General features: G+C 44.6%; 7 protein-coding genes, 1 long non-coding RNA gene, 1 other non-coding gene and 1 pseudogene across 22 annotated transcripts; 7 read left to right on the plus strand and 3 right to left on the minus strand.

The window, feature by feature from the left end:
- The first annotated feature begins 15,584 nt into the window (after positions 1 to 15,584).
- TMED10 (transmembrane p24 trafficking protein 10) lies at positions 15,585 to 64,214 on the plus strand. The gene is made up of 5 exons (XM_003924560.4): positions 15,585 to 15,884; positions 41,336 to 41,447; positions 46,688 to 46,761; positions 60,191 to 60,317; positions 60,757 to 64,214. Exons 1-5 carry the CDS (start codon positions 15,660 to 15,662, stop codon positions 60,876 to 60,878), a joined length of 660 nt encoding a protein of 219 aa, XP_003924609.1. The 5' UTR covers positions 15,585 to 15,659; the 3' UTR covers positions 60,879 to 64,214.
- A 5,802-nt stretch (positions 64,215 to 70,016) lies between these two features.
- On the plus strand, positions 70,017 to 120,190 carry NEK9 (NIMA related kinase 9). Its single transcript, XM_003924559.4, has 22 exons — positions 70,017 to 70,393; positions 73,266 to 73,443; positions 76,253 to 76,308; positions 76,851 to 76,921; positions 78,778 to 78,883; positions 81,028 to 81,159; positions 85,912 to 86,022; positions 86,816 to 86,880; positions 90,348 to 90,398; positions 90,844 to 91,036; positions 92,875 to 93,019; positions 93,650 to 93,850; positions 94,037 to 94,083; positions 97,545 to 97,700; positions 99,400 to 99,508; positions 100,009 to 100,170; positions 103,569 to 103,739; positions 106,166 to 106,225; positions 110,543 to 110,763; positions 113,426 to 113,587; positions 115,133 to 115,345; positions 117,654 to 120,190. Exons 1-22 carry the CDS (start codon positions 70,175 to 70,177, stop codon positions 117,774 to 117,776), a joined length of 2,952 nt encoding a protein of 983 aa, XP_003924608.1. The 5' UTR covers positions 70,017 to 70,174; the 3' UTR covers positions 117,777 to 120,190.
- ZC2HC1C (zinc finger C2HC-type containing 1C) lies at positions 89,100 to 133,310 on the minus strand. Of its 5 annotated transcripts, none has more exons than XM_074392970.1 (3): positions 131,008 to 133,310; positions 125,057 to 125,140; positions 89,100 to 91,826 (listed from the first exon to the last, which is right to left on the minus strand). In XM_074392970.1, the coding sequence occupies exons 1-3, from the start codon at positions 132,340 to 132,342 to the stop codon at positions 91,683 to 91,685; spliced, it is 1,563 nt and encodes a 520-aa protein (XP_074249071.1). In that variant the 5' UTR covers positions 132,343 to 133,310; the 3' UTR covers positions 89,100 to 91,682. The 5 variants fall into 5 exon arrangements, with proteins under 5 accessions (XP_074249071.1, XP_074249070.1, XP_003924603.3 ...); XM_074392969.1 differs by lacking the exon at positions 89,100 to 91,826 and having other exon boundaries at positions 115,247 to 125,140; positions 131,008 to 132,361; positions 133,231 to 133,308; XM_003924554.4 differs by lacking the exon at positions 89,100 to 91,826 and having other exon boundaries at positions 115,247 to 125,140; positions 131,008 to 132,361; positions 133,167 to 133,308.
- On the plus strand, positions 94,090 to 97,369 carry LOC104650807 (solute carrier family 25 member 3-like; annotated as a pseudogene).
- A 63-nt stretch (positions 133,311 to 133,373) lies between the features above and the next one.
- ACYP1 (acylphosphatase 1) lies at positions 133,374 to 151,156 on the plus strand. Of its 4 annotated transcripts, none has more exons than XM_003924557.4 (3): positions 133,374 to 133,702; positions 142,388 to 142,479; positions 150,753 to 151,156. In XM_003924557.4, the coding sequence occupies exons 1-3, from the start codon at positions 133,540 to 133,542 to the stop codon at positions 150,966 to 150,968; spliced, it is 471 nt and encodes a 156-aa protein (XP_003924606.1). In that variant the 5' UTR covers positions 133,374 to 133,539; the 3' UTR covers positions 150,969 to 151,156. The 4 variants fall into 4 exon arrangements, with proteins under 4 accessions (XP_003924606.1, XP_010333600.1, XP_003924605.1 ...); XM_010335298.3 differs by lacking the exon at positions 133,374 to 133,702 and adding an exon at positions 141,971 to 141,989; XM_003924556.3 differs by lacking the exon at positions 133,374 to 133,702 and adding an exon at positions 141,975 to 142,050.
- A 1,830-nt stretch (positions 151,157 to 152,986) lies between these two features.
- On the plus strand, positions 152,987 to 189,148 carry MLH3 (mutL homolog 3). 6 transcript variants are annotated; one of them, XM_039469339.2, is made up of 14 exons: positions 152,987 to 153,077; positions 154,489 to 154,592; positions 154,766 to 158,117; positions 162,288 to 162,386; positions 163,392 to 163,477; positions 164,719 to 164,823; positions 165,995 to 166,067; positions 171,778 to 171,849; positions 173,069 to 173,180; positions 174,563 to 174,722; positions 183,048 to 183,071; positions 183,174 to 183,252; positions 187,295 to 187,446; positions 188,728 to 189,148. In XM_039469339.2, exons 3-14 carry the CDS (start codon positions 154,829 to 154,831, stop codon positions 188,845 to 188,847), a joined length of 4,371 nt encoding a protein of 1,456 aa, XP_039325273.1. In that variant the 5' UTR covers positions 152,987 to 153,077; positions 154,489 to 154,592; positions 154,766 to 154,828; the 3' UTR covers positions 188,848 to 189,148. The 6 variants fall into 6 exon arrangements, with proteins under 6 accessions (XP_039325273.1, XP_074249066.1, XP_074249067.1 ...); XM_039469340.2 differs by having other exon boundaries at positions 152,999 to 153,018; XM_039469338.2 differs by lacking the exon at positions 154,489 to 154,592 and having other exon boundaries at positions 152,994 to 153,077.
- Positions 184,867 to 184,973, minus strand: LOC120364094 (U6 spliceosomal RNA). The gene has a single exon (XR_005579447.1). It is a non-coding gene; the product is annotated as a U6 spliceosomal RNA (small nuclear RNA).
- Positions 189,149 to 197,711: 8,563 nt separating the features above from the next.
- EIF2B2 (eukaryotic translation initiation factor 2B subunit beta) lies at positions 197,712 to 205,705 on the minus strand. The gene is made up of 8 exons (XM_003924553.3): positions 205,462 to 205,705; positions 205,220 to 205,340; positions 204,915 to 205,063; positions 203,504 to 203,667; positions 201,515 to 201,610; positions 200,775 to 200,912; positions 199,787 to 199,853; positions 197,712 to 198,270 (listed from the first exon to the last, which is right to left on the minus strand). The coding sequence occupies exons 1-8, from the start codon at positions 205,622 to 205,624 to the stop codon at positions 198,113 to 198,115; spliced, it is 1,056 nt and encodes a 351-aa protein (XP_003924602.1). The 5' UTR covers positions 205,625 to 205,705; the 3' UTR covers positions 197,712 to 198,112.
- Positions 205,706 to 205,850: 145 nt separating this feature from the next.
- LOC141583500 (uncharacterized) lies at positions 205,851 to 209,210 on the plus strand. The gene is made up of 2 exons (XR_012516126.1): positions 205,851 to 206,094; positions 206,226 to 209,210. It is a non-coding gene; the product is annotated as an uncharacterized LOC141583500 (long non-coding RNA).
- Positions 209,211 to 252,046: 42,836 nt separating this feature from the next.
- PGF (placental growth factor) lies at positions 252,047 to 266,021 on the plus strand. 2 transcript variants are annotated; one of them, XM_010335294.3, is made up of 7 exons: positions 252,047 to 252,209; positions 253,424 to 253,466; positions 257,688 to 257,884; positions 258,638 to 258,714; positions 260,804 to 260,833; positions 260,938 to 261,000; positions 264,807 to 266,021. In XM_010335294.3, exons 1-7 carry the CDS (start codon positions 252,135 to 252,137, stop codon positions 264,832 to 264,834), a joined length of 513 nt encoding a protein of 170 aa, XP_010333596.1. In that variant the 5' UTR covers positions 252,047 to 252,134; the 3' UTR covers positions 264,835 to 266,021. The 2 variants fall into 2 exon arrangements, with proteins under 2 accessions (XP_010333596.1, XP_010333597.1); XM_010335295.3 differs by lacking the exon at positions 260,938 to 261,000.
- The last annotated feature ends 19,152 nt before the right edge of the window (positions 266,022 to 285,173 follow it).

The raw sequence follows: 285,173 nt of genomic DNA on the forward strand, positions 1-285,173 counted from the left end.
TTTGAAAAAGCTTCATAGGAAGATGGAGGAGAAATATGGTGTGATTCTACATGGAAGAGGACATTTTCTTAGAAGGCCCAGGCCAAGAATGCAACAGAAAAGCATAGTTTGAAGGAATCAGGTAAAACTTTTTTTTTTTTGAGATGGAGACTTGCTCTGTCATCCAGGCTGGAGTACAGTGGTGTGATCCCAGCTCACTGCAACCTCCACCTCCTGGGATCAAGCGATTCTCCCGTCTCAGCCTCCCGAGTAGCTGGGACCACAGGTGCACACCACCACAGTTAGCTAATTTTTGTATTTATAGGCGAGAAGGGTTTTCACCATGTTGGCCAGGCTGGTCTCGAACTCCTGACCTCAAGTCATCAGCCTGCCTCAGCCTCCCAAAGTGCTGGGATTACAGGTGTGAGCCACCACACCTGGCCCAGCAAAGATGGAATTTGATGTAAGGCAGCTGTGTGATGGGAGGTTTAGAGAGTTGGTTCAAGGAGATGGTGGGCCTGATGACCATACAGGGAATGTCTTTGGGGTCATAGAAATGCAGAATAGCTGTAAAGGCGGGGCCCAAGCTGATATTTCACATCCCTGCCTCGCCCTTCACTGGCTATAGGACTTTGAGCAAGTTACTTAACCTTTCTGACCCTCAATTGCCCTATAAATGAAACGGGAGGTAATAATATTACATGCCTTATACCCTTGTTGTAAGAATGAAATGAGATAAAGCATGAACTGAGTTTGGCACAGTACCTGGTAGAGAGAAAGGTCCAATCAACATCAGTAATAATTAATGATGGTGGAAAGATCAGGGTATGTTCCTGGAAGAGAGGGATCTAGAAATATAGTGAACAATAATAATAATAATAGTTAAAAAAAATAAGCCATTGCTAGCCTGTTCTGTTTCATGACAGCTTACATTTACTAAGTGCATACCATGTGATAGACACTGGTTTTTTTTGTTTGTTTGTTTGTTTTGAGACGGAGTTTTGCTCTTGTTGCCCAGGCTGGAGTGCAACAGCGCAACCTTGGCTCATCACAACCTCCACCTCCTGGGTTCAAGTGATTCTCCTGCCTCAGCCTCCCGAGTAGCTGGGACTACAGGCTTGCGCCACCATGCCCAGCTAAGTTTGTATTTTTAGTAGAGATGGGGTTTCTCCATATTGGTCAGGCTGGTCTTGAACTCCTGATCTGAGGTGATTGCCCACCTCAGACTCCCAAAGTGCTGAGATTACAGGCGTGAGCCACTGTGTCTGGCAATAGACACTGCTCTAAGAAGCTGGACAGGGTGGAAATTACCCCAGCACTGTAATGCTAGCACTTGGGAGGCGGAGGCAGGAGAATTACTTGAGCCCAGGTATTTGAGACCTGCCTGAACAACACAATGAGACCTCGTCTCTACAGAAAATTTTTAAAATTAGCCAGGTATGGTGATGTGCAGCTGCTTGGGAGGCTGGGGATCTCTTGAGCCTGGCAAGTTGAATCTATAGTGAGCTATGACCACACCACTGCACTCCAGCCTGGATACCCAATACCTTGTCTCAAAAAAAAAAAAAGAAAAAAAAGGACACTTCTAAGCATTTTACATGCTTTATTTCAGTTAGTCATCCTCATAAACTTATGACGTAGGCACTATAATTTTCTTCATGTACATGAGGAAGCAGAGCTGCAGGGAGTCCAGGTGACCATCCTGAAGTCATATAGTTCATGGATGGCAGAGCTTGGATTTGGTTGTGTCTTAGTCCATTTTGTGTTACTATAACAAAATGCCACAGATTGGCTAATTCATGATGAATAGAAATTTATTTGACTTACAATTACGGAATATGGGAAGGCCAAGAGCATGGCCCCAGCATCTAGCAAGGGCCTTCATGCTGCATCATCTCATGGTGGAAGGCAGAAGGGCAAGAGAGGGTGATAGCAAAAGACAAAGAGGGCCAAATTCTTTTTTTTTTTTTTTTTTTTTTTGAGACGGAGTTTAGCTTTTGTTACCCAGGCTGGAGTAAAATGGCACGATCTCGGCTCACCGCAACCTCCGCCTCCTGGGTTCAGACAATTCTCCTGCCTCAGCCTCCTGAGTAACTGGGATTACAGGCACGCGCCACCATGCCCAGTTAATTTATTTATTTATTTATTTATTTGGTATTTTTAGTAGAAACGGGGTTTCACCATGTTGACCAGGATGGTCTCGATCTCTTGACCTCGTGATCCACCCGCCTCGGCCTCCCAAAGTGCTGGGATTACAGGTGTGAGCCACCGCGCCTGGCCAAATTCATTTTTATAATGGCCCACTCTCACCATACCAACCTTACTCCTATGATAATGACATTGATCTGCTCATGAGGGCAGAGCCCTGATGACCTAATCACCTCTTAACAGTCCCATCTTTTAACACCATCATCACAGTGCCAACTACATTTCAACATGAGTTTTGGAGGGGACATTCAAATCGTAGCATTCTACCCCGGCCACACAAAACTCATGTCCTTCTTACATACAAGATGCATTCATTCGATCCCAATTGACCCAAAAGTCTTAACTCATTCTAGCATCAACTCAAAAGTCCCAAGTTTCATTTGAATTAGATAGGGATGAGACTCAAGGCATAATTCATCCCAAGGCAAATTCCTCTCCAGTTGAGAGGCTGTGAAGGGAACAAGTTTATGCATTTCTAAAATACAATAGTGAGTAGGCATAGGATAGACATTCCCATTCCAAAAGGGAGAGATAAGAAATGTGTAAGGTCCCAAGCAAATCCAAGACCCAACAGGGAAAACAGCATTAAGTCTTTCTTCTTTCTCTCTCTCTTTTAGAGACAGAGTCTTACTCTGTCATCCAGGCTGGACTGCAGTGGCAAAATCATGGCTCACTGCAGCCTCGACCTACCAGGCTCAAGCAATCCTACCACTCAGTCTCCTGAGTAGCTGAGACTACAGGCATGCAACAGCACACCTAGCTAATTTTTTTTTTTTTTTTTTTTTTTGGTAGAGGTAGGGTCTCTCTATGTTGCCCAGGCTGGTCTCCAACTCCTGGGCTTAAGTGATCCTCCCACCTCAGCCTCCCAAAGTGCTGGAATTACAGGCATGAGCCATTGCACCTGGCCACAATATTAAGTCTTAAAGTTCCAGAATAATCTTCCTTGACTCCATGTCTCACCCTTCTAGGCACACTGGGGTGGGGATTGGGCCCTGTGGCTTAACTGGGCTCAGTTCAACCAGCAGTTATCATGGGTTGGAGTCACATGCTTGTAGCTCTCCCAGGATGCTGCTGCAAGTTGGTAGCTCTACAGTTCTGGGGTCTCAGAAGTGGTCCCATTCGCATGGCTCTACTAGGCATTGCCCTACTGGGGATGCTGGGGCAGCTCTGACCCCACATTTTTGCTCAGCACTGTCCTAGTATGAGGTCTCTGTGGGCTCTCTGTAGAATGCATTTTTTTTTTTTTTTGGCAAAAGAGTCTTTGCAGGGGTAATTAAATTAAGAATCTTGAGATCATCCGGGATTCTCTGGATGGATCCTAAATCCAATGAAAATTATCCTTATGAGACATACAGAGAACAGACACAGAGGAAGACCATGTGAAGACAGAGCAGAGATTACAAGGATGCAGCCACAAGCCAAGGAATGCCTGGAACCAACAAAGAGGCAAGGAAGGATTCTCCCTTAGGACCTTCAGAAGGACTGCATCCCTGCCAACACCTTGATTTCAGACCTCTGGCTTCTGGAACTGTGAGAGAATATATTTTCTGTTGTTTTCAGCCACGCACTCTGTGTTCATTTGTTACAGCAACGGAGGAAACAAATACAGTCTTTCATCTTAGTCCCAAAAGTGGCTCTGGGGAGGTCTTTGCAACTAGACTCTGACCTACAGAGGTCAGAGCCTGCAGACACTTGAGCTGTGCTTGCCAAATCCCCAGCTGGGACCCCAGACCCTGAAGGAGGTTGGTAAAGCACAGCTGTTAGTGATGTAGTATCATCGTCCTTGTGAACTTGATGCTTCTTCAGTTCTCTTTGGATGCAGATTTGGAAGAAGTCAAAGAAAGGCTCTGTTCTCCATTTCTGGCTTCACATTTTAAAAAGAAGGAAGTCAACACCTAGAAAGGGTACCAATCAGCCCAAGATCACCCCAGCAAGAGGGTGGCAAAGGCAAAGCCTCTGTCCAGAGCACACTCCAGTGGAATGCCCAGTCTGTATCGTTAAGGTCTGGTTGTGATCATGATGTAAAAATGTTACTGTAATTTTACTGCAGAAAAAAGTTGGTTGCCTCTAACGACTTTGCTTGGTGGTCAGTCTTGTTGTCCCTGACCAACATGTGTGTAGTGGCTTTTCACCTCTGGCTTAGAAATGAAGATGGTTCTCTTCCCCATGGTTGAGTCTTCTGCTTTAGGGATACAAGTTGAGCATCCGAAATGCAGAAGTTGGCCATCTGTAGAACTGACAGCATCGGTTGCGGTTTTGAAACACCAAATGTTGGAAAAGTGCATCTTTAGAAAGGTGATTAATACTTCCTTTGTCCATGTGCCACGATGACTTTCTGCAAGGGAGAAGGAAAAGGCTCCCCCATGTGCCTGTGCAGAGAGCTTCCTCCTCTTCTGAACTCCTAGCTTCCCATTCCTCTGTCTGCTGAAACTTGAGCTGGTAGCACGTGGCCAGCAGAGGAATGAACCTTGTCCTCAAGCTGGTACTGCAGGTACTCTACTCACCAGAGGACAAATTCATATAATGTTCTAGGTGAAAGGGTGGCAGTGCTTCAGCAGGGGAAACAGGGATGTAAATCAAACTGAGCAATATTTATTGAGAGCATGCTACTTGAAAGACATTGAAAGGTTAGGTGCTGAGGCCGGGTGCAGTGGCTCACACCTGTAATCCCAGCAATTTGGGAGGCTGAGGCAGGTGGATCATGAGGTCAGGAGTTCAAGACCAGCTTGACCAACATAGTGAAACCCTGTTTCTACTAAAAATACAAAAATTAGCTTGGCATAGTGGCAGGCACCTGTAATCCCAGCTCCCTGGAAGGCTGAGGCAGTAGAATAGTTGGAACCTGGGAGGCGGAGGTTGCAGTGAGCCAAGATGGAGCCATTTTACTACAGCCTGAACAGCAAGAGTAAAATTCTGTCTAAAAAAAATAGAAGAGGAAAGGATAGGTGCTGAGATAGGAATGAGAAAGCATTAATTTGGTTTTCAACAATGGATATACATCGGATCACAGGGGAATTTTTTAAAAATGCTGATGCCTAGGTTATATCCCATATCAATTACATCAGAATGTCTGGGAGTGGAAGGCAGGCATTAATATTTTTTAGGGTTTTTGTGTTTTTTGTTTGTTTGTTTGTTTGTTTGTTTTTCTTGGAGACAAGGCCTCACTTTGTCGCCCAGGCTGGAGTGCAGTGGTGCAATCTCAGCTTACTGCATCCTCTGCCTTCTGAGTTCAAGCCATTCTCCTGCCTTAGCCTCCCAAGTAGCTGGGGTCACAGGCGCATGCCACTTCACCGACTAATTTTGGTATTTTCAGTACAGACAGGGTTTCGCCATATTGGTCAGGCTGGTCTGGAACTCCTGACCTCAGGTGATCCACCCCCCTCAGCCTCCCAAAGTGCTGGGATGACAGGCATGAGCCACTCGTTCCACCAGCATCGGTATTTTCTAAAGATCCCCACGTGATTCCAATGTGCAGCAAAGTTGGGGAACCATGTGCCATACTTAGATGCTTTGTTTTAATTCATCTAAGTTGGTAGTTTTTAAAACTGCTCAGGTGATACTGGTATGCAGGGACTATTCATTCCAGTAGATAATAAAAATAATGTATGCCAGGCACGGTGGCTCATGCCTGTAATCCCAGCATTTTGGGAGGCCGAGGCGGGTGGATCACCTGAGGTCAGAAGTTTGAGACCAGCCTGGCCACATGGTGAAACCCTGTCTCTACTAAAAATATGAAAGTTAGCCAGGTATGGTGGCAGGTGCCTGTAATCCCAGACACTTGGGAGGCTGAGGCAGGAGAATCACTTGAACTGGGGAGGCAGAGGTCACAGTGAGCTGAGATTGCACCATTGCACTTCAGCCTGGGCAACAAGGGTGAAACTTTCGCAAAAAGAAAAAGAAAATGCCGTTGTACAGGCCACATCAAGATGCCTGCTGGTACTCTTTTTCCATCTATATGATCCATCTCTCTCACAGAATGGAGTTTTGTTGAAAGATAATGACTTTTGGCAGACTTTAAAGCCAAACAGTGATGCTGGATGCCAGATACTGACCACTTAACGGCCTGGAGAGGAAAACCATAACTTTCTCAGAACCAGGAATGAAGACCTATAAGGGCATAGTTTTCCATTCTAGGCCACAGAGCTTTACGGTTTCAGAGCACTTTTGAAGTAATCCCAGGCCCTCTGAGAATCTGCACGTACTCAGGCTTCAGGCATGGTTGTGTCCAGGTGCAGAACGTAGCTGGTGTTTGGAGATGGATGCATTTTGACTCTCCATTAATCCTTCTTTGGAGGCCTCTGCTCTGGGGCTATTTCTCAAAGCTCTGAGCAACTTTCCCATTTCTTTCTCAATATTTTTTCCCCTTCATTTGTCGGTCTACAGACATAAGGTAAACCAGGGCCCCTGCAGTTCCCATTGGACCTCCCTTACCCCACCTCTTTCTCCCATAGAGTCTCATCTTTACAATTCTATTTTTCTTTTTGTCTCTTGGTTCCTCCACTCAGACTAGTTCAGTGGATGTCTTTTTCTCCATTCCTTCCTTGGGATACTGTGTTCCTGACCTCTAGGACTTCATCTCTCTGCACCAGAACCTGGGGCCAATTCTCCATAAGCAAGCAGTGCTTATGGGGCAGAGGGGATGCCTCTCTTCTTTTAATCCTGTTTTTTTCAACTTTGTTTGTTTTTAAGGAATATGAGTAGTGGTGATGGTTCATGTAATGATTCTTATATTTTCTTTCTTTCTTTCTTTCTTTTTAAATAAAGACGGGGTTTCACCATGTTGGTCAGGCTGGTCTTGAACTCCTGACCTCAGGTGATCTGCTCACCTTGGCCTCCAAAGTGCTTGGATTGCAGGCGTGAGCCACCACACCCAGCCGATTCTTATATTTTCTGAACTTCTTCTTTGAACATATAACTAACTTCATCTTATAAATTTTGCCTGCATCATCTCTAAAATTCTACCTAATAAATGCTGTTGTTGCCGGGAGCAGTGGCTCACACCTGTAATCCTAGCACTTTGGGAGTCCGAGGTGGGTGGATCACCTGAGGTCAGAAGTTCAAGACCAGCCTGGCTATCATGGAGAAACCCCATCTTTAAAATAAATAAATAAATAAATAAACAAACAAACAAACAAATAAATACTGTTGTTGTTGTTAAATCTAGCTCACTTATGTCAATCACTAGAAGAACTTTGGTCCTGGCAATCAGACTGACAGGTTATATGATAGCACCTAAGACAGATTTCTAATTGTTTTACTTAACAAAGTCCTATAGACAACATTGATAAAGGCGAGAAGCAGGTGAGGGGTTATTTAAAAAAAAAACTTTCTCAACCTGTGTTTTTCCTCTGTTCTTACAGGAACATGAAAATCAACACATAAAAAGTTTGTGTGTGTGTGTGTGTGTTTTTTTTTTTTTTTTTTTTTTTTTGAGACAGAGTCTCCTTCTGTTACCCAGGCTGGAGTACAGTGGTATGATCTTGGCTCACTGCAACCTCCACCTCCTGGGTTTAAGCAATTCTTCTGCCTCAGCTTCTTGAATAGTTGGGATTACAGGCACCAACCACCATGCCTGGCTAACTTTTGTATTTTTAGTAGGGAAGGGGTTTCACCACGTTGGCCAGGCTGGTCTCGAACTCCTGACCTCAAGTGATCTGCCCACCTCAGCCTCCCAAAGTGCGGGGATTACAGGCGTGAGTCACCGTGACCTGACCAGAAGAAGACTTTAGAGTTTAAATGTGTGAAACCTTTTCCTCACACACCAAGCAGCAGGGCATCCTCTGATTCAACTGCAACACCATCTATCTGGAGATAGCATCAGATCCTACAGGATGAGGGCTCTGTCCCCAAAACTTCCCCCAATCCTGCCCCCAACCAGACCAAAGTCCAGGCCTTCAGAACTTCTAAACAATGGGTTTTAAGTGGGGTTCCCACAACCCCCTCTTTGAGTTTGATAAATTTGCTGGAGAGGCTCATAGAACTCAGGAAACAACTTACGTTTGTTGTCTTATTATAAAGGATATTACAAAGGATATAGATAGAGATGTGTAGGGAGAGCTATAGGGGAAGGAGCAGGAAGCTTCCATGCCCTCCCTGGGTGCTCCACCTTCTAGGAGCCTCCATGTATTCAGCTACCTGGAAGCTCCCAAAACCAGTCCTCTCGGGCTTTTCTGGAAACTTTGTGAAGGCAGCATTCCTTCCCTCAGGGAATAGGGAAGGACCTTCTCTGGGGAAGGTATTAAGACTCACAATCAGAAAGGTGGAGGAAAATTAGAGTCCTGCCTTAGGGCAGGTGAAAGGAGAGCAGAAGAAGGTCAGCAAGATTCTATGACCTAAGGCCGGCCCCTGAGGCCTGACATACCCAACATTACAACAAAAGCTGTAACAAGGGCTACCAGAGTTATGAGCCAGAAACCTTGGAGAAAAAACAAACGGATACCACAGGGGTTCACCTTTCCCACCTAGGGAATCTGGAAAAGAAGATAAATCCTGTTTTTTAGAGGGAGTTTCAGGTTTTGCTATTGTTGTCCAGGCTGAAGTGCAATGATGCGATCTTGGCTTACTGCAGCCCCCACCTCCTGGGTTCAAGTGATTCTTGGGCCTCAGCCTCCCAAGTAGCTGAGAATACAGGTGTCCACCACCACGCCTGGCTAATTTTTTGTATTTTTAATAGAGATGAGGATTCACCATGTTGGCCAGGCTGATCTCGAACCCCTGACCTCAGGTGATCCACATGCCTTGGCCTCCCAAAGTGCCATGATTACAGGCATGAGCCACCATGCCCAACTGATAAATCTTTTTTTTTTTTTTTTCCAAGCAAAATGAGTTTAGGGGAGAGGCTAGTGGGTTACAAGTTTCAGTATTAACTACTGACATCTTCATGGATGTTCTAGAAACTTTAAATTCACATATAAAACCACAAATGTCATATTAGAACTATAAGTGAGGGTAGAGAAAGACTGCCCAAGAATTTAAAACTTCTCAGTACAGTGGAAACGAAATCATAAATACCAAGTTTTATCAAATGTAATGACAAAAACTCGTCTGCAGTTAGGAACTCTGATTTCTATTTTCGGCACTAACACTGACTCATTGTATGACTTGAGGCAAGTCACTAAACATTTTCAGACCTCAGCTTCTCCATATTAAAAAAATGGCAATTAAAATACTGTACCTACCAGATAGAGGAACTAGCATTTATGGAGCAACTGCTCTATGTTCATCTTGTGCTAGGAGCTTTATATTATGTTGTATTTCATTCATTCAACAAGCATTTGTTGAGCACCGACTAGGGACAGGATATTGTACTTGATCTCAGGGAAAGATCAGGTAAAAATCAAAGCCTTTGCTCTTCTAGGCTTAAATTCCAATGGGATAGGATGATAATAAACAAGAAAGATATGTGCAAGATACTTTCAAACAGTGACAAGAGCTACACAGATAATAAAACCGGGGCCTGGTACAGTGGCTCACACCTGTAATCACAGCACTTTGAGAGGCAGAGGCAGGAGCACTGATGGAGCTCAGAAATCTGAGACCAGCCTGGGCAACATATTGAGACCTCATCTCTACTAAAAAAAAAAATTAGCCAGGTGTGGTGGCGTGTGCCTGTAGTCCCCACTACTAGGGAGGCTGAGGTGGGAGAATCACTTGAGCCAGAGAGATGGAGGCTAAACTGAGCTATGATGGTGCCATTGCACTCCAGCCTGGGTGACAGAGCAAGACCCTGTCTCTAAAAAAAAAAAAAAAAAAAAAAGAGCCAGGTGAGGTGGCTCATACCTGTAAGCCCAGCCCTTTGGGAGGCCAAGGTGAGCAGATAACTTGAGGTTAGGAACTCAAGACCAGCCTGGCCAACATGGTGAAACCCCATCTCTACTAAAAACAGAAAAATTATCCAGGCACAGTGGCACGTGCCTATAATCCCAGCTACTCTGGAGGCTGAGGCAGGAGAATCACTTGAACCTGGGAGGCAGAGGTTGCAGTGACCCAAGACTGTGCCACTGCACTCTGGCCTGGGCAACAGAGGGAGTCTCTATCTCAAAAAAAAAAAAAAAAAAAAAGGCAAAAAAGACAATAAAACCATATAATATACCAGAAAGTAACCCAGGGGCAGGGTTACTGATGTAGGGTGGTGACATTCAGTTGGGACCTAAATGATGAGGAGCACTCAGCAGAGTCTATGAAACAACAGCTGAGAAGGAGAGCTCCAGGTAGGCAGCAAGGTCTGAGGCTCTGATGCATGTAGAAGCTTACACTGTTTGGAAGGCCAGATAAGACATTCATGGGTAGGATGAGCACAGAGAGGCAGGCACGAGCCAGAGCACAGTGGCCTTCAGCCTTCAGGTTGTGGCTGGGTGTTTGGATTTTAATCTAGTTGATCTGCTTTGCTTTAAAAAACAAAAAAAATTGCCGGACCTGGTAGCTCACGCCTGTAATCCCAGCACTCTGAGATGCTGAGGCTGGGGTGATCACAAGATCAGGATTTCAAGACCAGCCTGGCCAACTGGGGAAACTTCATCTCTGTAGTCCCCACTACTAGGGAGGCTGAGGTGGGAGAATCACTTGAGCCAGAGAGATTTTTGTATTTTTAGTAAAAATAAAAAAATTAGCCACACGTGGTGGCTCCCACCTGTAGTCCCAGCTACTTGGGAGGCTAAGGCAGGCGAATCTCTTGAACCCAGCAAGGCAGAGGTTGCAGTTAGCCAAGATGGCACCACTCGCACTCCAGCCTGGGCGACAGAGGGAGACTCAAAAAATAAATCTCAAAAAATAAACATCTCAAAAAAATAAAAATAAAATTGCCGGGCACAGTGGCTCACGCCTATAATCCCAGCACTTTGGGAGGCTGAGGCAGGTAGATCACGAGGTCAAGAGATCAAGACCATCCTGGTCAACATGGCGAAACCCCATCTCTACTAAAAATACAAAAATTAGCTAGGCATGGTGGCACACGCCTGTAGTCACAGCTACTCATGAGGCTGAGGCAAGAGAATTGCTTGAACCCAGGAGGCGGAGGTTGCGGTGAGCTGAGATCGCGCCATTGCACTCCAGCCTGGGTAACAAGAGTGAAACTCTGTCTCAAAAAAAAAAAAAATTATACTGGGTATATTAATGAGAATTATTATTGTCAGACAATAATAAAAGCAAAGATAACCTTAAGGAGTCTTGTTTTCTTAACTGAGAGAAACAAACTCTTTCTGTGAAAGGTCAGATAGCAAATATTTCAGGCTTGCAGGTCACTTGAGCTCTCTGTCACACATTCTTCTCTACTTTCTCCTCCTCCCAAAAAATGTAAAAGCCATTCTTAGCTCTTGTGCAATGGAAAAACAGGAGGTTGCATGCCAGCTTGGCCTGCCTAGCTAGGCAGCGGCTTTATGGATCCCTAGCTTATAGACAAGTAGACACTGACCAGCATACATTCTAGGACCCAACCCAGAACTGATGGGACTTCTTGATGAACTGACTCTATCTGGGGAGAAGGTAAGTTAAAGAGGAAATAAGAATGGTCTCATTGACTAGGCAGAAGGTGGTGCCATTTACTGAGATGAGGAAGAAGGAGATCCGGGAACAGGGTGGTGGAAGAGGGGAGAAGGGAAATCAAGAGTTAAGTATGAATTACCTATTAGTCATTCAAGTGGAAGATGTCAAGGAGGCAGCTCAATATAGACTCTGGAGTTTATGAGAGAGGTCAGGAGATCCACATTTGGGATAGGTCTACAGATACATTTAAAGTCATGGGGTTGGGCTGGGCGCAGTGGCTCAGGCCTGTAATCCCAGCACTTTGGGATGCCAAGGCGGGTGGATCACCTGAGGTCAGGAGTTTGAGACAGCCTGACCAATATGGTGAAACCCCATCTCTACTCAAAATACAAAAATTGGGCCAGGCACCATGGCTCACGCCTGTAATTCCAGCACTTTTTTTTTTTTTCTTTTTTTTGAGACAGAGTTTCGCTCTTGTTGCCCGGGCTAGAGTGCAATGGCACCATCTCAGAACACCACAACCTCTGCCTCCTAAGTTAAAGCAATTCTCCCGCCTCAGTCTCCTGAGTTGCTAGGATTACAGGTGCATACCACCATGCCCAGCTAATCTTGTATCTTTTTCTTTTTTCCTTAAAATTTTTTTTTTTCCACAGGCAATTTGAGACCATAATTTTGTACTTTTAGGTCAGATGGGGTTTCTTCATGTTGGTCAGGCTGGTCTCGAACTCCTGACCTCAGGTGATCCACCCACCTCGGCCTCTCAAAGTGCTGGGATTGGCCGGGCATAGTGGCTCACGCCTGTAATCTTAGCACTTTGGGAGGCTGAGGCAGGTGTATCACTTGAACCCAGGAGATTGAGACCAGCCCAGGCGACATGGTGAAACCCCCACTCTACAAAAAATAGAAAACTAGCCAAGCACAGTGGCAAGCAACTGTAGTCCCAGCTACTTGAGAAGCTAAGGCAGGAGAATTGCTTGAATCCGAGAGGTGGAGGTTGCAGCGAGCTTAGATCAAGCCACTGCACTCCAACCTAGTGACAGGAGTGAAACAATTGTCAAAGAAAGAAAGAATTTTTTTTTTTTTTTTTTTTTTTTTTTTTTTTTTTTTTTTTTGGAGACAGGGTTTCACTCTTTTTGCCCAGCCTGGAGTGTGACGGCATGATCTCAGCTTACTGCAACCTCCACCTCCTGTGTCCAAGCAATTCTCCTGCCTCAGCCTCCTGAGTAGCTACGATTACAGCTGTGCGCCAACATCCCCAGCCATTTTTGTATTTTTAGTAGAGATGAGGTTTCTCCATGTTGGTCAGGCTGGTCTAGAACTCCCAACCTCAGATGATCTGCCTGCCTCAGCCTCCCAAGGCATTGGGATTACAGGCGTGAGCCACCGCGTCTGGCTAAAAGAAAGAAAATTTTAAAAAGAAAGGACTTGGCTTGGCACAGTGGCTCATGCTTCTATTCCCAGAACTTTGGGAGGCTGAGGCGGGTGGATCAGGAAGTCAGGAGTTCAAGATCAGCCTGACCAACATGCTGAAATCCCATCTCTACTAAAAATACAAAAATTAGCTGGGCATGGTGGCATGGGCCTGCAATCTCAGCTACTCAGGAGACTGAGGCAGGAGAATCACTTGAACCTGGGAGGCAGAGGTTGCAGTGAGCAGAGATCATGTCACTGCACTCCAGCCTGGGCAACACAGCAAAACTCCATCTCAAAAAAAAAAAAAAAAAAAAAAAAAAAAGAACTTGAGAGCTATAAATATTACAGAAGAGTAATTGCTTTGCATCTCAGTTTCTTCATCTGTAAAATAAGGAATAACAGTACCTTCCTGAGGAAAGCTCAGGCCCCCAGACTGCTTTTGTCACTTTTAAGCTATAGGATTTGGGGTACTGACCAAGATTCTCTCCTTGACCAAACTCTATCCAGGCCGTTCTGATCTGTCTTCTCAACTAGGCTCTGACTTTCAGACTTCCACGACTCGTCATCGTCCAGTTTTAGCAAGAATCCTGCTAAGTTAGTTTAGCCAGAATCTCCCCCTACTCCCAAATTTTCTCTAAGTAATTTTCCATCCACTAACCCTGATTATTGACTGACTGTAAATCCCTACTTTTTCTTGTATTTGGAATTGAGCCCGATCTCTCCCCTACTCCTACAAAACCCCATTGTTGTAGGCCCCTGTATTATGTATCTTGGCAGGCCCCCTTAAATAAAAGTTTGCCTTACAGTTCTTTAACAAGTGTTGAAGTATTTTATCTTTAACATTATTGGCCTCTCAGAACCTCAGTTTCCTCATCTGTAAAATGAACACATTGCCCAGATTATTTTACAGGGGTTTTTTAAATGTCAAAGGAGATCATTATATGTGAAAATATTTTAAATTGCATTATCTATTATGTAAACCTAAGACGGAAATTTAACAAAAACACAGTTTTTCATGGGTTGCAGATATCTTGCTATTGGTCAGCAGAGCCTCAGGAATGCAAGTAGACAGTGAATTAGATAACTGCTTATACTGATTCCCTGCCTTAGCAGGGAAAAGACCAATGCAAATGATCAGGATGTACTGTGTGCACTAGCAATCTTATCTTAGATCAGGGATACAATAATCAAACTAAATGTTCCTAAGTGGACACCTCATAAAATAATTACTGTATGGCATTTGTCAAAACTTTAAATGCTTTACAGCCCCTTTGTTTGTTCTTGTTTTGTTTGTGGGATTTCATTTCTAGGAAAATAATTCAATGGACTAAATTTTTTTAAAAATCATGTATATTATTAAGGGCAGACAGTCCATCTTCTGGATATCTCTGAAGATGCTCATTAAACATTAATCAAAGTAGGTAATGATCCCCAACATGGGCTACTCTGTCTTCCTTATTATTTTCCGCACTTGATCTTAGCCAAAAGGCCGAGAATCGATTCCATGTTTATTTTCATATATCTTTCATCTCTGATTACTTGATAGCATCCCAATAATAATTTGTTAAATCAATAAACGTGTGGATATACATGTATAGTATAGTGTCTGGCATACAGTAGGTACTCCATTGAATGAATGCATGAATTATTACCATGTCAATTTGCTTGTCTATTTGAAAATATTAATAGTTAATTTGATCCCTAAAGGATTTGTGCACTTACAATACACACATACTCACTTTCCCTGACAACACTTATTTGGTCAACCCTCAATTATGTTGATCTGAGACTGGACCGAAACATGTGGTTTTATTCAATTTAAATACCAAATTCAAATTTGGTTTGAATGTAGTCTGCCATAGAAGACGTTAAACGTTTGCAAAAAAAAAAAAAAATTACCCTGCACATTGAGGAAGCCAGACAGTCACTCCAGCCCAAATACCCTGCTGGGGACATGAACTGGAGATCTTGCACGACACACATTCATCAGGTGACCTCTACGACTTCTTGTCTAAGGTACTGGTCCACACTCGCTAATAGCCAAGTTGAAATCTTTCCTCGAAATATTCTTCTCTAGTGCCTCAATGCCCCAGTTGTCATCAAGGTGTCAAAGGCGCTGCGGTTGCCCGGTCCCCGGAGACAGAGCCTCATTCCCCGCCCCCGCGCCTGGGCGGCCAGTGGGTGGGCCCAGCGAAGGGCCTTGTGGCTGTTTCCTATTGGGCCTTGGTTGCTATGGAGTCACTCGCCCTGAAACTCGTGGGTACATCTTCCGGAAGTTAAAGGATAATTACTTCCAGGGCTGCCCATACTTGCCATGGCCGACTCGGTAGTCATTAACTTTAATAAAAATAAAACTTTTGCAATAGTATTCTAGCAAAGCTTCTTAAACCCCTAAACTTGCGGTTTTGACATGGTGCCTATCCTTTCTTCCCTTTTCAAAAGATTCACTATAGATTCTTTCACGATTTGCCAGACTCCGAAATGGCGCGGACGGCATCAGTAGGTCAGAGGCGAGTCACGTGCGTCCTCCCGGTTCCGGCGCGGTAGAGGCCTGAGGTGGTGAGAGAGTCTCCAGCACCATGTCTGGTTTGTCTGGCCCACCAGCCCGGCGTGGCCCTTGTCCGCTGGCGTTGCTGCTTTTGTTCCTACTCGGCCCCAGCTTGGTCCTCGCCATCTCCTTCCATCTGCCCATTAACTCTCGCAAGTGCCTCCGTGAGGAGATCCACAAGGACCTGCTAGTGACGGGCGCGTATGAGATCTCCGACCAGTCTGGGGGCGCAGGCGGCCTGCGCAGCCACCTCAAGGTGCGGCACTGGGTGACTTGGGGCCGGGAGGGAAGACGGCAGGCGAAGGCGCGGGGAGGCCCGGGGTGTGGGGTGTCGGGCTGGAGGAGGCCTGGAAGTTGTTCTCGCCTGCCGGTGGAGCCCCCGCCCCCTCCGCCCGCTGGTTGCCATTCGCGGGGCGGGGCTGAGCACCCACGCCAGGGAGCGCAGAGAAGGGCTGCGAGGCCTTGGCGGATGTGGTGGCACCTGAGCGGAGGCGGTTGTTGTCAGAATCCTGTACCAGTTTTGGTCCCAAATACCTTGAACCGTCACTTGGTTCTCCAAAGAAGTCTTGGGTTGTTGAATGTTTATAGAGCTTGGCGTCCTAAGATACCGCGATACCTGCAGGAACGTAATGGGGACAAAGCTAACTGTGATGAATAAAATAATGTTATTTATTGAGCATCTGCTGTGTCAGTTCCTGTGCTACTTTGCATATATTACCATTTGGTTCAGGCACTACCCTATGAAGTAGGTAGGTACTGTTAGCCCCATCTTACAAATGAGGAATCAGAGAGGTGGGATAAACTAGTAAGTGTCACAGATGGACTTGATTCTTATTTAGTTTGGTAGTGAAGTATGTTGAGGGAAAAACGCTGCAACCTTCTTCTCTCCTCGTTTTAAATTTGTGATTTCTGTAGTTGATTAAAGTCGATGATTGGTTACAAAATAGTCTCAGTCTCTAATCCTTTTTCTTTGGTATGCCAGAATCTGTACTTGGCTGCTTTTATGTAAATATCAACTGTGCTCTTGCATGGTGACAACTACTATCGTAATGCCAGTTTGGTCCCATTTTGGAGCTAAGAATAGTCTGGCCTGGTCTTTGAGACATTAGTGTAATTTAATATCCGTCAGTATTTGGTTGCATTTTAGGTAATGTTACTCATTCACAATAAGCAAAGCGTCTTTTTTTTTTTTTCTTTGTATAGGGCTTTTCTTATATTAAATAGAAACATATTTATTTATTTATTTATTTATTTATTTTAGAGACGGAGTTTCGTTCTTGTTATCCAGGCTGGAGTGCAATGGCGCGATCTCGGCTCACCGCAACCTCCATCTCCTGGGTTCAAGCAATTCTCCTGCCTCGGCCTCCCGAGTAGCTGGGACTACAGGCGTGCGCCACCATGTCCAGCTAATTTTTGTATTTTTAGTAGAGACGGGATTTCACCATGTTGACCAGTATGGTCTCAATCTCTTGACCTCGTGATCCACCCGTCTGGGCCCCCCAAAGTGCTGGGATTATAGGCCTGAGCCACTGCGCCTGGCCACATTTTTATTTTTTAATATAGTTTCAGATGTAATAAGACCATAACATATGTTAAAATAGTGGAACCCAGTAGGGTGATAATACATGTAATTTATTTCTACTTTATTTAGGAGAGAGAAACTATTTTCTAGGCAGTTACTCTGTGACTCTGTTGTTCTCTTTGGGTTCCAAACTTCAGTTTACTTAGGAAAATCATGATGGCATAATTTTAGAAGCTTAAATACAGTGTTTCCAGGGTGGGAGATCATGCTTCCTACTCTTCAGAGGATGTTAATGGAATCGTAATTTCACCAGTGAAAGAGACCTTGCTCTCATCTCCAGTGTTGCTGTCTGATTTGTTCTTATATTTTAAAGCCCTTCAGTGGCTCACTGTTGCTTGTTGACAGTTTGAATTTCTCAACATGCCCTGTTGTGCTCTTCATGATCTGCTCCTGAGCTATACATATGGTCACTTCCCACTTTGCATTCTACCTGGAGCCACCCTGAACAGTACCCTGAACTCACTTATTTTCTGAACTGCTTTTGTTTATGTTTTGTCTTACTTATTAGACTATTAGTATCCTCAGGGTAGGAACTATTCTCAGGTTCATCCTTTCTAGAATGCCAAACCTGTTACCTTGCTTCTAATAAGTTCTCAATAAATAACAGGAACCGTAGTTTAGCATGGCCTTATGGGAATTACATTGACTCTAGGGCTGCTGAAGGGACCACAACAGCAGGACTTTAGGCTGGTCACCATGGCTCACGCCTGTAATTCTGACACTTTGGGAGGTCAGATCACATGAGGTAAGGAGTTCGAGACCAGCCTGGCTAACAGAGTGAAACCCTGTCTCTACTAAAAATACAAAAATTAGCTGGACATGGTGGCACGTGCCTGTAATCCCAACCACGCCGGAGGCTGAGCCAGGAGAATCGCTTGAACCCAGGAGGTGGAGGCTGCAGTGAGCTGAGACTACACCACTGCACTCCAGCCTGGGTGACAGAACAAGACTCCATCTCAAAAAAAACAAAACAGCAGGATCTACACCCTGCATTTTGCCATCACTCAGTTGCTCTCTTGTGTCTGCTCTGTTCTTTCGCTACTAACCAGCTTAGTGAAAGTACAGGGGTCCTAAACCCAAATGTCAAATAGGTAATATAATTGAAGGAATTGGACCAGGGGTGTGTGTGTATGTGTTTTATTTTTATATACATACACACACACACACACACACACACACACACACACACACATATGTATTTTGTTGCACTTTAGGTTCTGGGGTACATGTGCAGAACATGCAGGATTGTTGCATAGGTACCTACATGGCAATGTGGTTTGCTGCCTCCATCCCCCTGTGGACCAGGTGTTTTTTAAAAGCAGCAGTGATGATAAATGGAATAATTGGATGTAGTGGAAATTGTTAATTAGAGGTGACCAATACTCAGTTCTTGATGAGACTTGCCATGCAAGCATGTAGGCTTTTTTTTTTTTTTTTACCACATCTGATTTTTTTTTTTTTTGGAGATGGGAGTCTTACTCTGCCACCCAGACTAGAGTGCAATGGCACGATCACAGCTCACTGCAGCCTCAACCTCCCCAGGGCCCAGGTGATCCTCCTACCTCTGCCTCCTGAGTATCTGGGACTATAGGCACATGCCACCATGACCAGCTAGTTTTCATATTTTTTTTTTGTAGAGACAGGGTTTTGCCACGTTACCCAAGCTGGTCTCGAACTCCTGGGCTCAAGTGATCTGCCCACCGTGGCCTCACAAAGTGCTAGGATTACAGGCATGAACCACTGCACCCAGCCCGCATCTGATTTTTCAAATGAAATAGGAACGCCAGATTTTGAAGTGAAAGGTCCTGATTTTTATTTTTTTATTTTATTTTATTTATTTTTTGAGATGGAGTTTTGCTCTTGTTGCCCAGGCTGGAGTGCAATGGTGCGATCTCCACTCACTGTAGCCTCTACCTCTTGGCTTCAAGTGATTCTTCTGCCTCAGCCTCCCAGGTAGCTGGGATTACAGGTGCCCACCACCACCATGCTCAGCTAATTTTGTATTTTTTAGTAGAGATGGGGTTTCTCCATGTTGGCCAGACTGATCTCAAACTCCCAACCTCAGGTGATCCACCCACTTTGGCCTCCCAAAGCGTTGGGATTACAGGCATGAGCCACCATGCCTGGCCAGCTCCTGATTTTAAATTTCACCAACCAGCTTTCAGTGCTGTCTATAGAGCCTCAGAAATTCTGGCCCACCAGAGAACCGTGGATCTCATCGTCCTCACCGCTGCTTTGCCACTCCATTCCCCTCAATAAAATGATTTGGCCCCCTAAAAATTAAATAAAATAAATTTCACCAACCAATTCAAATTGGTTTTGGCATTGATTTGTTTTCAGTGTTATGAAGAATAGTATAGTGAGTTCATCTTTATACCCATTACTCAGATTCAGCAATTAACAGGATCTTTCCACACGTGTCTTAACTGCTTTCACCATATCATTTCATGCTAAATTGTATTAAAGTAAATCACAGATCTCATGATATTTCAGTCCTGCATACTTCAGCATACATCCCTTTTTTTTTTTTTTTTTTTTTTTTGAGATGGAGTTTAGCTCTTGTTACTCAGGCTGGAGTGCAATGGCGCAATCTTGGCTCACCGCAACCTCTGCCTCCTGGGTTCAGGCAATTCTCCTGCCTCAGCCTCCTAAGTAGCTGGGATTACAGGCACGCGCCACCATGCCCAGCTAATTTTTTGTATTTTTAGTAGAGACGGGGTTTCACTATGTTGACCAGGATGGTCTCGATCTCTCGACCTCGTGATCCACCCGCCTCAGCCTCCCAAAGTGCTGGGATTACAGGCTTGAGCCACCGTGCCCAGCCTATATCTCTTTATTTTTATTTATTTTTTTGAGACAGACTCTTGCTCTCGCCCAGGCTAGAGTGCAGTGGTGCGATCTTGGCCCACTGCAACTCCACCTCCCAGGTTCAAGTGATTCTTCTGCTTCAGCCTCCCAAGTAGCTGGGACTACAGGTGCGCAGCACCACGCTGAGCTAATTTTTGTTATTTTTAGTAGGGATGAGTTTCACTGTATTGGTCAGGCTGGTCTTGAACTCCTGACCTCAAGTGATCCACCCGCCTCAATCTTTCAAAGTACTGGACTTACAGGCATGAGGCACCATGCCCGGCCTGCATCTCTTTAAAAATATAAACATAACCACAATGTTACGTGGCTATAATCACACCTCACAAAATGAATAGTGGTTTCTTAATACCCAGTCCATATTCTGATGACCCCACTTGTCTCAAAAATGTCTTTTGAAAGTTAATTTGTTGTCTCTCTCAAGTGTCTAATCTAAAGCAGTCTCCTCTTCCTTGCGCCTCCTTTTTTTTTTTTTTTTTTTTTGAGATGGAATCTTACTCTGCTGCCCAGCCAGGTTGGAGTGCAATGGTGCGTTCTTGGCTCAATGCAACCTCCGCCTCCTGGGTTCAGATAATTCTCCTGCCTCAGTCTTCCAAGTAGCTGGGACTACAGGCGTCTGCCACCACTCCCGGCTAACTTTTGTGTTTTTAGTAGAGACGGGGTTTCACCATGTTGGTCAGGCTGGTCTCGAACTCCTGACCTTCTGATCTGCCTATCTCAGCCTCCCAAAGTGCTGGGATTACAGGCATGAGCCACTGTGCCTGACCCCTCTCACCTTTTTTTTTTTTTTGAGACGGAGTTTCACTCTTGTTACCCAGGCTGGAGTACAATGGCACAATCTTGGCTCACTGCAACCTCCGCCTCCTGTGTTCAGACAATTCTCCTGCCTCAGCCTCCTGAGTAGCTGGGATTACAGGCACGCACCACCATGCCCAGCTTATGTTTTGTATTTTTAGGAGAGACGGGGTTTCGCCATGTTGACCAGGATGGTCTCGATCTCTTGACCTCGTGATCCACCCGCCTCGGCCTCCCAAAGTGCTGGGATTACAGGCTTGAGCCACTGCGCCCGGCCTCCCTCTCACCTTTTTTTATGCATGCAGTTGAATTGTTGGAGTCAATTGCTCTTAAAAGAATATCCAACATTTTGGATTTGTCTGTTTGCTTCTTAGAGGTGTCTTTTAACGAGTTCTTCCCCTGTATTTTGTAAAAGGAATCAGCTGTAAAGGTGTAACCAGATTCAGGTTTATCTTTTTGTCAAGGGTATCACTGCAGGAACACAGTACTTTTTGTACCCCATATTGCTGCTGCTAAGATTGATCAGTGGATTAAGGTGTGTCTTAGTGTCTTGCTGCTGTAACAAATTACCACAGATTTACAGCTTAAAACAACAGGGATTTGTCTTACTCGTTCTGAAGGTCAGAAGTCCTAAAATCAGGGTTGGCAGAGCCGTGTTTTTTCTGGAAACTCATTGTGACTGAGGTGAGGATCCATGTTCTTGCCGTTTCTAGCTTCTTGAGGTCACTTCTATTTGGCTCACATCTCCTCCTCCATCTTTAAGACCAGGATGGGCATGGTGGCTCATGCCTGTAATCCCAGCACTTTGGGAGGCCTAGGTGGGTGAATCACTGAAGATTAGGAGTTTGAGACCAGCCTGACCAACATGGTGAAACCCTGTCTTCACCAAACATACAAAAATTCGCTGGCATTGTGGTGCACACCTGTAGTCCCAGCTACTCGGGAGACTGAGGCAGGAAAATCTCTTGAACCTGGGAGGCAGAGGTTCAGTAGCATAGTATCTTCAACTCTGTCTTCCTCTCCTTCCCTTTGCCATCCTCCACTTTGTTCCTCACCACCCTCTCTCCCTCTGTCCTTCTCTCCCCTGCTGCCATCTCATCCTCATACTACCTGCCTCCCTCGTTCCCTTATAAGGACCCTTGTGACAGTCTTCTCCACCTCAAGACTCTTAATCTGATTTAATCACATCTGCACAATCCCTTTTGCTATGTGAGGTAACACATTCATGGGTTCTAGGGATTAGGATGTGGACATCTTTGTGTGGGGGAAGCATTTTTCTCTCTACCTGGGTAGTAGTAGCCTGAAGACTTCATTGTAAAGGTTCCCATTAATCTTTCACTTAGGAATTTACTGATGACCACTGTGTGAATTTATTATTTCATTAAGGTTATGAAATGATTTTCTAATTCTGTTACTCCTTCCATATTAGCTGAAATAATTCTTTTTTTTTATTTTTTGAGACAGAGTTTCACTCTTGTTACCCAGGCTGCAGTGCAATGGCACGATCTCGGCTCACCGCAACCTCCGCCTCCTGGGTTCAGGCAATTCTCCTGCCTCAGCCTCCTGAGTAGCTGGGATTACAGGCACGCACTACCATGCCCAGCTCATTTTTTTTTTTTTTTTTTTTTTTTTTAGTAGAGATGGGGTTTCATTATGTTGACCAGGATGGTCTCCATCTGTTGACCTCGTGATCCACCCGCCTCAGCCTCCCAAAGTGCTGGGATTACAGGCGTGAGCCACCGCTCCTGGCCTGAAATTATTCTTAAGGAATTAATCAATTAATATCATCTAATTACCCTAAAATGTATCATTCATGTAGGCAGGATACATGCAGAATTGATTTCTTCTAATTGATAATTTTTAGAGTAAAGAATTGTTGCCCTTGTCATTTTCAGTGTTGTCCAAGAGTTTTGGGGGTTTTTTTAAGAAGTATTTTACTGAACTCTTTGTGTTTGTTTCAACTTTTAGAGTCATTGTGTTTTTAGGCAGTTGTTTCCATTCTTTATGCTCATTTTGTCCCTTTGGTTCCTTCATATTGGCACCGGCATTTTTTCAACATGATCCTGTTAGGCTTTGATAGCATCCTTGTTTTCTGGCGCAACAAAGTATTTTAGCCTTATCTTGTATATATCTATCCCCTGACTTCAGAACAACTGTTTCTCTACGGAATTCTGGTTCCTTTTTGTGGGGATTGGTATTGGGAGACCACAAGCCATATGTCATTTTTGAAAATGTGATATACCGTGGAAGCCACAGAACACATCTGTGAGCTGATTCAGCCCTATAACAGCTTTCAGTCTTTTTCAGTGTCTGTTCACTTCGTTCCACTTTGTCTTATATTTTGACAACTGCTTCAGGGATTCCCTCTGTGCATCATTTTAGCTATTGAGGTGCAACTCCTGAGTGCCAGAGCTCCTTTTCATATGCTGGGCCACATTGAGGTCTCAGATCAGCCAATGGCTTGTCTTCTCTTTGGTCACATGTCCACCCCTGGTTCAGGCAGCTGTGGTTTGATTTGAATTATGAGAAGAACTGGAGAGACTGGTGCAAAACCTGGTCACCTGAGCTTAGCATTTGGCAGTTGTGCTGAATGAGGCAGTCTTTTTTTTTGAAATGAAGTTTCTCTCTTTTTGCCCAGGCTAGAGTGCAATGGCTTGATCGTGGCTCACCACAACCTCCACCTCCCAGGTTCAAGTGATTCTTCTGCCTCAGCCTCCCGAGTAGCTGGGATTATAGGCACACACCACCATGCCTGGGCCAATTTTTGTATTTTTAGTAGAGATGAGGTTTCACCATATTGGCCAGGCTGGTCTCAAACTCTTGATCTCAGGTGATCTGCCTGCCTCAGCCTCGAAGCAGTCTTTCTTATAAGGGTCTGTGTGAATGTACTGCCTCAGTTAATCTGTCTGATTCACTTTCTTCCTGTCTAGGAACATCTTAGTATCCAGTGAATGCACCTATGTTATTTTACACCTCTCTGTGTTGCAGTTTTGTGTTTACCCATTTCCTGGGATAAACTATAAGCTGCTTGAACAGAGACGAGGTTTCATTCATCATTGCAATGCTTGCCTAATATAGGGCCTGGCACATGGTAGGACTTTATTCTAAGGAATTAGTGAGCAGATGAACAAACACTGTCCTTGCCTCATCTCTGATCTTTCCCTCTTCCATTCTCTTTATTTTCTTCCTTTTACTCTGACTCGAGCTATACTGAACACCTTACAGTTCTTTGAATATAATGTTCTCTTAACCTGGATCAGTCTTTGCCTTGCTGTGTCCCCTGTGTGCCCCATTGGCTTATAACTTTTTTCCCCCCTCATCAAAAGCTGTATGAAAAGATACTATAGCACATACACCATTACATCCTGTTGTACATGGCGCTTTTCGTACAGTGCAATGTTTACTTTGTGAACTCTTCAATGCCTTACTCATCTTTTTGTCTTCAATTTAATGTACACGTTGTTGTACAACTGAGTTAAACATCTTAGTCTTCTTGAGAAGCCTGGTGGTATAGTAGAAAGAGACTAGATTGGCTGGGCGCAGTGGCTCACACCTGTAATGCCAGCACTTTGGGAGGCTGAGATGGATGGATCACAAGGTCAGGAGTTCAAGACCAGTATGGTGAAACCCCATCTCTACTAAAAATACAAAAGTTAGCTAGGTGTGGTGGTACACACCTATAATCCCAGCTACTCAGGAGACTGAGGCGGGAGAATCTCTTTAACCTGGGAGACAGAGGTTGCAGTGAGCTGAGATCACACTGTTGTACTGACTGCATCTCAAAAAAAAAAAAAAAAAAAAAAAAGACTATATCTGAAGTAAGGTAGATTTGGTTCAGATCCCACCAGCTCCACCACCTAAAGAGTATGTGGGTCTTGCGGGGATTACTTAACCCTTCTCCTCTGGTCCCCTTTCTGTAATATGGGAATTGTAGAGCTCATATACTTGAAGGCCTAATTGAGATGGGTAAGGTTTTTATTGTGTACGGCCCATTATGATGCTCCATAGATGTTAGTACTCTTTTCTTTCCTTTGTATCGAACAAAAATCTAATTGCTCCTCAGAGTCCCACATGCTATGTCATTGAAATAAGTAGATATGGAGTATTGTAATGAGAGGACTTACAAGTAGTTTGTGATTCTTTCATTCATTCAGCAAATATTTATTTGATACTTAGTATGTATCAGACCTGGCTGAGAATATGAGGATAAATGGGGTACAAGGTCCTTGAGCTCTTGTGGGTAACAAAGGCAAAAAAACAAGTTAAAAGAATAGAATTTCAGGTAGTGATAAGCACTATAATTAAAGTTCAGGCACCAGGGAGTAGTGGGTGACTAATGAGTTAAAGAGTGCTTGAGTGGTCAGGAGAGGCCTTTCTGAACAGAGAGAGAGAGAGAGAGAAATGGATTGAAATGATGGGTGATGCTCTACTGCAAAGATTTCTGCTTCAGGCTTATGTTGAGATGTATGCTGTTTTAAGCTTTCCAAATTGAGTCTGTTTCATACTCCCCTACTAATTTCACAAAGCGAGGCTAAATCAAGCTAACTAGTGTCAGATATGAAGACTTTGCTGTACATAATTGGAGCAGGAAGTATCAACTCATCATTCATAGTGAATATAGAATTTTCCCCCATTACTTCAGGTCCATAATAAAAGCCTGTTGTGGGGACTCAGAATCTTAGCTCTCTTGATTTGAATTGAAAACCACATTTATTTTATTTTATTTTACTTTTGAGACACAACTTTGCTCTTTTTGCCCAGGCTGGAGTGCAATGGTGTGATCTCAGCTCACTACAACCTCCGTCTCCTGGGTTCAAGCGATTCTCCTGCCTCAGCCTCCTGAGTAACTGGGATTACAAGCATGTGTCACCATGGCCAGCTAATTTCGTATTTTTAGTAGAGACGGTGTTTCTCCGTGTTGGTCAGGTTGGTCTGGAACTCCCGACCTCAGGTGATCCGCCCGCCTCAGCTTCCCAAAGTGCTGGGAATACAGGCGTGAGCCACCACATTTTTATGAATACTAAATGATGCCATAATAGTTTACTAGGATTCGGTACTATTTATTATTTAGAATCCTTCTTAATAGTGAAAATCTGGGGATGAGTTAATTTTAGGAGATAAGAGGAGTTGTTTTCTGAGGATGATTTATACTTTGGAAATAAATTACAGAAGGGGGAAAAGCCAATTATGAGGAATTGTCATAATCATCACCAGAAAGGAAAGAAAAGCCTGATGGTAATAATTTAAGTCATTTATAACACCTTTTTACCTTCTTCCAAATAATCTAATCAGTCTGACATTTTTTTAAATTGTCATTTTCAAGGGTGCTGATGCTAATTAACAATTCATTTGGTGAAATGAGATTTTCTAAAATTTGGGTATTTATTATTTTGCCCTGGCTGGAGTACAGTGGCATGATCATAGTTCGCTGCAACCTTGAACTCCTGGCCTCAAGTGATCCTCCCACCTCCACCTCCCAAAGCACTGAGATTACAGGCGTGAGCCACCACATCTGGCTGAAAATCTGGATCTTATACCCAGTTATGATTTTAATCCTTCCCAACTAGCTTATGGATAAGAAAGCCAAACAGATCCCCTAAAGAGTTCAGCCTTCAGTCATAGGCCTACCACAACTTAAGCCTAAAAATTATGAAGAAGTAATTTGGCAGTTGAGAAACCATTGACTTATAACTTCTTTTTTCCCCTCACAAAAAGTGTTATGAAAAGATACTATAGGCCAGGCATGATGAGAGAGAGAAGAAGGAAGAGGTTGGAGAGAAGGGATGGGAGGAGAAACAGAGAGTGGCAGAAGGGAGAAGAGGTCGGGGGAGGACGGAAGGAAAAGATGCTATATATGCTATAGTTTTCAGATTATTTTGTTTGGAATTACTGTATTTCAGCTTTTTTATTACTGGTATCTGTATGAGGTCTGTTCTGTGCTGACAAGGAGAAAGAATAGGATGCTTTGGCTAGGCGTGGTGGCTCACACCTATAATCCCAGCACTTTGGGAGGCTGAGGCAGGTGGATCACAAAATCAGGAGATCCAGGCCATCTTGGCCAACCTGGTGAAATCCTGTCTCTGCTAAACATACAAAAATTAGGCTGGTGTGGTGATATGCACCTATAGTCTTAGCTACTCAGGAGACCGAGGCAGGAGAGTCACTTGAACCCAGGAGGCAGAGGTTGCAGTGAGCGAGATCATGCCACTGCACTCCAGCCTGGGCAACAGAGCAAGACTGTGTCTCAGAAAAAAAAAAAAAAAAAATAGGATACTTGTTGCTCATTCATCAAAACAAGCCATACTTTTTATCAATAACTATCTCATGAACCCTTACTTAGGCCAGACTCAGACTTTTTCTGTAGGAAAAAATATAGCCCTTTCAGTGTGAATTTAATGTGATTATTCTCCGCCGGGTTAGAAACAGGTCAATAAATAGATTGTTCAGTACAGAAGGCTAATTGGTACATTAACATTTAATAATATAAATTAATTTTTTTTTATTATGTACAAAATTTCTAGCTTTTGTGTTTCCTTCTCCATAAAAATTAAAGGATACATTACTCCATTTAAATCTATCTTACTCATTATAACAGTTGTCTGCAGCCTTCCCTGTTTTAAACTGATCTAGAGAAGGGGGCTGCTTCCAGTTTGAAATTGCTATACTCTGTCTTTATGATGACTTTTGAAGACTGAGTCTGGTTTCTAGGAAAGTGGAACAAATATATAAAGGTTACCTAGTGGGAGTGCAGTACCTTCTATGCTGTTTCTTGTGTGAATTGCTGACTGGTAGTTTGAACCTGAGCCATTGCCCCCATATGCATACGCAGCCTGGCAGCCTGGACAGTAGAGCCCTCTGTGAAACCAGCCAGCTGGCTGCAAACCAGAACTTGGGCTCCCAAACAAGTCTCCGACTTGAGGGAGGTTGATGTCATCTGCTTTATCCTGTGCTCCCAACCTCATTGTTCAACACAAACTGTGGGAAATCAAGGGACTAGTTGTTAAGAAAGAACAAGGCTTTGTTTGTGCCTATAATAAAAGGGTCATGCTGGAGGTTTTTACCGTAAATAACTTTGGAACAGTATGAAAAAAAACATTTGATCTGGCTTCACCCCCGCAGTAGTATTGTTAGGGCAGCAACTGGTCTTTCCTTCTCATTCCCCTCCTTTCCTCCCTTTCTCCCCTTTTCTTCCCGCCCCTCCTCCCCCAAGTGAAGCATGACGTATTGCCTATGTTAAGTTAATGTAGCAAATGCTGATAGAAGCAGGAAGAGAGCATCTATCCATTATGCCAGTGCCTGGAAATTTTCTATTTCTGGTTTTCAGCATTTCTAGAAAAAGCTTCCCAGCCTCCTTGATCATATTTTAGCTTAAGCAATACTTCTGTAGTATGCTATACCATCAGTGAATTGTGCTAGAAATTTGAAAGAATTTAGTGTTGCCAAATGCTGCCTTTCTAAGTTTGACTTTGTTCTGGGTAAAATCTAGATGTGATCCTTTGATTTCAGGAATATGCTTGATAGGCTTTGTACATGCTTTTGTTTAAAAGATAAGCTGACATTCATTGTATGCCCATTAAATATAGCACCTAGGCCACCAGAGTTCATATTTTTCATTTTTGAGATACAGTGGTCCCTTTTTTTTTTTTTTTTTTTTGAGGTAGAGTTTTGCTCTTGTTACCCAGGCTAGAGTGCAAATGGCATGATCTCGGCTCACCACAACCTCTGCCTCCCAGGTTCAAGTGATTTTCCTGCCTCATCCTCCCAAGTAGCTGGGATTGCAGGCATGCATCACAATGCCCGGCTAATTTTGTATTTTTAGTAGAGATGGGGTTTCACCATGTTGGTCAGGCTGATCTCGAACTGCCGACCTCAGGTGATCTGCCCATCTCAGGTGATCCGCTTACCTCAGCCTCCCAAAGTGCTAGGATTACAGGGGTGAGCCACTGCACCCGGCCCAGTGGTCCCTTTTGAAAGTGTTTCTGATACTGTTTTTCTATCTAAAACCATACTGTCTTTAATGAGTTGGTGTTCTTTCTGCCTTTTTATATTTTACGGGATTAGGCCCTTTGGCTCAGTATTTACTTGTGAATTCTTATGAAGTAAAGCATGGAGATAATTATATATGCAACCTCCATCTTCTCTTTCTTTCCTTCATATCTAATGCTGGATTCTTCATGTAGTTTATTCCTTATTAAGTTAAAAACCACATATAGGAAAAGCTGGCACCATCTTGGATTTCTCACTGTCTCTATCAGCTAAAAGGATCAAACATCTGCTTTGTTAGGCATTTTATATCCTTTTATTTTCTAATTCTTGCTGCTGCTTCCTTGAGAGTGTACCTGACTATCCCTCTCTCTCTGTTTCCATGCAATAACCATTTGAGCCCTAATCATCCCTGGGTTTAGTGAACATAGCGCAATTTATCTATTTTGCCATCCATTAGTACTGTTAGGTTAGAAAATATGGTTAATGGGCCGAACGTGGTGGCTCATGCCTGTAATCCTAGCACTTTAGGAGGCTGAGGCAGATGGATTGCCAGAACTCAGGAGTTTGAGATCAGCCAGGCCAACATGATGAAACCCTACCTCTTCTAAAACTACAAACACACACACATATAAAAGATGGTCATGGTGGCATACACCTGTAGTCCTAGCTATTCTGGAGGCTGAGGCATGAGAATTGCTTGAACCCAGGAGGCAGAGGTTGCAGGGAGCCAAGATGATACCACTTCACTCCAGCCTTTATGACAGAGTAAAACTCTGTCTCAAAAAAAAAAAAGGAAAGAAAATATGGTTAATGACCTAAATATTTATGGAGTTCTGAATTATCACCAACAAACAGATACAACAATAATATAACACCTATTGAATGCCTGCTATGTGACCAACACTGTTCCAGGCAGTTTACCTGTGTAACATTTAATCCTCACAGTAGCTGGGCATAGTGGTGTGTCCCTGTAATCCCAGCTACTCGGGAGGCTGACACAAGAGGATCTCTTGAGCCCAGGAGTTCATGACCAGCCTGGGCAGCACAGTGATACCCTATCTTAAAAAAAAAAAAAAAAAAAATCTTCACGATAACCTTAGGAAGTATGTACAACTGTTGTCCTTATTTTACAAATGAGGTAGAGGAGTTAAAGAACATGCCCAAGTCTTCACAGCTGGTAAGCAGCATACCTGTGATTTGAGCATGGACCAGAAAGTCTGACTCTAGAACCTTCCGTCTTCAAGGTACTATGTTGTACTGTCTCTCAGAGAGAGAAAAAGCTAGATATTCCTGTTTCCGTTTATTGTTATCCAGTATATAGAGCTACTGCAAAGGACATGCTGCTTCTTAATTTCTGAGTTATGAACAAGGTTAATGGTTATCTTTAATATGTACACATTGTATACTCAGTTTATACCACAGACTGATCATAAACCCGAAGAAGAGTGTAGGTAGGAGGCTCTTTGAAGCAAGTTGCATCTTCAGATTTTCACCAGCTGCACCAAAACTACAAGCTGAGTGACCTCTCCTGCTCCCAGAAAAGAATATGTTTTTGCTTTTTTAAAAAGTGAAACGGCTGGGCGCAGTGGTTCACACCTGTAATCCCAGCACTTTGGGAGGCCGGGGGGGTGGTGGATCACCTGAGGTCGGGAGTTCGAGACCAGCCTGGCCAACATGGTGAAACCCCAACTCTACTGAAAATACAAAAATTAGCTGGGCATGGTGGTATGTGCCTGTAATCCCAGCTACTCAGGAGGCTGAGGCAGGAGAATGGCTGGAACCTGGGAGGCGGAGGCTGCACTGAGCCGAGATCATGCCACTGCACTCCAGCCTGGGCAAAAGAGTGAGACCCTGTCTCAAAAAAAAGAAGTGAAGCAAGGGGAACATAGACTGGTGGGATATGGAGCTGACTCAGCAAATGAAAGTTATATGTGACCTGTGCCAGTGGGAAGACAAGAGACTAGCTGCCATCTCTGGATCGTATGTCATTTTACATGAGTAGGTATAGACTTGTCCAAATGAGGTATTTGCATAGACTTCATAAAAAGTAAAAAGTATATGAAAATGCTTGTTTGCTTGCTTGGCTCTGAGTAAACTAAATTTCTTGAGAATTTAGAAGCGGGTGTGTGTATGTACATACAGGTTGAGAATCTTATCTGAAGTGCATGGGGCCTGAAGTGTCTCAGATTTGGGTGTTTTTGGATTTTGGAAGATTTGCACATATATCTTGGAGATAAGGCCCAAGCCTAAATATGAAATTCCTTTGTTACATATATACTTTATGTATTTTATACAGTATCTTTAATAATTTTGTGCGTAAAACAAAGTTTTGACTTAGACCCATCACATGCAGTCAGGTGATCCTCCTGCCTCAGCTTCCTGATTAGCTAGGACCACAGGCATGCACCACCACACCTAACTAATTTTTTAAAAAATTATTTGTAGAGGCAGGGTCTTCCTGTGTTGCCCTGGCCGGTCTTGAATTCCTGGATTCAAGTGATCCTCCTGCTTCAGCCTCCCAAAGTGCTGGGATTACAAGGTGTGAGCCACCGAGCCTGGCAGACCTTGTGAGTTTTGAGGACCCTGGGCAAGTATTTTGTAGGATGCCCTCTGTTGGGCATTTGTCAGATGCTTTTCTCATAAGCTGAGGTTATGGGTTTTGAAGAGGAAGACGACAGAGATAAAGTGTCATTTTTTTTTCTTGTCAAAACCGTGATTCACTTGTAAACTGTCATTTTCATCACTTCACATCACCATGATCTGTCACTGTTGATACTGCCCTTGATCATTTGGATGAATTAGTGTTTGTCAGGTTTCTTCACAATACAGTTATTCCTCTCTTTCCTTTTTTTCACCCTTAATGATGTTTTCATCAGTCTACTACAGAGTTACTCTTTTTTCTCCCTTTCCATACTGTGTTCTTTAGAAGGAAGACACTTTATGTAGCCCACACTGAAGGAGTGGGGAGTTACGCTTCATCCTCCTTACGGGTGCCTACATAAATCACTTGAGAATCTTCACGGAAGATTTGTCTGTCTTCCTCATTTATTTACTTAATCATTTATATGTAAATGTAGATTTATGGATATTTATTGTGTACTTTGGATTATAAACTATATTTGGTTGCCCTAACTGTTTCAGCGTTAGCTATTGGGAGCTCTTTTGATCGGCTCCTGTGTCCCTTTGACACACCCCCATTCTTGTATTTTTTGGATTTTGGTTTTTGTTTGTTTGCTTATTTGTTTGTTTTGAGACAGAGCCTTTCTCTGTTGCCCAGGTTGGAGTGCAGCAGTGCAATCTCTTCACTGCAACCCCTGCCTCCCGGATTCAAGTGATTCTCATGCCTCAGCCTCCCAAGTAGCTGGAATTACAGGTGGGTGCCACCTTGCCCAGCTAATTTTTGTATATTTAGTAGAGATGGGGTTTCTCCATGTTGGCCAGGCTAGTCTCAAACTCCTGACCTTAAATGATACCCCCGCTTTGACCTCTGGTTTTTGTTTTTGAGCACCTTCTTACTTCTGCACTATAAGATGCTCCAGACTCACTTTGTACATTTCCTTTGTCAGTCTTAGGATCATCTCTCCAAGGAGCCCTGGTTGCTTTTATTGGTGAAGGGAATTTGGTCTGGGTGGATAGTGTTATCTTTAAGGCAGCTTTTTCTGGTACTTTTTTTTTTTAAATGCAGTTGTGGTGCCAAGTGGCCAAAAGTAGTCCCATTCTTCCTGCAACTTTAGAGTAAGGCTAGAATTCTTTGAGCATGAGTGGTAGTGCATAGGGGCAGAGCAGAGAACCAGGTCTCAACTCTGCGTTAGGTCAGGTCATTCATTATTAGGGAGGGTCACTAAAAGCAATCATTTGAACTGTACTTCTATCTTTAGCAAGACCATGGTGGAGGCTGGATGCGGTGGCTCACGCCTGTAATCCTAATACTTTGGGAGGCCAAGGTGGGTGGATCACCTGAAGTCAGGAGTTCAAGACCAGCCTGGCCATCATAGAGAAACCCCATCTTAAAAAAAAAAAAAAAAAGACCATGGTTGAAAATGGAGAGTCTGTTAGTTACAGTCCTTTCACGAGGACCTTCCTGATAAATTGTTGTTCGTGGTTACTTCCAGGAAAATTGTCCCTGAGATAAATTTGTGCGCTTTCATCAGAAAACAAATGATGTCTCTTTTAGTCTTTTAATTTTGGCTTCCAGAAAACTTAGAACCAAATTTATTATGCAAATAAAATTTGCTCAATTCAGGTTTTTGAATAAGACTTGTTTCTTCCTTTCTTTCTGTCCTTTCTTTTCTTTCTCTCTCTTTCTCCTTTCTTTCCTTCCTTCCTTTCTTCCTTTCTTTCTCTTTCCTTCTTAAAAAAAGAAAAAAAAAAAAGACTTGTTTCTTCCATCAGGTGAACTCTATTCCATTTTATTTTTAATTGCCTTACTGCCCTAAGTTGCTTACACATCCTTTTGAAGTGTTATCTTGAATGTTTGGTAAAGGAATGAGAGCAGGCTTCAGTAGCAGGACCTGCTGTAAAATCTTTTTCCAGCCACTGCCTAGCATGGTCCAAGAAAATAAAATACTAAATGAGTTTATCTTCCCAGTTACCTGTCTTCTCACTTCTCACAGGTTCAGTGTGAGTATTCACATACTCTTGACGTTGCCTACTCTGCATATACAATTAACAGTTATTTTCCTACCCTTTTTTTTTTTTTTTGAAATGGAGTCTAGCTTTGTTACCCAGGCTGGAATACAGTGGTACAATCTCAGCTTACCACAACCTTCACCTCCCAGGTTCAAGTGATTCTCTTGCCTCAGGCTTCTGAGCAGCTGGAATTACAGGTGCCTGCCATCATCCCCAGCAAATTTTTTATTTTTGGCAGAGATGGGGTTTTGCCATGTTGGTCAGGCTGGGCTCAAACTCCTGACCTCAAGTAATCCACCCGCCTCAGCCTCCCTAAGTGCTGGGGTGACAGGCGTGAGCCACCATGCCTGTCCTCCCTGCTTTTTAAATTACGAACTTTGGTGTGCCTTTCTTCAGAAGGCAATATCTAGAAACAAATCTTTATTAATTTCCATTTCTTGATGTCACATGGGGAAATATTATAGCTTGGTATTACCTTTGTTTAATTAAAGAACATTATGATTAGTATTATAAATACTTTTATTGTTAGAAGGGAAGAAAAGAATCCTTTTAAGGTTTTGCTATTATAGTAGGTAAAAGCAGTTATTGATTCACCAAGGTGGTTCTGTAGGACAATTTAAGAAGAAAAAAAACCTCTCAATTCATGAGAAACCAGATGATCTTTAAGGTGATCTGTAATTAGAACATTTTTAATTAAAGGAAATTAAACTATCATTTCAGCCTATTAGACTTTGCTGGCTCTGGTTAGTCATTGAGCTTGTCCCAGTTTCCTGTTCCCTAATTTTAGCTCCTTGTTTTATGTAATTATGTTGAGGTTGGGGGGTATGATTTTTTTTTTCTTTAAGACTAATGTCTTGGCTCCTAAATAACTACAAAGTTATATGAACTAGATAGGAAACCTACTGATTTTCAGAAAAATTCTGAGATGCTTTAGAATGCCCAAACAGTCCATATGAGTTAGCCTCACCTGAAATTCAGTTGTCAGGTTGCCTGCCTGGATTTCCAAATAGCCAAATACATTCCCTCATATGGTTGTATCATCTGAAGGTTATAGGGAGTGTAGACATGTGGAGGCCCTGGGGGAACTTCTAGCATCATCACACACTATTTCTGGAAGGTAAATTTCTTGTTGATAAAAGGTGCAGGCTGCAGTGGTGGGCCGTTTGCCTTCAGCCTCTTGAAATTTGAGGTTTTGCCTTAGAATGAGTCTTTAATAATCTTCAGATGTCATAGAGAGAAGACACAATACAAATGGTTCTTCTACGATTGGAGTTCCTTAGTACAACATGGTGGAGAACAATTTAAATAGTATTTACTCCTTCAGAGTACCAGTTGGAGATGTGATTTTCCTGGAGTTTTTCAGAAAAACATAGCAAATTGGGCCGGGCGCGGTGGCTCATGCCTGTAATCCCAGCACTTTGGGAGGCCGAGGTGGATGGATCACAAGGTCAAGAGATCGAGACCATCCTGGTCAACATAGTGAAACCCCGTCTCTACTAAAAATACAAAAAATTAGCTGGACACGGTGGCATGTGCCTGTAATCCCAGCTACTCAGGAGGCTGAGGCAGGAGAATTGCCTGAACCCAGGAGGCGGAGGTTGCGGTGAGCCGAGATCGCGCCATTGCACTCCAGCCTGGGTAACAAGAGCGAAACTCCATCTCAAAAAAGAAAAAAGAAAAACATAGCAAATTTCTTTTCTTTTTCTTTTCTTTCTTTCTTTTTTTTTTTTTTTTTTTGAGACGGAGTTTTGCTCTTTTTGCCCAGGGCTGAAGTGCAGTGGCGCAATCTTGACTCACCACAACCTCTGCCTCTTCGGCTCAAGCAATTTTCCTGCCTCAACCTTCCGAGTAGCTGGGATTACAGGCATGCTCCACCACACCTGGCTAATTTTGTATTTTTAGTAGAGATGGAGGTTTCACCATGTTGGTCGGGCCAGTCTTGAACTCCTGACCTCAAGTAATCCACCTGCCTCAGCCTCCCAAAGTGCTGGGATTACAGGCATGAGCCACTGTGCCTGGCCAACATAGCAGATTTCTTAATTCATTTTGTAAGGTACTTTTAGCAATGCTGTAATATGAATTTTATGACCTGCATTTAAGTTTCTTTATGATGTAGAGAGACTCCTCTTCTTAAATTAAAAGAAAAAAAAAGTTTTTGAAGGACACTGTTAATATCTTGGAGGAAAAGAAACAGATCTGTTCTTCCAGGAAATAAGGTGGTTCGGCAAATGTGTGCCAAATCCCACAAGCCCTGTTAAATTGAGTTGTTTGTCCTAGGCCAATGACTTAGTCTCTTTCCTTGCCTTAGCATGGAGATGATTAAATATATGATGACTCTTTTCAGTACTTTAACCTTGATGCTTATCATAGAAGTGGGTACCTGTGTGGCTCAACTGATTCTGAAGAAAGGAAGAGAGGTACCACACTGGTGACTACACATTACTTAGTGATTTGGTTAGTTCGCAGACCTTTTTGACTTATATGTGTGTATCCAAGGTTCTAAAGTACTTTTTGGCTGGGCATGGTGACTCATACCTGTAATCCCAGCGTTTGGGAGACTGAGGTGGGAGGATCACTTGAGCTGAGGAGTTCGAGATCAGCCTGGGCAACATAGGGAGACTCTGTCTCTACAAAAAATAAGACAATTAGTCGGATATGGTGGTGCTTACCTGTAGTCTCAGCTAATTGGAAAACTGAGGCAGGAGGGTGGCTTGAGCCTATGAGGTTGAGGCTGCAGTGAGCTATGATTATATAACTGCACTCCAGCCTGGGCAACTGCTTGAGCCCATGAGGTCGAGGCTGCAATGATCTAGTATTTACTACATGATTGTGCCACTGTACTCCAGCCTGGATGACAGAGTGAGGCCCTGTCTCAAAAAAAAAAAAAAGTAAAATAGTCTTTTTTTATGCTGCGTCTTTCAGTTTATGATTCAGAAAAAGTATCACATGAACAAGAGGCCTTTAGGAATCTTCAAGGCTAAATTTCCCTCAAAGATTGTTTAGCTGTTGCTAACTTCAAGGTCTTTACCTTGTGGCTGCCTGCTGATCTCTCTAAGGTGGAGAATGCAGACTGATCAGCGAGCGCTGTGTTACACTTGAGAGGATTCTTAACTCTGATTTGCACTGATGGAAAGATTCTAAAGATTCTTTTAGTCTTTCTTGGCCTCTATATATTCCACTTCATTCAGACATTCCTTTTGGGGAAAAGCAGCACGGGATGTGGAAAGAGTGAGTTTTAGACATTTCTCAAATCCACATAACACTATTTATTTCTATTTTTCATTATTTATTTATTATTATTATTTTTTGAGACAGTTTCGCTCTTGTCACCCAGGCTGGAGTACAATGGTGTGATCTCGGCTCACTGCAACCTCTGCCTCCCAGGTTCAAGTGATTCTCCTGCCTCAGCCTCCCACGTAGCTGAGATTATGGGCACGCGCCACCACGCCCAGCTAATTTTTGTATTTTTAGTAGAGATGGGGTTTCACTATGTTGGCCAGGCTGGTCTTGAATGCCTGATCTCAGGTGATCCACCCACCTTGGCCTCCCAAAATGGTGGGATTACAGGTGTAAGCCACCGTGCCTGGCTACTTACTGAGACATGTTCTTACTCTGTTGCCCAGGCTGGTGTGCAGTGGCATAATCATGACTCACTGCAGTCTCGACCTCAGGCTCAAGTAGTCCTCCCATCTCAGCTTCCTGGGTAGCTGGGACCACAGGTGCATGTTGGCTGCACCTAGCTAGTTTTATTTTTTGTACAGACGAGATCCCACTATATTACCCAGGCTGGTGTCAAACTCCCAGGCTCAAGTGATCCTCCTACTCTGGCTTTCCAGAGTGCTGGTATTACAAGTGTGAGCCACCATGCCTGGCCAACACTATTAACCGTGATAATGGACAAGTTACTAAGTTTTCTCATTAGTAAAATAGCGATAACAAGACCAGTTTCCATGGAGTTGTTAAGAAGATTAAAGATTATGTTTGCAAAGTGTATAGCATGATTCTTTAATACTTTTATCTTTCCAGACCACTCAGCTGCAGAACCCTAAGCTCTGATCAGTTCATGCATGTGCCTTTTCTTTGCTTCTGCATCCTGGCTACTAGGTTTTAACCACTAGAAATTTGTGGTTCATTATCTTAGCTGAGATCTCAGTGCCATCTAGCAGTCATTCTATGTGATGTTAGTCAGTTTTCTTTCTGTCCTCTGCAGAGGGCAAAATTGTTGGCCCAGAAAAACTTGGTTTTGTTTTGTTTTCCTTGAGATCGTTTTTCAAATGTTGGGATTGGTTGTAAAGATTTAAAAATTAGGAGATTTCAAATAAAAGTTAAAATGTCCAGCTTCTCTTGAAAAACTGGATGATCTGAAAACCGGAGTGCCATGGTAGTCATTGGCTTTTCCTATGACACAGGCCGTCTTTTCTAGTTTGCCATGTATGACTTGTGTTGGTCCAGTAGACCCAGTATGTTTCTTTCTATGATCTCTGTGGGCATTTACTTTTTGTTTTTGTCTTGTAGATTCTACCTCCTTAAAATCCCTCAAACTCTTCAGTTAATGTGTTATTAAAAATTTTTTTAATTAAATAAAATTATTTTAATACAATTTAAAATTATTTGAATTACATAAAATCTGTTCCTTTCTCTCTATACTGAAGGCCCTCCTCCTTTCTTACCTGGAGTACTGGAATAGTGTTTCAACCCACCTCCTTATCTCTAGGGTTCTGTCTCTCTGGTCTGTCTTCATAGTACAGGTGGCTTCACCTTAGAGAGGTACTGGCCAGATCGTGAACTAGAATAGCACACCTCTACTATGTGCTATTCTAGTTCACGATCTGGCCAGTACCTCTCCAGGCACTCAACCTCTCTGGGCCTCAGTTTCCTCCAGTGGAACATGGGGGAAATAATTCTTGCCAGTAGAGTTATAGTGAGGATTAAATTTAAAATCCTTATAAAATAGTGATACAGTATTTGACACTTAGTATGTTCAGTAAATACTAGCTGTTAGTAATATGATAATGCCATATTTTCATTTATGTTTTTCTGGACCCAGACCTTCATTCATATTTGCTGTCTCTTCTACCCTGAATGTCTTTACCTGTCTTCTCCTTGACTGAAATTCATCCTTTAGGATGCAGTTTATGTGTTACCTGCTCCTAGATACACTCCCTGACCCTCCATAATCCCATGGCAGCTGTGCATCTGGTAGCATGCTTGGCACATTGCAGTGAAGCTCTCTCTCTCTTAGCTTTATTGAGGTATAATTGACAAATTAAAATTGTTTATATTCGAGATATGTAATGTAATGTTTTGGTATACATATACATTGTAAAGTGTTTACCACCATCAAGCTAATTAATACATTTTATCACCCCCATACAAATGTCTAACAAATACCTTAAAAGTTCCTCAGTATCACTAACCATCAGGGAAATGCAAATCAAAATCACAATGAAGGCGTCTCATTTCTTACCACTCTCCTCTTCATTTAGACTCATAAGCCCTTTGAAGACAGGAATTATCTTACTCATACTTGTATCCCCAGTGACCAGCAATGGTCTAGGTATCGTAAATGCTTGACAAATTAGGCCAGGTGTGGTGGCTCATGCCTGTAATCCCAGCCCTTTGGGAGGCTGAGGCAGGCAGGTCACTCGAGGTCAGGAGTTTGAGACCAGGTGCTTGGCCACCATGGTGAAACTCCATATCTAATAAAAACATAAAAATTAGCTGGGTGTGGTGTTGTACCCCTATAGTCCTTGCTACTCAGGAGGCTGGGGCAGAAGAATTGCTTGAACTTGGAAGGTGGAGAGAGGAGCAGAGATTCGCCACTGCACTCCAGCCTAGGTGACACAGCAAGACTTAATCTCAAAAAAAAATTTTTTTTTGACAAATTAATAAATGGTGCTGGATGGCACCATTTATTAGTCAATATTAATATTAATATTGACTAATATTAACTACTGTTATGATTAGGGAATTTAGAAGATGTGCCATAAAGCTAAAAGTTAATCTGTCATTTCAGATTTATGTAGTGGTGAAAACTTTTCTTTAGTTATTATGAGTTTTTTCTAAAATGAAATAGCTTTATTATTATTTTTTACCGTTAAGCGATACGTGCCTTTTTTTTTTTTTTTTTTTTTTTTTTTTTTTTTTTTTTTTTTTTTTTTTTTTTTTTTTTTGAGACAGAGTCTTTCTCTGTTGCCCAGGTTGGAGTGCAGTAGTGCAGTATCGGCTCCCTGCAACTCCACCTCCCAGGTTCAAGCAATTCTCCTGCCTCAGCCTCCCAGGTAGCTGGGATTACAAGCACCTGCCACCATGCCCGGCTAATTTTTTTTTTTTTTTTTTTTTTTTTGTAGTTTTAGTAGAGATGGGGTTTCACCATGTTGACCAGGCTGCTCTCAAACTCCTTACCTCAGGCAATCCACCCACCTCAGCTTCCCAAAGTGCTGGGATTACAGGCATAAGCCACCACGCCTGGCTGAGCCACCACATCTGGCTACATGCCTTTTTAAAAAATGGGGAAAAAAATTAAAAGTATAACAAAGTCTCACTCCTTGGAAATAACTACTGTTATAAAGTGCTTTTAAATGTATAAGCTTAAATGTGTGCTACTTAATTTTCCTGCTTAAAGTTTCCCCTTAAAAGAATTATGTTTTAACAAATAGCATTAAGACATCCAATTTAATATAATTAAGCCACTATTTTTGTGTTCCACATTGCAAAGTAGCTTCCAGTCTTAAGTGACGAAATGTGCCTTCTACTAAGACAGTCATGTGCTCTAGAAAAGAAGGCTGAGATCCAGGCTGTTAAATTACCATGGAATTCCCTTGCTTTGTATGTGGGCATTTGCTTACCAATGTATGCCCTTTCTTCTGTGCTGGTAGGCCATTCTCTGGTAATAGAGCAGCTTTAGCAGAAGCACTAACGCTAAGGATGTAGAGGAAAGGAGTAATCATTTATAGAAGCCAAGGATATCTCTTTTTTTTTTTTTTAGGAGAAATTTCTTCTTTTTTTTTGTTTGTTTCTTGAGACAGGGTCTTGCTCTTCCCAGTAGCTGGGACTAGAGGTGTGCATCACCACACCTGGCTAATTTTTGTATTTTTTGTGTAGATGGGGTTTTGCCATGTTGCCTAGGCTGGTCTCTAACTCTTGAGCTCAAGCGATCCTCCTGCCTTAGCCTTCCAAAATGTTGGGACTGCAGGCGTGAGCCACCACGCCTGGCCAGGAAGTTCTGGTTTGTTTTCTGTGTTTTGCTTCCACTCTACCTAACCATTGACATAATTAACATGAAATTTGCAGGAATAGCTCTCCTGGCTTTTCTTCTTTAGGCATTCCTTTTTTTTCTGCTGTCCTTGTATCATATGTCCTAATTTTATTCTCCACCCACAACCCTTCCCTATCAAATTTGTTTTTATAGAAGAAATGTGTTTTTATATATCTTTGTCACTCTTGTATAATCTTCTGATAATTGTCTACTTTCATTTTTGTGACATGTCCCTCTACAGGGAATGATACTAGTCTGCATTCTATAAAGTGAGTTTTTGCAAATAAATCCAATGTATATAACTTGGAGCATTGACTAGATTAACTTTTTGGTATGGTAAGACATCCTATAGCAGCAACAGATTTTAGCCCACAATGTGATTTGAATGAGTATTTGAATGAATGAAATTTGCTTTATTTGGATTTAATCTTCTAATCCAGTTTTTGTCTTTCGTGTTGGTCAGAACATAGTCATCATAATGACTATCAATTGTCTTTCATCGATAGTGTCTCTGTCTCCCCAGTTTCTGTGAATTCTCTTCCTGAGTGTTATTTGCTGCCTATGCCTATTCTTACTACTTATCTTATTTTAGATCACAGATTCTGCTGGCCATATTCTCTACTCCAAAGAGGATGCAACCAAGGGGAAATTTGCCTTTACCACTGAAGATTATGACATGTTTGAAGTGTGTTTTGAGAGCAAGGGTGAGTAACCAGAGTGTTTCCCTGGATTAAAAATCTTCTCCAACTCTAGTGCTCCTTATTACAGTCAGCACTTAATATCTAGTTTCCTTTGTATGTTTATTCTGATTTGGACACCTGTTACCTTGCAGTCTTTGGAGCACCTTTTAAAAGGTCGAGCACCTTTTAAAAGGTCATCTAAGTGGAATAAAAGATTGAATAGGTGGAACAAGAGAATTTTTAGGGCAGTAAAAATATTCTGAGGCCGGGCGCGGTGGCTCAAGCCTGTAATCCCAGCACTTTGGGAGGCCGAGGCGGGTGGATCACGAGACGAGGTCAAGAGATCGAGACCATCCTGGTCAACATGGTGAAACCCCGTCTCTACTAAAAATACAAAAAATTAGCTGGGCATGGTGGCGCATGCCTGTAATCCCAGCTACTGAGGAGGCTGAGGCAGGAGAATTGCCTGAACCCAGGAGGCGGAGGTTGCAGTGAGCCGAGATCGTGCCATTGCACTCCAGCCTGGGTAACAAGAGCGAAACTCCGTCTCAAAAAAAAAAATATTCTGTATGGTACTGTAATAGTAGATTCATGTCATTATATGTTTGTCCAAACATTACATTTGGAATGTACACCAAGAGTGAATCCTAATATAAACTATGGGCTTTCGTTGATAATTATGTGTCCATGTAGGTTCATCATTTGTAACAAATGTACCACTCTGGTGAGAGATGATGATAATGGGGGAGGCTATGCATGTGTAAGGGGAGGGGGGATATGGGAAATCTTTGTACCTTCCTCTCAGTTTTGTTGTGAACCTAAAACTGCTCTAACAAAATGAAGTCAAAAAAAAAAAAAAAAGAAAGCTGGGCACAGTGGCTCACACCTATAATCCTAGCACTTTGGGAGGCCAAGGCGGGCATATCACTGAAGGTTAGGAGTTTCAGACCAGCCTGGCCAACATGGTGAAACCCTGTCTCTACTAAAAATACAAAATTAGCTGGGTGTGATGGCTCATGCCTGTAATCCCAGCTACTCGGGAGGCTGAGGCAGGAGAATCACTTAAACCCAGAAGGTGGAAGTTGCAGTGAGCAAGATTTTGCCACTACACTCCTGCCTGGGCAACAGAGTGAAACTGTGTCTCAAAAAAATAAACAACAGCAATAGCAAAAAACAAAACTGGCTGAGCATGGTGACTCATGCCTGTAACCCCATGCACTTTGGGAGGCCAAGGCAGGCAGATTACCTGAGGTCAGGAGTTCAAGACTAGGCTGGCCAACATGGTGAAACCCCATCTCTACTAAAAATACAAAAAATTAGCTGGGTGTGGTGGCACATGCCCGTAATCCCAGCTAGGATTACGGCTGAGGCAGGAGAAGTGCCTGACAGTTCTCTGTGCAAAAGACTATATAGACTTGACTCTGACCATTCTGAGAAATAGTTGTTAGGTGATTTTGTTGTGCATATATCAAGTATACTTACCCAAGCCTAGATGGTATAGCCTACTCGGCAATATACCCACCTCGGCTATATTGCTTCTAGGCTACAAACCTGTACAGCATGTGACTGTACTGAATGCTGTAGGCCATTGGAACACAATGGTACTTGTGTATCTAAACATAGCAAAGATTTAGTGAAAATACAGTATTATAATAATCTTATGGGACCACCTTCATATATGCAGTTCATCCTTCACTGAACTGTCTTTGAGCAGTGCATGACTGTCCTGTGCTGTGACAAACAGGGAGGTAGTTGGAAGCCTGTAAGTAAGAAGACAGCCTGATCATTTGGACCAGGTGGGGCTGAGAACTGCTTGGGTTTCACAACTTTTTCAATGAGGAAGGAAAAGCAAAAATTTGTATTACATCTTCTGTGGGCAATGTCATAATCAGGATTACACATCGGATTTGGGAGAACAGAACACTCTGGATACCACGTTTTGTTTGGAGATTTGTTGTTTTCATGCTCAGAAGACATCCAGTGACTTGTCTTACTTTGTTCTCAATCTTACCCTGTGCAGTCTTATTTATATTTCTCTTGCTTTCAAATTAATCTTTCCAGTCTATCCAAAATTTTTTTTTTTTGGGGGGGTTTTTTTGTTTTTTTTTTTGAGACAGAGTTTCACTCTTGTTACCCAGGCTGGAGTGCAATGGCACGATCTCAGCTCACTGCAACCTCCGCCTCCTGGGTTCAGGCAATTCTCCTGTCTCAGTCTCCCGAGTAGCTGGGACTACAATTTTTTTTGCATTTTTAGTAGAGACGGGGTTTCACCATGTTAACCAGGATGGTCTCGATTTCTTGACCTCGCGATCCACCCGCCTCGGCCTCTCAAAGTGCAGGGATTACAGGCATGAGCCACCGTGCCCGGTCCCCAAAAGATTTCTTTTTAAAAATTTATTTTAACCCAGCAATATTCTTGGATTTTTAAAAAAATATTCTATTTTATTTTATTTTATTGAGACAGAGTTGCTCTGTCACCCAAGATTAAGTGCAGTGGCACTATCTTGGCTCACTGCAACCTCCACCTCCCAGGTTCAAGCAATTCTCCTGCCTCAGCCTCCTGAGTAGCTGGGATAATAGGTGTGTGCTGCCACGTCCGTCTTACTTTTTTTGTATTTTTAGTAGAGATGGGGTTTCACCATGTTGATCAGGCTGGTCTGGAACGCCTGACCTTGTGATCCGCCCACCTCAGCATCCCAAAGTGTTGGGGATTACAGGTGTGAGCCACCACACCTAGCCAACTTTTGTATTTTTAGTAGAGATGGGTTTCGCCATGTTGGCATGGCTGGTCTCAAACTCCTGACCTCAAGTGATCCACCTGCCTCAGCCTCCCAAAGTGCTGGGATTACAGGTATGAGCCACTGTGCCCAGTCCAAAAGAAGTTCTTTACTGTCTTTCAAACATGCCACACTCCGATTTTAATTTCTGAGCCTTTGCTCATGCTTTGCCATCTGCCTAGAGTACTTTGCCTAAGCCCTGCCTTTAGGTGTTCCTTCTTTAGTGAAGTCTGTCCACAACTACTGTCTTCCCTCCTCTTACCTTTGCTCCATATTGGGATTGTCTGAACCAATTCCTTTGGCTTAAAATTTTACATTGCTTTGAATTTTCATCATAGCTGTTTTGTATATGTGTCTTAAATCCCAATTGAATTATTTAAAGGCAGGGATTGTATCCTGGCTTAGTCCATGTTGTGCTGCTGTAACAGAACATCACAGACTGAGTAATTTATAAACAGTAGAAATTTATTTGGTTTATGGTTCTGGAGCCCGGAAAGTCCAAGATCAAGGGGCCACATCTGGTGAGGGAGGGTCTTCTTGCTGTGTCACAATAACATGGCAGAAGGTATCACATGGCGAGACAATGCACAGGAGAGCAAGAGGAGGCTGAACTCACTTTTATAACAAACCTACTCTTATGATAATGACATTAATTGATTGATGAGGGCAGAGTCCTCATGACTTAATCAGTTCTTTTTTTGAGATGCAGTCTCGCTTGTCACCCAGGCTGGAGTGCAGTGGTGAAATCTTGGCTCTCTGCAGCCTCCACCTTCTGAGTTTGAACCATTCTCCTGCCTCAGCCTCCTGAGTAGCTGGGACTACAGGCACCCACCACCATGGCTGGCTAATTTTTGTATTTTTGGTAAAGACAGGGTTTTACCATGTTGGCCAGGATGGTCTCAATCTCCTAACCTCATGATCTGTCCGCCTCGGCCTCCCAGAGTACTGGGATTACAGGCGTGAGCCACCACACTGGGCCCGACCTAATCAGTTCTTAAAGGTCCTACCTCTTGTTCAGGCACAGTGGCTCAGGCCTGTAATCCCAGCACTTGGGGAGGCTGAGGCAGGAGGACCACTTGAGCCCAGGAGTTCCAGACCAGCCTGGAAAATATAGCAAGACCCTGTCTCTACAAAAAATATAAAAATTAGCTGGGTGTGGTGACTCACGCCTGTAGTCCCAGCTACACGAGAGGCTAAAGCAGGAAGATCACTTGAGCCCAGGAGTTCAAGGCTACAGTGAGCCATGATGATGCCACTGCATTCTAGCTTGGAGGACAGAGCAAGAACCTGTCTCAAAAAAAAATTTTTTAATAAGTATATAAAATTAAAGGTTCTACCTCTCAACACTCTTGCATTGGGGATTAAGTTTCCAACACATGGACTTTGAGAAGGATGCATTTAAGCTGTATCCTATCCCTTTAAAATCTCTAGCACAGTTCTAGTACTTAGTGAGTTATCAATGAGTAGTTACTGAGTTGACTTCAGTTCATTTCCGAAAACTTCCAGTGCCTCTCAGGCATCAGAGGGTACAGTACCATTCATTGTGGCTTATGGTCTCAGGAACCCCAGTGCTTAAGTGGCACTATGCTTCCTAAAACTTCTAATTTCATGCAGGTAATTTTAAATTTTATAACTAGGTGAATTCCAGGGCATGGGGCTGAACAGTTTTCTGGAGCTCTTTGGATCTTTTCCTTTCTCATACTTGATGATTTAAGATTAGAATGCCTCTTCGATCCAGCTGAATCAGATTGACTTTTCTAACATGAACTCTATTATAAGAATCATCCCTAAGATTTGAACTCTTATTGTAAAGTTTGTTTTCCCCTTGAGCTGTTGTAACTCTTTTAAGGGCTTAGTGGGAATAGCTCTATAACATTTTATTCATCTGCTGAAATAAGGGATACATTGATCACAATGTTTGAGTGGAATATTAGATAAAACTTGTGCTCTTTTCAGTGCTCAGATTTATATTAAGTAAATCCAAGCTTAGCACATATCCAATAATCCTAATTCATCATGGCCTTTCCTCAAAATTTGACAGGGCAACCTTTTCAGATATGGAAATAGGCATTTTCAGCCCAAGTTAGTGCCCACTATCTCTTGATTTATATGCCAATCAATTTCACACAGTTTTGATTTTTGAGTTTTATTTCTCAATTCAATAAGCCTGTGTGTTTTCTCTTCTGCTGTTCTGTTCCTCTGTAGCAGTTGCAGTATCTTGTGTCCTTGCCTGCTCAGAGATGTTTGCCAGCAGCATGTTCTTCTTGCTTTCCGGCACCCCACACAGATAGAGGCTTTGTCTGGAATGTTTGTGATTTTAGCCAGAGCCAGGAATTTTCTGCAACTGAGCAGGGGGAGGAGTTGTGGCTGTTTCCCTCTATTGAGTGGGTAGGGGTTCAGGGGAGGGAGGGAGGGCGGATGGGTGGGTGGGTAATTTCCCGGAATTTTAAGTATTCCACACAATGAATCCTTTTATTTCTTTCTCAGGAACAGGGCGGATACCTGACCAACTCGTGATCCTAGACATGAAGCATGGAGTGGAGGCAAAAAATTACGAAGAGGTATGTCCTACAGTAACAGCCAGAAGAGGCAGCAGTGTGCTGTGCTGTGAGGTTTCTGTGACCTCGCCAGGCCCACAAGCTGTGCTTTGCCCAAAAGGCTGTGGTTTCTTAGCAGTCATGTGACAGCCAGCCATGATCTTACTGATAAAAGAAAGTTGTATTAACAGCCTTGAACAATAATTCTGGCTGTGCTGTCAGCCAAAGGACTGAACTCACTGTCCCACAGAAATGTTGGTTTGGTAAAACACTCAAGCATTTGGCATTAGTTCTCTCTCTCTCTTTTTTTTTTTTTTTTTGAGACAATCTTGCTTTGTTGCCCATGCTAGAGTGCAGGTGGTATGATCTCAGCTCACTGCAACCTCTGCCTCCCGAGTTCAAGCAATTCTTCTGCCTCCCAAGTTCAAGCGATTCTCCTGCCTCAGCCTCCCGAGTAGCTGGAACTACAGGCACTTGCCACCACGCCTGGCTAATTTTTGTATTTTTAGTAGAGATGAGGTTTCACCATATTGGCCAGGCTGGTCTCCAATTCCTTACCTTGTGATCCCCCTGCCTCAGCCTCCCAAAGTGCCAGGATTACAGATGTGAGCCATTGCACCCGGCCGGCATTAGTTCTGAGTCAGAAACTAAATATGTGTGTCTAGAGAGAGAGAGAGATTGATTTTAAAATGTTTAAAGCTGGAATTCAGTTATTTGTTATTGCCCACGGTTAAGAAAACTGATTTGTTTTTAATTCCTAAGACTTTTTTCCAAAGACCAACAGTTGTTTCTGTCTGTCTGTCTGTCTATCTATCTTATCTATCTATCTAGCTAGCTAGCTAGCTATATCTATCTGTCTATCTATATCTAGGGCATGGATTCAATGCTGTTTAGTCTTCAATAACTGTTCTGTCTTTGGGAAATAACAATAGTCAAAGATAGTTTTCAGTTACAATAATTTCAAACTTAAAAGAGGGCAGGATGGAGGAAGAAGCTGCAGGAGACTAGGAATGGTGATAATAGAAATTTGATGCTGATAGCAAGTATTTATTATAGAGTAATAAAAACTGACATCTATTTGGGTGACAGTGAGATAGAGGTGTACACAGAATGAGGAGAGGGGCAACAGCCTTTTTCATCTCTGCGCGAGACTTTGGGGGCAGCACAAAGGGTTCTTCAAATGAAGGGCACCTTTGAAAAACCACCAGAACTATTTAAGACTAGATAATTGATCTTTACAGAAAGATAAGAGTATTTTTACCCAGCAGAACAGAACCTGAGGGCATGAAGGAGGAGTGGGGTACAGGAAATAGAATTGACTTTTGAAGAATGCGAACCAAGAAAATGAAGGAAAATTGGTTTAAGAGGAAAATTGTCTAGGAATAGTGGAACAGAAGTTGCTCTCTCTTTGGTCAGGACTTTGGAAGGAAAATATCCTAAAATGGAAGAAGACTGGAAGTGACTGGGTAATTTTGCAACAGGAAGTAGCACAATTGCAGCTCATCCTTGTTCAGATCCTCAGTTGAATGAAACTAGGTAGTGTTATTTAGAGGCAGTAAGTAGGAGCAAGTGATACAGTTGTGAATGGGTGACAATTCCCGGTAGAGACTTTAAGTTGTTTGTTTCTGTTTCCAGGATAGTTTAATTTAAATAAAACCAAAAAACCTCTTTATTTGATGAATTTAAGAGTAAATTGAAAAATATTTTTAAACCTTCATGATTCAGAAGAATCTTAATTATATTTATATAAGATTATGCTCAAGTGCTTTTGTAAGATACAAACACTAGGGAAAATGTTGTCATTATTATGAGGTGGAAGAATAGGTAAAATGATTTCCAGTTTGTGGTTACTGCTTCTGTTCCCCAACTGTGGACCATTCTCAGTTGAATTTGTACTCTGCAGAATTTTACCTGTTTCGGTTTTTTTCTCCAACATGATGGCTGTTGATATTTATTAAATAACAACACATCATTGCCCTATTAGACAGTAGACATAGTTAGTTCACCTGAAAAATCAGAGGTCATTATTGTGGGTTTATATAAAGAATGCTTTAGACACAGTTGTTGTATAGCATTTTAGAACCCCTATACCTCCTGGAATTTCCATCATCCTTGGACTTTATAGACATTAGGAAAGGGGCTTATCTTTCCTGACCTTTTGCTTAATTCAAGAGGGGATTCCCTAGCCCAAAGGAAACTACGGTGCTTCCTTTGCCTGCTTCCTGCTTCAGATGTCTGACATGTCCTAAGCCTTTTTTTACGCATGTAGTTACAACACAGCTCCAAAGTTCTGTTTCTTAACCAAGAAACTCCTCCCCACTACTGTCTTTAACATCTCTCCCCACCCTCCTACCCCTCCCCCCATGCCCCCCAACAGCAAACCAGATTGATACAGAAGAGGAATGGCTATGGCACAGTCCAAAGACCAGCCCTTTCTTCAGTCTGCAGCAAGGCTCCCTTGAATCTTCCTTAGAAATGACTGTTAGCTGGTTGGACGCGGTGGCTCACGCCTGTAATCCCAGCAATTTGGGAGGCCAAGGTGGGCGGATCACCTGAGGTCAGGAGTTCAAGACCAGCCAGACCAACTTGGTGAAAACCCCATCTCTACTAAAAATACAAAAATTAGCTGGGTGTGGTGGCAGGCACCTCTAGTCCCAGCTAGTCAGGAGGCTGAACCAAGAGAATTGCTTGAACCCAGGAGACCAAGGTTGCAGTGAGCCAAGATCTCACCACTGCACTCCAGCCTGTGCAAGAGTGCAGTGAGACTCTATCTCAGAGAGAGAGAGAGAGAGAGTAAGTGAGAGAGAGAGAGAGAGAGAGAGAGAGAGAGAGAAAGGGAAAAGAAAAGGAAATAAATGGCCTTTAGTTGTCTCTGAGCTAATATCTGTGACAAGAACACACATCATAGAAGCACTTTGGGCCAGGTATGGTGTAATCCCAGCCTGTAATCTCAGCACTTTGAAAGGCTGAGGTGGGCAGATCACCTGAGGTTAGGAATTCAAGATCAGCCTGACCAACTTGGCGAAAACCCCATCTCTACTGAAAATACAAAAATTAGCCAGGCTTGGTAGCAGGCATCTGTAGTCCCAGCTACTCAGGAGACTGAAGCAAGAGAATCGCTTGAACCCGGGATATGGAGGTTGCAGTGAGCCAAGATCGCACCACTGCACCCCAGCCTCTGTGAGAGTGCAGTGAGACTCCATCTCAAAAAAAAAAACAAAAAAAACAAAAAAGAAAGAAATGGCTGTTAGTTTTCTCTGAGCTAATATCTTTGACAAGAACACAGATCATAGAAGCACTGGGTCGGGTGCGGTGTAATCCCAGCATGTAATCCCAGCACTTTGAAAGGCTGAGGTGGACAGATCATCTGAGATCAGGAGTTCGAGACCAGCCTGGCCAACATGGTGAAATCCCATCTCTACTAAAAATACAAAAATTTGCCTGTAATCCCTGCTACTCACGAGGCTGAGGCAGGAGAATCACTTGAACCCGAGAGGTGGAAGTTGCAGTGAGCCAAGATTGCACCACTGCACTCCAGCCTGGGCAACAGAGCAAGACTCTGTCTCAAAAAAAAGAAGCACTTTGTTCCCTTGTTAATCAGAGCACACTGAGCATATGTAGAGTTTTTGAGGCATTTAATTTCAGGCCCTTGAGATAATGGAGAGGCTTTATCTTCAGAGGATTTGGAACCTTTGGCATCAGTATTAAGGGCACACTCTAACTTTCTTCACGGCCAACACATCTCTTCCTCATATTTGTGGACTCATAGTTCTGAAATCCCATGTGGTCTTGTAAAATTGAATAGTAATTGTACCACACTACCTACCTAAATTGTTATTAATGCATGTGAAATTGCTATGTAACACAATACAAATGTAAGGTGATATTATTTGGAAGACAGAATGCTTGTCATATTGTAAAGAAGCATTAAGTCTTGTCGTTTGAAAGAGAAAGAATACCTCTGTCCTCAAAAATAAAGAAAGCACTTTTGATTTTGATTTCCTGTATTGTAGTTTATGAACCTCTGAGCACTGTCTTACTTTTGCCCTTCAGACGGTGTGTCTTTGTAGATTCAGCATGTGAACCAAGCCACTTCTTTTTAGTTTATGATCTGTGGACTAGAGCAGTTGTTTGCAAGGACTTATTGTCTGATTGTGCAGCTGGGAGAATGCAGGCAATTACTGTCCCACAAAGAAGGAGCTATCTGACACATCTTCTAACTCCTGGGCTGTGCATCCCACAAGTAAAATACTGTTTTGCTGAGGGATTCTATTTGTCTGTCATTGCTATCAACAGATATACCAAAAACACAGCTGCCCTGGTTGGAGCAACAGCTGAAGGCTTTCCAAAATTTCTGTTTCTCTGAGTGCTCTCAGGAAAGAAGAACTTTGACCATGTACTAGATCCAAAATCCTTTTCTATCTTTCTTTCTTTTTTTTTTTTGGAGACAGAGTCTCGCTTTGTTGCCCACTGGAGTGCAGTGGCATGATCTCGGCTTACTGCAACCTCTGCCTCCTGGGTTCAAGCAATTCTCCTGCCTCAGCCTCCCAAGCAGCTGGGACTACAGGTGCATGCCAACATGCCCAGCTAAGTTTTGTGTATTTTTAGTAGAGATGGGATTTCAGCATGTTGGCCAGGCTGATCTGGATCTCTTGACCTTGTGATCTGCCCACCTTGGCCTCCCAAAGTGCTGGGATTACAGGCATGAGCCACTGGGCCCAGCCCCCCGCCTCTTTTTTTTTTTTTTTCTCTCTTTTTGAGGCAGAGTCTCGCTCTGTTGCCCAGGCTCTAATGCAGTGGTCAATCTTGGCTCATTGAAACCTCTGCCTCCCAGATTCAAACAATTCTCCTACCACAGCCTCCCAAGTAGCTGGGATTATAAGTGTGCACCACCACACCCAGCTAATTTTTGTATTTGTAGTAGAGACAGGGTTTCACCATGTTGGCCAGGCTGGTCTCAAACTCCAGACCTCAAGCCATCTGGCCACCTTGGCCTCCCAAAGTGCTGGGATTACAGGCGTGAGCCACTGTACCCAGCCACAATCCTTTTCTTGATATAAGTTAAATGAAATAACATGGGTAAAGCACCTGACACATAATTAGTTTGTCATTTCAGTATATTTTATACTTGTTCTGGCAACGGGTATGGTCTTAACAGAGTAAATAGGATCTTTCTAAATTTCATTTAGCCCTAACATTGATAGTTTTAACTGGACTTATTTTGGCACCTTGGTGACCTTTTGAACGTCTGTGACTACTCTCATCCCCAGGAAGTAGATGTCCTTAGATTTAGGTAGGTCTGTTAATGTTTTTTTGTTTTTGTTTTTTTTTTAAGACAGGGTTTTATTCTGTCACCCAGGCTGAAGTGTGTAGCTCATGGCTCATGGCTCATGGCTCATTGCAGCCTCAATTTCCAGGGCGGCTCAGGTGGTTCTCCCACCTGAGCCCCCTGGTAGCTGGCACTACAGGTGTGCACCACCACACCTGGTTAATTTCTTATGTGTGTGTGTGTTATTTCTTGTAGAGATGGAGTTTTCCTGTGTTGCCCATGCTAGTCTCAAACTCCTGGGCTCAAATGATTCACCTACCTCAGCCTCCCAAAGTGCGAGGATTACAGGCATGAGCCACTGCACCCAGCGGTGTTATGTTTATCTTGCTGTGTTAGACTAGATCAGGCATCCCCAAACTACAGCCTGCGGGCTGCATGTGGCCCTCTGAGGCCATTTATCCGGCCCCCCGCTGCACTTCAGGAAGGGGCACCTCTTTCATTGGTGGTCAGTGAGAGGAGCACAGTATGTGGCGGCCCTCCAACGGTCTGAGGGACAGTGAACTGGCCCCCTGTGTAAAAAGTTTGGGGACGCCTGGACTAGATCGTCTTCATATTTATTGCTGTGCTCCTGGAGTAGTTGGTGGGAGGTGTGGAGGCAGCAAACTACTTTGAATTTGTCTTGTCACAAGAAGCTTCTCTCTTGGATCATGATGCTCCACCAAGGAAAAGAATCTAGAGATTCTCTAGAGGTTAGATTAATACTTCTGTTTTAAGAAGCAGTTTTTTCAGAGCGTTAACACCTTTTCTTGGCACAGTTACATATAACCGTGTAAACTCTTTAGATTTAAATCATCATTATCATGGACAATTTTGATATGGTATAAAAAGTTTAATTTTACTGGTATTTTGGAGGTGTTATACAGGAAAAGGCTTTGTAACTTGTAGCTTTTCCAAACAGTACCTACCATGACTGCTAAGAATGATGTTAATAGATATGATGGTAGAGAAGGCTTTCTCTTAGGCAGTGAGCCTCATGAAAATCGATGCAGGCCCGGCCCAGCCCAGTGGCTCATACCTGTAACCCCAGCACTTTGGAAAGCTGAAGCGGGTGGATCACCTGAGGTTAGGAGTTCAAGACCAGCCTGGCAAACATGGCGAAACCCTGTCTCTACTAAAAATACAAAAATTAGTCAGGCATGGTGGCAAGCACCTGTAATCTCAGCTACTCGGGAGGCTGAGGCAGGAGGATTATTTGAATCCAGGAGGCAGAGGTTGCAGTGAGCCAAGATCATGCCACTGCACTCCAGCATGTGCAACAGAGTGAGACTCCATCTCAAAAAGAAAAAGAAAAGAAAAAAGAAAATTGATGCAGAGTGCTCTTAGCATACAGGAAACACTAGCTTCAGGGGACCAGCAGCACTTAGCTACTTTGAGAAAGTTGGCTTCTTTGTAGAAGGCGTAGAGTGGGCAGAACAGGTCAATTACAAGTGTTTACTATGTATCAGGTGTTTAAGATTATATAAAGATGCCAGGCGCGGTGGCTCACGCCTGTAATCCCAGCACTTTGGGAGGCCGAGGCAGGTGGATCACAAGGTCAAGAGATCGAGACCATCCTGGTCAACATGGTGAAACCCCGTCTCTACTAAAAAATACAAAAAATTAGCTGGGCATGGTGGCGCATGCCTGTAATCCCAGCTACTCAGGAGGCTGAGGCAGGAGAATTGCCTGAACCCAGGAGGCGGAGGTTGCAGTGAGCCGAGATCGCGCCATTGTACTCCAGCCTGGGTAACAAGAGCGAAACTCCGTCTCCAAAAAAAAAAAAAAAAATTATATAAAGACTATATTGAGTTCAGGGGCCAAACTAGTGTGGAGGGAGGGATAGGATAAAATCAAAACAATTTGTGAATATGACAATATATGATTGAGTGTTAATTGTGTGACACAGTAAGTGTTGTAGGGGTTCAGGGAAGAGAGAGCATGGACAGGAGTGGTTGAAGGAGGCTTGAAAGATAGGTCCGATTTGGGTACAGTGAGCATGTATGCTTTTGGAAGTCAGAGATTCTCTTCTCAAATTTTACAGCAGAGTTTGGCAGTTTAAATGCTGTAATGACCCTGGTAGGGAGTTAAGAGACCATGGTACTGTTCATTTTGGTTGGCCACCCAAAGGGCTGAGTAACTTTACGGAATCTTTAGTTTCCTCATTTGCCTTGTAGCTATAACATCCTTTGATTATTTAACAACTACATTCAGCTTGCCAGGGGAATGTCACCCCCTACTGGAGAAGCTGTGGTGCACATTATCTTACAGACTTGGCAAAACACATCATGCTTCCAGCCGTGAAGGAAAGTAGAATAGAATACCAGCCTGCCTTCATGAAACATGTATAATTTGGCATTCTTACAGATCCTTGGAACAGTTCAACTGTTTAGAAGAACAGAACAACAGAAAAGTGGGAATTTCGATATTGAGGATTTGTTTTTTAGTTTTTTGCACTATGATATAAAGCCTTAATGCTATTTATTGGATGCTTAGTCCTGAGCAAGTGAAGAGGGTCTTCTTGAGAATACTTACCATGATTTGTCTTAAAATTTTACTCTATTGCCACATAAAAATAATAGCAATGGGAAACCTAGGAAGTTTATTAGTCAAACTTTATTAGTCAAGCAAAAAGGACAACTTATATAGATCCTTGTAGCCTAATATAGCTTGTTCATTTCACCTTTGATTCAGGAAAAACTTAGTATAGTCATCTGGTTTTCTTTATTGAATTTCTAGTACTTAACAGAATAAATTCGGATAGACTTGAATTTTGATCCCAGCTGCACCAAGCTGTGATACTTTGGGCAAGTTTTTTAACACCTCAGAGCCTTGGTTTCCTCATCTACAAAACTTAAGAATAAAAATATTCGCCTTATAGGTTTGCAAGGATTAAATGAGATTATAAAATATACCACATTGTGAGCATATATGAATAGGTCTGATTCATTATACTACCTTTTTCATCCCCTTCCACAGTTTTGTCTCCGCCTAACTTTTGAGCCTTTTATTTGCTATTATCCCCTACCCTCCCAAAGCATAAGTGTGTGGCAGTTATATGTGTACATGCACATATACCCTATAGTCTAGTTTTTAGCACACCAGACTGTTTATGTCTTGACTATTCGTAGTTGCTAAACATGCCTGCACTTTACTCCCTCCGTGTTTTGGTTTACAGGCTCCCCTCAGCCTTAAAGGCCCTCTCAAAAGTCCTGCCCAACTTGTGAGACCCAGCTCACCCACTTCCTGTTAAGCTTCACTTTGTCCTCCCAACTAGAACTCGGTTTTTAATGTGTATCTTAGTTGTAGAAGTTACTATTTAAAGCCATATATTATGGTTATCACTTACTGTGTAAGCCTTTCCATCAGATTATGAGAGCTTAAGATCATAACTTATCTTAGTACCTTGCACATAATAAGAACTCAGAAAAAACATTAAGGCCTTAAAATCTTTAAAAAAAAAAAAAATCAAGAAACTTCTTACATTTGTTTTAAGCTGGTTACAAAAGTCTATTTTTAATTATGTTTTCTTGCAATAAAGTTTTTTTCCTGTATTATTATTATTACTTTGTAATAGAGATGGGTTCTTGCTGTGTGTTGCCCAGGCTAGTCCATCCGCCTTGGCTTCCCAAAGTGCTGGTATTACTGGCATAAATTACTGCCCCTAGCCTGCAATGAAATGGGTTTTTTTTGTTTGCTTTGTTTTGTTTTTACCACTAACTACTACTATTTCTTTTCTTTTTTCTTTTTTCTTTTCTTTTCTTTTTTTTTGAGACAGAATCCACTCAGCCTAGGCTGGAGTGCAGTGGTGCCTTCTTAGCTCACTGCAACCTCTGCTTCCCAGGTTCAAAGGATTCTTGTGCCTCAGCCTCCTGAGAAGCTGGAACTACAGAAGTATGCCACCATGCTCAGCTAATGTTTGTATTTTTAATAAAGACAAGGTTTCACCATGTTGGCCAGGCTGGTCTCAAACTTTTGTCTTGAAGTGATCCACCTGCCTTGGCCTCCCAAAGTGCTGAGATTACAGGTGTGAGCCACTACACCTGGCTAATTTTTTTCTTTTGTAAAAATTAACAACAGAAATTTATTTTTTATAGTTCTGGAGTCTAGGAAGTTCAAGATAAGGGCACCAGTGTGGTCAGGTTCTGGGGAGGGCCCTCTTCTGAGTGCATGCTGCCTTCTCACTCTGTTCTCACATGGAGGAATGTGGAATTACTTTGCTTAATAGCATTTAATTGTTAAGTCTGTTAGATTTTGGTGGTTTGAACAGATTTTTGTTCTTTAATTTCCTCCAAATATTATTTTGATTTCTAGGTCTAGATTCAATGTAGTAATAGATCTATGATTGTTGTTACTGTTGAGAATCCATAGTGTACTAGGTGTTTGGAACAGCAAGTTAGATTTCAGTATTGTTTTAGTCTCTTAGGATTTCTTTAAGATTTCTAGACTTTAAATTAGTATCATGAGTGAACATAATTATTAGGCAAAAATGACTTTTAGGCAATGAGACTTCATCCGCTAATGAAGTTTTGAAAATAATTTCCTGGATGAAAGATGGAATTCAACAGAGATTTTTTGTGTGTGTGGGGAGGAGTCGTAGTCTCACTCTGTCTCCCAGGCTGGAGTACAGTCGCATGATCTTGGCTTGATCTGCAGTGTTGACCTCCTGGGCTCAAGTGATCCTCCTACCTCTAGCCTCTCAAAGTGCCGGGATTACAGGTGTGAGCCACTGTGCCTGGCCTTGGCAGAGATTTTGTTGAGGAAATAAAATCAACTTTGAAGATAGGAATTTGACTGGTTATGAATAGAGGTGTAAAGTCTAGAGTAGCACCTGTACTAGGAAAGGGGTTGGGGATTGAATGATTAAGTAAACAATGTGGAATACAAGCAGTGTGGAATGCTGTGCAGCAGTTAAGAAGAATAAAGTGAATTGATAAGCACTGACATTTTTGGAAAGATCTTATTAAATGGAAAAAAGGCTGTAGAACAATGTATGTAATATGATCTCATTTATAAATATGTTATATTTTTCTGTGTACATTTACATACAAAAGCATAGTGTCTCAGAAGAAAAAGTGTGTAAAGATAATACATCAACTTTATAACCATTGGAAAGCAATGTGGGAATGTGGGGATTGAGGAACCATGAAGGTAGACTTTTGGTTTATATTCTCTTTGCTTCTGGAGTTTAAATTTTTAGCAGAAGAATATATTTATGTGTTGGTTGTACAACTAAAAAATAAATTTTATTACTGGAAAGGGATTAGGTACAGCTTGCAGGGGGCTATAATCTACAAAAGCCATCTACAGTACCAAGTTTAATTCCATCATTGTTTTTTAGGTTTTAGGCCTCTGGACTATTGTCCTTTCACCAAAAAATAAGCAGGAAAGGGGGATTAAGTAGGCTTTAAAGTAATTTTTTTAAATGTTATTTTCAGCTGGCAGAGGCACAGCCATAGTTTCACTTCCAGTTTCTTTTGCAAATTTCTATTTAGGGAACTTTAAATAATTTATCTCTAAGAAGTATCGTGCCATTTCCTTTATACTATCTCATTCAGGAAGCTCTGGGGTTGGGGGGTGAAGTATAGAGCAGAAGGAAAGATGTTAGACTAAGGCTCAGCTTGTATAGCTCCTGTATTTTTCTTGGGGAATGTTTTTGTTCTGCAGCTCTGTATGAGATCAATGAACAGATATATATATTCTGGGTTAATGACAAAACCTGGCATTTGGCCATACAACTAGGAAAGTTAGCTCTGTGCATTAACCATTGGTTAAATCTTACACCCAGAAGCTGTTCTGCAGTTACCAGTCACACCGTTAACTGTAGCCAACATTTTACAAATGTAAGAAAATGTGCATCTGGTGAGAGAAAACGTAGGTGTATCATCACAAGTCTATCACCATATTTTTATGGACCTTAAATATAAACTCAATTTTTATATCCCAATCTTAACAGCAGTTTGTTTTATTTTAAATAACTTTTGTTCACACATTTAGTGAAGAATATAATAAGAAAACATAAAATAAATGCCTCCTATTCATCCCTTGTTGACTGCTGTTAACATTTCATAGAGAGAAAGGACAAGGACAATGAATTGAACAAAAGAGAGGAAAAAAAGTGGGCCATAGGGAATGTACAGTAAATAGGGAGATAAGAAGCAGATATAGAAACAGAATTATTAAGGCCAGGTGAGGTGGCTCGTGCCTGTAATCCCAGCACTTTGGGAGGTCGAGGCGGGCAGATCACCTGAGATCAGGCGTTCAAGACCAGCCTGGCTAACGTGGTGAAGTCTCATCTCTACTGAACATATAAAAATTAGCCTGGTATGGTGGTGCACACCTGTAATCCCAGCTACTCGGGAGGCTGAGGTGGGAGGATTTAAGATCTGGAAAGCTGGCCAGGAGTGATGGTTCACACCTGTAATCCCAGCACTTTGCAAGGCCGAGGTGGGCAGATCACAAGGTCAAGAGATCAAGACCATCCTGGCCAACATGGTGAAACCCCATCTCTACTAAAAAATCAAAAAATTAGCTGGGCATGGTGGTGCGTGCCTGTAGTCCAGCTACTCAAGAGGCTGAAGCAGGAGAATCACTTGAACCCTGGAGGCGGAGGTTGCAGTGAGCCAAGATTGCACCACTGTACTGCAGCCTGGTTTCAGAGCGAGACTCCATCTAAAAAAAAAAAAGAAAAGAAAGAAAAAAGGTCTGGAAAGCTCTGGTGGTTTATCCCATTTTAAAGACAAGCATAATCTAAGATTGATAAGAAAGAAACATAGAATAATGAAATCTTTGCTGGTGTGATACATGCCTCTAGTTATTAGATTAGAGTTTTCTTAGGGGTCTAAGTTGAGAACAGTAGACAGTTAATTTCTTTCTCGCATCCTTCATTCCTCAGTATACAGGGAATTCCCTTCAAGATTTCTTTTGATAATTGGCTGTGTTATTTCTAAAAGAAAAATTCAGTGCAGTTTTCTCACATCTGTGCTCTGATATTAAACCTTAAAGTTGTTGGAGGATTTATCGGAACAAACCAGAATTCTCTACTTGTGTATTTTGAATTATTACCTTAATGCTATAATAACATGCTTAATAACACATGCTGTCAGTCCTATGTACTGTCAAAGGTTTAATGAATTTAGTGGTTTTTCTTCTAATATCAGGTTTGACCTAATACGACTTTCAAATTTATTATATTAATATTGTTTACTTCTTACACATGAGTGGAAGGGCAAAGTAAAGTGCTTTACTAAAGTCCAAAATCAGCTGGGCCTGGTGGCTCACACCTGTAGTCCCAACACATTGGGAGGCCGAGGTGGGCAGATTGCTTCAGCTTAGGAGTTCGAGACCAGCCTGGGCAGTATGACAAAACCCCATCTCTACAAAAAGTACAAAAATTAGCTAGGGGTGGCAGTGCATGACTGTGGTCCCAGCTACTGGGGAAGCTGAGGCAGCGGGATGATTGCATGTGCCCAGGAGGTTGAGCCTGCAATCAGCCAATATCATGCCACTGTACTCCAGCCTGGGCAACAGAGTGAGTGAGACTCTGTCTCAAAACAAAAAAAAAATTTGAGATAATAGTATATCTTACTTAATAGCCTACTGTTATTATATTACTTCTAAAGAGATTTTAGTCAAAATTAAAGTATCAAAAGAGGTCTGAAATGGAAAGATACAGTCTATAGAGAAAGAAAGCAGCCCAAATTTTAAAATGTTAGGATGATTGATAAGGAAAAATTTAAATCTGGTGAAACTTCAAAAAAGACTCCTAAGCTGGGCACAGTAGCTCATGCCTGTAATCCCAGCACTTTGGGAGTCTGAGGCGGGGGGGATCACAAGGTCAGGAGATTGAGACCATCCTAGCCAACATGATGAAACCCCGTCTCTACTAAAAATACAAAAATGAGCTGGGCATGGTGGTGTGTGCCTGTAATCCTAGCTACGTGGGAGGCTGAGGCAGGAGAATGGCTTGAGCCAGGGAGTTGGACGGAGGTTACAGTGAGCCAAGATGACACCACAGCACTCCAACCTGGCGACAGAGCCAAGACTCCATCTCAAAAAAAAAAAAAACACGACTCCTCCGTTGCCTCCCTTATGTTCTTGACTTGAAGCATTGTTTTCAGGGAGCTGAAAATATTTATCCTTTTCCAGATTGCAAAAGTTGAGAAGCTCAAACCATTAGAGGTGGAGCTGCGACGCCTTGAAGACCTTTCAGAATCTATTGTTAATGATTTTGCCTACATGAAGAAGAGAGAAGAGGAGATGCGTGATACCAATGGTGAGGGGGAAGGCGACTCTTCTTAAGTGACCCATAAATGAGACCGTCCCCAAACTTTCAATTCTGGTGTACCCTTTTCTCAGTTTTGCCAAGACGGGTAAATGGAAGGGAAATTGCTTGCTTCACTGTTGCTGCATCTAATGGTAAATGAGCCTTGTTAGATTTTCAAGAAAGTAGAAATTTCTACTGTGATAAATGCAGTTGACAACATCCTATTAGCCTATACCCATATCAAATAGCACCAATCTTTGTAATTTCAACATTTACATATAGGATAATGAACTTAAAAAAAATTATCTGAAATCCTACTATTAGACCTAGGAACAGAGTGAAGTTAATTAATTGCCTTTACCCCCCTCCCCTGCCATTGTTCAGCCAGCTGAGGAGGCTCACTTCCTTATGTTTATAATGCTTTTTTTTTTTTTTTTTTTTTTTTTAGAGTCAACAAACACTCGGGTCCTATACTTCAGCATCTTTTCAATGTTCTGCCTCATTGGACTAGCCACCTGGCAGGTCTTCTACCTGCGACGCTTCTTCAAGGCCAAGAAGTTGATTGAGTAATGAATGACTGGGGCACATTCTTCTCCCACCTTTTACCTCAGCCAGCAGAACATCGCTGGAACGTGTCTGGCCTAAGGCATCCTACCAATAGCACCATCAAGGCACGTTGGAGCTTTCTTGCCAGAACTGATCTCTTTTGGTGTGGGAGGACATGGGGTACCACCTACACCCAACAAGTCAATGAGGGACTTCTTTTTAATTTGGTAGGATTTGGACTGGTTTTGCCACAATAGGTCTATTATTAGAGTCACCTATGACAAAAAAATAGGGGTTACCTAGATAATGCCAAAGTCAGCATTTGTCCTGGGTTCCCTGTGTGATCTATTTGAACCATGTTTTCTTTTCTTCTCCCACTTGCTCAGCAGCTTGGGCTTCCATTCTACTTCTTTTACCCAGATTTTGTGTGACCACGTTGACTTCATTCAGATTGCCCTCTTTGAGTTTTCTTGTGAAAAAACCCTTAACTTTCCCTTTACCCTTAGCTGAAATGTTTACTTAGCTTCTGGTGATATCTTTTGATGACTTTATGTCTCTTAAAATGGTGATGGATGTGACACCTCATAAAAGTGAGCTTTGAACTGTAGATAACTCTTAAAGAAAATGTCATTTTAGGCAATTAAAATATTTGTGCTCAACTGCTTGAACTTTTTTCGTGTATGTTTATTTAGTTCTGTGCAATTTTATCACATGTAGATTCATGTGACCACCATCACAAGAGACAAAACAGTTCTATCACACAGATCCCTTTTGCTGCCCTTTTACAGCCACAGCCATGTCCCTTATCCCCTCACCCCAACCTGTGGCTACCGCTGTTCTGGCCTCTATTTCTGTAATTTTGTCATTTCAAGAAATATTGTATGAATGGAATCATATACAATGTAATCTTACAGGGTTGATTTTTCTTCGTTCAGTTAATTCTCTTGAAACCAAGTTGCATGTATCAATAGTTTGTTCCTTTTTTTTCTTTTAAAAAATGTTTTATGTATTTAGGGGGTATAAGTGCAGATTTCTTATATGCATATATTGGATTTTGGTGAAGTCTGGGCAGTTTTTTTGATTGCTGAGTAGTATTCCATGGTATGGATGTACCACGGTTTGCTTAACCATTCACCCACTAAAGGACATAAGAGTTGTTTTCAGTTTTTTGCCCTTACTAATAAAGCTGCTGTGAACATTCATGTACAGGTTTTTATGTGAACATATATTTTCATTTCTGGGATAAATGCTCAAAAGGGTAATTGTTGGGTTGTGTGGTAAACACACTTATTTTTGTAAGAAACTACCCTACTCTTTTTCCAAACTGGCTGTATCTTTTACATACAGCCACTCATACAATTCATACAGCAATGTATGATTGATAGTTTCTTCACATCCTTACCAGCATTTGGTATTATTATCTTAACCATTCATATAGATGTGTGTAATGATGCCACATATGGTTTTAATTTACATGTTCCGATGGCTAATGATGTTGAGTATCTTTTCATGTGCTCATATGCCATCTATATATCCCCTTCAGTGAAATGTCTGTTCATGTCTTTTGTCTATTTTCTATTTAGATCATTTGTTCTTTTTACTATTGAGTTTTGAGGGTTTTTTATATATCCTAGCTAAAACTCCCCTGTTAGATATGTGGTTGCTTGAATTTTTAACATAACTTCTACCAAGGAAAAATAAGTAAAATTTCCAACTCTTTTTGCATGGCCACTTACTTAACTCCTGTCCTTCTGTGTTCCACCTAGAGAATGAAGATATGATATATAAAATAGACATCTAGGAGGGCCATTAAGAGAATAAATACTTACAAATACATGTTATGAAAGCGAAGCCAATAATCACTGTAGGAGTATGAGGTGCCTAAACGGCCAACACTCATGTGAATAAGAGAAAATGTGGATATAAATGTTTATAAAGTTACGAAAAATGCTGTCACTTGAAATCTTTCCCACATCTCCCAGCGAAGTAGGTAGGAGTTTATCCTTTCTGTAATCTCTTTTTAACCCTGCTATTACAGGGTTTGTTTAATCACAGTGGCAAGCATTCTATGTATCTTGCTGTAAAGAAGCAGAATATTGTAATTGAACCCTGATGTATTGACCTGGATAAAGTACAAAGGTGGAAGAGGGAGTGAGTTATGTTGTTAAAATCTCAGGATATTCTGTTAAATGTTCCAGTCACTATGAACTCAAAGCCTTTTTTTTTTCCCACTTTTGACTCCTTGTACTTTATGTGGCATTAAAGTAGTTCTGTCATTAACTTGTACAACATTGCCATCTGCTGTTGAGAATTGGTAGGCACTGCTTCTGAGAACCTGGCTGCAGTTCCTCACCACAGGGGCTGCAGATGCTGAGAAAGTCTATCTGTATGTACTATTACATATACTAAGTTACAGAGGATGCATCCAAATAGAGAATAGTAAGTGGGCTAAGATCCATTCTAAAACTTTTTTTTTTGAGACAGAGTCTTGCTGCAACGCCCAGGCTCGAGTGCAACAGAATGATCTCGGCCCACTGCAACCTCCACCTCCTGTGTTTAAGCGATTCTTCTGCCTCAGCTTCCCGAGTAGCTGGGACTATAGGCGCATGCCACCACACCTGGCTAATTTTTGTACTTTTAGTAAAGACAGGGTTTGACCTCAAGTGATCCACCCGCCTCTGGCTCCCAAAGTGCTGGGATTACAGGCATGAGCTACCACGCCCAGCCTCCATCCTTAAACTTTTAAATGTGAAGTTCTATCATGTACCATTAATCTAACAAGATTTTCTTTCATATTTCTGACGGTGCCTTTCCCCTTTTTAGGAGCAATGAAAGCTACTCAGTTATGTTCTTCAGATGTGACAAAATGTCAAAGAAAAGATAGGAAAAGAGAATATTTTATTTTGTTGATGCTTTTGTTCCCAAGTGCTACCCTAAACTTAAGCTTTGTAGGAGCTGACATTCTTTCATGTCCCCTCCCTTTACTCATGCCAAAACTATCAACTGGGACATTTTGTGCTTTTGTTTTAAAAGTCAATTGATACTATACTTTGGTTTTATCCAAAAAGTAAAAGTATTTGCCTTTGACAAAAGACTGATACAAGAGCAAATAAGCTTTAAAAACAGTTTTATCTGCTTTCCTCCGTTTTTGAGCATATTATCCAAAATGGTCTGTATAATATAGATGAGAAGGATGCAGTTTAAGTGAGCTTTGTTATACCATTGTCATGGACCCCTGTCATAAAGCCATTTTTCAATTTGTTTGGGAAAGAGGCATGTGGGATTTATACAGATTCACTTGTAAATGTTGGATTGGGGGGTTTTGTGTAAATTTTCGCAAATAAAGGCTAGCAGAAACTATTTTAGGTGTATATTCTGTTACTCTTGAGTACTTCTATGTCTGGATTGGTGATAATTCTTCCATATTTCTCCACTTTTAAATTATGGCAATTTATACCTGATGAATTCTAGAAAAAATATTGTTATTTTTCAGTTACTGCAGTTCTATAGTCTATATGAGCTAGTAAAAGATTATCATATTTTTACATATGTAATACGTGTTCATTTTATACATAATTAAGAATCCTTCATTATGCATCTTCAGACCAAATACAGCCCTATAAGCTAGGCATTTTATTCTCTTTATCGTCTCTCTTTTGGAAACTGCTACCATTAGGTTGGTGCAAAAGTAATTGCGGTTTTTGCAATTAAAATTGCTACTACATAGAATCATTCCTACAGAAAGCCATCTCCCTTGCCTTCCATTCCTAAAATACCCCTCCTAATATATGACCCCTCAGGACTCACTTTAGGCCTATCACATCCAATGCAAAGCCCCACTCTAGGAGGTAAAGGCCATTTTCTCCTCTCCTTTCACTTATAGTTGAACATTTTTCAAAGCTTTCCAAGAGCCAATATGAAGTGCTTTGCACACTCACTGACTGGCCTCTTATTTATCCTATCTGCATTCTCCCTCAAAGTTTATTGTGAATCCATAGTCTGTAAAGTAGTGGTTTCCATTATTTGGGTATAAATGCTTTAATATAAAAAATGTTGGCAGGGCGCGGTGGCTCACACCTGTAATCCCAGCACTTTGAGAGGCCAAGGTGGGTGGATCATGAGGTCAGGAGATTGAGACCATCCTCACTAACAAGGTGAAACTTCGTCTCTACTAAAAATACAAAAGATAAGCTGGGTATGGTGCTGCAATCCTGTAGTCCCAGCTACTTAGGAGGCTGAAGCAGGAGAATCAGCTGAACCTGGGAGGTAGAAGGTGCAATGAGCTGAGATCACACCATTGCACTCCAGGCTGGGCAACAAGAGAGAAACAAAAAAGTTTTCAGGCCGGGCACAGTGGCTCATGCCTATAGTCCCAGCACTTTGGGAGCCAAGGTGGGTGGATCACGAGGTCAGGAGTTTGAGACCAGCATGGCCAACATGGTGAAACCCTGTCTCTACTAAAAATACAAAAAATGAGCTGGGTATGGTGGCGAGTGCCTGTAATCCCAGCTACTCAGGAGGCTGAGACAGGACAATCACTTGAACCCGGAAGCCAGCAGTTGCAGTGAGCCAAGATCATGTCATTGCACTCCAAGCTGAGCGACATAGCAAGACTCTGTCTCAAAAAAGAAAAAAAAAATATTTTCTTTGAGACCAGCCTGGCTAAGATGACGAAACCCTGTCTCTACTAAAAATACACCCAGGAGGTGAAGGTTGCAGTGAGCCGAGATCATGCCACTGCACTGCAGCCTGATGACAGAGCAAGACTGTGTCTCCAAAAAAAAGTTTTCTTTCTCACTGATGCTTACTTTTATAGAGTATAAATAATGAGTTCAGCAAAACTTATAAATTAATAGTTTCAGTAGTGTCATTAAACTTGTTTAAGTGGTAATATGTGCTTTTTGAGTCTTGCTCTGTCACCCAGGCTGGAGTGCAGTGGCGCAATCTCCACCTCCCAGGTTCAAGTGATTCTCCTGCCTCAGCCTCCTGAGTAGCTGGGAATACAGGCATGCACCACCATGCCCCACTAGTTTTTTGTTTTTGTTTTTGTTTTTGTTTTTGTTTTTGTTTTTTTTTTTGCATTTTTAGTAGAGACAGGGTTTTACCATGTTGGCTGGGCTGGTTTTGAACTGACATCAAGTGATCCACCTCAGCCTCCCAAAGTGCTAGGATTACAGGCATGAGCCACCTCACCTAGCCCAATACATGCTTTATAAATCAATTAATTCAGTTTGTTGCAGTGATGTCTCATATAATGTGAGCTGCATGTATAATTTTAAATTTTCTAGTATCACATTAAAGACGTACAAAACAGGTAAAATTGGCCAGGCACAGTGACTCACACCTGTAATCCCAGCACTTTGGCAGGCCAAGGTGGACAGATGACCTGAGGTTGGGAGTTCAAGACCAGCCTGACCAACATGGAGGAAACCCCATCTCTACTAAAAAAATACAAAATTAGCTGGGTGTGGTGGCGCATGCCTGTAATCCCAGCTACTCGGGAGGCTGAGGCAGGAGAATCACATTAACCTGGGAGGCGGAAGTCGCAGTGAGCCGAGATCATGCCATTGCACTCCTGCCTGGACAAGAGCAAAACTGGGTCTCCAAAAAAAATAAACTACAGGTAAAATTATTTGTTTATTTTTTGAGACAAAGTCTAGTTCTGTCGCCAGACTAGAGTACAGTGGCATGATCCCGGCTCACTGCAACCTCTGCCTCCTAGGTTCAAGTGATTCTCCTGCCTCAGCCTCCAGAGTAGCTGGAATCACAGGCACGTACCGCCATACCCAGCTACCTTTTGTATTTTTAGTAGAGACGGTTTCACCATGTTGGCCAGGCTGGTCTCAATCTCCTGACCTCATGATCCACTCGCCTCAGCCTCCCAAAGTGCTGGGATTACAGGTGTGAGCCACTGTGCCTGGCCAAAAATTATTTATAATAGAATATTTAACCTAATATACCAAAAATATTATTTCAACATATAGTTAATATAAAAATGGTTAATGTGACATTTTGCATTGTATTTTTCACATAAAATCTTGGAAGTCCAGTGTGCATTTTAAGCTATACCACATGTATAGCTTAAAATTTGACTAGCCACAGTTCAAGTGTTCAGTAGCTATATGTAGCTATTGGCTATTGTGGCAGACAGTGAAGGGTACAAACTCTAGTTGGTCTTCGGTAGATTCTTTCATCTTTACAGTAACTCTATGGCCCCTGGGAATTAGCTATTCACAAACTGGAAACTTCTGCAATATAGCATTCTAACCATTCACTTGTTAAAGTAAAATGTGGAAATCGTCTGGTTTCAACCACAGGCACTTTAAAATTTTACGCCTTGGCCATGCACGGTGGCTCATGCCTGTAATCCTAACACTTTAGTGGGCCAGTCACTTGAGGTCAGAAGTTTGAGACCAGCCTGGCCAACATGGCAAAATCCTCTCTCTACTAGAAATACAAAAATTTGCTGGGTGTGGTTGCAAATGCCTGTAATCCCAGCCACTCAGGAGGCTGAGGCATGAGAATCACTTGAACCCAGGAGGTGGAGGTTGCAGTGAGCTGAGATCTGCACCACTGCACTCCAGCCTGGGTGACAGTGAGACACTGTCTCAAAAAAAAAAAAAAAAAAAAAAAAGTTATACCTTTAGAATAAATGTTGACTATTTTTGAACTTACGAATATTCAAAGATAAAGACAATTTGTTTTAGTTACATCGAATATAATGAAGAATTCAGCAGGAATGTCTCTGTAATAGGTCATGTTTCTTCTAAGCTTGTAGTATCTATGCATTATCATTAGAACAATTCCGTTTCAGGCCAACCAAGTTATAGAAAACTAGTTCCTCGTTGCAAAGGTGCCAGAAAAAAATGAATTTTAAAGCTTAGGCTGAAATTTGTTCAGCCTCTTTGGAAGTCGGCATTCCCAATTTTAAGTAATTTTTTTTTTTCATTCAACTGAGAAACATTTTATTGAGCATCTTTTCTGTTTAACAAAGTTAACTGAGAATAACAGAATTAACAGTTAATAGAATTAACAGATTTAAGCCAAACTAAACTCTGGAGTTTATCTAGATAAAGAGGCAATGTCTATCCTCAAAATGCCTTCTAATTTATAGGAGGATGTAGATGGAATGGCCTCTATCTGGAATGATCTCTCTACTTTGTTTAGCCACCATTGGATTTAACATTTTGTATATTCCTCCAGGGAGCCTGCACTCACATAGCAAGTTTGGCTTGGACAGACGCCCCCCCATAAATGCCTTTCCAGAATCTTGCACTTTGAGAGCCCTTATACAAACTGTTTTAATTGCCCGGTGGTTTTCTGTTACATGGACTGTAAGCTCTGTTAAAGTAGGAATTTTTCTCAAATCCATATAACACAATTTATTTTTATTTATTTATTTGAGACAGGTTCTTGCTCTGTCACCCAGGCTGGAGTGCTGTGGCATGATCTTGGCTCACTGCAACCTCCGCCTTCCGGGTTCAAGCGATTCTTGTGCCTCAGCCTCTCAAGTTGCTGGAATTACAGGCGTGTGCCACCACACCTAGCTAATTTTTGTATTTTTAGTAGAAATGGGGTTTCGCCATGTTGGCCAGGCTGGTCTGGAACTCCAGGTTTCAAGTGATTGACTCACCTCAGCCTCCCAAAGTGCTGGGATTACAGGCATGAGCCACCACGCCCAGGAGCCAGATTGCTGGGTTCAACTTCCCAGCTCCTCTTAATAGGTCGGTCACATTGAGTAGGTTACTTAGCCTCTCTGATGTACTTAGCCTACTGTGTACCTCAGAGAGGCTAAGTAACCTCCCATTTCTGTAAAATGGGAATGTTAAGATAATACATAGGACAATACATCATAATGTGTGGGATAATAAATGAAAAACTTTTAGCATAATAACCAGAACATAACAATAAATATTAGTTGTTATCTCTGTGATGTAGACCATATTCTCACAACTTTATAGAGAGTTTAAAAAACAAGCTTGGATTAGCCGGACGTGGTGGCACATGCCTGTAATCCCAGCTACTTGGGAGGCTGAGACAGGAGAATTGCTTGAACGCAGGATGCGGAGGTTGCGGTGAGCCGAGAATGTGCCATTGCACTCCAGCCTGGGCAACAAGAGCGAAACTCCGTCTCAAAAAAAAAAAAAAAAAAAACAAGCTTGGAGATATAAAGTTGCCGAAGGTCACATAACTGATGAAACACCTATTGTTCACTGTATTGATGTTCTCCTACTTGATGGCTGGGAGCATGTTATTGCAGATTTCCTGTTTCCAAACAGTGTGTGGCACCGAGTGCTCAAAAAATGTTTCATGAGAGCATATGGTCAAAGATCGAGAAAAACATATAGAAGAAATTCAATCAGGAGAAAGAGAAGGGGGAAAAGGAAAGTGTCAGGAGAGTTGACTTACAATATTTTTGGAGTTGGGTAGAAGAGGGAGGGACTTAGGATGGCTCTGGGAGAAAGAACTGGGCTCAGGGACAAGATGACAGGCAGACATTTAGGCTGTATATATTATCGGTTTTTTTCTTTTAAGACGGGAGTCTCACTCTGTCGCCCAGGCTGGAGTGCAGAGGCGCGATCTTGGCTCACTGCAACCTCCGCCTCCGGAGTTCAAGTGATTCTCCCACCTCAGCCTCTCGAGTAGCTGGAATTACAGGTGCCCACCACCACGCCCGGCTAATTTTTGTATTTTTATAGAGACGGGGTTTCACCAGGTTGTCCAGGCTGGTCTCAAACGCCTGACGTCGGCCTCCTAAAGTGCTGGGATTACAGTACAGTGTGAGCCACCCTGATCCGCCACATTATCTTTACTATCTCTCTAAACAAGAACGCTGTCCAACGCTGGACGAGGAAGAAGGCGTACACTGAGGCTGCTTCCCCAATCACCCTCTTGAGACAGGCCTCTGGAAATCGAAGTTGTACGGGGACCGGACCAGGGAGGCCGAGGAGGCTCAACACACCCGCGAGGTCGTACCGTCAGTGATGCCCTTGTTCCCGTGGGAGCTCTTCGGTTCCACGCGGTTCCCACCACGGGCCCGCCAACCCCAGCCTGAGGCCTCACTTTGCAGGACGGGCCCGAAATCAGGAAGCCTTGGCCGTCAGACGAGCCAAGCGAGGAGGCAAAGGCGGCGGAGGAAACTCAGCCGGGCCGGAAACACATAGAACTGCTTCCGGGTCAGGGGGCAGGAGCCACCATGGGGCCTCGCGGGGCTGCTGGGCTGACGGATCCGCGGTCCGGTGTCTGAAGCGAACGGGGCGCAGCGCGACCCGCGCCGCCGGGCATACGCAGGCCGGTCCCGAAGGCTCGCGGCCGCCGCCATGTCGGTACTGGGCGAGTACGAGCGACACTGCGATTCCATCAACTCGGACTTTGGGAGCGAGTCCGGGGGTTGCGGGGTCTCGAGTCCGGGGCCTAGCGCCAGTCAGGGGCCGCGAGCCGGCAGCAGCGCGGCGGAGCAGGAGGAGCTGCACTACATCCCTATCCGCGTCCTGGGCCGCGGCGCCTTCGGGGAAGCCACGCTGTACCGCCGCACCGAGGTAGCGGCCCTAGGCACCGGCCGCCTTGCCTGGCGCTGCCGGGTCGCCCCAAGCCCCTCCTTCCCGGTCCCGCTTTCCCCGCGTGGTGAGCTTAGTCCTTTAGGCTCCCACAGGGTATTATGTCTCAGGGTCTTCACCACTTTGCCCACTCACCGGCACTAGAAATTGGTTAGATCATTGGTTTTATTATCCAGTCATTTTGATTGACCTCAGTCACCGAACCGTCTCTGAGCTTTTAGTAAAAGCCATCTGTAAAATGGCTTAGTGATAATACCTTGAAATCATCTTTTTTTGTTAAAGATTATCTTAAGAATCAAACGAAGGCGCTTGTTCTGTAAATTAAAATGGTATACGAATGTGAGGTATTGCCAAAACTTCCTTCCTCTCATGCAGTATATGTATATAGCTCTCCAAGGTCGGGGTGGAGAGGAGGGGCATAGCTTCAGAATTCCCGCACCAGTGGCGTCTCCGTTATTTTTGTCATTATCTTTAAGTTCAGCAGTGATCACTCAATTGGAAGCCTTTTTTGAAGCTCATTGGGAAGATCTTTGTGTGTTGGTTCTTCATCAGTGTTTATCCTACAGGGCTTATGCATGTGAAATACTTTGTTGGCATATTCTTAGCCATTAGTTCTTAATTTGGGGGGGGGCACAAGCACCCCTTTGAGAACCTAAGATAAGCAAAGTAATCTTACTCCTTCCATCAACACGTTTGCACATATGCACATCCTTTGGAGAGATCCATGGATCACGGAATTCCAAGTTAAGAATATATACTAGTGGAAAACTCTGCAGTGATGATTCTGCTTCCAAAAACTAACAATACACTGGATTTGATCACTAAAATCTTACTTTAGGGTAAATATTTAATGAGAACTTGCTGGGGTTGCTGAAGGTGATTCATCCATTGGAAATCCATCTGCAGTTCTGGTGTGTGTTCCAAGTCAGCATACTTTTAAGGCTGAATGATGGAGGAGAGAAGTGGTTGCAAGAGAATATTTTTAAGTGTTCTTTTTTATCCTGATGCCACATTAATGTATGATGTTAGAGTTAGTTATTCTTAGTAGTCTATATTTTTTTGCACTCAAAATGAGAAAGAGGAGATAAGGACCATTATTCCTATATTTTAGTTGGAGAAACCAAGACAGTATATTTAAGTGACTTGCTCACTTAAGTTACAAGTAGATCTTGGACTAGAACTAAAATCTTAAATCTCCTTGCCCATTTCCTTTTTATTATCCTGTTGGACTTGATTACTGGGTTTGTTTTGAGTTAAATCTGATTACACTTCCTAAAAATTGCATAGTGTTATCCGTATCACCAAATATTTATTAGATCTATGAATTTACAAAAGTTCAGAAGCACCTTTTTCTCTAGAAGCTTATATTTCAATAGGAAAATAAATTAGCCGTTGTTAGTAAACAAAGAGCATTAAGTTGCACATGTGAAGATATGAAAAGAATGGACAAATAGCATTTCAGTGTATGAGGTCTAAAAATGAAAGGCATAACCATCAGTGTTTATACTACAGGATTTATGCTTGGGAAATACAGTAAAAGGTTCATCAGAGTCTTTTCAAAAAACAATGTAAAGGCTTGGCAGGGACATTCAAAAGGATAGGGAGAGTTATATAGGTGGAGATGCTCCTGGGCTAGGAAGCCCTGTCAGCAAAGAATGAGGCCAGGCACAGTGGCTCATGCCTGTAATCCCAACACTTGGGAGGCCAAGGTGGTCAAGTCACTTGAGGCCAGGAGTCCTAGACCAGCCTGGGCAATACAGTGATACCCCATCTCTTTCTTTTTTTTTTTTCTTTTTTGAAACAGAGTCTCGCTCTGTCGTCAGGCGCCAGGCTGGAGTACAGTGGCACGATCTTGGCTCACTGCAACCTCCACGTCCCGGGTTCAAGCAATTCTCCTGCCTCAGCCTCCTCAGTAGCTGGGACTACAGGCACTCGCCACCACGCCTAGCTAATTTTTGTGTTTTTAGTAGAGACGGGGTTTCACTATGTTGGCCAGGATGGTCTCGATCTCTTGACCTTGTGATCTGCCTGCCTCGGCCTCCCAAAGTGCTGGGATTACAGGTGTGAGCCACCGTGCCCAGCCATACCCCATCTCTTAAAAAATAAATTTAGCTGAGTGTGGCAATGCGTGCCTGTAGTTCTAACTACTGGGAAGGCTAAGGTGGGAAAATTGCTTCAGCCTAGGAGTTGAAAGCTGAAGCGAGCTATGACTGCACTCTAGTTTGGAAAACAGAGTGAGACCTTATCCCTAAAAAAACAAAAATAATAAACGATAGTAGACATTAGGAGCTATAAGTAAGTTTTCAGGAACAGAAGAAAATGTGATACATAAAAGTGTGATAGGAGATTATAGAGTTGCAAAAGGGGGCATGACTTATTCTTAGCAGAAAGGGTAAGTGAAAATCACTAGGGAAGTCTAAATTTATAAAACTAGAGGCAAGTTTAGTATTTTCATTTTAGAGGAAGCTGTGATCAGCCATAGATAATTGCTCCCCATTCTCTACTTCTCCAGTATTCTTGCCCTGCCATAATCACCATCATGATTAGCAGTCTCATAGTGTCCTCAACAGAATCTTTTTGAGATCTATCCCCATTCCATATTTTTACCTGGAACTGACATCATGCAAATTAAGTGTTACAGCAACAACATCTTAATGCTTTACTTCCCCTGTCCTGCAATAAATTATAGTGCTGAATTCTACATATAACCTTTAAAGTCTGTTAAAAGGAAAAAATAAGAGGAGTCAGTCTCTGCCCCTCTAGGAAGTTTTCCTTCTAGGCTTACAGATGTAGGTATGGATTCATTTGCTGTCAGGTAAGAGGAAAGCACGATACCTCTGTTACTGTGTTGTAGGATGACTCACTGGTTGTGTGGAAGGAAGTTGATTTGACCCGGCTATCTGAGAAGGAACGTCGTGATGCCTTGAATGAGATTGTTATTCTGGCCCTGCTGCAGCATGACAACATTATTGCCTATTACAATCATTTCATGGACAATACCACTCTGCTGATTGAGCTGGAGTATTGTAATGGTAAGATAGACTTCAGTGGGCCTTTCTCCAGCAAGACTTTCTTAGACTCATACTTACCTTGAGGATAAGAATGTAAGAAGAGGCATATACAGTGATAAAAACTTTAAATGAATTTATAGAGTTTAAGAGAAACTTTTTAGGCCTTAGAGAGTTTTGAAGTGGTATACCAAAGAAGGAGAGGGATTTTCCCCTGCATACCCAAATTTTCTCTTGTGATTATAGTTCCATTTTCAAACTGTTTTTTCTTCAGTTGGATTTATTTTTCAAGGTTTTTCTTTATGAAATGACATTAGTTAACTAGAGTGTGGATTGGTACCACTTGGTGTTTAATATCAATATTTAATAAGATTTTACAGGTGATGTTTATTTATATTGTCTTCAGCTAAAGCTATCCTATTAAAAAGTGGTCCAAAGATCATAACTGAGGAAAATGATGTATAGTAAAACATGGCCCAATTTATCTGGTCTCTGATTTCTTCAGATCATTTTGCTTGTAAGATAGCAATATAGACTAGTTGTTAAGAAAATAGACTCTGAACCCACATCCGAAGTTTCTTTACTTTCTCTATAACCTTGGTAAGAAACTACTACTCTGTGCCTCAGTTTCCTGATTTTAAAATGAGTTTGTTGGCCAGGGACAGTGGTGCACACCTGTAATCCCAGCACTTTGGAAAGCCAAGACAGGCAGATCCCTTGAGCATAGGAGTTTGAGGCCTAGGCAACATGATGAAACCCTGTTGCTACCAAAAATACAAAAAATTAGCTTGGTGTGGTGGTGTGCATCTGTAGTTCCAGCTACTTGGAAGGATGAGGAGGGAAGATGGTTTGAGACCAGGAAACAGAGGTTGCAGTGAGCTCAGACCACTGCACTCCAGCCTGAGTGATGGAGTGATATCTTGTCTCAAAAAAAAACTAGTATAGTGGCTCACGCCTGTAATCCCAGCACTTTGGCAGGCCGAGGTGGGCGGATCACAAGGTCAGGAATTCGAGACCATCATGGCCAACATGGTGAAACCCCGTTTCTGCTAAAAAGACAAAAATCAACTGGGCGTAGTGGCGCATGCCTGTAATCCTAGCCACTCAGGAGGCTGAGGCAGGGGAATCTCTTGAACCCGGGAGCAGAGATTGCACTACTGCACTCCAGCCTGGTGACAGAGCAAGACTCCGTCTCCAAAAAAAAAAAAAAGAGTTTGTGGATAACAGTACCTACTTTCTAGGGTTGTTGTATTAAGTGCATAGTGATTGGTAGGTAGGAAGTGTTTGCTACATACTGTACTAGCTGTTAATTATCTTATTGTACAAGAGAACCTCCAAAGCCCTTTTCTGAACTGCCTGCTAAAGATGTCCCAGCATATTCGTCACTTACAACTTTCTTGTGCTGACTCTTGTATATTATGATCATTGGTGATCAAAGCCATTTTCAATATTATGTTAAAAATTTTCGAAGTAGGCCGGGTGCGGTGGCTCAAGCCTGTAATCCCAGCACTTTGGGAGGCCGAGGCCAGTGGATCACGAGGTCGAGAGATCGAGACCATCCTGGTCAACTTGGTGAAACCCTGTCTGTACTAAAAATACAAAAAAAAAAAAAAAAAATGAGCTGGGCATGGTGGTGCGTGCCTGTAATCCCAGCTACTCAGGAGGCTGAGGCAGGAGAATTGCTTGAACCCAGGAGGCGGAGGTTGCGGTGAGCCGAAATCCTGCCATTGCACTCCAGCTTGGGTAACAAGAGTGAAACTCCATCTCAAAAAAAAAAATTCGAAGTAGCAGAAGCCCTAGGTAGTTAACTTCTTTTGTGATTAGGAAGAATTGGAACAAATGATACATTTATTGAAACTAAATTATTGAGTTGCAGGGAAAAAGCAGTTGTAAAAACTTACACAGGGCTAAAGTGTAAGCTATAGTTGCAGGTGGGATGTAAGATGAACCATGATTACTTGCAGTCTGTATTACTTAATAAAGGAAAGAGGGAAGTACATTCACACTTACTCCACAGAAAGGAATTAGTAAAGAGAGTAATGATTGGAAACAGTCTAGGGGTAGACCCTAAATTTTGGGAAATTTTTCAGTGTGAAGTAGAAAATATGTCAATATATACCCTCTGAATACAAAACATTGCATCACAGGCGTAATCCAATTTTTTTCTTTTTTTCCCTGAGATGGAGTCTCACTGTCACACAGCCTGGAGTGCAGTGGTGCGATCTTGGCTCACTGCAACCTCCGCCTCCCAGGCTTCCTGAGTAGCTGGAACCACAGGCATGTGCCCCAACACCCAGCTAATTTTTGTATTTTTGGTAGAGACAGGATTTTGCCATGTTGCCCGGGCTGGTCTTGAACTCCTTAGCTCAAACGATTTGCTCACCTCAGACTCCTAAAGTGCTGGGATAATAGGCATGAGCCACTGCACCCAGCCTAGTCCAAATGTTATAGTAGTCACAAGTGGGAGAGTTGTTACAAAAATATTGCAGAGTCCTTAAAGGGGAGTTCTAGAAAAGAAATCATCTGATTTTGAATATATTTCGCTTGTTGGGAATAAGAGGAATGGTCTTTACTCTTATCTTTTCTAAAAATTTCTCTTTTTTTTGTATTGAGCCTCTTGTGTTAGAGAGGAAAATCTTTGAAGAATATTTCTGATGCAGTCCTTGAGACATGGGAAGAATTTTGTGCCCGTGTGAAAAGCCAAAAGAAGTAGTTGCCTATGGAGAGAAACAGAATCCTTCATTTCTTTTGTGTCATCTGTTAAAACCCTGTTACAGGAGCCAAGCTTTGATCTGTATTAAGCAATTCAAACCTGTGTCTTGTTTAATTGCAGGAGGGAACCTGTATGACAAAATCCTTCGTCAGAAGGACAAGTTGTTTGAGGAAGAGGTAATTCATATTTTTATGGAAGGAAGTTAGAATTGTAGTGTTGTAATTCTTGCATTCTAGTTCTGTATTTACTCTTCCAATAATGAAGAGTGTTTTTTTCCTTTTGTTCAGACTCCTTCCAGGCTCTGATATTCATGAGAAAGGAAACCTCTAACCAGGAAGCTGTCTATAGCTGCTTCCTAAACGTTTTACCTCCACATCATGATTCTCTGTGGGCTTTCTTTCCTGGTTCTATTACTGCATACTGGTATGCCCAGTTTTTAATAACTTTGCATTCTTCCTGAGTTTTTCCACATATCTGCTTTACCATACTATATTTTATAATGACATTGGAGCTGTTTTATGAGGAACCTTTTTTTGTGTGTTTTTTTATTCCTTCACTTTTCTTTGCCTACTCAATCTGCAAGGAAGAGGTGTCAAGTCATGTTGAATCATAACTTCTGGTTGCAGCTTTCTTTTGTTTTGTTTGTTTTTATATGTGTTTGTGTTTACTTAAATGGAGCTTTTTGTTTCTAATCCAAATATTTATTGTTTCTCTGCAGATGGTGGTATGGTACCTATTCCAGATTGTTTCAGCAGTGAGCTGTATCCATAAAGCTGGAATCCTTCATAGGTAAGTGAAAAAATTTATGGATGGATTCTTTTCTACCAATTCAGCCCCTATCCTGGATACTCCCCATCAACACTTTTATTTTTTGATTAAGCAGCCAAGAGTTTTTCCATTGATATCATTAGGAAAGGAAAGTAATGAGGAATGTTATTTTCACTTCCTGAGGTTAAACTATGTTTATGATCTAGGAAGAATCTCCTCAGTAGCTAAGTACTTCCTAGTCATTTCTTTTCTTTTTTTTTTTTTTCCCGTTTGAGACGGAGTCTCGCTCTGTCGCCCAGGCTAGAGTGCAATGGCACGATCTTGGCTCACTGCAACCTCCGCCTCCCTGGTTCAAGCGATTCTCCTGCCTCAACCTCTTGAGTAGCTGGGATTACAGGCACATGCCACCATACCTGGCTAATTTTTATGTTTTTAGTAGAGATGGGGTTTCACCATGTTGGTCAGGCTGGTCTTGAACTCCTGACCTAGTGATCTGCCTACCTCGGCCTCCCAAAGTGCTAGAATTACAGGCGTGAGCCACTGCACCTGGCTGTCATTTCTTTAACAGACAAAAATTTTAGAATTCAGTTTGTTAATTTATCAGTAAAGCTTAGAAGGCCTCATAAGGAGGGTTTGGTAAGAATTCACAGCAATAATAATTGCCAATTGTTTTTGAGTCTATAATTAAGTTCTTTAAATTTAAATAAAAGTCTTTTCACTTTGTACAATTAATTGTACAAATTTACCAACTCTTTGGGGGAAGAAAAACAAGTTTCCATTCATTTCTATCTAATGAAGAGAACCGTCTCAATAACAGTTTCACATCATTATAACCTTAAGTAAGTCATTGACTAGTGCCAGAGATTAATTATAATACACTAAGATTTCTTTTTTCATTGGTTTGTTCATTCAATTAATGTATATTTCTTGATAACTATTCAGTTGCTTCTGTTGCATATTGTTATTTTCTTTTTAAAAGTAACAAAGTATATTGTTCTGATTTATTCACATCTTTCAATAAAGGAAGCCCTAGTGAACCAGGCACAGTTCATTTTGTTTTACATATGGTCCATTCATCCTTAGAAAAATAGCTTGTGATTTTATTTAGATGACTAAATGGCCTAAGCATGTTGTTATGGGGACATGTAGCCTCTTCTCTTGCCTTAAAAGATTATTCAAAACTTTGACACCAACCAAGTTTATTAAAGTTGTCTTGATATCACTTAATTCAAGGCATAAGTAATAGTTGAAGAGGGGGGTATCTTATGGGAATTGTGGTTACCTAGAGCACCATTTTCCTCATCTGACCCTCTCAACTTTTTCTAGTAGCTTCAGTAGTATTTCTATGCTGTGAAGTCCTAGAGGATGAAATTAATTCTCTGCCTTTACTTCTTTAAGTTCTCCCTTCATTGTTAAACAGCCTGTGAAAGTGATGACCACTGTGGAATGTTTAGGACAGAATATGAGCAATGGTAAAACTCTTTTTTGTTTTGTTTAATTTTTGAGACAGGGTCTCACCCTTTGCCCAGGTTGGAGTGTAGTAGTGCAATCATGACTCACTGCAGCCTCAGCATCCTGGGCTCAACTGATTCTTGGTGCTTTAGCCTCCCAAGAAGCTAGGACTACAGGAGTATGCCACCAATCCTGCCTAATTTCTTTTTTGCAGAAATGGGGTCTTATTATGTTGCTCAGGCTGGTCTAGAACTCCTAGCCTCAAGCAATCCTTCTGCCTTGCCCTCCCAAAGTGCTGGGATTACAGGTGTGAGTCACTACACCTGCCCCACACTCATTTTTATTCTGTAATAATCCTGAGCAAGATGGGGGATGAATAAAACAATTATCTGTGTGAACTTAATATGCAGCATCTTTTTTTTCAGAGATATAAAGACATTAAATATTTTTCTGACCAAGGCAAACCTGATAAAACTTGGAGATTATGGCCTAGCAAAGAAACTTAATTCTGAGTATTCCATGGCTGAGACGGTATGTGTTGCCCTTGTCTTCATTTTTATTTTCTTTTCCTTTCCAGCACTGTGAAATATAACTATGCTCCCTAAATCTTGCATACTTTTCTCAATATTCTTGGAAGTTCTCCATACTTTTAATGCAAGTCTTTAGAAATCTTTTTCCTGGGCTCACTAGCAGGCATTTACATGGTCAGGTGTCCCTTCAAGAGTCATTGTCCACATTAAAGCTCTGACCTCATAGCCTTTTCCAACACTGACTAGGGACTTAATCTAAAAGCAACAAAATGCTTTACTATTTTGTCCCGCCTAGGATCTTTAGTAGATTTTACTTTTTCTTTTATTGAATGTTTGAGCTCAAGGTGTTAGATGTCTCTTTTTGTATTTTCTTTGAATGTTTCTGGTTCAAAGAGAAGCCCTGTATTACAAATGAAGGCTGATACTCAGAGAAAAGTCTATTCTTTCATATCATACAAAGTCTGAACTGTACAGGGGTCCCCTCTTATGTGATTTTTGAGAAAGATCATTGGTAAAGAGTAGACATAAGTTGATCTTTAGGACAGTAATCTTATCCTTTTAGGAATTATAAAACCCAGTTATTATTCTTCTGGCTTCACAATGCTCTATCCTTAACTTGAAAACTGATTTTGGCCAATAATTTTCTTTTATATATATAATGTCAAGAAACGCCTGCAAGCAATTTAGACGTTTAGGGTTGGGAGTCTGCTTCAAGGACTCGATGAAGGCCAAAGTGAGCTTCTGAAGAAGCAATCATTTCTTTATATGGATTTTTCTCATCAAGAACGATCTGATAAAACCAAGACTTGACTTTTTTTAGCTAGTTAAATGCAAAGAAGGAATGATATGAAAATTTATAAAAGCCATATAAGCCATCTGAAACTTGCTTTGCTTTGCTTATTAAAGCTGACTATGAGTTTTATTAGAGCTGCTAGGACATTCATTATATCTCATCTCAGGAGAGGCACGACTTCTTAGGACATTTTTATTTCCAAATTTATTTCTGAAGTCAGAAAGTCTTTTTCAAATTCAAAAGAAATTCACGGCCGGGCGCGGTGGCTCACACCTGTAATCCCAGCACTTTGGGAGGCCAAGGCGGGCAGATCATGAGGTCAGGAGTTCAAGACCAGCCTGGCCAAGATGTTGAAACCCCGTCTCTACTAAAAATACAAAAATTAGCTGGGTGCATTGGCAGGCGCCTGTAATCCCAGCTACTCGGGAGGCTGAGGCAGGAGAATCACTTGAACCTCATGGGTGGAGGTTGCAGTGAGCCAAGATTGTACCACTGCCCTCTCTCCTGGGCTACAGAGTGAGACTCTGTCTCAAAAAAAAAAAAAAAAGAAAAAAGAAATTCTCTAGCTGTGTTAGTGTAACAGATGCCAAATTGGGCCATTTTAAAAGTTTCATTACTGCATATTTTAGTCAGAACATCTCATTCCTTCATTCAGTTATCAGCTCCCCACTGCCAGTGTTTGGGGTTTTTTTTCCGCATTGGTGAACTTTTGCTAAGTATTTCTCTAAGTATGTGTAAAGTCTTTAGTAGGCCTTGAATGCCTGAAGCCTATGTGATCTAGGAATCACAGAGTTATTGAGCCCCTCAAGTTACCACAGTTCCTTTACTTCAGAGAGTGTCCCTTTATGATTGCCTCAAGAGATTTGATGTGAATAAGATTTCTTTAGGCCAGGTGTGGTGGCTCACGCCTGTAATCCCAGCACTTTGGGAGACCAAGGCAGGTGGATCACCTGAGGTTGGGAGTTTAGACCAGCCTGACCGACATGGAGAAACCCTGTCTCTACTAAACATAGAAATTAGCCAGGTGTGGTGGTACATGCCTGTAATCCCAGCTACTTGGGAGGCTGAGGCAGGAGAATTATTTGAACCCAGGAGGCCGAGGTTGCGATGAGCCAAGATCACGCCATTGCACTCCAGCCCTGGGCAACAAGAGGGAAACTCTGTCTCAAAAAAAAAAAAAAAAAAAATTATTTCCATGGCGGCATTATCTCATAAAAACCATTTTGGAATCTGCTGATGAATGTTTTATGGTTGTTACCACTAGTTCCTGGGAAATTGAATTAAGATGTTGAAATGTTAACATAGTTACCTCAGAAAAGAAATTATTCTTTGATTGTTTCTTTGTTGCTTAGCTTGTAGGAACCCCATATTACATGTCTCCAGAGCTCTGTCAAGGAGTAAAGTACAATTTCAAGTCTGATATCTGGGCAGTAGGCTGCGTCATTTTTGAACTGCTTACCCTAAAGAGGACGTTTGATGCTACAGTAAGTTGGCATATTATCCCTGTTTTACATTTAGCAGGTTGCAAATGGTATAGCTGGGCCAAGCAGATCAACTCTATTCCGAGGCTTCTGATCTCTGGCAAAAATAACCTGTATTCAGGTACAGGATTCAGGTACAGGTAATCTATTATTAAAATGTTATAGACCCAGCCAGGTACAGTGGCTTATGTCTGTAATCCCAGCACTTTGGGAGGCCAAGGTGGGTGGATCACTTCAGGTCAGCCTGACCAACATGGTCAAACCCCATCTCCACTAAAAAATACTAAACTTAGCCGGGCATGGTGGCACATACCTGTAATCCCAGCTACCTGGAAGGCTGAGGGACGAGAAATGCTTGAACCTGGGAGGTGGAGGTTGTAGTGAGCCAAGATTGTGCCACTGCACTCCAGCCTGAGCAACAGAGCTAGACTCTGTCTCAAAAAAAAATGCTATAGACCCAATTAATCTCCAACTTAAATTCCCTGTTGAAATGATCATAATCAAAGTAGTTTGAATGCTGTACATGAATTTGTTCATTGTCATTTTAAAACTGGCTTTTGGCCAAGTGTAGTGGCTCACGCCTGTAATCCCAGCATTTTGGAAGGCTGAGGAGGGTGGATCACCTGAGGTCAGGAGTTTGAGACCAGCCTGGCCAACATGGAGAAACCCCGTTTCTACAAAAAAAAAAAAAAATAGAAAACATTAGCTGGGCATGGTGGCAGGCGCCTGTAATCCCAGCTACTAGGGAGGCTGAGGCAGGAGAATCGCTTGAACCCAGGAGACAGAGGTTGCAGTGAACCGAGATCACACCTTACACTCTAGCCTGCGCAACAAGAGCAAAACTCCATCTCAAAAAAGAAAAAAAAAAATCTCGGGTGCGGTGGCTCACGCCTATAATCCCGTTTTGGTTTATGGGATTTTGGGAGGCTGAGGTGGGCAGTTCATGTGGTCGGAAGATCAAGACCATCCTGGCCAACATGGTGAAACCCCATCTCTACTAAAATACAAAAAAAAAAAAAAAATTACTCTCTAGGGTCAACTGTGTGATGCTGCAGTTTGGAAAAGCCATTTTATATCTTATGCTTTAGCTAAATTTTTTAAAGCTGATTATATAATAACCAGCTCCTATGCTCAAGTGTTTTGAACCTTTTTTTGAAAATTTAAATACCCTGACCCTTATTAAAGATTATTGGTCAGGTGCAGTGGCTCACACCTGTAATCCCAACACTTTGGGAGGCCAAGGCAGGAGGATCACTTGAGGCCGGGTGTTTGAGACCAGCCTAGCAAACATGGCGAAACCCCATCTCTAATAAAAATACAAAAGTTAGCTGGACGTGGTGGCTTGTACCTGTAATTCTAGCCACTCAGGAGGCTGAGGTACGAGAATCACTTGAACCTGGTAAGTGTAGACTGCAGTAAGCTGAGATCACACCGCTGCACTCCAGCCTAGGCAACAGAGCAAGACCCTGTCTCAAAAAAATAAATAAAAATTAAATTAAATTAGAAGGTTTATCTCTTTTTTTTTTTTTTTTTTTTGAGACGGAGTTTCGCTCTTGTTACCCAGGCTGGAGTGCAATGGTGCGATCTTGGCTCACCGCAACCTCTGCCTCCTGGGTTCAAGCAATTCTCCTGCCTCAGCCTCCTGAGTAGCTGGGAATACAGGCACGTGCCACCATGCCCAGCTAATTTTTTTGTATTTTTTTTAGTAGAGACGGGGTTTCACCCTGTTGACCAGGATGGTCTCGATCTCTTGACCTCGTGATCCACCCGCCTCGGCCTCCCAAAGTGCTGGGATTACAGGCTTGAGCCACCGCGCCCGGCGAAGGTTTATCTCTTAAAAGCAAAAAATAGAATATGATGGTTTACTTTTCAAGCAGTAGGAATTAGAACATTATTAACAGCAGCCAGATGATCATGCAACTAGCTATTACTGCATCAATTTATTGGAAATTTGTAAAAGGATGCAGATCTAGTGAACAGAATGGAATGGAGCAAAAGATAATTGTTTTAATACCATCTGGGTCTTGCTCTGTTGCCCAGGCCTGGAGTGCAGTGACGTGATCATAACTCACTGCAGTCTCAAACTCCTATGCTCAAGCAGTCATCCCCACTCAGCCTCCTGAATAGCTCAAACTCCAGGCATGCCTCACCATGCCCAGCTATTTTTTGTAGAGATGGGTTCTTACTGTGTTACCCAGGCTGGTTTTGAAATCCTTACCTCAAGTGATCCTCCTGCCTTGGCCTGTGCTAGGATTACAGGTGTGAGCCCCCATGCCCAGCATGTTTATGCCTTTTTCTAAATTGTTACTTCTTCTTGCCTTTATTCTGTAAACACTTCTGACATAGCACCAGTATCACTTGATTATACTTAACTTTTTTTATGTAGCTGTGATTTTGCCAGGTAGTCTAAAACCCTTCCAAATGTTTGCTTTATTTTCTGCAATACCTAATACATTGTGCATGTTTAATAAATATTCATTGACTAGGAAAAAAAGTTTATCTGTTAAAAAATAAAGATTATCATAATTTTATGGACAGTGAATCCCTTTAAGTCTTTTTTTCTTTTTTTAAGTAAAGTGCAGCCTGATATAAAGCAGTACTTCGCAAACTTTAATAGGCATACATCTTGTTGAAATGCAGATTTTTAGGGGGGTGGGGTTGATATTCTGTGGTTCTAATAAGCTCCCAGGTGATACTGATGCCACTGGTCCATGGAGTACACTGAGGGGTTAAAGTGGATTCACATCCAGTTGCCTCTACCAACCAGGTGTGAGAATTTAGACAAATCCCTTCATCTCTTTGATCCTCTGTTTCATTATCTGTGACATGGTAACAATATATATTCCCCACACAGAGATTCTCTTGTAATGTATATGAAAAATGCAAATATACAGTAATGCAAATTCATTACCCTTTTTTTTTTAAAAAAGATGGGGTTTCTCCATGATGGCCAGGCTGGTCTTGAACTCCTGACCTCAGGTGATCCACCCACTTCGGCCTCCCAAAGTGCTAGGATTACAGGCGTGAGCAAACACGTCCGGCATTCATTACCCTTTCATGAGACCGATTCATTTTTCTAAATCCTGAAGGTTGTTCTAGTATATCATCTAATTCTCCTAAATAGTATGGTAGAAGAAAAATGACTTGGAGTTAGAGGCCAGGCATGGTGGCTCACTCCTGCAATCCCAGCATTTCGAGAGGCTGAGGCAGGTGGATCACCTGAGGTCAGGAGTTTGAGACCAGCCTGGCCAACATGGTGAAACCCCATCTCTACTAAAAAATACACAGGCCGAGTGCAGTGAGTAGCTCACCCCTGTAATCCCAGCACTTTGGGAGGCCAAGGAAGGCAGATCACAGGGTCAAGAGATCGAGACCATTGGTGAAACCCTGTCTCGACTAAAAACACAAAATTAGCTGGGCATGGTGGCACATACCTGTAGTCCCAGCTACTTGGGTGGCTGAGGCAGGAGAATGGCTTCAACCCGGGAGCCAGAGGTTGCAGTGAGCCAAGATCGCACCACTGCACTCCAGCCTGGCAATAAAGTGAGACTCTGTCTCAAAAAAAAAAAAAAAAAAAAAAAAATACACAAATTAGCCGGGTGTGGTGGTGCATGCCTATAATCCCAGCTACTCAGGAAGCTGGGGCACAAGAATCACTTGAACTCAGAAGGAGGAGGTTGTAGTGAGTGGAGATCACACCACTGCACTCCAGCCTAGGTGACAGAGTGATACTCTGTCCTAAAAATATATATATACATATATAGATATACACACACATATACATATATATATACACACACATATACATATATATATATATATATGACTTGGAGTCAGGCTTTGGTTGGAGTTATAGCTGCATTTTTTGGGCAAGATACTTTACATCTCTGAGCCCCGTTTTCTTGTATATAAATTAATAATGATAATAACTTCCTTAAATGGTGTTAGTGAGGCTAAAAAATATCATATATGTAAAGTGCCTGAGTACTTTATAGTAGTCTCTCAGTAATGTGGTAACTCAAATCAAAATCTCTGTGGATAAAGCCCAGAAATCTCTATTTGTAACAAATATCCCAGGGGATTCTTCTGTTCTGTATATGTTGAGGTTTGAGAGCCACTGCCCTAATTGAACATGTGAGGAAGGTGCATTATAAACATCCTCCTTCATGTTTAAGTGTTGATGATAATGAGGTGAGAAGCATGAAACATAGAGTATCACATAAATTATTTTTGAAACAAAAGGATAATGTAGTGGTCTTTACTAATTATCATCTTTAGATCCCATATTGCCCATTTCCTTTAAATGAAAACTAACCCTATGATATTACATAATATTGTTAGTATTATTGTCTTATTATTAGTCACTGCCTTGTCTGTTGCAGCAGAGTATTGCCTCTACAGCCACAATTAGGAGGCAAGTTAGTTGGCAAGGGAACTACTTGAAGCCAAGAAGCATGGCTAATCTTGCTTTCCTTTTTGTTGGGATTCATTTGAAAGGTCAGATTATAATATATTCTGAGCATTACATTATTGGCCATAAAGTTACAGATTTTATGGCCAATTGGCTTCATTCTGTCTGATAGCATCAGTGCATCCCTAACCATTTCTTGCTGATGCAACTAGTAGTTGTAAAAGGAAGTCAGACCTATTGCCAGTTTTTTAAGTAATGGTCACAGACACCTCAGAGCCCCTACCAGTAGAGTATAGCATCATCATTATATAACCAGGAGCAATACAGTTATCATTTTCTCATAGAATCCACTCAACCTGTGTGTAAAGATCGTGCAAGGAATTCGGGCCATGGAAGTTGATTCTAGCCAGTACTCTTTGGAATTGATCCAGATGGTTCATTCATGTCTTGACCAGGTAGGTGTGACTTAAATATTCACTTCAACCTCAGTGTTTGATGTATGGCATAGCTATAAACCATGTAAAACCACATCTACTTCCCCAAGGTAGAGTATATTTGTGGCTGTATCCATTATAGGCATTGGTAATTCATTATAGTTATGTGCTTCAGTGAACAAATTCTTACTTTATTCTGCTTTGTAAGTACTAGTTTGGGAAATGAATTTCCCATCTAAATTGTGCTCCTTTTTTATGACCAAGATTAATTTCTGAATATAGATTTCATAAAACTGCAATGAAAGATAATTTATCATTTCTAATATGGAATGTATATATCTTGTATATATCATTTCTAATATGGAATTTATATATCTTCTCATATCTTGTAGTTCTCTTCCTGTGTAGTTCTAGTATTATTCAAAGTATGTTTCATGAAACACTGGAGTCAGAATCACCAGGGAGTGGGGGAATTTTGTAAGTAAAAAGAAGATTCCTGGGCCCCACCCCAGACGAACTCAGTCAAAATCTCTGTGGATAAAGCCCAGAAATCTTTATTTGTAACAAACACCCCAGGTGATTCTTCTGTATATGTTGAGGTTTGAGAGCCCTAATTGAATTGCCCTAATTGAATAAGTGAGGAAGGTGCATTATAAACATCTTCCTTCATGTACAAGTGTTGATGATAATGAGGTGAGAAGCACATAAGAAATGATTTTTGAAACAAAAGGATAATGTAGTAGGCTTTGACTAATTATCGTCTTTAGATTCCATATTGTCCATTTTGAAAACTAGCCCTATTTTTACTTTTTAGGATCCTGAGCACAGACCTACTGCAGATGAACTTCTAGATCGCCCCCTCCTCAGGAAACACAGGAGGTAAAGTATGAGGAAGTTACTCCATAGTCTTTTCTGAGATGGTTGACTTTTAGAGGCTTGATCAGAGTACTACAAGGAAGAGTAGCATTTCCTGATTTGGTTGCAATAGTGCTATTTTCTACCAGCATCTCTGCTTTTATTGCTTGGGGGTAGCTTCTGACTTTCACCTCCTTAGCCTGTGCTATTTTGTTCTAAACTTTTACTGATGAGGCCCAAGAGTCCTTCGGTCCCCCATTCATTGGTTTTAAACCTAGAATTGAGGCATTAGAGTGCAGTAAGAAAGAGGGGTGTCTGGATGTTTGCTTCTGAATTTTGTCATTATCTTTGTCAAGTTATCTAACATCCTTATTTCTTAACTTTCTCCTCTATAAAGCAAGATAAAGTAAGAATTAAAGAAGGTAACACATAAAAAGTGGTCAGCCTAGGGCCTGGCATAGGGTGCTTATCAATTTTTGGATAGTAGTGTGAATTGGACTGGGCCTTTGTTTCTTTGTTTTGTTTTTTGTTTGTTTGCTGAGACGGAGTCTCACCCAGGCTAGGGTACAGTGGCACAGTCCTAGCTCACTGCAGCCTTGAACTCCTGCTGCAAGTGATTCTGCTACCTCAGCCTCCCAAGTAGCTAGGACTACAGGTGGGCACCATCATGTCTGGCTAATTTTTCTATTTTTGTAGAGACAGGGTCTGGTTGTGCTGCTCAGGCTGGTCTCAAAGCTGTTGCCTGGCCTCAAGCAATCCCCCTGCTTCAGCCTCCCAAAGTGTTAGGATTACACTGCAGGCATCCCCAAAGTTTTTACACAGGGGGCCAGTTCACTGTCCCTCAGACGGTTCGAGGGCCGCCACATACTGTGCTCCTCTCACTGACCACCAATGAAAGAGGTGCCCCTTCCTGAAGTGCGGCGGGGGGCCGGATAAATGACCTCAGGGGGCCACATGCGGCCAGGAGGCCGTAGTTTGGGGATGCCTGGATTACAGGCATGAGCCACTGTGCCCGGCCTAGGCCTTTGTTTTTTACTGCATTTGTTTAGGTAGTAGGTTGGAGTTGGAAGAATCTTCTTCGGGTACATTTTGCCTATTTTTGAAGTTGAATTTTATTGACTCCTCAGAGGTTATTTCCTGAGATTTATTCTATCAGATATCTTTAGAGATAGGAAGAACATCCTTTATCCCTCGGTTCCTCCAGGAGTTTTCATACCTTAATTTAAAATGTTTGTCTTTCCTAAATGTTTGATTCTGTATTTCATCCTATTATACTATTTTTGACTTGCTACCCTTCTTCCTCCACTACCAGTTGTTTTTTTTTTTCTTTTCTTTTCTTTTTGAGACAGAGTTTCACTCTTGTTGCCCAGGCTGGAGTGCAACGGCTTGATCTCAGATCACTGCAGCCTCCCCCTCCCAGGTTCAAGCAGTTCTCCTGCCTCAGCCATATGCCACCACGCCCAGCTAATTTTTTGTATTTGTTTTTTTTAATAGAGAGGGTTTCACCATGTTGGCCAGGCTAGTTTGGAACTCCTCATGTCAGGTGATCCACCCACCTCGGCCTCCCAAAGTGCTGGGATTATAGGCGTGAGCCACCACACCTGGCCGATGCTTTGTTTTTATATCTTCCAAATATTCAAATACATACAATACTCTTTTCAAGTCTTGCCCTTAGATACATTCTGTACATCCCTAATTCCATGTTTGCTGTTTGATCAATACTTTTATTCTACTAGGTCATTTAATTAATCTTACCTGGTTCTTCTCCAGTTGGTCTCTAGCCAGTGTTTTAGTGCCTGCAATTATGTAGAGTACTCCAGATATAGCATGGTGACCTTCCATTTATGTTCTGTGCATGTGTAGGCATATCACCCTTTCGGTCTGGTTAAGCATATTTAAAATTTTTACCACCGGGCCCGGTGGCTCACGCCTATAATCCCAGCACTTTGGGAGGCCGAGGCGGGTGGATCATGAGGTCAAGAGATTGAGACCATCCTGGTCAACGTGGTGAAACCCCATCTCTACTAAACATACAAAAAATTAGCCGAGCGTGGTGGCGCGCGCCCGTAATCCCAGCTACTCGGGAGGCTGAGGCAGGAGAGTTGCTTGAACCCGGGAGGCGAAGGTTGTGGTGAGCCGAGATCGCGCCATTGCACTCCAGCCTGGGTAACAAGAGCGAAACTCCGTCTCAAAAAAAAAATTTTTTTTTACCTGGCTTATTTCCCAGCAATATAATGACTGACTTTATTTTATTTATTTTTTGAAACACAGTCTTACTCTGTTGCCCAGGCTGGAGTACAGTGGCATGATCCTGGCTCACTGCAACCTCTGCCTCCCAGGTTCAAGCAATTCTCCTGGCCTCAACCTCTCGAGGAGCTGGAACTATAGGCAGGCGTCACCATGTCCAGCTAGTTTTTATATTTTTTGTAGAGACAGGGTTTTACTATCTTGGCCAGGCTGGTCTTGAACCCCTGACCTCACGTGATCCACCTGCCTCGGCCTCCCAAAGTACTGGGATTACAGGCATGAGCCACTGTGCCTGGCATAATCACCATTTTAACCTCTTATTTCTTGAGTATAGATAGTATGGCATGAAATTTTTACTGAGCTAATTATAGATTTGCCTCCAATACTTTGTTGGAACAGTGTCCTTTGATGGAAAACATAAGACCGAGTTTTCCAGACAAAGAACATAGCATAAGCAGAATCACAGATAGACATAGGAAGATAGAGTGGATATTACACCCACTGTAAAGAGATAGTAGATGTTTGCAAGAGGGCAGCATGTGATGAGAGGCATACCTAAGGAAGAGTTATTTGGCAATATTAGTATCTGTGTTAAATTAGTATAGTAAAATGGATTAAGACTATAGTGAGGCTGATTAGCAAGTATTACCACAGTACAGGTGGGAAGTAGAACTGCCCAGAACTAAGGTGGTGAGACTAGAAAGGAAGAAGTGAGTGTGAAAGTACTATATAGGTAGGATCTGTAGAACTTGAATATTAAAGAAAGGGAGAGAGATGAATTAGAGATGACAGGTTTTAAGCCCAGTTGACTGGGAGAATTGGGGAAGGGTGTTGCTGCTAGTTACAGAAATAGAGGAGTCAGAAAAGCTCATTTGGGAAAAAGCTAACAAGCTTGTATTTGAAGATACTGAGTTTGGGAGTAAGTGGGCAGACTAGATGAAGGTGTCCATCAGATATTAAACATGTACGTCAGAGGTTCTTAAGGCTCTCTGTTCCAGCCTGGACCATTTCTCAGAGATAGAAAGCAAATGGCCCCAAACTGCTAGCCCTTGGGTATTTAATGAATTGTGTAATGAAAGGACTATATAACTGTTTTGAGTTGTATTGAAGTACTTTACAAAAAGTATTGTGATGTTGTAGGATGCATACAGTTTATAAGAGGATTAAATCTGTGAAATGTATTAGACACCTTTGCAATATAAAAACCTCTATTTCACTCATATATCTTTGCTTTTCTTTGGTAGAGAGATGGAGGAAAAAGTCACTCTGCTTAATGCACCTACAAAGAGACCAAGGTAATGATCAAGAGACTCTTAAAAACTAATATATCCTAAATTACCACCAGTATATGTTATTTCTTGTGTGTAGGCATTATTTGATCCCAGGATCCTTTGGTATCCTTTCAGGAGACAGCATCTGCTTAAATGTCAGACATTCATTTCTAAAAAGAAAGCTGTAATTTCACCCTCACACTAAAGTGGCCATCATTACCATAATGAATGTTGAAAAGTGTAGGTGTTACGGGTCAGACTGGAATCTGATCTGGCCAAGCTGTGATGAAGCCCTGAGGCAGGAATTGCAAAGTCTGCTGTGATAGAGCACATTGAAATAAGTTGTCGAGAAAGAACATACTTTCTCATACCATAATTGGCAGTTCTTCTCAGGGAATAGACTGGAAGCACTTTTCTTTGATATTGTTTTTAATGTTAAATGTGCCTTTATTCTGGGGGTTGTTGGCAGGTCAAGCACTGTGACTGAAGCACCCATTGCTGTCGTAACATCACGAACCAGTGAAGTCTATGTTTGGGGTGGTGGAAAATCCACCCCCCAGAAACTGGATGTTATAAAGAGTGGCTGTAGCGCCCGGCAGGTGTGCGCAGGAAATACCCACTTTGCTGTGGTCACAGTGGAGAAGGAACTGTACACTTGGGTGGTAAGTGAAAGCTAAGCATTTTGTAATGGTGTTATAAGCTTAATTGTTTACTGGGCCCAGGATGTCTAAGCATTTTATTAGTTGAACTCATACTAAGGGAGTAGCAACACAGGTTGATGGAATGGAAGCTCTTAGGAGAGCAGGGATTTTGTCTGTTTAGTTCGCTGATATATGCCCAGGGCCTGGTACATATTAGGTCACTTATAAATGTTTTTTGAATGAATCAGTCAGAGAGGGAGAGAAAATTGAAAGACTCAGGAGACTGGGCTTTCCATTTATAGCTGGATGATTTCAGACAAGTCACTCAATTACTCTGTTATATTACTGTGAAGTTCAGAGCAACTGTTATCTGTGAAATAGCTCTGTAAACAAAGGAACCACTATACCATGCCAGGAAACCCCTGAAACCCACAGCAGTGATTGAAGATAGCTAGGTATATTTTGCGTAGAATTTCTTTGTTGCCCTCTAGATTCTCCCCCTCACCTTCTTTAACAAATTGTCTGTGTTTACTGTCTGTTTCCTTATCTCCCACTCTCTCCTCTTTCATGTACAATGCAGCTTCCATCTCTGCCACTCAATTGAAACTGGTCTTGACAAAATGACCCATAAATTGCTCAAATAAAATAGATGCTTTTTAGTCCTTACCTAGCTTGACCTCTCGGCAGCATTTGACATAGTTGACCACTCCCTCCTTCTTAAAGCTTTGTCTTCACTTGCCTTCTGTGATAGCGTGTTCTCTTGGCTTTCCTTCTGTCTCTTGCTGTCTCTTCTCAGGCTCATTTCAGGCTGCTGGAGAGCAATTAGTATCTTAAACATTTATTGGCCAGGTGCAGTGGCTCACACCTGAAGTCTCAGCATTTCTGGAGGCTGGACTGGATTGTTTGAGGCCAGCCTGGCAAGCGTGGCAAAACCCATCTCTAGTAAAAATACAAAAGTTAGCTAAGAGTAATGGCATATGCTTGTGATCCCAGCTACTCGGGAGGCTGAGGCATGAGAACCACTTGAGCCTGGGAGGTGGAGGTTACAGTGAACCAAGATTGTACCACTACACTCCAGCCTGGGCAGCAGAGCGAGACCCTGTCTCAAAAATATATGTGTGTGTGTGTGTGTGTGTGTGTGTGTGTGTGTGTGTGTGTGTGTATACATACATTTATATATGGACTTGTAGTTTAGTCATTTAATAGAAATAATTATTTCTCTCTATAAAACTGTTGCAAATCATCAAGGACTAATCTCATTGCTGTATAGCAGTCTCTTTGATGTAGCCAGATTCTTTATAACTGTTCCATGCTTCAGGGAAACTGAGTAAAATTTATAAAACTTGATTTCCAAGAAGCTATACTCCTATAGAAAGCAACCAAATTAGACTATATTATAAAGAATTTTTTTCGCCATCACCTGTAATTAAATATATAGCTTACCTTAGACTTGAAGAATAAAGATTAGATTAATGAATATTAATCTGGATACTTTTTAAGTTTCTTTACCTGTTGGCAGGGTCTTTATACTACCTACTACTAAAATGTTAATCCCTTTGCCCATTGTTTTCTAATTTCTAAATTTCTACCTCTTTTTTTCTACTGTTTTTTTTCTTATGAAGTTATATTGAAGATCAGCTTTTGGCATGAAAAATTAAAACTTCATAAGACCTCTTGGCCGGGCATGGTGGCTCATGCCTATAATCCCAGCACTTTGGGAGGCTGACGCAGGAGGATCACTGAGCCCAGGAGTTCAAGACCAGTGTGGGCACCATAGCAAGATCCCATGTCTTTTTAAAATTTAAGTTTAATAAAATGTAATTAAAAAAAAAACTTTATAAAACCTCTTTATTTCACAGAATATGCAAGGAGGTACTAAACTCCATGGTCAGCTGGGCCATGGAGACAAAGCCTCCTATCGACAGCCAAAGCACGTGGAAAAGTTGCAAGGCAAAGCTATCCATCAGGTGTCATGTGGTGATGATTTCACTGTCTGTGTGACTGGTAAGCCATCAGCAGAAAGTGTCTTAAGTGCATTTAATGTGGGATATTTGCTTAAAGCTGTGCTATTTTAGCTGGGATTTTACAACAAAAGACAGTATTCAAAGAACCAGAGGACACTGAGCAAATATACTCATTAATAATAATATGCCAAATTTGCTATAGTATTAGCAGGTGGTGAGCAAAGAAAAGACAGGTGGGTAACAGAGAAGAGGTCGGATCAGGAGAAAATGTGTGTCCTAGTTGGCAGGAAGAATAATCTTACCACCTCATCAGGCTATGGATAACACAAAATTAGGATCAAGGCCTAACTTTAGTTTTGGTCTTGTCAGTACTTACTTTATGATTCCTTGGTACTTATATTTTTATCTACATGATAAAGATGACCCCATTAAATCCTTTTAACATTATAATGCTACCGCTTTTTAAATTGTTTAGTAGTAGTATTACACACGACTCTCTAAAATGGAAACAACTCTAGACCTGCACAGTTCTACCCTTTTAATTTCTCAGACGTAATCATTTCATGTGAGATCATTTGCTGGGGTAGTCCTCATTCCAGCCCTGCCCAACTTTCTGATTACATATAATACGTCAATCCTTTAATGAGTTCTGTTTTTCTTTCTTTTGCAGATGAGGGTCAGCTCTATGCCTTTGGATCAGATTATTATGGCTGCATGGGGGTGGACAAAGTTGCTGGCCCTGAAGTGCTAGAACCCATGCAGCTGAACTTCTTCCTGAGCAATCCAGTGGAGCAGGTCTCCTGTGGAGATAATCATGTGGTGGTTCTGACACGAAACAAGGAAGTCTATTCTTGGGGCTGTGGCGAATATGGTAGGGGTAGCCTTGTCTCTGTCCACTTCTTCGCCAGTATACAACCTGACTTCAAACTTGTATGCATTTAAATACATCATGCATCCCCTACATGAGAAGTGTAATTCAGTAAAAGAGAGTCTTATAGCCTCTTCACTAGGAAGGAAGCCCTCATTATAATGATTTTCATTCTTATGTGTGTTTCAGGACGACTGGGTTTGGATTCAGAAGAAGATTATTATACACCACAAAAGGTAAAATCAGAAGCAGCTGCTTTCGAAAACCTAGCTAAGTCGCATAGACTCCAATAACATGTGCCCTTTCCTTGGTTCTGTTGTATCAAGGTGTTTATTTCCGAAATGCTTCCTGTGTGGGAGACTGACAATCTAGGATTTCTGATTTAGCATCCTGTGGTCTTGTCATCTGACTAAATCATAGAAAACTGAGAAAGTGAACACAGCAACTGTGAACATGTAAAGTCACATCTTACTCAGGGATGACAGCTAAAATCAACATGTATAGCAGAAAAGTCGTATATAGCTGCAAATACACTGGAAAACTCGAGAAGCTACTGTAAAGCAGTATACTGTCTCTTAACCCAACTCAGCCATTTTCCTCTCATGCTTCTACAGTTGACCAGCAGATAAAATATTAATAGTTGTTTTTGTTTAGTGGTCATGTTATATGAAACATACGATCTAATTACTCTCAGCCTTGTCAGAGCTGGCCCTGTGATAGGCTTACAGAGGCTGACACCAGCTGGGGGAAAGGAAAAGCACAGTCACATCTCTTCCACCTTCCATAGGGCACAGGCTTACCTATTGGAGAGTTGGCTAAATCAGCTATACCATTTACAGTTACCAGTGTTTTCGTTTTTTGGGTTTTTTTTTCTTTTTTCTTTCCCTGGGAACGTTTAGACAAACCAGTTTTTATTTACATTTTAAAAATTAAATTATTAAATTATGCATTTGTGGGCACCATCCTCAATGAGATTCCCAGCTGTTCCTTTTCTCCTGGAAAGGCTGTGGCAGAAACTGTGAAGGCTGAGGTTTCAGGTTTTACACACATCCATTATGGCCCCACACATGCATCATCCCATCATTCTCCAGCCTTGTCTAGTTAGCTGTAAAAGGATATAAGCATTTGGAAGTTCTAGATATTACCTCAGTACTCTGTCACCTCTACTATAAAATGACCAGATTGGGACTCCACAGGGCTATTGAGTTTCTGTAACTATCAAGCAGCCTTCCATCTTAAAAGACAAAGTCAGCAATGATTGAAGCTTCTTTCTCAACTTTTTGACAAGTCACCCGAAGTAGGACCTCTTGCTAAGATAAAGTGAGAAGGGGCTGTCTTGTTTAGTTGACCTGGAACTGTCACCTTTTCCTTGATATTGTAAAACTTGAACTCTTGTTGAATAGTAGCCTTGGCTGGGCACAATGGCTCACGCCTGTAATCCCAGCACTTTGGGAGGCTGAGGTGGGCAGATCACTTAGGTTCAGAAGTTCAAGACCAGCCTGGCCAGTATGGTGAAACCTCATCTCTAACTAGAAACACAAAAATTAGCCAGGTGTGGTAGCACACGTCTGTAGTGCCAGCTACTGAAGAGGCTGAGGCAGAAGAATAGCTTGAACCTGGGAGGTAGAGGTTGCAGTGTGCTGAGATCACACCACTGCACTCCAGCCTGGGAGACACAGCAAGACTCCATCTCAAAAAAAAAAGAAAGAAAATAGTAGTCTCAGCCGGGCATGGTGGCTCACGCCTATAATCTTAGCACTTTGGGAGGCCAAGGTGGGTGGATCACCTGAGGTCAGGAGTTCGAGACCACCCTGGCCAACGTGGCAAAACCCTGTCTCTACTAAAAATACAAAAATTAGCTAGGCGTGGTGGCATGCACCTGTAATCCCAGCTACTTGGGAGGCTGAGACAGGAGGATTGCTTCAGTTTGGGCGGTAGAGGTTGCAGTGAGGTGAGATCACGCCATTTCCGCCTGGGTGAAAGAGGGAAACTCTATCTCAACAAAAAAATTAAGAAGACTGTGAGCCACAACCTTTCCAACGGAGTGGTTGGGTGATCACCATCTTAGGGAAAAGATGTTCTCGTTCTCATCCGTGGCACACCTGGCATGGGGGAACCCCTTCAACGTACCTCATCTGCAGCTGGTGTATGATGGCCTCTGCAGCAGCCCTCCCAGACCCACAGGCCAGCCCCGCCGCCCTTGCAACCTGGCAGCCATTGCCGTGGAAGAGTACAGTTGTGAATTTGGCTTTATGAAGAATTACCCACTGTGTGGCTTTGGTAGGGTCTTAAGATGCGGTCTGACACACACTGCTGTCGTTCCCCTGGATTTAGTGAAATACTGTATGCAGGTGGACCCCCAGAAGTACAAAGGCATATTTAACAGATTCTTAGTTACACTTAAAGAGGATAGCATTCATGGGCCCTGACTTTCATTGGCTACTCCATGCAGCAGCTCTGCGAGCTTGGCTTTTATGTAGTCTTTAAAGTCTTCTATAGCAACATGCTTGGAGAGGAGAATAGTTGTCTCTGGTGCACGGTATTTGGCTGCCTCTGCCAGTGCTGAATTGTTTGCTGACATTGCCCTGGCTTCTGTGGAAGCTGCTAAGCTTCAAATTCAAACCCAGTCAGTTTATGCCAACACTTTGAGGGATGCAGCTCCCAAAATGTATAAGAAGGCCTAAAAGCATTCTACAAGGGGGATGCTCCTCTCTGAATGAGGCAGATACCATACACCAGGCATCCCCAAACTTTTTACACAGGGGGCCAGTTCACTGTCCCTCAGACCGCTGGAGGGCCGCCACATACTGTGCTCCTCTCACTGACCACCAATGAAAGAGGTGCCCCTTCCTGAAGTGCGGTGGGGGGCCGGATAAATGGCCTCAGGGGGCCGCATGTGGCCTGCAGGCCGTAGTTTGGGGACGTCTGCCATACACCATGATGAAGTTCGCCTGCTTTGAAAGTACTGTTGAAGCGCTGTACAAGTTTGTGGTTCCTAAGTCCTGCAGTGAATGTTCAAAGCCAGAGCAGCCAGTTGTAATATTTGTAGCAGGTTACATAGCTGGAGTCTTTTGTGCAGTTGTTTCTCACCCTGCTGATTCTGTGGTATCTGTGTTGAATAAAGAAAAAGGTAGCAGTGCTTTTCAGGTCCTCCAGAGACTTGGATTTAAAGGTGTATGGAAGGGACTGTTTGCCCATATCATCATGATTGGTACCCTGGCTACACTACAATGGTTTATCTGTCTCTGTGAACGTCTACTTCACGCTCCCTCGCCCTCTACCCGAATTGCCAGAGTATCTGAAGAAGCAGCTTGGGTTAACTCAGTAGATAGATCAAAGCAAATATGGACTGAATCTGCAAAGAGAAAAAGAAAGTGCAAAAGGAACTTTTATATATTTGACAGTGTAGGAAATTTTCTATTGTCTAATCCTGATATAATTACTGCAGTACTCTTGCTTAAGGCAAGAGTTTCAAATTTATTGTTGAAATAAACCCAACTCTTCATGAAAAATAAAAGAAAATACTTTATAGTCTCTAAGACACTGGGCAAATCTTCAAAGAATAGAGTGGTCCTCGCTTTCCTGTAGTCACTCTGCTAAATGCAGCATGTCTCTTTTGAAAGAATTTGACAGCTTTTTTTTCTAATACAAATTATATATTTGGGATTTCTTTTTCTGATTTATTTTTTTCTTGCAGGTGGATGTTCCCAAGGCCCTGGTTATTGTTGCAGTTCAATGTGGCTGTGATGGGACATTTCTTTTGACCCAATCAGGAAAAGTGCTGGCCTGTGGACTCAATGAATTCAATAAGCTGGGTCTGAATCAGTGCATGTCGGGAATTATCAACCATGAAGTGAGTGTCCTGATTGGTGTTGTAACCACATTATCAGAATTTCTCTAAGTTGGAATTTCTTTGAGATGCTATTATTGGTTAGTGACCATGATATTTGACTTCAGAATAAAGTTATGAACTCACAGGCATTGTGTGCAGCAAAAGAAGCCACCCACAAATACATGCTATTTAACTCTATCTGTGTGAAATTTAAGAACAGGCAAAATTAACTTAAACTGGCAGAATTCAAAATTGTGGCTACTTCTGGAAGGAGGGGTATTAACAGAAGAGGTGGTAGGGATCCTAGGGTAATGGGAATGGTCTATATCTTGATCTATAATGGTTTTACAAGTAAATGTATATAGAAAAATATGTCAAGCTATGTGATATTTTACAGTGTGTTGTAACTCAATAAATAAATTGATTACAAAGAATAAAATGATGAAATTTAGCTTTTACCTTATCATTGAAATAGGAACAAGCAAATTAATGTTACGAAGGGAAAAAAGAAAAAACCACATTGCCATGCATCACCTCCCTGGAGTTTTTTAGATTTATTTCTCCCAAATCACTGATCCTGTATAGGCTTATTGAATGTAATTACCATTCTGTCTTCAAAAATGTTAGTAAATTCACCACTGGTTTTGCCTTAGTTTCCTTTTTGTGTTAATATGGTGAGTTTTTGTCATTTTCCAAAGAATAAAATTAACAGACAGAAATTTTCTGACTCAATGAAAAGGTAAGAATTTTTAAGCAATCTCTAAAGTAGTGATTTTCGAATAGGAGAGTACAAATTCAGGGCAAAGATAGAGTGTCTTTGTAGTTTGAAAAAAAATATTCAGAATTACTATTACTTGATTTATGTTTTCATTATAGCAGTGGATTTGTTGTGAAATTTTAAAATTAAGATTCTTCTTTAATACTAATTCATAGGGAACATGAGTTTTAATAAAGTTGAGAAACACTGCCCTGTAGATGAAATTAGATCACAGTAAACTGATTGCTTTATGGGCTGAAGAGAGTCTTCAAGACTTTAATTCTTTGCCTTGCCCTTGTTAGATATGCAAGGTAAATGTCAGTGATTCTATCCTTATATAAATACCTTCTGGGATGGAAAGTTCATGTTTTGTAAACCCTAATTCAGAATCTAAAACTTTGGTTTTCAGAAAGTTCTGCCTCATGTGCTGCATTCTCTGATTACTTATTGAGCTTATTTCCTCTGGTATTCTGTTGGAAATGGAAAGGTACCTGGCACCCTCTTCTTAATAATATGACTCACTTGAAAGGCCTTTTGGTCACCAGGACTTTTTTCCATTCTCAACCTGATTTCCCTTCCATTTTCTTTTTTTCTTTCTTTTTTTTTTTTTTTTTTTTTTTTTTGAGACGGAATTTTGCTCTTGTTACCCAGGCTGGAGTGCGATGGCGCAATCTCGGCTCACTGCAACCTCCGCCTCCTGGGTTCAGGCAATTCTCCTGCCTCAGCCTCCTGAGTAGCTGGGATTACAGGCACGCGCCACCATGCCCAGCTGATTTTTTTTGTATTTTTAGTAGAGACGGGGTTTCACTGTGTTGACCAGGATGGTCTCGATCTCTTGACCTCATGATCCACCCACCTCGGCCTCCCAAAGTGCTGGGATTACAGGCTTGAGCCACCACACGCGGCCGATTCCCTTCCATTTTCTTACCTCATTCATCTGCTTTATGTTTTATCTTATTTCAGGCATACCATGAGGTTACCTACACAACGTCCTTTACCTTGGCCAAACAGTTGTCCTTTTATAAAATCCGTACCATTGCCCCAGGCAAGACTCACACAGCTGCTATTGATGGTAAGTTGATTTACAACTATATCACATGCCTTAGTAGCTCAGCCTCTTTTATTCTATCAAGTATTAGGTTTTCTTCATATATATGTCATCCCGATTTCCCCTGAACATCTAGTATTATTAATGTATTCAGGTACATTTTTTTATTTATAATCATTATAAATGCCTAATAAATATATTATTTTATAAGAACACCACACCTATGATTCCAGACATCTGTTGTCTCTGATTAGCACCTTTTATAAGTATTCAAAGGTAGTACTCATTTTTCTCACTAAAAATACAATATTGGAGAGAGAATACAATATCAAGTCACTGACTGGATCTACCTGGTTATAGTGCCTAGATACTCTTAGCTGCCCTAGGTCCAGGATCATGTGGCTAGTTTTGTATTTGTATATTCTAACAACCAGAAGCTAGTCCACGGAAGTCTGTCTGGCTGCATCTTTTCTGGGTTCCAGTATTCGTTTGTGACCAGTTATTTCTTTTTGCTTCTCTATCAGAGCGAGGCCGACTGCTGACCTTTGGCTGCAACAAATGTGGGCAGCTGGGCGTTGGAAACTATAAGAAGCGTCTGGGAATCAACCTGTTGGGGGGACCCCTAGGTGGGAAGCAAGTGATCAGGGTCTCCTGCGGTGATGAGTTTACCATTGCTGCCACTGATGGTGAGTCTGTACATATCATTTCAAGCTTTCTGGATGGATGGCTCTGTTTCATTTCTTGACTGGGAAAGAAATGGATTGGTTATTTGTATAGCTGATGGATGCCCTTTTTTATTTATATTAAATTGGTGGCCATTTTATATATTGAGCTTCATTAACTTCTCATGTATTCAACATCATGATTGTTTTTAAAGGCCAGATTTCTAGATAATGATAGGTTAATGTTCTACATTCCTCCTTTTTTCATTTCAACTTTAACTTTTTTGGTAAAATATTACAAGAATTATTAAGTACTTCTATATTTACCTTGCCCAGTATTTTGTTGGTTGGTTTCAATAAACATCGATTGGGTAGCTGGAGAAAACAGCACATTTTCTGTGCTGGCTGACGCCAGCTGTACTGCAGTGGTATCTGTAGGGACTGCTAAGATTTGAAGGGCTGTTTTTTTCTACATTGTGTGTCTCTCAGATTTCTGAGTTGGTCTAATTGATTTTTCTTCTCTCTTTTCTCTGTGGCTATTTCTTTTTTTTTTTTTTTTTAAGATGGAGTCTTACTCTCTTGCCCAGGCTAGAGTGCAGTGGCATGATCTTGGCTCACTCCAACTTCCACCTCCCAGGTTCAAGCGATTCTCATGCCTCAGCCTCCTAGGTAGCTGGAATTACAGGCATGCACCACCACGTCCAGCTGATTTTTGTATTTTTAGTAGAGACGGGTTTTGCCATGTTGGTCAGGCTGGTCTTGAACGCCTGACCTCAGGTGATCTGCCCACCTTGGCCTGCCAGAGTGCTGGGATTACAGGCATGAGCCACCACACCCGTTCCTCTGTGGTTATTTCTTTCTGCAGTATTGTCTGGTTCCTCACTCCTTTTTTTTTTTTTTATTTGATGCAATCTCACTCTTGTTGCCCAGGCTGGAGTGCAAAAAGATCTTAGCTCACTGCAGCCAGTGCCTCCCGGGTTCAAGCAATTCTCCTGCCTCAGCCTCCCAAGTAGCTGGAATTACAGGCACCTACCATCATGCCTGACTAATTTTTGTATTTTTAGCATAGATGTGGTTTTGCCATGTTAGCCAGGCTGGTCTCAAACTCCTGACCTCAGGTGATCCACCCGCCTTGGCCGCCCAAACTGCTGGGATTACAGGCATGAGCCATCATGCCTGGCCACTCCTCTTCTGTACTGCTGCTATTGCTATCCTTCATTCTCTTCACTCTTCTGCTCTCTTTTTTCCTCTTTTTTCTTTTTCCTGCATCATCTTCTGAACTTCTAAATTTTTGTAGCCAGTTTTTTCACTTGACTGGTAACAACTCAAATTTCATTTTCCCTTTTTTTTTTTTTTTTTTTTCTTTTTTGAGACAGAGTCTCGCTCTGTTGCCCAGGCTGGAGTGCAGCCTCCACCTCCCAGGTTCAAGTAATTTGCATGCCTTTGCCTCCCCAGTAGCTAGAATTACAGGCGTGTGCCACCATGCCCAGCTAATACATTTCATCTTATTTTTTGACTCATCAACTTTTTTCTTGTTGCTTGTGCTCTGAGATATCCTGGTTTTCTTTTGGCCTGTGGCTGCTGGGTACTCATGGGGGGGTCTCAGGGATATTGTCAATTAAGTGATTGGTTACCATATTTAAATAAACCAGCTTTCAGAACAGCATGTTAACTCTCTCTGCTTGTCCCAAAACAAGGGACTTTAAGGAGCAAATTGTTTAGGCCAGACTTGGATAAATGGAAATGGTATGTAGGACAGAGTCAGGATGTCACTGAATATAAATTTAGTGCAGCAGATGCAGTAGCACTTTCTGACAGCACTTCAGAGAGCTCATATTTCTTGAATAGATCTATGTAGTTCATGAGTTTAACTTCAGAATGAGGAATGTAAATTTGGATTCTGTGGCTTTGCGTACTACCTCTTGATGTTCCTATACTTCTCTGAACTGTGCTTGCTGGCCTCCTTCATGTCCAGGTCCTCTTTTAGGCTCTAGGAATATAGAAATGAGTCTCAGAAAACCCCTGCTTTCAGGAAGCCCAGAGTCTAGTAGAGTAGGGGACTAGCACAGGCAGGTGTTACGTGCTGTAATAGCAGCAGCCCACTCTTCTAAGTCCTGGAGTGCTCCAAGGCTTACTCATCTCTCCAAAGTGAGCTCGTTCTCTTAAATTTCCTCTATACATTGACTTCTTTATATCATCAGCCTTGACTTTCAGACTAACTTATTTAATAGCTCCTCAACATGATGTCTAATTATAGGGTGAGCCGTATAGCCCAGTTATCTTAGACCAATCCTGATTCATGCCTTCATGCCTGTTGTCCTGGCTTAATGAATAATAGCACCCTCTTTTCATTTAAAAGAAAAAAAAGGCTGATTTGGTTGAGAAGTTACAGGCATCTCGGACAAGCTTCATATACTCAAAATCAAACTTCTGATTTTCTGCCCAAACCTGCACATCCTGCAGCTTTCCTGTCTCAGTAAATGGCAGCTTCATCCTATACCCCACATCCCATCCATATTGATTATCTTCAGAATAAATCCAGCCACTTTTCACCATCTGCACTACAGCTGCTCTCCCCACTTCCATCCTTGCTCACCTATCAGTTCTCCTCAGTAGACGGAGGGATTCTCTTAAATACCTACTCTTCAAAACCTTCAGTGGTTTCCTCTATCAGTCAGTAAGTACCAGAGTCATCAAAGTGGCCTGCGTGGCCCTATGTGAGCAGGACCCCAGCCACCTCCTGACTCCTTCTGCTGTCACTGTCCCTTCCTTTACTTTTTTGTTCCCACTGCAGGAGTCTCCTTGTTCCTTGTTTGTGCTACTGACATTACTTTTGCTGTTGCTGTTCCCTCTGCCTGGAAACTCTTCCTCACTCCAGTAGATCTCTGTTCAACTGTCAAAAAGAACTTATCTGACTTACCCTTTCTAAAATAATGATATCCCACCTCACTGTTATTCTTTGTTTCCACTTATTTTTTTTTCACCATTTATCTTAATACCATTTATCACCACCTGAAATATTAGGCATTTATTTATGTATTATCAGTCTCCCCCTACTAGAATGTCAGTTCCACAGGGCAAGGACCTGGTTTTGTTCACTGCTCTGTCACCCCATGCATTGCCTGTCATGAAGTAGATATTCAGTTAGTGTTTAAATGAATGACCAAGAAAAAGTTGTTGAAGAAAAAGATAGCTGAATGGATGAATGAATGAATGGATATCAGTACCTAGGAAGAGTGGGCATTTTTACACGAGTGGGATCAGGAAGAGTTTAGGCTTTATATAGGAAAAGAAATAGCTTTCCCTTGTTTAGTACATAGTGGGAAGTCTTTCTAGCTCTAGGATGTAAAGATGGGGAAGAACTCAGAGAGTTGGGAAGCCAGTGTTCTGTTAAATGGTCTGCTGTTTAACTTTTTTCCTAGATAATCACATTTTTGCCTGGGGCAATGGTGGTAATGGCCGCCTGGCAATGACCCCCACAGAGAGACCACATGGCTCTGATATCTGTACCTCATGGCCTCGGCCTATTTTTGGATCTCTGCATCACGTCCCGGACCTATCTTGCCGTGGCTGGCATACCATTCTCATTGTTGGTAAGCGTTTCATATGTCTGGGGTTGGGATGGCTTTGACAGAGGATAGACCCACGTCTAAGGTACTGTTGGTCACATTCTTGGAAACAGAAATGTCCTGAAGAAAAGAAGCCATTTTTGTAAGTCTTGTAATGGTCAAGAACGCCATGCCCAGTGGTGGGAATACAATGTTGTCATTTCCTGGAGCTTTGCTATCTGCCGTCTCTTGATTTTTTTTTTTTTTTTTTTTTTTTTGAGGTGGAGTACTCCCTCTGTCACTCAGGCTGCAGTGCAGTGGCGTGATCTTGGTTCACTGCAACCTCCAGCTCCCATCTCTTGATTTTTTTTTTTTTTTTTTTTTTTTTTGAGGTGGAGTACTCCCTCTGTCACTCAGGCTGCAGTGCAGTGGCGTGATCTTGGTTCACTGCAACCTCCAGCTCCCTGGTTAAAGCCATTCCCTTGTCTCAGCCTGCCAAGTAGCTGGGATTACAGGTGCACACCACCACGCCCAGCTAATTTTTTTGTATTTTTAGTAGAGATGGGGTTTTACCATGTTGGCCAGACTGGTCTTGAACTCCTGACCTCAGACAGTCTGCCTGCCTCAGCCTCCCAAAGTACTAGGATTACAGGCGTCAGCCACCGCGCCCAGCCTGATTATTTTTTAATATAACTTTGGGCTCTGCTTTCCCACTTAGAATTGGTTTTTTTTTTTTGTTTTGGGGTTTTTTTTTTGTCTTTGTTTTGAGACAGAGTTTTGCTCTTGTCACCCAGGCTGGAGTACCATGATGTGATCTCGGCTTACTGCACCCACCATCTCCTGGGTTCAAGCAGTTCTCTTGCCTCAGCCTCCCAAATAGCTAAGACTACAGGCACCCACCACCATGCCTGACTAATTATTGTATTTTTAGTAGAGACAGGGTTTCACCACGTTGGCCAGACTGGTCTGAAACGTCTATCCTCAGGTGATTCACCTGCCTTGGCCTCCCAAATTGCTGGGATTACAGGTGTGAGCCACTGTACCCAGCCCTAGAATTTGTTACTTCTAATCATCCACCAATTAATTTGTTGTCTATGCTCATGCTTTCATGAGAAACATTCAGTACAATCTTTAAAAGAAACTTTAAATTGTAAGTCCTTTCTGCATAAAGATTACTTTGTTATGAACTACTTTATAAATGCCTGTGTAAGGGTTTATAAGTCTACTTTTAGGTCAGTGGTTTGCAACCTTAGGGGCACATACATTAGAATCCTCTTGAGAAACCTTTTTTTTTTTTTTCTTTTTTTTTTTTTTGAGATGGACTTTCGCTCTTTCACCCAGGTTGGAGTACAGTGGTGCGATCTTGGCTCACTGCAACCTCTGTCTCCCTGGTGCAAGCGATTTTCCTGCCTCAGCCTCCCGAGTAACTGGGACTACAAGCACACGCCACCACACCTGGCTAATTTTTGTATTTTTAATAGAGACGGGGTTTCACCATATTAGCCAGGCTGGTCTCAAACTCCTGACCTCATCATCCGCCCGCCTCAGCTTCCTAAAGTGCTGGTATTACAGGCGTGAGCTACTGCGCCTGGCCAAGAAGCTTTTAAGAATACTGTTATCCAGACCCTATTGCTGACCAATTAAATCAGAATCTCTGGGGTAGAATCTACAGACCTACACAGCGTTACTTCCTTTTTTAAAAATTTTGAGACAGAGTCTCACTCTGTTACCCAGAGTAGAGTACAGTGGCACAAACATGGCTCACTGCAGCTTCCATCTGTGAGGCTCAATTGATCCTCTCACCTCAGCCTCCCAAGGAGCTGGGACTACAGGCCTGTGCCATCACACCTGGCTAAGTTTTGTATTTTTTGTAGAGATGGGGTTTTGCCATGTTGCCTAGGCTGGTCTCAAATATGGTTACTTTCTTTTTTTTTTGAGATGGAGTTGCGCTCTTGTTACCCAGGCCGGAGTGCAATGGCGCGATCTCGGCTCACTGCAACCTCCGCCTCCCGGGTTCAGGCAATTCTCCTGCCTCAGCCTCCTAAATAGCTGGGACTACAGGCACACGCCACCATGCCCAGCTAATTTTTTGTATTTTTAGTAGAGACGGGGTTTCACCATGTTGACCAGGATGGTCTCAATCTCTTGACCTCGTGATCCACCCGCCTCGGCCTCCCAAAGTGCTGGGATTACAGGCTTGAGCCACCGCGCCCAGCCTCAAATATGGTTACTTTCTAAAGCTTCCCAGGTGATTCCAATGACCAGCCAAGGTAGACGGTTGCTAATGTAGATAGTGAATGTAGTTAGAATAGCAAGTGGTGCTTAGCTTATGATATTAATTTCTAAAACTAAGTAATAATTCTAAAGTTATCTGGAGTCAGGGAGAGCAATTATCTCCCTATCCCAGTCTTCTCTCACTTGTCTTGCCTATATCTGTATACAGTGCTTACCTACCAAATATTTTTTCTCAGAGAAAGTACTGAATTCTAAGACCATCCGTTCCAATAGCAGTGGCTTATCCATTGGAACTGGTAAGTACCAATGTTTCAAGTACCAGTGGTTTTCTGAAGTGTGGGTCTTTTGGCTAGATTCCATGTAGTCTCCAGAACTCAAAGGAAAATAGGACTTTCTTTGGGAAGTGAGGAATACAGTGATTAAGAGAGAAGATCAAGGCCAGGCGCGGTGGCTCAAGCCTGTAATCCCAGCACTTTGGGAGGCCGAGGCGGGTGGATCACGAGGTCGAGAGATCGAGACCAACCTGGTCAACATGGTGAAACCCCGTCTCTACTAAAAATACAAAAAATTAGCTGGGCATGGTGGTGCGTGCCTATAATCCCAGCTACTCAGGAGGCTGAGGCAGGAGAATTGCCTGAACCCAGGAGGCGGAGGTTGCGGTGAGCCAAGATCGCGCCATTGCACTCCAGCCTGGGTAACAAGAGCGAAACTCCGTCTCAAAAAAAAAAAAAAAAAGAGAGAGAAGATCATACTTTGGTGGATTTCACAGTAAGTTATGACTTTACATTGTGGTCAGAGAGACAGTACATCATCTTTGCCTCCAATGCATATGGAAGTAATTAAGTAACTTGCCCAGTACTATAATGTGACTTATGTATTATTCCTTTCCTTACTATCCTATTGAGTAATGCATCCTCTACTTCCACAGTATTCCCAGGGGTATTCCAGTCTAAAGAAATAGTCTACCAAAACAGGCACTCAGAATAAAACTCAGCTAAACTTTCAGTGTGGTTAGGAGAATCATCCCAAAATTCTCTGATAGATTTCCTTTGACTGCTGTCTTCATGGTTCTCTATTATTGGGAACCATGCCAGGAAATTATATTTTTCCTTTTTGGTTTTCTACCTGCTAGAGTCCCTGTAGTCTTTGATGTCTCAGAACCAGGATTCTGATTGCTTGCTTGATTGATTGATTGATTGATTTTTGAGGCACAGTCTTGCTCTTTTATCCAGGCTGGAGTGCAATGGCATGATCTTGGCTCACTGTATCCTCAGCCTCCTGGATTCAAGCGGTTCTCCTGCCTCAGCCTCAAAGTAGTTGGGATTACAGGCATGCACCACTATACCCAGATTTTTAGTAGAGACAGGGTTTCACCATGTTGGCAAGGCTGATCTTGAATTCTTAGTCTCAAGTGATCCACCCATCTCAGCCTCCCAAAGTGCGGGGATTACAGGGGTAAGCCACCATACTCAGCCCAGATTCTGATATTTTTTGGAATCAAAACACATAAACACTCAGAATAAAATCAGATTAAAGCTGGGCACAGTGGCACAGCCATTAGTCCCAGGTACTCAGGAAGCTGAGGCAGGAGGATCACTTGAGGCCAGGAGTTCAAGGCTGCAGTGCACTATGATCATAACTATGAATAGCCCCTACAGTCCGACCTGGGCAACATAGCGAGACCCTATCTCAAATGCATGAATAAATATATAAAGTGAGTCAGTCAGTCAGTCAGACAGATTAAACCCCAAAAAAGAAACAGCTGAAAATATGATCTAGAATTGTTGAACTTCAGTTTACACATATACACCAACTTATACCATATTATATATAGTTTACTTAAGTAGCCAATTGCTTGGCATCTCTGTTTACGTATATTAATATCTGTCAAAACTGACTGAAGATCTTTTTGCTAAGCACAGCTGTTCTACAACTTTGTTTTGCTAGAACAGTATTTAAAGGAAAAACATAAAATTAAAAGCAAATGTCCATTGGTGGGAAGATGTAAACTCGAGTAAGGGCAGGGATTTGTGCCTTTTTTGTTCATTAATTTTATGTACCTGCCTAGAACAATGCCTGGCAAATGGTAAATGCTCAGTTACTATTTGTTGATTAAATGTGTTATAACCATCCGTTGGAGTGAATGTGAACATCTCCAAATATTTCCATAATGTGAAATGTAAAAAGCAAGTTGCAGCAGACTACATGCCTTTTTATAAAACTTAAAAACAAGTAAAATAGGCAATGACCTTTTTATAAAACTTAAAAACAAGTAAAATAGGCAATGGTGGCTCACGCCTGTAATCCCAGCACTTTGGGAGGCCGAGGAGGGTAAATCATGAAGTCAGGAGATCGAGACTGTCCTAGCCAACGTGGTGAAACCCTGTCTATACTAAAATACAAAAAAAGATTAGCCGGGCATGGTGGTGCATGCTTATAGTCCCAGCTACTTGGGAGGCTGAGACAAGGGAATAGCTTGAACCCAGGAGGCAGAGGTTGCAGTGAGTCAAGATCATGCCACTGCACTCCAGCCTAGTGACAGAGCGAGACTCCATCTCAAAAAAAAAAAAAGTAAAATAAATAGTAATGTATTGTTTAAGAATGCATAAAGGTGATAAAGTTTTTAAGAAGAAATGATAAATACAAAATTAAACAGAATGGTTTCATCTGGGTAGGAGGCCAGAGAAAGAAGGAGTTTACAAGGCAGATAGAGTGACATAGGTAATGCTCTAGTTCAGCAGTGTCCAGTAGATCTTTCTGCAACTATGGAAATGTTCCGTATGTGTACTGTTCAATAGAGTAGCTACCAGCTTCCTGTGGCTATTGAGCACTCAAGAGAGTAGCTCATGTGACTGAAGAACTGAATTTTTAATTCTCTTTAAGTTTAAACAGCCACATATGGCTAGTAACTCATATTGGATAGTACAGTTTTAGTTCTTCTAGTGGCAGAGAAACCTGTGTTTATTGTTAAGCATGAAAATTTACACATGTTAAAATAGTCAGGTATATCTAAAATGTAGCTAAATCTTAAAAAAAAAAATCTAAAACAAAAAAGTAAGCTTCAGAACTCACTTTGGTAACAGTAGTTCTGCTGCTTCCCTAGGATCTCAGCATGACCCAGTTAGTCCCCAGGCCAGCATAGCAGGTGATAATTAACTCTTCTTTACATTTATCCTTGAAAAATACCAGGCGTCAGAACAAGGATCTCTGAGGAGTAAAAGGAAAAAAAAGAAAGTAACAGGCAGTTTTTTTAACTTTGACAAATTAATTTTCTTAATTATTTTTTTCTTTGGCCCATATTAAAATTCAGTTTCATTTCCTGATCACACATCAGCTAGTCTTCATTAAGGTTGCTTGGAATATGCTGTGTGATATGAAAGAACCAGCCATTATATATTATAAAAATTCATACAGTTAGTCATCAGACAATGTAACATTCACATTAAAGGTTGAAGAATTGGCTGGGCACAGTGGCTCACACCCATAGTCCCAGGACTTTGGGATGCCAAAGCGGGTGGATCACTTGAGGCCAGGAGTTCAAGGCCAGCCTGGCCAACGTGGCAAAACCCCGTCTCCGCTAAAAATACAAAAATTAGCCAGGCATGATGGTGGACGCCTGTAATCTCAGCTACTTGGGAGTCTGAGGCACGAGAATCTCTTGAACCTGGGAGGTGGAGGTTGCAGTGAGCCAAGATCTCACCACTGCACTGTAGCCTAAGTGACAGAGTGAAACTGTGTCTCAAAAAAATAAAAATCGCCAGGTGCAGTGGCTCACACCTGTAATCCCAGCATTTTGGGAGGCCACGGTGGGTGGATCACCTCAGGTGTGGCGTTCAAGACCAGCCTGGCCAACATGTTGAAGCCCCGCCTCTAATAAAAATACAAAAATTAGCCAGGTGTGGTAGTGTGTACCTGTAATCCCAGCTACTCAGGAGGCTGAGACAGGAGAATTGCTTGAACCTGGGAGGCAGAGGTTGCAATGAACCAAGATCAGGCCACCACACTCCAGCTTGGGTGACAGAGCGAGATTCCATTGCCAAAAAAAAAAAAAAAAGTCTGTACAAAAAATTAAAAGAATTCAACATTCAAACAAAAAATAAAAATAAAAATAAAAAGAGAAAAAAAAAGAATTCAACATTCAGATTTTCCCCAGTCAGGGAGTTGATGGTAAGTTTATCTGGCAGCTTTAAGAGGAGTTTGGCTCAAATGTTAAAGACCTTTTTATATATGATGAATGTCTATGGAGAATGCTGGAATCTGAATGTATTTCTTAAAGAAGCAGAGTAAGCATGGGTGCTAGATTCGATGGGCTGTGTGGTTGGGATTGTTTGGTAATGCTTTTAGAATATTGATAACCTGCTATGGATATAAGATAAACAAAATTGTTAAATGGAAGTGAATTATGGTTATGAGCATCCTGATACACAAATACAACTATACAAAATTACAAAACTTAGTTTGCATGAAAACCAAAAATTTAGTTCCTAGTGTTTGACTTGTACTGTTGCCATTGCACCTCATGCAACTTTAGGCACCTTTCCAGGGTAAGTGGGGTTGTCAGATGGTAAATCTGTGCAGCAAAGCTGTCTATTTCTGTGCTGTATATCCGTCAGTGGTTCAGAGCTCTAGCCCGGGAGGAGGCGGCGGGGGCAGTGGTGGCGGCGGCAGTGGTGAAGAGGAGGACAGTCAGCAGGAATCTGAAACTCCTGACCCAAGTGGAGGCTTCCGAGGAACAATGGAAGCAGACCGAGGAATGGAAGGTTTAATCAGTCCCACAGAGGCCATGGGGAACAGTAATGGGGCCAGCAGCTCCTGTCCTGGCTGGCTTCGAAAGGTAATTCCTTTGGAAGAAGTAAGTCAAATAAAATATCTGGCTCTTTGCAGGAACTAGAAACAGCTGTCAGGGTCTCTCAGTTTTCAAAGTACCTAGTAAACTGTTTTGCATCCTGAATCCAGCTTTCTGATTTTTACCTGGAAAGAAATTGCCTAATCACTAATCCTTTTTACTTTCCAAAAGGAATACAAAATGTTCTCATACCCTTGTTACTTAAGTGAATGTATTATTAGTACTATAACCTACCTTGATGGCAGTTTTTGTAGTATATGTATGTAAAGATTAAGCTTATAGATTTCATACTGTCATTTATAGAAATGGAATATTAGAGCAATTGGAATGTCTTACGATAGGAAAATGGTTGATGAAAGTTGAGGTACAGAAAGTAAAAATGTTGGACTGGTCACAGTGGCTCATGCCTATAATCCCAGCACTTTCGGAGGCCAAGGCAGGAGGATCACTTGTGCCCAGGAGTTCAAGACCAGCCTGGGCAACACAGCAAGACATTGTCTGTACAAAAAAAATTTTTTAATTAGCCGGGTGTGGTAATGTGCACTTGTAGTCCCAGCTACTCAGGAGGCTGAGGCAGGATGATCACTTGAACCTGGGAGGTGGAGGCTGAAGTGAGCCGAGCTATGCCATGATTATACCACTGCAATCCAGCCTGGGAAACAAAGCGAAACTCTGTTCAAAAAAAAAAAAAAAAAGTAAAAATGTTGAAGTATATTAATTTTCATGGAAACTTAGAACATATGGCTACGCAGAAGAGGATGAAATATCTTTATGATCTCATTCTTTTAGGAAATATGTAATACACAAGAATGTTGACAAGGCTATTGATAATTTTTTTTTTTTTGAGACGGAGTTTCACTCTTGTTACCCAGGCTGGAGTGCAATGGCGCAATCTCGGCTCACCGCAACCTCCGCCTCCTGGGTTCAAGCAATTCTCCTGCCTCAGCCTCCTGAGTAGCTGGGATTACAGGCATGCACCACCATGCCCAGCTAATGTTTTTGTATTTTTAGTAGAGACGGGGTTTCACCATGTTTACCAGGACAGTCTCGATCTTTTGACCTCGTGATCCACCTGCATCAGCCTCCCAAAGTGCTGGGATTACATGCGTGAGCCACTGCGCCCAGCTGACTATTGATAATTTTTAAAGTGGTTATCTGTGAGTGATGGAATTGCTGGTGGTTTTTATTAATTTCTTTTGCCCATTTGTATTTTCTCATTTTCTACAGTGAATATTTATGGTTTGTGAAATTTTAAATTTTTTACCACACACACACACACAAAAAGGCCAGGCATAGTGGCTCCCACCCGTAATTCCGGAATTTTGGGAGGCCAACGCAAAAGGATTGCTTGAGCCCAGGAGTTTGAGACCAGCCTGGACAACATAGGGAGACCCTATCCTTATAAAATAAATTTTAAAAATAAGGTCAGGGCTGGGCACGGTGGCTCATGCCTATAATCCCAGCACTTTGGGAGGCCGAGACAGGTGGATCACCTGTCAGGAGTTTGAGAGTAGCCTGGCCAATCATGGTGAAACCCTGTCTCTACTAAAAATACAAAAATTAGAGCTGGGCATGGTGATGCACGCCTATAATCCCAGCTACCTGGGAGGCTGAAGCAGGAGAAGCACTTGAGTTTAGGGAGCAGAGGTTGCAGTGAGCCGAGATCGCACCACTGCCTTCCAGCCTGGGTGACAGAGTGAGACTCCATCTCAAAAATTAAGTAAGTTAGGCTGGGCAAGGTGGCTCACGCCTGTAATCTCAACACTTTGGGAGGCCAAGGCGGGCAGATCTCTTGAAGTCAGGAGTTTGAGACCAGCCCAGCCAACATGGTAAAATTCTGTCTCTACTAAAAATACAAAAAAGTTAGCCGGGCGTGGTGGTGCGCACTTGTAATCCCAGCTACTTGGGAGGCTGAGGTAAGAGGACCACTTGAACTTAGGAGGCAGAGGTTGCAGTCAGTCAAGATTGTGCCACTGCACGCCAGCCTGGGTGACAGAGTGAGACTCTGTCTCAAAAAAAAAAATAATAATTAACCAGGCATGGTAACACATGGTTGTGGTCCTAGATGCTCAGGAGGCTGACGTGGAAGGATCGTTTGAGTCCCAAAGGTCAAGGCTGCAATGAGCCGTGGTTGCGCACTCCAGCCTGGGCAACAGAGCAAGACCTTATTTAAAAAATAAATAAATAAAAATAAAAATAAAAAACACCATAGATTTAAAGCGCCTTGTCTAGTAAGACTTAACTTGATAATGATTTGAAGAGTATGAACAGGAAGCAATACACTGTTCTGTCTGCACCTTTAGCCTCAGCTTTCAGCAGTGCAGCAGCCAGCCTCACTGCCATTTCCTTGGAGCTTCCCAGCTCACTGAATACCCTGTGTAGAATAAGTGTGTCGGGGAGACACACCAGATACTCCAGCCTGTGTTAATTTGAGTTTACTTCTGCATCACTCTTCTTCCTCAGATGAAGGGGTGGCAGTTTGCTCACAGTTAGGCTGAGATACGTTGTTAACCACAACTGTCCTGCCCACTAGAGGGTGCTGATGTCATGCCAGGGAAAACTATAGCAAAACAGAGAAGGGAATTTGGGAGAAACAAATACTGCAAATAGAATAATGAGATACTAATGAGATTCTTTCTCATATATATAGGAGCTGGAAAATGCAGAATTTATCCCCATGCCTGACAGCCCATCTCCCCTCAGTGCAGCATTTTCAGAATCTGAGAAAGATACCCTGCCCTATGAAGAGCTGCAAGGACTCAAAGTGGCCTCTGAAGCTCCTTTGGAACACAAGCCCCAAGTTGGAGCCTGGGTAACTGAGCTTTTTGCCTTTGAATCGCAACTAGGTAAACAGTCACTGTAAGCTCTGCCCAGTTATCCTGGCCTTACTCTAGCTTTTAGGTTTCAGCTGCCCTGCATTAACTCATTATACTGTCCATTCAGCAGTACTTAAAGCCTCAACCCAAGACTAAACTGAGTTGTCTCAGAAAGGTATTTGCCCTTCCACATTTCTGACAAGCTAACACCTTCCTAGACCAAAGAATCGTCTTTTCCCTCTGCCTCAGAAATGCCAAAATTCAAATTCCGTTTTTCATAACACTGCTAGGTGGGTTAGACGCTCTAAATATAAGAAAGAAGTAATACTGGGCTGGGCATGGTGGCTCATGCCTGTAATCCCAGCACTTTAGGAGGCTGAGGTGGGCAGATCATGAGGTCAGGAGTTTGAGACCAACCTGACCAACATGGTGAAACCCTGTCTCTACTAAAAATACAAAAATTAGCTAGGCATGGTCGCGCCATCCCAACTACTTGGGAGGCTGAGGCAGGAGAAGTCCATGAACCCGGGAGGCAGAGGTTGAAGTGAGCCAAGATTTCACCACTGCACTCCAGCCTGGGCAACAGAGCAAGACTCTGTCTCAAAAAAAAAAAAAAAAAAAAAAGTAATACTGGTAGGCTAGTGAGGAAGCAACACCATGTATACCTAACCTTGGTAGAAATGAAATTGTGGTAAAAACTAAAAGCCAAGGTCATGAAACTTTTTCTATAAAAGGCTACATCATAATTATTTTAGACTTTTCCTATTAAAGGCAACATAGTAATTATTTTAGACAGAAATGCATACAACCTCTTTTGTAACTACTCAACTCTGACATTGTAGCACAAAAAGCAGCTTCAAGTAGTACATAATGAATGGGCATCTCTGGTTTCCAATAAAATTGTTTTGCAAAAACAGGCAGCAGGCCAGAATTGGCCCATGGGCTATTTGCTGAACCTTCCTATAAACAGAGTACAGTGGAAAAGAGAAAAATCCAGACTAGGATCATCAGAAAGATTCCCAGAAGTGGTAATAATACCTTTGAAACATCAAGGTGAATGTTTTCATTTCTCTGTTAGTTCACCTTCTTAAATTGTGTTAATGGTCCTGTTTACTGACCACCTCTCAGATCTTTTCTAAAGTGTAATTCACTGCATTTCATGAATATTGACCCTTTGGGTCTCACTGTGATCTGAAAGACTTGTTCCAAACCAGATCATGCTTTTCCCTGCTTCAGCATTTTAAATGAGAAGATACCAAGGCGGTTTAAAATCTTTCACAAAGTCCTCCAAAATAGATGTTTGATCTTCCACCTTGGCCTAATGGGGACTGAGGCACTGAGAGTTCGCTTTCCTTGTTATGTCAGTGCCCACTGCTGTTATAATCCTAGCATTTCTGTTTTTCTTACATATATTAATGTGTATTTATGCTTTATCTTGTTAATTTAGAAGTAAAATCTGATTGCACTTATTGGAAGTTTGGATTGAGGAGCTATGGCACCTGGGCAGAACCTCCTGCAATCTTTCCTTCTTATCTCTCTAGTCACCTCGGCTGAATCCTGCAGTAGCCTGTGCTGGGAAGGGAACACCACTGATTCCTCCTGCCTGTGCATGCAGCTCTCTGCAGATGGAAGTTGAGAGATTGCAGGATCTGGTGTTAAAGTGTATGGCTGAACAACAGAAGCTACAGCAAGAAAACTTCCAGATTTTTACTGAGCTGCAGAAGTTGAAGAATAAATTAGAAGGAGGGCAACAGGTGAGAGCATTAAAAGAATAATTCAATTTCTAAGCCTATTTTGAAGAATCACAGAAACAAAACACAAAGTATTGAAATAGACTTGTTCCTTTGCAGGTCCTTACTTTTTTTTTTTTTGAGACGGAGTTTCACTCTTGTTACCCAGGCTGGAGTGCAATGGTGCGATCTCGGCTCACTGCAACCTCCGCCTCCTGGGTTCAGGCAATTCTCCTGTCTCAGCCTCCTGAGTAGCTGGGATTACAAGCACACGCCACCATGCCCAGCTAATTTTTTTTGTATTTTTAGTAGAGACGGGGTTTCACAATGTTGACCAGGATGGTCTCGATCTCTTGACCTTGTGATCCACCCACCTCGGCCTCCCAAAGTGCTGGGATTACAGGCTTGAGCCACCGCACCCGGCTGCAGTCCTTACTTTTTAATGATATCACTTTTGTAATTATAATCCCAGAAGCCTTGGGCCTTGTTCAAGCACCTGTATTGAATCATTTTCATCACTTAACTTGCATTGCTTTTTGTTACTGTATACTTTTTGTTTTACGATACTTAATTACATATTTCTGAAAATAAAGACATTCTCCCGAACAACCACAATACTATAACCACACCTAAAAAATTAACACTAATATTCTCAGTTCTCATCCAGTATCTAGCTGAGACCCCAGTTTTCCCAATTTTCCCCACAAAAATGTCCTGTATAACCATTTTTTATTGGACTAGAATCCATTCAAGAACCCCATATTTGTTTATGTCTCTTATTTCTTTTCATCTAGAACAATTCCCTCCACCACTGTCACCTCTTTTAAATATTTGTTTATTTATTTATTTAGAGACAGGGTCTTGCTTTTTCACCCAGGCTGGAGTGCAGTGGCACAAACATGGCTCATTGTAGCCTTGACTTCTCAGGCTTAAGTGATCCTCCCACCTTAGCCCCCCAAGTAGAAGTAACTGGAACTACAGGCACATGGTAACACGCTTGGCTTCCCTTTTTTTTTTTTTTTTTTTTTTTTTTTTTAAGAGATGGAGTCTCGCTTTGTCGCCCAGGCTGGGGAGCAGTGGTGCAGTCTCGGCTTACTGCAGCCTCCTTGCAGGTTCGAGCGATTTTCCTGACTCAGCCTCCTGAGTAGCTGAGATTACAGGTGCCCAACACCATGGCCAGCTAATTTTTGTATTTTTAGTAGAGACAGGGTTTCACCATGTTGGCCAGGCTGGCCTTGAACTCCTGACCTTGTGGTCCTCCCACCTCGGCCTCCCAAAGTGCTGGGATTACAGGTATGAGCCATCGCACCCAGCCTGCTTCACCTTTTTAAAAAATACTTCCATCATATTAACTTGTTGAAGAAACCAGACCAGTTGTTCAACAGAATGTCCCACATTCTGGATTTCCCTTGTTTTCTTAGGGTGTTGTCTAACTTGTTTTTCTGTCACCCTATCTTTTCTGAAAACTGGAATTTTAACCTAAGGTTTGATTAGCTTCACATTAAACATTTTTAATGAAAATACATCAAAGGTGATGCTGCTTGCATTATTTTTTGAGAGCCATGCTATTGTTTATATAGAGGGAAATAGGGTTAGGCTTTTGGCTTTGCCATTTACCAGCTGTAGGTGTTTGGGCTATTTGTTTTTTTTTGAGCTCTGGTTTCTCACCTGAAAGAAAATAATACCCACTTTGCATGGTTCTTTGGAGGATTAAATGAACTAATGTTTATGAAATTACTTTAGAAAGTAATATACAGGCTGAGCACGGTGGCTCATGCCTGTAATCCCAGCACTTTGGGAGATTGCTTGAGCCTGGGAGTTCGAGACCAGCCTGGGCAACGTGGTGAAATCCCATCTCTACCAAAAATAAAAATTAGCTGGGCATGATGGCACACGCCTATAGTCCCACAGTTATTCACGAGGCTGAGGTGGGAGGATCACCTGAGCCTGTGGTAGTTGAAGCCACAGTGAGCCATGATCACACCACTGCACCTCATCCTAAGCAACACGTCAAGACCCTGTCTCAAAAAAATAAAAACACACGAGGTAAGACTGGCAGCTATAGCAGGTAGAAGATTGTTTTGCCCAGGACTTCTCTGTTTTAAAACTGAGAGTTCTGCATCCCAGAAAACCCTGCAGTCCTGGACCAACCTAGCTAGTTGGTCACTCTACCTGCAGTAAAGGTATGGACTGTATCTAAAAGAGTGCCATGAGCTTCTCACAAGATCACGGCTACAAATCCTTAGAGGCTGGCATTGAAAATATAGTACTGAACTGCTTCTGTGACTAGGTGGCACTGTTGCTAATGTGGAACTGTGTTTCATCTGGACAGGTGGGGATGCATTCCAAAGGAACTCAGACAGCAAAGGAAGAGATGGAAATGGATCCAAAGCCTGACTTAGATTCAGATTCCTGGTGCCTCCTGGGAACAGACTCCTGTCGACCCAGCCTCTAGTCTCCTGAGCCTATAGAGCCCCCAGGAAACTGGGACCCAAAGAACTTCACAGCACACTTACCGAATGCAGAGAGCAGCTTTCCTGGCTTTGTTCACTTGCAGACAAGGAGCACAAGGCAGAGGCTCTGAAGCACTTTCCTTGTACATTTGGAGAGTGGCATTGCCGTTTAGATAGGATCTAGGAGTGACTTTATTGTTTTGGAGAATGGAAGGGCCCCGATGGCCCTGGCTTTGTCATCAGTGACTGCCATAGCAACAGCAGCTCTGTACCTCATCTGCTGATCCCACCTTTGAAGAGGAGACACAGTGCTCACCTTAATTGTGCTGGTAGCAGCTTATATCCCATATATCATTTTCACCATTGATTGGAAGCTGCCTTAGGAATTCAGTACCAGGCATCACCCCTCTGGGTGGGAGAGGGAAAAGTGTAAAGCTGGAGCGGGCTGGAGTCAGGCATGTCCCGCCCAGTGTCCTCTGCAGAGTGGTGAAGTAGTCTGAGCCCTCTCAGGAGCCCTGAGTCAGGAAAATATGTCTGGTGGAGTCAGTCTAGGGCTTCTTTCCAGAAAGTTCAGTTACTTTGTGCAGCTAAATGCTTTATGAGGAAAAGTAGGCTTAGGTTGCTTTTCCTCTGAGGGTTGATTGAAATTTCTTGAGTGAGGAGTAGAGAAAGGGCAGGACCCTCCTCATCACACAGCTGGAGTTTAGGCTGTGGCCAGTGCAGGGTGGGATTTCCTAGCTGTGGAAGATGCCTCTGAGGGATGAGGTGTCTCAGAATTGAGTCCATGGGGCAGTTGGAATAGCCTTAAGAGAAAATCATGAAAGAGAAGAAGTCTTCCTTTAGCAGCCTCTACTTGACATCTTAGAGAGGGCTTAGAGGGCTCTGAATCTTCTGCCTGTGAGAAGACTTCTTGAGCCCCTGCCTTCATGGCTCTTAGGGTTCTAATCTTGATACCAGCAGCCCCAACTGCTTTGTTTCTGTATGTCTAGTCAGTATTTTTCCCGTTTTGGTGTTTTATGAAGCCATATGATAACCAGTGAATCTCTATCATCTTACCTGAGTAGCCAAAGCCAGCACCAAACCCTGGAGTCCCTGAAGCCTAACAACAGGCAGAACTTGCAAAAGGAGTTTGGCTGAGAGCTCACTTCTGATCTTGTACTCATTGTGTCTTTGTAGACAGGAACAAGCTGGCTTTGCCAAAGAGAAACAGTGTCCTCGAAGAACAAAACTTCTTCTAGAAAGTTCTAGACAAGTATTTGGTGGTTTCCTTAAGGATGTGAGCTTTGTGTTTCCACCTAGCCTTGTAAAATGTTCCTGTAGTATATTGTGTCAAACATCCTATCTTTAATGAGTCTCACATCCCACCTTCCTACAACAGCTAAATTAATTTTGTTTCATTTTCCCCAGACCAAAATGTTTGATAATCTTTTCAACATTGTGGGAGGTCCTGTGCAATGGAAATTTTGCCATTTCCCCAAAACTGGTGGCATAAAGACTGATGCTCGGGGAGAACCCTATGGCTGGGGATAGGCAACTCTGTTCAATAGGATCTTCTTTGGTTTGATGTTCCCATTGTTTTCTCAGTTCTGGGAAGCCTAGTACATTAATACTAATATAATCACTGAAACCTTTTCTTGAAATAAGGGAAGCAGCCAAACTTCGATTAAAGTTGCACGTTCTGGGGACTTAGGATTGCCATAAACCGTAACAGTGGGTTTTGGTTCAGCATGTAAATACAACTTTGATTTTCTTAAGGACCGATTGGTCTATCATGTCCCTGTATCCTCATGCTCATCATCTCAGCAGGCCTGAGAGGCCAGGTCAATTTGGGTGTTCATCATGAGGATTGCTTCTGCTGTGGATCTGATGGACATGGGCATGTTGCCGAGAAGGTGGGGTGAAAGTGAGCGCCGGGGGTGGGTGAGGGCCTTGCTCTTGTTGAGAGGGGAGTCTTTCCCTAGCAGTGGAATGCTGTGGTCATTTTCTCTAGCATATTCCCTTGGGAAGTCTAGATTTGCTATTAATCTGGCTGAGAATCTAAGTTCTGTGCCTTAGAGACAATTTTCACTTTCTCATATTGTGCCTGGGACAGCCATGACTTTTTTTCCACCAAACAATATGCAAACGGAAACCAGTTCAAAGGGGGATAGAGTAAAAAATGAGGCAGTAGAAATGCCTTTGAATGGTTTTCTGTAGCTAATTCTCTTTAAATTTTGTCCTGCTTTTTTTCTTTATGCAGTGCTAGGTGTTTGTAAGTTTTCTAGTAGTATTGCTTTTGAGTTATACTATAATCTGAGTTACTCCTCTGCTCTAACATTGTTGCGGAAGAACTAGCTTATTGTTAGCCAGGTTGCTTGAAAGGTTGAGGGTGGAGTGGTTTGGCATTTCTGTTTTAAATAAACATTTAAACTCTCAATCAGTACTGTGCCTCGGTAAGTCTGTGCATGGACCTTAGTCTCTGAGGATAAAACATCCAGATTCTAGGCCTTTGTGAATCTTTGATTCTGTGAGTCTTTATATAAATAATGTTCTTGGAACAGAAACAATGTAAGGGACATTTGCAAAGAAATAATCTTTGCTTCTCTCCAGTTTCTCATTCTTGCCAGCAGAATCATTTCTTTTGCTACAGCTTTTTTCCCAATAAGATCTAAAAGTGCCGAAAGGGCAAAGGGAGGGAAAAAATGAGCCATTAAAAGAAGGATGATCCCTTCTTGTACCTGCCTCCTCCGTCTCAGTGGGGGGCCTTTCCAAGTGATAATGCCAGTCTGTGGTTTATGAAACTTTTCTCTTAAAGAGACTGAACTGAATTTGGTCTCCCTGGCATAGCATAGCCAAGTTACAACTTCTCTTGGCAGAGCATTTCACTGAAGTTTAAAGCAAAAGTAGACTAAAAGTTTTCATTTCATTTGCCATATGTTCACAAACATTCATAATAGAACAACAATTCAGAAGCAAGAATGCATTTTAAATAAATTCACTCAGATGAAATCCCTGAACCCCAAAAAAGTATTCTTGGTTAGGGCAGAGTGGGCTGTAATCAGGACTATAAAGCATTCCTTCCCGCTGCAAAGCCAAAAATCATTTATTGTTTCAGTGATTAAGTGTGGAAATAACAAGCTGATCACTAAACCTCACAGAATCATGAACATTAGGGCAAAAAACTCCACTATGTCACATTTCTGTTACCTCCTGTGAAGCGGTGGAGAGTGATACATTGATAATGAAAGCAAACACTGGTTAGAAGATGCTGTGCTGCATTACATACACTGCTGTCCAGAAATACTGTCTCAGCACATCCGCACACATTTTTGTTTTGTTTTGTTTTTTGAGATGGAGTTTCATTCTTGTTACCCAGGCTGGAGTGCAATGGCGCGATCTCGGCTCACCGCAACCTCCGCCTCCTGGGCTCAGGCAATTCTCCTGCCTCAGCCTCCCGAGTAGCTGGGATTACAGGCACGCACCACCATGCCCAGCTAACTTTTTGTTTTTTTAGTAGAGACGGGGTTTCACCATGTTGACCAGGATGGTCTCGATCTCTTGACCTCGTGATCCACCCACCTCAGCCTCCCAAAGTGCTGGGATTACAGGCTTGAGCCACCGCGCCCGGCATCCGCACACATTTTTAATGAAATGAGTTTCTATGTGAGTTTCCCTATGAAATTTTTCCCATGGATCAACCTTTTGAACTTTAGAACTTAAAATGTTTACTTGCACTACAGGTTCTTGGATAAAGTAGTATAAAATACAGACATTAACAAGCATGCATTTATTTACTGCCATCCGCTAAGCTATCCAGGAAGAGATTCAGATTTTTTTTTTCTTTTTTTTTTTTTTTTTTTGAGACAGAGTTTCACTCTTGTTGCCCAGGCTAGAGTGCAATGGCACGACATCAGCTCACCGCAACCTCCACCTCCCAGGTTCAAACGATTCTCCTATCTCAGCCTCTTTTTTTTTTTTTTTTTTTTTTGCGTGTATATTTTTAGTAGAAACAGGGTTTCTCCATGTTGGTCAGGCTGGTCTCAAACTCCCGACCTCAGGTGATCCGCCCACCTCGGCCTCCCAAAGTGCTGGGATTATAGGCATGTGCTACTTCAGCTGGCCCAAGATTTAGATTTTTTAAAAAAAAAGGTTCTTACGTCTTCCCAGAGACCAGATCAAGCTAAATTTAAAAGATGAAAGCTATTTCTAATATAACCAAGGCCCAAACATGTAGAGATTAAAGGGAACCCTAAGGCATTGACTATTTTATTTCTTTAGCAAAATGAGTGTGAATAACTGCTTCATTGTCTATAGAAAGCACTCTCCACATATAACAACATTTGTTCTATCTGGAGGGCCCTGATCTGTGACCTTACTAACATTATCCAGGGACCCCAAATCCAAGTGCCTGTGGGACCAGGCAAATAAGGTAAAGAAGTGAAGTAGGCCAGGTGAGACTGTGGTGGTCTGCTGCTACCATTCCCATTTGAAGGAGCATCTGATTGTAAACCCCACCCAATCTGTGCTGTGCAGGTTGCTGGCCCAGTGTTTCCAGAACTTCCAGTTTTTCAAGAGATGTTCCATATCCCAAGTTTTTTGTTTTTTGTTTGTTTGTTTGTTTGCTCTTTGTTTTGAAACAGAGTCTTGCTCTATTGCCCAGCCTGAAGTGCAGTGGTGTGATCTTGGCTCACTGCACCCTCCACCTCCCGGGTTCAAGCAATGTCTCAGCCTCCTGAGTAGCTGGGATTATAGGTGCACACCACCACACCTGGCTAATTTTTGTATTTTTAGTAGAGACGGGATTTTACCATCTTGCGATCTGGTCTTTAACTCCTGACCTTGTGATCCACCCGCCTCAGCCTCCCAAAGTGCTGGAATTACAGGTGTGAGCTACCACGCCCAGCCCCATATCCCAGTTTTTAAATGTCAGATTATATTTTGAATGGTAGGCCAGCTAAATAAAACATCTGTGGAGCAAAGCATTCCACATGTTGCCATTTTGTGACCTTGGCCACAGCTTATTCTTGCCATCTATTGCAATATACTAGTTTACATTTCCACTTAAAGTGTACATTTCATTGAATTGCCTAGAGAATGTACATATTAGGTTTATCCACTATCTGCGTGAGCTTTCCTTAAGGGGCTAAACAAAAGCTTTATTATGTGATACCTCCTTTCCTTTGAAACAATTAAAAAGAGCGCAAAGAATTAGCCGGGCGTGGTGGCACACACCTGTAATCCCAGCTACTCAGGAGGCTGAGGCAGGAGAATTGCTTGAACCTGGGAGGCGGAGGTTGTAGTGAGCCGAGATCACACCATTGCACTCCAGCCTGGGTGACAGAGCAAGACTCTGTCTCTCAAAAACAAAAAAGTGTAAAGAAATAGGTATTTATATATAAAATCCTATATATTTAAATATATAAATATTTAAAATTTTAAATATATATGATTTTTTTCCCAGCCTATGTCCTGTAGCTTCACCACTCAAGCCTTAACTCACATTTCAAATTGGTCTGTTAGCCAAGCCACTTAGCAGAAGCTGCAGAGGAAATGGAACAAGAGTGAGTGGCCATTTGTTATTTAGTAAAATAGGATTTTGTTGTCTGTCTAGCCCTGTTGCCTAGCTCAAATTGAGCAGTTTTTCTCCAGTATTTTAAACTAACAATGTGAGTAATGCAGAGCAGTAATCCTAGGATTTCTATCTGTTGTGCTAACTTCACTCCTATCTGAACTGATAATACTCTCACAGACATTAACTTGTCAGTTTTCTCATTTCACTAGTCTAGGTCTCACTCATCTTTTTGTTTAAGTTTAAATATCCAGATCTCATTAATTGAGGGTCTAACTTGTGCTAGGCAATATGCTACACAGAGAAAATTAAAAAGATTTGATCCCTTTCCCTTCAAAGTTTACTCTCTGAAATAGAAGTTGACTATGCTACAATTTGCAAGGGCATGTGACACTGTGCAATGTCCCAGCTTTGTTTTGTTTTGAGATGGGGTCTTGCTTTGTTGTCAAGGCTGCTCTTAAACTCCTGGCCTCAAGCAGTCCTCCCACTTCAGCCTCTGAAAGTGCTAGGATTATAGGAATGAGCCACCATGCCCAGCCTGTCTCAGCTCACTTATGGTAGATTTTGCTGCCTCTAAACCAGGCGTCCCCAAACTTTTTACACAGGGGGCCAGTTCACTGTCCCTCAGACCGTTGGAGGGCCGCCACGTACTGTGCTCCTCTCACTGACCACCAATGAAAGAGGTGCCCCTTCCTGAAGTGCAGCGGGGGGCCGGATAAATGGCCTCAGGGGGCCGCATGCGACCCGCGGGCTGTAGTTTGGGGATGCCTGCTCTAAACAGTCATTTAGCCCAATTGATTTGAAAGTAGAGTGCTAGTAACAGCTAAAATGGAGGTTTCTTTCTTTTTTAACATATGAAACCCATTAGAAAAGAACAAGTAAAAGTATAATATGTGTCCCCCCAACACCCATCCCTACCCTGTGAAGTACATAAAGATCTTTCCTTTATTACACAGTACACCACAGGGAAGGTTAGGAGACACTGGTGCCTTAGCCTTACATACTTGTATTGGTTTTTGGCCAGGATCATGCACCAGGGAGACCAAGGATAGATTTTCATTAATAATGTCTTACAGGAAAATGGTATTGTCTTTTATAAAAGAGTTACCATCTCAGTGATCATGCCCCTCTGACACCAACACATCCTAGTAACTCCAACTTCTACAAAAGCAAGAGTTAACAGGAACTATGACCATACACGCAGTGACAAGAAGGCACAACCAGATGCAGGCACTTCACTAGCACAAACCACAAGTCATGCATGCAAGAAGAGAGCTTTAATGGAGCCTGCTCCCAACTCTTCAGTGTCTTCACCCATCAATTCTGAGTGCAATAACATAAAGCATACCAGCCCGAGGTTGTAATTTAGTGGGAAGCTGGGGCTTCCTTCTGCCTCCTGCTGCTTAGCAGTGGCTCTCTCCTCAGATTTTAGCTCTGCAGGCAGATCTGGGAGCTGTTTCGTTTCTTTCTGCTTTGTATCAAATTCTACTCCCATTTGCTCCTGAAGAAAAGCAGAGCTTTCTGAACTATCCAAAAGTTTCCACTGTCGTCTGCTCAACTACAATGCTTCCTTGGAGGTAGAGGGCGATTCTTGATGGTCTTACACTTGGGAATGTGTTGCTCAGCCACCTTGGGAGCAAAGTGGCGGCTACAGTGAGGACACTGAATGTAGTCTGGGTTTTCTGAAGGCAGGATGGGAGGCAAGTCTGAAGGGTTTCCACCTTTGGCAATTACCTGCTGGACCTCTCGAGCCTGGCGGAGGGTACGGATAAAATATTCGTGCTTCTGTCTCCAGTTGCTCTTCCGAGGAGGTTCAGCCTGTAATGTAAAAGGGATACTGATCTTTCAACTTGGCACTTGTCTCCTTACTGAGTCTCCATTAGAATAACAGTAAGAAAATGAAAAGGGTACTAATCTGCAAGGTCAAAGAGAACAGGAAAGGAGCAACAGTGGTAACTGACATGCCAGAGTTGAGGCAAACCAAGGGCCTGCAAAGCGGGTACTGCTGAGAGGCAAGCTGCTTTCCCAGCAGAACCGCAGAGAGTTTCAGTGCTTAGAAGTACCAGAGAGTGGAAAGTAAGGAGGTACAGGCCTGAAAACAGGCAGGACCCCACAGCTCCTCCCACCTTGCATATATCCAAGTGTCCAACACCCAAGCACACTTACAAAAGAACAAGGATGTATTCTCTGGAGAAATTGAACCAGACAAATTTCTGACTCAGGAAATCCAGATAAGTGAAACTTGGGGGTTAATCTGGGGGCTGAAAATGGGGATTAAGTAAGTACAAGTACACATACCAAATTATGGAACTGTCAGCCCCACTCTCCCGCTCAGCCCCCAGAGTACCAAGCATATTAGCACCCTCTTAGGAAAAAGAGGGGTTCTTTGGATACACAGAGCAGTCTAGAGAAAAGCCTTCAGATACCTTGGAGAACCCTAATTAAAAGGCTCACTATTTAGTAACCTTAATATGAAGGTCCTTAGTCAAACAAGCCCCACTTAAGCTTAAATATGAAAGGACAGCCAGGAATCATCAAATATTTACTAAAGCTCTAACAAGAAAAAGGGTCTAAAAAGTCCACAAACAAAAAACCCAGGAAGCAGCAACAAGGCAGATAGCGGAAGAAAACATGAAACCATATCAACAAAATGAGTATTAGAAGAGGTTGCGTCCATAAAACAAGAAGCGTATACTGTGAAAAAAGGACAACCAGAGAACCAGAAAGAACTATTATAAATTTAAAATTTGATAGCTAAAAATAAAAATCAAATAGAAATGTTGTCAAGAAAATTTCTCAGAATGGGAAAAAAGATCAAGATGGAAAGTAAAAAGATAAGATTGGCAAATTAGAAAGTTAATCCTGGAAGTCCAACATGTGACCAGTAAGAGTTCCAAAAGGAACAGAGAAAGCATGAGGAGAAAATTATTACGTACATAATACAATTAACATTCCTAGAATTAACAGTCACACATCTTGAGATTGAATGGCTTACCAAGTATCCAGCACAATTATTGTAAAGTTTCAGAATTTCAAAATAAATAGAAAATTCCATAGCCTTTCAGAAAAAGAAAAAACAAAAACAAAAACAGGGTTCTTGTAATGGAACAGAAATCAAAATGACATTAAATTTCTCAATAGGCCGGGCGCGGTGGCTCAAGCCTGTAATCCCAGTACTTTGGGAGGCCGAGGCGGGTGGATCACAAGGTCAAGAGATCGAGACCAACCTTGGTCAACAAGGTGAAACCCCGTCTCTACTAAAAATACAAAAAATTAGCTGGGCATGGTGGCGCATGCCTGTAATCCCAGCTACTCAGGAGGCTGAGACAGGAGAATTGCCTGAACCCAGGAGGCGGAGGTTGCGGTGAGCCGAGATCGTGCCATTGCACTCCAGCCTGGGTAACAAGAGCGAAACTCTGTCTCAAAAAAAAAAAACAAAAAAAAACAAAAAAATTTCTCAATAATACACTGGATGCTAAAAGCTAGTGGGAAATATCTTAAAAGTTCTTTTTTTTTTTTTTTTGAGACGGAGTTTCGCTCTTGTTACCCAGGCGGGAGTGCAATGGCGCAATCTCGGCTCACCGCAACCTCTGCCTCCTGGGTTCAGGCAATTCTCCTGCCTCAACCTCCTGAGTAGCTGGGATTACAGGCACGTGCCACCATGCCCAGCCAATGTTTTGTATTTTTAGTAGAGATGGGGTTTCACCATGTTGACCAGGACGGTCTCGATCTCTTGACCTCGTGATCCACCCGCCTCGGCCTCCCAAAGTGCTGGGATTACAGGCTTGAGCCACCACGCCCGGCTTATCTTAAAAGTTCTAACAGAAAATCATTTTCTTCCTAGAATTCTGTACCCAGCCAAATCATCAAATGGGAGCCTATTAGATAGATACTACCATTCATTCCAAGACAATATACCTGCTGTGCCCCTTTCTTAGCTTCAGCAACGAGTAATAAAAGAAAAAGAATGCTGCAAACAGGGGAGCCAACACAGAAGAGAAGCAAAAAGAAGTCCCAAGACAATGGGCTTGCACCAGGCCTAGAAAATAACCAGTCCAGGTTGAAGCAGAAGGGATCAGAGTGGTGGAAGGGAGGTTTTCAGAATTAAAAAATCAAATTCATAGATTATTAGAGGTGTTTGAGCATTACAAAAACATTAACAGATGTCTGATATCAGATGGACCCCTGGGGGTAAAAATAAGAGGTATGTAGAAAATGAAGGAAATGAAAACATACATCCATTATTAACTCTAGGTACATGTGGGCAGAGACAACATTCACTCATTAATGAACAAAATTTACATGTTCATTACAATGTGAAAGCTGACTTCTTTTAACCAAAAATTGTGATTCAACTACAGTGGAAGGGTTAGAGAAGGAGAAAGGTAGGAGAGGGGGATATGAAAGAGAATTTCACTCACAACTTCCGTAAGAAGTTACCAGATAGGCCAAGCACTGTGGCTCATGCCTGTAATACCAGCACTCTGGGAGCCCAAGGTGGGCAGATCACTTGAGGTTGGAAGTTCAAGACCAGTTTGGCCAACATGGTGAAACCCTGTCTCTATTAAAAATACAAAAAATTAGCCAAGCGTGGTGGCACGTGCCTATAATCCCAGCTACTCAGGAGGCTGAGGCACAAAAATTGCTTGAACCTGGGAGGTGGAGGTTGCAGTAAGCCGAGACAGCACCACTGCACTCCAGCCTGCATGATAGAGACTCTGTCTCAAAAAAAAAAAAAAAAAAAAAAAAAAAAAACAGGTAATGTGGAAAATTGATAAATCAAGAAAATAAGAATATTATTTAGAAATATGTAAAGGCAGCCGGGCGCGGTGGCTCAAGCCTGTAATCCCAGCACTTTGGGAGGCCGAGGCGGGTGGATCACGAGGTCGAGAGATCGAGACCAACCTGGTCAACATGGTGAAACCCCGTCTCTACTAAAAATACAAAAAATTAGCTGGGCATGGTGGCACGTGCCTGTAATCCCAGCTACTCAGGAGGCTGAGGCAGGAGAATTGCCTGAACCCAGGAGGCGGAGGTTGCGGTGAGCCGACATCGTGCCATTGCACTCCAGTCTGGGTAACAAGAGCGAAACTCCGTCTCAAAAAAAAAAAAAAAAAAAAAAAAAAAGAAATATGTAAAGGCAGACCAGAAGAACCATCTAACAGAACTGAAGGCTGCCTCCGGGGGCTGGACTAGGGGCTCCACTGTAGGTCACTCAGTACAACATGACTTTTTAAATGCATACAAATACTATTAGATTTTTTTTTTTTTTTTTTTTTTTTTTGAGACGGAGTTTCACTCTTGTTACCCAGGCTGGAGTGCAATGGCACGATCTCGGCTCACCGCAACCTCCGCCTCCTGGGTTCAGGCAATTCTCCTGCCTCAGCCTCCTGAGTAGCTGGGATTACAGGCACGCACCACCATGCCCAGCTAATTTTTTGTATTTTTAGTAGAGACGGGGTTTCACCGTGTTGACCAGGATGGTCTCGATCTCCTGACCTCATGATCCACCCGCCTCAGCCTCTCAAAGTGCTGGGATTACAGGCTTGAGCCACCGCACCCAGCTTATTAGATCTTTAAAAAAGAAAAAGAGCAGACAAATAGCTCTTGGTGATCTGGCATTGTTAATGATGAATACAGTAGTAGAAAGGGAGATCTTATCAAAGGAAAAGAAAGGATCCTTGGGGAAAGTCTCTTACTGAAACAGACAAGAAGGCAAGAGAGTGTTAGAGATGGTATCTCGAAACCTTTAAAAGAATTTTATCAGGGGAAAGTTCCTCAAGTGTATGAAATACTTTAGTAATTTACTTCTTATACTCTAATTCCTATAATTTTATTCCTCATTGTACTGAAATTCTATTCAGTTAACACTTATTAAGCACAAAGCACAAAGATATGTTCCCTGTCCTTGAAAATGCTTATTAGTCCAGGAGAGAGATGGGATATACGTTCACTGGAAGTGAAGATTAAAGGATTCCAGGAAGATCACCTGTTGTTGAGTACTCTAGAGGAATGACAGGAAGGTACAACCACTCAGCTTCCAAAGGCACAGCACTGTGGAATAAGACTTGAGACATTACCGGGGTGGTGTGGGTACAGCTTAGTCTAGTTCCCTTCTGTCTTGGTGTTCTCAGTGTCACACATTCAGCCAAACTAGCTGCCATAAAGCTGGAGCATCTGATCTCAGGAACCTAATTATTTTACTTCACTGCAACTGTATTTACAAATTTAAGAAACACAAGATGTTTTAGGCTCTGGCCAAAAATAAATCGCTACAGTGGGACAGAATGAATCCCCAGTGGATTATTGGGTTGAACAGAAAGAAAACAGGAAAAAACAGTAAGTGGCCATCATATTATCTGCAAGAGTTTGGGAAAGTAGGTTTCAGGGAGATTGTCTCTGAACACAGATGGGACTTGCTTGTGATTTCCCCAAATCGTACTGAAAGAACTCTAAACAATTTCTACTAACAACCTAAACAATTTCTACTAACAACCTGTGAGTTTTTAAAGGCTCCAGCAAATACACAGAAACTGTAAAGTGCTGATGGACAAGAGGTGCCAGCACAGCAGAGGGAGGTTTGGAAAGAAACAAAAGCAGAACAACACTCTTATTTTTCTGGAATATTAGAACTAGATGGGCGTCCGAGATCATATGGTCTACACTTCCCAAACTTCACTCATTTGCACTTGCACTTAATCCTTACAATGCATTAAGATTTTTCTGTAAGTTCATGATCCCTGGAAATCAGGGGCTTAATATATTGTCATATTTTCCTAATATAATACTAAATGACTAATAAATTTTTCTAATAAAACACTAAACACTAAGACTACTAAAAGAAAGTTTGTCAGCATGCCACATTTTGAGAAATAACCATTTTATAAACCAAGTGGCACAACCTTAACAGTTCATTCATTTGTGAGACAGTCTTCTCCAGATATGTTGTCCAAATGTGCCTATGAAGTTAGCCTAAATTTATCATGTAAGTGTCATGAAACCCTTACGTTTTACACCCCGGTTTTTCTAAAGCGAGAAATAATTGGCAGGGGCATGGTTTGTAAGATAACCAGAAAGAAAGTCTGTTTTACCTTCAAGGTGTTTATACTCTAAATGGAGTGAAAAAGAATTCCAAACTTAGTTGTATTTCATCTGTTTACTCAGAAGCTATGTCAACACTGAGCTGATCTTAAAAGAGTAGACAGTTAAAGCAATGTCACAGATCCTAGTCTTGGGAGGTGGCAGAATACATTGCAAAGAGTGAGGAGTTCTCTCCAGGTAACAAAAATGCTGCATTTTTTTCTTTTTGTGTCCTTTAAATTTTCTACAGTAAACGTTTATTACTTTTATAATCCAAAGGACACAAATTCTAGGTCTAGATTTTTTAGTCATTCCAACCAAGAGTTATAGGCTGACCCTGCCACCTAAAGCTATTTGTGACCTCAAACAACTCACTTAGCCTATCCAAGTCTTGATTTTTGCATTGATACATACAATGAGAGATAATGAGAGAATCGCATGAAAAGCTCCCATCACAATGCTGGCAAGCAGTAGTAATCAAGAAATGTTCATTTTAGACGTCAATTCTTCCTACATGACACATGATTTTTCCCTAAACTGATGATGACATAACAGACCCCTACAATGATCCCCACATCAAGTCACATCCATAAGGCTCTTGTTACCTTGGCTGAAGCTGGCCGCTTCCAGTTCAAGTACTGCTCTAGTTCTGTGCCCTTAGCCCGGGCCCTGGAGGAGTCAAACACTTTCCTCTTGGACTCCCGCATCCTGCTGCAGACGGTGGAGTGTCTCTCCAGCCTGAGCAGGAGGAATTTGCGCCCACAGTGGCTGCACTCGCCCAGTTGGGGCTCTTCAACGGAGCCGCCGGAACCTGAGGAGTCTGGTGCCGTGGACAGGCTGGAATTTCTGGCGGATCCCTGCAAAGAACCGCCTGGTGTTTCTGAAGGCGGAGAGAACTTCTCCATCGACGGCTCTGGGACTCGGTCTCGCATTTTGTTATTGCTTGCCACCAGCCTTTCCCTTTTGAGCCTCTGGATTTTATAATCAGAGAGCTGGAATGGACTCAAATTTTGTTGAGACCATCCCCAAGCTTCACCCTGTCTCCTGTCTCTACCGAATTCTTCCTCAAACTCAGAGTCTGGGGAGAAGATAGGTTTGTACGTGGTGTTGCTATTATCACCTTTAACTCTTCTCCTGGGTAGTGTAATTTTCTGCAGCTCTCTGTTTTCGTTTTCCTTGGCCTGTGCCTTTTGTTTCTGGATCCTTCTGAGTTCCTCCTCTGTCTTCTTCAGCTTTCCCCTCAGAAGAATCTGCTTCCTCCGGATTTCCTCCTCTAAGTTCTCCCCTGCAGCTTCTAGTCTTCGGATGTGCACCCGCTCAGTCCTCTGGAAGTTTCCCGCGGCCCTCTCCTGCACCGCAGCACGGACAGTACCAACCACAGCAAAGCCGACCTGGTCCCTCATACCAGGGTTGCTGGACGAAAACTCTCTCAGCTCAGGGGGCCTTGGGTAGACATTCTGGTCCCCATCCGTGCCAGCCTCACCCATACTGCACGACTTCCGATGCACCACAGGTTTCAGTGGGTACGCCCGGTCCACCCCAACTCGTTTCTTTGTAAAGGGGATAAAGTCCTGGTTATTGGCTTTGGGATACCAGGATTGAGGGCCTGACGAGTCAAACGAACACTTTCCTTGGCCCTGGGAATCACTTCCTGGATCTTGCTGGCTGATGCCGGTATAGCGGGGATAGGAGTAGCTCCGCGCTTTTGTGCGGGTGTTCCATTTGGGGTGAGGGTAGACTTTGTCCAGCGTCAACTCTTTGTTGCTCAAAAGCTTCTTCTGGAAACTGTTCCTCAGGTGCCCCTTCAGGGACTGCTGGGAAGAGTCACCTTGTTCGTAAGAGTCCTGCTCCTCCGCTGAGTGGGGCCCTGGAGCTTCTGTTGTGTTATGTGGGAGCATAACGCCCACAGGCAGATGTGAGGCCAACTGGAGACCAGCCATTCAGGGCCTGGACGGACGCCTATGGGAGATTTAAACCAGATACATGGGAAGAGTTTGTCTGAGATTCACTCTTGGCGGCTAGAGCACACTATTTCTACATTTGCCCTGCCCACATTTCCTGAAACTTTTCTAGGGACGGTGGTGCTCGATCTGCCAAAGATTCCCTTCAACAAGCATTCGGTGAGTGATGATAATGCACAAGACACTGTGTTAGGCCCTGAGGATAGAAAAACGAAGGTGCCACAGGTGTTCCTGCTACCTGGCTTTCTTTCCTCCAGCACCTGCCTCTGCCACGCACAGTATACTCTATAGTAGGTGGAAAAAGCATCGGACTCAATGTCAGGACTTAGGCTTGTAACAGGACAAGCGACTTCTGCCTTGCTGGGCCCCGTTTCTTCACCTGTAAACTGAAGGGTTCCCTCCGAGTCCAGCCTCACCGTTTTACAGGTGAGAAAGCTGTGCCCCAGAGGTACTGACTGGCACAAAGAGCTCTCGGGTCTTCCCTCCTACTGGAACCGTGCTTGACTCCAAAGAGCACAGAGGCTGCTAGGGCCTGGAGCAGGCGCCTGGCTGGCAAACCCTCATCCCAGGAGTCCCCGTGGCGCAGACGGTAAAAGTTTTGTAACCTGAGCGTTGAGGCCACCTGACCTGGCTGCGGCCGGTGTTAGATCCCGAAGGCTGAAGTCACGTTCTGTCCCGAAGGGTCAACTGGGGCGCCCCCACTGCGGACTCCGCCTTTGGGGACAAGCCCTCTCGCTCTCCTGCCCTTCGGGCCCTTGGGAGGTGGAGGTGCTGACCCCAGGTCTCCCCGCCCTTCTGCGTACCTCAGGCCCTCGGGCACAGCTCCTGCTCAGGGGAAACCCCAGGCCTCAGTTTCCCAGCTCTGACCTCCCACTAGGCCGACGGCCGCGCAGGCGCTCTCAGCTGGGATCTGTTATTCCCGGTGCCTGGAGACGGAGTCACGTGCGCGCAGAGCCCCGCCCCTCGCCGCGAACTCCTCGGGGAGGCGCGCGCAGGCGCCGTGCACCAGCGACCCCGGGCGGCCGAGGGTCGGGGTGCGGTCAGTCCTGGCGTCACTTGACCCAGTGTCCGTTCAGCTCTGCAGTTCGGTCCAGCCCTGCCCTTGGGGAACAGGGGAGGGGCGGGAGAGTCTTTCTGGGGCATCATCAAAGAAGAACTTGTACTTTACTGAGAACGATGCTCCCAGACCCTGGGGCGTGCCTTTCTCGGGCAAAGGGCGGAGGCCCTGGCTGTGCCCCCGCGTGTTTCCGCCGCAGGACGCCGGCGTCCGCCCGCCTGGCGGGAGCGGGGCTGCTGCTGGCCTTTCTCGGCGCGCTCGGCTGCGCCGGGCGGGCCCCAGGTATGGCTGCACGCGCGCGCTCCCTGCTTGTCCTCGCCAAGGCTTTGGAACTTGCTGTCGACGTTTTTGCTACGCAGTATCTTTCCGGGGTAGCTTTTGTGGCCAATCTAATTATTTTGATATTATAATGTTTTACTCTCACGTGGTAACTCTGGCCGTCTCTACTTAGGGCCCAGGAATGACTCAGCCAAATGTAATGATAATAAAGTTAACTACCAGATCGAAAATAATCAGTATAACCTGGTTTCAACACTAAATGATACTCTATAACTTGTTGACATCGAAAGAAGGTTTGTTTTTCTTCTTCGCTTCGGTTCATCTGTGTAAACCGTTTGGAACAGGCAGTTCACTTTTTCCCTGTAACTGCTCAATTCAGGCACATGGAAAATAATATAGACAGCAGTCATCAGTATTAATACTTCAGCCTGACACATTACAGCTGTTACATGTTACAAAGAAATTCCTTGGTGGATCCTCCAGGTCAGTCCTGTTTTTGTTTTTGTTTTTAATTCTTCGTTTTCATCCCTAGTTGACTCCACCGCCTCTTCATGTATGCAGTTTCAGATATTCCCCACTCAGGGTCCCAATTATCAACCCCCACAGCTGCCCTCGGCAGAATTTACCAGCTTGCCTCTCTCTCTCTCTCTCTCTCTCTCTCTGTCTCTCTCTGTCTTTCCCTCTCCTTCCCTCTCCTCTATGAGAAAGAAGGGCCACTTTCTTTCCATGAGTTCTCTTCTCCGCCTCCCGGGTTCAAGAGATTCTCCTTCCTCAGCCTCCTGAGTAGCTGGGACTATAGGCACAGGCCAGCACGCCCGGCTAATTTTTGTATTTTTAGTGAGATGGGGTTCACCATGTTGGGCAGGATGGTCTCAATCTCTTGACTTCATGATCCACCTGCCTTGGCCTTCCAAAGTGCTGGGATTACAGGCGGGAGCCACCATGCCCAGCCCTGAATTAGTTTTTTTCAGTACCCTCCAGGAATTGACTTTGTCACTTTACCCCTGCATTTTTAAATTATTATTTTAATTTTTTTTTTTTTTTTTTTTTTTTTGAGCCGGAGTTTTGCTCTTGTTACCCAGGCTGGAGTGCAATGGCGCAATCTCGGCTCACCGCAACCTCCGCCTCCTGGGTTCAGGCAATTCTCCTGTCTCAGCCTCCTGAGTAGCTGGGATTACAGGCACGCACAACCATGCCCAGCTAATTTTTTTGTATTTTTAGTAGAGACGGGGTTTCACTATGTTGACCAGGATGGTCTCGATCTCTTGACCTTGTGATCCACCCATCTCGGCCTCCCAAAGTGCTGGGATTACAGGCTTGAGCCACCGCGCCCGGCCTTATTTTAATTTTTTTTTATTTTTGACTCAAAGTTCTGCTAAATACCCCTGCATTTTGTTGTTTTTGTTTTTTTGGGTTTTTTGTTTGTTTGTTTTTGAGACAGAGTCTCGCTCTGTTGCCCAGGCTGGAGTGTAATAGCACTATCTGGGCTCACTGCAACTTCCACCTCCTGGGTTCAAGTGATTCTCCTGCCTCAACCTTCCACTCGGGGACTACAGGCATGTGCCACCATGCCCAGCTTTTTTTTTTTTTTTTTTTTTTTGGTATTTTTAGTAGCGATCACTATGTTGACCAGGATGGTCTCGATCTCTTGACCTTGTGATCTGCCCACCTCAGCCTCCCAAAGTGCTGGGATTACAGGTGTGAGCCACCACACCTGGCCTTTTTTTGTTGTTTTCTGGTTTTTTGTTTGTTTTGGTTTGTTTTTTTTGTTTGTTTGTTTTGAGACAGAATCTTGCCCTGTTGCCCAGGCTGGAGTGCAGTGGTGCAATCTTGGCTCACTGCACCCTCTACCTCTTGGGTTCAAGTGATTCTCCTGCCTCAGCCTCCTGAGCTAGTATTACAGGTGTCTGCCACTATGTCTGACTAATTTTTTTCTGTTTTTTTTAGAGAGGGGGTTTCACCATGTTGGGCAGGCTGGTCTTGAACTCCTGACCTCAGGTGATCTACCTGCCTTGGCCTCCCAGAAGTGCTGGGATTACAAGTGTGAGCCACCGTGCCCGTTCTCTGTTTTTGAAACAGAGTCTCACTCTGTCACCCAGGCTGGAGTGCAGTGGCACAATCACAGCTCACTGCAGCCTCAATTTCCACGGCTCAAGCAATCTTCCCACCTCAGCCTCAGGAGTAGCTGGAACTATAGGTGTGTGACCCCACACCCAGCTAACTTTTTTTTTTTTTTCTGTAGAGACAGGGTCTCCCTTTGTTACCCAGGTTGGACTCAAACATCCAGAATTAAAAGATCCTCCCACCTCAGTCTCGCAAAGTACTGAGATTACAGATGTGAGCTACAGCACCCTGCCTGCATCTTGTCAACTTCAAATTGTGTCTCTCCATAAACTCCATCTCTTTGGTTTTAAAAGAGACTCAACTTTCCCCTCCAACACAAACCACTTCCTTGACCTAACATTCATGTTACAGTCTCATTCATTCCTCCTCTTCTCCCCACAAGACTTCTTTTTTTTTTTTTTGAGATGGAGTTTCGCTCTTGTTACCCAGGCTGGAGTGCAATGGCGCGATCTCGGCTCACTGCAACCTCCGCCTCCTGGGTTCAGGCAGTTCTCCTGCCTCAGCCTCCTGAGTAGCTGGGATTACAGGCACGCGCCACCATGCCCAGCTAATTTTTTGTATTTTTTAGTAGAGACGGGGTTTCACCATGTTGACCAGGATGGTCTCGATCTCTTGACCTCGTGATCCACCCGCCTCGGCCTCCCAAAGTGCTGGGATTACAGGCTTGAGCCACCACGCCCGGCTTCCCACAAGACTTCTTTTTTTTTTTTTTTTTTTTTTGAGACGGAGTTTCGCTCTTGTTACCCAGGCTGGAGTGCAATGGCGCGATCTCGGCTCACCGCGACCTCCGCCTCCTGGGTTCAGGCAATTCTCCTGCCTCAGCCTCCTGAGTAGCTGGGATTATAGGCACGCGCCACCATGCCCAGCTAATTTTTTGTATTTTTAGTAGAGACGGGGTTTCACCATGTTGACCAGGTTGGTCTCGATCTCTTGACCTTGTGATCCACCCGCCTCGGCCTCCCAAAGTGCTGAGATTACAGGCTTGAGCCACCGCGCCCGGCCTCACAAGACTTCTTAATGGAAATCTCCACATTTGCTGCCCCCATATCCTCATCTCCCTCTCATTGTCCAGCTCACTGGGGACTGGCTTCTACTTTCTCCACTTTATTTAACTACAGAGCTACCAGTGACCTTCCAAAGACAAAAGCTTCATTTCTTCATCCTACTCGTGTGACATTATTGATTATCCACCCACTTAGAACGCCCTTCTCAGTTGCTCCTGTGCCCTCTTGGTTTCCTCTTTCATGTCCTTGCTCCATTTTCTTCCAAGTCTCTGGCATATAATATCTTTTCCCCATCTGCCCCCTAAATGTAAGTGTGTTCTGAAGCCCTCAGATTTCTCATATATATATATATATATATATATATATATATATATATATATATATGTGGGGGGGGGGGTGGGGGGTTCCAGACATTCTTTTCTTTTTTTTTTTTTTTTTTTTTTTTTTTTTTTGAGACAGAGTTTCGCTCTTGTTACCCAGGCTGGAGTGCAATGGCGCGATCTCGGCTCACCGCAACCTCCACCTCCTGGGTTCAGGCAATTCTCCTGCCTCAGCCTCCTGAGTAGCTGGGATTACAGGCACGTGCCACCATGCCCAACTGATTTTTTTGTATTTTTAGTAGAGACAGGGTTTCACCATGTTGACCAGGATGGTCTCGATCTCTCGACCTCGTGATCCACCCGCCTCGGCCTCCCAAAGTGCTGGGATTACAGGCTTGAGCCACCGCGCCCGGCCCAGACATTCTTTTCTTTAAAGATTTCAACCAAATGCTGAAATGTCAGGTTTCACCTGTGTTTAAATGACAGCCAACGTAGCTTTATTTAGTCTTTCTCATAAGTTACAGACTCAAATTTCAGACTGTCCATTTGACACCTCCACAAGATTGTGCCTCAAGAACCTCAAATTCTGTATGATAACATAAACTCGTGACCCTCTCCCTTTCTCAGATCCGCGTCTCCAGTGTGCCTGTTCATGCCCACAGCATCGGTCTTCCATGCTTCCCTCTTTGTTGCCTCTTATTTTCTTTTTTTGTTTGTTTATTTTGAGACCGAGTTTTGCTGTTGTTGCCCAGGCTGGAGTGTGATGGCACTCGGCTCACCGCAACCTCCGTCCCTGGGTTGAAGTAATTCTCCTGCCTCAGCCTCCCGAGTAGCTGGGATTACAGGCATGCACCACCACGCCCAGCTAATTTTGTATTTTTAGTAGATATGGGGTTTCTCCATATTGGTCAGGCTGGTCTTGAACTCCCAAACTCAGGTGATCCACCTGCCTTGGACTCCCAAAGTGCTGGGATTACAGGCAAGAGCCAATGCACCTGACCATTGCCTCTTCCTTCTAACTGATCACAGGTTTTATCGAGTTTACTTTTTTAAAAATTTTGAGACAGTCTTGCCCTTGTCACCCAGGCTGGGGGGCAGTGGCACGATCTCAGCTCACTGCAACCTCTGCCTCTCAGGTTCAAGCAATTCTCCTGCCTCAGCCTCCCTGGTAGCTGGGACTACAAGTGCATGCCAGCAGGCCTGACTAATTTTTGTATTTTTAGTAGAAATAGGGTTTCATCATGTTGGCCAGGCTGGTCTTGACCTCAGGTGATCCACCCATCTCAGCCTCCCAAAGTGCTGAGGTTACATGCTTGAGCCACTGTGCCCGGCCTATTCATTTACTTCTGCAACGTCTCTCATATATGACTCTTCCTTTACATTTCTGCTGCCCAAGTGAGTTTTTCTTCACTTCTCCTTGGGATGGCATAGCCCTCCTAACTTCTCTTCTTGCCTTCAATATCTGCTCTTCAAACCCATCCTTCATGCTGCTGCCAGAATAATTATCCTAAATATTTCTTTCCCCAAGCTTTATTAAGATATAATTGACAAGTACAAAGTATGTCTATATTTGCAGTGTACAAAGCAATGATTTGATACATGTATGCATTGTGCAGTGATTAAATCAAGCTAATTACTAAATATTTCTAACCCTATTATTTCCCTCCCCAGTGGCTTCTTCTCTACCTAGAGAATAAAGTTGAAATGCATGATTTAGCATGGTATTTCTACCTCCCAGATTAGGCACAGCCTACCTTTTCAGTCTTGTCTCCCCTTAATAAGCCCCGGGGTCCAACCCAGTGAGTCTTAACCCTGGCTGCGTGTTAAGACTACTTGGAAAGCAATACCTCGGGGTGAGGCCTGAGCATTAATTATTATTATTTTTTTTTTGAGATGGAGTCTCCCTCTGTCACCCAGGCTGGAGTACAGTGGTGTGATCTCAGCTCACTACAACCTCTGCTTCCCAGGTTCAAGCAATTCTCCTTCCTCAGCCTCCTGAGTAGCTGGGATTACAGATATGTGCCACCACTCCTGGCTAATTTTTGTATTTTTAGTAGAGATGCAGTTTCACGAGGTTGGTCAGGCTGGTCTCGAACTCCTGACCTTGTGATCTGTCCGCCTCAGCCTCCCAAAGTGCTTGGATGACAGGGGTGAGCCACTGCACCCAGTTGAGCATTAATATTTTTTAAAGCTTCCCCAAAGATCCTAATGCACAAGCAGGGTCGTGTACCTCTGGTCTAGCCACAACTGACTACTTGTACTTCATCTCCATGGCGCTACCTTACTCTAAGCTCCACGGACTGAGAGCTGGTAGAGCATGTCATTCACGGGAGTTGACTCTGGGCTGACTCTCTGGAACCACATCCCAGCTCCATCACTTACTGGCTGTGTGAACTTGGGTTAAATGTTTCCTCCAAGAACCCTTTCCCAGTCTTCCCAGTCAGAATTAATTAATTTGCTTGTTCATAATATTTTCTGTTCTTGTTATAGCACAGGGGTGGTTCCTGATGAGCTCTCAATGGATTTTCCTGGAATTAAATTACCATGCCATACATTTTATTGTCATTATTTGCATACATATATACCCCTTATACTAAGTTAAAAACTCTTTGAGGGCAAAGATTATATATAATTCATCTTTGTATATCTTAGAGTGCCCTATACATGTTAGACACTCAGTAGGTTTTGAATTCTATAGAGAAACATTTTTTTTTCTTGAGACAGAGTCTTGCTCTGTCACCCAGGCTAGAGTGCAGTGGCATGGTCTCGGCTCATTGCAACCTCTGTCTCCCTCATTCAAGGAATTCCCTGCTTCAGCCTCCTCGTAGCTGGGATTACAGGTGCCCACCACCACACCCAGCTAATTTTTGTATTTTCTTTTTTTTTTTTTTTTTTGAAATGGAGTTTTGGTCTTGTCACCCAGGCTGGAGTGCAATGGTGTGATCTCAGCTCACCACAACCTCCGCCTCCTGGGTTCAGGCAATTCTCCTGCCTCAGCCTCCTGAGTAGCTGGGATTACAGACACGTGCCACCATGCCCAGCTAATTTTTTATATATTTTTTTTTTTTTAGTAGAGACAGGGTTTCACCATGTTGACCAGGATGGTCTCAATCTCTTGACCTTGTGATCCACCTGCCTCGGCCTCCCAAAGTGCTGGGATTACAGGCGTGAGCCACCGTGCCCAGCCTTTTGTATTTTCAATAGAGATGGAATCTCACCATCTTAGCCAGGCTGGTCTTGAACTCCTGACCTCATGATCCACCCACCTTGGCCTCCCAATGTGCTTGGATTACAGGCATGAGCCACCACACCCAGCTGAGAAACTATTTTTTAAAATGAATTTTAGAGGAAGAAATACCATCAGCCAGATACTCTTGTTTAGAGTTATTTTCAGATATTGCCAAGCACAATATTCAGTCCGGCTTGCCCACCACCAACCCTCCACCTCTCAACAATAACGTTTTATGATTCTCTAGGATATGGATCCTCACTCTGTAGCAGGAAACTAGCAGATTGATGAATTTCCATGGCTAGCATCACAAATCCATCTCTCATTGCCAAGTCTGCCAACCTGGCATATTCATATAAGGAGTCTTATGTTATGAAGGGGTGTAGTGTATACAAGCAATCCGCAAAGGTCCAATAAACACCACAGTTTTTTTTCCACACACATTATGAATCATAAGGGTAGCTGGATTCAAATGTCTACACATCAACTCTAATTTTAACCATCTTCATCCAAATCCCCTGACAATTCCCTTTTCCCAAAATAAATTCATGTAGTTTGGCCATTTGGCTTAGATTGACTGATTCAACTGTAATTCTGGAGCCATGAGTTATTTTGCTTGTGCTCTTACTTTATTTGTTTAGTTATTTGTTCAAACATTATTTGACATTTTCATAGTAAGGGAGACCAGTGAGTAGTTTCCAGAAGCCCAGAAGGAGAAGTAACCTCCATTGGGACCTCCTGTGCACTTATGTCCCTGTATCCCCTATTCCAGATTAGTTATGACCCAAAATTTAAGAAGAACTGAATGAAAAGGGACAGAAAGGTTATATGTATCCTACTCAACTTATTTATAATGTTTTTATTTATTTATTTATTTATTTATTTATTTATTTATTTATTTATTTGAGACAGAGTCTTGCTCTATCACCCAGGCTGGAGTGCAGTGGGGCAATTTTGGCTCACTGTAGCCTTCACCTCCCAGGTTCAAACAATTCTCCTGCCTCAGTCTCCCGAGTAGCTGGGATTACAGGCACCCACCACCACACCCAGTCAATTTTTGTATTTTTGGTAGAAATGGGGTCTTACCATGTTGGCCAGGCTGGTCTCGAACTCCCGACCTGAAGTGATCTGCCCGCGTCAGCCTCTCAAAATGCTGGATTACAAGCTATTTATGGTATTTAATGTGTACTGCTTGTCTCTCATTTCCAGAATTAAGCTCCTCCAGGACAGGGATCCTGTTTTGTTTACTAACGTTTGCCAGGTCACCTAGAACAGGTGCCTGGCACACAGTAGCTGTCGGTATTTGACTGAATGTATCCCAATGTACTTCTTCGCCTATGCCTTTCTCCCCATGAGAACATGAGAAAAGGGGTGCTCTTGGTGAATGAAATGGGATGAGGGCAAGATGTGTGGAGGCCCGGCCGAGATCCCGAACAGATCCCGAACCCAAAGCTTTTTGGGTGGCCGAACCACCGCGTGCTGAAGTCCCATCTTCTGGGCGGGCTCGGGCCGATGTGCCGTCTCTGATTGGTCGTGTGGAGGTGATGGGCATGAGAGACGGCGAAGGGGCAGCTGCACACTAAACTTCCGGGCGCGGAGGTTTGCGCGCCTTGGTGAGCCGTTGGCGTGGTGGTCCCTGTGTGATCCCGGCGGCCGGTGGGGAGGACAAGGAGGGTGAGCCGGGAGGGGTCTCCGGAGTGTGCTTGTCAGGTCGATTAGCACTAAAATGTTAGTAGCAGGGGATTCTGGTAGCGAGAGGGCGGGACCCGGCATGGATGTCAGGAGGTCATTGGTCAGCAGGTGATTTCCCCGGAAGAGGCTTCAGCCGGCAGCTGCGAACCGAAGCTCCCTCTCCCGGCGTCGGGCTCCTCCTCCACACGCGCCTCGTCACCTGCACTCACGGCGAGTCGCAGTGGTTAAGGACGGACAGGTGTGGGTGTGGCCCTTTCTGACTCAGGCTTGCGGGGCCTGGAATAGTCCTTCACTCTTCTGCTTTCCTGGTTTCTGACAGGTTTGAGCATGGCAGAAGGCGACACCCTGATATCAGTGGATTATGAAGTTTTTGGGAAGGTCCAAGGGGTGTTTTTCCGCAAGTATACTCAGGTATGTGGCCTGCAGGCTTTGGGGACGTAACCTAGGGTGTGAGCATGGGAACAAGGGGCACGTTCCTGACAACTGTGAACTGGAAGCCGCCGGCTGTTAGGTAGCTGCATGGCAAAGAGGGAGTTTGTAGAGCAATGAGTAGAAAATGCTGTGCAATCGGTGAAACGTGATGTAAATGGAAGGTCATCCTGCTGTTATTATTGGTTTTTTTCTAACAGTAGTGCCTGAGCATCTAGACACATGTATTTTTTGTTTTTTGTTTTTTGTTTTTTTTTTTTTGAGACGGAGTCTCGCTCTTGTTGCCCAGGCTGGAGTGCAATGGCGCGATCTCGGCTCACCGCAACCTCCGCCTCCTGGGTTCAAGCAATTCTCCTGCCTCCGCATCCTGAGTAGCTGGGATTACAGGCACGCGCCACCATGCCCAGCTAATTTTTTTTTTTTTTTTTTGTATTTTTAGTAGAGACGGGGTTTCACCATGTTGACCAGGATGGTCTCGATCTCTCGACCTCGTGATCCACCCGCCTCGGCCTCCCAAAGTGCTGGGATTACAGGCTTGAGCCACCGCGCCCGGCTAGACACACGTATTAATGAGCTTCTCTCTTCCAAGGGGAATACACGTTGTCCCCAGTTCTCGCTTTTGTGGCATCACCAAACCAAGTCAAATTTCTTAGAGGAAGGTTAACATTGCCCGAAGAGATGGCATTTAGATGACCTGATGGCATTTTTATAACTTAGGTAAATGCTTCCTCTGTAGCCGCTGCACTTTCTTCAGACCTTTCTCCAAGCTTCCCTCAATTCTCCACTTAATTGCTTTCTATTCTTTTCTGGTTTTGAAAGAACATTTACCTTTTCTAGCTGATGTCTTTCTTATTTAAAAAACTCTTTACCCATTCCAGAATAGGGGATCTGAATGTGGAGCCTGGTATTTTTTTTTTTTTTTTTTTTTTTTTTTTTGAGATGGAGTTTCAGTCTTGTTACCCAGGCTGGAGTGCAATGGGGCGATCTCGGCTCACAGCAACCTCCACCTCCTGGGTTCAGGCAATTCTCCTGCCTCAGCCCCCTGAGTAGCTGGGATTACAGGCATGAGCCACCATGCCCAGCTAATTTTGTTTGTATTTTTAGTAGAGACGGGGTTTCACCATGTTGACCAGGATGGTCTCGATCTCTTTACCTTGTGATCCACCCGCCTCGGCCTCCCAAACTGCTGGGATTGCAGGCTTGAGCCACCGGAGCCTGGTATTCTTACTAGAGCAATAAGGGAGTATTTGAGGGGTTGGACAAAGTGTTGGCAGCCTTTACCTCTGCTTTAGTGTGGCTGATCTTCCCTCAACGGGCACACACAAATGCAAGCTCGTTTCCTCTGCCTTCTGCAGGTGTTGGCTACTGCCTTCCCAAGATGTCTCTAACCCCACAGAGAATGAGTTAGAACTGCCGGAATTCTTAAGTATCTCATCCCTGGGACTGTGGTACTTACAATTCAAATTCTAACCTGAATCTTTGAAATATGAGTGTGAATTGTCAATACCTCTTTTTCTCTTTTTTTTCTGGAGTATGGTGGCACAGTCACAGCCCATTGCAGCCTCAACCTCCCAGGCTCAAATGATCCTCCTTCCTCAGCCGTCCAAGTAGCTGAGACCACAGGCTGTTTTTTTTTTGTTTTTTGTTTTTTGTTTTTTTTAATAGAGAGCTCAAGTGATCCTCCTTTCTCAACCTTCCAAGTAGCTGGGACCACAGGTTGTTTTTTTTGTTTTGTTTTGTTTTGTTTTTAATAGAGAGCTATGTTGGCCAGACTGGTCTTGAACTCCTGACCTCAGGTGATTCACCTGCCTCAGCCTCCCAAAGTACTGGGATTATAGGCGTGAGCCACCGTGCTTATTCTAAATATTTAATATAAATGGAATCATTCAAATGTGTCCTTTTTTGTGTGACTGGCTCCTTTCACTTAACATATTGTTTTCAAGGTTTATCTACAGTGTAGCATGTATTAGTTAGTATTCCATTCCTTTTCATGGTTGAATAATATCCCATTATATGGATGTACCACATTATTTTATCCATTCATCAATTGACGGAAATTTGAGTTTCTGATTTCTGGCCTTTATGAATAATAATGCTGTGAACACATATGCACATATTTTTGTGTAGACATTTTCAGTTCCATTGATTATGTAAATGCTAGTAGATTGCTGGGTCATAGGTAACTTTATCTTTAACTTTTTGAGGAATTGCCAAACTTTTCCAAAGTAGCTATACAATTTTATGTTATCATTGGCAATGTGTGAGAATTCCAATTTGTCCACATCCTTGCCAACAGTGGTTACTGTCTTTTATGTTAGCCATCCTAGTGGGTATGAGGTCATATCTCATTGTGGTTGTTTGTTTTTCAGGTATTAATACATTTAAAAGGATTTGAGTCATACAAGAAATGTCCTCCAACTCCAGTGGAAGTAAACCACCTAAAAAAATTTAAAAAGATAACTGGAAAAATCCCTAAATATGTGGAAACCATATAGTACGCTTATTTCTAAAATTGTGGTAGGATACATAAAACGTAGAAATTACTGTTTTAACTGTTTTTAAATGTACAATTCAGTGGCCTTAAGTACATTCTGTGTTTTTACATCTACAGAATACTTTTCATCTTGTAAAAGTGAAACTCTGTATTCATTAAACACTAACTCTCCATTTTCTCCTTTTTCCGAGCCCTTGACAGTCATAAATCTACATTCTATATTAATTCAACTACTCTAGTTACCTCATATGAGTGGAATTTGACAGAATTTGTCCTTTTGTGGCTTGCTTATTTCACTGAGCGTAATATCCTCAAGGTTCATTCGTGTTATATATTGAAAGTAAAAACAATTTCCTTTCTTTGTAAGGCTGAATAATATTCTGTTGTACGTGTATTCTTTCAGGGTGGTTTTGATTTGCCTTCCTAATGACTAATGATGTTGAGCATCTTTTCATTTGCTTATTGGCATATTTTATGTCTTCTTTGGAGAAATGTCCATTCAAATCTTTTTGCCCATTTTTAATTATTTGCCTTCTTATTTTTGAGTTGTAAGAATGTTTTTATTCTGGATACTAGTCCCTTAACAAATACATGATTTACAAATATTTTTCCCATTTTGTGGGTTGTCCTTTTACTTTCTTGATAGTGTCTCTGAAGTATAAAAGTTTTTACTTTTGATGAAGTCAAATTTATCTGTTCTTTTTTTTGCTTGTACTTTTAATGTTATATCTAAGAAATCTTTGCCTAATCCAAGGTCATGAAGGTTCATGCCTGTGCTTTTTTGTTTGTTTGTTTTGCTTTTGTTTTTTGTAGCAACTAGGTTTCACCATGTTGCTCAGTCTCATCCTAAATTCAAGCAATTTGCCCACCTTAGCCTCTCAAAGTGCTTGGATTACAGGTGTGAGCCACTACACCCAGCTGTCATGCTTATGTTTTCTTCAAAGTTTCATAGTTTACACTCTTAAATTGAGGTCTTTGTTCCAGTTTGAGTTATTTTTTATGTGCTGTAAGGTCGGAAATCCAGCTTTATTCTTTTTGCATATGAATATCCAGTTGTCCCAGCACTATTTGTTGAAATCAGTATTATTTCCCACATTCATTTGTCACAGCACCTTTTTCAAAAATCAACATAATGTAAGGGTTTATTTCTGGACTCTCAGTACTATTCCATTCATCTGTATGCTGTCTGCTATAGGTTTGTTCCCTTCAAATCTCATGTTGAAATTTGATCCCCAGTGTTGAAGGTGGGGCATAATGGGAGGTGTTTGAGTCCTGGGGGCAGGTTCCTCATGAGTAGATTAATGCCCTTCCTGGGGGGTGGAATGGTCAATGAGTTCTCACTCAATTAGTTCCCTCAAGAACTAGTTAAAAAGAGTCTGATACCTTACCTCTTCCCACCCCTGCCTCACTTCCTCTTTAACCACATGGTCTCTGCACATGCAGAATCCCCTTTACCTTCACCATGAGTGGAAACAGCCTAAGGCCCTCACCCGATGCCAGTGGCAGTCCTATGCTTGTACAGTCTACAGAATCATGAGCCAAATAAACCTCTTTTCTTTTTTTTTTTTTTTTTTTTTTGAGACAGAGTTTCGCTCTTGTTACCCAGGCTGGAGTGCAATGGCGCAATATCGGCTCACCGCAACCTCCGCCTCCTGGGTCCAGGCAGTTCTCCTGCCTCAGCCTCCTGAGTAGCTGGGATTACAGGCACACGCCACCATACCCAGCTAACTTTTTGTATTTTTAGTAGAGACGGGGTTTCACCATGTTGACCAAGATGGTCTCGATCTCTTGACCTCGTGATCCACCCGCCTCGGCCTCCCAAAGTGCTGGGATTACAGGCGTGAGCCACCAGGCCTGGCCTAAACCTCTTTTCTTTATAAATTACCCAGCCTTACATAGTTCTTTATAGCAACAAGAAACAGACTAAGCCATTATCCTTATGCCAATACCATACTGTCTCAGTTACTGCAGCTTTCTAGTAAGTTTTGAAATTGGTAAGTATGAATCCTTCAAGTTTGTTTTTCCTTTTCAAGATTATTTTTAGCTATTTTGGGTCCCTTATGTTTCCATGTAAATTTTAGTAAGTGTTTCTCAATTTCTGCAAAAGCACTGGCATTTTCATAGAGATTGAGTTGAATTTGTAGATCAATTGGGGAGTATTATCATCTTAACAATATTAAGTCTTCCAATCCATCAATAAGGAATGTCTTTTCATTTATTTAGATCCTCTTTAATTTCTTTCAAGAATGTTTTGTAGCTTTCCATGTATTTCTTGCAATTCTTTTAAATTTATTCCTAGACACTTCATCTTTTTGATGCCATTATAAATGGAATTGTTTCCTTAATTTCATTTTTAGGTTTTCATTGCTAGTGTATAGAAATACAATTGATTTGTATAACAATCTTATATCCTACAACCTTGTGAAATTGTTTATTAGCTCTAACATGTGCCTGTGTATGTTCCTTAGGACTTTTTGTATACAAGATATGTCATCTGTAAATAGAGGTAGTTTTACTTTTTCCTTTTCAATCTGAATGACTTTATTTTTTCTCTGTTGTAGATAGACCCTCAAGTATAACATTGGGTAAAGTAGTAACAGCAGACATCTTTGTCTTGTTCCTGATCTTAATGGGAACGTTTTCAGTCTTTCACCACTAAGTATGATGTTAGCAGTGGGTTTTTCATAGATCTAGTTTGTTGAGTATTTTTATTATAAAAGAGGTATTGGTTTTTGTCAAATGATTTTTGTGCCATCTATTAAAATGATTATATAGCTTTTGTTTTATTAATATGGTATATTAAATTGATTACTTCTTGTATATTGAATCAATCTTGTACTTTTGAAAGAAGTCCTAACTTGTCATGGGGTACAATTCTTTTTATATGTTGCTGGATTTGGTTTGCTTGTATTTTGCTGACAATTTTTGCATCTCTGTTCATAAGAGTATGGTTTTTTGGTTGCTTTTTCTTGTGACAGCTTTAGTTTTTTGGGGGGTTTATTTGTTTTTTCTTTTACTTCGGGCTTTTTTTTTTCTCCTTATTTTTTATCTTTGGTTTTAGTATGAGAATAATGCTGACTTAATAGGATGTGTTGGGAAGTGCTTCTTCTTCTTTTTAACACTTAATTCTTGTTTTGGATCCTCTTCTATTTTTTTGGAAGAGTTTGTGAAGGGTTAGTAAAGGATTTTTTTTTTTTTTTTTTTTTTCTTGAGACGGAGTCTTGCTCTGTCACCAGGCTGTAGTGCACTGGCACGATCTCAGCTTACTACAACTTCTGTCTTCTGGGTTCAAGCGATTCTCCTGCCTCAGCCTCTCAAGCAGCTGGGACTACAGGCGTGTGCTACCATGCCCAGCTAAATTTTGTATTTTTAGTAGAGATGACGTTTCACCATGTTGGCCAGGATGGTCTTGATCTCCTGACCTCATGATCCGCCCGACTTGGCCTCCCAAAATGCTGGGATTACAGGCGTCAGCCACTGAGCCTGGCCTAAGGATTGTTTTTTTAAACATTTGGTAGAATTTAGCCATCTGGTCCTGGGCTTTTCTTTGTGGGAAGTTTTTTGATTAAAAATTCAATCTCTTTACTTGGTATAGGTTTATTCAGACTTTCTGTTTCTTCTTGATTCAGTTTTGATTGTTTTTCTTTCTAGATATTAGGTTTCTTTTATCCAAGTTAATCTAATTTGTTGGCATATAATTGTTCATAGAATTCCCTCATATCCTTTTTATCTTTGTAAGGTTGGTGATGATGTCTTCTCTTTTATTTCTGATTTTAGTAATTTGAGGCTTTCATCCTCTTTTCTTTATCAGTCTAGCTAAAGGTTGTGAATTTTGTTGATCTTGTCAAAGAAGCAACTTTTGTTTTATTGATTTTCTTTATTCTTCCACTTTCCATTAATTTCTGCTCTAATCTTTATTTCCTTCTTTCTGTTTGTTTTGAATTTAGTTTGCTCTTCCTCTAGTATCCTAAGGTGGATATCTTGATTATTGATTTGAAGAGACTTTGTTTTTAGATTGCAACTAGAGTTGGTGATTATGTTCCTTAAAATGTTGTCAGATGATTGTTTAAGCAGAAATGTGGTTATGAAGTAGAATTAGCTTTTTGAAATTTTCTCAGGAGAAAAAAACCCTGTTTACTTGTTCAATAGATATTCACAACTGAACATGAGTCAACAACATTATGCCATCATTAAAAAAATAAGAACAGAATTTAGCACACAAATGAAACCAGTAGGAAATGCCCATTCTCAATACTGGTTAAATTTTGGAGTGTTTTGTTCACTCTCAAGAGTTCAGATAAATCACATTGCAAATTTTTAAAGATTTACTTGACTATTACAACCTCCTATTTAAAACTGCCCATTTTTATAGCTATTTCGTATTTAAGATAACTCTTAAGAACTAGAGATAGTCAGCTCCCCTAGGTTAATTTGAAGCAGAAGAGGGCAGTTGTTATACCAAGTCAGTTGGATGTGGAATCTTACTCAAAATTAATTCCCAGCAGTCTTCTTTTATGCTATCATCTTTGGCACTTAGCAGTGCATCGGGTAGGTATCTTCTATTTTTCTTTATTCCTTGATTTCCTCTGTATCCCTCAAACGGTTATTTATTTGACTGGAGTCTATTTTGTTCATTAAGCAAACATGTCTTTGTTTTGAACTTGTCTTTGATTTGATGGATACTTCAATTCCTCATCATTCTTTTTTGCTTTGCATAACATTTTCTTTGGCCACCTCCAGCAATTTCCCACATTGACAAGGTTACTGCGCTGGCATTTTGACATGCAATCATGTTAACTCCTATTTTCTTTTGTAATCCAACACCTTCTATTAGATAGATTACTTTAACAATCAGTGACTTAATATTCTAAACATAAATTTATACAAAAATAAAATTACCTCCAAAACGTTGCTACCTTTCCTAAACATTCAGTCTTGCCACAGTTTAATAAAAGGAAAGAACATTAAAAAGGACAAGGCACCATAATGATCAGATGCTTTTCATAAGCCTAAAGGCATTGTGATTATTTAGATAGAAGAGAAGAAAGTCAAGTGAAAACCTGGTAGTCACGTAGTCTCATGGTTTGCTGTTGAGAGGCTGATTGCCAGCTGCTCTCCTTTTCTAGGAAAATAACAAAGTGGGCTTTGGATACAATATAAAGATGTTGGGTTAGACAGTTTCACTACAGTAAGAACGATGGGATGAGTTGCCCAGGAAATAACAAACAAATTAAGCAAACATGTCTTTACTTTGAACTTGAAATACTTTCTAATGATTTTTGAAGATATAATGAACATTAATCTGGATTTGTTTAGGTGTGGTCCTGGTTAAAGGCAAGGGGAAGGATCAGATCACTTCATGCTTTTTCCATTTAACATACCCAGTAGATTCTTGATTAGGGGAAGGGAAAATAAGCAAGATACAGTCCAGTATTCTAACAACAATCAGCCTTAGGGGATCATTTTAAAAGCATCTGTTTTGGACTTAAGTCTTCGGTACTTAACCAAATTGACTACACACTGAAAAATTCTAGTGCCTGGGTTTTATAGGGTAGAAGAAGGAGGACATGGAATCGAGTGGCCAACACTTCATGTGAAGATCAGCAATGAGATCCTTCCTGCTGTCTTTCTGTTTTGACTGTTCTGGGCAGTATCAAATTAGTTTCAGTGGCTTGATTCTAGGCCAAGAGTCTGGCAACAGATGATAGTCTTTGTTTTCTTCAATCTCACTGGATCTCTCTCTCTTTTTTTCCCCCCTTAGGCTGAGGGTAAAAAGCTGGGATTGGTAGGCTGGGTCCAGAACACTGACCAGGGCACAGTGCAAGGACAATTGCAAGGTCCCATCTCCAAGGTGCGTCATATGCAGGAATGGCTTGAAACAAGAGGAAGTCCCAAATCACACATCGACAAAGCAAACTTCAACAATGAGAAAGTCATCTTAAAGTTGGATTACTCAGACTTCCAAATTGTAAAATAATGGTCTCAATTTAAACATCTCATTGGTTTGGTTTTTATTGTTAATAGAGATAGAACTATTGTGTGTTAATATTAGCATTAGTCAATAAGTTATTTTAATGACAGATATTTGAATGTTATTATATTACCTATATGATAGAAGGATTACAACTGTACACAAATCTAATTAATAAAAACGTTAGAACCTTCTGCTTAGAGTACTTTTAAAAAATCTTCAGTGAACTTCCTTTTGGGAGAAGTAAGAGGTATTTATTCAGTAAACATTTGTGGGAAGAGGATTTTGAGGTAATTTAAAGAGGTCTGAAAGAAAAAAGTTATGTTGGTTAGGCGTGGTGGCTCATGCTTGTAATCTCAGCACTTTGGGAGGCCAAGGTGGGCAGATCACCTGAGGTCGGGAGTTCGAGACCAGCCTGACCAACATGGATAAACCCCATCTCTACTAAAAATACAAAATTAGGTGGGTATGGTGGCGCATGCTTGTAATCCTAACTAACTTGGGAGGCTGAGGCAGTAGAATCACTTGAACCTGGGAGGTAGAGGTTGGGGTGAGCCAAGATCATGCCATTGCACTCCAGCCTGGGCAACAATAGTGAAACTCCGTCTTAAAAAAAAAAAAAGAAAGAAAGAAAAGAAAAGATTAAAAGTTATGTTACTTTGAGTCGTTTCTTTAAATGGTTTCCGTGAAATTCTCTTCAAGAAATTACATGCCTAATAAGAACAAATACTGCAAGTTCAATTTGTTAGCTGCTCACATGATGTTTTGGATGAATTACTTTTAGTTTTCTGGAACTTCTGCTGCTGTTTCTTTTCTCTGGATAAGGAATTCACATAAAGTTATGTTATGGGCTGAACTGTGTCCCCGCCAAATTCATATGTTAAAGTCCCAATCCCCAGTACCTCAGAAAGTGACTGTTTGGACACAGGGTGGTTAAAGAGCTGAAGGTTAAATGAGGCTGTGAGGGTGGGCCCTAGTCCAATCTGATTGGTGTCCTTATAAGAGAACATATTGGACATACATGTGTGCAAAATGAAAGGTCTGTGAAAATGACTGTCTACAAGCCAAGGAGAGAGGTCTTAGAAGAAATAATTGCTGCCAATACCTTGATCTCAGACTTCTCTTCCGAACTAAGACGAAATAAACTGCTGCTTAAGCTACTCAGTCTGAGGTGCTTTGTTATGGCAGCCCTAGCAATAGTAGTAAGCATAAACAATTATCAGTATTTTACTTAATCAGCCCTAGAATACTGGTTGGTTGAGTTTGGTTCACCACTAAATGAGCATATATCAAATGCTTACCGAGTCTGACAAATTTGTTATAAATTTAATAGGGGAAGTGAAATGAGCAAGATACAGTCCAGTATTCTAACAACAATCAGTTACTTTAAATTCTCAATGAAAACGAGATAGAAAGCCAAATCTAAGGATTGGTTAACAATTCCAGAACACTTTATTCTCACAGCATTTTCAGAGTTCTGCTCTTCTTTAGTTATAAAAGAGGCTGTGGTGGCGTTGGGAAGATGTCAAGTCAGTGAAGAGAGTCTTGGTGTTGTCATCGGTAAATTAAGAGTTGAGCTAGACAGTTTCTGAGCCTTTTCCAGTTCCAAATGCTGTAATTCTAGGATGGAAGGCTCTGGAATATTCATTTATTCAGTACCTACCATAGAGCAGGCACTGTTCTTGGTCACTGGGATACAGCAGTAAGCAAAATAGACAAAATCCTTACCTTCACCTAGGTTACATTCTACGGAGAGAAGACAATCCGCAAACACATAAAATATATATTGAATTAAACGGTAGTAAGAGCAAAGGTCAAAATGACAAAAAAGGAAAGGGAAAAAAAAACACAAAAACAAAAGTAAAAGTTACTGCATAATCTTTCACACCATGCCAAAAGGTATATGGATTGAGAATCGTGGGTACCGTTCACTAAACCCTGGGATGCGGATCCTGGAAAACCTGGCGCGCATGTGCACTGGCGTGTCGCGGCCTGGCGCGCCCCCTCCAAAGCGCATGCTCGTGGGCTCGTACGTGCACGAGCCTCAAGACCCAAGGTGCGCGCGTCAGCGTCCGAGGCGGTTGGCGTTTGGGAGTTGGTTAAGCGGGACTCGAGGTGACTCTGGGGGAAGCACGCGACGAAAAGATGATTCCGGGAGCTCTTCTAACACCAGAAGAACCCTGGTGATGGCTGCGTGCAGCTTTCGGAGCCGGATGCTCAAGGGCCTGGGAGGCCTGGAGGCCTGGCGGCGGGGCGGGCCCAGTGTGGGGACGCGGACGGGGCAGGCTGGGGAGGGGCTGGGCCTGGCTGGAAGGCGGCGCTGTCCCGGGCTTGGCCCGCGCGGCGCTCCCAGGCCCCTGGGCCCTGGATCTGGGCCCGTGCGTCCAGTCCGTCCCAGGCGCTGGGAGACGTCATCAGGAAATCGTTGGGCTTACATTAATCGGAATACGTATTAAACGTTTACCCCTCACTTGCTGCCGGCTACCAAGTGCATTGGTTTAGAAAGAAGCAGAAGTTCTGCAGTTAGAGCCCTGATTTTTCCGAGTTTGGAAAACCAGCCCCACTGCCTGCAGAGGGCCTCTGATGGAGAAGAGGGGATACCTTTAATGCCACTAGAATCTTAGGGTTTGGTTTTTTTGTTTTTTGTTTTTTGTTTTTTTACTTGCAGGAAAACTTAAAATCAAGTTCAGGCAGCTCTATGCCATTATTATTATTGCCAAGGTAGTTTATGCCCATCTGTAAAGACCAAAAGAGTATTAATAATAATGACTTTATGGCTGGGGCGCAGTGGCTCACACCTGTAATTCCAGCACTTTGGGAGGCCAAGGCGGGAGGATCACTTGAGCCCAGGAGTTCGAGACCAACCTGGCCAACATGGTGAAACCTCGTCTCTACATAAAAGACAAAAATTAGCCAGGCGTGGTGGTGGGTGCCTATAATCCCAGCTACTCGGGAGGTTGAGGCTGGAGGATTGCTTGAGCCTGAGAGACAGAGGCTGCAGTGAGCTGAGACTGTCATTGCACTCCAGCCTGGGTGACAGAGCGAGACCCTGTTTCAAAAAAAAAGAATAATAACGACCTTATGAAAACATCAAAGATTAAACTGGATTTAACAGTTAAATGGCAAAGAAAGGTTTATATGAAAAGGAATTTTCCTTCTTTATCTTTTCCCATTCTCAGTCTCCTTCCCCTGAGGTGACAAAGCTTAACTATAATAATAATAATAATCTCCTAATGCCCCCAACCTCTCCCCCAAATTGATAACAATTTGATTTTTAAAATTTCTTCCTGTTGCTTCACTTTATTACAAGTCTTAGCAATTCATTTTAAGTATTTTTCCAAAAGTCATGGTTATTGTGTAATGCACAAATGTTATGAAACTAGCTTGGACATTTTTGTCATGAATAATTTCTAGCTAATATTTCTTAGCTGTATTTAATTTAGGCATCTGTTTTTGGTGAAGTGGTTAGAATTTTGAATCCTGTCTTTACCGGTCAACTTCATGTGTAATTATGATTTCACTTTAGGGCATGTGGGATTCAGAAAGGAGCATTGAAAATTATGAAATTATGAATGTTTCTTTGGATGTTAATCCATTGCACCAAGCATGAGCTGTGCCTAGAGATCAGAGGTATAACTTTGTTTTGCTTTGTTTCACAATTTGGTTTAGTAAGAGCAACTTCATTTACCTCAGATGCTATTTCTTCATAATGCTTGAAAGAAATGTGTAATACTGTGTAATGCTGAAGCTTTGCTGAAGCTTTGATTATGTGTGTGTGTGTGGTTTTTTTTTTCCCCCTATAGGCAATTATTTCCAGTCAGAGAAGGAAACCAGTGCCTGGCATTCTCACCATCTTTCTCCCTGCCATGATCAAGTGCTTGTCAGTTGAAGTACAAGCCAAATTGCGTTCGGGTTTGGCCATAAGCTCCTTGGGCCAATGTGTTGAGGAACTTGCCCTCAACAGTATTGATGCTGAAGCAAAATGTGTGGCTGTCAGGGTGAATATGGAAACCTTCCAAGTTCAAGTGATAGACAATGGATTTGGGATGGGGAGTGATGATGTAGAGAAAGTGGGAAATCGTTATTTCACCAGTAAATGCCACTCGGTACAAGACTTGGAGAATCCAAGGTTTTATGGTTTCCGAGGAGAGGCCTTGGCAAGTATTGCTGACATGGCCAGCGCTGTGGAAATTTCATCCAAGAAAAACAGGACAATGAAAACTTTTGTGAAACTGTTTCAGAACGGAAAAGCCCTGAAAGCTTGTGAAGCTGATGTGACTAGACCAAGCGCTGGGACAACTGTAATAGTGTATAACCTGTTTTACCAGCTGCCTGTACGGAGGAAATGCATGGACCCTAGACTGGAGTTTGAGAAGGTTAGACAGAGGATAGAAGCTCTCTCACTCATGCACCCTTCCATTTCTTTTTCTTTGAGAAATGATGTTTCCGGTTCCATGGTTCTTCAGCTCCCTAAAACCAAAGACATATGTTCCCGATTTTGTCAAATTTATGGATTGGGGAAGTCCCAAAAGTTAAGAGAAATAAGTTTTAAATATAAAGAGTTTGAGCTTTGTGGCTATATCAGCTCTGAAGCACATTACAATAAGAATATGCAGTTTTTATTTGTGAACAAAAGACTAATTTTAAGGACAAAGCTACATAAACTCATTGACTTTTTATTAAGGAAAGAAAGTATTATATGCAAGCCAAAGAATGGTTCCAGCAGTAGGCAAATGAATTCAAGTCCTCGGCCCCGGTCTACCCCAGAACTCTATGGTATATATGTAATTAATGTGCAGTGCCAGTTCTGTGAATATGATGTCTGCATGGAGCCAGCCAAAACTCTGATTGAGTTTCAGAACTGGGACACTCTCTTGTTTTGCATTCAGGAAGGAGTGAAAATGTTTTTAAAGCAAGAAAAATTATTTGTGGAATTATCAGGTGAGGATATTAAGGAATTTAGTGAAGATAACGGTTTTAGTTTATTTGGTGCTACTCTTCAGAAGCATGTGACTTCCAATGAGAGGAGTAACCAGGGCAGTTTCCAGGAAGCATGTAATAATATTTTAGATTCCTATGAGGTGTTTAATTTGCAATCAAAAGCTGTGAAAAGAAAAGCTACTGCAGAAAACACAAACACACAGAATTCTAGGGATTTAGAAGCTATCAGAAGAAATACAAATGATTCACTTTTGTACACTTGTGAATCAGGTGGTCCAGGCCACAGCAAAATGACAGAGCCATCATCACAAAACAAAGACAGCTCTTGCTCAGAACCAAAGATGTTAGAACAAGAGGGAATTGTCGCATCAGAAGCAGGAGAAAATGAGAAACATAAAAAATCTTGCCTGGAACATAGCTCTTTAGAAAATCCATGTGGAACCAGTTCGGAAATGTTTTTAAGTCCCTCTCAGACACCACGTCACTTTGAGGAGAGCAGGGAGAATCTAACAATATGGAAAGAAAGTACTGTTAATGGCATGGCTGCCAACATCTTGAAAAATGATAGAATTCAGCCTCAACCAGAGAGATTTAAAGATGCTACTGAAGTGGGATGCCAGCCTCTGCCTTCTGAGGCAACATTACTGGGAGTACATAATGCTCAGATAGAGAAAGAGAAAAGACAAAAAGAACCTAGCAATTGTGGAGGAAGAAATGTTTTTAGTTATGGACGAGTTAAATTATGTTCCACTGGCTTTATAACTCATGTGGTACAAAATGAGAAAACTAAATCAACTGAAACAGAACAATCATTTAAAAATTATGTTAGACCTGGTCCCACAAGTGCCCAAGAAACATTTGGAAATAGAACACGTCATTCAGTTGAAACTCCAGACATAAAATATTTAGCCAGCACTTTAAGTAAAGAATCTGCTCAATTACCCAACAAAAAAATTTGCAGAACAAATATAAGTTATGGGCTAGAGAATGAACCTACAGCAACTTATAAAATGTTTTCTACTTTTCAGGAAGGTAGCAAAAAATCACAAACAGGTTGCATATTATCTGATACACTCTCCTCTTTCCCCTGGTATAGAAATGTTTCAAATGATATTAAGAAAACAGATAAATTAATTGGTTCCTCCAAACCAATCGTCCGTAAGAAGCTAAGCTTGAGTTCACAACTAGGATCATTAGAGAAGTTTAAGAGGCAATATGGAAAGATTGAAAATCTTCAGGATACTGAAGTAGAGGAAAGGAACGTTGAAGTCACTACCAATCTCTGTCCTCAAGTTGAACTGGACATTCTGCTGAAGGACAAGAACTGCTTAGACAACTCTGATGTTTGTAAAATCACTACTACGAAGCATAGTGATTCAAATAGTAGTTGTCAACCAGCAAGCCACAACCTTTACTCAGAGAAGTTTCCATTCTCCAAGGATGAAGATTGTTTAGAACAACAGATGCCTGGTTTGAGAGAAAACCCTATGACCCTGAAGGAGTTCTCTCTCTTTAATAGAAAACCTCTGGACCTTGAGAAATCATCTGAATCACTAGCCTCTAAATTATCCAGACTGAAGGGTTCTGAAAAAGAAACTCAAACAGTGGAGATGATGAGTCCTTTTAATGAACTTCCAAATTCAGATTCCAGTAGGAAAGACAGCGAGTTGTACAGTGCGTTAACACAAGATTTTTGTATGTTATTTAAAAACGAGCATGAAAAAGTAGAGAATGGTGTCATCCCAGTATCAGATTCTGCCACACAGGGTAATTCCTTTAATAAAAATAGTGAAACACACTCTAACAGCAGTACAACAGAGAACTCTGTGATATCAGAAACTCCTTTGGTATTGCCCTGTAATAATTCTAAAGTTACCGGTAAAGATTCAGATGTTCTTATCAGAGCTTCAGAAGAACAGATAGAAAGTCCTGACTCTCCCAGTGGAATGTTAGTGAATCTGGTAGAAGATGCCACAGGTGACCAAAATGGAATTTGTTTTCAAAGTGAGGAATCTAAAGCAAGAGCTTGTTCTGAAAATGAAGAGTCTAACACATGTTCGGATTGGCAGCAGCATTTTGATGTAGCCTTGGGAAGAATGGTTTATGTCAACAAAATGACTGGACTCAGCACATTCATTGCCCCAACTGAGGACATTCGGGCTGCTTGTACTAAAGACCTGACAACTGTGGCTGTGGATGTTGTACTTGAGAATGGTAAGTATGTAGTGTTCATGTGCATGAGATGCTTTTGGAGATGGGAATGCTGGACAAGGAATAAGATCCTCATTATCCAAAGAGATGATCTCAACAGATAGAACATTTTAAAGACCACTTATAAAACATATGTTGTGTTTTTGTGCTATATGAAGATTCTCTAGGTCCAACACTAATTTTTTTTTTTTTTTTTTTTTTTTTTTTTTTTTTTTTTTTTTTTTGAGACAAAGTCTCGCTCTGTCACCCAGGCTGGAGTGCAGTGGTGCAATCTCAGCTCACTGCAACCTCTGACCCCCGGTTCAAGCGATTCTCCTGTCTCAGCCTCCCATGTAGCTTGGATGACAAGAACACGCCACCACACCCAGCTAAATTTTTGTATTTTTAGTAGAGACAGGGTTTCACCATGTTGGCCAGGCTGTTCTCAAACTCCCAGCCTCAAGTGATCTGCCTGCCTTGGCCTCCCAGAGTGCTGGGAGTACAGGTGTGAGCCATCGTGCCCAGCCTCTAGGTCCAACACTATTTAAATGGAGAAGTACAGTGAAGGGATTTAAGTGTGTATATATGTGTCTGTGGGTGTATGTATGTGTAAGAAAGGGGGTGATGAGTACCTAGGAAGAACAACAATGTAAAAGCGGGGGAGACTGTCAAATTTTAATGAAAATGATACTATTAATAGTTGGGAAGGTCCACAGTACTTTCCTACCTTGTTTTCCCTTCCTCTCACATGCCCAACTCTCCTAAAAATATGTCTTTAAAGGCACCTGCAATGTCAGCATGGTATTTTACTGGAAGTTTCTCTGCATGGTTTCCAGATTAAGAGCCAGAATGATTCTGTAACCATCCTAGGTTTCCCAGTAAACTCTATGGCTTAGTACAGTACTGTATTTATGAACTTTTTCTTTCTAGAAAGTAGGACTTGTCCATGAACTTTTCAAAATATAGGTCAAGTACGTATTTTCATGACTATACTTTTCAAATGTACTTTATTTATTTATTTATTTCGAAATGGAGCCTCGCTCTGACACGCAGGCTGGAGTGCAGTGGCATGATCTAGGCTCACTGCAACCTCCGCCTCCCAGGTTCAAGCAATTCTCCTGCCTCAGCCTGCTGAGTAGCTGGGATTACAGGTGTGCACCACCATGCCCAGCTAATTTTTGTATTTTTAGTAGAGATGGGGTTTCACCATGTTGATCAGGCTGGTCTTGAATTCCTGACCTTGTGATCCACCTGCCTCGGCCTCCCAAAGTGCTAGGATCACAAATGTAAGCCACCGCACCTGGCCTCAAATATATACCTTATTATAAGGCATATGGTAAAATCTCCTTGATCTCTTTATGGTATAAGTAGCTGTTATGCAGGAAGACAATAGTATGGCTATTAGATTGTACCACAGGGTTACATTAGAGCCTCTACTAGTACTCTGGGTTCTTGGTCGACATTTAAAGTGACATCGACTTGGCAGTGTTTTGAGAGCCAGATGTTGAGAGGTGATAAAGCTGATTTCCATCTGGCTGTAATTTTGGCTTTGCACTAGGAGGATAAACATTACATCTGTATCCATATTAAAAGTTTTGAATGCTGCAGAAGAATGGAACGTGTATAAATATAGTTATAAGTCAATTTATAATTTCTCCTGAGGATGAGTATCTCTAGCAGGAAGCTGTGATTTCTTTAAGATTAAATAAGACCTTTACTTTTCAGTGTTTTTCTGTTTTTTTCCTTGTGAAAAAAAAAATCACTGTAGTAACTTCAGTAGTATTTGGAGAAAATTCATTTATTTGACTATTATTCCCCTGACTATCAAGTTGGTCTTAAAGCCACATTATGTGCTTTTCAATCTATGTAGTTTTATGTCCTGATTTATACTGAATGTTTATCAGAGGTAAATCTACATACAGCACTGCACCTGATCTTCCTGAAATGCAACTGCTTCTGTTATGGTGCCAAAAAATAACCGGCTAGCATGCCACTGTGAGATAGCTGTTGCTAAAAGAAAGGGGGAAACCTTAGCTGCCGTACTCAACATAAGTGTCTCTTCCTGTTGAATCTAGATATTTAAAACACTTTAACCTACTTAACATTCTGGATTAGCATACCTTTTAGTGAACTTTTGAGTGTCATGTTAACTCATAGTTTCCTAATGAAAAATATTTTGGTATAGAAGTTCCATGGGCTGGGCTCAGTGGCTCACACCTGAAATCCTAGCACTTTGGGAGGCCAAGGCAGGTGGATCATGAGGCCAGGAGATTGAGACCATCCTGGCTAACACGGTGAAACCCCATCTCTACTAAAAATACAAAAAATAGCCGGGCGCGGTGGCTCACGCCTGTAATCCCAGCACTTAGGGAGGCCGAGGCGGGTGGATCACGAGGTCAAGAGATCGAGACCATCCTGGTCAACATGGTGGAACCCCGTCTCTACTAAAAATACAAAAAATTAGCTGGGCATGGTGGCACGTGCCTGTAATCCCAGCTACTCAGGAGGCTGAGGCAGGAGAATTGCCTGAACCCAGGAGGCGGAGGTTGCGGTGAGCCGAGATCGCGCCATTGCACTCCAGCCTGGGTAACAAGAGCGAAACTCCGTCTCAAAAAAAAAAAAAAAATACAAAAAATCAGCCAGGCGTAGTGGCACGCGCCTGTAGTCCCAGCTACTTGGGAGGCGGAGGCCTAGGACCCAGGAAGCAGAGGTGGCAGTGAGCCGAGATCGTGCTACTGCACTCTAGCCTGGGCAACAGAGCGAGACTTTGCCTCAAAAAAAAAAAAGAGTTCCATGAAGAGATGGCTCCTCAGTACCCTGCTACGTTTCTGGAAATGGCTGATATACATTATGACATTAGGACATTGTCAAACTTTACACAAAGGTGTTACATGAGATAAATTGTAAAAGATAATTTTTTTTTTCTTGTTGCCCAGGCTGGAGTGCGGTGGTGTGATCCCAGCTCACCAAAACCTCTGCCTCCTAGGTTCAAGTGATTCTCCTGCCTCAGCCTACCGAGTAGCTGGGATTACAGGCATGTGCCACCACACCTGGCTAACTTTGTATTTTTAGTGGAGACGGGGTTTCTCCATGTTGGTCAGGCTGGTCTCAAACTCCTGACCTCAGGTGATCTGCCCGCCTCAGCCTCCCAAAGTGCTGGGATTACAGGTATGAGCCACCAGCCTAAAAGATAAATTTTAATGAACAGAAGAGAGAATGTGTAAAGGTGATTTTGAGGAGTAGTGTCAAGTCCCCAAGCCTTGGTAGTTTTTTCTTTAAAATATTTAATGCAGTTCTTTCTATTAGTAGTTGTAAACCTGTTTCACTTCATTATCTTAATTTTTTCATTCCTAACCTCTCCAGGTGTAGTCCAACAGATTTATCTATCATGTTTTGCTCTCGTTCTAAAGCTGTCAAATTAAGCATTGCTTCTAAAACTCAAATCTGACCTTCCTTCATGGAGAACAGCAGCATTTGGGCCAGACCTTATTAGACTCAAATTTGAATTGAGAACCTTTCATTTGTCCATCTGTTCACTTATTCATGCAACATCTGTTGATCATCCACACTGTGCGAGGTGCTGCCACATTGCAGGTTAACTGACTTTGCTTTCAGGAGTTCACAGTACTATTAGGGAAGAAAGCTATCTAAACATAATTGTAATATAATGAGACAAATGTTAGGATAGAGACATACATTGGGGATAAGAGACTCAAGCTGGAGAGTTGTGAAGGTTGTAGCAAGTTGTGGGTGACAAATACTGCTGCTCTATGTCTAACACAGGGCTTCTCTGGATGATTTTTTGTTGTAGGGTTTATCCTATGCATTGTAAGGTATTTAGCAGCATCTGTGGCCTTTATCTGCTAGATGCTAGTAGAATGTTTTGACAATGACAAGTGTCTCAAAACATTGCCAGATATTCCCTTGGGCAAAGTTACCTCCCATTGAGAATCACAGTGACCTATTCTAGGCCTTCATTCTGTCTGGTGTAAATGGGTAATGGAACTAAGCATTAATGGAGAGTCCTAAATTGACAACATAATTTCATTAAAGGACTTCTGCTTCTCAATTTAGTGTTTAGTAGTCTGCTTTATGTCTTGACTCAGTTTGTGTAGAAAGAGGTTTTATGTAATTAAATGTTTAAATAGTTGTATTTTAAGTTCAGATTTCTAGGTTTTTCTTTCTTATATTTAGGATCTCAGTACAGGTGTCATCCTTTTAGAAGCGACCTTGTTCTTCCTTTCCTTCCGAGAGCTCGAGCAGAGAGGACGGTGATGAGACAGGAAAACAGAGGTAGGGGTGGCAGAGACTGCTGGGGCACCCAGTACACATCGTGCCACCTAACTCAAAAAACAAAGCAGGCTTGCATTAAGCTTGATCAATGCCAGCTGTGCTGTACTGGAATCAGGAATTCCCCACGGCCCTATTTAACAGCAGAACTAAGTAATTCAGTGCATGCATTTAGATCAGAAATTACTTTTCCAGACTTGAGGTCAATACTTGGTAATTATGCGTAGTCTGTGGTGTCCTCGTGATTGGGGGACATGTTTCTTATTTTTAAAAAGGCTGGACTGGCACTCCCAAGTTGCTGTAGTTTTTTGTTTTGTTTTGTTTTGTTTTGTTTTTGAGACGGAGTTTCGCTCTTATTACCCAGGCTGGAGTGCAATGGCGTGATCTCGGCTCACCGCAACCTCCGCCTCCTGGGTTCAGGCAATTCTCCTGCCTCAGCCACCTGAGTAACTGGGATTACAGGCACGCGCCACCATGCCCAGCTTATGTTTTGTATTTTTAGTAGAGATGGGATTTCACCATGTCGACCAGGATGGTCTCGATCTCTTGACCTCGTGATCCACCCGCCTCGGCCTCCCAAAGTGCTAGGATTACAGGCTTGAGCCACCGCGCCCGGCCATTGCTGTAGTTTTTAAGCAAAAATCTTCAGAAAAAGCTACAGACAGCTATTTTGTGTGTGTGTGTCTAAAAATAGATAACGTATATATTTTACCTAAAGGCAGTAAGGCTACAAATTTGAGCCATAGCTTCCCCACCAGTATTCCAAAATATCTCTTGTAAACAGCTTGGAGAAAAGTTATAATGCCAGAATATACAGTCACCAACTCTAGTTTAAAAAGTAACAGATCAAAACAATTTAGAGATACAGCAAACACTGCACATTTGTAGAATATAGAAACAATGTATGTGATCTTTGGTCTTGAGGTTACAGCTCACCAAACAGGAAATGCCATTACCTCCTGTCCTGTGGTTCTTGATGCCAACTTTACCTGTTCCCTTTTGCCCTAGATACTATGGATGATACTGCTGGTAGTGAATCACTTCAGTCTTTGTTCTCAGAATGGGACAATCCAGTATTTGCCCGTTATCCAGAGGTGGGTCTTCAGCAGTTTTTCTTTGCCTGTTGTTTTAAACCTTGAGTTTCAAGATGGATACAGCTGCATGCACTTAGGTCTCAGCTACTCAGGAGGCTGAGGTGGGAGGATCACTTGAGGCCAGAATTTCAAGGCTGTGGTGTGCTGATTGCACCTGTGAATAGCCACTGCACTGTAGCCTGGGCAACATAGTGAGACTCCATCTCTTTTTTTTTTTTTTTTTTTTTTTGAGATGGAGTTTCGCCTTTTCACCCAGGCTGGAGTGCAGTGGCGTGATCTTGGCTCACTGCTACCTTCGCCTTCTGGTTTCAAGCAATTCTCCTGCCTCAGCCCCCTGAGTACTGGGACTACAGGCCTGCACCACCACGACTGGCTAATTTTTGTATTTTTAATAGAGACGGGGTTTCACCATGTTGGCCAGACTAATCTTCGTGATCCGCCCGCCTCGGCTTCCCAAAGTGCTAAGATTACAGGCTTGAGCCACCATACCCCACACTCCATCTCTTAAAAAAAAAAAGTAAATAAATTAAAAATAAAATGTGAATTTTATTTAAGCTGAGTATGGTCATGCAAGACTATACTAATTCGTAATTATGATTGGAAACTGGGCATATTTCCAAGTAATTTATTTGGAAGTTAATGTTTAATGTAGAGAGGAAAAATCAAATTAATAGCATTTTAGGAGCTCAGGCATTTTGGATTAAACATGTATAATCAATTTGAGAATAGTGAATGTGTTTACCATTCTCAGAAACCCTGACTTGTAGCTTTGGCACAGTATTCAGGGTGGTGATAATAAAACTGTTATCATTAGATAAAGCCACACATCTTCTACTGGAGGAACAGTTCCTCGTTGGCCCTGGGTGGATGTTCTCTCCTGGGTGTGTTTTCACAGAATGTACTGTGCATGCTGTAAACAGGGTGTATGATAGATGAGCATTTGATTACCCATTCTTTCCTTGAGATATCATTTAAGGACTTGATCATGGAGCATAGACAAATTATTGTTCTGAAACAGTATTGGGGGTTTTTTTTGTCAGTAATTTTGTTTATTTGCGAAAATTGTTATTTAAGACTCATTATTCATAGATTCTTTTGAATTTCTCTAAATTCCCTGAATTCAACCCACCTCTACTAGGCTATATAAAAATGAATGTTTTTAAAGCACTGATGTCTTTGGTAAAACAGTTCTGCAGACACAAAAATTAAAATTTCTGTTATGTGTTACTGAGTCTTTCTAGGTTGCTGTTGATGTAAGCAGTGGCCAGGCTGAGAGCTTAGCAGTTAAAATTCACAACGTCTTGTATCCCTATCGTTTCACCAAAGAAATGATTCATTCAATGCAGGTAAAAGATTGATATCGAAATCTCATAAATATATATAAGGCCTAAGCTAGACTAACTTTTCTGAAATTGGATTTATTTAATGATATAGACTACTTTGGTCAAGGCACGTGTGTGTGTGTGTGTGTGTGTGTGTGTGCGCACACGTGTGCACATGTGCATGGGTGCACACTTATCTTACTGCAACTTTTATCATCAGAAGAAAAAGCAAGGAATTCATTATAATTACAAAGAAAGAAATGTCTTTAGTAGTGTGAAAAGGTTTGGAGGGAATGAATTATGGATTCAGGCTCACAGTTTCAGGGATTCTCAAGGTTCTCCTGAAGAAGATTATCTACTGACTTTGTATTTGGCAATAATTTATAAATCAATAAGTGCTTTAGTGACCTTGTCCTTAAGTGTGCAACAATGCCCTCTTAGAAATGACCCTCTATTGTGTGAGGCTACCCAGGCTTGGGAAAGCTCATATTGAGGAGTTCCGTTAACAAAAGGGACCCTTTGTCTGATCTGCTCTTCTACTTTGCCCTCTGCTTACCACCTCAGCTGTCTTAGTCCCTTTGTTTTCAGTATGGAAACAAATTAGGAGGTTAACAGATCTAGGTAAACTCCTAACCTGGCATTCACCTGGTACCACAGCAGGCAAGCAGTTGATGTAGAAATAGATCCTGGGGCAGTGGTATGGGCTAGGGGGAATTGAGGCGCCTCATGTACCTAGACAGAGAGGAACCACCAAGGTCTAAAGCCACAAGTGGCTTTTAACTTCTTCAATTGATTAGCTCCTCCAAAATAGTTTTCTTTGTTTTTGTAAAAATTTTAAAAATGTATTTCAGCCTGTATGTTACCAATCTCTGGTCACATTACCTATTCTCAAGAGTCACTCTGTTGGGAGCATCTCAGCCCTTCTCTAAAGTCTTTCTAGCACACCACTCTTAGATGTGGGAATCTGTCTTCCCCTGTTGCCTCCCTCCTCTTGTGTCTTCTGATCACTCCACTTGGCCATTCTTTCATCCTTCCTAGTGACTTTTTCAGGTTCATCAGAACCTTACCCGATCTCAGGGATAGGAGTGTGATAAGGCAAATAACTCTAAATAAGTACCGTTCTGTACCTTTCTATGCAGATAAGCCTTTGTTAATTTTTGTTCAGTGTTATACCACTTATTTGAATGTCTGACAGGTTCTCCAGCAAGTGGATAACAAGTTTATTGCCTGCTTGATGAGCACTAAGACTGAAGAGAATGGCGAGGCAGGTAAGAATGGAGTTTAGCCTCAATGACTAACCAGCTGGTCTTCTTATAACCTTTTATTGATTATTTTTGGTATATAATACAGTTTAAGTGATTTGGATGGATTAGGGAAAGCCAATCTAAATTAAGAATATTATGAAGGCTGGGTGTAGTAGCTCACACCTGTAATCCCAACACTTTGGGATTGAGGCAGGTGGATTGCTTGAGGCCAGAGTTTAAGACCAGCCTGGGCAACATGGCAAAACCCTATCTCTACTAAAAATACAAAAATTGGCTGGGGCCAGGCGCGGTGGCTCAAGCCTGTAATCCCAGCACTTTGGGAGGACGAAGCGGGTGGATCACGAGGTCAAGAGATCGAGACCATCCTTGTCAACATGGTGAAGCCCTGTCTCTACTAAAAATACAAAAAATGAGCTGGGTATGGCGGTGCCTGCCTGTAATCCCAGCTACTCAGGAGGCTGAGGCAGGAGAATTGCTTGAACCCAGGAGGCGGAGGTTGCGGTGAGCCAAAATCGTGCCATTGCACTCCAGCCTGGGTAACAAGAGTGAAACTCCGTCTCAAAAAAAAAAAAATTGGCTGGGCATGGTGGCATGCACCTGTAGTCCCAGCTACTCAGGAGGCTAAGACACAAGAATTGCTTGAACTTGGGAGGCAGAGGATGCAGTGAGCCAAGATTGCGCTATTACACTCCAGCCTGGGCAGCAGACATTTATTTTTATGTTCATACACAGACATATGCTCAGGATACACATTAAACTATCAAGAATATTTACTTTGGGAGTGAAAATGCGAGTGCGCAAAGGAGATATTTCTACTTGTACTCTTAAATATTTTCTATTTTTTGACTTTTTAATAATATTTTCCTATTTTCCCTTTATTATAATAGAAAGTATATATAATGAACTCTGCTAGTTTTATCAAGATTTACGCAGAATCTCTTCGTGACCTGCTTTAATGAAACAATAATAGTTTGTAAATACATTAACTCATTCAACAAATATTGATTGCATGCCCATTCTATGCCAGGGACTGGACCAGGCCCTAGGGATACAATGACGGGAAAATACATATATGTGAGAGAAAAAAATAGTTACGCAAACATGAAATTTTAATTCTAGCTCTTGTAATGGAGGGAGAGATACAAGATGCTATAAGAACCTGCATTGGGAGATACGATTTCATCAGGGAGTTCAGGGAAGTGCTTCTTGTTATAATGAGGTGTGAAGTATAAATATGAATTAACTAAGTAAAGAAAGGAAGGAGTAACATACACAATTATGATTTCCTGTTCTCAGTGAGTGGAAACAGTGCCAGGGGAACTGGAGATGAGGCTAGAGAAGTAGATAGGAGTCAGATTTTAAATGCCAGCTGCAAGCTTTGCTTTGTCCCAACGTCATTGGAAACCATTAAAAGCTTTTTGTTTGTTTCTTTGTTTTTGGGGTGGTACATGTCGTATCACATTTGCATTTTAAAAAGATTGCTCTGGTTGCAGTGTGGAGAATACAGTAGGAGTGGGGTGGAGTTCCAGTTAACTGTAGAGTGACTCTTAAAAAAATATTGCAATATCTGAGACATGGTTAGGTGGGAGCAGGGAGAGCAGTGAATGTATTGGAAAGATATTTAGGAGACAGAGTCAGCAGGGCTTGGTGATAGATTGGGTATGGGAGGGTATGTAAAAGATGACTTCTGGTTTTCTGGCCTCCATAGCTGAGTGGATGATGTCACAGGACCTGGCTTGCAGGCAGAGCAGGCAGTGAGGATGAAAATAATGAGTTCAGTCTAAGTTCTCTTTGAAATGCTCCAGAATAGATGTCAAGAATGTGGTTGCATATTTCAGGTCTGGCCTAGGGAAGTGTTCTGACGTGGAGATATAAATTTGAGTCATCAGATGCAGAAAAGTGGTCACTGAAGCTCTGGATATAAATGTTATCACCTAGGGAAAAAAAAGTGAAGACTGAGGAGAGGTCTCGAATCTAGAATAATTCCAGCACATAAGAGCTGGGTAGAAGAGGATGAACCAATGAAAGAAATTGTGAAGGAACAGCTAGAGAAATAGGGAGAAAACAGAAGAATGTTGTGTTGGAAGGCCAAGACGTCATGCCAAATGCTGCCAAGACATTAAGTAAGATGAGGATCATCTGATTTTGTGACAGTGGAAACCAGGGATTTTAGCAAGTGAGAGCTGTTTCAGAGAATAGACGGGACAGGGTGTTTGTTGATGGTGCTAATGGAGGCTGCAATGAGATACTTAGAAATGTGCCTGTGACGTGGAAGAGAGGGACTAAAGAGGGGGAGGGTGAGAGAGGACTTGTTTTTTTAATGGAAGAATCTTGAGCATATTTACAAAGGATGACTGATAGGATAAGGTTCCTGAAAGGCCTGAGTGGCTGAGCCCTGAGCACCAGTGCAGGGCTGGTTCCAGCTTGGTAGCACCTGCAGGCAAGAACTTCTAAGGTTACAGAGCGTTTTCTCTATGTATTTCAAAATATTCCTTTTACCTTGTTTAGTAAATGTCATGGTAGATCAAAGGTAAATTAACCTAAAGTTCTGTTAGAATTATGAATATAGAATTTGTAAAGATCAAATTCCTGTAGTTTTACTATTTCTAGAGAAGTAATTTTTTGCCGGGCGCGGTGGCTCAAGCCTGTAATCCCAGCACTTTGGGAGGCCGAGGCGGGTGGATCACGAGGTCGAGAGATCGAGACCAACCTGGTCAACATGGTGAAACCCCGTCTCTACTAAAAATACAAAAAATTAACTGGGCATGGTGGCGCGTGCCTGTAATCTCAGCTACTCAGGAGGCTGAGGCAGGAGAATTGCCTGAACCCAGGAGGCGGAGGTTGCGGTGAGCCGAGATCGCGCCATTGCACTCCAGCCTGGGTAACAAGAGTGAAACTCCGTCTCAAAAAAAAAAAAAAAGAAAAGTAATTTTTTTGGAAAGTTTTTATTACCTAAAATTCTTTGTTGTTTTTGAGATGTCAGTATCTCTACTAACGGTGCTCAAGATGGATGTAGCCACAAAATCTGCAGTGTTGAAAGAAGCAAAATGGATCTGTTGAAATTTCTTTTTCTTTCCTTCTTTCTCTCTTCTCTTCTCTCGTCTCCTCTCCTCTCCTGTCTTCTCCTCTTCCTCCTCCTCCTCTTCCCTCTCCTCTCCCCCTCCCCCCTTCCCATCCCCTGCCCTTCTTCCCCTCCCCCTCCCCTCTCCCTCCCATCCCTTCCCCCTCCCCTCCTTTCCCCCTCCCCTTCCCTCTCCCATCGCCCCTCCCCTTCCCTCCCCCCTCTCCCCCTCCCTTCCTCTTCCTTCCCTCTCCCCTTCTTCTCCCCCTCCCCTCTTTCCCCTCCCCCTCCCCTTCCTCTCTCCCTCCCATCCCTTCCCCCTTTTCCCCCTCCCCTTCCCTCTGCCATCCCCCTTCCCTCTCCTCTCCCCACTCCCACTCTCTCCCCCTCCCCTCCTCCCCTTCCCTCTCCCCTCCCCTTCCCTCTCCCCTCCCCTCTCCCGTCCTCCCCTTCCCTCTCTCCTTCCCCCTCCCCTTCCTTTTCCCCTTCCCCCTCCCCTTCCCTCTTCCCTTCCCCGTCCCCTTCCCTCTCCCCTTTCCCCTCCCCTCCCCTTCCCTTTCTCTCTCCCCTCCCCCTCCCCTCCTCTCCCCCTCCCCTCCTCTCCCCCTCCCCTTTCCTCTCCCTCCCTCCTCCCCTTCCCCTCCCATCCCCTCCCTCTCCCCTCCTCTCCCCACTTCCCTCTCTCCTCCTCTTCCCTCTTTCCTCCCCCTCCCCCCTCCCCTCCCAGTTCTCTTCCCCTCTCCCTCCCTCTCCCCACTCCCCTCCTCTCTGTTGCCCAGGTGGGAGTATAGTGGCACAATCTCCACTCACGGCAATCTCCACCTCCTGGATTCAAGGGATTTTTCTGCCTAACTTTTATATTTTTAGTAGAGACAGGGTTTCACCATGTCAGACAGGCTGATCTTGAACTGCTGACCTCAAGTGATCTACCCTCCTCACCCTCCCAAAGTGTTGGAATTACAGGCATGAGCCACAGAGCCCAGCCAGAATCTGCGTTTTAATAAGATCCCAGGTGGTATGTGTGCCTATGAATGTTTGAGAAGCCCAGGTCTAAGGCAGGACAAACACCACCTGAGGGGAATCCAGGCATCGCCTGTTTCTGTGCAGCTGGGGAGATGAGAATGGTTTTTACATTTTGCAGTGGTTGGAAAAAAAGAAAAAGAAGATTTCTTGACACATTAAAATTATATGAAATTATTATTTCAGTGTCCATAAATAGAGTTTTATTGGAACACAGCTACAATATTTACATATTGTCTATGGCTGCTTTGTCTCAAAAAGAATTGTTGAATAGTCATGACAGAAATCGTGTGGCCCAAGAAGCCTAAAATATTTATGATCTGGCCCTTCAGAAAACATTCACCGGCTTCTGATCTAAGGTACATTAGAGGTACATTCTTCATAGGTTTCCAAGGAACTCGTACACCAAGATTAGCTGATTATAACAATGTGTGGTTTAATGGTCCTTTGTCATACTAAAGTTGAATCAATAAAGCAAAATCAGTATTTAAACATAGGAATTATATATTCAAGCTTCAAACTTGAGGAAATGCCACTTTGACTTTGTTTTTTTTTTTGTTTTTTTTTTGAGATGGAGTCTCGCCCTGTCCAGGCTGGAGTGCAGTGACACGATCTTGGCTCACTGCAACCTCCGCCTCCCAGGTTCAAGCAATTCTGCCTCAGCCTTCTGAGTAGCTGGGACTACAGGCACCTGCCACGATGCCCAGCTAATTTTTGTACTTTTAATAGAGACGGGGTTTTACTATGTTGGCTGGGATGGTGTTGATCTCTTGATCTCGTGATCCACCTGCCTTGGCCTCCCGACCCTGACTTTTCTTTTCTCTTTCTCTTTTTTTTTTTTCTGAGACAAGAGTCTTGCTTTGTCGCCCAGGCTGGAGTGCAATGGCGTAATCTCGGCTCACGGCAACCTCTGCCTCCCGGGTTCAAGTGATTCTCCCGAGTAGCCAAGATTACAGGCATGTGCCACCACGCCCAGCTAATTTTTTGTATTTTTAATAGAGACTGGGTTTCACCATGTTGGCCAGGCTGGTCTTGAGCTCCTGATGTCAGGTGATGCGTCTGCCTTAGCCTCCCAAAATGCTAAAATTACAGGTGTGCGCCACCATGCCCACCCTGACTTTGTTTTCTAAATGAGATACTAATGAACTAAAGAGTTTCTTAGTTTACCTTTTGTTTTCTAAAAAATGAAATTATGGGGAAAATAATAAACTTATCAGATAAAAAATGAGTAATACTGGTTATCTCTGGGGAGGGAAACTAGGAGGGGTGGAGCAAGGGCATAAAGGGGACCTGATTATAGTTCCTTTTGTGCCTTTCAGAATTGGATCTGGGATCCAAACTTGTGGGATAAGTTTGCTTTCACTTTCCCCATAATTTCATGTTTTTGGAAATACAAAGTAAACTAAAAATTAGGAAATAAAAGGTAAACTTACGGGATAAGTCTGTTATCATTTTCCCCATAATTTCATTTTTTAGGAAATAAAGGTTCAATTGTTACAACTCAAAATGTTTTCTCTTATGCTGTTGTTAGATAGTTTGAATTAAGCCTTCTCTCTCCTCAACACACATGATGGTTGTCACGTTGTCATCTTGCTCTGAGAATCTGAAAGTCCACAATCCTTGCTCATCTAGGTGGGAACCTGCTCGTGCTGGTGGATCAGCATGCTGCCCATGAGCGTGTACGCCTGGAGCAGCTTATCAATGGTAAGGATCTTTGCAAGCAGAAGGAAATAGAGACTCCCAGCAGAATCGGTACACCTCAAAAAGCTTTTCTAACTGTGACTATTGTGAGGAAGCACGCTTTGTACTGTATGTTCAAAAATTAAGCCACAGTCTTCCAGTTTGACCTGTGTTATAACTGAAAGAATGTAGTAGTTCACTAATTCAAAAATGTGGGTCTTATTTATGTGGTCAGAGGCGTATTTGCCACACATTTATGATCAGCCCAGAGGTGCCGAGGACAGGCTGCTTACTCTGACATCCAGCACAAAGATCTGCCCCTCCATATGCCCAGTGATCTTGGCATGCCTTCCCATACCCCTTCAGGCAGAGACCACTGGCAGCTCAGAAGGCCCAGTATACTGTTTTGATTTTAAATTTTAGTTGGCTTTTGAATATACAGTATAATCAAATAGATTCAATTCTGAAAGACACAAAAGGGAATAATAATAAAGTCTCCTTTCTACCCTTCCCCCATCCCTCCTTGCTTCTCTTCCCCAGAGACAACCAACATCACTGGTTTTTAAATCTAGCTTTCCAAAGCAATATATGCTTTTTAATTTTTTTTTTCTACCCATTTTTTCATCATGAGACTGTCTTTGCCAAGTTGCAAAATACCAGGAAAGTCTTTACTCCTGTGGCCTATGAGTAATGTCAAAGAGTTAGGCAAGGACCTCAGGAGGTGCTTCATGGACTAGAAAGGCAATGATATTACTATTATTTTCACTTTTCCTTATAAAATGATGGCCTAAACGTTGGGAAAACAGTGTTAGAAAAACTTACTTCTACAGGCCCTGCACCATTTGTGAATAATACTAATTCTCTCCAGAGACTGGGAGACCCTGCTCAAGGAAAGGGACGCCTTCTGGAGCCATGAGATTGTGTGGTAAACCCACATATGTCCCTGGTAATCCACATTTTCACCTCTGTCATCAAAACCACGTTTATTAACTACAGGAACGTTGCATTGTTCATCTGAATGTAAGATGCAAGTCTTATATTTCTTCTTTTGGAAAATACTACCAAAATTGGTTAATAGGCTGAGTATTAGCTTGACTTTAAACATGGAAATCCAAAGTCTAAAACTGAACATTAAGCATTCTGCTATGCACTAGAATGATTATATCAAGGTTGTGCTGTATTTTTATCTGAATCTAGAAGACTTCCCTTCCTACTCTTAACGCATTCATCTTTCTGCCAATAGATTCCTACGAGAAGCAACAGGCACAGGGCTCTGGTCGGAAGAAATTACTGTCTTCTACTCTAATTCCTCCACTAGAGATAACAGTGACAGAGGAACAAAGGAGACTCTTACGGTTCGTACCACTGTAAGAATGTGATGTTGACATTGGTATTGGTTCTCACAATAATTCTGTGAGGAGTAAGCGTAACTATTGTTCCGTTTTTCAGATGAGACCAAGAGAGGTTACAAGACTTGTCTAAGGTCATAGCAGTTATTAAGTAGTGGAGCAGGCACTCAAAGACTGGTCATCTAACTCCACAGGCTGGTTTTTTCCCTTTTTTAAAATATGTGTTTTTTCTGCATCTAATCCATTAAAATAATTAATTAATTGAGACAAGGTCTTGCTCTGTTGTCCAGGCTGGAGTGCAGTGGTGCGATCTCTGCTCACTGCAACCTCCACCTTCCAGGCTCAAGCAGTCCTCCTACTTCAGCCTCCCAAGTAGCTGGAACTACAGGTGGGCACCACCATGATGGGCTAATTTTTGTAATTTTTTGGTAGAGGTGGGGTTTCACCATGTTGCCCAGGCTGGTCTTGAACTCCTAGACTCCAGCAGTCCTCCTGCTTTTGCCTCCCAAAGTGCTGGGATTACAGGCATGAGCCACTGCACGCAGCCTCTTCTTTCCACTGTGTCCCAGCTCGTGAGTATAGGATAGAGTTTCCCTGGTAATTTTTTCCAGCAGTTGGCTTAGAACACTATTCTCATTTCTTGGAACAGTCTGTGTTTATGCCATGCTTTGTGAAAGCAAAGTTTCTGCAGTAATTGCTCCCATTCTGCTTTGCCTTGGTGCATTCTAGACTCTTAGTTTTCATTCTCATAATCATAATGGGAAGAAAGTAAAACAGTGGGATGCAAGGAAGGGGCAAATCATATAGTGAGTCACAGGATAGGACATTTTGCCTCTTCTGAGCGGCACAAATTATTGAAAATGAAAAAGAGAAGTTTCTCCTAATGTATTTCAAGTTTGGGAATATGATACTGCCAGCACATCTTTTTTCCCTGTGACATAATTTATATTAGAGGCAGATCTGTTTACTTATATCCTGTTAATCAGGACTTCTCAGTTCCTTAGTTGTTAATTACCTCCCTCCTTTAATGCTGATCCAAATCACTCTCAGACCTTTTCTTTGTGCCAGACTCTCTTAAGTGCCAGCAGCCAGAAGTTAGCAGTTCCTCAATGAAGAAAACACACTTAGAAACAAGATTTAGAAACACATTGATCCTCAATGGAAAAGAGAAAAACAATAAAGGTTACTATAATCCAAAAAGGAAATTTGATAATAAAAAATCCCAAACAAACACACATAAGTATGAGAAAAACAATACAATTTTTAAGCCCAGTGGCAGCTTTTGAAAAACTATCAGGTAGTATTTAGAACCAGTACTGAAATGTGAATAAAGTAGCCCATTTTTTTTTTTTTTTTTTTTTTTTTTACATTTGAGGTTATCTCTTTAGGTGTTACCACAAAAATCTGGAAGATCTGGGCCTTGAATTTGTATTTCCAGACACTAGTGATTCTCTGGTCCTTGTGGGAAAAGTACCACTCTGTTTTGTGGAAAGAGAAGCCAATGAACTTCGGAGAGGAAGATCTACTGTGACCAAGAGTATGGTGGAGGTAAGATACAGCTGCAGATGTTAAAATTGCTGAGTGATGGTAACCTTGTATTTTGTCTGTAGATTCTCTGAATTCATCTCTTCTTCAACAAGCATTCATGGTATTTACCTGCTGTGTGCCAGGAGCTAGAAATTCAGAGATGAATTAGCTCAAAATAAGGAAGAAAGGCATTTAAAGAATTACAGTGAACTTTGGCTAGTAGAGGTGTGTGTTTTACTTTCTTCCCAGTACAATTACGGTAATGAAAACTAAGAGTCTAGAATGCATCCAGGTAGTTTTTCAGAAGTGTTACGGAAACAGGATGACTCCCATGCCTGGGATGGTGGAGTCAATGAAACTGTCACAGAAAAGCTGTTTTCTTAAGACAAGTTTTTACTTTTGAGAGACCAGGTCTCACTCTGTTGCCCAAGCTGGAGTGCAGTGCAGTCATACAACACTGTAGTCTTGATCTCCTGCGCACAAGCGATCTTCCCACCTAAGCCTCCCAAGTAACTCAGACTATAGGCACGTACCACCACGCCTGGCTAATTTTTTCCTTTTTTTTTTTTTTTTTTTTTGTGTGTAGAGATGGGGTCTTGCTGTGTTGCCTGGGCTGAACTCCTGGACTCAAGCAATCCCCCTGCATTGGTTTCCCAAAGGCCTGGCATAACAGGCATGAGCCACTGCGCACAGCAAGAAAAGTCTTTTAGAATAGTGGGTAACTGCCAAGTACAGAAGAGGGGAGAAGGGCATTCTAGACAGAGGAACGCATATCAGAGACTTGAAGCAGATCCTAAACTATCAACAGATATGTCTCAGATTGAGATCTACTGTTGACCCTTGGACATCTTGGGTCTGAACTGCACATGTACACTTATATGCAGATTTTCTTCCACCTCTGCCACTCCTAAGACAGTAAGACCAACCCTTCCTCTTCCTCCTTCTTAGCCTATTCAATGTGAAAATGATGAGCATAAAGATCTTTATCTTTTTTTTTTTTTAAGACGGGTTTCACCATGTTGGTCATGCTGGTCTTGAACTCCCGACCTCAGGTGATCTGCCCCCCTTGGCCTCCAAAATGCTTGGATTACAGGCATGAGCCACCACTCCCGGCCCTGTGATGATTCATTTCTACTTAATGAATAATAAATATATTTTCTTTTCCTTACGATTTTCTTTTTTTCTTTCTTTTTTTTTTTTTTTTTTTTTTGAGACGGAGTTTCGCTCTTGTTACCCAGGCTGGAGTGCAATGGTGTGATCTTGGCTCACCGCAACCTCCGCCTCCTGGGCTCAGGCAATTCTCCTGCCTCAGCCTCCTGAATAGCTGGGATTACAGGCACACGCCACCATGCCCAGCTAATTTTTTATATTTTTAGTAGAGACAGGGTTTCACTATGTTGACCAGGATGGTCTCGATCTCTTGACCTCGTGATCCACCCGCCTCGGCCTCCCAAAGTGCTGGGATTACAGGCTTGAGCCACCGCGCCCAGCTTCTTACGATTTTCTTAACATTTTCTCTCTCTCTCTCTCTTTCTCTCTCTCTCTTTCTTTCTTTGCTTTTTTTTTTTTTTTTTTTTTTTTGCCCAGACTGGAGTGCAGTGGTGCAATCTCGGCTCACTGCAACCTCCACCTCCCCAGTTCAAGCAATTCTCCTGCCTCAGCCTCCTGAGTAGCTGGGATTACAGGTGCACACCACCATGCCCTGCTAAGTTTTGTATTTTTAGTAGAGACACAGTCTCACCATGTTGGCCAAGCTAGTCTTGAACTCCTGACCTCAAATGATCCACCTGTCTTGACCTCCTAAAGTGCTGGGATTATAGATGTGAGCCACTATGCCTGGCCAATGTTTTCTTTTCTCTAGCTTACTTTATTGTAAGAATACAGTGTATAATATGTACAACACACAAAATATGTGTTAATCAGTTGTTAATGTTATTGGTAAGGTTTCTGGTCAATGGTAGGCTATTGGTAGTTAAGACTTGAGGAAATCAGGCCAGGTGCAGTGGCTCATGCCTGTAATCTCAGCATTTTGGGAGGCTGAGGCAGGCAGATCATTTGAGGTCAGGAGCTCGAGACCAGCCTGGCTAACATGGTGAGACCCCTGTCTCTACTAAAAATACAAAAAATTAGCCGGGCATGGTGGTGTGTACCTGTAATCCCAGCTACTTGGGAGGCTAAGGCATGAAAATTGCTACAACCTCTGGAGGCAGAGGCTGTAGTGATCCAAGATCGTGCCACTGCACTCCAGCCTGAGCGACAGAGTGAGACTCCATCTCAAAAAAAAAAAAAAAAGATTTGGGGAAATCAGAAGTTATACTTGGATCTTTGACTGGATGGGGGTCAGCTAGATGGGTTGTCAGGGTCAAATCATAAAGGAATTTAGCTTATTCTGCTAAGTATTTTGCATTTCATCTTATAGGCAGCCAATGAAGAATTTTAAGCAGGAGAGTAAGGTACATTTTAGATGGCATTCCAAATATGATTACTTTACATATATGTTTTGGGGTAAAGGTTTGAAAAGCTGCTGCTTAAATGTGGCATTGGAGGTGTTGGAGGGAACCATTACTTTTTATTTTGATTATGTTTCTTTTTTTTTACAGCAAATATCATTTTGTCTTTATTGCCTTTATCTTCTCCTTTCCTGTTTTCTATTATAGTTTTCTTTATTTCTCTTTTCTCTCTCTCTCTCTCTCTCTCTCTCTCTCTCTCTCTCTATATATATATATATATATATATATATATATTTTCCATTTGTATCCTTTTAGAAATTAGCCTTAAATTTTAGCATGCATGCTTATCAAAGTTTAAAAGTAATTCATTTATCTATCCTCTTCCTAACTATACCAAAATCTTACAAACCCTTCATCTCACATCACCCTCCTCCCATCTTCCATGTAGCTGTCTAGTACTTTAATTCCATCTTGTTTTTAATCCCCTGGTGGTCAATTATTTCATAGTCAATCTTTATTTAGATTAAACAAAGTGTTCACCAGAGTCTTTGTTCACCATTGCCTCTTGCATCCTACTTATTCTGTGTTCTTTTGTATTCTGTTTTATTGTTTTTAACTTAAGTAAATCTCTTAAGAGATATTTTATCCACAAACAAATCTTGAGACAAAAAAAAATACAAAAAAATAAAAATAAACAGAAGTTATCTTATTAAGAGTCCATGGGCCAGGCACTGTGGCTCCCAGCGCTTTGGGAGTCCGAGGCAGGTGGATCACCGGAGGTCAGGAGTTTGAGATCAGCCTGGCCAACATGGTGAATCTCTGTCTCTACCAAAAATACAAAAATTAGCCAGGCATGGTGGCCGCACTTGTAATCTCAGCTACTCGGGAGGCTGAGGCAGAAGAATTGCTTGAACCTGAGAGGCGGAGGTTGCAATGAGCCGAGATCACATCATTGCACTCCAGCCTGGGTGATAAGAGTAAAACTCTGTCTCAAAAAAAAAAAAAGTTCATGAATGATAAGCTGTCTTTTAAAATGTCTTTATTTTGTCTTCATACATAACATGATTATTTAGCTAAAAACAGAATTTCACATTGCCAGTTATCCCCTTGCATTTTGAAAATATTCTACTACTTTTGACTTTCTATTTTATTTATTTATTATTGTTATTATTATATATTTTTTGAGATAGAGTCTCACTCTGTTGTCCAGGCTGGAGTGCTGTGGGGTGACCTCGGCTCATTGCAGCCTCAGCCTCCCAGGTTCAACTGATTCTCCTGCCTAAGCCTACCAAGTAGCTGGGATGATAAGTGCTTACACAGCTTATTTTTTTTATCTTTAGTGGAGACAGGGTTTCACCAGTTGGCCAGGCTGATCTTGGACTCCTGACCTTAGGTGATCTGCCTGCCGCAGCCTCCCAAAGTTCTGGGATTATAGGTGTGAGCCACTGTGCTCAGCCCGACTTTCTGTTTTAGCTATTGAAGAAGTCCTTTGTCAATGCAGTTATTACTCTGTAGGTCATCTGATTTTCCCTCCAGTTGCTTTTAAGATGTTCACTTTATCTTTGGTGTTCCGTAATTTCCCTATGATATATCTTTGTGTAGATTTATTTTCATTTCCTTCTGGAGATTCACTAGCCTTCTTTAGTTTAGAAAGTGTGCAGTCATTATCAACTCTAACGTCATTTCTTCCCCATTCTCTCTCTCGTCTCTTGGAAATTTTGCCAGATATTTAATAGGCCTTATCTTTCTACTCTCCATGCCTCTTCAGCGGACTTCCGTATTTTCCATTGCTTTCTCTCTCTGTGATACATTCTGGGAAATCTCCTCACTTATCTTCCGGTGACCTAAAGTATCTCTTCATCTTCTGTTTAATTATATGTTCAGCTTATCCACTGAGCTTTTTATTTCAATGACTATATTTTTTTATTTCCAGAAGTTGTTTTCGTTTTTTTTTTTTGTTTTTTTTTTTTGTTTTTTTTTTTGTTTTCAAATCTCCCTGTTCCTTTTTCATGGTGTCCTGCTTTTTTCATCATTGTTTCTACTCCTTTGTCTCTAGCTTTCTTTATTTGGAGCACAGACACATCCACATCAACCCTGTGTAGAAGTCTGAAGTGCTTTAGCAACATCTAAAATAGTAATATCTAAAATTAGAAGACAGAAATAGTGGATAAATTGGAGGATAGATTGATAACAGGAAGCTTTGAGTCAGGGAGAGCAGCTGAGGGCTTATTTCAGTGGTTCAGGTAAGAGAAGATGAGGATTGGACTGAGTCAGTAGCAGAGGGAGTAGAGAGGATATTTGAGACAGAATTTGAGAGGCAGAAGCTAGAGGACTTGGTGAGCAATCGAATGTGAAAGGAATGAACGAGAAAAGAGAAGTAACAGTGAGTCTGAGGGTTGTGGCTTGGGCAGCTGGAAGGATGGTGGTGCCATTGACAGAGAAGGGACCCAGATGAGGAAGAACAAACCTGTCTGGGGGTTCCATCATGAAGCTGGGTTTGGACACAGTGAATGGGCCTTCAGGTGGAATGCCCAGTGGATAGGCAGACTTAAACGATCTAGTAGTTGGCAAAGAAATCTGGGCTGTACCTATCTATCTTAGAGTTAACAGCGTATATATTTTGATAGTATCAGAAGCTGAAGAAGGGCCTTGATGAAGCGAGATTGTCCAGGGAGAATATGGAGAGCGAAAAGGAACAGAGAAAAGGGTGGAGCCTGTGGAACATCAGCATCTAGGGTGCATATGTTTTGGCAAAGGTCTGGAAAGCTCTGCTGAAAAGAGGAAGTTCTAAGGATGGCTGAAAATATTTGGTTGGAGAGGAAGGAGGAAAACCAGGAAAAAGTAATATTGCCAAAACCAAGAAAAGTTTTAAACAAGAAGGGAATGGTCAATAATGGCTATGAAGTCGAGCCTGAAATGTTGGACTTGGCTGTCATGAGGACATTGATTGTCTTGTGGAATCATTTCCTGGGGATGAGGTGGGGCAGAAGATAGAGTGTAGTGAGTCAGGAGTGCATGAAGCGGGAGGAAGTGAAGCTAAGTAGATAGCTCTTTCTAGAACTTTGGCTGCACACAGAAAAAGAGAGATGGGTTGATAGCTAAAGGTTAGAGGTGTGGGAAGTGTGGTGGGACTCAAGGCTGAGGAGGGCTTTTGTTTGCTTTATGACAAAAAAGACCTAAGCACGTTCGTAGGCCAAGGGTGAAACATTTGAGAGGAAGAGAGCTGCCAGTCAACTCTTGGATCATCTTGGCTTTGCCCTTTCCAGAATCGCTTTTGGATCAGACAGACTTTGCTCTGCTTCCAGCGAAGCTCTTTCCTCCCCACAGATGTACTTTCTCTAAGACTCCTGCTCCAAATTGTCCTAAATCCAAAAGATAGGATCTGTTAGAGTCTTTTATTGTAATTCAATCCCTAAATATGTAACCAGAAAATTACAAGAAAAACTTTTCCTGAAGGAACTTCAAAGACTACTGTTAAGGAGTTTACTTCCAATGGAAACAAACCTTCTGGTTTCAGAAAATCTTGATTATGCTATGTCAGGTTGATCAGGAAAGATTTTGTATGATTCTGGAAGAAGCTGGAACAGTTTTGGTGTTTTGAGGAGGTAGCTACTTGAATCCTAGCAGTTGAAAGATCAATAATACATCTTTCTATAAAGCTCTGTCTTCTAGCCTGATGAATGAGGCTTTAAAAATATTAAATTGGCTGGGCGCGGTGGCTCACGCCTGTAATCCCAGCACTTTGGGAGGCCGAGGCGGGTGAATCACGAGGTCAAGAGATCGAGACCATCCTGGTCAACATGGTGAAACCCCGTCTCTACTAAAAATACAAAAAATTAGCTGGGCATGGTGGCGTGTGCCTGTAATCCCAGCTACTCAGGAGGCTGAGGCAGGAGTATTGCCTGAACCCAGGAGGCGGAGGTTGCGGTGAGCCGAGATCACGCCATTGCACTCCAGCCTGGGTAACAAGAGCGAAACTCTGTCTCAAAAAAAAAAAAAAAAAAAAAAATATATATATATATATATAAAATTAGGTCAGGAGTGGTGGCTCATGCCTGTAATCTCAGGACTTTGGGAGGCCGAGGCAGACTGATCATTTGAGTTCAGGAGTTTGAGACCAGCCTGGCCAACATAGTGAAACTCCGTCTCTACTAAAAAATATAAAAATTAGTCAGGCATGGTAGGAGGTACCTGTAATCCCAGCTACTCAGGAGTATGAGGCAGAATTACTTGAATCTAGGAGGTGGAGGTTGCAGTGAGGCAAGATTGTGCCATTGCACTCCAGCCTGGGCAACAGGGCAAGACTCCGTCTCAAAAGATTAAAAATAATAAATAAATAAATAAAATAAGAATATTAAATTATCCAGCATTAAATGATGTAAAATGGATTGAGATGAGTCCCATCTCCCCTTCACTAGGCTTACAAACGGATGTTTTACCATCTCAGATACACAAACACAAGAGAGAATAGCAGAGCAGTTAGGTTTGCTCTCCAGCCACACTAAACTTTGTTAGTGGATTGAGTATTATGAGAACATCTTTCTGTTTAGGTTTGTTTGGGAAAATGTGGTTTTTAAATTATAGATAATATAGTATATACTACCTAGTTCTTGGTAACTGTGCTCATTTATAGGCATGGCAGACTAGAGTATAGATGAAGGAGAGAAGAGAATTTCCTGAGTCTGATTTTAAAAGAAAATGTACTCGTAGCTTGCCAGACCTTTGCCAAAACATATGCACCTTAGATGCTGATGTTCCACAGGCTCCACTCTTTTCTCTGTTCCTTTTCGCTCTCCATATTCTCCCTGGACAATCTCGCCTCATCAAGGCCCTTCTTCAGCTTCTGATACTATCAAAATATATACGCTGTTAACTCTAAGATAGATAGGTACAGCCCAGATTTCTTTGCCAACTACTAGATCGTTTAAGTCTGCCTATCCACTGGGCATTCCACCTGAAGGCCCATTTACTGTGTCCAAACCCAGCTTCATGATGGAACCCCCAGACAGGTTTGTTCTTCCTCATCTGGGTCCCTTCTCTGTCAATGGCACCACCATCCTTCCAGCTGCCCAAGCTACAAGAAAATTGCATGTTGTAATCTTAGGAGGCAGATTTACATGTAGGCATTTCCAGAGTAAAGAAATATTTTCTTATAAAGAAATCATTAAATGTGCAACAGGTTTTTTTCTTTTTACCTCCAGAGGTTAAACAAATTGGTAGCGTGAAATAGTGTCTGCTTTAAATTTCTTTAAAGTTCTTTTGTAAAAATTAATATCCACAGGGATATAACTGTTAAAAAGTTTATCCCAGGGACAGAGACATGCAAGGGAGAAGAAATTCCTCAACAAAATGCCTCAGAAAATAAACTTTCTGACCTGAATGGAATTGTCCTCAAAAAGCCCGTGGGAACTAAAGTGACTGTTTACTTATGTTTATGATATTTAAGTAAGTGTTATACTGAGCAGTGGTTGTATTGAAGGTTGTTGTGTATTTATTCTCAGTTTGTGTGTAATATTACACTTGTTCTGGCTAAGATTATACACACAAACAGACAGCCTGTTAGTGAGAAGCCTTCCTGATGTTTTGAATTGGTTGAATCATCAGGGCTACTCTCACTAGCTACATAACCTCATTAGTTGAGAAGCCATCTCTGGAGGAAGTCTCAGTAGCTAAATGTATTCTATGTTCAATAAGAGTTCCATTCAGTTGCTTGGTTTTTTTTTTTCATATTCAGAGTGCTTTACAACAAATGAATTTGTACCCAAATGCTATATTGCTGGAACTCTTTCCTTCAGGAGGCATGATGTAAAGAAGGAAATTGAGATATTTTGTAAACTATCAAAGGGAAGTAAAACGTTAACAGTAGATTAAAGCCTATTTTCCTTTTGCTTTGTAGGAACTTATCCGAGAACAAGTGGAGGTAAGCATTTCTCTTATTTGGGGGTTTCATGCAGAAGTGCCACACATAAAAGGCTTCATTGCCCCATTTCTTTTTCCTATTAACAATGTGTTTATGCATTAGCTACTCCAGACCACAGGAGGCATCCAAGGGCTACTGCCACTGACTGTCCAGAAGGTGCTGGCATCCCAGGCCTGCCATGGTAAGCCCTTTAATATAGCGGTGATCGAGCACCTCTACATGCAGAGCCCTGGCAGGGGTGCCGGGATTACGAAAGAAGCAGAAGGCACATTTCCCACTTGACTCTGAGAATACAGTTTAGATCAAGAAACTGAATATACATTTTAAAATCACTTTTACAAAAACAAAATCCCAGCACACAAATTTTACTATAATGCTTCCTGACCTATATGAATGGAGGAATTACTTCTAGAGGAGGTGCATTTTGAGTTGAATTTTGAATGAGCTGAGGAACATGGATTCACATCATGGAAGGGGAAATTCACTGCAGGGAGAGGAAACAGCCTGTACAGAGACACAGAACAGCAACAAGTTGGTTATATGAGAAGCAGCAAAGAGTATCAAGAAACTAGGCAGGTAAGAAAGAACAGAAGCCTAGAAGGTCACAGCAAAACTTTTGGATTTGATACAGAAGGCATTAGAATTAGCAAGCGTTCTTCTTTTTTTTTTTTTTTTTCCAACTTTTATTTTAGGTTCAAGGGGTACACGTGCACTTTGTTGCGTGGGTGAATTGCGTGTTGCAGGAGTTTGGTGTACAGATTATTTTGTTACCCAGGTAATGAGCATAGTACCCAATAGGTAGTTTTTCCATCCTTACCTCCTCCCACCCTCCACCCTCAAGTAAGCCTAGGTGTCTGTTATTCCTTCTTTGTGTCCGATATGTATTCAGTGTTGAGCTCCCACTTGTAAGTAAGAACATAGAGTATTTGGTTTTCTAATTCACTTAGGATCATGGCCTCCAGCTCTGTCTGTTTTTGCAAAGGACATGACATGATCTCGTTCTTTTTTATGGCTGTATAGTATTACATGGTGTATATGTACCACATTTTCTTTATCCAGTCCTCCACTGATGGGCATTTAGGTTGATTCCATGTCTTTGCTATTATAAATACTGCTGCAGTGAGTATAACACATACATGTGTCTTTATGGTAGAATGATTTCTATTTCTTTGGGCATGTTCCTAGTAACGGGATTGCTGGGTTGAATGGCAGTTTGTTTTAAGCTCTTTAAGAAATCTCTAAACTGTTTCCACTGTGGCTGAACAGTGGAAATAATTTATATTTCTCACCAACAGCGTATAAGTGTTCCATTTTCTCTGCAGCCTTGCCAGCATCTGTTATTTTTTTACTTTTTAACAGTAGCCATTCTGACTGGTATGAGATGGTATCTCACTGTGATTTTGATTTGCATTTCTCTGATGATTAGTGATGCTGAGCATTTTTTATAGGCTTGTTGGCCATGTGTATGTCTTCTTTTGAGAAGTGTATGTTCATGTCCTTTGCCCATTTTTTTTAATAGGGTGTTTTGGTTTTTGCTTGTTGACTTATTTGAGTTCTTATAGATTCTGGGTATTAGGCCTCTGTTGGATGCAGTTTGCAAATATTTTCTCCCATTCTGTAAGTTGTCCCTTTATTCTGTTGACAGTTTATTTTGCTGTGGAGAAGCTCTTTAGTTTAAGTCTCAGTTGTCAATTTTCGTTTTTGTTGCAATTGCTTTTACAGTTTTTCTCATGAAATCTTTGCCAAGGCCTGTGTCCAGAATGGTATTTCTGAGGTTTTCTTCTAGGATTTTTATAAAAAGATGGAATGCTTCAGGAATTTGCATGTCATCCTTGTTCAGGAACCATACTAATCGTCTCTGTATCATTCCAATTTTATTATATGTGTTGCCAAAGCAAACACCATTGAGGATTCTTGAGCAGGGTAATATGATACAATATAGAAAATGGGGATTTGGGTGTGTGATACACACCTGTAATCCCAGCTATTCAGGAGGCTGAGGCAGGAGGGTCTAGGAGTTTGAGACCAGCTAGGGCGACACAGTGAGACTCTGTCTCATAAATGAGTGAATGAATAAATAAAAGAATCAAAGAAAATGGTTTTAGAGGAATATACTTCAGAGGTCATGACAGTTACAGAATCCCCTGCAGCTATCATTGTGGTCAGCACAATGGGGTCTCCAACCCAGTGATCCCCTCCCCATTTTATCCTTCTCCATCAGCCTTCTCTCTTCACCTCCTATCTTGCCCAGCTTTATAACCACACTCCAACATTAGTCTGTCTCCTGCAAAAATCCTTAAGTCTTTTCCCTTTCATCCTATCATTACTCCTTACATATACTCGAACATAGCTTGACTCTGCCCCACCCAAAATCTCATTTTGAATTATAATCCTCATAATCCTCATGTGTCAAGGGTGGGACTAGGTAGAGGTGACTGGATCATGGGGGCAGTTTCCCCCATGCTGTTCTCATGATAGCGAGTGAGTCTCATGAGAGCTGATGGTTTTATAAGCATCTGGCACTTGCTGCTCTGTGAGGAAGGTGCCTGCTTCTCCTTTGCCTTCCACCATGACTACAAGTTTTCTGAGGCCTCCCTAGCCATGCGGAAGTGTGAGTCATTTAAACGGTCTTTCTGTTATAAATTACCCAGTCTTGTACATTTCTTCATAGCAGGTTGAGAACAGACTAATACTCCTCTATCACCAAATTTCATCATTGCCACTTTCAAAATGTGTCTTAAATGCATCTGATTCAGTCTGTCTCCTCCCTCATTCTTGCCACTGTTGAGTCCTCTTACTTATTTCCTCACCTCCACTCTTGACTCCCTTTCAAGCCACTCTTCTCTTAGCACCCAGAGGAATGTTTTTGAAATATCCCTCTGAGCATGTTGTTCTTCTAACTAAAATGTGTCAGTGATGACCCATTGCTCTTGGGATAGAAATGTAATTTTTTGCTGTGGCCCACAAGGGTCTTTGTGGTTTGGCCCCTGCCTGCCTCACCAGCATCACGTCACATCACTCTCCACTTTGTTCTTTACATCCTGGCCTGCTTTTTTGGTCTTATACTTCCTGTAGGCTAAACATCTGTCAGCCTCGGGGCCTCTGCACTGGGCTTTTCCTCTATGTGAAACACTTTTCTCTCCTTTAATTAGCCATGTCTTTCCTAACCTAAGGCCTCAGCCTAAATACCATTTTGCCAGGAAAGCCTTCCTTGAGCTCCTAAACTAGGTTTGGTCTTCCTATTATATATTTATATCCCATATTTTATAGTACTTACATTTATCATTTAAATTATTGTGTAATTATCTGCTTCATGTTTGTCTCCCCTATTAGAGCTATTAGATCATAAGCGCCATGAGGGTGGAAATGATCTGTCTAATTAACTGCCTGGGGAAGCTCCCAATACAAAGTATATACTTAATAAACATTTGTTGACTGAGTAAATTATGCATAAAGGCAGGTTATAACAATATGAGTTTAGATTAGGAAGATTATTGTGGAAATTAGAAAAAAGAAGCAAATAGGCCGGGCACGGTGGCTCAAGCCTGTAATCCCAGCACTTTGGGAGGACGAGGCGGGTAGATCACGAGGTCAAGAGATCGAGACCATCCTGGTCAACGTGGTGAAACCCTGTCTCTACTAAAAATACAAAAAAGTAGCTGGGCATGGTGGCACATGCCTGTAATCCGAGCTACTCAGGAGGCTGAGGCAGGAGAATTGCCTGAACCCAGGAGGCGGAGGTTGCGGTGAGCCGAGATTGTGCCATTGCACTCCAGCCTGGGTAACAAGAGCAAAACTCCATCTCAAAAAAAAAGAAGCAGCAAATAAAGTGAATATTGTAAGGAAACAATCAGAGAGATTGCTATTGGATGATCCATGGAAAAAGATAATCTCACTTCACGAACCTGTCAGGAGTAGGCAAAAATACTCCTCTTGCCTCTTGGAGAAAAACCCTGAAAGCAAGATCCTATCAAGTTAAGGAATGCCTCCTACAGAGATTAGAAAGACAAATACTCCATAAGAAAAAGCTGAGAGACAGAAGGTCAGTCCTGAAGCCTGAGTTTCATCCATGGGCATAAGCACCAATTTTAAGCAGGATTAAAGCCTCATTAAAGAAGCCTAAGAAATATGTTACTTTTTCCAGATATTTGGCACTGACCCAAGGTCAGCACTGGTTTCCCACCATATACACTATAACCTTCTTGTTTTTCTCTTTCATTTAGGGGCCGTTAAGTTTAATGATGGCCTGAGCTTAGAGGAGAGTTGCCGCCTTATTGAAGCTCTGTCCTTGTGCCAGCTGCCATTCCAGTGTGCTCACGGGAGACCTTCTATGTTGCCATTAGCTGACATAGACCACTTGGAGCAGGAAAAACAGGTACGTTAATGACTAATAGGAGCAGGAGGGAGCAAAGTTTATCTTCTCTTTCTTTTCTGGCTTTTACTATCCAGCTGTAATCTATCTTAATCCTTTCCAAAATAGGGGAGTTTTGCAAAATCTGCATTGGAAGTTTCACATAAAGCCTCACCTATTTCATCTTCCAGCTCAAATCCAAATGGACCTTAGACTGAACTGTTAGGTAACCCACATAATGGCTTTGTATTTTAAAACTTAACACGTGTACAGATTTACATATCCTGAATACCTGTGGCCTGCTGGCTCTAGGTGTGATAAGATGCAGTTCTCCCTGAAGCTACTGAAAGTTGGTAGAAGCACAGCAAATTCACTGTTGGCATGATATAGCCTCAACATCTGGTTTCTCGATAGTACCTGCTGGAAATGGTGATCTGTGACTAGAGCTGGCCATCCCCAAGGATCTCAAGTTATGGTTTGAGGATTATCAGGCAGGGACCCAAGCCTGGGGAATCTCTACATTATGCTTTGGCCCTGATTACCCAGCAGCCTGCAAACTACGATGTGGATAATGCAGTAAAGGCACAGAGCGGCTTCAATTAAGAACTTCTGTCCTAGGCCGGGCGCGGTGGCTCAAGCACTTTGGGAGGCCGAGGCGGGTGGATCACGAGGTCAAGAGATCGAGACCAACATGGTCAACATGGTGAAACCCCGTCTCTACTAAAAATACAAAAAATTAGCTGGGCATGGTGGCGTGTGCCTGTAATCCCAGCTACTCAGGAGGCTGAGGCAGGAGAATTGCCTGAACCCAGGAGGCGGAGGTTGCGGTGAGCCGAGATCGCACCATTGCACTCCAGCCTGGGTAACAAGAGCGAAACTCCATCTCAAAAAAAAAAAAAAAGAAAAAGAAGAACTTCTGTCCTTGTTACAGTCTTCAATGAAGGGGAATATGGAGAGCATAACGGGAATGCCCCTGTTGCTGCTTTCCAAAATCTTTTCTTTTGCTAACCTTTCCCTGCGAAGGAATATAAAATGTTTTCTTGCATGGAGATTTCAGGTATTGATGTCTTCTGACTCAACTAGTTGATTTTACTTCATTAAAACCTCTTTGTTTCACAAAGAAAACTGTGAGGAAAGTTTTGTCCCCATTGTTGAAGAGCTGCCATTGATCCTTAAAAAAGTCTATAATCTCTATTGAATCTAGAAGTTAAAAATCTAAATGGATTATAACAGCATACTTTGGAAAGATTTGTGTGCTACCTAGATTTTCATCCTGCTAATTGAAGTTATTCTTTCTTCCCATAGATTAAACCGAATCTCGCTAAACTTCGCAAAATGGCCCAGGCCTGGCGTCTCTTTGGAAAAGCAGAGTGTGATACAAGGCAGAGCTTGCAGCAATCCACGGCTCCCTGTGAGCCACCATGAGAACAGAATCACTAGTCTAAAAGGAACAAAGGGATGTTCACTGTATGCCTCTTAGCAGAGAGCAGCAGCAGCAGGTACCGGCACAGCCCTGACTGAATCAGCCCAGTGTCCCTGAGCAGCTTAGACAGCAGGGCTCTTTGTATCAGTCTTTCTTGAGCAGATGATTCCTCTAGTTGAGTAGCCAGATGGAATTCAAGCCTAAAGACAGCTCATTCATTTGCATCTGTGGACACAAGAGGTTACCATATAATGTCTACCTTTTGCTGCTTATTTAATGATAAAATTTAATGACTGATCGGTTGCTTGTTGTTTGAAGGTTGTGATTTTTGTTTTCATATAGTTTTTTTCTCAAGCTTCACATTTGCGTGTATCTAATTCAGCTGATGCTCAAGTCCAAGGGGATAGTCTGCCTTCCCAGGCTGCCCCCAGGGTGTCTCCGTCTCTTCCCTCTTTTCCCTTCAGTCTTCTTCACTTCCCTGTGCTGCTGCTTCCTGTGCTACATCTCAGGCTTAAACAGTTTCTCTACTTTCAGTGAAAACATTCCCTGAGGTCTTTCAGCAGGCCTCTAGTTACTTTAGGGATTAAAAACTATTGATTAAAAGAAGGAAAAGGGGTCAGGCACAGTGGCTCATGCCTGTAATGCTAGCACTTTACAAGAGGCTGAGGTGGTAGGATCACCTGAGGTCAGGAGTTTAAGACCAGCCTGGCCAACGTGGTGAAACCCCGTATCTACTTAAATAAATAAATAGACAGATAAATAGATAGATAGATGGACAAGGATAGAACGGTGAAAATTTAAAGTCCTGTTCCTGGTTTTTTGTTTTGTTTTGTTTTCTTTAAAAACTCAGAGACTGGGCCGGGCGCGGTGGCTCAAGCTTGTAATCCCAGCACTTTGGGAGGCCGAGGCGGGTGGATCACAAGGTCGAGAGATCGAGACCATCCTGGTCAATTTGGTGAAACCCCGTCTCTACTAAAAATACAAAAAATTAGCTGGGCATGGTGGCGTGTGCCTGTAATCCCAGCTACTCAGGAGGCTGAGGCAGGAGAATTGCCTGAACCCAGGAGGCGGAGGTTGCGGTGAGCCGAGATCGCGCCATTGCACTCCAGCCTGGGTAACAAGAGCGAAACTCCGTCTCAAAAAAAAAAAAAAAAAAAAAAAAAAAAAAACTCAGAGACTGATGTTCATATCCCAAACTAGTAAGATGGTGAAAATACTGTGAATATTTTTTCTTTTTTTCTTGAGACAGGGTCTCTGTTGCCCAGGCTGGAGTACAGTGGCGTGATCTTAGCTCATTGCAAACTCTGCCCACCCCCCTCCCCTCCCCCCACCCCTCCCCCCACCCCCCATTCAAGCAATTCTCCTGCCTCAGCCTTCTGAGTAGCTGGGATTATAGGCGCGCACCAGCACGCCTGGCTCATTTTTGTATTTTTAATAGAGACAAGGTTTCACCATGTCGATCAGGCTGGTCTGGAACTCCTGACCTCATAATCCGCCTGCCTCACCCTCCCAAAGAGCTGGAATTACAGGCGTGAGCCACCGCGCTCAGCTTTTTTTTCTTTTTCTTCCCAGCAAATATATTCTATCATATAAAATACGATTTTTGGGGGGGTACTTTATAAAGTATTTCTTTATGTGAAAGCACTTGTCATATCAAAACACAGCATATATTCAACCTAACCAAATATGTTTACACTTTTTCTTTCAGGAGACAAGAATTCTTTGGGTCGCTTTCAAATGGTATCTTGGTGTTACTACATTATGCCTATCTATTGCCCTTATAATTTCAGTTGGGACCAGGACTGATCATTCTGCAAATGCTTATTAGGCCATTCTCAATCTATTTCCCCCCCACCTTTTCACATGATTTGTGGTTAATAGGACTCAATAGAGTAAAATTGCACAGTAGGAAAAAAAAAAAAAAAAAGCAAAAAGCCAGCTGGTAATGTTTATTGCAACTGGGGTGCTATACAATTAGTAAGATGATGCAATGAGAATTTCCACTTTTGTATTTCCTGATCTGCCTGCTCAAAGTGGCTTTTATATCAATGGAATGATTTTCCTCATTTTTTAATACAGGAAACCAATTTGTGCTCATGGAAGAAAGGTTCCTTTGCCAGCAGCCTTGAAGTGAATCTTACAGGAGCAATGAAAGTATTGCATTCATTAGTGTCTGACCCAGAGGAGGTTCAGGGAAAACCTTCACTTGTTTTCAAGGGGATCCTTGTAGATTTACGTAATTGGAACCCTGAAGAACAGGCCCTACTGTCTAAAAATGGCTTTTATTCTTCTAAAGACATATAAACTGGTGTTTTATAGACGGGAAGACATGACCTTAGAAAGGAGGGAGTTTTCAGAGGATTTGCCAGGCTGTCGGGCTCTGCCTCCAGGCCCAATGTGGCAGCGTGGCCTCAGGGCCTCCGCCTCACTGCTCAAGGACTGCATGGAAGCCAACTGTCCTGGGAGTTTTAAAAATCTTTTTAAGGTCAGACCAATTTGAGGGATTTAAAAAAGTGTCTCAATGCCTCCTATTATGATTTCAGAAGGGTTTGCTGTATGTAATCCCAACTACTGTTTTCTTGAGAGTAGCAGAGGATTAAAAAAAGCTCTCCATGAATTATGTAACCAGGCTCCTGGCTAGCCTGATTCAAGCAATGTAAGAGATAATTATTCTATTTTCATAATTTATAAGTGTAGGGGCATGCATCAGCATAAAAACAACCTATTAGAGAAAAATATCTAATAGATTACCTATTAAGGTAATCTATTATCACCTATTAAGGTTTTGTGTTGGTTTTAATTCAGATGCCATAAGAACAAAGATACATGTAATTTATGATAGTCATCATTCACACCTCTATTGTGCTTTAAGGTTTACAAAATAATTTTTCTCATACTTTATCTTAATTCCTTGACAGTCTGTGAAGTAAGGTGGTAGTTTTATCACCATTTTACAAAGTGGGAAATAAAGATGGAGAACAGTCCTTTTAGGAACCTGGTTATCCCCTTTGTATAATAAAACTTCCGCAGCTCGGAGTTGTTCACTGGTTTACTGAAGGCTTAGTTATGAGAGCCAGAATTCAGACCCAGGTCTGTGTGACTTCAAATTGCACACTCATTCCTGTTATTACCAACATGCTGTCGCTTATATTTTTAATTTATTAGGAATTCGTTAGTTTATAAACTTGGTGATTCAACTTGATTAGATTCTGGTCACTGAAGGCTTTAGTAACTTCAGAGTAAAACTTGAGAGATGAGATGTGAAATGCAGCTTTTCTTGAGAGTTCCTTTTTCTGTGATATTCATCAACATGTCATTGAGACGTGAAGGTTCCTCTGGCTGCCTGTACCTTCAGGAGGCTTAGCTTTAGTCACTGAGAAAGACAAGGAAACTAATGATAGAATATAGCATAGCTTCCTCTTGTGTTAGGGATCAGAGTCACAGCTAGTTACAGCTAGCCCCTTATTATTGAAAGAGGAGGAGCTAACAGCCCCACTATCAAAACTAAGACTAGAGATGGCAATAGGAGCTAGTGTCAGAAAAGCTTAAGGCAAAGCACAAAGTGTAGGCTAGAACGAAGCCGGAGAATGAGGAGGGGCCTTGGCAGCATCCAGAACCTGGCTGGGGACCTGGAACTACATGAGATAAAAGAATGGAGGGGTCCTAGCAGTCAGAGGTTAGGAACAAATAAACATCTGGGATCTGGGCACGGCAGACAGTGAAAAAACCAAGGCAAGCAAAACAGTCAGAGCAGGAGGGGGCCCAAGGCCACGTTCTTGAGATGTGGAGCAGCGGGCTGAGGAAGCCATGCCAAGTGAGGAGAACAGATGCAGCTCAGCAGTTCGTAGCGAGCCCTGACAAGCCAGCTCAGCTGAAGCTTCGGGTGGCAGCCAGTCATGGCACAGTTGAGTGAAGGAAGAGCAGTTTCAGGCACCCAGAACCAGACTCCCACAGCTTGTTTTCCACCTTAAGAGCCACCCATTCCATCCAAACCCTTTGCAAAAGTCTGCTAACAGAGAGAATCTCCCAGTATACGGGCCTCTCGCCATCCTGCCTGTCTTTACTCTCTAAGATGAAGCTGCCTGTCAACGGTGAGATGGCAAACAGGTGAGTCCAGAAGAGGGGAAAAGAAGGAAGTCTGGAAAAACAAAATGCTGAAGAATCTGCACCAAATAAAGCCTTCTTTCCTTCTTCCTTCTATCCCTCCATTCATCATTCAGTAAATCTTTAGTGAGTCCCTTCTAAATGTATTGTATCAGAACTTGTGGGGGATATAAAGGAAAAAAATCATCACATGGCTTACGATGTTTCCAACTCTTGGATCATTTTCACCCCAGGCCCATTAGTTACAGAGCACTCAGGCTTACCCAGAAGCATCGGATATGGTCCAGGCAGGATCCAACCGTGTGGGAATCGCAGTGTGCTGCTGCATGTGGGACTCTTATCGAGCCAGCCTCACTCGAGGAGCAGCCTGAGGAAGTGGGATTTGTCCACCCTTGCCTGGCTCTGCCCTTACAACTTGTTCTTATCTACTTCCAAAGTAAGGAACGTCCCATGATGGGCCAGGCAAACAATCCAAAAAAAGTGGCTTGGAGTTAGCTACTGCAATTAGCAATTTCTCCTTATTCAACATTACATTACCTCTTTTTCATATTAGTTAATGCAGAATTTTATTTTTATGTATTTATTTATTATCTTCCCAAACCCAGTGTTTTAGGAAGAAGATTACATATAAATGATGACTTTTAGGAATCTTATCAAGTTTTTGTTTCTTCAGCACTAAGTAGCTTCTTTTCTAGGCAGGTCTTAATTCTAAATGCAACGTGCCTGAAAAAACTATTGAAAGAATCCATCTCTTGAGCATAGTATTTAATATACATATCAGGCAGTCACCATCTCAAGAGTGATTAGGCTTAAGCGCTGCCCTCCGTCATATGAGGGATGCCAAGAGACTAGAAGCCTAGACTTTAGCTCTTTATTAGGTTGGTACAAAAGTAATTGCAGTTTTTGCCATTAATAATAATAATTGCCTAGCCATTGTGCCGTATCTTGCAAGAGCTCTTCCAAACCACATTTCAAAATTGCTCTTTCATGCCAACTAGGTGCATGTCTAAGGGAGTTTTTGCAAGGACAGGTAGAGAGTATGATGCCTTTAAAATAATCACATCATGATCTGGTACTATCTTTATGGCAGGGCAGTTCTGATGTAGTGTTACAGATCATGTATTTTCATGATGGGACTGTGACTGGCAGCCTTCATTAGCCTAAAAACTGATGCAACAGATTGCTTTGCAAAATAGTTTTGAAGCACATCCATGAAATGTATGATCCTGTGGGTACCAGCACTGATTTCTTTGAGGTATCATTTTACACTTCAGTTTTTCCTGAGAGAGTATTTTTCAAAGACCTCTCTTCTGAGGCTAAATTAGGAATTTCTGTTCCTTATTCAAGTTCCAAGAATTGTGCTTCTCCTGCCCTCTACCCAAACTGGAAGATAGAAACCGTGGGAAAAAGTGTCTTTACAAACTGCACTGTTATCTAACTTGGTTTATTTAGCATATTCAGGAAGACTTCCACATTCATGAAATCCTAGTTCTATTAATTCTCTCCAAGCTACAACAGTTGTTTTTGTTTGTTTTTTGCTGAGTTTCTGGGTTCTGCCAGCAAGGCAGGGGTGGGAGGTGGGCACCCCAATACCAAGGCAGTGAGTTGACATGGAACTTGTTTCCTCCTGTTCAATTCTTGTTCTCTCTTTCTGATACTTGCCCCTCCTCAAATAAAGGGAGAGAGGGGAAATAGGAAGATGAGCCTCTATAGGGTTTACTTAATTGGGGTCATAAAGATTCTAAAACTATGCATTACTGCAGTTCTGTTCTAGCTGCTCTAAGAGTTGACCAGAAAGAGACAGAGCTTCTACTTATTAACCTTCATCCATCTTCGTCATGCCTGGGAAGGATGTTGGTGCTAATTTTAGACACAGAGACTAAGATGCACAAAGGACAAGTATCATAAAGCATTTTTGGAGCCAGAAACAGATTTAAGTTCCTTGCCTCTCTGCTGCTCTTACTCCAAACCACACAATTGTACCCAAGTGAATTGCTGTTAGAATTGGTGCCTTTGGAGGAGACAATTGCTCGTAATTGGTAGCTATAAGCCACATCACTGAGAAAGCGTGGGGTCTTAGATGCTTTAAGAATCATCGACAGACTGAGCCTGAGTGAGTCAGACTCTTCTGAGTCACATAGCTTTTAGGTCAGTGTAAAATACTGACTTTCTGAGGTCTTATTTTTTCCCTCTCTGGAAGACCTAAGGCAAAGATTTCTCTCAAGGAGATATCAAAGAATAGAGGCCTTTCCGTCAGAACCTAACTCTGCACAGTGTTAATCAAAATGTGGTTACCAGCCGGGCGCGGTGGCTCAAGCCTGTAATCCCAGCACTTTGGGAGGCCGAGGCGGGTGGATCACGAGGTCGAGAGATCGAGACCATCCTGGTCAACGTGGTGAAACCCCGTCTCTACTAAAAATCCAAAAAAATTAGCTGGGCATGGTGGCGCGTGCCTGTAGTCCCAGCTACTCAGGAGGCTGAGGCAGGAGAATTGCTTGAACCCAGGAGGCGGAGGTTGCGGTGAGCCGAGATCGTGCCATTGCACTCCAGCCTGGGTAACAAGAGCGACACTTTGTCTCCAAAAAAAAAAAAAAAAAAAAAAAAAATGTGGTTACCAGATCACCTGTTCAAAGCCCACGGGGTGCTTACTTGTTAAACATGCAGATTCTTAGTGCTCCCTCCACCCACACAGACACTGCACAAGAGGCCCAGCTTCAGACCTCTAGTTCCTAAACGTGGCAGAAATCTGGATCACCTGGGAGGCTTTTAGGTTAAAAACTGTCAATTACTGAAGTAGTACATATTAAGAGTGGAAACAATATGTAAACATAAACATACCAACAAAATTAGAGGCTGTCCCTCTGCTTGCCATGCTTGGTACTATACTTCTATACTGTTTCCCTATGCATGTACATATAACTTTGTTTTGTTTTTATGAGACAGAGGCTTACCCACTCTTTTGCCCAGACTCTGCTCACTGCACCCTCTTCCTTCTGAGTTCAGCCTCCTGAGTAGCTGGGATCACAGGTAGCCACCACTACACCTGGCTAATTTTCCTATTTTTATTGGAGACAGGGTTTTGCTATTTTGACAAGGCTGGTCTTGAACTCCTCATCTCGTGATCTGCCTTCCATGGCCTCCCAAAGTGCTGGGATTACCAGCGTGAGCCACCGTGCCCAGCCAGTGCTGTTTTGTTTTAATGAAATGAGTCCATATTATGCGTATTGCTCTGCACCTTGTGTTTTTTTCCCCAGCTTTTTTTTAACTAACAGAATATAAAAATGCACTTCCTTACAAATCTATCCTATTCTTTGAACACCAGGATCACAACTCAGATGCCTACAGGGGTTAGGCAGATAACATAAATGAGTTAAATTGGTCCAGCCAACCACAAACCAACTATTGCCATTTGGAAATGTTGGCCCAGAGTTGCCAAATTTGAGTTTTCAAGAAAAGCAAGAAATCTGAATTTTTGAATTGTGCCATCTCCAGATTTTTAAATATTGGTAACAAATTCACATTAAATGCAAAGCGAACCAGCCCAAATGTCTTCACTGCCCCTCCAGCCATCCTTTTGAAACTTCTATTGCCGTGTATACTTACTGTTCCATGGTGTGACTGTCAGTACTTACTCAACCTTTCTCCTGTTGCCGGACACTTAGGCTGTGACATTCCAACTACCGCACTGAACATTCTGTATAAATCTTTGTGCTTGTACAAATAATACTAGAAATACAGGTTCCAAAATGCCCTCTAAAAGGTACCAATTTACAGTCCTATAAATACTGTGTGAGACTATCCTTTTCTGGGAAGCTTTAAACAGATTCCCAGGTGGTAACCCAGAGATCAGATGCAGTGCATCTGTGTTGAAACCCAAGTCTGTATGTGTGAGTGAGCAGAATCACTCTCAGGTGATTCTGATGATGAGAGAGGTTTTGGAACTACTGTTTTAGCCTGTTAAGAAGCTGGAGGCCGGGCGCGGTGGCTCAAGCCTGTAATCCCAGCACTTTGGAAGGCCAAGGCGGGTGGATCACGAGGTCAAGAGATCGAGACCATCCTGGTCAACATGGTGAAACCCCGTCTCTACTAAAAAATACAAAAAATTAGCTGGGCATGGCGGCGCGTGCCTGTAATCCCAGCTACTCAGGAGGCTGAGGCAGGAGAATTGCCTGAACCCAGGAGGCAGAGGTTGCCGTGAGCCGAGATCGCGCCATTGCACTCTAGCCTGGGTAACAAGAGCGAAACTCCGTCTCAAAAAAAAAAAAAAAAAAAAAAAAAAAAGCTGTTTGGGGCCATTACCAGTGAATTGTAAAGGAAACTATACTTTCATTTGTCCTTCCATGTTTTATTTTTTTAGAGACAGGGTCTTGCTCTATCGTCCAGGCTGGAATACAGTGGTACAACCATAGCTCACTGTAGCCTTGAACTCATGGGCTCAAGTGATCCTCCCACCTCAGCCTCCAGAGTAGCAAGGCCACAGGCATGTGCTACCGTATCTGGCTAGTTTTTAAAAATATTTTTTGTAGAGACAGGATCTTGCTATGTTGCCAGGGTAGTCTCAAAACTCCAGGCCTCAAACAATCCTCCCGCCTCAGCCTCCCAAAGTGCCTGGATTACAAATGGGAGCCACTGCATCTGGCCAGTATTTCCATGTTTTATTTTTCCCTCTTAACTACAGCCCTCTATACAAACACAAAAAAGGCTGTGCTGCTGCTGTTTCAAGCAGTTCTGTCAGTGTGGGACAATAAATAAACCAACTATGGAACCTTCAAGTAGCTTTTATTGGCACAGCCTAGGAAGAAGTGTCGTAGCCATTTCTGAGCAAAAATCTGTATCCCAGCAAGGTATTCAGTGTTATGTTTAACACACTACTGAACCAGAAAGTTTAAGTTCCTGTAACACACGCAACCAGGTCACTAAGAGGCTCCAAAATCAATAAGTTAAGCCCTGCTGCTCTGTTAAGATCTGAAAGGCAAGACACAGTCCTGGATGTGTGCCCTTGTTAAGGGGTGACTAAAAAGGCAGGCACCAGTATCAAGGATTTTTTTAGGTTGACTCCTGTGCACTCCCACAGCGCAAGGATGGGTTTCAGCAGCAGCACTCAAGTCTCCTCTTCCTTCTGTATCTGCCTAAGCAATCTCTGCTTAGGACAAGTGTGGTTGGTCATAGGACATGATCATCAGGATGGTAGAGTTCACTCATCAGACGGTAGATGTAGGAAGGTGCATTCCCACCAATGTTGGAAATAAAGAGCGTAATGAGCTCTGGAGGGACGTAGTCAAACACAGGGCAGTGCACGCTGACCTTCTCCAGAATGTCCCCTGAAAGGCAACCACACGTGCTAAAGGTAAAATTAAGGCTCCCTCTCTCATAATTAAGTAGCATATAGATTCCAGGATGGAGAATGCAGGCATATTAGCTCCCCAAGGATGAGAAGCTATGGAAAAATGTGAACCAGAGGAGATGACTTGAGATCATGACACACCCTGCTTACACCGCCCCCATGCCTCTGCACAGCCCTTAGAATAAAATTCAAACTCAGGATTGAAGTTTAAGATCTGGGCCCTCCCTACCACACCACACGAATCATAATTTGGACCACTCTACCCCTTACTCATACCATGTATGGCCACCTTTTTCTAACAGGCCAAGCCCCTGCACCAGCGCATGGAAAACTTTCCCTGATCTTCGTATAGTAGACTTTGTTCCTTCAGGACTCAGCTGAAATGTCATGTCATTAAGTCTCTTGGCCGGGTGCAGTGGCTCAAGCCTGTAATCCCAGCACTTTGGGAGGCCGAGGCAGGTGGATCACGAGGTCAAGAGATTGAGACCATCCTGGTCAACATGGTGAAACCCCGTCTCTACTAAAAATACAGAAAATCAGCTGGGCATGGTGGTGCGTGCCTGTAATCCCAGCCACTCAGGAGGCTGAGGCAGGAGAACTGCCTGAACCCAGGAGGCGGAGGTTGCGGTTAGCCGAGATCGCACCATTGCACTCCAGCCTGGGTAACAAGACTGAAACTCTTGTCTCAAAAAAAAAAAAAAAAAAAAAAAAGACTCTTCCTCAATGTCAGTTAGGCCCCTAGCCACTTTCTGTCACACCACCCTTGCTTGATTTCTTCCTCATGACCTGATACTTTCTCATCTGTCTCTTTCATTCATTGTTATATCCTCAGTGCCTAGAAGAGTGCTGGATACATTGTAGGTGCTCGATAACTATTTCTTGAAGAATAAATGTTTATATAAAGGGATGAAGTCATTCAACTTCCAAGAAGAACTAGAACCCCAACTACTATGCCTTACTCTCAGCGGGTGTGTAAGGCCACCTTAGCTAAGGCTGCAGGCGTAATGAGCTGAGCTGCTGCCTTTAGAAGAAGCCAGAGAAAAGAACCCCAACACATGAGACTATCCAGGCTACAGGTGGGTTTTCTAAGTAGGAACATTTCACAGCCTGCTTCCTCTGGCAGTCAATCCACCAAAACAACTCCCAATAGCAACTGAAAACAAGTTCATTTTCCCAAGTGGTGGTTGTCTGTATTTCAAACAACATGCAAAGCCAAACACAGACAATGCTAGATGATCCAACCCCCACCATAGCCCCAACAAATCTAAAACATATTTGTTTCAACAAATTAACATGGACTTGATTAGGTCCTCAAGCACTTTGAGTTGCTAAAGAAAACAGTCCCCGAAAGAAATGTGATAAAAAACACAACCTGACAGCATTCAGGTCCACTGACCACCAAAACAACAAAAAGACCACAACACTCACACACACAAACCCTGAACACACACAACACACACACGCAAGCACATATGCACACAGAGCTTCTGTACCTTCTGTGAAAGGCAGGACTTCTTCAGGAGCCACAAACTTATGAAATGAGTCTTCTTCATTGGGGAACTAGAAAGGAAAAAATTTTTAAAACTAGACACCCAGCAATTCTACTCCTAGATATGTACCTGGAGAAATGAAAACACCTGTCCACACAGAAAACTTATACACAGATGCTTACGGCAGCATTAGTAACAAAAGCCAAAAGGTGGAACCAACCCAAATGCCCATCAGCAGATGAATGGATTAATAAATTGTGGTATGTTCATATAATGGAATATTCAGCCTTGAAAGGAAATTCTGACATATCACAACAAGGATGAATTTTGAAAACATTGTGCTAAGTGACAAAAGTCAGGCACGACGTGTCACATATGATTCCTTTTATACAAAATGGGCAAACCCATAGAGACAGGAGCAGATTAGAGGAGATGGGGAAAAGGAGAAATAGGGAGAGATTACTTAATGGGTACAGGGTGTTTTTCTAGAGTGGAGAAAAAGTTTTGAAACTAGAGAGTGGTGGTTGTACAATGCTATGAATGTACTAGATACCATTAAATTGTATATTTTAAAATAGTTAATTGTATGTTATGTGAATTTTACCTCAATTTAAAAAATAGAAACCTAAAATAGGTTGATGTTTTCAAAGCAAACAGCTTCTATCACTGATGAAATGGCCCTTCACTCAGTCCCTGCTTGTATTCAGGTTACAAAGGACAGGCCCTGGAACAATAACTGAACTGATTGTATGATCCAAGTTTCAACCTGCTTGGCATTTTCAGAAATGGTCAGGCGACAGGAATGGTGGCAATCATAAGCAAAAGGCCTTTTCCAACTACATACTGTCCTTACAATCTTGAGGGTATAATCCACTGAATAAACGCAGATCAATGGAGGCCCTGGAGTGAGTTAGGTGAAGTCCCAGAGTTCAAGCCTACCCTTTGGCTTCCTTCTTTCGGCTGGCTTCTAGCTTGAGACAGACAGACCTACCTGTGGGGAAAGTTTGAACATGGGTGCACAGACGATGAGTGGGGTGGAATGGTGTTTTGCTGCCAGTGCCAGAGTGTGAGTTCCTGTCACAGCTCTCAGGGCCCCATTGGCCAGGATGGTCTTCGTGCCAATGATCACCTTTGGAACAAGAAGAAAAGTGTGAGCCATCCTGGGGTGGAGCCTTAAAAGGGTCATTGGCCACAAAAAGCTGAATGCTCAGGCCTCAGAACTGGTATCGTGAGGGGTCACAGACTGGTAAAGGGGAAGGGATCCCTGGCTCAGTACAAGTTCTAGCTTAAAAGTGGGTTTCCAAGGAAAGAGTGAATGTAAAATGGAACAAGAAACTGCAAAACCTACTGTTCTTAGTCCCATATTTTCTGGAAATTGAGATGCCACATCTTCTGAGAAGCCAGGAACCTTTTCATTCACTATCTACAGCTGCCAAGCTCTTTGGGCATAAGGCAGGAGCCCTGTAGCCAATCACTAGCAACTGACACCCTTGTCTTAGTGCTATTTAATGCTTCATTTTTTTCAGTGCTTCAACCAAATTTAGAGGCTACTCCAAGAGGAACACTGATGCAGAAAAAGGGAAAAGAATTCAGTTTAAAAAGGCCCAAGTATGTACTTTGAAAGGTGCTAGAAATTTTTTTCTCTCATCATGGATATTACAGAAGGAGATAAAAATCAGTATTTTAGAAACATAATCTTCATGAATTCAACGTAACTCCAAATATACTCACCTTGTTGACTCTTGACATAACAGCAAAAATGGCAGCATCAGTCATGACAGTTGTCTCAATACCTGCTTTGGACAAATTGACAGCCATTTCATGACCCTGCAATTGAAGAGAAAGGCTGATTCTAAGAGAAAGAGTGAGAAATAATGAAAAGTGCTCTCAAATGTAACTGGGTCTGGGGAATTGTGTGATATGGGCATATCTAGCACTTAATGTCCAACAGGTAACTCGTTTTTTGTACTACCATAGCTCTGGTAAACTGTAGGGAAGCCCAAGGGAAGCTAATAAATGTAATACTTCACAGCAGCACTAGAGCTGCCACAAAACTGGAAATACAAGGTGCTCGTATAATAGAATCAAGATTGCTGACAAGATAGCTCCTGGCTCATTATTTTACAATATCCTGCATCCTTAAATATTTCCTTTTTGAGACCTATTATTTACTTAGGATTGAGTGAGGTCACACCAAGCATCAGTCACCCCCAAGGTAATTTACCCTGTTTTGATTCCTAAAAGAACCAACTTATCTTTCCTTGGACTCAGCAGTTCACCTACCTTTTTTTTTTTTTTTTTTTTTTTTTTTTTTTTTTGAGACAGAGTTTCGCTCTTGTTACCCAGGCTGGAGTGCAATGGCGCGATCTCGGCTCACCGCAACCTCCGCCTCCTTGGTTCAGGCAATTCTCCTGCCTCAGCCTCCTGAGTAGCTGGGATTACAGGCACGTGCCACCATGCCCAGCTAATTTTTTGTATTTTTAGTAGAGACGGGGTTTCACCATGTTGACCAGGATGGTCTCGATCTCTCGACCTCGTGATCCACCCGCCTCGGCCTCCCAAAGTGCTGGGATTACAGGCTTGAGCCACCGTGCCCGGCTTTCTTTTTTTTTTTTTTTTTTTTTTTTTTTTTTTTTGAGACAGAGTCTAGCTCTGTCACCCAGGCTGGAGTACAGCGGCATGATCTTGGCTCACTGCAACTTCTGCCTTCCAGGTTCAATTCTCCTGCCTCAACCTTCCGAGTAGCTGGGATTACAGGCATGTGCCAGCATGCCTGGCTAATTTTTTTTTTTTTTTAAACGGAGTCTCCCTCTGTCTCCAGGCTGAAGTGCAGTGGCGCAATCTCGGCTCACTGCAACCTCTGCTTCTGGGGTTCAATGGATTCTCCTGCCTCCGCCTCCCGAGTAGCTGGGACTACAGATGTGCACCACCACACCCAGCTAATTTTTGTATTTTTAGTAGAGACCAGATTTCACCATGTTGGCCAGGATGGTCTCAATCTCTTGATCTTGTGATCCATCCACCTTGGCCTCCCAAACTGCTGGGATTACGGGTGTTAGCAACCACGCCTGGCCTGATTTTTGTAATTTTAGTAGACATGGGGTTTCATCATGTTGGCCATATTGGTCTCAAACTCCTGACGTCAGGTAATCTGCCGGCCTCAGCCTCTCAAAGTGCTGGGATTACAGGCATAAGCCACTGTGCCCAGCCCCAGCTTTCTTTAACCACTCTTTAAGAATGTTCATAGGATAGGCCAGGCGCGGTGGCTCACGCCTGTAATCCTAGCACTTTGGGAGGCCAAGGTGGGTGGATCATGAAGTCAAGAGAACGAGGCCATCCTGGTCAACATGGTGAAACCCCATCTCTACTAAAAATACAAAAAATTAGCTGGGCATGGTGGCGCATGCCTGTAATCCCAGCTACTCAGGAGGCTGAAGCAGGAGAATTGCCTGAACCCAGGAGGCGGAGGTTGTGGTGAGCCAAGATCGCGCCATTGCACTCCAGCCTGGGTAACAAGACCGAAACTCCGTCTCAAAAAAAAAAAAAAAAAAATGAATGATGTTCATAGGATGAACAACTTGAAAATTCCCTTAACGTTTTACTTTATCTTCTCAATGTCTCAAAGTCTTGCTTATCAATTCAAGCTTGGAATGGCCCTACCCATCCCTTGTTTATTTCTTCTTCGTTTTTTTTTCATAGCAACTCCAGCAGTCTTCTTACCTGGCAGAAAGGAGCACACTCTGCTACAATGACATGGAATTTCCTCTTTCGGGCAGCCTCTTTGAGGAAGGCCTCTACAGTTCGGGAGAAGCCAATGGTCATAATCACCTCGTTGGAGTGAATGTGCTCCAGAGCCTGGGCTGCAATGTTTTCCGTTGTCCCTTCTGTAAGAACAGTTTTGCAAGGAAAATATGAAACTGCTCTGCTATATCACAAACACATAATGAGTGTACGGAAAAAGATGTCTGCCCTTCACATGCACTGCCCATCTAGCAGAACCCGGTACCACAGGATTAATGTGCCTAAAGTGAAATGTCAAAATGTTGCCCAGGCTGGTGTTGAACTCCTGGTGTCAAGCAATCCACTCACTTTGGCCTCCCAAAGTTCTGGGATTACAGGTGTGAGCCACTGTGCCCAGCTGTCACAATTTCTTTCTTTCTTTCTTTATTCTTTCTTTCTTTGAGACAAAGTCTCACTCTGTGGGCCCAGGCTAGAGTGCAGTGGCATGATCTCAGCTCACTGTAACTTCCACCTCCCAGGTCCAAGTGATTCTTGTGCCTCAGCCTTCTGAGTAGCTAGGATTATAGGCATGCGCCATCACGCCCAGCTAATTTTTGTTATTTTTAGTAGAGACGGGGTTTCACCATGTTCGAACTCCTGACCTCAAGTGATCCTCCTGCCTCCGCCACCCAAAGTGCTGGGATTACAGTCGAGAGCCACTGGGCCCGGCCCACAATTTCTTAGAAGCGCCACTCCTCAGGGATTTTCCGCCTGCCCTCTTCCAGAAGTACTCCTACTTATCAACCACCTCTCTGTCACTACACAGCTCATTACAAGTGATTCTGAAGACAATGAATTCAGCCAAGGAATGGCAATCTGGGAAATCCTAAAGTGCTGAGAGCTTCTGCCTAAAAGAATTCTTCCTCCAAAAGGTGGCCACAACACTTCCACATGAATGACCAGAGAAGAAAAATGGGGGAGGAATTTGGAAGCAGCTTCTTCATACTCTGATTTATGAGTATCTGCAGGTCACTTGGGCCGCAATGACAAGGAAGATGGAGGTAGTATATTGTAGTATGTATAAAAATTCAGAGATAGTGGAGGAGGTCTATTGACCTTGGTTCTCTAGGGAGTTCATTTTCTTTACAATGAACATAAAGCTCTGTCATAATAGAGTCTCTGCCACTTCACAGATTTGTAGTCTATCAAGAGTTGGTCTGTAAGGAAAAGTAGAGAGGGTTACTTTCGTCCTATCACCTGTTCCAACATTTCCTAATCAGGAAGGAGGACAAACTTCTGAGAACCAGAAGACTGATAATCTCCCATCTCTGCTAATGAACAACCTTCAGGGGCTTCTGTTCCCTTATTTGCCTGTGACCAGTCCCATCTTCGCAGCGGTCAGGCCTCTTACCCAGCTCCACTAGCAGCTCATTAATTGCCTCAATGATGTTGGACTGGAGTTGGGCATAATGGATGCTGAAATCCTCGTTCAGGCCTCCGGAGGTCAACAGTTTGTGTAGGGACTCCTGCTGATCACTCTCATCGCTGCGTCCATGAAGTCTATGGAGGCAACAAGACCCAAAGAGAGAAGTGGGGAGAAGGAGTGGTCAGGCAGGTAACAAGGGCTGCTCAGCTCCAATAAAGTCTCCGAGCAGGGAGAGACGCCCGTGCAAAGTGTCACTGGATCCAACCCGGGGCCCAGGACGTAAGTCTAACCTGCCATACTCCTCCCGGATAATCTTGAGCACTCTCCGCACCATGTTGCCCACGGTGGTCTCGGAGGGCTGAGCGGCCGTCATCCTCCTGCCCTCTCTGCGGATCAGCTCCATCAGCTCCCCTACAGTCCAAAAGAGAGAGGATAAGAGCAGCCAAAGCGAAGTGAGGCCTCGGAAACTTTCAGCCTTGGGATCGGGAACGGACAGGTGCCGGGTTCGCCGACAGAGGCAGGCCGGCCTCACCCGCGTTGCTCCAGCGGTGGTCCGTGATGATCTGGCGCAGCAGCCCCAGGGTATCCCGAGCCATTTCCTCGGAGCTGCGGGGCCCACCACCCCGCTTCAGGGTCTCCACGAAGCTCTCGATCCTCTCTGACAATTCTGAGCCCTTCGCTGCGGCTCCAGGCATCTCTAAAGTAGCTGCCTTCCGCCTTCAGCGGCGGAATCCACACCTGCCAGACCACACAGTTTACACTTCCGGGGCGGGCGAGGTCGGCTTCCGCTGTGAGGGGAGGGGGGAAACCTCAAGTTTGAGAGGAGGCAGGCCACGCCTCTAGTTGCCGCTTTCCCGCCCCCTTCCTCTGTCTGAGCCAATCAGCGACGTGGGACTCGGGTCATTCAGTTCCAACTGGCAGTCCCCGCGCCTCCGGGGCTGGGGGACCGGAAGCGGCTTTTCTTGGCTCAGCCGAAGGTGAGCAGAAGTAACCCGTCCGGCGTATAGAGGGTGGCTGGTGCCGTTGCTATGGAAGCAACAAGTCTCTAGGCGCCTCCCGACCACGATTTAAGGCTACACTGAAGAAGTTTCGGCACTCCTTCCTGGCTTCCCAGCTCGGGGACCGCCTGGTGCCCCGACACTGACGCTCTGAATGCGTGTCCAAGGTCGGTTGTCCCTTGGGCAGACGCCTCACTTTTGTTCTGTTATATTACTTGGTACTGTTTGCGCCTTTGTCTAGTAGGTTCACCTCTCTGAAAACAAGGACCATATCTTTTGTTGCTTTTGTATTCTCAAGGCCTAACATGTTTAATAGAAGACGGCAGAATTAGAGATGAGGAAGACTACCAACCATTAAGAAGATTCAAAGTGGGAGCCAGTGCAGAAGCAAAGGTGACATCCTCCGATTTGGACAGAATTCTCTTCCTACAGAGAGTATAGCATAATACCAAGAGTTACTATTCACCTAAAGCTTACTGGATGTTGGGCACTGTGTGAATTGCTCAGTTAATAAGGTCTGAAATAGGTCCTCTTATCCCCATTTTACAGATTGGAAAACAGACCCACAGAATTTAAGCAGGTAATAAAGGGATGAGTTCATACTTAAATCCAGGAGTATATGAACCCAAAGTCTGTGTGTAATAGAAATCTCTATTTCCTTAAGATAAGTTCTTCAAAGTGGAATCCTTAGGCAAGCACATTTTAAAGACTTGTTACAATTGACAAATTGCCCTCCAAAAAGATTATGTCAATACCAAAGTTAGCCAAAGGCAGTACAAAGAAAAGAAAATTACAGATCAATATCTGTCATGAACATAGAGGCAAAAAATTTGCAACGAATTACTAGCACATCAAATCCTGCAATACATTTTAAAAAAAGAATAATATGTAATTACAAAGTAAAACTTACACCTGGAATGCAAAGCTGGTTAAATACTTAACAATATAATAGCCGGGCGCGGTGGCTCACGCCTGTAATCCCAGCACTTTGGGTGTCCGAGGTGGGTGGATCATGAGGTCAAGAGATCGACACCATCCTGGTCAACATGGTGAAACCCCGTCTCTACTAAAAATACAAAAAATTAGCTGGGCATGGTGGCACGTGCCTGTAATCTCAGCTACTCAGGAGGCTGAGGCAGGAGAATTGCCTGAACCCAGGAGGCAGAGGTTGCGGTGAGCCGAGATCGCGCCATTGCACTCCAGCCTGGGTAACAAGAGCGAAACTCTGTCTCAAAAAAAAAAAAAAAATATATATATATATATATATATATATATATATAATACACCATATTAACAATCTAAGAAGTAAAACCACATGATCGTGTTGATTGATGCAGAAAGAAGCATTTAACGAAACTGAATATTTGTGATAAAAACTCTCAGAAAACTAGAACAAAAAGCAACTTCTTGAACTTGATAAAGGGTAGCTGCAAAATCCTATACCTAAAAATATTTCATAGTAAAAGATTGCTTTCTCCCTAAGATCAGCACAGGCAAGGATGTCTACTTTCACCACTCCTATTTGACATCATATGTGAAGTCCTAACCCTTGCAATAAGCCAAGAAAAAGAAAAAGCATAACAGAATGGAAAGAAAGAAATTGTCCCTGTTCACAGAAGACATGATAGTCTGTCTACACAGAAAATCCCGGAGTCAACAGCAACAAAAACAAAACCACCTGGAACTAATAAGTTTAGAAGGGATACAAAAATTATATTTCTGTGTACTAGCAATGAACATCAGAAATTGAAGTTGAAAATATAGTTGCTCTAAGAAGCCATAAACTATTTGTCAATTTTTCTGTTAGTTTTTATTTATTTGTTTGTTTATTTTGAGACAGGTTCTCACTCTGTTGTCCAGGCTGGAGTGCAGTGCTATGCTCACTGCCTACTGCACCCTCAACCTCCCCAGGCTCAAGTAATCCTCCCACCTCAGCCTCTTGAGTAGCTGGGACTATAGGCACACACCACCATGCCTGGCTAATTGTGTGTTAATTTTTAAATGCCTTTAAAATTGTATCAACTTACATGCTGGTTAGCATTTACCATATTATAGCCAATTTTGGATATTGTCATTTTTAAAATATATATCAAGTCATTTTAAAAAATAAGGTATATAGGCCAGGCATAGAGGCTCACACCTGTAATCCCGGCACTTTGGGAGGCTGAGGGGCAGATCACCTGAAGGTCAAGAGTTTAAGACCAGCCTGGCCAACCTGACAAAACCCTGTGTCTACTAATACAAAAATTAGCTGGGCATGGTGACACATGCCTATAGTCCCAGCTACTTGGGAGGCCAACACAGGAGAATTGCCTGAACCTGGGAGGTGGAGGTTGCGGTGAGCTGAGATCACACCACTGCACTCTAGCCTAGGTGACAGAGCAAGACTTTGTCTAAAAAAAAAAAAAAAAAGTATATATTATTTTATATATACTGAAGAATGTATATGTGCGTGTATGCAAGTTATAAAGCATGATGACAAAATGAACAGGTTGAGGAATGTGAACCAATTCCTCACTTTGAAACTAAAATATTCAAATTAGTAGAGATAGAAAGCAGAGTTGTATTGATCGGACACAGTAGCTCACACCTGAATCCCAGCACTTTGGGAGGCCAATGTGGGAGGATGGCTTGGGCCCAAGAGTTGTGAGACGAGCCTTGACAACATTGAAACCCCATCTGTACAAAAAATTTAAAAATTAACTAGGTGTGGTGATGCATTCATGTACTCCCAAGTAGTTTGGGAGGCTGATGGGGGAGGATCTCTTGAGCCTGGGAGGTTGAGGCTATAGTGAGCTATGTATGATTCTGCAGTGAGCTATGATCCTGCCACTGCACCCCAGCTTGGGCTCCGGGCAAGACCCTGTCTCAAAAAAGAAAAAGAAAAGAAAGTAAAACTGTGGTTGCCAGGGTCTGAGGGGAGGGAGAGAGTTACTGTTTAATGGCTACAGAGTTTTAGTTTTGCAAGTTGAAAAGAGTTCTAGAGGCCGGGCGTGGTGGCTCACGCCTGTAATCCCAGCACTTTGGGAGGCCGAGGCGGGTAGATCACGAGGTCAAGAGATCGAGACCATCCTGGTCAACATGGTGAAACCCTGTCTCTACTAAAAATACAAAAAATTAGCTGGGTGTGGTGGCGCATGCCTGTAATCCCAGCTACTCAGGAGGCTGAAGCAGGAGAATTGCCTGAACCCAGGAGGCGGAGGTTGTGGTGAGCCAAGATTGCGCCATTGCACTCCAGCCTGGGTAACAAGAGCGAAACTCCATCTCAAAAAAAAAAAGAAAAGAGTTCTAGAGCTAGATGGTGGATAATGGTTGTGCATTTATATTGCACAACAATGTGAATGTACTTCATGCCAGTTTTCACTAAACTGTACACTTAAAAAGAGTTAAGGCCAGGTGTGGTGGCTTACGCCTGTAATCCTAGCACTTTGGGAGGCCAAAGTGGGTGGGTCACAAGGCCAGGATTTTGAGACCAGCCTGGCCAGCATGGTGAAACCCATCTCTACTAAAAATACAAAAATTAGATGGGCATGGTGGCACACGCCTGTAGTCCCAGCTACTCAGGAGGCTGAGGCAGGAGAATCACTTGAACCCAGGAGGCAGAGGTTGCAGTGAGCCGAGATCGTGCCACTACACTGCAGCCTGGGCAACAGAGCAAAACTCTGTCTAAAAAAAGGGGGTAAAGATGATAAAATTTATGTTTCGTGTTATTTTACAATTAAGGAAATATGTGGTATATTTCACTTTTTTCTGCTCAATATGACATTCATAAAATTTACCCATGTTGTTACATGTATCTGTAATTCTCTTATTTGCACTGGTGATCTTGTACTGGTGAGAACTTGTAGTTCTCATATTTGCACTAATATTTCATGTCACTCTAGCATAATTTATGTATTTCTTTTTTTCAACAGACATTTGGGTTGTTTCCAACCTTTTTAGGAGGAGTGGGTGAATATAAACTATAAATAGTCCTGTGTATGTCTTGGCACTTATATAAGTGGAATAGCTGGATCATAGGCTATATGAATGTTCAACTTTACAAATAGATCTAGTTGTACAAAGTGGTTCACTTAATTTATGCTCCCTCCAGCAATATTTAAAGAGTTTCAGCTGATCCACATCCTTACCGACAAGTGATATTATCAAATATCTTCTTATTTGGGAATCAGCTAGGTATAAAATGATATTTTATTATGGTATTAATTTGCATTCTCCCGATTACTGTTTATTTTTTTCATGTGTTTATTGGCCATGAGTTTTTTTGTGAATTGTCTGTTTGTGCCTTTTACCTACTGTTTTTGGCTTTAAAAATATTTCCAAATAGATTTGTAGGAGTTCTTTATATATTCTTGATACAATCTTTTTTCAGTTATTTATTGTATAAATAAGTATCTTCTCCCAAGTATGGCTTGTCTTCTTTACTTTGAGATGTCTTTGAACAGAGTTCTTGATTTTAATGTGTTCAAAGGTATCAGCCTTGACTTTTAGACTTGATGCCTTTTCTGTCATATTTCAGAAATTCAGCCAAGCACAGTGGATTTGCCAGGTGTTGAGATTACATACCTATAATCCCAATAATTTGGGAGGCCAAGGTAGGAGGATCACTTGAAGTGCAGAGTTCTAGACCAGTCTGGGAAAAATAGCAAGACCCTATTTCTACAAGAAATTTAAAAAATTAGCCAAGTGTGGTGGTATGTGCCTGTAGTGCCAGCGACTTGGGAGGCTGAGGTAAGAGATTTGCTTCAGCCTAGGAGTTTGAAGTTGCAGTGAGCTGTGATAGCACCACTGCACTCCAGCCTAAGTGACAGAGTGAGACTTCAATTCAAAAAAATTAAAAAAAAAAAAAAATCCATCCAGGTGCAGTGGCTCACACCTGTAATCCTTGTACTTTGGGAGGCCAAGGCAGGAGGATCGCTTGAGCTCTGAAGCTTGAGACTAGCCTGGGTAACAGAGCAAGACTTTGTTTCCAAAAAAAAAAAAAAAAATTTAATTGTCTAGGAATGGTGGCTCACACCTGTGGACCCAGCTACTTGGGAGGCTGAAGTGGGAGGATCTCTTGAGTCTGGGAGGTCAAGGCTGCAGTGAGCCATGATCATACAACTATACTCCAGCCTGGGCTGCAGAGTGAGTCCCTGTCTGAAAAAAAAAAAAAAAAAAAAGAAGAAATTCTTCCCTAATCCACAATTATAAATATAATCTCCTATATTTTCTTCTGATTACTAAAAAATATATCTTTACATATAATTTGGAATTACATTTTATGTAGAGTGAGAAGTTGAATATAATTTTATTTTTCCATTCTTTCTCCAGTGATTTTTAATGTCACCACTTTCATATGTCAAATTTCTATAATGTGTGAGTCTGTTTTGGAACTGTTTGATTTCATCGCTGAATGTGCCTATTTCTGAATCAATCTGATATTCTCTTAACTATTGTCTTTTTTTTTAAAAAAAAAAAAAAAAAAAAAAAAGAGGCTCACTGAAGCCTCGGCTTCGCAGGCTCAGGTGATTGATCCTCACACCTCAGCCTCCCGAGTAGTTGGGATTTACAGACACAAGCCTTTTGTATTTTTTGTAAAGATTAGGTTTAACCATGTTGCTCAGGCTGGTCTTGAACTTCTGGGCTCAAGTTATCCACCTGCCTTGGTCTCCCAAAGTTCAGGGATTACAGACATGAGCCACTGCACCCAGCAACTATTGTTTTGTTGAACAAAAGTTTTGGTCTCTGGTAAGAAATTTTTTCTTGCTTCATTATGTTCTTTAAGAATTATTTAACTAGCTTTGGGCCTTTGCATTTTTATTATATATTTTATTTTGTATTATTTATTTGTTTATTTATTGAGACAGAATCTTTCTCTGTCACCAGGCTGGAGTGCGGTGGTGCGATCTTGGCTCACTGCAACCTCCAGCTCCCTGGTTCAAGCAATTCTGCCTCAGCCTCTGTAGTAGCTGGGATTACAGGAACGCGCTATCATGCCCAGCTAATTTTTATATTTTTAGTAGAGATGGGGTTTCACCATGTTGGCCATGATGATCTCAATCTACTGACCTCGTGATCCGGCCACCTTGGCCTCCCAAAGTGCTGGGATTACAGGTGTGAGCCACCACACTGGGCCTTTTTATTATTATTATTATTATTATTATTATTATTTATTTGAGATGGAGTCTCACTGTGTCACCCAGGCTGGAGTGCAATGGGACAATCTCAGTGTGATCTACTCACCCCAGCCTCCCAAAGTGCTGGGACTACAGGCATGAGCCACCATGCCCAGCCAATATTTTATTTTATTTTCTAGTGACAGGGTCTCATTCTGTTGCTCAAGCTGGAATGCAGTGGTGCAATCTTGGCTCATTGCAGCTTTGACCTCGTGGGATCAAGCAATCCTCCTGGCTCAGCCTCCCGCATAGCTGGGACTCTAGGTTTGCCACCATACCCAGCTAATTTTTTAAATTTTTTGTAGAGACAGAGTTTCACTCTGTTTCCCAGGCTGGTCTTGAACTCCTGGCCTCAAGCAATCCTGCCTCACCCTCCCAAAGTACTTGGATTACAGGCATGGCCACTGGCTCAGCCATTTCCATATATATTTTAAAAACAACATTGCTAAAAGATATTTAAATTTAAAACTTTATTGAGATTTTGGTTGGAATTGCTTTAACTCTATGTATCAATTTTAAGAGACTTGACAACTTTAAGATAATAAGATACCAAGTCTTTCCGTGAACATGGTATGTATTTCCATTTATTTAGGATTTTACCATCTTTCAGTACAGTTTTATAATTTTCTCCATGTAGGCTTTGTACATCTCATGTAAGACCCACTACTAGCCGCCTTCTATGTTTGTTGCTGTTGTAGATGATTATCGTTTTGTTTTGTTTTGTTTTGTTTTGTTTTTGTTTTGTATTTTTAGTAGAGACAGGGTTTCACCATGTTAGCCAGGCTGGTCTTCATCTCCTGACCTCATGATCCACCCACCTCAGCCTCCCAAAGTGCTGGGATTACAGGTGTGAGCCACTGTGCCTGGCAATTAGCATTCTTTTTCATCATTGCCAACTTGAAAGTGAAAATACAACTCCTTTTAATTTTCGTTATTTGCTTATTGGTCAAGATGAATTTTTTTTATATATTCATTGACCATTTGCGTTTCTTCTCTTATGAATTTCTGGTCATATGGTTTGCCCCTTTTTCTAATGCAATGTGTGGCAGATATTTTGGTCATCCACCCAATATTCATTTCTTTCTTCTTCCTTATTAACAAAACTGATTTTGTTTGGTTTCTGTCTATAGGTAAAGTGACTGTAACTAATGGGTAAATCCAAATTGGTCTAAACCAATCATGCTGATTCCATTCTCCTGTTTTTACAAATTGGTGTAGGGTAACCTATTTTCTAGCCAGCAGGATATGAAAGAGGTCTGTTTGGGATTTCCTGGAAAGGGTTCCCTGCTCTTAAAAAGGAAGTAGAAAAGATTACTTAGTCTCTTCTATGGCTAGTCTTTTTGAATATGATGCCTGTACATACTGCAGCTATCTTGTGACCTGAGGTCTCAAGACTTGGGAATAAAGTTAACATGCTGAGGAAGGGAGAACAGAAAAACAGAAAGAAGCTGGGTGTGGTGGCTCACACACGTAATCTCAGCACTTTGGGAGGCTGAGGTGGGAGGATCACTTGAGGCTAGGAGTTTGAGACCAGCCTGGGCAACACAGTGAGACCCCCTTTCCCCCTTACAAAAAAAGGAAGAAAAGAAAAACAGAAAGGTCCTAGGCTCTTGACAATATCAACACTTAATGGGTATTTTTTTTTTTTTTTTTTTTTTTTTGAGACGGAGTTTCGCTCTTGTTACCCAGGCTGGAGTGCAATGGCGCGATCTCGGCTCACCGCAACCTCCGCCTCCTGGGTTCAGGCAATTTTCCTGCCTCAGCCTCCTGAGTAGCTGGAACTACAGGCGTACGCCACCACGCCCAGCTAATTTTTTGTATTTTTAGTAGAGACGGGGTTTCACCATGTTGACCAGGATGGTCTCGATCTCTCGACCTCGTGATCCACCCGCCTCGGCCTCCCAAAGTGCTGGGATTACAAGCTTGAGCCACCGCGCCCGGCCTTAATGGGTATTTTATATATATTAACTCTTTTCATTCTTACAACAACCTTGAGATAGGTGCTATTAATGTAACCATTTTCAAAAGGGAAACTTGAGGCAAAAATAGGGTAACTTGCTCAATATTACACACCTAGGAAGTGGAAGAACTGGAATGCAAACACAACAGTCTAGCTTCAGAGCCTGCACTGTTAGTCTATGGGCTGTGGTATCTTTTATTAAAATTGTATGAAATCAACATATCCAGAAGTTGCCCTGCCTTTAGGTGATTATAAACGTAAAATGATACGTTTCTCTATTGTTTATATAATTTTGAATGGAGTTCTCTATCACTTGCAGCCCAAAGCAACTTGATCTGTGTTGCAGTATTAGTATTTTTAGAAATTTTGTCCCAATTCTCATATATTCCTGTGAGAGTGCAAATTAAAGCGCCTTTTATTAGCACCTTTTAGTATCTGTTTTAGTTGGGGAAACAGCAAAAGATTTTACAATGTTCATTTATACCCTTTGAGTCAGCATATCCACGTTTAGAATGCATTCTATGTAAATAATCAGAAATAGGCATACAGTTATCCACAATAATATTTTTCTTTTTCTTTTTCTTTTTTTAGAGACAGAGTCTCACTCTGTCGCCCAGGCTGGGCATGATCTTGGCTCACTGCAACCTCCACCTGCTAGGTTCAAGTAATTCTCCTGCCTCAGCCTCCTGACTAGCTGAGATTACAGGTCTGTGTCACCACGCCTGGCTAATTTTTGTATTTTTAGTAGTGATAGGGTTTCACCATGTTGGCCAGACTGGTCTCGAACTCCTGACCTCAATGATCCACCTGCCTCAGCCTCCTAAAATGCTGGGATTACAGACGTGAGCCACCGCACCCAGCTCACAATAATATTTTTCACTTTATTATTAACACAAAAATCAGAAACCTAAAAATTAAAAACTAGGAGATTGGTCTAGAACATTATAGTCCAAAAAGTACTTTAAACCTGGCTGTTACCATGCTTGCGATCTATATTACCTTGATATAAAGTAATCTTATTAAAATTTGAAGCTGAAATTATACTAGCTTTATTCTCCTCTTGTGTGTTAAACTTGGAAGATGAGGTACTTTTTTTTTTTTTTTTTTGAGACAGAGTCTCATTCTGTTGCCCAGGCTGGAATGCAGTGGCATGCTCTCGGCTCACAGCAACCTCTGCCTCCCAGGTTCAAGCAATTCTCCTTCCTCAGCCTCCTGAGTAGCTGGGATTACAGATATGTGCCACCACGCCCAGCATTTTTTCTTTTCTTTCTTTCTTTCTTTCTTTTTTTTTTTTTTTTTTTTTTTTGTATTTTTAGTGTAGATGGGGTTTCACCATGTTGGCCAGGCTGGTCTTGGACTTCTGACCACATGATCCACCCGCCTTGGCCTCCCAAAGTGCTGGTATTACAGGTGTGAGCCACTGCGTCCGGCTGAGCTACTTCCTATTGAAGGTAATTCTTGTTTTTGAGACTGGAAAGCTGAAAGGTACCTCAGGTGCTTTATTGTTTCCATGTGTCTTTGCGATTCTTCAAAACCGAAATGGAAATTATGATTGTGTATTTGTTATAATTATTTTCAGCATAAGCAAACCAAAGAACGTTATCGTACAGTCATACAATGGAATATCGGTTTTGGGGATTTTGATATGGTAAATGCTTAGCAAAGGAGAACTGTTGATAACATATTGTCAGGTTTAAAAGGCGGATTGCACACAATCACTCTTGAAAATCGTTGGGTAGTTCCTTTCAAAACTAAAAATGAACTCGTAATACAAACCAGCAATTGCATTTTTGGTCATTTATCCCAGAGAAATGAAGAACATCCACATAGGAACTTGTACATGAAAGTTCATGGCAGCTTTATTCATAATAGCCAAAAACTGGAAACTACCCAATGTCTTCCAACTGGTGAATGTTTACGCAAACTATGTCCATCTATACCATGGAATATAGCTTGGCAATAGGAGTGAAATGTTGATACATGCAACAACTGAGACTAACCTCAAGGAAGTTGTGCTGCGTGAAAAAAACCCATCTCAAAAGTATAGGCCGGGTGTGGTGGCTCGCACTTGTAATCACAGCACTTTGGGATGTTGAGGCAGGCGGATCACTTGAGCCCAGGAGTTCAAGACCACCCTGGGCAATATGATGAAACCCTGTTTCTACTAAAAATACACATACAAAAAAATTAGCCAGGTATGGTAGCATGTGCCGGTATTCCTAGCTACTCAGGAGGGTGAGGCACAAGATGACTTGAACCCGGGAGGCAGAAGTTACAGTGAGCTGAGATTGTGCCACTGCACTCCAGCCTGGGCAACAGAGTGAGACCCTGTCTCAGGAAAAAAAAAAAAAAAGTATACATACTGCATAACTTATGTAATAATCATGAAATAGTTATAGAACTACAGAATAGATTAGTGATTTCCAGGAGTTACAGATGAGTGGGGTATGTGTCTACAAAAGTGTAACACTAGGAGTCTTGTGATACTAATAGTTCAGTTGGGTTTCTTGATTGTGGTGGTGGTTATGCAAGGCTACCTGTGATAAAACTGTGCATACACACACACAGACACACACACACATGGAATGCACATACGACTGGTGAAATCTGAATAAACTCTGTGGATTGTACCAATGCCCTTTTCTTGGTTTTGACATTGTATCATGGTTGCATAAAATGTTAGCATCAGAGTAGTCTGGGGGAAGGATCGAGAGAGAGAAGGGTGTAATTTCTTTGCAACCTCCTGTGAATCTACAATTATTTCAAAACGAATAGTTAAACAAAATAAAACCAGGATTTATGAAATAAAAACATCTATTTAAAATAAAACTATAAAATTTTAAAGCATTACATTTGGGGGCTGGTCATTTTTTTTAAGAGACAGGGTTACTCTGTCCCCCAGGCTGGAGTGCAGGGGTCCAGTCATAGCTTACTATAGCCTCAAACTGATCCTCCCACCTCAGCCTCCCAAGTACTGAGGACTATAGCTACAGGTATGGGCCACCACTTCTGGCTAATTTTTTTTTTTTTTTTTTAACAGATAGGATCTTGCTATGTTGCCCAGACTGATCTTGATCTCCTGGGCTCAAGTGATCCTCCCATCTTAGCCTCCCAAAGCACTGGGATTATAAGCATGAGCCACTGTGCCAAGCATATTTTTAAATAACTCTAGCTGTAATTGTTAAATGACACAATGCTAAAATAGATAATGAAAAAGGCTGTTTAAAGTCTAAATTTTCTAAAGCAGGATATAAAAATAGTATATTTGGTGGGACCTCAGTTTCATTCTAAAAATATATTATTTGTATATATTATTATATATCTAAATATATACACTACACATATTCTTATACATACATATATATGTATATGGATATGTGTGCACATGTGTGTGTGTGAAGTGTGTATAATGACATATACCATGACATTAACAGTGACTCTTTCTGGACAGTACGATTACAGGTTTATCAGAGACAATTGTCCCCAAAGCTACTCTCCCCTCCTATAGTAATAGAGTTTTTGCTGGGCAAATAGCCACCCAGAATAAAGACTGCATTTCCCAGTCTCCTTCACAGGTAGATGTGGTCACGTGACCATGTTCTTACCAATGGGAAGGTATGGAAGTATTAATATTTTGTTGCTGCTTCTGAGAACCTTCCCTCGGAGATAGGTGGGATGGGTCTTTGGCCTCCTCATCCCTTTCTCTTTCTTGCAGCATTTCTTCTCTGCCAGCTTAGATGATGAGGATACAGGTCATACCGTAGGGATGACAGAGGAGTGAGCTAGAAGCAGCCTGGACTTCCTAGGTCTCTGTGGAGTGGAGCTCTCATACCAGCCTGGGATATTTACATTTGGGCTTCATACAGCTGAGAGCTAAATAAACTTAGGTCTTGTTTAACTTCCACAGTTATCTTGGAAATGAGCTGATGATTTCAGTCACACCCAACCCTAATAAAATGCAAGAATGATTTTTATTTTTATTTGTGTCCTGTTCTGTATTTTCCAAAACTTCTACAATCAACATATGCCATTCATAATGAGAAAAGTTATTTTAAGAAACATAAGAAATCTATCAGTCCCTTTCTTTCAGCCAGAAATACGATTATGTTGATCAAATCTTCCAGATTTTCCAGAAATGTCCCAATTCCAAACATGATGGCTGATTGTCTGTATAATTATTAAATAACAGTTTCCTGGACTTAGTTTGGAGAATACGGTGATTATGATGATAATTCTCAACTGGGGCCAGGGAGGCTTACTAAAATGTTTGTGACTTTATCCTCCTGTTCTAAAGAATCTCCTTTAGGCCATAGGATCACTTCCTTTTCCTGAAGCGCTTTGACTCAGCACTTGGGCATGTGAATGCGCTACTGTTTTTATCCCCCTCTGATTGTTTTGGTGGATAAGTCATGTCTCTGTGCAACCTGAGAACAAGTGCTATTGTAGTAGACACCTGTTGTTTTTGTCTACCCTGCACAAGCTTTCCGTTGGGAACTGCCCTCCCTCATCTCATGTGATTTGGGTGGAACTGTCAATCCCAGCACCTCGTCATGCCCCAAGTGGCCTCTAACCACAGGCCTGGCCCACCACACCTGGGTCTGGTCCATCATCCAACTTCCACACTGATGGGTCACGCAAAGCCAGTCAGTCCTTCCCTGTGATTCACTGTATGGACCTGGGATGAAAAAGTTTCTGTCCTCATCTGCTGTAAAGAGGTTGGCTTTGGACTAGCTATGGCTACCTTTCCTGCCTCGCAGGGTGAGCTTGTCTAGTGTAGGAGAAAGTCAGCCAACTGCTCCAGGAGAAGCAAGTACAGCCCAGTCCTAGACAGAGAGAGAAAGAACAAATGAGCTGATGATTTGAGATGAGCTGATGTGGGCCCTTAGATTTAGCCATGCCTGAAGTTAGAGCCTTTGGCTTAACTTTTTGAGTTGCTAGAGCCTTCACTAAGCTGCTTGTGTCCTCCCAGGAGCCCAAGCCTATTTTCAGTCAAGGGAGGAGTTCATTATTTGATTGTTTCTGCTAAACAAGCAGCTAATCTTGCTGTAAATATGGATTTATATTTTGTGGCATCTGGCTCTGCTCTTGAGCTTCCCTGACACTTGATCATGGTCAATTGCTAGGAACTGTTTGGTTTTTGTGGGTTTTTTTTTTTTTTTCTTTTTTGAGAAGTAGTCTCGCTTTTGTCACCCAGGCTGGAGTAAAGTGATGCAATCTCAGCTCACTGCAACCTCCGCCTCCTGGGTTCAAGTGATTCTCTTGCCTCAGCCCCTCAACTAGCTGCAATTAGAGGCACGTGGCACCACGCCCAGTTAATTTTTGCATTTTTAGTAGAGATGGAGTTTCACCATGTTGACCAGGCGCTAGTCTCAAACTCCTGACTTCAGGTGATTCGCCCTCCTTGGCCTCCCAAAGTGCTAAGATTATAGGCATGAGGCCAGTTGCTAGGAGTTTGAAGAGAAAGTCTAATGACAGACACAGGTAGTGGTACCAGGGTATGTGATTAGAAAATAAACGATCCTACCGTATTGTTAGTAGGATTGTGTATTAACTGTTGCTCTTCATAGATCAACATATTTAATGTGTAACAAATACTTATTATGCACCTTTATACTAAGCACCAACATTGCATACTGGAAAACAGGCCCTGTGCAAGGAGAAATGCAATACTAATAAACAGCCTCATCCCTTACACTTTAGAGGATTTTTGCCTTTTGGTTAGAGACTTTCGTTTTCCTTATCTCTTTTGGTGTCTACAACAGCCCTGTGAGATGGGTTGGCTCTGGTCAGCAGATAGTTATTCTACAATTGATAGGTCCATTCTGCTAAGTGAGAATGTCCAAACATTAGGTACACAAAACAATATAGTCTGTGATTCTGGAGGAAAAAAAAAAAGTGAAAATCAAGGCCCAATGGCCAGTTATTCTCTTAGTCACTGAATGCTCAATCATTTAAAAGCTGGGGTTTGGAAGTCACACACCATCTCCTAGAGTTTGCCCCTCACAAGCCCCATCTCCACTGATCTTGTCTGTTAGTGAAGATGTTAATAAGAGTGACCTCTGATAAATGGTAAAGCTCAAAGATTGAGAGACATTTGATGCTACTGACCTTTTTTTTTTTTTTAAACAGAGTCTCATTCTGTCACCCATGCTGGAGTGCAGTGGCGCAATCTCGTCTCCCTGCAACTTCTGCGTCCTGTGTTCAAGTGATTCTCCTGCCTTAGCCTCCTGAGTAGCTGGGACTACACGCATGTGACACCACGCCTGGCTAAGTTTTGTAGTTTTAGTAGAGATGGGGGTTTCACCTTGTTGGCCAGGCTTGTCTTGAACTCCTGGCCTCAGGTGATCCACTGGACTTGGCCTCCCAAAGTGCTGGGATTACAGGCTGAACCATGATGCCCAACCTACTACTGATCTTTGAAGTAGCAGGTCTGGATACCCATTACATAGGACAATTTTTAGAACTCTCCATAAAAGGTGATTCTGGTAAACCTGGTTGTAATTTCAGACTGGATAATTCAGAGAAAAATAATGTTGGCTTTTATTTTGATAACTCCTCTCTTTCAAGGAATTCCCAGTTATTGTAACTAGCTGAGAACGTCTCTTTCAAGGGCTCCTTGCCTGGGGTTGCAGCCCAGTCTGGATGCCTATGTCCTGGGTCCCAGCAGCTTCCTGCCACTCTTGGAGCAGATATGGCCCACGGTGACCAACCTGCAGGCGGAGGCCCTCAGAGGCCCAACCCTCCCTCCCTCCATCTGACTCCCCTCTGTCCCAGGAATAGTTTCTGTGCCTGGTTTGATGCCCGTGGCCAGGAATATTCTGACAGTCATTGTCTAACATCGGAGGGTAGTTTGATTAATTGGTTCCTGAGCAGGGTTTTCAGGGGAGAAGGCAAAACTTCTCAAGCTGCTGTCTCCATTGCACAGAATGTTGGGGTGGGGACAACAGAGGTCAGAAAATTCTTTCCAATCTCAGCTAATTTCCCTTCTTCATCTTGAGAAAGAAGAATCTCTTGGCCCGCACTGATGAAGCACCTGCATTGTGCCAGAGACTAAATCACCTTGAAGGCTCCCAGGGCTCTGTAGGTAATGCTAGCATCTTCCTTTTACAGCAGACGAAGCTGAGGCTCAGGTTGTGTGACGTGCCCACACAGCTGGTGGGGACCAAGTGTAGGGTCTAACCCAGGGTGTCTTGTCTCCTCTAATTCCACCATGGCCACACCCTTCTCATTAGAATGGGAGGAATGGCCTTGAGGGGTCAGCCAGGGGCCAGGCTCCCACCAGCCTCTGAAGCCTTCAGGACTCTAATGACAGAAGCTCTGCATCCCTCTCCTTGTCCCCTGAGTATGGAGCTGACAGGTGAAACTGGCATGGGTGCCGAGAAGGCTGGCCATCAGGCTTCTGAGAGCCGAACCCCGGCCTCAGTAAGATGCCTGGCACACACCTGAGGGTACTGGGGAGTGCAGAGGAAGAGTCCTGCTGGGTTCTGCTCACAGCCGCCAGTCCCTGTCCCCTAAGGGAAGAGAGCGCAGAAACTTCCCAAGGCTCATAGGCCCCAGACTGGGGTGGACGGCTCCGCAGAGCCCGGTGGCCAGTCGCACGCCGTGGGAAAGCCTTGGCCCTGGCCCGGCCGGGAGCCACGCTGGTGCCGCCTCCTGCCCACGGCTTGGCTCAGCGGGTTCCCAAGTGGCTTTACTTCCTCCCCGCTTTTGCCCCCACCTCCCACAGTCCCCAGGGGGACAGGGAGGCCACTGGCAGAGTTGACTCTCAGTCCCCGAGCCCCACAGGCCCCTGCACGCCCCCTCCCCCACACACCTCAGAGCCAGGCTTCCCCAGAAGGAGCAGGAGGGGACTCTAGCCCTCCCCAGGGAGCCCCTGCCCCAGGCCCGCTTAGGGCTGGCCGGCCCCATCCCCACTCCTTCCGCTGTCCACTGAGGCTCCACTCTGGGCTGCAATAACAGGGCTCTGGGTATGGGCTGTTGTTTTTGCAGCTGGGATGGGGCGGAGCAGCAGCGGGAAGGCGTCTCGCGCACTGACCGTCTGAGAAAGCCCGGAGCCCACATTCCCACTATGGCCGGGGGCAGCCCTGTCAGGCTAGTGATGGAGCTGTTGCTGGGGAGAGAGGCCCTTGGTGAGGCCCGAGTGTCGAGGGCAGGCCGAGAAAGAGGCCAGCCTGTAGGACCGAGAGAGTCTGGGGAGCCTGGGAGCCCCACGCCCTGTCTGAGCCGCCCCCCTGCAGCAGACTGTGGCCTCCCTTTGTAACTGCAGCTGGACCAAGCCTCTCCCCGCTCGCCCAGCCCCCGCACACATCTGGGAGACGCTGCAGAAAGCTTCCTTAAGACCAACGACAAACACAACACAACAGCTCATTTACTAGGGGGAAAACGCTAGGAACTAAAAAGAATAAAACCGAGGTCACCCCTAGGCCCCTCACTCAAAAATATTTGTTATGAACATTTTGACATATTTCCCTGTAAGTTATTCTTTAAATGGTGGTATGATAGACATAACATAAAAGTTACTTTTTTTTTTTTTTTTTTTTTTTTTTTTTGAGAGAGTGCTGGAGTGCAATGGCACGATCTCGGCTCACTGCAATCTCTGCCTTCTCCCAGGTTCAAGCAATTCTCCTGCCTCAGCTTTCTGAGTAGCTGGGATTACAGGCGCAAGCCACCACACCCAGCTAATTTTTGTGCGTGTGTGTATTTTTAGTAGAGATGGGGTTTCACCATATTGGCCAGGCTGGTCTCAAACTCCTGACCTTGTGATCTGCCCACCTCAGCCTCCCAAAGTGCTGGGATTACAGGCATGAGCCACCACACCAGGCCCTAAAACTTACCATTTTAACCATCATTATGTGTACAGTGGCATTCGGACATTCACACTGTTTTACAGCCGTCAGCACCAGCCAGCTCTAGGACTTTTCATCTTCCCAAGCTCTGTACCTGTGAAATACCAACTCCCCATTTCCACCTCTCCCCAGCCCCTGGCAACCTCCATTCTACTTTCTGTCTCTCTTTGGCAACTCTAGGCACCTCGCATAAGCAGAATCATACAGGATTTGTCCCTTTCTGTTTGGCTTCTTTCACTGAGCATATTAGTTTCAAGGTGACACATGTTTCACCATGTGTCAGAATTTCCTTCCTTTTAAAGGCTGAGTAATATTCCGTTGTGTGTCACCTTTTGTTGATCCATTCATAACCTGTTTTTCCAACATGATCAAGATTATACTTGTCAGGTGTTAAATATCCTGATTTTTTTTTACTCAGATGTTGCCGTGTCATTAAAATTTTTTTCTAAACATGCTTTTTTTTTTTTTTTTTTTTAAGACAGGATATCACTCTGTCATCCAAGCTGGGATGATTGTGGCACAATCACAGCTTGCTGCAACCTTGACCTCCCAGGTTCAGGTGATCCTCCCACCTTAGCCTCCCAGGTAGCCGAGACTACAGGCGCATGCCACCACACCCAGATAATTTTTTAAATTTTTTGTAGAGATGGGATTTTGCCACATTGCCCAGTCTGGTCTCAAACTCCTGGACTTAAGTGATCCACCCTTTTTAGCCTCCCAAAGTTCTAGGATTACAGGTGTGAGCCACCACATCAGGCCCTACACATGATTTTTAGTGCTGCCTTTTCATTGCTTGTAGATGGAATAGCAGAATATATTTCATCAGTCTCCTATTCTTAAATACTGAGAAACTCTCTTTGCTTGTTTTATTTGTTTGCTATTACAAATGACAGAAAGAAAAACATCTTGGTAGAAATTTTTTGGGGATCCTCTGTGGTCCTGCCTGATTTCCAGCATCTCAGGTGATTTTCTAAGGGAGAATCCCAGGAGTGGAATTGCTCATCAAAGTGATAAACACTCCTCAGTCTCTTGATAACTATTCCCCAAAACTTTCCGGAAAAATGAGGCCCATTCCTCCTCCATGAGCAGTGTAGGAAACCCAGAGCCTTTTCCTCTGTTCACCACACATTCAGCAAATTTCTGAGCACCCATAGGCCTGGTACTGAGGACCCAGGGTGCTCAGAAAAACAGGCAGGGGTTCAGCGACCCAACCATCTCCTCCCAGTGCCCCCCTGCGGCTCTCTGCCTTAAATCCTTGATGACTTGGAGCTGAGTGGCTCAGGCAAGAGCCAGCCTGGGCAAAGAAGCAACTAGCGGGGTGGGGGTACAGCATCTCTCTCCCAGGTGTGGCCTAAGGCTGGCCTAGGTCTACTCTGCAAATTCCTTAGTGGCTGCCCAGCCAGCCCCACACAGAGGAGTAGCTAGGTAAATGACAGCTATTGAGGGTTTCCTATAGGCCAGGCCCGCTGACTCCTCGCGCATACCCTGGCTGAAGATAACCTTGATTGTCTCCATTTTGCTGACCAGGTGATCCGGTATCGTTTGGCACCGTGTTTAAGGCACACAGCTGGTGTGTAGTAGAGCTGGGGTTCATCATCAGGTCTCTCTAACTCCAGAGCTCATGCTCTAGGTGGTTCCCATGTCCTGCTGCTTCTCCCAGGGGCTCTCCTGGCATCCCAAGTCTGGGAGAAGAAAAGGAAGCACTGCAGGCCAATGCCTTGCTGCGCTTTAGGCCAGAGATCTCCGGACCCAGGGAACGAGGAGCACTCCATGTCCCAGAGGGACCTGGCTAGGGCAGGAATGGGGCAGTGAGGGCAGGGGCAGTGGGCTGTATGCTGCACACAGAAAGCCTAAATGTGTACAGACTGTGCTCTTTGGAAAAATAAGTATCATGAGGTTGTCTTGTTTTGGACAATCTGATGTCCCAGAGACCCAGTGCCAAAAAAAGAAAAAAAAAACCACGGCTGACATGGCTGAGGAAGTGGAGCCAGCATTGCTGAAGCCTCCAGGTGAAACTGGCCCTTTAGGGGTGGGGAATAAGAGCTCCTGCAGGCTCCCAAGCTGGAACCTGGAGCTGATGGCTCCTCCCTAGGAGGGTTCAGGTCTTGGGCCGGGAAATTATTCCACATACAGATGGGAGCAGATTAGAGGAGCTCAGAACCCTGCCCCCCGACCACAGCCTTGAGGGCCACGTGCAGAGGGGCCTCACCACATCCAGAAGCCCGGAGATCCGCCTGAGCCCTAGGAGCAGGCAGCCAGGTTGGGGGCCTGCCAGGCCTCGGGCTGTCAGAGCACCCTACAAGGCAGGGAAGACTGCTCAGCATGAACCCAGGCGGGGAGGGAGATCTTTTTTCCAGAACAAGACTCCCTGTGGGGCGCAGGGCAGAAGTCAGTGGGCTCAAGAGTCTGGGACGTGCCTGCCTGACTCGGCTCAGGTCAAGAGGGCAGCCCACTGGCCTGGCCTCACCAGCCAAAGCCAACACAGGAAATGCCAGCCAGACCTCAACATCCGGGCACCCAATTTGCTCTGGCTGCCAGGGAGCGTCGGCCTTCCCGGGCTCAGTTGTTGGCAGTGCTGGCCGGAGGAACCATGGCGTTAGTGCTCGCTCAGGGGATGCGGGGTCCCTGGGCCTGTCCTCGTGGGCTCTCAGCCACACGACAGGAGGAGCTGGGCAAACACACAGGAGACCAGCAGGCAGCAGAAGGGAGCCAGGCGTTTCCCTGGACGGCGGCCACCAGGCTGTTGTTGGGATCCAGTTTCAGGCTCCTTCGAGGAGAGCTGCATGGGGTCATCCCCTCCACGACGCCCCAGGAAGGAGACTGATGAGCAGACAGTTGTTAACGCCGCGCCGCCGCCGCCGCCGCCACCGTGGTGATTAAGGCCGCAGTAATTGGCTTCGAAGCCAGGCAGGGGCAGCCAGGCAGGGGCTGAGCCTGACAGCCGGCAGCCGCCAGGGTCTGCAAAGCAGGGGAGGGGGCTGCCCGTGCTGTAGCTGTGTGCACTGATGGGATTAGGTTGTGAATTGACACTCAATCCTCCTTAGTGATTTCCTTCCTGGGGCCCCAGCCAGGGCCAGGACTGTGGGGATGGGGGTGGGTTGCGGGCAGAGAGCAGACATCAGCCTTTCCAGGCTCCCTTTAGCTGGCCACTGGCTGGGGTGGGGGTGCAGGGTCTTCATCTGGGACTGAGCTTGGCCAAAGCCTGCTCTGCAGTCCCTCCGCAACTGCCCAGCTGGCCCCACATCGGGGATGAGCTTTTCCAGAAGGGACCCCCTTTCCCACATTCCCACTGGTACCTGGCACTAGTCATGCCTTGCAGGTAACCTCTGTACTCCCAACATGGAGCCTGGCACAGAATAAGTTTGCTAAGGATATTGGCGAACAGAATGGATCCATGTCCTCTTCCCGGATTGGCCTAAGTGCCTTATGGGAGAAGCTGTGTGATCCCCTCCAAGGTCTGGGTGCATTTTTCTACAATCTCAGGAGTGAAGAGCTCTCCAAAGACCACCAGGTCCCTGGCCCTGCCTCTCTGAGAGCATCCCTCCAGCCCTCTCTGCTGGGCAGCTGTGCCCGTGTGCGTGAGCACGTGCATGCAGGCATGCACCTGGGGGCGCATGCTTCTGTCCGCCCGGGAGGGACACTGAATATTTTCTTCCCTGTACATCTTCTGCGTCCTCTCGCTTCCCAGGGTCCCTCCCTTGGGGGTCCTGGGCAGGAAGGAGGAAGGCTAGGTGTGTGCTGTGGAGGCCTCTGGGTCAGGACCTTTCCAGAGCTTGCCTTGTTTACACTTCGGGCTGAGGCCAGGCCACACTGGCCTCCTACCTGCTTGTCCCCTCAGGCTCTTCCCTGCAGGAGTGCCCCAGGCCCTCCGTGAGTAAGAGCTGGCTCTTGGTTGCTCTGGGCCGTGGCTGGAATAGGGGAGATCCCCGTCGCTGCGGTATGTGCTGGAGGCCGGGGCGCTAGAGACCGCAGCAGCTCTGGAGGCAGCGCAGGCACCCAGCTGTCAGCCTCAGTCGGCAGGGGCAAAGCCAGCCCCCACTGGTGGTGTCAAGCAAGAAATGCCCCCCAGGCCTGGGGACACATGTGCATATCTCAGGCATGTTCAGGCTGAAATGCAATCCGCCCTGCCTTCTTGCCAGGTTTGCCTTGAAAACCCCTCCACTGCCAGCTGCCCAGCTCTGCCCAGCCCTGCCCAGCCCAGCCTAGGCCTCCAGGGCCCCAGGCTCCACTGCACGAGGAAAACCTGGGCCCTTTAGGGAGGAGAGGCACCGACTGCCGCATTCCAAGCAGACCTCACTCCCTCCCTGGCCTGCCACCGCTTCCTTCTCCTCTTCCCCATCCCAACCCTCTCCCTCAAGGGTTTTCTAGCCCTCTGCCTGTCACATCCACCTGCTCCAGAGAAGAGACTGAAAGCTGTGGTAGGATGAGAACAAGGCCTAGCTGTGCAGCTCAGGGCAGCTGTGAAACCTCTCTGAGCCTCAGTTTCCTCATCTTTAAAATGGGAGTGAAGAATGTCCACACCCTAGTTACTGGCTTTGGAAGGATATCAATGATGCATCACTGAGCTAAAACAGCAGGACGTAATTCAGAAGGCATTGGAGATGCTCTGGAAGAAGCCAATCAATTGCAGTCAGAAGCTGCCCCCAGAGTCTGGCATGGTAAGAGCGGGACAGAGGAGTAATGGGTATGTTGGGGGCGGGGGGGAATTCTCACTTTTTACTAATATACCTTGAATTTTGTTTCAGCAAGTATGTACCCCTTCTGTGATTAAAAAAAAAAAAATGTAAAGATTTTCTTTTTCGGAGCTGTTGCCAGGTTTAAATGCTAATGTGTATTTGAATGACTGAAGGAGCCCAGGCGTGTATGGCTGGGACAGGCTGCTCTCCTTCCCTGGAGCTGACTCAGGTCTCCTCACTTGTCTACCTGCTTCCCTGAAGGGGTTAAAGCAGCAGCACTTCTGGAACTGCGAGAAGGGAGCCCAAAAGCCCCAGTGAGGCCAGAGGTCCACTAGGCTACAGTGGGGTGGCATGGGGGAGTCACCTCCACCCCTCCTGGGCCCTCCTTGTCTCCTGGCTGCTGAGGCCGCCCAGCAGGCCACTAGGGCCGCCCCCTCTGCCCGGCTGGAGACCTGCTTCCAATTACCCATGAAATCTGAGCTGGAAGAGACCTATTAAAGCCCCATTTAGTTTGATCCCCCTGGGGGCCAGGGATCTTTTCCGGCGACATCCCCCTCCTTGTCCGACTGGGACTCCAAGCCCTTTGGAGGTTATCTCCTTCTGGGTCAATATTGTGACAACTCCAGCTGTGACCCAGGCCACCCCGGAGCCAGAGCTGGTCTGGGCCTGGCCTGGTAGAGGTGCCAGGGGGGTAGGGGTGGAAACCCAGCTCCTTCCCACCTTGGGGTTCCCGTTGCCCACTCCGCTCCTTCGTTTTCCTTTTCTTCAGCCGCAGCAGGACCATCCCGCTTTCAGCCCGAGCCCAGCCTGGCCTGCACCCCACGTTCCAGGCTGGGTCACAGGTCACTCAGTAGCTCCTGGGCCTACCTGGTCATCCCCTGGGAAACTCTTACTGGTAGGGACTGTCTTTCCCATATTCCCAGTCGTGCCTGATACAGGGTTGCATGTTTCATAACACCCCGTTACATAATAATAAATAATGGTGATTAATGACCTCCTCCCCTCGTCCGGAGGCTCGCCTGGGTCAGACCTCCCAGGGAAGGCACAGGGGCTCCTGGAAGAGGAAGGGAGGGAGCAAGGAGTTCAGGGGGCACCTGCTGTCCCTCCACATCCTCCCGGAGCACCTCTGCACGTCCTCTCTATGGGCCACTCCCTAGAGAGCAAGAGGAAGCCACCAGGAAGGGTAAGCAGAGGCCCCAAAGCCCTCCAAAGAGGGAGGTCCCAGAGCTCCTGTGACCCTGCCCACAGGGCACACCCTCTCTGTGCAGTTGGCCTTGTCTCCTCGGGACCACCCCGGTGGAGGGATGGTGCCTACCGAGGCCCCTGGCTCCTGCCTCCCTCCCTGCAGCCACACCCGATTTGGACCTCTAAGCACCTCTCGCGGGTGGGACGGGGCTGGGCCTTTGGGGGTGGTCCTCTGGGGGAATTTGTGGCTCCTTTCCCAACTCTGGAGCAGCAGGGAGGGAGGGAGGAAGCCACTGTGGGGGCACGGCTGGGGCAGCCACTTGGAGGTGAGAGGAGGGCAGCAGGAAATGGAGGATAAGAAGGTTCTGGAGAAAGCAGAGAAGGGAAGGAGCTTGGGAGCAGTGCCCAGAATCGTGCCTGGCCAATCCTCCCTGCCAGACTCCCCTCTGGGTCCCCTCGGAGTTGCAGAGTCCCCGAGACAGAGCCAGGACTGTGTGGGGAGGGAGCACTTCTAAAGGTCATCCTGGCCAGTCTCCTGCCTCCGACCACCTCCACCCATCCCATGGGTGGAGATGAATCCTTTTGTCTGAATCTTTGTGGACACAGATTTTGTGGCCTTTGTCACTGAAGAACTACTTCCTTAAGTCTAGCTAAACTTTCCTTGCTGCACTTTAAACCTGTATTTCCTTGTTCCATCTAAAGTGGGTTCACACAAATGGATTGTCCCGCTGCATCGACCTGTTGCTTCGTTCAACCAAAGTTCGCTCCCCAGAGGAAAGAGCACATATCCTCTGGCTTCTCCTGGGCACTCTGGCCCCACCACCATCCCTCTACCAGGCACAAACTTGCGGGCCCAGAAAGGGAGCCTGTGACCTGGGGACCAGGGCAGAGCCATTACCCTTTGCTGAGCTGTCCTGAGTCCTCCTCCTCCTGGGTACTGCTTCAGTGGGGGACAGGGTGTGCTGAGGGTTGGTGGCGGCCAAGGGCCAGGCCACCCTGGGGCCAGACCCCTGCCACTCACAGCTGCTCCTGCTGCAGCCCGGCAACCTCACAGGAATGCTTCATTTATCTCTGTCAAAAGGCAGGAGGAAGTGTGAAGCCTTCCTCACTTCTCTGGAGGTTGAGGGTGGAGAGGTGTGGAAGGCAGACTGACCGTGGCCTTCCCCAGTACCCCTGGACTGGACAGAAGGAAGCTCACCAGTACACATGCACCCACATGCACAGAGAGATTCACCAGCAGGTACAAGCACACACCTGCAATGCACATCAGTGCATTCACACATTTGGGTGCATATGCACAGGCTCACCTGCACAAAAACGTTCACATGAACATGTGTGCACCCGCTTTCACACTTGCACAGGCGTGTTCATTTCTGCACATAGGTCCCATCTCCATGTACATGCTTGCTCATATCTTCAAATGAACATCTGTTCATCCACACACAATGACACAGTCTATGAGTGTGCACACGGGGATATTAATGGAGGCCGTTAGTGGTCCCTAACAGTCTCCCTCTCTGAGCCTGCAAGTTTGTGCCTAGTGGTGGGGATGGTGGTGGGGATGGTGGTGCGGGTGGTGGTGGGGGTGGGGGAGGGGATGGTGGTGAGGATGGGGGTGGGGATGGTGGTGTGGGTGGCGGTGGTGGGGGGGTGGGGGTGAGGATGGTGGTGGGGATGGTGGTGGGGATGGTGGTGTGGGTAGTGGTGGGGGTGGGCGCGGTGGTGGGGGTGGGGGTGGAGGGATGGTGGTGGTGGGGCTGGGGATGGTTGTGGGGATGGTGGTGGGCCAGAGTGCCCAGGAAATGCCAGATGGAATGGTGCTCTTTCCTCTGGAGGTTGAACTTTGGAGGAGTGAAGCACCAGGTTAACAGGTTAATGCTGCAGGAGGATCCATTTGTGTGAACCCACTTTAGATAGAACAAGATGTCCCATAGAGAGCAGGGGCAAGGGGAAGGAAAGGAAGAACACTGGGTCCCTAAGGGGGGTCTCTCCCATGCCCTTTGGGAGCCACTGGCCTCTCAGGATGCCAAGAGATGCCAGGCCTTGCAGAGTGGAGAGAGTTCCAAGAGGTGAGTATGGTGGTAGTACATTCCAGGACAAGGGGTGGCCTGAGCAGGGGGTGGAGGGGGGAAGGTTCAGGCCAAGTTTGGCAGGAGGCTAGGAGACCACTTTATTGGAGCAGAGGGTTCTCTGGCTCAGCCTAGGGGATAATGAGGCCAAAGAGTGCAAAAGGGCTTTTTGCAATGGGGTCCGGGGAACGTTTCTGAGCAGGAGACTGGAAGGATCCGATTGGCTCTTTGGCAAGCTGCATTCACTCAGTACCTCCTACATGCTTTGGCCTAAAGGAGCGCAGAGGGGAGATGAAGGATCCTGCCTGGAGCAGGTGGGAAGGGCAGGAACAGCTCCCCATTTGACATGGGCCTCAAAGAATGGATCGGAGTCATCCAGACAAGGAAGGATGGGAAAGATGACCGAAGCTGGCAGTGGAACCTGGCAGCTGTGTGTCTGTGTGCTGGGAAGGACGGCTGGGCTGTTCATTCATGTGTACCCCGCAGAGCCAAGCACAGGTTGTCCTGAGGAGCTGAACACAGTGTCTGTACAGAACCAAGGAATCCAGGCAGCTATGACAGTCCCCCAGGACATGCAAAAAGAAGCAAGTGAACACTGCCTGATGCTACCCTGGGCCAGGCTGACTCAACCCCAGGGAGAAGAGAAGCTGAGTGACAGCCATCAGGGAGGATGCGCGACAGGTGCCAGGGCCAGCTGGCTGGCCCACCAGAGACACCCACTCAGGTCTCAGGGGCAACAGCCATTTATTTCCCCACCCAGATAGAGAACATATCGGAGGTATGGGGAGCTACCTGGCTCTGATGCTTTGACACCTCCCCTCTATGGGAAACCCACACCAAAGACATTCCTGCCAGCCCACCCACCCTACCCCCACCATCCTGCTGTGGTTGAATGGCCAAGGGCCCAACCCTCCAGGCAACAGCCCCATTACGGCCCCCTCTAGCCTCTATCTCTTCAGAGCGGGAAACACCACATCCCAGCTGTCTGTCCCAAATCCACCTGGAGGCTGGCCAGCTTGGCTGAAGCCCAGCTTCGTTAGGCCAGACCCAGGAGACACTGCCGGGAACAGGCAAGGAACTGGAAGGAAGCGGCTGGGCCAGACACGGACCCCTCTCTGGGGCTTACCCAATAGGATTCCTCCTGGCACACCCATGGGCTTGCCCATTGCCACGAGTTTCTGAGCCCCTGGTCCCTTGGGCTGTGGGCTCTGGGCCTCTCCCTGCAGCCCTGAAGAGATACAGGTTGCCATGACAACTGCACTCCACCCTGATGGCGAAAGGCTTGGGGAGGCCTGGCCTTGGGCCCCACTTGGGACAGAAGGGGATCTGGTTGGGAAGCCGGAGTCCTGTCTTGCAGACTTGAAAGCTTGTCAACAGGCTGACGCAGAGACCCTCACCCTGAGAACAACTCCTCCTTCCTCCTTGCCCTCCCACCTCCTGCAGCCAGCAGCTTTCATCAGCACCAGCAGCTGCTACAGGCTCAGGGGCAGCCTGGGGCCAGCGCCACCACGGTGGGAGGTGGAAGGAGGCCAGGCGCGTGGGGCCCAGGGCCGCTCCACCCTCCCTGTTCTGGGCAGCAGGCACTGCTCATCCTCCAGACTGCCAGTCCCACGGGCCTCCAGCTCCTGAACGGGCTCCTCGTTCCCTCGGCTTTATCCTTTACCCACCCCGCTCCCAGCTGGGAGACACTTTTCTGTTTCCCATGGCAACTAGGGGCCACAATTAGAGGCACCTCCAGGAATGTTTGCCACGTTCCATGCACATTCCCTCTTTGCCCCTTTTGCCTACTAAAAAGAAGAGCCAGAGAAACCCAGGGTCAGGGGTCAAAGAGCAGGACAGGGACAACCAGAGGAGGAGCGAGACAACCACCTGAGAGACAGTCCCCAGAGGCCACGTGGTCAGAGGGCAGGAGACACAGGAGAGGACTGGAGACAGAGGCCCAGGGTTGGGCGACACACAGTGGGGGACCTGGCAACAGGTGGCCAGCGCCAAGACAATGTAATGAGGGCAGCGGCTGGCTCCTTCCTCACTGCCACTCTCGGCCGGGCCTGGGGCTCTCGAAGACCGCCTGCTCGTGTAGGAGGCAGTTAAGGGTGTGAGCTCTGGGGCCAGACACTGAGGTCTGTCCCTGATAGGCTGTCCGCTGCCCCCTCCCTATGCCTGGCTTTCTTCATCTGGAAAGGGGGCTCCTATTGCACCCACTCTTTTGGTGAGGCTTTAATAACTGACCACATACAAAGTGTGCGGCGGAGCTCCCGGCACCTGGAAGCAATTCTAGGTTAAGCTATTATGACACCTGTTTTCTGAGCCTTGATTTCCTTGTTAGTGAAAGAGAAATTAATAATATTGGTAGTCCCTGGGACTGTGGGGATTGGGTGGAGTGAGCCCCTCAAGGTGGTGCATTCGAAAGATGTCAGTGCAGATCCCACCCCAAGCCCGCCTGCCCCTCACACCCCAGCCCCACTCCTCGCTCTGCTGCGGAGGCCCTGGGACGGGCATCAGGCCCAGTCAGGCAACAGGTGGCAGGGCCAGCAGGACACAGGTACTGTGGGGGATGCGGGGATCAGGGGGGCAGTCCCTCCTGTTTCCTTCCCCCAGCTGCTGGCTGTGCCTGGGAGGAAGGCTGGGTGGAGGGAAGCAGCAGGCCCAGCCACGTGCAGCCCTGGGCTGAGTAAGCGCCCCACTTCCTGCGGCCACTGTCAGCAGCTTCAGCCACCGTGGCCAGCGGGAGGCTCACAATGCTTACTGCGGTAGGAGCTCGAGGACTGGGCAGGGTCACTTCCCTGAATTGTCCTTACGGCTGGCTCCCCCCAGCACACCTGGTCACCCGCCTGCTGACCTGGCCTGCAAGCACCGTCCTGGGTGACAGCTGGCACCCAGGCCTCACCAGGCCAGGAGGCGAGACCTTGGCTGGGGCACTTGCTCTGGGGTCTGAACACAGAACAAGGCTGGGACCGCAAGAGAGCCGCCAGGCTGGGTATGAGTTTTGGCCCAAGCTTGCTGTGCCTTCAGCCAGGCAGCAACATGAGTGACCACTACGTGCAGGACCCTGCGTCAGGGCTGGGCTTGGGCCACAGTCCCTGCAGCCCTCCCTGGCAACACCTCCCACGATTTCGGTGAGCTTCAGGCATCAAAGACCCCAGCAGGCACTCAGCCAGGAGAAATGCAAATGGCCAACACTCACGCAGAGAATTGTTCAACAGGACCAGCCAATAACCAAGGAAATATGTCCAGAGCCAAACTGGAGGCAGGACTTTCATGGAACTCGTGGGCAAAGACGTCAAAGAATGACAGAACCAGGGACTATCTTGTCACTCTTAGGACTGCACACTAGAATGACCTTTTTGCAGGGCAAGTTGACAGTAAGGATCGAAAGCCGTTGACCCAGAAATTCTACTTCTAGGAATTGAAAGGACGTGAGCAGCAACTATGCATAGAGATGCTCGTCACGGCATTGTTAATAATGGAGAAAACACCAGGTATACCCTAAATGCCCAGTTATGGGTAACTTTGAAAACAAAAATTTGAGCCAGGCACGGTGGCTCAGGCCTGTAATCCCAGCACTTTCAGAGGCCAAGGCAAGCGGATCATTTGAGGTCAGGAGTTCAAGACCATCCTGGCCAACATGGTAAAACCCCGTCTCTACTAACAATGCAAAAATTAGCCAGGTGTGGTGGTGGGTTCCTGTAATCCCAGCTACTCGAGAAGCTGAAGCAGGAGAATTGCTTGAACCTGGGAGGCAGAGGTTGCAGTGAGCCACTGCACTCCAGCCTGGGGGACAGAGTGAGACTCCGTCTTAAAAACAGAAAAAGAAAAATGTAGCCACGCAGTTGTAAGTATTTCCTGGGTAAGTGGAAAGGATTTAACAATATGTAAGTATTAAGAATGATGCCAAACAGTGCACTCTCAAACTTCAATGTGCACAGGAAGTCCCTGGAGATCTTGTTAAGCCGAAGATTCTGACTCAACAGGTCTGTGATGAGAGCTGAAGTTCTGCATTTCAACAAGCTTCCAGGTGATGCCAATGCTGCTGGTCCCCGGACCACAGTTTGAGCCGCGTTGCTGTAGAATTTTCACCACTGATACGAAAAGGCTTTCCCAAGGTATAATAAAATGAAGAAAAAGCATGCTGCAAAACAGCATGATGTCATTTTATTTGTTTGTTCATTTATTTGAGACAGAGTCTCACTCTGTCACTCAGGCTAAAGTGCAGTGGTGTGATCAGAGCTCACTGCAACCTCAAACTCCTGGGCTTAAGTGATCTTCCTACCTCAGCCTCCCGAGTAGCTGGGACTACAGCCATGTACCACCATGACCGGCTAATTTTAAAAAATTTTTGTAGAGATGGGAGTCTCATTACGTTGCCCAGACTGGTCTTAAACTCCTAACCTCGGCCGGGCGCGGTGGCTCAAGCCTGTAATCCCAGCACTTTGGGAGGCCGAGGTGGGTGGATCACGAGGTCAAGAGATCGAGACCATCCCGGTCAACATAGTGAAACCCCATCTCTACTAAAAATACAAAAAAAAAATTAGCTGGGCAAGGTGGCGCGTGTCTGTAATCCCAGCTACTCAGGAGGTTGAGGCAGGAGAATTGCCTGAACCCAGGAGGCGGAGGTTGCGGTGAGCCGAGATCGCGCCATTGCACTCCAGTCTGGGTAACAAGAGCAAAACTCCGTCTCAAAAAAAAAAAAAAAAAAAAAAAAAACTCCTAGCCTCAAGCAGTCCTCCCACTTGACCTCCTAAAGTGCTGGGATTACAGGTATGAGCAACCACACCTGCCCTGATACCATTTTTATAAGGAAAAATATATATACATGCATAGAAAATATCCAGAAGGATATAACAAAATATCAATAAGGGCTTTCTCTGAGTGATAAGATTGGATAATTTTTGTTTTATTATTTATACTAATTTGTATTTTATACAACGATTATATATTAATTAATTAAGACAAAGTATGTTTTGACTGCCAGGTCATACTCCTGAATGTAAAGGGAGAACTCTCGCTTGAAAGGGAAACATTGCTGGACCAGTTATGAAAAGTGCGTCATTTGGTGCAGGAGCCAGCACTGAGCTGGGAAGGCCTGGCTGGGCAGAGGTCTGGGAACAGGGTTCTCTTGACCTGGACCATGAAGCTTCAAATATAAGAGGAACTCCTAGGTGGTGGACAGTAGGATGAGCTGTCCATGTGGAGGCTGGCACAGGATGGAAACTGAGGCCCCAGCCTTTGACTCAGGAGGGTAGCTGTCTCAGGCTCCAGATGCTGACCCATTCTCAAACCCTTGGCATTTGTTTCTCCTCTGATCTTCCTTCCCCTGAGTATCCAACTGAGACCAATGAGGTGGTAGCAGCAGGAGTCAGAAAGAGAGAGACCACCCCACACAAGGGAAGGCAAGTCCGGTTTTGAGGGCAGAGATCAGATTTCCAGGATGGCTCCTGCAGAAGTTCTTTCTCTAGGACCAACCTCTGAAAGTCCAGATTTTGCTTCAGTGGGGGACAGGTTTCTCTTACAAAGTGGATACTACATGCTCCTACTTGAGGATGATGTGATTCCAGAGAGGGGTACCAAGCATTTGCTCAGGATTTTGTGGGGTAACCTGCTGGATGACCTTGGCTGGACCCTGAAAACCTCACCAGCTGAGGTTTCTCAGCCATAACAGAAACTACTATCTTGGGTGCTTCATAGGGCTATGGGCTTCAGAAGGCTGTTTTATTTGGTTGGTTGGTTGGGTTTTTTTTGAGACAGGGTCTCGCTCTGTCGCCCAGGCTGTAGGGTAATGGTGTGATCTCGGCTCACTGCAACCTCCGCCTCCTAGGCTCAAGCTGTCCTCTCACATGCCACCACACCTGGCTAATTTTTTATATTTTTCGTAGAGATGCGGGTCTCCCTATGTTGCCCAGGTTGATCTGAAACTTGACCTCAAGTGATCTACCTGCTTCAGCCTCCCAAAGTGCTGGGATTACAGGTGTGAGCCACCGTGCTTGGCCTCAATATATATATTTTTAATTTCTGTATTTGGCCAGGCGCAGGGGTTCATGCCTGTAATCCCAGCACTTTAGGAGGCCAGGGCGGGTGGATCACTTGAAGTCAAGAGTTCGAGACCAACCTGGCCAACTTGGTGAAACCCTGTCTCTACTAAAAATACAAAAATTAGCTGGGTGTGGTGACACACATCTGTAGTACCAGCTACTAGGGAGGCTGACGTGGGAGAATCACTTGAACCCAGGAAGTAGAGGTTGCAGTGAGCCAAGATCATATCACAGCACTCTAGCCTGGGTGATAGAGTAAAACCCTGTTTAAAAAAAAAAAAAGAACCAGGTGTGGTGGCTCACACCTATAATCCCAGCACTTTGGGAGGCCGAGGTTAGGGGATCACTTGAGGTTAGGAGTTCAAGATCAGCCCAACATGGCGAAACCCAGTCTCTACCTAAAATATAAAAATTAGCCAGGCATGGTGGCATGTGCCTGTAATCCCAACTACTCTGGAGGCTGAAGCACTAGAATGGCTTGAACCTGGTAGGCGGAGGTTGCAGTGAGCCAAGATTGCGCCATTGCACTCCAGCCTGGGCTACAAGACTTCTTTTGGCAGAAAGACTCTGCCAAAAAAAAAAAAAAAAAAAAAAAATCTCGGAAATCTCTGCATGTTGTAAAAGGATGTGCCAAGGCTGAAAAGTCTCTCTATTCTTCTTGTTCGTTTTCAGAGAAGACGGCAGGAACCTTCCATATTGCCCTCGGTGGCTTGCCAGCTGAGGTTCTGCTCACCTAGATGTCACCCCTAACCTGACCATGGACTTAAAATGTTTATTTTTCTGTCACTGGTTCATCTCAAGCATGAACATATGAGATATTTTGGGGGGGTGTTGAAGATAAATTTAGCTGGACTCAAACATAGCCTTTAATAACATTGAATCATGGAGTGAGAAAACTGTCCTATTTCCAATTCTCTTTCCAACCTTCTAATGAGTCAAAAGAAAGCTTCAATTAGGAGATAATATGTCTCTAACACCTCGCTAACACTTGCTAGTTTTCCTTTTAAACAAAAAGAAAGTGGGCCTCGGGTTTAGATTCTCTGCCAGCAAATTCAGCTATAATTTAATAGATTTTTGTAGTTACCTTTTATTTAAGGTAGTGATACAAAGTTTCCTTTAAAAATATTTTTAAGAAAAAAGTTTCAATTAACATAAACAAATACAGCAGTCCCGCTTATCCAGTTTTACCTTCTATGATTTCCTTTACCTGTGGTACAGTCCAGTAAGATGTTTTGAAAGAGAAATAGAGCGAGATGGACCACATTCACATAACTTTCATTACAATGTATTGTTATCCTTGTTCTTTTTTTTCCTTTTTTTTGGAGACAGAATCTCTCTCTGTTGCCCCAGCTGGAGGGTGATGGCGCAATTTCGGCTCACTGCAAACTCCACCTCCCGGGTTCAAGTGATTATCCTGCCTCAGACTCTCAAGTAGCTGGGATTACAGGCATGCACCACCATGCCCGGATAATTTTTGTATTTTTAGAGACGGGGTTTCACCATGTTGGCCAGGCTGGTCTCAAACTCCTGACCTCAGGTGATCCACCCACCTTGGCCTCCCAAAGTGCTGGGATTACAGGCTTGAGCCACCCTCGTAGGCTTTTCTTCTTTTCTTTTCTTTTCTTTTTTTTAATAGAGATAGGGTATCACTATGTTCCCCCGGCTGGTCTCAAATTCCTGGTCTCAAGGAATCCTCCCACTTTAGTCTCTCAAAGTGCTGAGATTACAGGCATGAGCCACTAAGCCTGGTCTGTTCTATTTTATTATTACTTATTGTTGTTAATCTCTTATTGTGCTTAATTTATAAATTAAACTTTATCATAGGTATATAGGTATAGAAAAAAACAGACTAGGTTTAGGTATTATCCATGGTTTTAGGCATCCACAGGGGGTCTTGGAACATATCCCTGATAAATAAGGGGGACTGCTGTAAATAAGTAATACTATAAATAGAGATATGGTTTGGCTGTGTCCCCACCCAAATTTCATCTTGAAACAGCTCCCATAATTCCCATATGTCATGGGAGTGTCCCAGTTGAAGGTAATTGAATCATGAGGGGCGGGTCTTTCCCATGCTGTTCTGGTAATGGTAAGTCTCAGGAGATCTGATGGTTTATAAAGGGGAGTTCCCCTGCACAAGCTCTCTCTTGCCTGCCGCCATGTAAAATGTCCCTTTGGTCTTCCTTCATCTTCTGCTATGATCATGAGGCCTCCCCAGCCATGTGGAACTGTGAGTCCGTTAAACTTCTTTCCTTAATAAATTACTGAGTCTCTAGTATGTCTTTATTAGCAGCATGAGAATGGACTAATACAGATGGTATTTGGATATGGCAAGCATCATGAATGTGGCACATGGTTATTGGTAATTTTGGTCTCTGGCGAGATGCAGACATCCCTAGAAGGAGTAATATCTCCAATGGACTCTTCTGAGACTCCCCCCAGTTGCTGCTTTACTATCTCTGTGTGATTCCTTAACTTTTCTTCCTTTTACTGCTGAAATTTTAGCTCCTCAAGGGCTGAGAGTGTGTCTTAGGCCTTAGAATCTCTGCCAGTGCCCAGTACAGGGCCTAGAACAAGGTAGGTGTCATTCAAAAAGGGCTAAGTGGCTGAGCAAGGTGGCTCACAGCTGTAGTCCCACGACTTTGGGAAGCTGAATCAGGAAGATTGCTTGAGCCCAGGAGCTCAAGACCAGCCTGGGCAGCGTGGTGAGACTTCATCTCTACAAATAAAAGAATTAGCCAAGCATGGTGGTGCACCCCTGTGGTCTCAGCTACTTGAGAGGCTGAGGAAGGAGGATCCCTTGGGCCCAGGAGTTTGAGGCTTCAGTGAGCCAAGATCGTGCCACTGCACTCTAGCCTGGGTGACAGAGCAAGACTCTGTCTCAAACAAACAAACAAACAAAACAAAAGAAAACAAACAAAAAACAGTGTTAAGAGACCTGAGGTCAGAGGCCAGACTCCATGCAGCATAAGGAACCAGGAGACTGAGTTCTGGTTCTGACCCGTAACCTTGCTAGCTGTGTGGGCCTGGACAAGTTCTTCAGTTTCTCTGAGACTCTGTCTCCTCGTTCATCTGCCTCACATCAGTGTTTCCAGTACAAAGTATATGAAAGGAGTTTGAAATCATACATCTCTGTAAGGGATTATTAATGCTATCATTGGTTGAATCACACTTCTATTGTCACTGAAAATCTTTCCAGTGCAGACAACCGGAAGTAAAAATGAGAAAAAGAGGGAGGTGCTGAGAGGGAATGAGAAGCAAAAGGCCTGGAAGGAGGGGCTGGGCCCCTCCTTTACAATCTGATCTGGGTGTGGGACCACCTGCAAATTGCCTGATATGGTTTGGCTGTGTCCCCACTCAAATCTCATCTTGTATTGTAGCTATGTGTCATGGGAGGGACCCAGGGAGAGGTAATTGGATCATGGGGGTGGGTTTTCCCATGCTGTTCTCAGGATAGTAAGTCTCACGAGATCTGATGGCATTTCCCCTGCACCGTGGAAGACGTGCCTTTGCTCCTCCTTCACCCTTTGCCACGATTGTGAGGCCTCCCCAGCCATGTGGAACTCTGAGTCCACTAAACCTCTTTTTCTTTATCAATTACCCAGGCTCAGGTATTTCTTCATAGCAGCGTGAAAATGGACTAATATGCTACCCTCTGTGACCTCAGCGTAGGCCTTCCCCAACACTGGGACCCCAGCAATGCCTTGTACAAAAAGCATGGTCTTGCATCATATAGTGTGTTCAAGTTCCAGCTCAGCCAGCTACTGGCTGGGTGACCTGAGGTAAGTTACCCAACCTCTCTGTGCTCCTGATTCTCATCAGTAAAGTGGGACCAGTGCCAACCTCTTAAGCCCGTTGTGAGAAACGAATGAGATCATACATGTATACACGAGCCCTGACACGTAGTAAGTTCTTGGTGAATATAGGTTCCAGGGGATTCTGCAGGCTCCTGGAAGAAAGATACGGAAATGATTCAGGTGTATGATGTCATCTGGAGCACTGAATTCATCATCTGGGAGAACTAGACTCCCCAGAGCTTTCCTGACCTGAAGCTACAGCTGGAAAATAAGAGAGTAAAATCACAGATGTCAGTTTCCAACTCCTCTATTCTCACCACACGCCCTCCCAGCGCCTCCTCATTACACCCAAAGCGGGCTAATCCTGCCCCTTAGGATCTCTTGGGTTATAGACTCAAGGCCTTGCTCTTCCAGATGAGGGAAGCTGGAGGCAGAGGAGGATCTTTGGAGAAGCAGCCAAGTGTTCTTTGACTCATAGAAGAGCCCAAGGCCTGAGGGGACAGCTGGAGGTCCACCGTCTGTCTGCTGAAAGCTCTGCTAGACTTTCTGTCTCCTCCACCCCTGGGGATCCAACCATAAGAGGAACTAATCTGGCTCCCCTCTGCACCCCTTGCCCCCAACACGGTTTCCTTCCTGTGCTCCCTGGGAGATGAGAGCTAGAAGGGAGGGATGTGTCTGGGGAGGCTGGTCTAGCTCAGCTGGACCACAACATCTGTATCCTTAGCTGGGGCCTCCTCGTTCCTGCTTCAAACTGGGAGGGAAAGGGAGAGCCCTGGTTCTTCCCAGGAAACGTTTATGACTCACTTCCCAGGATAAGCCATGGGAGAATGCAGTCTTTTCTCTATGACACTCATATAGAACCATGGGACTAATTTTCTCACCTTTAGAAGGCAAAAATGGGAAATAGCACATTTTAATAGAAAACTCCAAAATAATAGTGGGTTAAACAAGATAGAAGTTTATTTCTCCAACACATAAAAATAATTCTGGATGTAAGCAGGTCAGGGCTGGTATGGCAGTTCCATACAGTTTTCAGGGTACCAATTTCCTTCCAACTCATTCTCATGGCCCAGGATGACTGCAAGAGCTCCTACCACCAGGTTTGAATTCCAGGCAATGTCTGGCAGGGAAGAAGTAAGACATTCTCCTTCCTTTAAGGATACTTCCCAAAGGTCAAGTCTAACACTCACTTATACCCAGACCCTAAGAAGTTGTAAGGGGTCAGGGATTGGCCAAAACATAGTTCTAAGCCACAGCCAGTTCCAAAGAAGGCTGAGAAACAAATTATTTTATCGGGATGACACTCGGGTCCCATGCCGCTCCTTTCACAATCACTGTCCTGATTCAGGCCACTCAGCTCTGCAGTGACCACAGATCTTGTTTTCCTGCCTCTGGGACAAACCCTTCACCTGTCCTCAGTTGTTCCTGCAAAACACACATCTGGCTATGTCACTCCCCTGCTCAAGAACCTGTGATGACTCCCTGGTGCCCTTGGAATAAACTGTGACTTCTCAGTGTGGTCTTCAAAGCTCTTTACAACCTGACCTCAGCCAGCCTCATCTCCAGGCACAGCCCCTCCCCTCCCCTGCACACAGTCTAGCCCCATCAGATTCCTAGATGTTCGTCAAATAACACATACCGTGTCCAGCTGCACTCCTTGTACAATGCCCTGCCTTTCTATTCCTGATAAGCTTCAATCCATCCTGTACGAAGCTGCACAAGCATTACATTCTCCAGGTGACAGCTTTCCTGACCCCTTGTCTGCTCCCTCGGTGGGCCCCCTCAGAAGTCTCCCGAACACTGTCTTCCACACGCCTGAATGTGCTCAAGAGGACAGGCCACCTGGAGCCCGCAGACCTGCTCAGCTGCCTGCAACCACGAGTCTGTGTCAGAGCCCTGGGAAGTTCTTTTTTGCACAGACTTGGTATTAAGCCAATGTTAAGCTGTTCTCTCTGGACTGGAAGCTGCTTGAGAGCCGTCACCCTCTTGGTGTCCCCAGCACTGAGCCAGAGCTAGCACCGTGCAGGGTTGAATGCAGGAAGGACTCATAGAACACTCAGCTTCTTGTCGCCTTCCTCCTTAGCTCAGGCCACCCCTGCCAGGAGCCTTCGCTCCTTGTCAGGGATGAACTCACAGCCTGCCATGCAGATGTTCTGGTCCTGCAGAGTCAACCACGCTGCCGCCCCCACCTCTGAAGCACAGAGGACAACTGACCAGGCTGCAGCACTCCAAGGGATGACAGTAAAATGGAACAGATCCCAGCTCTCCCAGGGTTCTCACCCAGATCCATGCTGCTCCAATTATGAGTTCAGTCCCTAGACTCCTCTGACCTCCTGCTCCCTAGTAGACACAGCATCACTCCCAACAAGCACAGCACAGAAGCCCCTTGCCATCCCCCAGGCTCCCCGGGTCAGGATGAGCACTGGGTCTCCTGCCAAGCAGAGACTCCAGACCTTCACCCCACTGCCAGCTCTGGGACAACGAGCCACAGCCTTCGGGGCCAGACTGGCTGCCTCCTGACTCTGACTCTGCAGCCTTTGGACACAGTGTACGGAGGGTGAGGGCTGCTTCCTCTGCCTCTGAGACGTAGGGAGCCCGAGCCCCTCCCCTACTCACTCAGGGAAGTCCTTCAGTTACCACCCAGAAAGCAGGCATGGCTGGGTTTTTCCCCTCTTTGGGGGAGTGCCCTGCAGAAGACTTTAGTCACACTGCCACCTTGCAGACATGCTGTGGCATTAAAACCTCCTTCTCCAAGAAGCCCCAAGCCCTAGTCCTGGGGCCCATCTCCTCTCCCTTTCCACAGAATCTTCTAGCAGGGCTTGATGCCTTCCCTAAGGGAAGGGATGGTCAGGATTCCCAGGCCAGGGAGATCCAATATTGACTCTGATCCCCCACCTTTATACACGCGCTCGCACACACACCCCGGGGCATCATCTTCCCCACCACTATGCTCACTTAGCACTTTGCACCTTGACTACGTTCGTCAGAGGCTGATTCATAATTATCTTTGGTTGTCTAGAAACCGGGACCACCTCTGTCTGCTGATGCACCTGGCACAGAGAACAGTTCCCATGGACATGGGTGCCCTCTTCTCTCTCTTCTTATCCCCAGGTCCTTCTCTATGGAGAAGGGGGTCTTCGAGGTTGACTCCTCCCCTTGGAGGACCGAGAAATAACCCAGAGACTCTCCTGTTCTGGGACGGCTTCCCTGATGGGTGACCAGGGTGAGGTCTGCTAGAAGCTCGGAGGAAATGGATTTTCTCCCAGAAGTAATCAAGATCACTGAAGTTATTAAGCATTTACAGTGTACCGTGCTGCAGGATCAGCTTCCACATGATGTAAGCCCCACAACTCGCCTCTGAGATGGGTTAGGAAGCTGCAAAGACTTGCCCAAGGTCACACAGCTGGTAAGCAGCAGGCTCTTAATCCCTCCCCGACACTGTCTCCTGAGTCAGCCTCAGCTGATCCTTGTCCGTTTCTCTCGCTTCTGTTACTTGCGGCCTGCAGGACCTGGGACCTCGCGTGAGTTACTTCACCTCCCTCAACCTCCATTTTCTCAGGGGAAATGTGGGCACAATCATACTTCCCTTGAAGGTGGTTGAGAGCTTTCCGAGTATTGAGCATGTGAAGCAGGAGCCTGCACACAGTAGGTGCAAATGGCAAGAACTACCACCTGCCAGCGTCCCCCAGGCCTCCCCAGTGGAGCGGGGGCAGAGGAAGGGGTGACACGCTGCCCCCTCCTAAGAGAACCACCCAGCTGTCAACCCCAAGTGGGACTGCCCCGAGCGATGGCGGGGCTCTCCATTTCTCCAAACGCTCCGTTCCTCATCACAGCCAATTAGTTACAAATAGCTTCCTCTACTCATGTATCACTTACACAACAGAGAGAAAGGGGTGATTGTTCCCGAGGAAGAAGGTCTCCTGGGGCCCCTCTCGCCAGAGCAGCTGAGAGATGCAGTGGGGATAGGAAAAGCACTTAGGAGAAGGGGGGCACAGTCCCGCGAACTAAGGATGCAGTGGGTCCCAGGCAGGTGGGAAGGGACTGGCTGAGTGTCCACCCCTGGGGGGCAACGGCCAGGCAGGGGACCAAGGCTTAGAAAGGGCCCTGCGTTGTGTCAGATCAGAAAAGGAAGATAGTTCAGAGGCCGCACTCCTGAACAGCAGCTCACCAAGCCATCCCTCGCTGGGGCGGGATTGGCAACCTGTGAGGTACCTGGAACACAGCGGGTGCCCGGCCTCTGGATTTCAGGAGAGTTTCTGCACCACTGGGACACAAACCAATGCCCTCTCTCAAATCAACCATGGCTGGCGCTTCAGCCCTCCAGGTTTCTTTCTTTTCTTTCTTGTCATTTCTTTCTTCCTCTCTCTCTTTTTCTTTCTTCTCTCTCTTCCTCCCTCCCTCCCCCGTTCTTTCTTTCTTTTTTTTTTTTTTTTTTTTTGACACGGAGTTTCGCCCTTGTTACCCAGGCTGGAGTGCAATGGCGCGATCTCGGCTCACCGCAACCTCCGCCTCCTGGGCTCAGGCAATTCTCCTGCCTCAGTCTCCTGAGTAGCTGAGATTACAGGCACGCGCCACCATGCCCAGCTAATTTTTTGCGCTTTTAGTAGAGACGGGGTTTCACCATGTTGACCAGGATGGTCTCGATCTCTCGACCTCGTGATCCACCCGCCTCGGCCTCCCAAAGTGCTGGGATTACAGGCTTGAGCCACCGCGCCTGGCTGTTTCTTTTTCTTTCTTGTTTTTTCTTTTTCTTTCTTTCTTTCTTTTCTCTCTTTCTTTCTTTCTTCTTTCTTTCCTTCTTTCTTTTCCTTTCTTCTTTTCCTTCTTTCTTTTGTTTTTTGTTTTCCAGTGACAGGATCTCACTCTGTCGCCCAGGCTGGAAAGCAGCGGTGTGATCACAGCTCACTGCGGCCTCAACCCTCCTGGGCTCAAGCGATCCTCCCCGCTCAGTCTCTTGAGTAGCTAGGATCACAGGGGCATGCCACCACTAATTTTTTTTTTCATAGAGGCAGGGTCTCACTATGCTGGCCAGGCTGGTCTCAAACTGCCCCCAGGTTTCCATAAAGTCCAGGCTGTTGAAGCTGGGTCCTGCAGGACCCTGAGAGGAGACTCAGTCCAGGAGGCTGTCTGGACACGAGGTTGGGGCTGTGGCTCCCAGAGCCTCCCTATGTCCTTGATGGTCCTTGACTTTGCTGCCACCAGTAAGCCAGGTCCCTCCATGAAAGCATAGGGCCAAGCGTGCACACAGTGTCCCTTTGTCACCGCTCTTAGCACAGCTGAGACAAGCTGGCATTTTCACAAAGGGCTTTGCTAAATACTAAGGGGAGAACAAAAGGGAAATAATTACAGAAAACACGAAAAACCCAGCCCTGGCTGCCAAGTTCCCAAAGTACAGGTTTCCATTCCTTTGGTGACGACATGTTGCCCAAGAAGCCTGGGGCAAGGCCGTGGGCACCTCGCCTCCTTCCCTTGCTCCCAGCTCTTGTGGCGGATGCCATCTTGTTTGCCACCCCTGGAGACACTCGGTCACCCATGGGCTCTTCTCCTGGCCCGCTTCCAACCAGGCCCCACCCCAGGCCTCCCAGTGGGTTCTGGTCTCTGGCCTGAGACATAAGCCTTGTCCCCTGGTGGCTGGTGGGGCTGTGGTGACCAAGCCAGCACATGATTACACAGTAACAAGAGGGGGTCCTCCCACAGTCCCCATCCCTCGCCATCCGAGGGGCCCACCCGCGTTGAAAGTTCTTGAGTGTGGGGTGTAGGAGGGGACACCTCTGAACAACTGAAGGGCACGTGAGTAAGGAAGGGGCAGACTTGGGACACTTTCCCCATGGGGAAAGACTCGTCTCTGAGGACTGAGCAAACACAAAACACGTCAATTAAGCCTGACTCTGTGCCAGGCACTGAGCCAAGTGTGGAGGCTACAGGGTAAACAAGAGACACAGCACCTGCCCTCTTAGATCTTATCATCTTTTACGCAGGACAGATAAGCAACTGGGCAATGATGATACTGAAGGCCAGGTGCCGCGATGGAGGGGCATTCAAGGTACTGTAGGAACCTGGATGAGGCGTGTCTTACCCAGTGCTGGTGGCCAGGGAAGCCCCGGAGTCCTGCCTAGGATAAGTGCAGGGAGAGACGAAGAGCTCAGGACGGAGGCTGGGGTGGGTCCACAGGAAATTGCAGCCCAAGAGGCAGGGGGAGAAGGCAGAGGAGCCCAACCAAGCATCTGCTTGCTGGTAACTCTGAGTAGCTGCTGGCTATAATGCAGGTTCCATCTATAAAGTGAAAAGGCCCTTGGCCCAGAGCTGCCCGCTGTTGCCCTCTCCACCAGCCAGGAAGGGGAAGATTTTAATCCTTGGATGCTCCACCTCTCAACCACCGAAGTCCAGAGCTCAGGAACAGAGTCAGAAGAAGACGGTGTTTACCCAGGACCACTTGAAACACCTCTCCAGACGCAGGTGCTGAATTGTCCTTAAGAGAGAACAGATCATCCTTAAGAGAGGATGGTTGGGCTCAGGAAAAGTTCAGAGAACAAAGACAACAAAGAGCCTAGAAGCTGGGAAAATGGCTAGAAAACGGGAAAATGAGTCAGGAAACTGAAAGGCCAGAAGCTGGGTTGGTTGGGGCAGGTGTTTCAGGCTAAGACCATGACTAATAGAAGATACGGGAAACTGCAGGATGCCTTGGGGGCCAGGGGCTGGCCTGCAGACTGGAAGCCATGACTGCTCCGGGTCCACTGCATCGCCATGGCCTCGTGTTTCTACAGCCAGCCCCTCATGTCAGCATCTAGGATCAGGGCTTCTTCCTCCCACACATCAACCATCCCAAGTTTATCGAGCATCCATTCTGTTCCAGCATGGGGAAGACCCAGAAGCGGCTCAAGACATCAGCCCCTACCTTCAACCTCCTTACAGTCACGTTGGGAGCTACAGCTCAGGTTCACCAGAAAGACCTTTGGGGAAAGATCTCGGCTTGATCCCCATCACTGTTTCTCTTTTATTAGTTAATGATGTGAGTACTGGAAAATTACATAAACGTCCCTGGGCTCCATCTTTCCATCTTCAAAATGGAAATCATGAAAACCTATCACTACAGGGCTGTGATCAGAATTCAATGAGTCAAGGTAGTTAGAGCACCAGGTACGCTGTTTGGCACATAATAGGGGTTCAACAAATTTTATTTCTCCTCCTGAAACAATGGCAAGTGATCATGGTAATAAATAGTGAGGTGTTGAGCTGTGGGCACTGATTCTGCCACCCCCTCAGCACCTGGCTCTACTTAAGGGCTTCAGTGACAGTTGAGGACAGACTGCCTGCACTGTGATGGTGAGAATTAGTGTTGTGTGCGCCTATGCAGATCGCTCCATTTCCTTTCTCCACTGCCATGGGCAGAAGCATAAGATTCTTTATTTTCTATCTCATGTCCATGCTACAGGACTCAGCTCTGTAACCATAGTTTTTTCTTTTTTCTTTCTTTTTGAGATGGAGTCTTGCTCTGTCTCCCGGCCTGGAGTGCAGAGGCACTATCTCGGCTCACTGCAATCTCTGCCTCCTAAGTTCAAGCAATTCTCCTGCCCCAGCCTCCCAAGTAGCTGGGATTACAGGCACCTGCCACCATACCTGGCTGATTTTGTATTTTTAGTAAAGACGGGGTTTCACCATGTTGGCCAGGCTGGTCTCGAACTCCCAACCTCAGGTGATCTGTCCACCCCGGTCTCCCAAAGTGCTGGGATTACAGGCGTAAACCACTGTGCCTGGCCTAGATGTAGTATTTTTATTTCTCTAACACAAGTCAAAAATTAAATTAGAAATCATGCCTAACCGCCACCATGTCTTGCATCACAGATGCTTTCTCAGTCCTCACACAAGCCTATGAGGTCAGTGCAGTTATCATTTCCACTCTTACAGATGGCAGAAGCTGGGGCTCGGAAAGCAAAGGAAGCTGCTTGAGGCGATGTGGCTGGTCAATAGTGGGGCCACCGTACAAGGGAGCACAGCCTGGGCAAGATGGCAAGATCCCATCTTTACCAAAAAAAAATCAGAAAAAGCTTTTTCAATTGCAGCAATAGCTAGTTCTGAAGCCAACTACACTTTAATATTAACTTTCTTTTTTCTTTTTTTTTTTTTTTGAGATGGAGTCTTGCTCTGTCACCACGTTGGAATTCAGTGGCACAATCTCAGCTCACTGCAACTTCTGCCTCCTGGGTTCAAGCGAATTCTCCTGCCTCAGCCTCCCCAGCAGCTGGGATTACAGGTAGACACCACCACGGCTGGCTAATGTTTGTATTTTTAGTACAGACAGGGTTTCACCATGTTGGCCAGGATGGTCTCAATCTTCTGACCACATGATATGCCCGCCTTGGCTTCCCAAAGTGCTGGGATTACAGGCGTGAACCACCGCACCTGGTCAAAAAAAAGTTTTTAAATTAACTGGGCGTGGTGGCACACAGCTGTAGTCCCAGTTATTCTGGAGGCTGAGGCAGCAGGATCCCTTGCCTAGGAGTTAGAGGCTGCAGTGAGCTGTGATCATACCACTGCACTGTAGCCTGGAAGAGAGAGCGAGACCTTGTCTCTAAAAATTTAAATTTAAATGTAAAAAATTAAAAACAAAAAACCAAAAACCAACCAAGGGAGCTGAACTACTAGCACAGCTGCTCGGATTGGATGTGAGCAAGAACAAACCGTGATCAGTCCATGGAAACGGTGGAGACTTCCTGGTCATTGCCACCAACCTTGCCCTTGGCTAATTCATCTTACAACCCAGGAAGCTGGGTTGAGAAGGGTATGGTCTCGGTTTAGTGACAAAAGACTGAGGTGCACTTGTGGAAACCACAGATGTTGCCCGATGTGTTGTGTTCACTCAGGAAAGAGAGCCTCAGCATCCCCAGCCATGGGTATGTCCCTACTCCATGAACGTAAATTTAGAGGGACCCTCCATATCATATCCCTAGCACCTAGAGCAGTGCCTAGAGCAGAGTAGGGCTCAGGCAATATGTGCTGAATGAAAAAACAAATCAATGAATACAAGCCAGGCACGGTGGCTCACGCCTGTAATCCCAGCACTTTGGGAGGCTGAAGTGGGTGGATCACTTGAAGCCAGGAGTTTGTGACCAGTCTGGCCAACATGACAAAACCCTGTCTTTACTAAAAATACAAAATGTAGCCAGGCATGGTGGTATACACCTGTAATCCCAGCTACTTGGGAGGTTGAGGCACAAGAATCACTTGAACCCAAGAGGCAGATTTGCAGTGAGCTGAGATTGTACCATTGTCCTTCAGCCTGGGCAACAGAGCAAGACTCTGTCTCAGAAAAAAAAAAAAAAAGAATACAAACATATTCTCAATATACACATCCCATGCATAAGTGCTAGAAACACTCAGTTATAGACAAGCTTATACAATGCAGATACTTAAGCACACAAACACACACTTTTACACAATACACACCTGTGCCGACATTACACAAATCCATACCCAAACTGAAGACACAAACACATGCATATGTATACAAAGATGTTATGGGCAACATATATGATAAAGATATGCACAAACACACACCTACTCACCCTCATACACATGCACAGTGACCCTCCACAACGACCCTGGGCCCAGCAAGGAGTTGTCTGCCCTAAGAACCCCAGCTTGTTGAAGCTCGTCAGAATGTTCCTTGCAGACCCCGCTGAGCCAGCCGGTGACTGGCCCCTGCCTCCTGAATCTCCAGGCTTAGGGCTGGCCAGGCAGGGAGGCCGCATCTCTGGCAGCCCCTCGTGGGTGGGCAGGCAGGCAGCGGACGCAGAGGTCACTGGGGTGAGAGCTGGGGCTGCCCTGGCCTCCCTGCTCCTGGCTGGAATGTGAGCTCTAGTGGCCACTTCCCAGGCCTCCCTCCTCCCCCACAGCCACCCACCAGCCCCAGGCCCAGCCAACTCGTGACTCCCAATCCTGCCAGGTTCCTGCAGCCTAGGAGCCGGACACAGAAGGCAGTGAGAGGGGTGGTGATAAAGAAAGATCCAGAACTAAGGGAGGCACACACAAACGCACAGAGAGAGGCACAGTCTTCACACACAGAGACGGACATACGCAGAGAGAGGCAGGCAGGCAGACTCACAGGCCCACTGAAAGATACACATTTAGACACTTCCAGACACACCCAGACACACAGCGGACACGTACAATCACACAAGCATACAGAGGTACGGAGAGACCTGACCCCCACACAGAGTGGTATCTGGATGTACAGTAGTTACACGCAGACACTCAGACCACACAGAGGCTCGGACACACAGCACACGTGGATATTCACAGACTCGCAAATGCCCAAGCACATGCGCAGATGCACAGGGACCCCAGCGCAGCGAAACAGTTCCGCCACGGCCAGGGACCAGGAGGAGATACCTAGGTGAGGCCACTCTCCACCCCAAGGGGCTGGCCCTGCGGGGAGGGCCTGAGAAGACTGTTTCCCAAGAAGGCAACAGGCCTGATTCTCCAGCCAGGTGCCCTGAGGGGTTTCCCGTGGGCGGCCCACGATGTCAGTGCCTAGCTAGGAAGACGGTGGGTCGGGTGAGAGACGGTTCTGGAGTCACGTAGGCTTGGGTTTTGTCTCTGCCAATTCCTCGGACACACAGGCGCGCACACACACACAACACACAACACACACACACTTTCCAAGAATGCCTATGCCCATTAGACATATGCAGGAAGGGACCCTCTCGGACCCTCGGTTTCTTCATCTGTATAATGGGGCTGGGAATCCCTTGGCCCCCGGGGGCGTGGGCACGGCTGCCTTCCCAGGGATCCGGGACTGCCCTTCCTGCAGAGGCCGCTAGATCATGAGCCTTGACGGCAGGCGCTGAGCTCCACACCTGGATGCCTCCATCCCAGGTGGCGGCCCCCAGAGCCGGAGCCGGGCCGTGGGCCTATGGGAGGGCGCCGCGCGGCCCGGGGAGCTGCGGGCTGGGCTCGGCGAGGTGTCCGGACCTGGCCAGCGCCCCTCGCACGCACTGCGGACTCCCGCGCAGCCGGCGGGCAGGGCGCTCCGGGAACTCGGCTCGCGAACCTCGTCTGCGGTGGGCGGGGCCGGCCCGGAGCCCCGCCCCGGCTCAGCCCCTGAAACCCAGGCGCGGACCGGCTGCAGTCCCAGAAGGGAGCTGCTGTCTGCGGAGGAAGCTGCATCTTCGGACGGCCGCCCAGCCACGGGAGGACCTGGGGTGGCACTGGGCGCCCGACGGACCCTCCCCGGGACCCGCCTGCTCCTTGGCGCCCCGCCCCGCCGGGCCGCTCCCCGTCGGGTTCCCCAGCCACAGCCTTACCTGAGGGCTGCCGACTCTTCCCGGCTTCCAGAAGATGCTGGAACCACCAGCCGGGGCCTCGGGGCAGCAGTGAGGGGGGCATCCAGCCCCCTACTCAGCTCTTCTCGTCCTGTGCCAGGGGCTCCCCGGGGGATGAGCGTGGTGGTTTTCCCTCGGAGCCCCCTGGCTCGGGACGTCTGAGAAGATGCCGGCCATGAGGCTATTCCCTTGCTTCCTGCAGCTCCTGGCCGGGCTGGCGCTGCCTGCTGTGCCCCCCCAGGTAAGAGCTACCCGCACCTAGCCCGGCTCCCCTGATCTCCCCGCCCCAGCACTGCAAGGGGACTCCGAAATCACAGACCCGCTCCAGGGAGCAGCAACTCCAAGGATGTCCACACACTTCCTAAAGGCCAGGCTGCACTTCTTTCCTTTGGGAAGAGATCTCAGTCTGGCTGTCCCCAGGTCCTGGGGGCTGTCTTGGTGGGGGCAGGGAAGCCACAGGGAGGGAGGGAGGTTTCCTGTCTGGCCCCTGGAGCCCTGGTGGCTTTGCTAAAAGCATCTGTCCACTAATCCCAGGCGGGTCCCTGGCCTTGTGGTCAGGGTCGAGGCCCCTTGGCCAGCCAGGCGTCCCCAGGACCTCTGACCTGGCCTGGTGGGGGTGGTGGGGGAACCAGCTGAAGAGTCTGATGGTGGGGAGGCTGGGCCCTCCCCCCAGCAGGGCTCAGGACTGGGCTGTGGGCTCCTGGGTGGGCCAGGGACCAGACAAGGGGTCCCGCTGTGCCTTCTGTCCTGGGTGGGTGGCCGGAGGTCCTGAGTGCAGGGCCTGGGGAAGTGAGCAGGGCCCTTTTCCCAGGAGCCGGGTGAGTCTGGCTGGGAGCCAGCTTGGGCAGCGAAATCCTGACAAAGCCAGTGAGCTCCCTTCCCACTGCGTTGTCCGGCTGCCCTGGGAGTCCCCAGCCCTAGCCCAAGAGGAGTGGGCTGGGCAGTCCCTGAGGAGCCCAAGCAGCCCCAGCCATCCGACTGCCTGCCGCAGGGCTGGCCAGAGGTGTAACGTTACCGGCTGGCTGCACCAGCTCATGGCGCCACCCTCTGCAGCCCCTCAGCTCCCACCAGCTGATCACCTCCTCCTGGGCTCTGGCACCCAGCCAAGGCGGGTGGTGCAGGGCCCAGCAGGGTTGGCCTGGGGGCTGGGTAGGAGGGAGACCCGCAGGATTGGAAGATCTTGAGGACACAGCAGACCAAGGGTCTCTAGGAGCTTCTGGCTTCCATCCTTTCCCAAATGAGGGAAACTGAGGCTAGAGAGGGGTGGGGGACCTTACCTGGCCCAGGGCTCAGTGGGTTTTTAGTTGTACTCAAGCTGCCCTGAGACAGGGCACAGCATGTGTGGCAAGTGGGAAGGAACCCAGAGGGGCTCCTAGCTTCTTGCCATCACACTTGGCCCAAGAATGCAGAGCCCCAAGGTGTACCCAGCTCATCTCTGCACCTCTCTGTCCACAGCAATGGGCCTTGTCTGCTGGGAATGGCTCGTCAGAGGTGGAAGGTAAGCTGGCCAGACTGGGGGGTATGTGTGCTCCTCAAGCCTCTCTCTTCCTTCCTCTAAAGCCAGGTGTGGTATGAAGTGTGGGTATAGGTTGATAAAAGTTGGGGAGAGCTTACAATGTAGACATCCTGGCTGATAACATTGGCCCAGAGACGGGAGAGGTATGGGCCGGGGTCACCAGCATACAGAGAGTGGGGCTGGGGCCAGGATAGCTAGCGTTCATCCAGGGGGCTCAGAGCCCTTCCCCAGCGTGATTTCAGGGTATGGATGGGGTCTTGCAGGACAGGGTGGGCAGCGAGTACCAGAGGCCAGAATGGGATCTGGGAGCTGGATGCAGTGGGCAGTCAAGAGGATCAGGGAGACGGGAGGGGCCCTCCCCAGCAGCCCAGCCCTGGAGGAACTGCTGGGATCTGACCATGCCTTTCCATTGATTATAAACAGACAGAACACGAGTCGCGCCCTCCCTGGCCCCTCCACTCCCTGCCCTAGTTGCATCAAGAGGGAATCTTCAAAGTGCAACGAGACGTTTGCCAAAGAGACATACGTGCAGAAGGCAGGAGGCCCATGCCAGGCCCCCTGCCTCGCTCCTCCCTCCCTGCCTCTCTAAGACGTGCAGAGCGGCCACACACCACCTCTGAGGCTTCCCATGTGCCGTGGGAGAGGGGGCGTGTAGGGACATGCACACGCACACGCGTGATAGCCATCTGCGTGCTGGGAACACCCTCTGCTGGCCTGCCTGCATGGCAGCCAGCCTCTCCTGGGCCTGGCCATCCTCTGACACCGAAGGCTCAGGCCCCTAGACCCCTGAGCAGGTTGAGGAGGCAGCTGCCCTTGACTTCACTGATGCCTCCCTTGCTGTGTCTCTGGAACCGGCACAATATTCTGCTCCTTGGGATTTGGGGAAGGACCCATCCCCTACCTCCACACCATGCCCTTTCCAGTGCTTTTGGTGTAGGTCAGGCCACAGCTACCGTAGATGCTCAGTTTCTTCATCTGTGAAATGGGAGCCTTAGACTATGTGATGTCTATGGTTTCTTCCTTTTCCAAGATTGGAAAAGGGACCTGTTCTCTGACTCCAGGGAGGAGAAATGGGTGTACATACCACCCAGGATTCAAGGCGAGGAAGCCTGGAAGTGTAGATTCGTTAGGTCCTCTCTCCTGTCGCACTCGTCGGTCAGGGAGCCTGCATTCTGACCAGGAGAAGCGCAGTGGGCTTTGCATCCCAGCTCTCAAAATCTGAAAATGTCATCCCCTCCAGAGCAAGAGACAGCATGGCCAGCCGTGGGCGTCGATTGTTACTATTCAGGGTAACAGTGCTGGGCATTTTCTGTCGTTCTGTCCTGACCGCAGGCTGCGGGTAGGAAGGCGCTGTACTCCATGTTTTACAGATGCAGGACCTGAGGGTCAGGGAGGCCCTGGGGGTCGCCCCAAGCCTCGGATACTTCTCATTTCTGAGAGTGGCAGAACCAAGTTCTCCCAATAGCTCCGTGGCTGAGCGGGCATGAGCAGGGTGTCCCTCGTGACAGGCTGCCTGTGTGCCCTGCTGGGGACCATGGAGAGGACACCTGTGGACTTGGGCTGGTTGCCAGTGGCTCTGCCCAGCCCTGTGGCCCCCTCCCCAGTGCCCTCCACAGAAACTTGCTCTCAGGATGAAGCATGTCCCTTCTTGGGTATCCCCTATCCCAGGCAGTGGGTAGGCAGGTGGGAGGCTCACCCACAAAGCTGGCGAGAGAGCTGAGGGCCCCAGGGAGCCCTGGGGGACCACCCAGCCCTGGCAGTGCCTGAGCGGGCCATAGCTTCCCGTTGCTCTCACCCTCACCCCCATCTGGAGCAGGTCTGGGGCCAGCGGAAGTGCTCCCGGGGACAGCTGAGCGGGGAGCTCTTTCCTGAGGGACACATCTGGGAGCGGTGGCTGCACTCCCTTTGTTTCTCCCACGCACCCATACGGGGCCTGGGGATGAACTGCCCTCTTTCCTGGTGGCTGCCAGGTAAACCAGGCTCCAGCCCATCTCCTCCTCTGCTCTCCCCCAACACGGTTCGGTCACGGCCTGGAAAGTGGCAGATTCCAGGGTTTCAGGGCCCCAAGCCTGCATGGTGGGACGTGGGGTGAGGAAAGGAAATCTCTTCTTCTGCCGCCAGGGCCCAGCAGCTCTGCCGAAGGTGGCCATGGCCCCACAGTCCGGCTGGGTGGGCGTCTGTTCGCAGGATGGGAGGGCACCAGGGTGCCCCTTCTCTGCTGCTGTCCCCTCCCTGACGGCTGGACCCAGGGCAGGAGCCTGACTCTTCTGTGGTGCTTTCGCAGCTCGTTATTCCTCAGCTGTTATTTATGTTTTCCAAGGTGGAGATTAAACGTTCAGAGTCACGTAGCGCTCATGAAGATTTTAAACTAAACACACAGCTCAAGGAGCTGGTGATAGGGAGGTGCTCTCTGACCCTGGATTGCGAAGGCAGGCTTCCCTGCACTTTGGGCACCTTTGGGGAGGGAGGCCTTGCTTCCCACTGGGTTCCAGGGCAGTGTGCAGTGGCGTGGAGAGGTAGAGTCAGGGGAGTCCTGTGGATTCTCCCCACTGCCAGCCCCTAGCCCAGCCCTAGTGTCCTCTAAGCAGAGCAAGGCAGATCGGAGAACACACAAGCAGATAAGCACCGTTTATTGCCTCTGAGTGCCTAGCCTGGACACATCACCTCTGGGTATTTTCCACCAGCTTGCAGCCTTTCCCTGGGGCCTCTGCTAGGACTGAAGTTTATTTTTCTTCTGAGATTACCAGGAGGCTCATGTCCTCACTGGCTCAGCAGAACGGACTTTGGCCCCTTCTGCCTCCTAGGCAGAGGCATGGAAGATGTGAGGGGTTGCCAGGAGAGGCCATTCATTGTTCCATGGGGAGGCTGCAGGGCCCCCGGTGAGCTAGGTCCACAGTCTTCCCCAGCAGCTGACAATGACCATCAGATGCAGAGCAGGATGACCCAGGCCCAGGCTGTTTCTCTGTCCATGCGCTCGGGGCTGGGCTGAGTTGCAGGCACTGATTCACGGGCGGCTGGTCTGTGAAAGACCATAGCAACCATTTATTCCCAACCTTCTTTTTCCCCAGCCGAGGAAACTGATCTACCCAGAAAGGTTAAGTGATCTCCCCAAGATCACACAGCCAGTGTAGGGCCGGGACTGGAAGCCAGGTCTCTGACTCCGGCCACTCTCCCTATGGGCCTCTGTCTGGGGCCTGACCCCAGGCCTACCCCTAAAGAGCAGCATCTTTTGAGAGATTTGAGATCAGCTCCCAGAAGATCCTATTCACAATCCCCAGGACATCATGGGGGTCAGGGATGTCCCGGATGACCATCAGTGACTTGTCATCTAATCAACCAAGAATGACTTAGCGTGTGTTTACGGGAGCATCCATCTCTGTCCTCATAGAGCCTCGAGCTGGTCGTAAAGGAGATAAGAGCCACCAAGGACGGAGATAAGGCAACCCCTCGGGGCCAAGCGGTGCTCAAAAGAGGCTCATCTGTGCACACTGAAACATCTGGGGAAGGCTTCAGAGAGGAGGTGGAGAGGCGGGCCTTGGAAAAGGGAGGGTGGGCTTTTCTGGATAGAACTGAGAGGAGGGGAAAGAACAGCAGCTATAGGGGCTGCAGAGTGCACAAGCCCGCAGCTGGGAGTGGGTGTGGTGCTGCCGTGTCTCAGTGTGAGCGCCGCTCGGACCGAATGGAGAGGAGGGTCGGGCCACATTGCTGGATGTGGTCTTGGTCACCAGGCAGAGGAGCTGGCAGAGTAGGGCAGGAAATGAGGGAGCCATGGAAGGTGTTTGAGCAAAGGAATAGGGAAGGCCAAGCCTCCCTGCGTGACTCCAGAAATCACTGTTTCCTGCAAGTTCCCCAAGGTGGAGGAATTACCAGGTGGGGTTTGAGAAAGATTGAGAGGGCCTGGACAGCTTCCAGGGCTACACTCCTTGAAACTCCAGGGAGCCAAAGCGGATATGGGTGCCTGAGCTGAGGACAGAGCAGAGCTTGGGCCTTGAGAGATTCTGTTCCTTGGGGATTTCCATCCAGCAGATGAGCTGAGGGGCTCGCAGGCATTCCGGAGGGATCACATCAGAAGTTCAGAGTCGAGGGAACTCGGATGGGGCTAGGGGCTGAACCTGGAAGGCCAGCAGGGCCTGGGGAGCCACGTCTGGGGCTTCAAGGGGCAGGTCTCTGCTGGCCTGACCCAGCCTCCCTGCCTCCTCGCAGTGGTGCCCTTCCAGGAAGTGTGGGGCCGCAGCTACTGCCGGGCGCTGGAGAGGCTGGTGGACATCGTGTCCGAGTACCCCAGTGAGGTGGAGCACATGTTCAGCCCGTCCTGCGTCTCCCTGCTGCGCTGCACTGGCTGCTGCGGTGATGAGAACCTGCACTGTGTGCCGGTGGAGACGGTCAACGTCACCATGCAGGTAGGTCCACACCCCGCCCAGGGGGCCACTGACTCTGCCCCTGGAAGGGACCTGGAGAGGGAAGGAGAGAGGCCAAGGTCCCAGGACTGGAAGCTGATTCCCAGGCCAGTGCTCCTGCTACCCCAGACCCCGAACTCCCTGACGGCTCCGAGCCCGCTTGCCTCTCCCCCCACCAGCGTTCTCAGCCTCACGCTGAGCCCTATCCCAAGACTCGGGGTATCTAGTTAAAGCTAGAAAGAAATCTGCCCAGATGAAAGTCCCCTTTGACACAAGGAGCATTTGGTGCCTCTTCAAGCAAGCGCAATTAACATGTCACACACGCAGTGGTTTATTGGGCACTTAGTAATGCCAAGCACTGTCCTAGGCGTGCCACAAGTGGTATGTCATTCAGTCCTTCAAGGCTGGCATCATTCCCATTTCACAGATGAGGAACTCAAGGTGCAGAGATGTTATTTCACTTGTTCAGCGGGGAAAGGAATCAAGATCTGAACACGGGTCTCTCTGACTCCAGAACACGGGCCCCTTTCCTGCGCTATTGCTGTTAGTTTCCCCTGCATAGGGAGGGACAGGGGCCTCCCTCAGATCCCCATGCAGGTGGGAGAGCTGTTTGCCCCATGCTCAGAGTGGAATGAGGGCTGTAGTTTACAGGTTAGCAGGAAACAGAGTCGGGTTCTCCTTACAAAGAGAGAGAGGAGAGTGCCTGAAACTCACCGGCCACTCCCCAATACAGGCATCAACTCTTTCTTCCTTCAGCTCCTAAAGATTGGCTCTGGGGACCGGCCGTCCTACGTGGAGCTGGCGTTCTCTCAGCACGTGCGCTGCGAATGCCGGTAGGTCTCGGGGTGGGGCGGGTAGCAGGGAAAGGCTCCCATGCCCTTGGCAGCCTCAGCAAAGATGGGTCCCAGGGCTGAGGCAAAGGCCACCTATCCCTGCTGCAGGCTGCACTTTTTTCCAGGCTGAGGGAGACCAAGAGAGCAGGACCAGGGGTGGCTGCCATTCATTTTGCACCCCCACCAGCCAATTTTGCCAAAGGAGCTGGTCCCAGCAGCTGGGGTACAGCTGTTGAGATACCACAAGGGAAGAGAGAGCGTGGATCCCTCCCAGACTCACAGGGGTCCGGTGCATGTCGTTCCCCTTCCCTGGGGACGAGAGGCAGCTGCCGCGGGCCTCTGGAAGAAGTGCCTGGAGGCAGAGACATTGCAAGTCTGGACTTAGCTCTGGGCTAAGCTGTGCACCCACAGGAGGGGGCAAACTGGGCTGAGAAGCAGCAAGAAGCACAAGCTCGGGTAGAAAACGGGCGGGTGAAGGGTGGCACCACGATTTCCTTGGTGTCGTGGCATTCCCACTACACCCCCTCCCAGTCCACAGAGCTTCTGACTGGCACCAGTCTTGCTGCCTTGTGCCCAGGGCACTTGGAACATTGGTTAGCAGGAGCAACAGGCCTGGCACTGCCAACCAGGTTCAGGGAAGAGAGGAATGGGCTGAGCCACTGCTCCTGGCACCACTGGGCCATGGATGAAGGCACCAGACTAGAAGTCCAGAACCCTAGCCAGGGCAGGAGGAGGGAAGACCACCACTTACTGTGTACCTGTTCTGTGCCTAGGCCCACAGGAGGCACTTGAATGTTTCTCATTTAGTCACATACATTTATTGAGCACCTACTGCATGCCAGACCCTGTCTTAGATGCTTGGCATGCAGTGGCGAGCAAGGTCCCTGCTCTCCTAACAACCCTAGGAGGTAGATGCTATTGTCATCCCCATTTTATAGATGAGAAAATCAAGGCTCAATAGTTTCATGACTGACCACAGCTAGTGAGTGTGGGAGGAGGGATTCTGAGCCCTGACGTAGCTCCTAAGCCTTCATTTTTCAGGCTACCTCTCATGGCCGAGACCACGCTCTCTAATAGCCCCCAGGCTTGGCCTTGGCTCCTGGGCAGGGCTATGGCTGCCCTTTTGGGGATCTGAGCCCAGGATCTAGCCCTTCTTCACTATGACAGTGCTGGGAGCCCTGCCTCAGCCTGTTTCCCCCCGCTCCCTCCAAGCCAGAGCTTAGCCATGTAACAATCGCTCGGTAATGAACTCTCCTGGGCACAATGCTGGGTGTTGACCCAAAGCTACCTTCTACATCCCCTTTGCTCTGACCACCACTCTCTGGGGACAGGCAGATGAAGAGACTGAGGTTCCAAGAGTCTGGAACCTCACTTGCCCAGTATGGAGAGGTACAACCGGACAGTCCCAAGAGGCCCTGGTAGCTTGCCCTGGCTCCCAAGGGAGGAAGCAGCCGAGGGCAGCATGCCCTGGTCCCAAAGCTGACTGGTACCAAGCTGCCCCGTGCCTCCACCCCCTGTTCCCCAGGGGGAGACTGTGGCCAGGCAACAGGGACACCTTTCTTCTCGCTTCTGGGCCAACAGCCACAGACCTGGGAGGCAGAGACCGGACATGCCTGGTGACTTCAGGGCTGATGCTCCTTCCCCGCCTCCCACCCCGTGGCTCACTCCCGTGTTGTTCCAGGTGGGGTGGGGGCTGTGCCCTGACAGGCAGCCAGTCCACTGCCTTGCCATCATCTCTTATCCTTGAGGAAATTCCCAGAATGCACCCTGGAAGGAAGGGGGGAAAGTGGACAAAGTGAGAGAGGAAAAGCATCAGAGAACAGATAGAAACGACCCCAGATTTGATGTCAAGAGGCTGAGGAGTGCAGAAGCGAGTGGCAGGGGTCCCCAGAAGGTTGATTTGTCCCTCTCGTGCCTGGAGCGGGCGCCAAGCCCAGAGGCTCCAGCCACCTCTCCCTTGCCAGCTCCATGCTACCCCCTAGTGGTGTCAGTGTCAGCTGCAGGATGTTGCAGGGGACAGGTCTGGGAGGCAGGGAGCCCCACTTACTGCTTTCCTAACGTTCTTCTGCCCCTCTCTCTGTTTCCCTAGGCCTCTGCGGGAGAAAATGAAGCCAGAAAGGTAAGTGGCTTAGCTGGGGCTCGGGGCTATCTCGGGCCTGCCAACCTCTGTCCCAGCATGGGGGCCCCCAGCCACCTTGTCCTGACGCTTTTGGCTTATTGCAGGAGGAGACCCAAGGGCAGGGGGAAGAGGAGGAGAGAGAAGCAGAGACCCACAGACTGCCACCTGTGAGTGCGCGGGGTCCCAGGGATGGCAAGGAGGCTGGGCCCAAGGGGAGCCCCGCCCTGCCGCCAGGGTTAGGTCGGGGAGGGGGAGAGGCAGAACTGAGGCCAGTCTTGGGAGCAGAACAGGAGCTGTGCCTCCTCAAGACTCTAGGGCCCCTGAAGCATCAGGACCTTGGTTTTTGTCCCGGCTTAGCCCTAGGTTTCCATTGACCTTGAACGAACCATTTCACCTTTCTCAGCCTAGCTTTTCTCTGTGTCAGATGAAGAGCAGGAGGTCCAGCAAACATTCAGTCACTCTACAAACATTTACCGAGCACTTACTGTGTGCCGAGTACCTCTGAGCAAACAAACAGTTCCTGCACTTTAGTGTTTACCTTCTAGTGACGAAAAGTCTGTCATCAGCTGCGATGTTGTCTGGGGTCACTTCCCAGCAGCCCTGGGGAACATGTGCCCCTCGCCACTGGCTCCCAGGCCAATATTTTTGCCTTCGGGTACCCTTGCTTCTTCTAACCCACTTAGTACCTGGTGGGCAGCAGACTGGAGCCCCAGGCCTGAGTGTGGCTGGGAAAGAAGGATTAGAGGAGGGAAAACCCAAATCTGTGGGTATAAGTAGAAAAAAGAAAATATTTCACACGCACAGTAAAGCAGTCACACAGTGGCCCTCCTTCAGGGGCTGCGTCTCTTCCTTGCACATGACTCCAGGAAGCCATTTTGTGCTGTGGAGTGGAGTTGACCCAAGTCCTGACCCCATGAGCCCCACTCCATGGAGACAGGGATCCTGAGGAATGTGGCCCCCTGGGGTTTATGCCCACATCTCTTCTTTGGGCCCATGTAGTGATTTGGGGCAGGAGCTGACAGTGAAGTCCATTCAGGGCTGCATTACCAGCTAGCAGCTGAGGCAGAAAGTGTCCTACAGCTCCATTTCCCAAGGCAGTGGTCTTCAGACATTTCACTTGGGAATCTTCTGAAAGAATTTCAACAGTGGCCAGGCGCGGTGGCTCACGCCTGTATTCCCAACCCTTTGGGAGGCCCAGGGAGGTGGATCACTTGAGGTCAGGAGTTCAAGACCAGCCTGATCAACATGGTACAACCCTATCTCTACTAAAACTACAAAATTAGCCAGGCAGGGTGGCGCCTGCCTCTAATCCCAGCTACGTGGAAGGCTGAGGCAGAAAAATCTCTTGAACCCGGGAGGCAGAGATTGTAGTGAGCCAAGATTACGCCATTGCACTCCAGCCCGAGCAACAGAGGGAGACTCCATCTCAAAAAAAAAAAAAAAAAGAATTCCAAAAGCCCATGTGCTCCCTTGCATGTTTTTAAGTTGACATTGAATATTTTCATCAGAATTATAAGTCAGCCCAGGCTCAGTAGGTCATGCGTGTAATCCCAGCATTTTGGGAGGCCAAGGTGAGCAGATCTCTTGAGGCTGGGAGTTCAAGACCAGCCTGGGCAACATGGTGAAACCTCATCTCTACAAATAAATACAAAAACTAGCTGGACATGGTACTGTGCCTATATTCCCAACTACTCAGGAGGCTGAGGTGGGAGGATCACCTGAGCCTGGGAGATCAAGGCTGCAGTGAGCCAAGATCGAACCACTGCACTTCAGCCTGGGTGATGGAACGAGACCCTATCTTAAAAAAAAAAAAAAAGTATAAGTCATTACAAAGGATATAATTTCTGGCATATTAGAAATGCTGATATTTTAATACAAAGCTATTATGTAATACACTCTTGAGATGTATCCTATGAAATATGCCATCCAATTACTCATCATCATCTACTTTTAAAAAAATATACAAGCAAAAAAAATACACCTCCTTTCTTTTTTTTTTTTTTTTTTTTTTTTTGAGACGGAGTTTCGCTCTTGTTACCCAGGCTGGAGTGCAATGGCGCGATCTCGGCTCACCGCAACCTCCGCCTCCTGGGTTCAGGCAATTCTCCTGCCTCAGCCTCCTGAGTAGCTGGGATTATAGGCACACGCCACCATGCCCAGCTAATTTTTTTTTTTTTGTATTTTTAGTAGAGACGGGGTTTCACCATGTTGACCAGGTTGGTCTCGATCTCTCGACCTCGTGATCCACCCGCCTCAGCCTCCCAAAGTGCTGGGATTACAGGCTTGAGCCACCGCGCCCGGCCTACACCTCCTTTCATAATTACATATTTACATTGTTTCTTTCTTCCTGGAGCTTATATTTCCATTTCACTCCCTGCCCCCAGAATTTCAGCCTAGTGTAACAGTACTTTTAATTTTCAGAATTCTTTTATTGATTACCTTGTCCTATTTATCTGCCACAAAAAAATGATATATGAGTTTGAATCATTTTAAATTTCCTGTGAGCACAAACCTAAATTAAATTTTCTCCTGGAATAAATTATCAAGATAATTCTTAGTAGCACCATTTGGTTAAAACAGCACAAATACGTCCTATTTTAATAAATGTTCAACATAAAAGTACAATCAATTTTATTGAGAATGCATCTCAACGAGATAGATGTGACTCGCTCGTTTCAATTAGTGAATGAATCCATTAATGAATGTTACTTCCTGCCAGACTGAGACCGGATTCTGTATTCATTTCATTCCTGTTTATCATATTTTATTGATGAGAAGGTTGAGAAACCATGTTCACATAAATAAGTAAATGGAACTAGATGTCACTCAGTGACTTGAACTCCTTCCAGGTTATTTGCCAGAAATCTCAAGGTGCTCTGCTAAGAAAAAATTACTTCTCATGATATCCTGGCTGACAATTCTTTTAAGTTGTTCTTCAATTTTATCGAAAGCCTTGGTTACCCAGTCATTAGCCATATTTTATTTCTCAAGACCTATACCAATATCTCAAATTGTCCTTTCTTTCATGTCCCCAGAATACTTTTACCTGGCAGCAAAGCACTTTATGAGGATTTAGAATGAGCAAGGTATGTTCCTTTCAAAAGGGAGAAAAGTGGCCAGGCGCAGTGGTTCATGCCTGTAATCCCAGCACTTTGGGAGGCCGAGGTGGGTGGATCACCTGAGGTCAGGAGTTCAAGACCAGCCTGACCAACAAGGTGAAACACCATCTCTACTAAAAATATAAAAATTAGCCTCGTATGGTGGCGTATGCTGGTAATCCTAGCTACTCAGGAGGCTGAGACAGGAAAAGTGCTTGAACCCAGGAGGCAGAGTTTGCAGTGAGCCGAGATCATGCCACTGTGCTCCAAGCCTGGGTGATGGAGCAAGACTCCGTCTAAAAAAAAAAAAAAAAAAAAAAAAAGGAGAAAAGCATTGTGGCCAGAGAAGCAGATCTCAGCCACTGTCTCACAAAAATGATTTTAAGGCAATGTAGACCTGGAGGCTGAAAATGGATTTCTTTAAAACTGTCAGTACTCAGGCTTCACGTGCATCTAGCAGAACCTGCTCCCCTGTTTGAAGACTGCTGTCTTACAGTAATAAGAGGCATGATTGCCTGAAGCGTGATGAGGTTCAAATGTGGCTCTGGCCATGTGACCATAGGCAAGCTTCTTCACCTCTCTGGGCCTCAGTTTCCTTATCTTCAAAAGAATAGTCAGGGTGCCTTCCTCATGGAAGGTTGTTGAGAGTTAAGAAGATGGTCCTTGGCACAGGGCTGGGCACCTGGGTAAGTGCTTGGTGAAGGGTAGCTCCCAGCTTCTCCTCAACCTGAGGCAAGCAGGGACCCAGGAGCGCTGCACCCTCCCCGTGCTCCCTATCCCAGCTCCTCCTCTGGGCCTGCCCCCTCCTCCGTGGGAGGAGACCATGCCCCCTGCAGCGTGCTGATGCCTGTCCATCTGTGTTTGGTCTCTGGCAGGTGCGGTGATGCTGTTCCCCGGAGGTAACCGGCCCGTCGGAGGAGAGAGACCCCGTACCCGGCTCGTGTATTTATTATCGTCACACACTCAGTGACCTCCTGCTGGTACCTGCCCTCTATTTATTAGCCAGCTGTTTCCCTGCTGAATGCCTCGCTCCCTCCAAGACGAGGGGCAGGGAGGGACGGGACCCTCAGGAATTCAGTGCCTTCAACAACGTGTGAGAAAGAGAGAAGCCAGCCACAGACCCCTGGGAGCTTCCACTTGGGAGGAAGCAAGACATGTTGCCGCGTGATGGGCAAGCTAGGCCCCAGAGGCCCTGGGGGGTCTCCGAGGGCCTGGAGAAGGAGAGAATGGGGCCCTGCTGCCTGTTCTTGGGCCTCGGGCTCTGCACAGACAAGCAGCCTTTGCTTTCGGAGCTCCTATCCAAAGAAGGGATGAGGAGCCTGCTGGGGCCACCACCGCCTGGCTGGTGGGAAGGCGGGCATTGGGCGGAGGGGATCCAGCCACTTCCCCCTCTTCTTGGCAGTAGCTCTTCACCCTGAAGATCGGAACGTTCAGCTCTGGAGAACCTTTTTGCCACTCCTTGTCCCCTGTGATCTCCCCTCACACTTTGATACCTGCTTGTGCTGGGACATTGTTCTTTCCGGACAAGGTACCACCATCCTGCCCCCCTCTAAGAGACATGTGCAAGGCCGGGCACAGTGGCTCACACCTGTAATCCCAGCACTTTGGGAGGCTGAGATGGGCGGATCAAGAGGTCAGGAGTTCAAGACCAGCCTAACCAACGTGGAGAAACCCTGTTTCTACTAAAAATACAAAAAAATTAGCCGGGCGTGGTAGTGCGTGCCTATAATCCCAGCTACTTGGGAGGCTGAGACAGGAGAATTGCTTGAACCCAGGAGGCAGAGCTCAAGGTGAGCCAAGATTACACCATCGCACTCCAGCCTGGGCAACAAGAGCGAGACTCCATCTCAAAAAAAATTAAAAAGAGAGATGTGCAGAGTGGGCCCCGGATCGGACAAAGAGCTGCCTGGATGAGGAGCAGCCCAGCCAATGGGGATGAGGTCACCAAGAGAGGAGCCTGTGTGTCCCAGCTGAGGGCGGTGGCAGGGGAGCAGGTTGCCCGAGGGCCCTGGCACTTCCACAAGCTGCCCCTGCAGGGCCGTCTGACTGCCAAGCCAGATTCTCTTGAATAAAGTATTCTAGTGTGGAAACGGCTGATCTGGGGGGTGTGTCTGCCCAGGCGGTGAGCGTCAGCCAGAAGCAGAAGCAGGGCAGACCCAGGGACAGGGGCATAACAGGAAGGGCACAGCACCTTCTCAAAAGCCTCGCTCTGGCGACGAGAGGGCATGTCACAGCTTACGACAACGTCAGCTTTCTCTTTCCTTCCTCCTTTTGACAGCTGAGGACGCTGAGGCCCAAGAAGGTGAAATGGCTGATGGAAAGTCAAGAGTCAGAAACGAGGGTCAGAGGCCTGGCTTTGTAACTCACCGAGTGACACTGGGCTTCCCTCTGCCTCTGCGTTTCATCTCTGACCTGAGGAGCCTGGCTAGATGGCTCTTCTGGCTTTGCACATTTCTAGTGGGGCCCAGGCTCAAGTCTCAGTGGCCCTGGGTGGTGATTGAGACTGTTCCTATAGAGGCCACTTCAAGGCTGCCCTGGGGGGTCATCCGGCCTGCTCCTACAGTACCCTGGGGTCGCCCCTCCCCTAACGAGAAGCTCCCAAGATGTAGTTTTGGTTCCAAAGTTGAGGAGGGGCCACTTTTTAGCAGCACCAAGAGTGAAACTTTTCCAGCCCTCCTGGGAGACATGCTGGCTGTGTCTCAGGGCGCTGAATGGCAGCACCTCCAGCGTGCTCGGGCCGCCGCATGGACACAGGGACCAGCAGATGCTGCCCTGATTTCTCTGCCTTTTACTCCCAATTCCTTCTGTCTTCCTCCCCAGTGCTTTGGCATGAAAAAAAAATCTTCCTTTTTTTAAAAAAATATATTTTCTTGAAACAGAGTCTCACTCTGTCGCCCAGGCTGGAGTGCAGTGGCACAATCTCAGCTCACTGCAACCTCCACCTCCCAGATTCAAGCGATTCTCCTGCCTCAGCCTCCTGAGTAGCTGGGATTACAGGCACCCGCCACCATACCTGGCTAATTTTTGTATTTTTAGTAGGGTCAGGGTTTCACCATGATGGCCAGGCTGGTCTTGAATTGAACTCCTGACCTTGTGATCTGCCCGCCTCAGCCTCCCAAAGTGCTGGGATGACAGGTGTGAGCCACTATGCCAGGCCTATTTTTTTAAATCCAAACCATTTACCAAACTCCCATCTGCTTCTGACCTGCAAGGGGTGTGTGTGTGTGTGTGTGTGTGTGTGTGTGTGTGTGTGTATCTTTGATGTTGTATGTATTGAGGGAAGACAAATTCCTCCATTCTCTCCTCAGCCTCACTTTCTCATTTGAAGCTGCTCAGGAGAAACCCACAGGGACCCAGGGGGACAGGGTCCTGCCTGGGGCTTGGAGGGGAGCCAGGAATGTCCAGTGGACTGGGGTGGCCCTGCTGAGGCAGCTGTCCTTAGTGCCCTGTTCACTGAGGCTTGGGGTGCCTGCAGAACATGCTGGTCAGAATGTGCTTCTGGCCGTGGTCACAGATGGGTGTGGGTCAGCCCCAGGAGACATACTTTGCCAAAGAAATGCACTTCCTCTCCTGTTTTTCTCTCTTTGGCTGCAGCTGTTCTGAGCCATTGCCTTTGACCCACTGTGAGCTGAAAACACCCATCCCCTCCGATTGCCCAGCCCTCTAGCTCAGCCCTGAAGACCCCGACCCAGGCCTGGTAGCATCTTCAAGGCTTTTGGCTCCGTGAGGTCATCCACATGGCGGGCAGCCTCTCAACTCAGGCCAGTGACCCTTGTAGAGAGCAAGACAGAAACCAAAAACCCTCTGGAGGCAGAAGCAAAACTCCACATCCACGGGCAGGGGCCTCACAGCGGGAACAGGTAGGAAGGAGCCAGCTGGCCCACTTGGCTGTTTTGGCAGCCGTTCCAGCCATTTAGGTCCTGAAGGGCCCTTTCCATTTGCTTGTCATCTATCTGTGGAGCACCCTCTGTGTCCTAGACACTGACTAGGCATTGACGATCCAGTGGGGACAAACACACAGGACCCCAGCCTCGTGGACCCCACATGCGAGGGGAGAGACAGTCCATGCTCAAGTGCAAAAGGGTGCTGGCTGGGCCTTTTCTGCTGCTCAAATTGGTGGCCAGACTCAGAGCTAAGGAAAAAGGGCCCTGAATACCCCATATTCTAGAACAAAGGAATCATTTGGGACTGGGCACAGTTGCCTACAGGATTTATTAAGAGATGGTTGAAGCAATTCTGCTATGCCCCCAAATCTCCCAGCACCTTCTTCAGTCTCCATAAGCAGAAGACCAGGAAAGGGGAAGGAAGAGAGAGGGAGATGGGATCACTGGAGTCCTGGGGTGCTGGCTCCCTCCTCTCCTTTCCCTGGAGCTGGATTTGCTGTTGAGATCAGCTCATGTGCTGTCTGGGTAGGGAGGTTGGGGGAGGGCAGGATTCAAGACGCACAGATGGATGGGGCAGGTACTCCTTGGGGCATCCAGTGATCGTTGCCCATGGGTCAGGTGGACATGGCAGAAAGGGAGTGTCCTTGAGCTGTCTTGTCCATGTCCTCTCAAGAGGGAGGCCTGCAGGCGTGCAGACCCACAGTCGACAGGTGTGGAGTGGAGGCTGGGGCAGTGGCTGAGTAGGGGGTGACAGGTGTAGAGCTGAAGGGACCTCTCACATCAGGGAACAGTGGTGCGAGGTGGCCCTGTGGTGAACCCACAAGAGAGCTACCATCTGGATGCCATCATGCCAGGCACATTCATAGCCAGAGAAGAAATGGCCACAGCTGACAGGGACTTTCCTGAAAGCTCTCCCTCCCCATCTGTGTGAAAGAAAAGGGGAGAGAAAAGGAGGAGGGAGAGAGAGAGAGAGAGAGAGAGAGAGAGAGAGAGAGAGAGAGAGACAGGAGGGAGGGTACAAGGGCAAACTACATCCTCCCCACTCCCCTGGGCCAAATCCAGGCCCTGCCTGGAGGAGGGAAGAGGTTAGTCTTCAGTTAGGTGGACCAGCCTAGATGGGGCCTTTAATAAGCTAAAGCGGCAGGACTAGTAGAAAATCTGCCCAAGATACTGTTACAGGACAGGAAAAGGAGAACTAACATAGTTTATCTAGATGCAGTGATGGAAGGGGAAAAAGATTGGTTTGTTTGTACCCTGTAGTCTACTCAATAAGCAAGTTACCCATATCAACAAATGCATTAATAGGAAAATGTCTTGCTGCCAAAATGCGTTCTGGCTTATTAGAGATGGTCTTGAATAATTTTACACTCTGCCTCTTGAGAGATGAGGTCTCTTCCGTCTCTTTGAATCTGAATTGGCCTGGGTCTGCTTTGATCAGCAGAATAGACCTATACCTGTTTCAAGCCTTGCTTTCAAGAGGACTAGCAGCTTCTGCTTTGGTCTGTTTGAACCCTACGCCATCAAGTAAGAAGTCCAGCTACCCTGGGGCCACCATATTGGAAGGAAGTTCAATCTCAAGCGGCCATATAGAGATGTGGAAAGAGAGAGAAAGAGAAAGAAAGAGAGCCGGGCGCGGTGGCTCAAGCCTGTAATCCCAGCACTTTGGGAGGCTGAGGCAGGTGGATCACGAGGTCGAGAGATCAAGACCATCCTGGTCAACATGGTGAAACCCCGTCTCTACTAAAAACACAAAAAACTAGCTGGGCATGGTGGCGCATGCCTGTAACCCCAGCTACTCAGGAGGCTGAGGCAGGAGAATTGCCTGAACCCAGGAGGCAGAGGTTGCGGTGAGCCGAGATCACAACATTGCACTCCAGCCTGGGTAACAAGAGCGAAACTCCGTCTCAAAAAAAAAAAAAAAGAAAAAAGAAAGAGAAGTGCTCAGTCAACCCCAAGCTATTCCAGCCCCCAGCCATTACAGTCATCTTAGCAGATGTTCCAGATTTTATTGAGCAAAGACAAGCTATATCTACTGTGCCCTGTTTGATTTCCTTGATGCACAGAATCATAAAATATGATAATAACAAATAGTTTTGAGGCAGTTTATTATGCAGCAATAGGAAACAAGAACAGAAAATAAGGAAAGGTAAAGAGAGAGCATTGAAGGGAGGGTACTGTAGGTCAGGAGTTTGTGGATGGTGTCTCTGTGGAAATGACATTGATGGGAAAGTTTGAAGGACAAGGAGTCGTTCATGTGAAGATCAGGGATAAGAGCACAAGGAACCCCAGAGTGGCTGGAGCATGATGGGCAGGGAGTGGGGATATGGGGTGTGATGTTGGAAGTAGGTGGGGGCCAGACCATAAAGAGCTTTGCAAGTCAGGGTAAGGAGTTCAAATTTTGTTGTAATGTGAGGTAAGCCACTGCAGAGTTTCAAACAGGGGAATGAAATGACACTGGGTACATTTTTTTTGTTTTTGAGACAGAGTCTCACTCTGTCACCCACACCGGAGTACAGTGGCACAATCTCCACTCACTGCAACCTCTGCCTCCTGGGTTCAAGTAAGTCTTGTGCCTCAGCCTCCTGAGTAGCTGGGACTACAGGTGCACGCCACCACAACTGGCTAATTTTGTATTTTTAGTAGAGATGGGGTTTCATCATATTGGCCAGGCTGGTCTCAAACTCTTGACCTCAAGTGATCCACCCATCACAGCCTCCCAAAGTGTTGGGATTACAGGTGTGAACCACCACACCCGGCGATTAGGTACATTTTGAACAATCACTCTGCCTACTATGTGGAAAATTGTCTCTCGGAGTGCAAAATTCAGAGTACAAATACCATTTTGAAGGCTGTAGAGAGGCCAGGCAACCAATTACGGTGGTTTGGTCTAGGGAGAAGTAAGGAGGATAGAGAAAAGTAGATTGTTCGGTCTTAATTATGCATGTGATCTGGTTACCCTGATCATTTCTTCACTCATGAGCATTTTTTGAGTCTATGAGACCTAGGTATTTTATAGTAGATACACGTATGACGGGGCCAAATATATTAGCACGCAAAAGTCTTCCCTGCCTACTAAAGAAAATTCCATTCTGCAACAAATAAGGAGAATAGTGGGAGAGATCATAGCTGGAGAGGCTAAGTTGGTCTAAAGAGCTAGGAAAGAGAAAGCAAGCGGGCAGAGGGAAATGAAAGGCCTTGGGGCTGGGACTAGAGAAGGAGCTTGGGATTTTGTTGCAGAGACTTTATGGATATAAGACAGTTTGGGGAGTGGAAGAAGGGCTTTGAGGAAGCACTGCCGTGCTCCCTGACATTGCAGGCCCGAATGTTCTTTGAGAGATGCCCACTCTAGATGAGACACTAGGCAGAGACTGAACCCAGGGGAGCACCTAGATTAGCCAGGGTTACACAGACAGAAATGAGACATTGTCTCTGACCTTAAAAAGTTGTTCTGAGGACTCAGATACGCACAGGTGATTGTAACAGAAGGAAAGCAGGCCACGTAGCTAAACAAATACAGCTGAAGCGCTGCTAAAGCCACCTCAGATGTCCTGCAGCTGGGGAAAATCAGAACTGGCTTTGCAAAGCTGGTAGCATTTGAGCTGTGACTTGAAGAGTAGGCAAGATTTGGGTGTGGAAGATGAATGCAGAAGCCATTCTCGGTGGAGGCAACCCGTTAACAAAGATGCCAGAGGTGGCAAAACCCACACCCATCCAGGGGCTCTCCAGTGGTTCGGTTTAGCTGATGCTTAAGGCAGGTGAAGCAGAGAGCGAGGGCTAAGTCTGGGAGGCAGGCTGGACCCTGGATGCCATGCTGAGGAGTTAGGGCTATGCTAGGCTGCAGGAGGTATGCTTTTTAAACAATAACGTGGCTGGGCACAGTGGCTCACACTTGTAATGTCAACACTTCGGGAGGCCAAAGTGAGAGGGTTGCTTTGGCAATCAACTGAGGTCTTTAAAAAAAATTAAAATTATGGCCAGGCACGGTGGCTCACGCCTATAATCTTAGCACTTTGGGAGGCCAAGACAGGTGAATCACTTGAGCCCAGGAATTTGAGACCAGACTGGGCAACATGGTGAAATCACATCTCTACAGGAAATACAAAAATTAGCCAGGCATGGTGGTGCAGCCCTGTAGTCCCAGATACTCAGGAGGCTGAGGCTGGAGACTCTCTTGAGCCTGGAAGGCGGAAGTTGCACTGAGCTGAGATGGTGCCACTACATTCCGGCTTGGGTGACAGAATGAGACTCCATCTTAAATTAAAAAAAAAAAATTAGCCAGGAATGGTGGTGCACACCTACGGGTACATTTTTTTGTTGTTGTTTTTGGGAGGCTGAGGCAGGAGGATCGCTTGATCCCAGGAATTTGAGGCTGCAGAGAGCTATGATCATGCCACTGCACTCTGGCCTGGGCAACAGAGACCCCGTCTCAAAAAAAAAAAAAAAAAAAAAAACCAAACTAGAAATTAAACAATAATGTGATATGATCATGGAATTCAGGGCTGAAAGAAAATTTACAAATAATCCATTTCCACCTCCTCATCTTACAAATGAAGAAGCTGAGGCGCAGGCTGGTCCAAAGCCACAGGAGTCAGAATTTAAAGATTTACGGTAAGTGACTGAATCCGAACCTGTGCTCACTTCCCCTCACCACCTCACCTCCTCCTGAGGATGGAGAGCGAGAAGGGGAGGCGGGTGGTAGGGAAGTGAGCTGGGTCCGCTCCCAGCCTGAGAGGCAGGCCAGACCATCTGCGGGTGGGCTGGGTGGGTCAGCAGGAGAGGCCCCTCTGCTCGCTGCTGGGCTGCTGGGAACTCGAGGCTCCAGACAGGGCGGTGACAAGCCAGAGCCTTAGTGTGGTGAGATGGCCGCATGTCAGCACCAGAGCCCAGCAGCTGTTTTCCTTAAAGAAGCTGGACCTTTCCTTTTCCTGATGGAAGCCTGGGGTGCGCTCCTTCCCCAGACCTTAGCTGTGAAGGAGGCCGAGGAGGCCCCAGCTCAGAGGCTCCAGGCCAAAAAGATGGTCCTTTTCTAATCCCTGAGGTAATTCTGTGACCTTGGAAACCCCCAGGCAGGCGGGTCAGGCCAGCAGGAGGTTGAGGGCTTCCTGGCAGAGGTGAGTTCCTTAAAAGGGTCGCCTGGGTGGCAGGGGAGAGTGCTGTGTTCTAGGAGCCTCACCGCCGTCAGCCCCTCCTGGCCTCTCCACCGCAACCCCAGCCCTCCATCTTCCCCTTCTCCTCTGAGGCCCTGCCCCGACCCGCCCAGCCTGGGCCACCCAAGAGTCACCACGTGGGCCACACAGTAACAAGAGCCACAGCGCTGGGTGTTTCCAGACGTGGGCCACCTGACGCCCACAGCGGGGGCCCAAGGCTTAGGCTGGAACGGTGATACCCTCCCTCCTCTCCCTTTCAAAGCCCTCGCTGCCACGAGCCTCTCCTGAGGCCTGCAAACCCCATCAGTTGCCAGACACGCTGGAAGAAGTCCCTGCAAGGGCGAGAAATCTACCCGAGGAATTCCAGCATCTCGGAGGAGGTCATGGCTGACAGCTGGCCACGGCTGCTATGCAGAGAAGCTGAAGCTGAGGTCTGGGGTTCACAAGGGGTGCCAGGCACATCAGGGGCTGACCCAGGGGGTCATGCAGGTCACCATGTCAGAACCTGGGGTGCACCCTGGAGCTGTCCCTCCCGGATCAGCTGGAAATACAGCTTCTCTCTAGACATGGGGGAGGCAGAGGAGGCCACAAGACTTTCCTCTCACATCCAAGCCCAGGAGGCACTGGGTGCCTGTGGGATCTTTCTTAGGAACCAGCCCTGGCCAGTCAGGTGAGTGCCAGCAGCAGAGGAGACGCTTTACTGAGAACTTCCTCTTTGTGTGCGTGTGATCTATCTGCCATTCCGCTTCTTCCCCTCAGAATAAAACATGTCCACCCTCTTAGGAAAACACTAATTGGCATGTGGCTGTATATCAAGTGACTCATAGAACCAGTGATAAACCTGGTTTATATGGCCGTGCATTTTGGTACCCGTACTGCTGAAACCATGCACTCTGTCAGGACTAGCCCCACGCTTCCGAAAATAACCGGTTGGCAACAGCCTCACGCCACTGACTGCGCCAAAGATCAACCAGTGCACGTTGATCCATCCTCGAACCCCACACTTCCCAAAACCTACATGGGATTGATTCTCTGCTTTGCTCAGAGATGCTGTGCCTTGCAAGTACAGCTGCCCCTTGCTTAAGCAAGGAATAAATTCAGCCTCTTGTCTCAGATAATGAGTGATTATACCTTTCTTCAGTACCTCCTCCAAAAAATCTTTCTTACAATCAGAAATTTTCCAAAATCCAAAGAATGAGCAATACTTTGTTTTTTCTAGCTTTGGTACAAAATTGAGGCCAGAAACTCCTTCCCCTGTCTCCCTCTCTCTGACCTCTCTGCCTTCCTCCCAGGACCCAGCTCCCTCCTGGGAGATTGCGGTGGACCCTTGTGTGTCCCCACATGGAGCATCTACAAAACAAATACATTTCCCTTTTGATAAAGTGGCTCACATCTCTTGGCATAATTTTTATTATGGTGCATTATATCCAAAGACCTCACTTCCACTATCACCACCAGGGATGAAGACAGAGAAGAAAGGGAGAGGTGAAGGAGACACCCTGTCACATATACGGAACTTCCGATACCAAAATGAGATCATAATAGATTTGCTATTTTATAACTTGCTTTCTAAACTTAATATATTATACATTGGCCGGGTATAGTGGCTCATGCCTATAATCCCAGCGCTTTGGGAGACCTAGGTGGGCAGATCACCTGAGGTCAGGAGTTCGAGACCAGCCTGACCAATATGGTGACACCCCGTCTTTACTAAAAATACAAAAAATTAGCTGGGCATGGTAGTGCAAGCCTGTAATCCCAGCTACTTGGGAGACTGAGGCAGAAGAATCGCTTGAATCCAGGAAGCAGAGGTTGCGGTGACCCAAGGTTGCACCATTGTACTCTAGCCTGGGCAACAAAAGTGAAACTTCCTCTCAAAAAAAAAAAAAAAAAAAAATTAGCTGGGTGTGGTGGCAGGTGCCTGTAATCTAGGCTACTTAGGAGGCTGAGGCAGGAGAATCTCTTGAACCTGGGAGGCGGAAATTGTAACGAGCTGAAATCGCACCACTGCACTCGGGCGTGGGCAAGATGAGCAAAACTCGATCTCATATATACAAAGTTGTATTTCCCTTTTGCTACAATATGATTTTTAAGTCTTAAGTTGTATTGCATCATTTGGATATCCCATAATTTGATTAAAGGACCTATTGTAGGCCCTCTTTTTTTTTTGGTGTTGTTTTAATAAATAATGCTGTGATAAACATCCTTGTGGATTTGTCTCTGTGTGAAGAGGTTTTTCCCATCACAGAAACAGGAACGGCAGCAAAAAAAAAATCAAACCGGTCCTTCAATGGCGCATTCTCCCTCCAGTGCCTCTCAACCCCTGGCATGTGCTTTAGAAACGGGTATACCTCCAGTCTTGACATTTCCACTCCCCACTGTGACACAGCCGCTGCTAACGTGACTACGGGGACCTCCCTGGTGCCAATCAGCATTTTCTGTTTTCATCTTACTCAGCAGCACACGTGGCTCTTAGAATGTGCTCCCCAGTCCTTTCCTCAGCCTAGAAGATTCCATAAAGTCTGATCCCTGTCCTCTGCAGCCCTGTCTCTCGTCACGCCCCCTCTTTCTCTAAGGGACCACATACTGGTCTTTTTCTCAGTTCCTGGAATCAGTAGTGTCCCCTCGGGATCTTTCTCTCACTGTTTCCTCTGCCAGGAAATCCTTCCCCCGTCCCCCACAGCCAATCCCTCAACTCTGTTGACTAACAGACACACATCATCTGTAAGTCAGCTAAAAGGTGCTTCCTCAGGAAAGCCTCCCAAACACTCCTCCTCACCACAGTGGGTCTGGTCCGCTACTAGAGACTTAGAACCCATCTACTCCCTTACAGCTCTCCTCACTATATGATGAAAAATAAGTATATAATCTCAAAAATGTATTTAATACTTTTTTTGTTTGTTTGTTTTTTTAGAAAACAAGGGCTTACAGGCTGGGCACAGTGGCTCACACCTGTAAACCCAGCACTTTGGGAGGCTGAGGTGAGTGGATCACTTGAGGTCAGGAGTTCGAGACCAGCCTGGTCAACATGGTGAAACCCCATGTCTATTAAAAATACAAAATTTGCTAGGCGTGGAGTCTCACAGCTGCAGCTACTGGGAGGCTGAGGCAGGGGAATCCCTTGAACCCAGGAAGCAGAGGTTGCAGTGAGCCAAGATCCCACCACTGCACTCCAGCCTGGGTGACAAGAGCAAGACTGTCTCAAGAAAAATAAATAAATAAATAAATAAATAAACAAACAAACAAAAGCAAGGGCTTGTTACATTGCCCAGGCTGAATTCAGACTCCTGGACTCAAGAGATCCTCCCACCTCAGCCTCTCAAAGTAACTGGGGCTACACGTTCCAGCCACCACACCTAGCTATTCCACAGATAATTTTTTAAAGTGATTTTAACATTACAAATTATATACCAATGTACTTCATTGTTTAAAAGCATATAAAAACTGCAGACATTATAAAGCTCTATTTGACCACTGCCCACCCTCTTCCCCAAGAGGTTCCTTCCCCCACTCCGTGGAGAATGCTGCTGTCAGGGGCTTAATGTAATCAGTATAGTGGTTCCAGCTTGGGTTCTGGAGTCAAACTGCCACCGCTGGATTCCTAGCACTCCCAATTCCTAGCTGTGTAAGCTTAAGCAAGTTATTTAACCTCTCAGTGCCTCAGTTTTATCATCTGTAAAGTAGAGATGAATAATAGTAACTAACAGTGTCATTTTAAGATTTCAGTCAAGCCAGACACCGTGGCTCACGTCTGTAATCCCAGCACTTTAGGAGACTGAGGCAGGTGGATTGCTTGAGGCCAGGAGCTCAAGACCAACCTCGGTAACGTGGCAAAACCCCATCTCTACTAAAAATACAATAATTAGCCAGGCGTGGTGGCAGGTGCCTGTAATCCCAGCTAATCAGGAGGCTGAGCGAGGAGAATTGTTTAAATCTGGGAGGCGGAGATTGTAGTGAGCCAAGATCACATTGTTGCACTCCAGGCTCCGCAACAGAGGGAGACTCTGTCTCAAACAAAACAAAACAAAATACACACCCAGAATAACTGAAGTGGCTGTTAAAATACTCCTCCCTTTTCCAGCTACATCTCTGTGTGAGGCCGGATTTTCGTCACCTACTTCAACCAGAACAACTCATCACAGCAGATTGAACGCAGAAGCAGGTATGAGAGCCCAGCGCTCTTCTATCCCTAATGTCAGCATTAAAGAGATTTTCAGAAAGGAAAGTAATTCTACTCCTGTCACCAAATACTTTAAAAATATTCTTGGCTGGGTGCGGCGGCTTACGCCTGTAATCCCAGCACTTTGGGAGGCCCAAGTGGGTAGATCACGAGGTAAGGAAATCGAGACCATCCTGGGTAACACGGTGAAACCCCATCTCTACTAAAACAAAAAATTAGTTGGGTGTGGTGGCGGGTGCCTGTAGTCCCAGCAACTCGGGAGGCTGAGGCAGGACAGTTGCTTGAACCCAGGAGGCAGAAGTTGCAGTGAGCTGAGATCACGCCACTGCATTCCAGCCTGGGTGACAGAGCGAGTCTCCATCTAAAAAACTTTTTTCTCATAAAACATTTATGTTTTCATATGCTGGATTTCTTGTTATTTTTAAATAATGAAATATCCTTAAATGTCTTTTTTCTTTTCTTTTTTTTTTCTTTTTTTTTTTTTGAGACGGAGTTTTGCTCTTGTTGCCCAGGCTGGAGTTCAGTGGTGCAATATCAGCTCACTGCAACCTCCGCCTCCCAGGTTCAAGCCATTATCTTGCCTCAGCCTCCCAAGTAGCTGGGATTACAGGCATACGCCATCACACCTGGCTAATTTTGTATTTTTAATAGAGACGAGGTTTCACCATGTTGTTAAGGCTGGTCTTTTTTTTTTTTTTGAGACGGAGTTTCGCTCTTGTTACCCAGCCTGGAGTGCAATGGCACGATCTCGGCTCACCGCAACCTCCGCCTCCTGGGTTCAGGCAATTCTCCTGCCTCAGCCTCCTGAGTAGCTGGGATTACAGGCATGCACCACCACGCCCAGCTAACTTTTTGTATTTTTTTTTTTTTTTAGTAGAGACGGGGTTTCACCATGTTGACCAGGATGGTCTCGATCTCTCGACCTTGTGATCCACCCACCTCGGCCTCCCAAAGTGCTGGGATTACAGGCTTGAGCCACCGCGCCCGGCCAAGGCTGGTCTTAAACTCCAACCTCAGGTGATCCACCTGCCTCAGCTTCCCAAAGTGCTGGGATTACAGGCGTGAGCCACCGTGCCCAGCTTACATGTCTTTTATGTTTTGAATATAGTAAATATTAATAGAAATAACCCAAATAAAGGCTCTGTGTTGCTGAGACCAAAAAGAGAACTGTTTCTTTCAAGTCTATGCTGTTTACCAAGAAACAACCCAGAAATTATCTCAGCTACTTTAGCTACTGTAATGACCTTGTCCCCTAAGAGTAAAACACATCTCAGAATCTCACTAGATGGGGCCATGGCTTTGTGCCAGTCCCTGTCACAGAGCTGTCTGTGAGATGGGGAAGGAAATTCTGAGTTCTTGGGATTGTGCCATAGTGCCCACAATGTGCGATGCAATGGCTCACCGAGTCTCAGGCCAGTTAGGCTATGAATTTGTAGGTCTTTTTAGGTAGTCTTTCAAATTTAATTACTAGATTTTTTTTTTTTTTTTTTGAGAAGGAGTTTCGCTCTTGTTGCCCAGGCTGGAGTGCAATGGCGCGATCTCGGCTCACTGCAACCTCCGCCTCCTGGGTTCAAGCCATTCTCCTGCCTCAGCCTCCCGAGTAGCTGGGATTACAGGCATGTGCCACCACATGTGGCTAATTTTTGTATTTTTAATAGAGACATGTTTTCTCCATATTGGTCAGACTTGTCTTGAACTCCCAACCTCAGGTGACTCCTGCCCCCGACACCTCGGCCTCCCAAAGTGCTAGGATTACAGGCGTGAGCCACCGCACCTGGCCTAATGATTACATTTTTAAACATTCTGCCTTCTTTCATCAGGTATTTTCTAAAAATCATGAAATACTGTAAACTTCATTTTATTTTGACAATTCCTCTATGACCTATTCTGAGTTACCCAGACAATAAGAAAGGGGGCCATAGAATGTTTAAGACCACTTAGTCAGAAAGTCTGTTTACAATGCTGGCATCAAGCAAGTCCTGTAAAGAAAATAGAGGTGGTAAAATTATTTCAGCTGTTCTAGTAGGATACAAATACAGCAGCATCACAGCTGCATGGAGATTAGCACCGGATAGCCTGTCCAAGAAGCAGATCATTAACAGGAAAATGATTAAAAGGGAGGCCAGGCATAGTGGCTCACACCTGTCATCTTGGCACTTGGGAGGCCGAGTGTGGAGGATCACCTGAGCCCAGGAGCATGAGATCAGCTTGGGCATATCATGAGACCCCCATCTCTACAAAGAAGTTTAAAAACTAGCTGAGCGTAGTCCCAGCTACTCTGAGGCTGAGGTGGGAGGATGCTTGAGCCCAGGCTGTCGAGGCTGCAATGAACTGAGATTACAAAGCAAGACCTTGTCTCAAAAAAACAAAATGAAACAAAACCAAACCCCACAAATCCCGCATTTCTGGACCTGACGCACACATGCTCACGCACCCTTCCTGCGCCAGTCGCTGGCACGTGCCCTTCCTGCTGCGCCCTCGTATTGCAGTTGTGCGGGGCCATGAGAGGCAGCTTTCTTTCCTGTCCTCTCTCTGTTCAGTTTCCTGGGTTTTCAACACACATTGTATGTTTCACTGACACAGTTTGGATTTGTTGTCATTGAGCATGCAGTAGATATGCTGTTTAGTGAAAATAAGGTTCAACACAGTGTATAATATGCCCAGGAAAAAAGGGAAGAATTAATTGACTGAGCCTCAGTAAATTGATAATGTGGGTCCTGGAGGCATGGGGTGAGAGACAGACTTCCCTGCATACCCTTTAGAGTGTGTGGATATTTTTAATTTACATTTATTCTCCTTTTTAGTTTGTTTCATTATGAAATATTTCACATACATAAAATAATACAAGCCGGGTGCAGTGGCTCAGGTCTGTAATCCCAACACTTTGGGAGGCTGAGGCAGGTGGGTCACCTGAGGTCAGGAGTTAGAAACCAGCCTGGCCAATATGGTGAAATCCCATTTCTACTTAAAAAAAAAAAAAAATAGCTGGGCGTGGTGGCAGGAGCCTGTAGTCCCAGCTACTCAGGAGGCTGACGCAGGAGAATCGCTTGAACCCCAGAGGTGGAGGTTGCAGTGAGCTGAGATCGCGCCACTGCACTCCAGCCTGGTGACAAAGTGAGACTCTGTCTCGAAATAATAATAATACGATGTTTACACAGGCATAAAGATTAATAAAAGAATAAAACAATTTTTAAAACATATAAATGGCATTATAGGTGGCATTTAGGAGCTGACTGTTTTTACTCAGGAATATGCTTTTGAGATATATACATGTTCATGCACATAGACTTGGTTCAGATTCATTCTTTTAAAATGCTGAAAATAATATGTGAATATCCCACATGTTGTTAGTTCATTTCTTCTTGATATTACATATCATGTTATATTTAGACCTTATTCTATGTCTTAATATTGCAAGCAATGTTGCCATAAATATCCATATACATTCTCCTGTATCTGGGCAAGTGTTTTCCTAGATTAAATATCTAGAAGTAGGCTGGGCGTAGTGCCTCACGCCTGTAATCCCAGCACTTTGGGAGGCAGAGGTGGCCAGATCACGAGGTTAAGAGATCTCACACACCTGTATTCCCAGATACTCAGGAGGCTGAGGCAGAACCGCTTGAACCCGGGAGGTGGAGACTGCAGTGAGCCAATATCACACCACTGTACTCCAGCCTGGGTGACAGAGTGAGACTCCATCCCCCCCACCCCACCCCCAAAGAAAGAGCTGGGTATAGTGGCTCATGTAATTCCAGCACTTTGGGAGGCTGAGGTGGGTGGCTGACCTGAGATTGGGAGTTCAAGACCAGCCTGACCAACATGGAGAAACCCTGTCTCTACTAAAAGTACAAAATTAGCCAGGCATGGTGTTACATGCCTGTAATCCCAGCTCCTCAGGAGGCTGAGGCAGGAGACTGGCTTGAACCCGGGAGGTGGAGGTTGCAGTTAGCCCAGATCATGCCACTATACTCCAGCCTGGGCAACAAGAGGGAAACTCTGTCTCAAAAAAAAAAAATATATATATATATATTTCTTACTCATACTTTATGTGTAACACAAGTCACAGGGCAGAGGAGGGGTCCCCTTATTGTTGTTTCTCAGGGATCCAGGCTAATTGAGGCTGTGCACCTCCATGGCCAGCTGCTTCCAGGACCACTAAGGCAGGAAGAAGGGGCGAGATGAATTATGCACTGGCTCCGGGCGTTTCCACCCTAAAGCAACACATGTTCTGTTCACTGGCACTTCAAAGCAAGTGTCATGGCTAAGCCTGTCTTTGAAGAGGTAGAGGGGTGGGATTCTTCCAGACACCAGAGGACAGTTGGACCGTGGAAATGCTTCCAATGCTCCACCATTACATGTGGTGTTTGCTCTAAGTTTCTGGTAGATAACACCTTATCAAGTTAAGACGTACATTCGTGAGTTTGTTCAGTTTGTTAAGAGGTTGTCTTTATCGTGAACACATACCGACTTTTATCAAATGACTTCATGCCACCTGTTTGATGAGCAAATGTTGTTTGTTTCTCCCTTAGTTGGTTAAGGCATTTATACATATTGTTTCTACCCTAGCACATTGCCCTCCACTGCCCTCTCTAACCACTTTAGCTGGTTAATTCCTTCTCATTCTTTGGTGTTTATTCATTCATTCAGCAAATATTTATTGAATAATACTATGTGCCAGATGCTCTTCTAGGCACTTGGGAGATAGTCATGAACAAAGTAAACAAACAAACAAAAAAAAAACCCTTGCCCATACGGACCTTAAATGGGATAGGAAATGAAATAAACATAAAAACAGGCCGGGCGTGGTGGAGCATGCCTGTAATTCTAGCACTATGAGAGGCCAAGGCAGGAAGACTGCTTGAGCCCAGGAGTTCAAGACCAGCCTCGGCAACATACTGAGACTCCCGTCTCTACAAAAAAATAAAAAATTAGCCAACATGGTGGCACATGCCCATATTCCCAGCTACTCAGGAGGTCTCACAAGAAAGTCACATCAGGGCAATGCCTCAAAACAGGGGCAGGGGCCAGGCACAGTAGCTTATGCCTGTAATCCCAGAACTTTGAGATGCTGAGGCAAGCGGATCGCTTGAGGTCAGGAGTACAGGACCAGCCTGGCCAAGGTAAAACTCCATCTCTACTAAAAATACAAAAAGTAGCTGGGCGTGTTGGCATGCACCTATAATCCCAGCTACTTGGGAGGTTGAAGCAGGAGAATTGCTTGAACCCGGGAAGTGGAGGTTGCAGTGAGCAAATATCATGGCATTGCACTCCAGCCGGGGCAATAGAGCGAGACTCCGTCTCGGAAAAAGAACAAACGAAAAAATCCAGGGACAGGGATAACCAGACAGATACCTGGTGCAGTCGATTTCAGCCAGAAGCTAGCTGCCAGGCAGAGGCCCTGGAGAGAGAGCTTCCTGGTGCGTGCCAGGAGTTGCAGCTCAGTGAGTGAGGTTGGTGGAAGATGAAGAAGAATGGAGGGGGCAAGGGGCTGTGTGAGAAAATAAGTGAAGTCAGAACGAGGCCGGGCGAAGTGGCTCATGCCTGTAATCCCAGCACTTTGGGAGGCCGAGGCTGGTGGATCACAAGGTCAAGAGATCAAGACCATCCCGGCCAACATAGCAAAACCCCGTCTCTAAAAAAAATAAAATTAAAAAAAATTTTACAGTCAGGATGGTTCCAAAATTTTTGGCCTGAGCAACAACAGGATAAGCGGATCGTTAGGATGGGGTTGGGAAAGGCTCCAGGTGGAAAAGGTTTCAGGGCAGGATCAAGAGTTCAGGCATTGTTGTTATTTTTTTAAATTGTTTTAATTGAGATATAATTCACATACCATAAAATTCACCTTTTTAAAATACACAATTTAGTATATTTTATCATTCACTAGGTTTTACCACTAATTCTAGAACATTTGATAACCCCAATAAAAAACCCCATACACATTGTCCCCTCCCTGACATGAACTTTCTGTCTCTGGAAACTTCATATACACGGAAGTATACAATATGTGTCCTCCTTTTGTGAGAGGCTTCTTTCGCTTAGTATAATGTTTTCAAGGTTCATCTATGTTGTATCATGTATCAGCACTTTATTCTTTTTTATGGCTGAATAATATTCCATTATTCGGATACATCACATTTTGTGTATTCATCAGGTGATGGATATTGGGTTGTTGCCACTTTTTGTCTATTATGAATAATGCTGCTAGCAACATTCGTTTGCAAAGTTTTTATGTGAACATATGTGTTCAGTACTCTTAAGTATATACTTAGAAGTAGATTGCTGGGTTATGGTAACTCTATGTTTAACTTTTGAGGAACTGCCAAATTGCTTTCCAAAGCAGCTGACCCATTTTACGTTCTCATAAGCAATATGTGAATTTCTCCAGATCCTTGCCAACATTTGTTATTATCTTTTTTTATTGTGGCCATCCTAGGGGTGAGAAGTGGTGTCTCCTTGTGATTTTAATTTGTATTCCTCTAATGACTAATGAGGTTGAACATCTTCTCATAAGCTTACGGCATGCATTCACATATCTTCTTTGGAGAAATGTCTATTCACTTGCCCATTTTTTTTTTTTTTTTTTTTTTGAGACGGAGTTTTGCTCTTGTTACCCAGGCTGGAGTGCAATGGCGCAATCTCGGCTCACCGCCACCTCCGCCTCCTGGGTTCAGGCAATTCTCCTGCCTCAGCCTCCTGAGTAGCTGGGATTACAGGCACGTGCCACCATGCCCAGCTAATTTTTTGTATTTTTAGTAGAGACGGGGTTTCACTATGTTGACCAGGATGGTCTCGATCTCTTGACCTCGTGATCCACCCGCCTCAGCCTCCCAAAGTGCTGGGATTACAGGCTTGAGCCACCACGCCCGGCTACTTGCCCATTTTTTAACTGGGTTGTCTTTTTATTGTTGAATTGTAAGAGTCCTTTATATATTCTAGAAACTAGACCCTTATCAGATATGATTTCCAAGTATTTTCTCCCATTCTGTAGGATGTGTTTCAAAAGTTTACTTTTTGGCCAGGAGTTGTGGCTCCTTTTTGTAATCTCAACACTTTGGGAGGCTAAGGTGAGTGGATCACCTGAGTTCAGGAAGTTGAAGATCAGCCTGGGCAACATGGTGAAACCGCATCTTTACTAAAAAACAAAACAAAACAAAAATGAAAATTAGCCATACTGCCAACCTAGGGTGGTAGGTAGAGGAAGGAGTGAGGCCAAGAGTGTATTTTGTTTTGTTTTGTCGTTTTTTGTTTTGCTTTTGAGAGGGGAGAAACAGCCTTATGTTTGTATCAGATGGGAATGATGCCGTGGGAGAGAGGGGAGAATCGCCGGAGTGGTGTCGCTGAGTAGGTGATGGCGGGACTGACGTTCATGTGGAAGGGTGGCCTTCAGTGGGGCACAGACAGTCACCTGTGGAAAAAGGCTGGAGGCAGGGTGTGGGCACAGCCCTACCCGAGCCAGGAGCAGGCCTGTGGGAGTCTGTGCGCCACTGTTGTCAAGGAAAGGCTGAGAATGAGGATGGGGAGCGGTTGGGAGTGAAAGGGAGAAAGTATGAAAGGGTGGCTAGGGTAGAGCAAATGGAGCCGGGGACAGAGCGAGGCCGGTCAGCACCGAGCCTGCAGGTGAGATCTGTGTCACAGGGTCTTGCCCGATCACCCAGGCTGGAGTGCAGTGGCACAGTCTCGGCTCACTGCAGCCTCAGCCTTCTAAGCTCAATCCATCCTCCTACCTCAGCCTCCTGAGCAACTGGGGCCAGAGGCACACACCACCATGCCTGGCTATTTTTGTAATTTTTATGGAGATTGGCTCTACCTATGTTGCCCAGGCTGGTGTCGAACTCCTTGGGTTCAAGTGATCCTCCCGCCTCAGCCTTCCATTGTGCAAAGATGCCAGAGGTGAGCCACTGCACCCGGCCTATGTCTTCAATTTTAAGTTAGGTTCTGACATCAAAAGCCTCCTATTGCTGGGATCTTTACTCTCGGCAGCCTTCACTAGACTGTAAGCCCCATGCGGGTGTGAGCAATGCTGTCTAGTCC

This window comes from Saimiri boliviensis, chromosome 2 (assembly GCF_048565385.1).
Source record: "Saimiri boliviensis isolate mSaiBol1 chromosome 2, mSaiBol1.pri, whole genome shotgun sequence".
NCBI classification, from domain to species: Eukaryota; Metazoa; Chordata; class Mammalia; order Primates; family Cebidae; genus Saimiri; species Saimiri boliviensis.

Bases quoted from the DNA above. Each gene is read 5' to 3' on its own strand.
- EIF2B2 (XM_003924553.3), bottom strand. From the start codon at position 205,624: ATGCCTGGAGCCGCAGCGAAGGGCTCAGAATTGTCAGAGAGGATCGAG. The intron at 205,341-205,461 runs GTGAGGCCGGCC...TTTGGACTGTAG, and splicing joins CCACCGCTGGAGCAACGCGG to GGGAGCTGATGGAGCTGATC. The intron at 205,064-205,219 runs GTTAGACTTACG...TTGCCTCCATAG, and splicing joins ATCCGGGAGGAGTATGGCAG to ACTTCATGGACGCAGCGATG.
- ZC2HC1C (XM_074392969.1), bottom strand. From the start codon at position 132,342: ATGGCTGGTCTCCAGTTGGCCTCACATCTGCCTGTGGGCGTTATGCTC. The intron at 125,141-131,007 runs GTAACAAGAGCC...TTTACATTACAG, and splicing joins AGCGGCCAGCTTCAGCCAAG to GCTGAACCTCCTCGGAAGAG.
- NEK9 (XM_003924559.4), top strand. From the start codon at position 70,175: ATGTCGGTACTGGGCGAGTACGAGCGACACTGCGATTCCATCAACTCG. The intron at 90,399-90,843 runs GTAATGATCAAG...GGTTGTTGGCAG, and splicing joins GCACCTACAAAGAGACCAAG to GTCAAGCACTGTGACTGAAG. The intron at 106,226-110,542 runs GTAAGTACCAAT...TATATCCGTCAG, and splicing joins TGGCTTATCCATTGGAACTG to TGGTTCAGAGCTCTAGCCCG.
- TMED10 (XM_003924560.4), top strand. From the start codon at position 15,660: ATGTCTGGTTTGTCTGGCCCACCAGCCCGGCGTGGCCCTTGTCCGCTG. The intron at 15,885-41,335 runs GTGCGGCACTGG...ATCTTATTTTAG, and splicing joins GCCTGCGCAGCCACCTCAAG to ATCACAGATTCTGCTGGCCA. The intron at 60,318-60,756 runs GTGAGGGGGAAG...TTTTTTTTTTAG, and splicing joins GGAGATGCGTGATACCAATG to AGTCAACAAACACTCGGGTC.
- ACYP1 (XM_003924557.4), top strand. From the start codon at position 133,540: ATGCTCCCAGACCCTGGGGCGTGCCTTTCTCGGGCAAAGGGCGGAGGC. The intron at 133,703-142,387 runs GTATGGCTGCAC...GGTTTCTGACAG, and splicing joins CTGCGCCGGGCGGGCCCCAG to GTTTGAGCATGGCAGAAGGC. The intron at 142,480-150,752 runs GTATGTGGCCTG...TTCCCCCCTTAG, and splicing joins TTTTCCGCAAGTATACTCAG to GCTGAGGGTAAAAAGCTGGG.
- MLH3 (XM_039469339.2), top strand. From the start codon at position 154,829: ATGATCAAGTGCTTGTCAGTTGAAGTACAAGCCAAATTGCGTTCGGGT. The intron at 162,387-163,391 runs GTAGGGGTGGCA...CTTTTGCCCTAG, and splicing joins GATGAGACAGGAAAACAGAG to ATACTATGGATGATACTGCT. The intron at 174,723-183,047 runs GTAAGATACAGC...TTTGCTTTGTAG, and splicing joins TGACCAAGAGTATGGTGGAG to GAACTTATCCGAGAACAAGT.
- PGF (XM_010335294.3), top strand. From the start codon at position 252,135: ATGCCGGCCATGAGGCTATTCCCTTGCTTCCTGCAGCTCCTGGCCGGG. The intron at 252,210-253,423 runs GTAAGAGCTACC...CTCTGTCCACAG, and splicing joins TGCCTGCTGTGCCCCCCCAG to CAATGGGCCTTGTCTGCTGG. The intron at 253,467-257,687 runs GTAAGCTGGCCA...GCCTCCTCGCAG, and splicing joins TGGCTCGTCAGAGGTGGAAG to TGGTGCCCTTCCAGGAAGTG.